We start from the raw sequence: 284,673 nt of genomic DNA on the forward strand, positions 1-284,673 counted from the left end.
GTTTTTAGAGCTCTGCATCTCCTGTCTTCTGTCCAGATGCCTGTCAAAGAGCCAGGCTTAGAAATAAACATCATCCTGTCTTAGAAATGTTGCTTCAAAGACCAAAAACTTCAGACTGAATATATAACACAGTGAGTGAATGTTTGCTATTTTGACAGGGACAATGGTGGGTTATTAGCTTACTGGAGTCCTACAGCAGGGCAGAGTCCCAAGGCCCAGAGCCTATCAGTCAAGATTCCTAAACTCTGAGACCCATGGACTCACAGCAACATAGAGTTGATTAGAGACCTGGCATGTCTTTTCCTACATATGTATCCTTTAGGGAGAGACCTGATCTGTGTGACTGCTGGCACTCTCTACCTCTTCTTGGTGACTCTCACAGTCTGTCCTCCTTAGCTTCTTTTCTTATGATGTGTAAATGACCATAGGATGGTTGTAGAGGGCCCTTTAAGGCAGCATCATAATTTTACTTAATTGTCAAAATCCAAAGCATTGTTTCACAACTCATTCCAAACTGTTTCTGCAATAGAGGACATGATTTTGTCCTGGAAGGCCAGGACAGCTATTTCAGTGAATGTAGTTAAGTAATTATTGTTCTTTTCAGTAAATCATTACCACTGAATTTAACCTCACTTGCAAACATACAAACACACATGTCCACTGCAGTAGTTCCTATGCCTCTACTTTTTAACCAGCTCTACCATAAAAGCCTCTGATCACTGTGACTGGATTGGGCTGGGCTGTGATTTTACCATGGCTCCTTCAGGCTGTCCATCCTCCCTTCCTCTGTGTGTGTGTCTGTTCCTGGCCTCTGGATTTGCCCAGGCAGGCAGGCTGCTGGTGGTGCCCATGGATGGGAGCCACTGGTTCACCAGGCAGATGACTGTGGAGAAACTCCTCCAGAGAGGGCATGAGGTAGGGGTAGTCATCCCAGAGGAGAGTTGGCAGCTGGGAAAATTGGTGAATTGTACAGTGAAGACATACTCAATTCCTTACACTGTGGAGGATATGGACCGTGAATTCAAGCATTTTTCGTACACTCAATGGAAAACTCCAGAACAAAGTATGTATTCTTTAATAACAGGCTCAGTCAAAGATTTCTTAGAAATAACATTTTCACACTGTAGGAGTTTGTTTAAGGACAAGAAGTTAGTGGAGTACTTGAAGCAGTCTTCTTTTGATGCTGTGTTTCTGGATCCTTTTCACGTGTGTGGCTTAACTGTTGCCAAATATTTGTCACTGCCATCAATAATTTTTGCCAAAGACATATTTTGCGACAATCTTAAAGAGGGTGCCCAGTGCCCAAGTCTTCCTTCTTATGTTCCTAGACTTTTCTCAAAATCCGCAGACACCATGAGTTTCAAGGAGCGATTGTGGAACCATCTTATCTACTTTGAAGAACGTGCATTTTGCTCCTATTATTTGAAAACTGCTATAGAAATTGCCTCTGAGGTTCTGCAGACCCCAGTGACTCTGACAGACCTCTACAGCCCAGTGTCCATTTGGTTGTTACGCACTGACTTTGTGTTCAACTTCCCCAGACCTGTGATGCCCAACATGGTCTTTGTTGGTGGCATCAACTGCTTCCAGAGGAAGCCACTTTCCAAGGTATGTCATTTATTCTTTAGCACATGAATAAAGCCGAGCTATGGACAATATAAAAAGATATTCTTTCCTGAGCTGAGATTTATGGTTTATATTATTTCATATGGAATGTCTTTTGGACTTGAGAATTGTTTCTTTTTTTCAATATACTAATTATGGCAAAAAATCTACATAGGTGATTTATTGATATAGATGTGTATTACTGTGGCATAATTGTATATTCCAAGGTACAGTCTAAATTTATACCTATACATATGCCATTATATTCGTGTGTGTGTGTGTGTGTGTGTGTGTGTGTGTGTGTTTATGACAGAGAAGGAGAGAGAGATTGTGTGTGTGTGTGTCTGTTTGTAGGTCCTAAAATTAGATAGGGACAAGGCAAAGAAAACTTTCATGAGCAGGAACAAAGACAGTAATGATAGCCAAGTTACATCAAAGCAGGAAGAGAACACATGGAGGTAAGGCTGGGCAGCAGGGGAGTGGAGTGAACCAGAGAAAAGCATTGCACATGTTATTATTTTTGTAAACATTGAAAAATACAACATACCATGGTGCAGCGCTCGTTATTGGTACATTGTTCTTGAAGGGAGTATGCATGCTGTTTGTCCAGAATTTAAAAGTTATTGACATGATACATAGGATGGAATGTATGTGATTTTCGTGTTTGTAAGGAAACACAATAAGATAAACAGAAACCATCATCTCAAAATTGGACAGGTCAACAGAGAAATAAAATGCCCCAAGAGAAGGCAAAGGAAGGGGCTGGGGATTTAGCTCAGTGGTAGAGCGCTTACCTAGGAAGCACAAGGCCCTGGGTTCGGTCCCCAGCTCCGAAAAAAAAAAAAAAAAAAAAAAAAAAACCAAAAAAAAAAAAAAAAAAAAAAAAGAAGGCAAAGGAATCATACTATAGTCAGACACAGGAATGTGGAAACACCTTGTCAACCCATTCAATAAAATGCTAAACTGAAACTATAGTTCATCTGCCAAGACCTGCTGCAAACTCTTTTGGCCCAGTGTTTACTGTCTGAATATTTGTCAGTTCATATGCGCTTTGCTGAGCTGTTTTAGAGGGCTTTGTTCTCCTGGTGCCCTCTGTCTCTTCCTTCTCCCCAGTTCTTTTTGCGTCCTCTTTGGAGTTCCCTGAGCTCTGAGGGAAGGGTTTTAATGGAGACATCTCCTTTTCAGCTGTGTATTCCAGTGTCTGGCTCTCTGAAGCGTCTTGCTGTGGGTCTCTGTGTTAGTTCCCATCTCCTGTAAGAGGAAGCAGCTATCATGATGGCTGAATAAGACACCGACTATGAGTACTGAAGGATTCCACTGGGAGTCATTTTATTGTTACCTCATTTTCTTTTTTTTTTTTTTCTTCTTTTTTTTCGGAGCTGGGGACCGAACCCAGGGCCTTGCGCTTGCTAGGCAAGTGCTCTACCGCTGAGCTAAATCCCCAACCCCTGTTACCTCATTTTCAAACAGTCCAGAAGTATTGGGTATTGTCTTATCCCTTTCAGCTATGTATACCTAAGCAGTGTCAGGTGTGCGCTCCATCTCAGGGAGCGGGCCTTAATTGAAATCAGATATTGGTTGGTTAATCTCACAAGGTTTATACTTCCATTGCTCTAATATATTTTATACTCAAGACAGATTGCAGGCAAAATATTTGGTGGTTGTTTTGATGTTTACTTTCCCTTTGGTTGCCTGCAGCATACCTTCCCTATCATAGACAATAGAGCATAAAGGGAAGGTTCTATGTAGGCACCAGCTGAACTTCTCCGTGTTCAGTGCTCTCTCTTTGTGTTGTCTTCAACACTGGGACCTTGCTGTCAGTGTGTGGATAGCATACTGTTGTCTTGGCCACAGCCTGGTTTGTTTGTGGATTTCCATGAGATCCTTTGGCTACAAACTGAAGTAGATGGAATCCAGTGCCATCATTGGAACCTTTGTCTAGTGTCAAGATATGGCCCTAGGCTTTTTACCTTCTTTAATATAGGCAAACTTCATTAGGATTGCCTTCCTGTAGAATAGGAAGTTTCAACTGCACTAGGTTTACACACTGCCACTCAATCGCTCTTCAATTCTAGCTGGCCCTTCCAACAATCTCTCTCTCAGACCCTTCTCCCTTCCCCCTTTCTACCTGGCTCTTCTGTTTTAGTCTCCTCTCTTCACTCCACTCCACTCATAAAATCTATTCTATGTTCCACTCCCCAGGAGATCCATGTGTCCCTCCTAGTCCCTTCCTGTACCCAGCCTCTCTGGCTCTAAGGATTGTAGCTTGGTTATCCCTTATTTAATGGCTAATATCCAAATATAAGTGAACACATAAAATATTAATTTTTCTGCGCCTGGCTTATCTTACCAAGGGTGATTGTTATATACATTTGCCTCCAAATTTCATGATGTCATTTTTGGGTTTTTTTGGGGGGGTGCAGGAAACTTTATTGATGGTATTCAAGAGAGAAGGGGGAGCTCCCTAGGCCCCTCCTGTTATTATGGGGTCTGGGATGGAATTGTGAGGGACATGCTCAGTGTTGGGGGCTGAGTTGGGATGGAGACTCCTCAGCAACTGAGGGTCTCTCTGTTGCTCTCAGATCCTTGCTGGGCTGGGGTGGGTGGTCCAGGGTTTTTCATTCTTTGGAGGTCATGTAGACCATGAGGTCCACCACCCTGTTGCTGTAGCCATATTCATTGTCATACCAGGAAATGAACTTAACAAATTTGTCATTGAGAGCACTGTCAGCCCCAGAATCAAAGGTGGAAGAGTGGGAGTTGCTGTTGAAGTTCCAGGAGACAACCTGGTCCTCAGTGTAGCCCAGGATGCACTTGAGTGGGCCCTCAGACTCCTGCTTCACCACCTTCTTGATGTCATAATATCAAGGTTTCTCCAGGCTGCATATCAGATCCACAACGGATACATTGGGGGTAGGAACGCAGAAGGCCATGCCAGTGAGCTTCCCATTCAGCTCCTGATTCCTGGGTGAAACAATAAGTCACTAGAGTCTCCATTAAAAACAGACTGTAACACTATCATTATGCCCTGACTCACTCTGCACCAGGACCAAGTCGAACAGTGTCTCCAGGAACTGTGTTAAGAGATGCAAGTCCTAGGCTCCAGAACTAAGTCCTAGACTCCAATTCCTAGAAAAGCAAACTTGTGGACATTGTGCCTGGGATAAATCAATGTGACCCTCATGGAGTCAACAAGTTTTGAGAGCTCCAGTGCCCTTTGTATCCTGTCTTCTGTCCAGGTGCCTGTCAAAGAGCCAGGCTAAGAAATAAACTTCATTCTTTCATAGAAATGTTGCATCAAAGAACAGAAACTTCTGAGTGAATATCTAACACAGTGAGTGAGTGTTTGCTATTTTGACAGGGACAATTGCTAGGTTATTAGCTTACTGGAGTCCTACAGAACAGAACACTCCCAAGGCCCAGAGCCTGTCAGTCAAGACTCCTAAACTCTGAGATGCATGAACTCACAGCAACATAGAGTTGATTTGAGACCTGGCATGTCCTTTCCTACATATGTGTCCTTCAGGAGAGACCTGCTTCTATGTGACTGCTGGCACTCTCTACCTCTTCTTGGTGACTCTCACAGTCTGTCCTCCTTAGCTTCTTTTCTTATGATGTGTAAATGACCATAGGATGGTTGTAGAGGGCCCTTTAAGGCAGCTTCTTAATTTTACTTAATTGTCAAAAAACAAAGCATCATTTCATAACTCATTCAAAACTGTTTCTGCCATAGAGGACATGATCTTTCCTAAGCACAGATCATCACCCATCTTTATCTGGAAGGCACAGGACACCTATCTCAGCAAAAGCAGTTAAGTAATTATGGCTCTTTTGCATAAATCATTAACACTGAATTTAACCTCACTTGCAAACATACAAACACCCATGTCCACTGCAGTAATTCTTGTGCCTCTACTTTTTAACCAGCTCTACCATAAAAGCCTATGATCGCTGTGCCTTGATTGCTCTGGGCTGTGATTTTACCATGGCTCCTTCAGGCTGTCCATCCTCCCTTCCTCTGTGTGTCTGGCCTCTGGCTTTGCCCAGGCAGGCATGACATGGAGGGCATGACCTCCCAAAGGCAAAGGTCACAAGCTCTTCTTTTCAGGAAAGCACAAACATATAGTCTGCCAAACTAGCTCATTAGTTATTCTGGATAAATCATTGGCAGTGGGTGTAACCTCTTCACTCTGAGGTAGTTTTGGTATGTCTATCATATTCTGCTAATGTTCGCAAGATGTAGACTCTGAAAACAATTGGAAAGCGGGGTGGTTTGATTAAGTTTGGCTCTCTTGGTCTATGTGTTTGCATGCTTTGCCCATCAGCAGTGGCAATATTAGGAGATGCAGTCTCTTTGGAGTAGGTGTGGCCTGTCTGAGGTAGTGTGTCATCCTGGAGGTGGGCTTTGAGTTGAGCACAATCTCTGCCCAGTGTGGAAAGAGAGCCTCCTCTTGGCTGCCTGTGGAATCCAGTCCCCTTCTGCTGTCTGTCTTTGTATCAAGATGTAGAACTCTTGAGTCTTCCCATACCGTGTCTGTCTTGAGACTGCCATGCCTCCCATTATGATGGCAGTGGACTGAATCTCTGAAAGTGTAAGCCAGCCCCAATTCAATGTTTTCTTTTGTAAGAGTTGCCTTGGTCACAGTGTCTCTTCACAGCAATGAAACCCTAACCGAGACAGTAAGATACCTGCAGGCAAGGTTTTCTGATGCATTCCTGGATACTTTTGATGTTAACACCGTGATTGCCAAATATGTTTCCCTTCTACCAGTGATGGTCAGCAGTGTACCATTTGCTGCAATGTGGAAGCTTCTCTTTCTCTCCTCCTCCCAGATACTATGGCTTTCTCTCTTCTAAGAGAGATTGTAGAATTATTTTTCCTTTTTGCTTGAACGGTTATTATCACAGAAATTATGTCTGACCTATTGCAAGTCCCTGAGAGAAGGATCTCTACAAATGGACATTTTGTTGTTTTGTATAGACTGTGCTTTTCAGTGTTGCAGGGTTCTGATGCTCAGCATGGTCTTCACGGTGGGATCAGCTGCTAGCAGAGAAAGTCACTGTATCAAGTGTGTTTCTGTCCCATAGACTAGTACAGGTGGCCTGCTTTTGAGCACTAGCAGGGAACATTTCCCATTAAACCATGGGTTGTCAAGTACGGTTGCCACATATACAGTTTGTGGCTCAATGAGTTATTTTTTGCCAAGTTTTGTAATTTAATTTACCAAATCTTATAAATTCGCCTTCCCTTATGTATGTGTATGTACAGCTGTATTCATTATTTCTAATTTTCATGTTGTTTAAAAATATACAGGTTTCAGTTGAATTGTATCCTAGGATTTCTTGGGAAGAGGCACCACGATTAAGGCACCTATTATAATTTTTCTCTCATTTGTAGTTTTGTATAATTTAACTGGGGCTGGCTTACAGTTTCAGAATTTCAGTCCAGTATCACCATGGCAAGAAAGATGGCAGCAGGTAAGAAGACATGGGGCCGAGAGACAGGAGCTGAGCGTTGTACATCTTGAATGAAAGAGAGACAGGAAACAGCTGTGTTTTCCTCATGCATCCATGAGGAGGGTGTCTTTCACACTGGGTGCAGTCCTGAGCATAGGGACCTCAATGCTTGCCTCTGACAGTGACTCACTTCCTTTAACAAGGGCACATGACTTAATAGTGCCACATCCCATGTACCAAGCATATCCAAGGCCCCACAGTTCTCTTCATATAACTCTTTTAACCCATCTCTCAGTTCCTCACTTACAAGAGTGGTTGAATGATAAGTGTGCTGCTTTAAAAATATCCTCTGTAATTGTTTTGCAATGTGTTCACATGGGATGCATCAGCTCATATTCATTTCATTAATAATGTATAGTAATTGGTGGGGAATATTGCTCCTTACTTTGTCCTTTTTTAGGTAACAGATCACTGATATCTTCACAGGCAGAGCCTACAGATTTGTCTTACAGATTTAAGTACCTTAAAATCTTCATGTTTATCATCAGTCAGTAGCAATAGACATTTAAACTTTTTTTTTTTTTTTGCTTTTTATTTAGGACAGAAATGTGCCAGGCATCCTGAAATCCTGTTTTCTGTTCACCTCTTTACCTTTTTTGTCCTAAGTTCAGCCTGGTGTCCTAGGTAAGAGTGGCCATGTCTAATTGTCAGCGTGTCATTGTATGTGTGATAATTGTCAGCGTGTCATTGTATGTGTGTCTTACAGCACTCCACCAGTTTGAGAGATAGATTGTAATCTACAAATAATGTGACAGTAAGGTCAATGCTGGATGATGGTAGTAACTTTCCCACTGCCTGCCTCCCTCCAGATGATGTCTAATTAATAAAATTGTACATTAATGTTTCTGAGCAATGATATTATATGCAGCAACATTTCCCCATTGATAGTACTGGAGATAGAACCCAGGTCCCTATACATGCTAGGCAAGGAAGCTAGCTACTACTGAGCTATATCCTTGGCCCTCCTTTTGTTTTTCCTTTGGAGACATGTCTCACTGAGTTGAAGAGATGATCTTTCAACCCATTCTATAGGCCACACAGCCTGTATTCAGTATCTAGTGAGTAAACCCAAGGCCATCACTAAAGATTACTTATCTTGGCTTTTTAATCAAAATCTCCAGACTTATATAAGCACATTCTATATTGCAATGAGTACCTTTCTTATATCCTTCTGTCTATCTCTTTAAAAGGAAACAGTGGTGGTAAGCGTAGTATCCATCAGGCCTCAAGAGTGGGACAAAGATGAGTAGTGACAAAGCTGGGACTCATTCCCATCCAGACATGACATCTGTTTCTAGGACACCATGACCCTAAGAGCTTCACACTGGTGTTCTTCAAGGGTCTTAGAGGAAGAAAAAAGAAAAGGAAACCTGCAGTTTATTATGTGTTCCTGATCGTATAGTGATAGTTGAGATCGTACACAATGGTAAAACCACAGCTCCCCAATGTAAGTCGTTGAAGATGGGCTTGGGTACCAGGAAACGTCTGGTGCACTGTGAGACTCTGCACAGGAGTTCTGAGTGTGTCTGTTCTGCTGTCTGCAGGATGGAAGGGAACACTGTACCTGCACTGTGTGTTGGGGACAGACCTGGGGCAGCACTGCTTTAGATCCAAATAAGGGCTTTATATGACTACTGCTTACATCGAAGTAAACCTGATTAGAGTCCTTGTGGAAGCAATGCGGACGTGATGGCATGTGCCCTGATTGGTTACTCCATATCACCTGTAAGACAGCATCTGTGCCCATGATTTCCCTGTTACCTGTGCTTTGGAACCTGGTGACATTTCTCTTCAGAAGTGTGGACAAGGTGTGCATTCTGATCCTTATGAACTCTTTTTTCTGTTTAACAGATCTTTTTTCTTCCTTTAATGTATTTATTTACTCATTTTACATCCCAATCCCAGGCCCCTAACCCCATTCTCCCCTCACTTAGCCCCACCCTCATTTCGTTTCCCCTGTATTTTGATGAGGAACTCCTATTACCAACCCATTCTGGTCCATCAAGTCACTGTAGGACTAGGCACACCCTCTCCCACTGGAGGTCAGAAAAGGCAGCCCAGTTAGGGGAACAGCATCTACAGGCAGGCAACAGAGTCAGGGACAGCCTCCACTCCAGTTGTTGGGGGACTTTTATGAAGACAAGCTGTACATCTGTTATATATGTTCAAGAGGCCTAGGTCCAGTGTGTGTGTGCTCTTTGGTTGGTACTTCAGTCTCTGGGAGCCCTCAAGTGTCCACGTTAGTTGACTCTGTTGGTCTTCTTTTTGAGTCCTTATCCCCATTTAGGTCGCTCAATCCTTCTTTCATTTCTTTGCCAAGACTCCCCCCTCTAGCTCCCTCTAATGTTTGCCTGTGGGTCTCTGCATCTCTTTCCATTGCCTGCTGGGTGGAGCCTCTCAGAGGACAGTTATGGTAGGCTCTTGTCTGCAAGCATCACAGAGTATCGTAACAGTGTCCGGGACTGATTCTTGCCCTTGGGATGGGTCTCACGTTTGGTCCGTCATTGGTTGGCCATTCCGTTAGTCTCTGCTGCATCTATGTCCTTGCACTTTTTGTAAGCAAAACAAATTTTTGGTCAAAGGTTTTATGGGTGGGTTGGTGTCCTTATCCCTCCACTGGGAGTCCTGCCTGGCTGTAGGAGGTGGCCACTTCAGTCTCCACATCACAGAATGCTAGAAGTCTCAGCTAGCCTTACCCTCCTAGATACTTGGGGCCTCTCCCATCCCACGTCTCTGTCCTGTTATAGAGATTCCCTCCCCCCACTTCCTGTCATTCTCCAGGCACTCTTTCCCCATCTCTGTTGAGAAGTCAGGTGTAATTCTGACAAGTCTACTCACATATGTAACTTGACCTTTTCCCTGGCAGCTTTTAATATTCTTTCTCTGGTCTATATATTTGGTGTTTTGATTATTATGTGGTTGAAAGATTTCCTTTTCTGGTCCAATCTATTTAGTGTTCTATAAGGCCATTTTCTCACTAAGGGGTTTATCAACTTGTTTTTTTCAAATTGTTATTTTCACATTGTAGGAGTTCGTTTAGTGACAAGAGGTTAGCGGAGTACCCTCAGCAGAGCTCTCTTGATGGATCCTTTCAAAGTGTGGTGCTTAATGGCTGCCAAACACGCCTTGCTCCCATCTGTGCTCTTCACCAGAGTAGGATTTTGCCACTCTCCTGGAGGAGGTTCTCAGGCCCTCAGTCCCCTTTCTTACATCCCCGGGCTTCTTTCTGGCTTCTCTGATATCATGACTTCCAACAAGTTTATTAACTTGGAGGAACATTGATTTTGCCCTATATTTTTAAAAAGCACCCATAGCATTTACCTCTGAAGTTCTCCAAACACCTACAACAGCTTATTATGTCTTCAGCCACACATCTATTCGATTGTTAAGCACAGAGTATGTTTTGAACTGTCCCAGACCTGTGATGCCCAGTATGGTCTTTGTTGGAGGAATCAGTTGCTACTGGGGAGGCCACCGGCTGAGGTGTATTCTTCCTTCTTCATAGAGTGAAGGAGAAGCTGGCCTTAAACTGTGAATGCGAGCTTTCCTTCCTGATCTGTGAGCTCTCGTGTTTGCTGTTTCTTCCTGCTCTTACACCATTCACTCGGTGGCACACCATGCTTTTTAGAAATCTGTGCTTGTTGATACGCGTTTGTGGATAGGTGATGCTCTAGCATACGATCACCATGGTGCATTTTAATATTGTTTTTGAAAAAATGGTGAAGAAAAGGAAGAAATGAAACCTTTGTTTTTGCTGTTTTCATGCCCTGTTCTGTTGACGAAACCTCTGGGAAGCTTCGCGTTTATCAGTTTGAGGGGGATTGCTATAAATAATACGTACAGTAATAGAAATCTGTGGATCATCGGCCTAGTCAGTCCACAAGGCAAAGGGAGCAGAGCCGTTGAACAGGTGAATAAACCACACAGGGGCCTGCAGTCAGGAGGCAGGGCAACTTTACTTAGGGTGCTTGAAGGCTTACAGAGTTTGGGGGGGCTGAGGGTAGGGACATCCGGGATGGGCAAAGGTCATTGGCTGGGGACTTGGGATGCCTGGAATGCCTCATTAGCCTGGGGAAGCATTTCAGGAATCTCAGGTGTTGGCTGAACAGGTTTTGTAAGGAGAAAGGAAATTGATCCTATAAACTAATTGAGCATATGTGACATTCCTCAGGTAGAGGCCAGTGTTGGGGCTTAGGTCAGAGAAGGAGAAAATTCTGCTAACCAAGGGCATCCTATATGACACGCCAAGCCCCAGAAGTCTATCTGGTCAACTGTAGACTGAACTAAATGAGCAGAGTTTTCCCACATAAATTCTTACAACAGTTTCATTAAAGTAAAAACTAACATTGGTTTGGACGTGAGCTACTTCATCTCATACTTTCCGTTAAATGATAGCTGGTTTTTTCTTTCTTTTTTTTTCTTTCTTTTTTTTTTTTTGTTTATTTGTTTTTTTGACCTTTCAGTAGTAATCTTATGTTCTCTTTTCAAATAGAACTTTGATTTTGTGTTTGATAATCTCATCCATGCATACAATTTATTTGGATAAAATCCACCCCTCCCCCACTTCATCCTCTCCAAATTTTCATACTCTAGCACTACCAATGTGTTATTTTAGGTGTGCCTTGTCTTTTGTACCAACCAATATTGAGATTTAATTTCAGACTAGAGTAACCATCCTTGCCCTTTAAACTTGAAAGCATTTCCTAATCCTGCCATGTTCTCAACAGCACAGAGCCTCAGGAGCAGAGTGGCTGGGGCTAGGTACACACACAGCACATTTTAGTGCTTTTGGCTAATTGCTTTCCAAACTTGGAATAACTCAGCATTTGGTCACTGTGTGAGAGTTTTCCATTTCCCCTGCTTCTCTGCATGTTGTCCAACTTAAATTGTTGTGAACTGTGTCGATGAAACATTCTGTGTCGATGCCTCCGTGTTCACTAGCAGTTTCGGTAGGTGGTTGGGGCACTTGTGTATTTCCTCCTTGATGAATTGCACATTGACATCCTTTTACCAACCTCTCCAGTTGCTGCCAGCCTCTAGAGCTCAGGAACATGAACAGTCAGTCCTCCAAATACGTGCTGCACCTTTTTCTCAGCTGCTTATCTTTCAATCTTTGTTCATGTTTATGAGTAAGGAGTTTTGCCTTCCTGTATGTAGACCACGTGCATGGAATACACACAGAAACCAGAAGAAGGCTTGGGATACCCTGGAACTGGAGTTGCAGATGGCTGTGAGCCTTGATGTGGGAGCTGTGGTTTGAACCTGGGTCCCATGGAAAGGAAGCCATATCACCTAACCCCTGGGCTACTACCCCTCTGGCTGCCTGACTGTTCATCTTCTAATTGAGATGGTTTTTATTATGGATCATCCAAATTGGTTAACTTTTCTCTTTGTTTTCAATGTTAACTTTATCTTTAAGAGCTTCTGGATTTCAGTAAATATTGCTATTTTCAAACCCAAAATATCAGAGCCTGTTTCCAAACCTAAAACACCAGCTCATTTGTGAGTGTCTCCAATTGCTCTATGGCTGACAACATGTTTCTGAGAACTTGACCCCAGGCAGTGTAGGTGTCTGAATTTCTCTGTGGCTGCCTGAGGACTGCAGGTCCCTACCATCACTTGAGGACCTCGCACTTCCTTGGTGGACTGGTAGAATGCCTCTTTGTCAGGCCTTAATTTTCAGGTTATGTCTGCTTCCAACCTCTCAGTTTGGCCATACTCACATGCAGCACCGTATTATAATGGATTGCTTCTCTGGTAGGTTTAGTATCTTTAGTAGTGTGAGTCCCATGACTACTGATTTCCAAATTGTGTTGGTGAGTCCCATGATACAGTCTCCCTTACAACTTAAAATGGTTTTGTCGAGCTGGGAGCAGTTGCTGCTTCTGCAGAGGACCAGGTTGGTTCCCAGCCCACATTCAGGCTCCTCACATCCAACCCTAACTTCAGCTCCAGGATTCCAGCACCCAATTCTGGTCACTGTGGGTACCTTCACACACCTGTGCACACACCCACAGAGACACACATATACTCATCATTAAAATAAACCCTTGGAAAGTGTGTTGCTGAGGTCCATAAATGAAAACAAACAGTAGGGCAGTGTGTATATTACATAAAATGCTTTCATTAACTGAAAAGCACTGGTTTGTGTTGGTGTTGTGTCCTTGTCAGGAATATGCATTCTACTTAACACATTGAGATTTCATTTCATGCCAGTCATAAAATTTTGTCCTTACAATTGTATGTTGTAGACAAGTTTTATCTTTATCATTAAAATGTATTTCTAGGCTTTTGGTATTTAAAGTTGTGGGTTACAGGTTAGTTTATTTTGTTTTTGAAGTGGTTATTGGTCGTTGAAATATACCTTTGTGTTTTTACATTCCATCTATACATGTAGTTAATTTCATTTATTAGTGTATAAGATTTATTGGGTACACATAAGATGCCAAAGGCCCTGCCATTATGATTCCAACTATTATGGACTATGTGCTCCTGTCCTGCTTGGTTGTATCATCCTGACTGACCCCTCAGTCTGAGAAAGGGAACACCACTGAGAAACTACGTCCCTAAGACTGGCAGGCAAGCCTGGGCCGCACATTCCTCATTAGTGCTCAGGCAGGGCCCAGGACACGGGACACAGGGCCAACCCTGCGCAGCTTGTTCTGGGTTGTATTAGGAAGCAGGCTGAGCAAGCCATGAGGATAAGGCCAGTTAACAGCATCCCCCTTGGCTTCTGCTTCAGTTCCTGCCTCCAGGTTTCTGCCTGGATGTCCTGCCCTGCTGTCCTTCACAGAGATAGGGTTCCCTGAGAGCTGTAAGCTGAAATAAACCCTTTCCTTCCCGAGATGCGTTTCCCATGGTCTTTATCACAGCAACAGAAACTCCGACTAAGACAGCCTTACTGACTTGGAATGAGCTGCTCCTTTAAGTTGTATAATTTAGGATTCAAGTGAGTTCAGGTCTGACCCCCTGTTACTCTCTCTGGAGAGGTTTTATAACAGCAGACCTGTGGGTTTCAATCCTTGTTCTGGCTTATTCTGCATTTTAAAATACTTCGATTATCTTTAAAACAATAACAGAATAGAATATAATGGAACAGAATAGAATATAAAGATGCATGCTTGGACTCATTTGTGTAAAATGCATAGCACTTTACCAAGTAAAATACATGCATTCATTAAAAACAGTTTTTAAAATTATCAGAATCAAAACTATGCTTTACATTAAAATGATTGGGATAACAACAAACTTTCCTTAACTTCATGATCATGAATAAGACCTGGGCTGGAGATACACTCAGTGGTTGACAATGTCACTTGCCTCTCAGAGGAACCCAGATTCAATTCCCAGCAACCACATCTCAGCTCATAAGGTAACTCTAAGCCCACAGACTTCTTCTGATCTCCATAGGCATTATATGCATGTAGTACACATACATGCATGGAGGCAAAGCACACATACACATAAATAATAAATAAAATGCACAAAATAATCTGTGATATATTCAACTTTAAAAAAATTTAATGGGGGTTGGGGATTTAGCTCAGTGGTAGAGCGGTTGCCTAGGAAGCCCAAGGCCCTGGGTTCGGTCTTCAGCTCTGAAAACAAATTTTTTAATGAGCTTTATTATTTAAAAAACCTTGTAAACATGCCAAAAACAGTGGTGCAATGCCTTTCATCGCAGCACTCCTGAGGATGAGGTTGGTGGATCTCTAAGTTCAACATTAGCCTGGTCCACAGAGGATCCAGGATAGACACGTCCACGCACAGAAACACTGTCCCAAACAAGCAATAAACAAACAAACATAGAAACAAACAAACCCTTTCATCTCCTCATCCCCAAAAAACAAAAACAAAAACATTGCAGATAAATCAAAACATCAGAGACCATAATTAACCAGAAGAAAGGCCACACAGCTCAAGAAACTTCTGCCTAGTTAGAGCAACTCTTTTGAACACATGCTGTGCTGAAAGTCAAAGGCTTTATTATATGTAGTTGGGTATTTTTTTTCACATTCTAGTATATTAGGGGAATGAGAGATTTTTCAACCAATTCGTGGGCAATGGGGACAGTGTTATTTCTGAAGATTAGAGACTGTAGTGTCAGGACTTTCAAATTCAAGTGTTGCTCTCTTGTCCTGGCAAGATCGGGCAGGATATGGGAGTGGTTACAAAAATGCAAGCAGAAACTACAAGATCTCCAAGATGCCATCCACAGCACCAGGAAGAGGATACTAAAAGGAAAAGTAAAAATACCTTCAGAGTGCATATGAAGACCAGACCATCATGCAGGCCTGGTGGGAAATTAAAATGATACAGCCCTGTGTAGAGCTGTCTGACGTCTTAGCAGTGAACACTAGAATTTCCTCATGAGCTAGCAGCCCTAGTTGCAGGACTTCAGATCACTTCCTAAGAAGAACCTGCATGTGGCAGTGATGACAGCACTATTCAAAGTAGCCACAAAGTGGAAGCAATCCTACGGATGCTGCAAAACCATGAGAGACAGAGCCATAGCTCTGTGAAGTTCCCTGGGTTGAAAGACCCCCAGACTTAGGAAGACTCTCGCTCCAGTCATGGGTTGAGGTACCCCCAGGAAACACGAGAAGCCGGTCTTGATGTAATCAACAAGAGGCAGTTTTATTTACGAGATCTCGGGCTGACACGTATCTCATACAGGAGATTGAGTCCAGCCCCGAGCCTCTCTAGGCAGGAGCTTATATAGGGAAAACCAGGGGTTTCGTGTGAATACACATAATTGGCTAATACAAAGGGTGCACAGTTACTTTTGGCATGGAGTTACATCAACAAAGCATACATGTAATCTAGCATCTCAGCAATGTGGGCAGGGCAACTCGTCTCACTGCAGCAGGGGGATGACCCATCCTCAGGGAGTGAAGGAAGGGGAGAGGGTGGCTCCAGATGGCCAGTGTCCTTGGGAGTTGATAGTCGGGCCAGTGAGCCCTATCTCAAATTCTCTCGGGCATGTCTGGACTTTGTTCATGACTAACTTTTAGAAATTTTAACCCTTCAGGGTCACTAAGGGGCATCACAACAGAGCTCTCTGCTTCTCCATAGAATATGTCTGCCTGTGACTTCGGGTGCATCAGAGGGGATGTTGTAAGGGGTAGATGGTCACCTTCCTTCAAGTCCCTGGAGTGGTTCATGGACGTGGTTGTCAGTCTCATGTCAGCAAGTCAGAAGATAGAGTGTCTGGAAATGGAACAAGAACTGCACTGCCCATGGTCAGAGACAGCAGGATGGCTCATCTGGCCGACATGAGTCTGTGTCTCAGGAGGAGGGGCAGGTTCAGGAAGTTCCCCTGAGCCTTGGAAGCAGAAGCAGCAAATCGCAGAGTCAATGTGGTCACCTTAAAAAAAAAGTCCAGATTTTGCTTTGAGACAAATTCTAGAAATGTAGCCTTCTTGAAACTTGCTTCCTTTGGTAAAAACATTTGGACTCCTTAGAGTCAAGTATATTTCCTCATAACTACTTCTAAGCTCACATTGTGTGATTCTGCCCAAGAAAAGACTCACAAGCTCTTCTGTCCAAGAAAACAAACAAGCATGTTTCTCAATAATGCTTGTTCAATTATTACTGTTCTCCCAGGTAAATCATTGCCTGGAACTGCTGTGCGAGTACACGTCCTCTTGAGGGGCAGAATTCTCTCTGGCTCTCACTTCTGCTGTGTTAGGAGAGCACAGTCTCAGCAGCTGTCTTGCCTTGGGCTGAACTTCTCCCATGGTGCCTGCAGATTTTCCAGCCTCTCTTCCTCTCTGTCTGTGCCTGCTGCTGGTCTCTGGCTTTGGGCGTGCAGGCAAGCTGCTGGTGGTGCCCATGGATGGCAGCCACTGGTTCACCATGCAGATGGTTGTGGAGAAACTCATTCACAGAGGACATGAGGTGGTTGTAGTCATCCCAGAGGTGAGTTGGCAGCTGGGATGATCCCTGAATTTTACAGTGAAGACATTCTCAATTTCTCACACTCTGGATGATCTGAACCATGAGTTCAAGATTTTTGCTCAGACTCAATGGAAAACTCCAGAACAAAGTATCCGTTCTTTAATGACAGGCTCAGCCAAAGGTTTCTTTGAACTAATATTTTCACACTGTCGGACTTTATTTAACGATAAGAAGTTAGTGGAGTACTTGAAGCAGACTTCATTTGATGCTGTGTTTCTGGATCCTTTTAACGTGTGTGGCTTAACTGTTGCCAAATATCTGTCGCTTCCATCAGTCATCTTAGCAAAAGGTATATTTTGCCACTATCTTGAAGAGGGTGCCCAGTGCCCGAGTCTTCCTTCTTATGTTCCTAGACTTTTCTCAAAATCCGCAGACACCATGACATTCAAAAAGAGAGTGTGGAACCATCTTATCTATTTTGAAGAACGTGCATTTTGCTCCTATTATTTCAAAACTGCTGTAGAAATTGCCTCTGAGGTTCTGCAGACCCCAGTGACTCTGACAGACCTCTACAGCCCAGTGTCCATTTGGTTGTTACGCACTGACTTTGTGTTAGAGTTCCCCAGACCTGTGATGCCCAACATGGTCTTTGTTGGTGGGATCAACTGCCTCCAGAGGAAGCCACTGTCCAAGGTATGTTATTTATTCTTTAGCACATGAATAGAGCTGGAGCTTTGGACAATATGAAAAGAAATTCTTCCCTGAGCTGTGATATTACTGCATATGGAATTTCTTTTGGGTCTGAGAATTGTTTTGTGCCAATTTACTAATTTGGACTAAAATCTATTTATGTGCCTTATTGATATGGATGTGTACACCTGTGGTATAATTTGTATATTAATTCCAAGATAAAATCTAATTTTAAGGGTATACATATACCTTGGTGTGTGTGTGTGTGTGTGTGTGTGTGTGTGTGTGTGTGTGTGTATGTTTGTAGGTTATGAAATTAGAAAGGGAGAGGACAAAGAAAACTTTAATGATAGCCATGTTACACCAAAGCAGAAGGAGGAATACCCAGGGGCAGAAAGAGAACACATGGAGTAAGGCTGGGCATCAGGGGAGTAGAGTGACCAGAGAAAAGCACTGCACATCTGAAAAGTGCTATAATGCCAGATAATTTGTATTCTATCCTAGAAAAGTAAATTAAAAAGACAAGAACAACAGCAATAACAACACCAAATCCCCTTCAGGGTGCATTATAATGTTTTGTAAACATTGAAAAACCGTGTCAAGCAAGCCGCGTGCAGCTCTCTCTCATTGCTTGTAGGTTGTTCTCTAAGGGAATGTGGGTGCCGTTTGCCCAGATTCTGAAAGTTGTTGATATGATACATAGACTGGAATGTATGCGTACTTGTATTTTTGAGGAAACACAATAAGATAAACAGAAACCATTATATCAAAGTTGGACAGGTCAACAGAGAAATAAAAGTGCCCCAAGACAAGGCACAAGACTCGTACTGTACTCATACACAAGAACATGGAGCAGCTTGTTGACACATTGAGGCGTTTTATAAAATGCTAAACTGAAACTATAGTTCATCTGCCAAGACCTGCTGCAAACCCTTTTGGCCCTGTGTTTACTGTCTGAATATTTGTCAGTTCATATGTGCTTTGCTGACCTGATTTAGAGGGCTTTGTTCTCCTGGTGCCCTCTGTCCCTTCCTTCTCCCCAGTTCTTTTTGTGTCCTCATTGGAGGTCCCTGAGCTCTGAGTGGAGGATATTAATGGAGACATCTCCTTTCCAGCAGTGTGTTCCAGGGTCTGGCTCTCTGAAGCGTCTTGCTGTGGGTCTCTGTGTTAGTTCCCATCTGCTGTAAGAGGAAGCAGCTATGATGATGGCTGAATAAGACACCGACTAAGAGTACCGCAGGATTCCATTGGGAGTCATTTCATTGGTACCTCCATTATAAACAGTCCAGAAGTATTTGTTTTTATCTTACCTCTTGAGGCTATCTAGACCCAAGCAGTGTCAGTTATGAGTTCCATCTCATGGAGTGGGCCTAAGTCGAATCAGACATTGGTTGGTTAATCTCACAAGGTTTGTACCTCCATTGTTCTAGCATATTTTACAGTCGAGACAGATATCAGGTCAATATTTTGTGGTTGGGTTGATGTTTACTTTCCTTTTGCTTGACTACAGCATTCCTTCCCTGTCATAGACCTAGATCAAAGGGTGAAGGTCTATGTAGGCAGCAGCTCAACCTCCCCGTGTTTCGTGAGTTGTGTGTGTTGTCTTCAACACTGGGACCTTGCTGTCAGTGTGTAGAGAGCAACCTATTGTCATGACAACAGCCTGCATTGTTTGGGGATTTCCATGAGATCCTTTTGGCTAACTACTGAGTTGGATGGAATCCAGTCTCAGCACTTACATGTTCGTTTGGTGATGAGATATGGCTGGCAGTGTTTTCATCTCCTTTAATATAGGGAAACTGCATTAGGATTATCTTCCTATAGAATAGGAAGTTTCCATTGCACTAGGGTATCTCGCTTCAGGTAGCTGGTGTAGTCAGTCCCTATGCTGCTCTTGTCCCTCCCTGAACCCCAACCTTGTGGCCACTTACTGCCTGTAGCCCAGACCTTGCACCTGGCCACAGCATGGAATAAATGAACGCCTGAAAGGGCAGCTCCATGCAGACAAGGTCAGTATTGGAAAGTGATTTTACCCTCATATGTGGACTACACTTCCTACGGTGCATTTTGCCATGCGGGGATTTCTGGGTAGTTATATTGCTGAAGATCTTGTGAGTCCTGCATAGAGTCTGCCCTTTTTCCAGTCAGCTATGCTAATTCTACACATCTATGAGCATGGGAGACTCTTCTATCTTCTGATAGCTTCTTCCATTTCTTTCTTCAAAGACTTGAAGTTTTCATCATACAAGGCTTTCACTTGCTTGATTAGTTAGGTCTGTTAGAGGTGCCCCTTTTAGAATTCCCTCTATTAGAGATAACAAGATATTTTATAGTGTTTGAGCCTATTGGGAAAGGTGGAATTTCCCTGATTATTTTTCTAGTCTATTTGGTATTTGTATATAGGAGTATATACTGATTTTCTGAGTTAATTCTCTATCCAGCTACTTTACTGAAAGTGTTCATCAGCTGTTGGAGTTCCCTCAGGACATTTTTAGGGACACATATATACACTATCATATTATCTGCAAATAAAGGTAATTTGACTTCTTCCTTTTCAATTTGTATCTCTCTGATCTCTGTCAGTTGCCTTATTGCTCTAGCTAAGACTTCAAGTACTGTATTGAGTGGGTGTTGAAAGAATGGATCACCTTAATGAAGTCATAAAGATAAATGATGTTCTTTTCAAAGGATTTTCCTTTCCAATACATTGGAGACACAAACCAAAATTTAACAGACTTGGCACCCTCCGTTAGTGACCACATTAAAATCTTTTCACTCAATGACCTTATTTTGTAAGTGATAATTTGTGGTATTTACTAGTTTTCTATCTTTTGATTTTGTGAAGAAGTCTGTGCTCACTGTTCATTCATATTTTCTTTACATTGACATGTTTCTCTATTATGTTCTGATGTTTCATGAGACACGCGGTAGGGCTGTTGGCTATTACATCTGGGTATGTGCCACACTCATGCACAGCCCACACACTTAGTTACACACATATACACAAACCACCACCATCACCATCACCCTCATGACCAGTATAACCCTTGATCTCACATGCTGTGCTCAGCCACACACAATCACATATCTGTGCATATGGGCATGTTCTTGATAATGAGCTTGTATCCAGTACAACCATAGATCTAAACAAACAAACAAAACCCCTGGGAACATGTATGTATCTATCCTATTATATCCATGTGGCAGCCATGTTTTATATATAGTATTTGTGCTGCTGGGGAGCAGAACTTATGGGTGGAGTTATATCTGTGTGTTGAGAAGGAAACTATGTAAATGTATGTTCCTAGGCATGTATTTGTATTCAATGTGCTACATCGTACTGAGGGGATTTGATGATTATCTTGTAACACAACACCCATGAATCTCTCTGAGGAGTTCTTTACAGAAGTGTAATCACACAGCAATGGTGACTCCAAGGAGTTGCCATACGCACAAGAGCATCAGAGTTGGTTTGACTCTGCACTAGCTCTTCCCTTCACAATGTGTCCTTTGGTGTGGCGCATGCTTTTCTGTAAACTTCTCTAGTATTCATTCCTCCTTTCTGATGACTAAATGTGAAGTCTCACCGTTTTCTATTCCTAGACCCTGTTGTGATGTTCAGCCAAGCAAGCAAATTATAAATGCAGAGACTCTTAGTGGAGTTCATAATTTTTTGACTTCTCAAAATCCACTTACATCATTTTGTAACTGTGTTTGAAAACTGGCCTTGCCATCGAGGGCATGATCTTCCAAAGCCAAAGGCCACAAGCTTTTCTTTTCTGGAGAATAGAGAAATATGAAGTCTGCAAAAACAGTTCATAAGTTATCCTTCTGGATAAATCATTACTCACTAGTGTAACCAGCTATGAAGATGTAAATGCATGTCTTCACTGAGGTAGGCTTGGTACCTGTATCTTCCTACTAGAGAAGTAAAATCTAACTGGCTAAATTTCTCTGAGGTTCCTGTAGTTTTTTTAGCATTGCTTCCTCTGTGTGTGTCTGCTGCTGATCTCTGGCTTTGCCCAGGAAGCCTGTTTTGTGGTGCCTGTGGATAGGAGCCACAAGTGTACCATGAAATCTCTTTTGGGTAAACTGGCCCACAGAGGCCATGAGTTAGTGGTGACAGTTCCAGAAGCGGGTTGGGAATAGGGAAGTCCACTGAATTCTTCGGGTAAGACTCTTTCTGATTCTCACATGCTGGTGGATTAGGGGTTTTGCTGAACCTCAATGGAAAAGTCAAGGGATAAGTATGCTTTTTTCTAACAGTGACCTCAGTTGAAGGCTCTAATAACATCATCTTTTGCTGTGTAGGGGTCTGTTTAGCAAAAAGCAATTAGTAATTTTCCTCAGTGGAGTTTTCTGATATATTCCTGGACCCTTTAGATTTGTGCAACTTGGTGATTGCCAAATATCTTTCCCATCTACCTGTTGAGGGGGCCTATTCTTTCCAGTTTGTCTTCACTCAGAAACTAGGCCATAAGCCTTTGCCACAGCAGCAGACCCCAAAGTTCAGGAACAAGACAATAAAACCCCCCACTGGAGGAACAACCTAAAGATAGCCACCCAAATAGGAGACATCTTATCTCAGGATAGGCCATCTGTGCTGGGCAGGCCATGCTGTGGTTAATCATTCAGGGTATAGGAATGCAGCCCATCCTGGGGCACCCACCAATGAGGATTTAGAGTACCTAACCCTAAGAATATAATAGTAAGTTGTTTACCTACCCTAAGTCTAAGTCACTTTGCTTCTGTAGCTGACCTGCTTGTCTGAATTGTTCTGAGGCTAGAAGCTGCAGTCTCTGGCATTTAACACCTCATATTAGAACAGCAGGAGACTAAGTAAGTAGCCTTTGTTCTATCTCTGCAGGAACTGCTGGGCTCTAGGTTGAATTCCTGGAAGAAAAAGGGGAGGGAAGCCTGTCTTTCTTCATTGTCCTCAGCACTTGTATGTCTTTCAGAGTGCATGATCACATGGTAAAAAGTTCATCACAAGTTGGCACATAAATTCAGGTCATAAATTAAATCAAAGGTTTATAACAGAGGGTATCTACATGAGTGTCCACTAACTAATTATCTGGGTAAACATTCATCATTTGTTACTAACTCTACAGGTTCATGGAGAGTTTAAGACCATAACAACATTGTCTTTGAAGTTTTGTAAAGATAAACCCAGTCCATATCTTATCATCTGTCTGTACACTATAGGGTTATTGGTCACATGTCTGCTCTGCCACAGGGTTTGGCCATTCGGGGAGGCTAGACTTGGGGAGACAGGATGCAGGTGTCCAAGGACACTGCTCCAGGGGTGGGGAAGCACAGTCTTAGGCGCGGGACATCCTGAACTGTCTCGGGGGTAGAGGCTGGGGCCATCTGGTTTGCAGGCTCACGGATACCCAGGCACAGCTGGATGATGTGGAAGAGCTGAGAATGGAGAGGGGGCTGGATTTAGCCTGGGGTGGAGGGGGAAAAGAGGGGAGCTCTTTCTGGTCTCAGGGGAAGAGTCCTTGACTTGATGATGGCAGGCTTGAATTTGGCTTTGTTGTGGCTTGGAGTGCAGAGAGACCTTCTATGGGAGACTAGAAGGTAGTTCTGTAGGCAGAGGCCTCCTCCATGGCTCCCCATGGTGGATTCCAATGAAAAGAGGCAGTCCATGGTTTTAAGACATTGTCATGGTGGAATGTGGATGTGTAGAACCATACCCCACTTCTCAGGATGGGCCTAATGTTAAATATCTTTGCAGAGAGGAGTGTCTAGGAAGGAAAGCTCATTGACTAAGCCTTCCGGCCCTCTAGGTACCTCATTAAAATGGAGATCTGTCTTGAGCCTATATGACCACAGGTCATGTCCTCTACATGTCAAGGGGCTTTGAGCATTGTTGTTACATGACTGAGGGCCACAAAACTATGGGGGGCTGTAGCTAGGGACAGGAGCCTGGTGCCCAGGAACAGGGAAAGCACCTATCATCTTTTCAGGGTGTCTGGGGTTTCAAGCCTTAGTTCAACTGGGTACCAGGCTGCCTTTCACAGTCCAACAGTGCACCTATAGTAAATTCTTAGCTGTTTTTTTTTTTTAATCCATTGATCAATGCTTTTACAATCTCTTGGAATGTGCTCTAGTTTTTAGGTGCCTGGTTGTTATCTTAATAGCAATTAACTCATGACACTTGAAAACTGGCAGGGTTTTCATCATAGTTTTGACATTGGAAAAAATTTAATACAGAGCCCTATTATAAATGATTCTCGAGTGTCTTTGCCTGGGTCACCATTTTGAAGCGGTGGTGACCCCTGCATGCTGGTTGTTTGTTCAGAATAAATGTTCTTTGTTCTTTCATACTATTTGAGTCTGGGGTCTTCCTTCAGTGGTTCTCTAACTGTAACACTGTAATGGTCATCAGAGTAATATTTGTTCTAATGTTGAAGGAAGCTTTTTCTGGTGCTGGATTTTTCAATCTTAATAAATCCATATAAAAGAGACAATTCAGATATATTAATTATCATGCATATATTGGGAAGATCTAGGGCTATGCTAACTTTGTTCTTAGCTATAAGGCCCTTTATTCCTTGCTGTTTCTCTTGGCCATGAGGTTCATAGCAGCTTCCTCCTCCTTTGCCTTTTTCTTCTCTCTCTCCACCCCTACCCAGAACTCCTTTTCAAGCCTCCAAACCCACCTGGAATGCCTCATTAGCATGGGGAAGCCTTCAGAATCTCAGGTGCTAACTGACCAAATTTTGTCAGGAGAAAGAGAATTGCTTCTATAATCTAATTGGAGCTGCATGACATTCCTCAGGTTGAGGTGAGGGTTGGGGCTTAGAATTCCCTGGACAAGGTCAGAGAATGAGAAATTCTGCTAATGAAGGGAGTTCTTTATTATACAATGAGCCCCAGAAGGCCATTCAGTCAGTTGTAGCCTTTGACCTTAATTGGCAGAATTTTCCCACATAAATTCTTACAACAGTTTCATTAAAGTAAAAACTAACGGGCATAGGGTTCTTCATCTGCATTATTTGTTCATTGCGTTTTCATAATTTAAGTCTATTCCCATGGACTCTGAGGGTCAGTTAGGAGGCCTGGGGTCCCCTCGGTGTGTAAGATGATTAAGTTAGGTTTGAAAGATTCAGTAGAGTGACTTGGGGGTATGTTTGAAGGTAATTAAATACACAGTTTTAGAACATGGCTTTTGGAACCATCCAGTACTGACTCCCCACATCACCTCTCTCTGAAACTTGCCCATCTGTAAGAAGCTTCCAGCACATACAGCTAATATCCAGATGAAATTCTATCACATGTAAAAACTGTCTGCCAGGAAGCAACGAATACCCAGTATCCCTGGTGGGGTGGACAGTGTGCATTGTCTGACACAGCTGCTCCGCACCTCCACAGTATTAACGGGAATAGCCACACCTCCAGGCCTCTTCAGAATGGCCTGAGCAGATGTCACATTTCTAGTGGTGGAAGCAACCCACCAACGATTGTCTTCAGATGGGTGAAGAACTGGCGAATTTCGTAGAACAACACAGAACATGCTCTCAATGTTGTCCTATGCACTTGCCTGTAGGACAGCAAAATCAGGATACCTATTTTACATATAATGAAATTGAATAAATTATCCACGATTACAGTTCATTGTTGTGTAGTTTGAAGTTGCTGCCTGAGGTTACATCTTTTTCTTGTTTGTGTTGCCCATGGTTACATTGGACCAATCGGCTATTTCATGGTTAAAAACAATCTATCTATCTATCTATCTATCTATCTATCTATCTATCTATCTGGATTATTGTTCTGTTTCTGTGAACAAAGCTATTGATACATTTATAGACAACACATTGAATCTGTAAATTAGTTGGGTATTGTTGACAGTACGACAACATCAATCCATTTAACCAGGAGCACAGGCTATCTCTTTTTGTTTCTGTTTTTATATCCTCTTCAAGGTATTTTTCCCCCTTCAGTGCTTTCAATGTGTAGAACTTCCTTCTCTTTGGGTGCATTTATTCCTAAGTATCTTGGGGGGGGGGTAATTACTCTAAATGGAATTTCTCTGAATTATTGGTTTGTGTAGTTTGTAGTTAGTGTGAAGGCCACTACACTGAAGGATATTTAGTGGACAGTGTCTTCATTTATTTTGATTCTACCATGTTTTCCCTTTTTTGGTAGAGTCTGTGGGGAGTTTTATATTATGAAATCAGCAAAGCACTGACAATTTCACTTCTGCTTCTGTGTGGATGCTGCATTTATTTCTCTTGCCTAATATATTTGGCAATAATTTCTAATATATTGGCCAGAAATGGGAGGAGTGAACATTCCTATGTTTTCAGATCTTAGGGAGGAAAATTCATGATTTGTGATATGGATACTATCTTGTTTAGGTTTCTAGTGCTGTGATAAAATACCATGACCAGAAGCAGCTTGAGGAGGAAAGAGTTTATTTCCACTTGCATCACCAAGGAAGTCAGGGCAGGAACTCAAGGCAGGAACCTGGAGGCAGGAACAGAGGCAGAGGCCACTGTGGGGGCTGCTTACAGGTTTTCACCTCATGGCTTGTTCAGCTGCTTTCTCATAGCACCCAGGGCCACCAGTTCAGGGGTGGCACTGCCCACCGTGGTCCCTAAGGTAATTCCAGGTAGGTACAGCATTAGTACCTGTCTATTACTTGTCTTCTAATTTTGGAGACAATACCTTCACTGTTCCTAAGGTCTCAGTGCCTCTGTTTTGCTCTGGCGGTTTTATGCAGAAGTGCATTGTGAAGTTTGCTTACATATGTTGCACATTTACAAGACCACGCCGAAGCCTCCATAGCCACTTACTTCTCTCGACATTCACTGGTTTTACCCACATCCCATCTTATGTTCTATATCTGAATTTGAGTCTTCTGTGATGTGTTTATTTTTCTGATTATTGTAGGTCCACTTTATTCACAGCTTCATAGTTTATCCTTGATAGAAGGAGTAAATCTACTTCACACTCGTCCTGACAGGTCTAGAGTGTTGTGACTGTAGACATTTTTGCTTTTACCATTCTGCTATGATGTAAGCAGCTGGCAGTGTTCTCAGGTTAAAGAACATTAGGGCCTGTCCATCCGGTCTAGTGGAGAACTCCCTAGGCAGTTGTTTATGTAAGCTTTATTCTTTATCACTAATTGTTTTTATTTTGTTTTGTTTTTCAAGCCAGATCCAGTTGTGTGTCCTAGGTTGGGCTCAAACTGCACTGCTGGAGTTTCAGACATGTGCTACCACACCTTGCCTCTCACTCATCTTCCTAAAGCTAATTTGCTAGGTAAAATATTGTTGGCAATACCCTACCCCCTTGCAACACCTTTAATATATCATTTTGTTTTCTTCAGAGCTGTGGGAAATGCCCTGAGAACTCTGATGACAGTGAGTAGTCTTCATACTCTTTTCTGTGTGATTTGTTTCCTACTGTCTTGTCACTGCTCTATTGCTGTGAAGAGACACCATGACCACCATAACTCTTCTGAAAGCAAGCATGAAACTGGGGCCTTGCTTACACTTTCAGGGGCTTAGACAGTTGTCATCATAGGGGAGCATGGCTACAGGCATGGCAGACATGTGCTGGAGAAGTGATTGAGAGCTACATCCTGATCCATAGATCCACAGAAGGGGAAGGGGGCAGAGGGAGGGGGGAGGGAGGGAGGGAGGGAGGGAGGGAGAGAGAGAAAGAGAGAGAGAGAGAGAGAGAGAGAGAGAGAGAGAGAGAGAGAGGTAGAGAGAGAGGGAGAAAGGGAGAGAGAGGAGGGCAGTCAAACCACTCTACTTCCTCTTTTGGATCTCAGAATTGTTCACTGTCCTTAGTTTTGGTAGCTCAGAGTATGTCTTGGTGCATGCAATCTTCATGTTCCATTTTCCCCCCACTTTCTTCAACTTCTGTCCTATGCCACTTTGGCCTCTTGGGCATGTCCTGCCATTCCTCTAGGGTGGCCTCATCCCTTTTGCTCTGTGTCTAGACAGCTTCAGCTGCTGTGACCCATTTGCTGCTCTGCCTGCAGGGTCAGATATGCAGCTGAAACTTTGTTTTTGTCAGTTTGTTTATTGTGTTCATCATCTGACTTTTCAACTTCTACTGTTATTAAATTTTACTTCCCATGTTCTGATAGTCTGTTGACCATTTTTATGACTCTTGTTCTGAATTCTGTCTTAGTCATTTATGGATTTCAATTTCTTCAGTGCCCTGTCTTAGTTTCTTCCATGTATGTCTTTATACTCGTTATACTATTAATATCTTTGTGTTGAAAAGTCAAACTTCTGCTTTGAATTCTTCTTGACCTGTTCCCCGTGGGTGGGACCCGTTGTCATTTATTCTAGCCTGTATCTCGGAGTAAGAGGGCTTCTTGTGAGCTTCCTAGTTGACTAAGATGCACGTTGCTTCTGTGCTTAGGCTGGGTAGGGCTGCTGGCAGGTTTTGCTGAAACATAATGGTGGCAGTCTCTCTGCCTGTGCAGGGCTAATTAGTAGGTCTTTTTGACCAAGGAGGGACACTGATCAGCTTCCCTGAACAAACACAGATATGCCCTTTGGGTCTCTGAGATCATAGGATTGGGCTGATTTCCTATCTGGGTAGGATCATTAACCAGGGAGTCTAGCTGAATGAAACGTCTGCCTTTTAATGCTTTTCAACTTTTTAGTAAAGGTTTTCTGTAGGAATAAAACTGAAGGAATGAATATATGTTAAATGGGGGGGGTAGTTACATTGGATTACACAGTCCAGTCCAGATAGTCGAATAACGGTTGTCTTTACACTAGAGAGCCTGAGAGCTGGGTTATTGCTCAATCCACGACACTCTATACCTAACAAGTCTTAAAGTCACATTGTAGCCCTAAACGTTCCCTGGAGACCCACTGGTCTTCAGTCAATATGGAAGCCCAGTGAAGTTGAGCTCCAATATCAGGAAAGGAATATAGAAGAAGTATCAGCAACAGGATAGATTAAACTGTCCAGTGGGGCTTGAAGGCAATGAGGTCAAAAGTACAATGTCCCCCTGGGAAGGTCTTTGACCTGGTCTGCCGCTAGAAGGCGCCATCACATTCAATGTGGCTCTTTCCTCCCATTCCAGATGTCCTGATGGAGAAAAGCCCTTACAGGTCTGGCCAGGAGCTTGGTTCTTAGGTGGTTGAAGATCTGATCAAGGTGACGACCAGGACGAGCCATCACAGCCAGTTCCCACATTCTTCCGAAGTGGGCAGGAATGCAGCTCTTTGTTCATCCAGGGAAGTCAGACTGTGCTCTGGGATGTGTTAGGAACACAGAAGTATAGAAAGCGATGCTGACTCGAATGTTTCCTATGCCTACGAAGGTTGACCTGGCTGGTTTTGTAGAGGGGCTAGGATTTAGTAGTTAGCTCTGGACAGGTGCCATAGCTGAGAAGTGACTAAGGTGCCATGGAAGTGTGACCCTGCTTCCTTTCTTTGACTCTATTTCACCCCATGTGGCATGACCTTCCTCCTAGTAACTCTTCAGCCACCAGAGATATCTCTGGGGCAGGTCTAGGAACTCTGGACACACTAAGGACTTTGTATTTTGATCAGTAGCTCACCTCCCTGCCAGCAGGTTGATGGTCGGGTAAATGATCTCCTTATCTGCATTACACTGATTTGGGAATAGGAGTTGGGTGGTATGATCTGAGTAAAACAATTGTTCTTTCTTTATTACTTTAATTTCATTAAGTTCTGTGAACCATTCACTCTTCCTGGGCTTGTTTCCAATAGTTGAGGTTTCAAAACGAGGTCTTGGGGTGTTTTTAGTTCATTTTTCTTTGGGAGGATCAGAGCCAAAGTCTTCCCATACCAGAAACCTATAGATGTCACCCTAGCCAATTTTCATTTGGTTCATTTTATTTTGAGACAGGGTCTATTATATAGCTAAAGCTGTTTTGGAACTTGCTATGATCTACCAGGCGAGCCTTGAACTCACAACATCTACCTGACTGTGCCTCCCTAGTACTGGAATTAAAGACATGGCATGCTAGCTGTTTTTAAGTCTTCAAAAATAATGGCCCCAGTGTTCTCCAGTCACCAAGGTAGATGAGCCATTGTGTATCTATTAATAGTGACATTTAAGGAAAAAAGGGACAATGTTTTGGCACTAACAAGGATCACACCCCTAGGATGGCTATAAAATTCCTTGCCAAATGTGCTTCATTACCTGACATATACCCCTAAGCTACTCATAAAACTACATAGAAAACTTGCATGATGCAGTTGAGTCTGGAGAAAACCCGTTTTGTTTTTGTCTAGTCAAGCCATAGCTGGGTACTGTGCAATAGGACAAATACACAAGGAAATCATATGTCCTGACTTCATGGAGTGCTCAAGGGAATGTGGAACAAAATTGTATAGATCCCTTGGGGAAACCCACAGTAACTGTACCAACCTCTGTTTAGAAGATGTGACTGTCCATTGCTTTGGACATTTGAGAAGTAAAAGAGATGGCAGTCACATGCCAGCAGGCCCTTGGAGTGGTCCATACTATAGTTGCCTATCTTATTTTAGCATCTCACAGCACTCCAGGAGCTTAGATGTGGAACAAGAATACTTCCGTGGTGCCAAGACCCACAGCATTGCTCATCTGGCATTGTGGTTTCACTGTCAAAAGGGCCATGCTAAGGACCGACCCCTTAGGCCTTAGAAAGAGAGGCAGTAAATCCCTTTAGGGCACAGTGTAGTGGCCTACATTTTACTTTGAGACTAATTCTAGAAATGTAAGTTTCTTTCACACTTCGTTCCTTCCTCTTGTGGAAATATTTGGACATAAAGTCAAGTATATTTCTTCATAACCATTTCTAAATTCGCGTTTCGTGATTCTGCCCAAGAAAAGGGTCACAGGCCCTTCTTATCTGAAAAACAAACATGTAGGCATCTCAATAATGGCTTGATTGTTATTGTTCTCAAAAGTCAGTCATTGTCAGGGAGTGTACTCTCTTAATGAATGTGAGTGCACGCCCTCCTCTGGGGGAGGCTTTCTAACTTCCACAAGCTTTCCCCTTCCCAAATTCAAGAGAACAGAGTTCCAGCCCCTGTACTCTCCTGGTCTGCACTTCTCCCATGGCTCCTTCAGGCTGTCCACCCTCCCTTCCTCTGTGTGTTTGTCTGTTCCTGGCCTCTGGCTTTGCCCAGGCAGGCAGGCTGCTGGTAGTGCCCATGGACGGGAGCCACTGGTTCACCATGCAGATGATTGTGGAGAAACTGAGTCACAGAGGGCATGAGGTGGTGGTAGTCATCCCAGAGGTGAGTTGGCACATGGGAAAGTCGCTGAATTTTACCGTGAAAACTTACTCAGTTTCTTACACTCTGGAAGATTTAAACTACCACTTCAAGTTTTTTGCTCACAACCAATGGAAAACTCAAGAAGTAGGGATGTTTTCTCTACTGAAGCATTCAGGCAAAGGTTTCTTCGAATTACTGTTTTCACACTGTAGGAGTTTGTTTAAGGACAAGAAGTTAGTGGAGTACTTGAAGCAGAGTTCGTTTGATGCTGTGTTTCTGGATCCTTTTGATGTGTGTGGCTTAATTCTTGCCAAGTACTTTTCTCTCCCGTCCGTGGTCTTCAGCGGGGGAATATTTTGCCACTACCTTGATGAGGGTGCCCAGTGCCCCAGTCCTCCTTCTTATGTTCCCAGAATTCTCTCAAAATTCACAGACACCATGACTTTCAAGGAGAGAGTGTGGAACCATCTCTCCTACATGAAGGAGCGTGCATTTTGCCCCTACTTTTTCAAAACTGCCGTAGAAATTGCCTCTGAAGTTCTCCAGACCCCGGTGACTATGAGAGACCTCTTCAGCCCAGTGTCCATTTGGATGTTTCGAACTGACTTTGTGCTGGAGTTCCCCAGACCTGTGATGCCCAACATGGTCTACATTGGTGGGATCAACTGCCACCAGGGGAAGCCACTTTCCAAGGTACATACATCCTCTTTCCCTAAGCAGGTGAAGAGGGTTGGCTTTGGATGACGAAGCTGTTCCTCACTGAACAGCGCTTTGTCATCTGTGTTTGTGCTTTTCTGGTTTTGTTGTGGTCGTTCCCACAGAAATGCAGTAGTGAGAATGTTGATATGTGTGTGTACCACTGCCGTCCTCCTGACCACCAGGCTGCTTTCATTATTGCCTTTTGAGAAACACAGTAAGACATGAAGCTTTGATGTGCTCCTTCCTGCTACCCCCTATTAAAGAGCACTTTAAGCTATGTGTTCATTGTAGGTATCCGACGTTTCATGTTCAGTTGTACATGGTAAACCAGTGAGAGTAACTCGATTGTAACAGCTTTAGAAACGTCAGTCTAAATGCAACAAACATTCGTTGTTCAACTATGCCATAAGTCACTTGAAAATTTCCATTTACTTTCAGTAGCGCACAGTCCCATCATTATGAGAGTTTCTTTTCATTTAGGCACTAGAGGATAATGGTTTAAAGATCCCTCAAAGGAAAAAAAAGACAAAAGATTGAATCCAGACTGTGTTCAGGAAAACAAAACTATGTTCTGGTAGTACCTCTCTTGCCATACTGTTTTCTTGTTTTGTTAACTCATCAACGTCCTAAGAGCAAAGGAAAGCAATACACCAAATGAAATTTGTTTTAAAAAAATGAAACAGTTCTTTGGAAGGTTGGTCTAGGTATCACCTTTGAGACAACTTTTATGTCACAGCAAAAATGTTGATGCTATAAATTCTTCTGACGATTTACTATATTGAGTCTGCTTTTGGTCCAAGGTATGCATGATACGTTAAGCAGTACTAAAATATATCTTTATAAGGTCTACTACTACTTCGTATAAATTGATTTGATTTGATGTCATTTTTTTTTTTACAATAAACTCAGCTTACTCAAATTAGAACTTACACAAGTACATATTCCACAGGGCCAGTTCAAAGTGTAAGTGTTGAAATACAAGCAATCATTGTGGGCTGAGGTCAGACTGTGTAAGTAATAACCAGTGGTGTCAATATGTCCTTCAATTATTATATAGGTACATTGAAATTATTTCATCTGGATATCGATAATTTAAGGGACTTCCTGTCACATTCAAACCATTTCTCCAAAATAACTTGGTATTTCAAAAATGTGACAATTGGGCTGAGTGGTAGTGGCCCATGCCTTTAATCCCAGCCCTTGGGAGTCAGAGACAGGTGGATCTCTGTGAGTTCGAGACCACCCTGGCAAGTTCTGGGAAAGGAAGGAAGGAAGTAAGGGGAAGGAGGAAGGGAGGGAGGGACAGAGAGAGAGGAGGGTTAGGGGGAGGGAGAGAGAGAGAACCCTCCGGAGTTTTGTGTGCTTCCCAGGTTCAGGAATGTAGTTCACAAATAGTCCGCAGTTGTTAACATCCAGAGCTGTGACCTTAAACAAGATGCAGTGTCAGCCTGGACAAAAAGTGTCTTCTCTGTCCCTTTTCAAGTTCCATCAATTGGTAGTAATCACAAAAGTAAATTTATCATGGTCTTTAAAAAGTAGTTTTTAATTTTTTTGTTTGAGAATCTTACGCATGTATAAAATGGATTTTGAGCAAATCTCAACCCACCCATCCTCTCCAACTCTTCCCATGCGCTCACTGGACAAGTGTGTTGTTTTAAATGTGCTTTTGTGTTTCTAACCCACACATGCTGATACATACTTAATATCCCAGATATTCATTCTCTCTCTCTCTCTCTCTCTCTCTCTCTCTCTCTCTCTCTCCTTCCTTCTTTCTGTGCATCTGTCTGTCTATGCATCTGTCTTTCTTCTTTTCTCTTCCACTTGGTTGTTTGTTTCTTGCTTGCCTGCTCTCTATACAGGGCTCTCTGTGTGCCACTGGCTGTCCTAGAATTCACTCTCTAGACCACCCTGATTTCAAGTTAGGAAATCTGCCTCTGCCTCCAGAGTGCTGGGACTAACATCATACACCACCATCTCCTAGGTCTTTATGCCTTTCTTAAACACACAGCATTTACTAATCCTGCCATGTTCTCAGGAGCACAGAGCCTCAGGAAGAGAGTGGCTGGGGCTAGGAACACACACAGCACGTATTAGTGCTTGTGGCTAATTGCTTTCCACACTCGGAGTAACTCAGCACTTGGTCACTGTGTGAGAGTTTTCCATGCCCCCTGCTTCTCTGCATGTTGTCCAACTTAAATTGTTGTGAACTGGGTCAATGAAACATTCTGTGTCGATGCCTCCGTGTTCACTAGCAGTTTCGGTAGGTGGTTGGGGCACTTGTGTATTTCCTCCTTGATGAATTGCATATTGACATCATTTTACCAACCTCTCCAGTTGCTGCCAGCCTCTAGAGCTCAGGATCATGAACACTCAGCCCTCAAATATGTGCTGCACCTTTTTCTCAGCTGCTTATCTTTCAATCTTTGTTCATGTTTATGTGTAAGGAGTTTTGCCTTCCTGTATGTAGACCACGTGCATGAAATACACACAGAAGCCAAAAGAAGGCATGGGATATCCTGGAAATGGAGTTGCAGATGGCTGTGAGCCCCCATGTGGGAGCTGTGGATTGAACCTGGGTGTTGTGGAGAGGAAGCCATATCACCTAACCCCTGGGCTACTACCCTTCTGGCTGCCTGGCTGTTAGTCTTCTAATTGAGATGGTTTTTACTATGGAGCATCCAAATTGGTTAACTTTTCCATTTGTTTTAAATGTTAAATTTATCTCTAATACCTTCTGAATTTAAGTAAATATTAATATTTCCAAACCCAAAATATCAGACGCTGTTTCCAAAAACTAACTCATTTCTGAATGTTTCCAATTGCTCTATGGCTGACAACATTTTTCTGAGAACTTGACCCCAGGAAGTATAGGTGTCTGAATTTCTCTGTGCCATTTAAGGAAAACAGGGTCAATGCTTTGCACTAACAAGGATCACACCCCTAGGAAACCTATAAAATTCCTTGTCAAATGTGCTTTATTACCTGACATATACCACTAAGCTACTAATAAAACTATGTAGAAAACTTGCACGATGTAGCTGAGTCTGGAAAAAACCCTTTTTGTCCTTCTCTGGTCAAGCCATAGCTGGGTACTGTGATATAGGACAAATAGACAAGGAAATCATATGCTCTGACTTCATGGAGTGCTCAAGGGAATGTGTGATGAAATTGCATAGATCCATTGAGGAAACCCACAGTAACGGTATCAACCTCTTTTTAGAAAATGTGGCTATCCATTGCTTTGGACATTTGAGAAGTAAAAGAGAACTACATGTTCTCACAAATTGGCATATTCTCATGTGAAAAAGAAACTTCTTAGAAAAAGTGAAATGATGTTCCTCCTACAAGGTAGAGGACTACAGATTTATGGGTGTCAAAGTGAGGAGTGGGGGCAGGTGGGAAGGCTCAGGGGTAAGTGCTGCTCTAGAGGATCTGGTGCAAGTCTCTGCGCCCACACAGCTGCTCGTCTTCTGCAGCCACAGTCCTAGAAGTTCTGATGCTCTTCTGGCCCCCAAGGGCATTGGGCACCCAGAGATTGCACAATCTAAGTAAATTGTAAACCATGAGATAAGTCTTTCCATTGTTGGGTAAGTCACACAAGGGTAAGTCATGAAAGGGTAAGTCACGCAAGGGAGCTGCAGGTGGCAGGACTTTGAGGAGCATGAGTCAGCTAGCTGAAAGATATTTTTCTCCCCTTTACTCCCCATTAATAAAGTGCCAAGCACTACCCAGCCCATGTGTGTGCCCTTGCCCTCTTTCCAGAGTGGAACCTATAACTCTCTGAACAATAGTGACATTAGAGTAGCTCATTGCACCCCTCCAATGTTTACAGATATTAAAGGCATATATGATTCTATATCTATATACCTATAAAATTTGAATACATTGAACCATGGTTTTACAGATAACGGTTGTATCTATATGTACATGTGCTTTTTTTTTCTTTCATCAGATCTCATTACTGATGGTTGTAAACCACCATGTGGTTGCTGGGATTTGAACTCAGGACCTTTGGAAGAGCAGCTGATGCTCTTAACCACTGAGCCATCTCTCCAGCCCTGTACATGTGCTTTTATGTATCTGCTAAAGGATGCATATGTGGGAAAGGCTTTGTATAAGTGGAACCTTAAGTATGAATAGATATAAAGCCAGACAATGTCAGAAAGCAATGTTCAGATCACACAGACAGTCCTTTGACTAGGATCATGCGCATAGTCCCTGTAGGAAGGTAAATTTTCATTGCATCACTTCTGAATGTATGTCTTCCTTCATCACTGTTCCAGGCGAGAAGTTATGGTTGTTGGAAAACTGCATGGGTTTTGTGTTGAGGGAGAGCAGGAGTAGTAGCCTGGAACTTATGTCTGATAAGAAACAAATATTTCCTGGGGAGAAAGTTTGTGTATAATTGTGTGTGTGTGTGTGTGTGTGTGTGTGTGTGTGTGTGCATGTGTGTGCGCATGTGTGTGTATGCTGGTATGTTTTCTGTCTCTGGCCCATTTTACAGATAATTTTGTTGAGTGCTACCTTTAACAAAATCTTCCTGAGTTTATGCAGACTAATTTTACCCAGACATGCTATTACATACTTTAGTAAGGATGGCAGGATATTATTAAAATCTTTTAAAATGGGGTGAGTGGGAAGGAACCTCTCCAGCCCTTTTCATTTTTACAGTGAGTTTTAGTAGAATTTAGTACTGAGTCCATCCACTGGTCATTCCTGTCATTGTGGGCAATTTGGGACTGTGGTGGCTCTGGAGTTGGGAGACCAGTGGCTATAGGCACAACAACAGAAGATCCGAACTTCCAGTCTTAATCTTGAAGCACACTTGTGTAAGCAGCAATCGGCTGGCTGCCTTCTGTATTGTCAGCACACCTGAGAAAAGTCTTGCCTCGGTCTTTTTTTGGAATGTTCCCCACAATGAAATTTTCTCAGCTTAGGAAAATGTTGACTTGGATCCTCTGAATGTGGTCCCTCAGCCTTTGTGAGCTGCACTGACACGACACGGGTTTGTTAAAGACTCAAGTCTTTCATTCAGCAGTCGTCTACTAAAAACTTCTGTGGGCCTGGCTCAGTGTTAGGGATGTGGCCATCGACAAATGGAGGTAGCTTTAGCCAGGCAGAAGTTTGCTGACTATTGAAGAAAGAGAAGAATGAGGCACAAAGAGAATCAATAACAAGGGACCCAGTAGGGAAGCCCTGAGATGATGGCAAGTGCATCCCTGCTCCCTATTCCTGTACCACAAGGGGCACAGGTTCTAGTTCTCTCTCCCCCCCTCTCTCTCCCTCTCTCTCTCACATCCACCATCGACCCATCCATCCATCCATCTGTGCCTGTGTGTCCACTTCTGTCTCTGTCACTGTCTCTCATATGTGTGTGCGTGCATGCGTGTGTCTGTGTGTGTGTGCAAAGCATGAAAGGCGGTGTCACGTGTCTTCCTCCACTGCACTCCCTCTTACTTTCTTCAACCACTGTCTCTCACTGCAGCCGTAGCTTACCGACTCATCTAGACTGACTAACCACCGAGCACCAGGACTCTTTCTTTGTCCCCTCCCCAGCACTGGGATTGCAGCTACAGGCTGTGGTGCCTGGATGCTGCTTCCTGAGCGGCTTGGGTACCAGAGGCCTGGCTAGGGCTGGCGGTGAGAGATTGAAGACAGGACAGACACACATACAACAACGCTGGCATTATGTGAAGTTCTCTGCTTCTTAGCTGGCCCATGTGGATAATGGCTTTGCCAATTCATCATGGGCCAGTTGTTCTCAGAATCCATGACAGGCCATGATCATGTCAAATACTCATTCACCAGGCACCACACTCACTCTGGGGGCCCACCTTCCCTATACATGAATTTTTCTTGCAGATGTTGGGGATCCAAACCCAGGTTCTGACTTTGCATGGATTGTTTATGTAAATTGATAGATTGAGTTGAGTAAATTGTTATATGGCTATAATCATACATATATGTATTAAAACATTGAAATGACTGATAGTTTCATCACCAACCTGGATAATCTACATTGGGTTGGCCTATGGCCCTGTCCTTAGCGGATTGTCTTGCTTGCTACAATCGATGTGGAGAAAACCCACCTGAGAGCAAGAAGCACTATTCCCTGCTTTGGGTCCCTGGACTACACAGAAGTAGAGAGAGCTAGCTAAGTACTAAGCTTTTGCACCGTTTTGCATCCATTTTTCTCTGTTCTTGCTTGAGGATCTTCTACCTGGCTGCCTCACGTTCCTGCCATCTTACCTTCTCGATGTACTAGAACCTGGACTTGAAAGTGAAAATAAGCCTGTGTCCCCTAAGCTCCTGGTTACTAGAGTATCTTACCACAGCAGCAGGAATAAAACCAGGGCAATTCATAGGTTTGACTTTGCCATTTTTGTGTTCTAGATTCAGATTTTTCAAGTCTCAAATTGTTATATAAGGTCCTCTGTTATCTTGTAGATCCTCTTATTCACGGGCTCATGTGTCAGAAAGATCTGGAAGGGTGAGTTCCTGAGAAGGGAAGTCCTGTACATGGCTGACCCTTCCAGATAGCTCCCAACTCATGGCATGAAGCTGTCCCCTGTAAACTTTCAATCCTCCTTCCTACTCCAAATGCCAGCCGTCCTTCATCCACTTGGGGGAGGGGGTATCTGCTCATTACCTACACAGGGTGGCTCCATCCCAGCATCTGTCCCTTCAGTCCACTGGAGTGTGCCCCAAGCCCAAGTTGTTCTTCAGAAATCCTTGGGTCAAAGATGACCTTTCCCTGTACAGGCAGGAGAAATGTGATCCAAGACCCCCTGTCTGTATCACCTCCCTGGGCAGGGCTGGGTCTCCTGAGCAGCAGTTCTTAGGGATCAAACTTAAGAGTGACAGACATGCTACGTTTCCTTTTCTGTTGCCCAGTACTGAAACACTTCTGAAACCTGCACACCCCTGTGTCTGTATTACATATGTACAGGCACATGTGCACACACACACACACACACACACACACACACACACACACACACACACACACACACACACTCACCAGTCTAAGAAACAGTAGAGTCGACTCTCAGGAGCAAAGCTTGCAAGGCACCCCTCTAGTGATGCTCTGACAGATCCTTGCCTTCCTCTCCTGCCCTCTTCCTGATTTCAACCTATGACCCTGTAGGCCTGCTCGAAGTAAGAACAAGCCTTACCCCTTCCAGGACCCAGAGGAGCCTGATGATTTTCCTAGCAAGACTGCTAGGAAGGGCCCGGCCATGGGGCCTCGGTAAGATGTGTGTAAAGAATCTGAGGCTACAGTTCCTCTTGCTTCCCCCTGTCTATGCCAGCTGTCTTGTTTCTTGCTTTCCTGCTCTCTATACAGGGCTCTCTGTGTGCCATTGGCTATCGGTCCTGGGATTTACTCGCTAGACCAACCTGACTTCAACTTAGGAAACCTGCCTGTCTCTGCCTCCAGAGTGCTGGGAGTAAAGGCATGTACCACCATCTCCTAGGTCCTTAGACCTTTCTTAAACACAGAGCATTTCCTAATCCTGCTGCAATGTTCTCAGCAGCACACAGCCTCAGGAGCAGAGTGGCTGGGGCTAGGAACACACACAGCACATTTTAGTGCTTTTGGCTAATTGCTTTCCAAACTTGGAATAACTCAGCATTTGGTCACTGTGTGAGAGTTTTCCATTTCCCCTGCTTCTCTGCATGTTGTCCAACTTAAAGTTTTGTGAACTGTGTCGATGAAACATTCTGTGTCGATGCCTCCGTGTTCACTAGCAGTTTCAGTAGGTGGTTGGGGCACTTGTGTATTTCCTCCTTGATGAATTGCATATTGACATCCTTTTACCAACCTCTCCAGTTGCTGCCAGCCTCTAGAGCTCAGGAACATGAACAGTCAGTCCTCCAAATACGTGCTGCACCTTTTTCTCAGCTGCTTTTCTTTCAATCTTTGTTCATGTTTATGAGTAAGGAGTTTTGCCTTCCTGTATGTAGACCACGTGCATGGAATACACACAGAAACCAGAAGAAGGCATGGGATATCCTGGAACTGGAGTTGCAGATGGCTGTGAGCCCCCATGTGGGAGCTGTGGATTGAACCTGGGTGCTGTGGAGAGGAAGCCATAACACCTAACCCCTGAGCCACTACCCTTCTGGGTCTCTGGCTGTTCATCTTTTAATTGAGATGGTTTTTACTGTGGGCATCCAAATTGGTTAACTTTTCCCTTTGTTTTAAATGTTATCTTTTTCTTTAAAACCTTCTGGATTTCAGTATGTACTGCTGTTTCCAAAACCAAAATATCAGAGCCTGTTTCCAATCCTAAAACACAAGCTCATATGTGAGTGTTTTCAGTTGCTCTAGGGCTGACAACATTTTTCTGAGAACTTGACCCCACGCTGTATAGGTGTCTGAATTTCTCTGTGGTTGCCTGAGGACTGCAGGTCACTACCATCACTTGAAGCCCTCGTGCTTCCTTGGTGGACTGGTAGAGTGCACCTTTGTCAGGCCTTAATTTTCAGGTTATGTCTGCTTCCAACCTCTCAGTTTGGCCATACTCACATGCAGCACCGTATTATAATGGATTGCTTCTCTGGTAGGTTTTAGTAACTTTAGTAGTGTGAGTCCCACGACTACTGATTTCCAAATTGTGTTGGTGCGTCCCATGATACAGTCTCCCTTAGAAGTTAAAATGGTTTTGTCGAGCTGGGTGCAGTTGCTGCTTCTGCAGAGGACCAGGTTGGTTCCCAGCCCACATTCAGGCTCCTCACATCCAACCCTAACTTCAGCTCCAGGATTCCAGCACCCAATTCTGGTCACTGTGGGTACCTTCACACACCTGTGCACACACCCACAGAGACACACATATACTCATCATTAAAATAAACCCTTGGAAAGTGTGTTGCTGCGGTCCATAAATGAAAACAAACAGTAGGGCAGTGTGCATATTACATAAAATGCTTTCATTAACTGAAAAGCACTGGTTTGTGTTGGTCTTGTGTCCTTGTCAGGAATATGCATTCTACTTAACACATTGAGATTTCATTTCATGCCAGTCATAAAATTTTGTCCTTACAATTGTATGTTGTAGACAAGTTTTATCTTTATCATTAAAATGTATTTCTAGGCTTTTGGTATTTAAAGTTGTGAGTTACAGGTTAGTTTATTTTGTTTTTGAAGTGGTTATTGGTCGTTGAAATATACCTTTGTGTTTTTACATTCCATCTAACCATGTAGTTAATTTCCTTTATTGGTGTATAAGATTTATTGGGTACACATAACATGCCAAAGACCCTGCCATTATGATTCCAACTATTATGGACTAGGTGCTTCTGTCCTGGTCGGTTGTATCACCTTGACTGACCCCTTGGTCTGATGTCCAAGATGTGTTTCCCGTGGTCTTTGTCACAGCAACAGAAACTCCGACTAAGACAGCCGTAGAGACTTGGAATGAGCTGCTCCTTTAAGTTGTTTAACTTAGGAGTCACGTGAGTTCAGGTCTGACGCCCTGTTGCTCTCTCTGGAGAGGTTTTGTAACAGCAGACCTGTCCATTTCGATTCTTGTTCTGCTTATCCAGCATTGTAAAAGATTTTGAGTATCTTTAAAACAATAACAGAATAGAATATAAAGATGCATGCTTGGACTCATTTGTGTAAAATGCATAGCTCTTTCCCAAGTAAAATGCACGCATTCATTAAAAACAGTTTTTAACATCATCAGAATTAAAAATATGCTTAATATTAAAATAATTGGTATCATAACAAACATTCCTTACCCTCATGGCCACTTAAAATAAGTCGTGGGGCTGGAGATAAGATCCAGTGGTTGAGAATATCACTCACTTCTCAGAAGAACCCAGATTTAATCCCCAGCAACCACATCACAGCCTCTAACTCGAAGCCCACAGACTTCTTCTGATCTCCATGGGCACTGCATGCATGTGGTACACATACATACATGGAGGTAAAACATACATACACTTAAATAATAAATAATAACTTTTTAAAAATACACGAAATAATTTTTAAAAATGAAATGAACTTTACTATTTAAAAATCCTTCTAAATATGCCCAGGATGGTGGTGCAATGCCTTTCATCGCAGCACTCATGAGGATGAGGCTGGCAGATCTGTGAGTTCAACATCAGCCTGGTCTGCAGAGTGAGGTCCAGGACAGACATGGCTCCACAGAGAAACCCTGTCCCAAACAAGCAAACAAAATGAAAGAAAAACAGATAAGAAACCCCAAATCCAAAATCAAAGGAAAAACAAAAACCTTGAAGATAAATCAAATCATCACATGTCAAAATTAACCAGAAGAAAGGCCACACAGAGCTCAAGAAACTTCTGTCTAGCTAGAGCAACTCTTCTGAACACATGTTGTGCTGGAAGTCAAAGGCTTTATTATTGGTCGGCATCTCTCTCACATTCTAGTGTATTTCGTGAAGGAGAGATTTTCAACCAATCGGTCGGAAAGGGGGACGGTGTTACCTCTGAAGATTAGAGACTGCAGTGTCCGGACTTTCAAATTCAAGTGTTGCTCTCTTGTCCTGGCAAGATCAGGCAGGATAGGGAAGTGGTTAAAAAAATGCAAGTAGAAACTGCAAGATCTACAAGATGCCATCCACAGCACCAGGAAGAGTATACTAAAAAAGAAAGTAAAAATAGCTTCAGAGTGGACGTGGAGACCAGACCATAATTCAGGCCTGGTGGGAAATTAAAATGATACAGCCCTGTGTAGAGCTGTCTGATGTCTTAGCAGTGAACACCAGAATTTCCTCATGAGCTAGCAGCCCTAGTTGCAGGACTTGAGATCACTTCCTGAGAAGAACCTGCATGTGGCACTAATGGCAGCTCTATTCAAAGTAGCCACAAGGTGAAAACAACCCTGCAGATGCTGCAAAACCATGGGAGACAGAGCCATAGCTCTGTGAAGTTCCCTGGGTCACTAAGGGGCATCACAGTAGAGCTCTCTGCTTCTCCATAGAATATGTCTGCCTATGACTTCGGGTGCATCAGAGGGGATGTTGTTAGGAGGTAGATGTTCACCTTCCTTCAAGTCCCTGGGGTGGTTGTCAGTCTCATGTGAGCAAGTCAGAAGACAGAGTGTCTGGAAATGGAACAAGAACTGCACTGCACATGCTCAGAGACAGCAGGATGGCTCATCTGGCCGACTTGGTTCTATGTGTGAGGAGGAGGGGCAGGTTCAGGAACTTCCCCTGAGCCTTGGAAGCAGAAGCAGCAAATCGCTTTGGAAGAGAGTCTGGTATCCTATAGAAAGTGTCCAGACTTTTGCTTTGAGTCTAATTCTAGAAATGTAGGCTTCTTTGAAACTTGCTTCCTTTTGTAAAATCATTTGGACTCCTTAGAGTCAAGTATATTTCCTTACAACTCCTTCTACGCTCACATTGTGTGATTCTGCCCAAGAAAAGGCTCACAAGCCCTTCTGTTCAGGACAACAAAAGAGCATGTTTTAATGATGATTACTCAATTATTACTGTTCTCCCAAGTAAATCATTGCCAGGAACTGCTATGTGAGGACACGCCCTCTTGAGGGGGCAGATTTCTCACTGTCTCACACTTCCTCTGCTGTGTTAGGAGAGCACAGTCTCAGCAGCTGTCTTGCCTTGGTCTGCACTTCTCCCATGGCTCCTGCAGACGTTCCAGCCTCTCTTCCTCTCGGTCTGTGCCTGCTGCTGGCCTCTGGCTTTGGGCATGCAGGCAAGCTGCTGGTGGTGCCCATGGATGGCAGCCACTGGTTCACCATGCAGATGGTTGTGGAGAAGCTCCTTCCCAAAGGCCATGAGGTGGTGGTGGTTGTTCCAGAGGTCAGTTGGCAGCTGGGAAAACCACTGAATTTTACGGTGAAAACGTATTCAGTTTCTCACACTCAGGAGGATTTAAATCGGGAGTTCAAGTTTTTTATTGACTCTCAGTGGAAAACTCAACAAGAGGGCGGAGTTCTTCCTCTACTGACTAGCCCTGCCCAGGGTTTCTTCGAATTACTGTTTTCACACTGTAGGAGTTTGTTTAAGGACAAGAAGTTAGTGGAGTACTTGAAGCAGAGTTCGTTTGATGCTGTGTTTCTGGATCCTTTTGATGTGTGTGGCTTAACTGTTGCCAAGTACTTTTCTCTCCCGTCAGTGGTCTTCAGCAGGGGGATATTTTGTCACTATCTTGAAGAAGGCTCCCAGTGCCCCAGTCCTCCTTCATATGTCCCCAGAGGTATCTTGAAACTCACAGATACCATGACTTTCAAGGAAAGAGTGTGGAACCTTCTTTCCTACATGGGGGAGCATGCATTCTGTCCCAGTTTTTTCAGAACTGCTACCGACATTGCCTCTGAAGTTCTCCAGACCCCGGTGACTATGACAGACCTCTTCAGCCCAGTGTCCGTTTGGTTGTTACGCACAGACTTCACGTTGGAATTACCCAGACCTGTGATGCCCAATGTGATCCACATTGGAGGGATCAACTGCCACCAAAGGAAGCCACTTTCCAAGGTACATTATCTTTCCTCGAACATGAAGGGAGGGGCAGCTCTGGGTGATGAATTTGTTCCTTACTGAACAGTGGTTGGTCATTTATATTTTTCTTTTTCAGTTCTTTTGATCTAATTCTTTTGACTGTTCACACTTAGTTGTTGATTCGTGATAATTTTTGCTGGTGGATATGCATGTTTACCACTGACACTCTCATCTATAATCACCAACCTGCATTGCTTTTGCCAAAAGAGTGAGAGATACAGCAAGAAATGAAGCTCCTCCTTGCTCAGTCCTGGATTCTACCTCTTTCTATGTATCTGCTTCAGTCTCTGACATCTGTTTCCTTAGCCTGTTGGAGCATTTGCATTTCCTCTGTAGGAAATCATACACACACACACACACACACACACACACACACACACACACACACACACACACCTTTAGCCAGGGTTAGCAATTTATCGTTTTTATTTAGGAATATTAACACTCAGATTTTCATGTGTGTGGTGCATGGCTTTTAGGGGTTTTTGTTTGTATGTTGTTGGTTCTTTCTTTGCTGGCTGTTTTTTTTTTTTAAATCTACATGGTTTTTATTTGTGGGAGTCCGAATTGGTTAACTTTCCCCTTTGCTCTGAATGACAACTTTTTCTTAAAATATTTTAGATTTCAACATGCTTAGTTTTGTCTGAATCTCAAACATCTGAATGTTTTCATTACTTGTGTCTTATGGGTATTTAAATTCCTGTAATGGTGATTATATATTTTGACCACCTTTTTTTTCTACATTTTAAAACAAAATAGAATTATATAATGACTCCCTTCCTATCCCCTCCTCCAACCCCACCCATATATCCCACTCTCAAATTGAGTGCCTCTTCTTCTTTGATAATTATTGTTATGTGTGTGTGTTTCAAAACAGTGCAGATATAGGCTGCTGAGTCTGTTTTTGTTATTTGTGTGTATGTGGTATCAGGGCTGACCATTTTGTATTGGACATCCAATAAAGGACTCATGCCTAGGAGAGGCTAACTCTCCCAGTAGCCTGTAGTTCTTTGTCTAGGGGTGGGACACTGTGGAATTTCCCCCTTCCACATTGGCATGCCCATTGATATGCCATTGTTCTGGTCTCATTTATGCAGAGACCATTTCACAGCAGACTTCCTGGTATTCTGACTCTTACAGTCTTTGTGGCCTCTTTTCACAATGCACAGGGGCTGTGATGCAGATGTACCCATCCCGGAAGAGATTTTTTACTGTCTGTGGCAAGCCTGTGTGTGGTGTCATGGAGGGGAATAAAAATCTGTGTTAAGTATCTCCCCTGTGCCCAATACCTTGGAAACAGAGGCAGCATTTCCTTTGTGAGCAAAGGGTCTGGTTGCCTGAAGAAATTTTTTCCCACTTTGCTTCGAGACCAGTTCTGAAAACGGAAGTTTCCTTTTTGAAGTGCACTTCCTGCTGCTTTCAGAATCCTTGGTGTCCCACACATTTCTTCACAGCTGTTTGTAAATTGCCCGGCGGCACACTGCACATCTCTCTGTCCAGTGCTGGACAGTTTAAGCTCTTCTTATCATGTGAACACACAAGTGGGCATCTCAATGAGGGCTGCTCCTTTCTTACTTCTCTGATTGGTACCCACCGTCTGCGAGAGGGCCTTGATGGCTTGTGAGTACAGGCTTTCCACAAGGCTGTGCTCCTCCACAGCTCCTGCAGGGTTTTCAGCCTCCCTTTTTCTGTGTGTGTGTGTGTGTGTGTCTGCTGCTGACCTCTGGCTTTGCTTAGCACCAGCACTGATTTACTCTGAGGAGAAACTCAACCACAGAAGATAGAAGATGGTGGTAGGAATGGACTGTGCTTTGCTGATTATGGTATTGGCGACTTACAAGGTCTAGGGGACCTTGTAACTGGGCTACATGTTCTCACAAATTGCCATATTCTCATGTGAAAAAAGAAACTTCTTCGACAAAGTGAAATGATGTTCCTCCTACGAGGTAGAGGACTACAGATTTATGGGTGTCAAAGTGAGGAGTGGGGGCAGGTGGGAAGGCTCAGGGGTAAGTGCCGCTCTAGAGGATCTGGTGTAAGTCTCTGCGCCCACACAGCTGCTCGTCTTCTGCAGCCACAGTCCTAGAGGTTGATGCTCTTCTGGTCCCTAAGGGCAACGGGCACCCAGAGATTGCACAATCTAAGTAAATTGTAAACCGTGAGAGGAGTCTTTCTGTTCTTGGGTTAGTCACACAAGGTTAAGTCACCCAAGGGAGCTACAGGTGGCAGGACGTTGAGGAGCATGAGTCAGCTAGCTGAAAGATATTTTTCTCCCCTTTCCTCCCCATCAATAAAGTGCCAAGCACTACCCAGCCCATGCATTCACACTTGCCCTCTTTCCCAGGGTGGCACCTGAAAGTCTCTGAACGTTCAAATAGTGATATTAGAGTAGCTCATTTCACCCCTCCAATGTTTACTGATATTAAAGCCATATCTGATTTTATAGCTGTATACCTATAAAATCTGAATACATTGAACCATGGTTTTACAGATAAGGGTTGTATCTATATGTACATATGGTTTCATGTATCTGCTAAAGGATTTATATGTGGGAAAGGTCTTTTATATGTGGAAGGCTATTTATGGATAAATATCGAGGCAAGTCAATGTCAGAAAGCAATATTCAGAACTCACAGACAGTCCTTTGACTAAGAGCGTGTGCGTAGTACCTGTAGTAAGGTAAATCTTCATCGAGCGAACTCTGGATGTATGTATTCCTTCATCCCTGATTCAGGTGAGAAGGTCATTGCTCTTGGAAAACCGCATGGGTTTTATGTTGCCAGAGAACAGGAGTGGTAGCCTGGATCTTATGTCTGTTAAGAAACAAATATTTCCTGGGGAGAAAGTTTGTGTGTAAGTGTGTGTGTGTGTGTGTGTGTGTGTGTGTGTGTGTGTGTGTGTATGCTGGTATGTTTTCTGTCTCTGGCCCTTTTTACAGATAATTTTCTTGAGTGCTACCTTTAACAAAATCTTCCTGAGTTTATGCAGACTAATTTTATCCAGAGATGCTATTACATACATTAGTAAGGATGGCAAGATATTATTAAAATATATTAGAATGGATTAAATAGGAAAGAGTCACTCCAGCCCTTTTCATTTTTACAGTGAGTTTTAGTAGAATTTAGTACTGAGTCCATCCACTGGTCATTCCTGTCATTGTGGGCAATTTGGGACTGTGGTGGCTCTGGAGTTGGGAGACCAGTGGCTATAGGCACAACAACAGAAGATCCGAACTTCCAGTCTTAATCTTGAAGCACACTTGTGTAAGCAGCAATCGGCTGGCTGCCTTCTGTATTGTCAGCACACTTGAGAAGCATCTTGCCTCGGTCTTTTTTTGGAATGTTCCCCACAATGAAATTTTCTCAGCTTAGGAAAATGTTGACTTGGATCCTCTGAATGTGGTCCCTCAGCCTTTGTGAGCTGCACTGACACAACACGGGTTTGTTAAAGACTCAAGTCTTTCATTCAGCAGTCGTCTACTAAAAACTTCTGTGGGCCTGGCTCAGTGTTAGGGATGTGGCCATCGACAAATGGAGGTAGCTTTAGCCAGGCAGAAGTTTGCTGACTATTGAAGAAAGAGAAGAATGAGGCACAAAGAGAATCAATAACAAGGGACCCAGTAGGGAAGCCCTGAGATGATGGCAAGTGCATCCCTGCTCCCTATTCCTGTACCACAAGGGGCACAGGTTCTAGTTCTCTCTCCCCCCCTCTCTCTCCCTCTCTCTCTCACATCCACCATCGACCCATCTATCCATCCATCTGTGCCTGTGTGTCCACTTCTGTCCCTGTCACTGTCTCTCATATGTGTGTGCGTGCATGCGTGTGTCTGTGTGTGTGTGCAAAGCATGAAAGGCAGTGTCACGTGTCTTCCTCCACTGCACTCCCTCTTACTTTCTTCAACCACTGTCTCTCACTGCAGCCGTAGCTTACCGACTCATCTAGACTGACTAACCACCGAGCACCAGGACTCTTTCTTTGTCCCCTCCCCAGCACTGGGATTGCAGCTACAGGCTGTGGTGCCTGGATGCTGCTTCCTGAGCGGCTTGGGTACCAGAGGCCTGGCTAGGGCTGGCGGTGAGAGATTGAAGACAGGACAGACACACATACAACAACGCTGGCGTTATGTGAAGTTCTCTGCTTCTTAGCTGGCCCATGTGGATAATGGCTTTGCCAATTCATCATGGGCCAGTTGTTCTCAGAATCCATGTCAGGCCATGATCATGTCAAATACTCATTCACCAGGCACCACACTCACTCTGGGGGCCCACCTTCCCTATACATGAATTTTTCTTGCAGATGTTGGGGATCCAAACCCAGGTTCTGACTTTGCATGGATTGTTTATGTAAATTGATAGATTGAGTTGAGTAAATTGTTATATGGCTATAATCATACATATATGTATTAAAACATTGAAATGACTGTTAGTTTCATCACCAACCTGGATAATCTACATTGGGTTGGCCTATGGCCCTGTCCTTAGTGGATTGTCTTGCTTGCTACAATCGATGTGGAGAAAACCCACCTGAGAGCAAGAAGCACTATTCCCTGCTTTGGGTCCCTGGACTACACAGAAGTAGAGAGAGCTAGCTAAGTACTAAGCTTTTGCACCGTTTTGCATCCATTTTTCTCTGTTCTTGCTTGAGGATCTTCTACCTGGCTGCCTCACGTTCCTGCCATCTTACCTTCTCGATGTACTAGAACCTGGACTTGAAAGTGAAAATAAGCCTGTGTCCCCTAAGCTCCTGGTTACTAGAGTATCTTACCACAGCAGCAGGAATAAAACCAGGGCAATTCATAGGTTTGACTTTGCCATTTTTGTGTTCTAGATTCAGATTTTTCAAGTCTCAAATTGTTATATAAGGTCCTCTGTTATCTTGTAGATCCTCTTATTCACGGGCCCATGTGTCAGAAAGATCTGGAAGGGAGAGTTCCTGAGAAGGGAAGTCCTGTACATGGCTGACCCTTCCAGATAGCTCCCAACTCATGGCATGAAAATGTCCCCTGTAAACTTTCAATCCTCCTTCCTACTCCAAATGCCAGCCGTCCTTCATCCACTTGGGGGAGGGGGGTATCTGCTCATTACCTACACAGGGTGGCTCCATCGCAGCATCTGTCCCTTCAGTCCACTGGAGTGTGCCCCAAGCCCAAGTTGTTCTTCAGAAATCCTTGGGTCAAAGATGACCTTTCCCTGTACAGGCAGGAGAAAAGTGATCCAAGACCCCCTGTCTGTATCACCTCCCTGGGCAGGGCTGGGTCTCCTGAGCAGCAGTTCTTAAGTATCAAACTTAGGAGTGACAGACGTGCTACGTTTCCTTTTCTGGTGCCCAGTACAGAAACACTTCTGAAACCTGCACACTCCTGTGTCTGTATTACATATGTACAGGCACACTCGTGCACGCGCGCACGCACACACACACACACACACACACACACACACACACACACACACACACACAGCAGTCTAAGAAACAGTAGAGTCAACTCTCAGGAGCAAAGCTTGCAAGGCACCCCTCTAGTGATGCTCTGACAGATCCTTGCCTTCCTCTCCTGCCCTCTTCCTGATTTCAACCTATGACCCTGTAGGCCTGCTGGAAGTTAAGAATAAGCCTTACCCCTTCCAGGACCCAGAGGAGCCTGATTATTTTCCTAGCAAGTCTGCTAGGTAGGGCTTAGGCCTCAGGCCTCAGTAAGAAGTGTGTCTCCCGGAAAGAATCCGAGGCTACAGTTCCTCTTGTGTTCCTCAGTCTAATGCCAGCTGGCTTCAAGACTTTCTCTAGAGAGCTTTTGTGGAAGGAACCTTGCTCAGGTGCTCGCATGGAAAGAAGTGCAGTGAGCTTCCTTTGTGAGCCTCATTGCTGTAAGCCGGGAAGGCAGCTCCCCCTCTTGTCTCTTCTTATTCTGAGTAATAAACAAACAAACAAACAAACAAACATAAAACAAACCCTATGATATCACAGAAGCCAGAGATCTCAAACCAGACCAATGCCTTATTGCAATGAACATTTGCGTTGAAGGTGAAGATGTTTTGGCAGAGAGACATACTGTAAGACACACAGTGACATACTGCGGCTTCCTTGACGAGATATTTCCTGTGCTTTCTGTTGTTTTTCTTGCTTGCTTGTGTGTTAAAGGCTAAGGACAGGTACGAGGGGATGGGAGTGGAACTGCGGAGCACAATATAAAACTCACAAAGAATCAAATAAAACATAAGGAAACACTCCTTACCCCCCCATGATGCCTCACCCCAGCTTGGGCTGAGTGGAGTCTTTGTCAGCCTTAAACAAAGAACTTTCATCTTGGCTGTGTTCCTGGGGCCAGGTTTGCCCTTGGGATGGCTCCTTCAATCCTGCTTTCCTGAGCCCCAGTCCACTAGGGTGCCAAGGTTAATGCAAGCGCTGGCATGCTGGTTCCAATGTGCGAATGTGGAATGTGAGAATGTGCGTGACAAGGTCTGGGTGAGCCAGTTCTTTGATGCAAAGAACACTCTCTCCCTCAGCTGCCTGATTTCCACATCCATCACTCCCCGGCCCGCCCTCAGCAGCTATTAACAAACAGAACAAATGTAACCCGCCCTCTTTGGTGGTGGTTAGGAAACCCGGAATTCAGATGGTGGCTGAGGGTGGCTGACTGAAAAACGGACTTCCAGATTTCTTACTCTTCCACAAGGGCCCTCATCACGTGCGCAGGTCTATAACCTTACTCTCTGAAAGGCAAGTAAAAAAAATTATGTGTTGTGAGAGAGCAATACAGAATTTGAAAGATAGGGATCTTTGTCTCCCCATCCAGAGCTTCACAAATGTCTGTTGGTTTTATGAGGGCCGGGAGGGAAAACCTGTACTGGTTCCTTATTTGCAATGGGTGCTTTTACTTTTTTTTTTTTTTAAGCTTATGCTCAAGGGGGTGACTTTTGGAAAGTTTATAAGGATGAGAGCTGGAGCCAGCGTGAAAGTGCAGAGGGATTGGGTTGGGGAGCTGCCAGGCTGCTGGAGGTGTGGAGGATAGGTTGCTCGAGAGCACAGAGCACATCCATGCCCCTCCACCAGGCCCTTTGCATGTCCCCACTGATGTCTTGTTGCACCGTGGGTGTTCCGTGCTCTGACTGAGCAATTTAGTTCTCAGAGTGGTTCTAGCAGAGCCGCTGGAAAAGCTAAGAAAAGGAGCCTCTGGTCTGTAGCCAACTCTGTCAAGTGGCTGACCTGACTCACACATTGCCTGGTAACACAAGGGCCACGTGCATGGGAGGATGCAGAAGGAAGAAGTTGGTTTTTCCCTTACACATACATGTCAAAGAGTCAGTGGCCAGTTCCTCAAAAGGGAGCTGGCTCTGTGCTTGTCCTTCCTGGAGTGACCTTTTACTATTTGATGGAAAATGAAGCACAGGGATGAAAAGAGAGGCAGCCCCAAAGCTAGTTCAGTCACGCACAAACTGGTACTGGGAGCCTCCTGTATGCGGGACACTGATCTGGATGCTGCAGCCACCATAGAGAGGAGCCCTGGATACCATAGGGGAGGGACAATAGAACACTGGTTGGCCCCACGCTGCGCATGCTACTGGTAGTCGGGAGAGACACAATACAGGCACAGAAGGTGAGATAAAGATGACAAGGAATGGAAGAGCCCCAGAGTGGCAGGCTGGGCTGCTGGACCACATGCTCACCAAGAAAGGTGTCACAGATGGGACACTAGCAGAATCTCAAAGGAAGGGGGCAATCAGAGCTGACATCTTGTTCCTTATGCACATCTTCTAGGGGTTTAAGGGGTTCTACTGCTGTGAAGAGATACCATGACCACAGCAACTCTTAGAAAGGAAAACATACATGTACTTGGGGCTGGCTTACATTTGAGAGCTGTAGTCCATTATGGTCATGGCAGGAAACGGGCAGACATGGTTGCTGGAGAATAAGCCAGGAGTTCCACATCTGGCTTGGCAGGCAGCGGGGACAAGGAGAGACACTAGGCCTTGTCTGAAGCACCTGAAACCTCAAAGCCCACCAGTGATACATCTACTCCAAGGCCATATCTAGTCCAAGGCCATGCCTCCTAACTTCGTAAATAGTTCTACTTCCTATGAGCCCACAGGGGCCCATTTTCATTTAAACCACCAAAGGGAGGACTAGAAAGCTGCAGCCCTCTGGTCACATCAGCCCTGAGCTCTGCTGCTCCTGGACCATGCTTCTCACATGTGCTCCACGTTGTTCCCTCCCCAGAGCTCTGTCATTTCAGAGAGATAATGGCATGGATCAATAACCAAGGCTTGGGCCACAGGTGGGAAGGTTTATTCTCCCCCAGTATCAAACCAGAGGTTTCAAAATACATTCTAGGAGCCCTGTGGCTTTTTTGAGCCCATCTTAGGAGTCGACTGCACTTTTCTCATAGCAGTACCAAAATGGTCGTTTGCTTTTCCCAAGCGCATCTTCTTCCAAGGGTGCTGTGGAATTTTCTGGTAGCTTCAGGGAATGTGGCTTTGCAACAGAACAAACAATAAAACAAATTAGGGATTTCCAGCTGTTGCCTAGGAGGCCAGACAGTTAATGGGCTTGAGAAAACACCAAACAAAGCAACTCTTAGACAGTTTTCTATCCTCCCGACCTGACAGATGTTAAAAAAAAAATGGGTTTGGGGCTGGGGATTTAGCTCAGTGGTAGAGCACTTACCTAGGAAGCGCAAGGCCCTGGGTTCGGTCCCCAGCTCCGAAAAAAAGAACCAAAAAAAAAAAAAAAATGGGTTTATTCTTCTTTGTGAAAGTTAAACAGGAAGTGTTTGCGTGTGTTTGGGTATGTCAACTTTGATTTTCAAAATAGCCCCTTGACTTCTGTAGTCCACAGGAACACTGTGAAGGTCTCTGAAGGCCTTCTGTGTCAGACCTAGGCTGTCTCCTAGTTAGCTCACTACACACTCACTCCACGTGAGGCGCTGCCAGATTCTAGAACTGCAAATAAAATCCACTTAAGTTATCTTTTAAGACTTTGTTTTGGGATTTGATTGATTTGAATCTTATGTGTGTGTGTATGGTTTAAATATGTGCATCCTGAACACGTCCACAGAGGTCAGAAGATGGCGGCAGAACCCCTGGAGCGTGGCTTACTGTTACTTGTTAGCTGCTGTGTGGGTGCTGGGAATTGAACTTTGGTCCTCTGGAGAAGTAGCCAGTGTTCTTAACTGCCAAGCCATACCTTCAGGCCCTCGTCTGGTTTTTTTTTTTTTTTTTTTTTTTTTTTTCTTTTTTTCGGAGCTGGGGACCAAACCCAGGGCCTTGTGCTTGCTAGGCAAGCGCTCTACCACTGAGCTAAATTCCCAACCCTTTCCTCGTCTGGTTTTGTTGAGGCAAACACTCATGTACTCAGTTTGAGACTGTCCTCAAATTCACTCTGTAGCTAGGATGACCTTCAGCTTCTGATAATTCTGGCTCTACATCCCGGAGTGCAAAGATTACTGACTAAGCAAGTGTTCTACCAGCCAAACTTCATCCCTGGCCCCCCATTAAGTTTTTAAAACTAAACTCGTCATCGTTTTTAACCATTTGATGACTGTGAAGAAATTCTAAGACCAAGAGTTTGTGAACAGTTAAGCAGAGGTAGCTAATATTAGTTTCTTCCAAAGCTACAAGGGTTACAACTAATGTCCTTTGCTTAGACAGTAACCTCAGTTTCTCGCACATAGATGGCTGGCCATAACTGTATTCTGAGACTTGTACCATGTGTGGATATGGGTGGGGTTTAAGGCCTAACTTGTGTGTCCTAAGAAAGTACACTGAAGTCAATGCCTCGCACCTTTGAAAGTGACCTCGATCACACAGTCATTGCAGATGGACCTAGAAGATAAGATCTTTAGGATGAGTCCCGCCCTATAAGATTGGTATCCTTTTAAAGACAGAGCCACATAGGCCCAAAGACACATAGCAGAAGGTGACTCTGAGGAGGAGACGGCTCTGTGTTGCTTTGAACATCAAATATGTCCTCTGTTAAATTAGTGCTTTCCCCCCTTGCAGTGAACAAAGTTGGCAGGAAAGTGTCAGAGCACTGACTGAGGGTCATTTCTCCACTAACCTCTCAAGGCCCAGATCTGCTGGGACCCCGGAGCTCCCTCCAGATTGCCCTTAAACAGTAGCAAAGACCCACTGGAGGAATTGGCCCATTAGTGGAGAAAAAGAACCTAGAGTCTCCAAGGAAGATTAATAGGCTGCATAAGGTCAGCTTCGTGCTTAATGTGGTTAAATATTAATTTAGCTTCCTTCATATTACAGGGCATGATTTAGAGTCAGGGAGAGAGAGCTGGGGAGCACTGAAGTCACTGGGTGTGTGAGAGGGAGTAGCTCAGAGCCCTGCAGCTTCAGGAGTGCTCACTGTTGCCTTCCCTCCCCACTAGGATGGCTTGCCTTCTTCCTGCTGCTCGACTTCCTGCAGGCTTTCTCTTCTTAGTGCTCTGGGGCTCAGTTCTAGGTGACAAGCTGCTGGTGGTCCCCCAGGATGGCAGCCACTGGCTTAGCATGAAGGAGATAGTGGAGCACCTCAGTGAACGCGGACACGACATTGTGGTGCTAGTGCCAGAAGTCAATTTGCTTTTGGGAGAATCCAAATACTACAGGAGGAAAAGCTTCCCGGTCCCCTACAACCTAGAAGAGTTGCGGACCCGCTATCGCTCCTTTGGGAACAACCACTTTGCTGCCAGTTCCCCCCTGATGGCTCCTCTAAGAGAGTACAGGAACAACATGATTGTCATTGACATGTGCTTTTTCAGCTGCCAGAGCCTCCTGAAGGACTCGGCCACCCTCAGCTTCCTCAGGGAGAACCAGTTTGATGCTCTGTTCACAGACCCGGCCATGCCCTGTGGTGTGATCCTGGCTGAGTATCTCAAGCTGCCTTCCGTCTACCTCTTCAGAGGTTTCCCATGCTCTCTGGAGCACATGCTTGGTCAAAGCCCAAGCCCCGTATCCTATGTTCCCAGATTCTACACCAAATTCTCAGACCACATGACATTTCCCCAACGGCTGGCCAACTTCATTGCTAACATCTTGGAGAACTACCTTTATCATTGTCTGTACTCAAAGTATGAGATCCTTGCCTCAGACCTCCTCAAGAGAGATGTGTCCCTACCTGCCTTACACCAGAACTCTCTGTGGCTGTTACGGTATGATTTTGTGTTCGAATACCCCCGGCCAGTCATGCCCAACATGATCTTCATTGGAGGGACCAACTGCAAGAAGAAGGGGAACCTGTCTCAGGTGGGTGACTCATGGCTTCTGGCTGCATTCTCTCTTCACTGGCAGCTGTGGTTCTTGTGGGCTGCACTCCGTCCTGTATTTGGCATCAGCCGCCTCTCATTGGGAAGATGGTCACATGACCTATCGGTAGGCAAGAGGATGCCAGGCTCAGAGTAAGGAGCTGTGTGTCCTTGAAGCTGGATAAATAGAGTTCTTTGCTTGGCATCAGGAGAAAGTATGATTGGTTCGGTGACCTGGTGATAGTTGCAGAATCTTTGAATGAACCTTAGAAATAATTTGGTCTACAGAGGTGAAGGCTTGACTCAGGGGACAGGTCCAGATCAAAACCTTCTCAACCAGTGCTGTGGCATGTGTATTCCTTGGGTGCTAAGCCAGAGGTCAGCCAACAAAGGTCAGAGGTTCTAGCTTCCAGGGTCTTGCGTTTACATGGTCCACAGCTAAAACAGTTTCAAAGGGATGCTGAGAGCAGCTGTGGAAGAATGAGTGGCGAGATGTACGTGGCTTCAAACTCTCATCACTTGCCCTCTGACCTTTACCAGAGAGAAAGAAACAAGCATCACTTCATGATTTAGGATGTATGACTTATGATTTGGAAAATACTAATGTGAGTTTTGAATTCAAGACTGCTGAAGGGCTTCAGGTCATACCTGTCTTTCATTTCATCTGAGAGAAAGCTTTAAGGAGTCCCCAAGAGCCTGTCTGATTTTTCACATCTGCTGTGACAGGAATGCTTGGAGCCAGGTGGACTCCTGGTTCAACAGGGCTGTGAATATTCTGAATGGCTGATCAGGTCTTGGGGTCTAGCTAAATGGAGGTGCACTTGTGTTTGCCTAGCACATGTGAGGCTATGAGTTCAATTCTCATCATGGTAGGAAAAAAGAAGAAAAGGGGAGAAAGATGTAGGGAGAGAGATGGGAAGAAAGAAAGGAAGGAAGGAAGGAAGGAAGGAAGGAAGGAAGGAAGATTGGTTCTGTGAATTTGTTTAAAAGAAGATATAGGTCTTGTAGGGAGCACAAACTTATTACCTGAGCACTCAGGACACTGTGGAAAGCTGAGGAGTGGATGACGAATTCAAGGCTAGCCCGGGAGGGAGAGAACAGGGAAATGAGGGATGGGGGAGAGGGTGAGCAAAGGAGAGAGAGGATATATCTTCGCAAATAAGTAAGGCCCAGATTTGTGTTTAAGCACTCTCCCTCCCTATCCCCTCCTCACAAATGCTGATTCATTCTTAGCGTGCACTTTTGAAAGCCTGCTCTTTAATCCAGGGCACACACTACCTAATGTGTGGCTTCCCTTAGAATTTGCCTCCTTTTCTTGGAGATTAGGAAACATTTTGGCTGACACTTTCTGTTAATCAGTTATAAAGGCTGGAGTGAGTCCAGGCTCCCACAAGGTATCCCAGCGTGTAAATAGCTGGAGATCTAGCTAACAATTTAGGTAATACCAGGTCAGATGAGTGACTTTAAATGTCTCACACTGTTTTTGCGAATCTTTTCTTAAGTCTTTCTCTTATAAGTGAGATTTAAAAAAGAAAACTTCAGATGTAGTTTGCTTATGATATACTTACTCGTTTAAGGATTACAGTTTAGTGAATTGTTTTTGTCATTTTTCTAGTTTCCTCTCTGTCACTGTCACAAACTGACCAAAAGCAGTTTAGGGAAGCGGTTTCTTGGGCTTCCACTTGCAGGTAACAGTCCAGCCTTGAAGGAAGTCAGGGCAAGAACTGAAGCAGGAGGAGGCAGGCAGGCAGGCAGGAACCCTCTGATGAAGCTGCTTGAGACCTCGCCCAGGCTCGGGGTGAGGTGATTTCTCCCACAGCTGAGGCCTGCCTGCCTGCCCAGGGAAGAGTTCTGTCCTCAGTGGGCTCGGCACGCCCACAGCACAGAAGGCTCAAGGAAATCTCCTGTCGACAAGCCCATAGACCGGTCTGACCTGGGCAATCCTCCCTCAGTGGAGACTCCCTTCTCAGGTGAATTCAGGTTGTGTCACATTAGTAGTTAAGGAAAGCCAGGACAGTTTATGTCTAACTTTTTATGTTCAGATTGGTCAACAATCACAATTATTCCCAGTCATTCCCAAAGACATCCCTTAACCCTAACCCTGGACAACCTTTACCCCATCATCTTTATGAGTTGCCTATCCTGGAAATTTGAATTAGAATTTGCGATCTGTTGTGCTAACTTTCTTAGAATGTTTTAAAAGTTTGTCCATGTTGTTGCATGTACTTCACTTTTGTGGCTGTACAATTTTATGGGTATGAATATCTCACATTTTATCAGTTTAATGGCATTTGAGTTTACATAATACGAATAGTTGCCATTATTAAGAAAAGTACTGGGCTGGAGAGATGGCTCAGCTGTTAAGAGCACTGACCGCTCTTCCAGAGGTCCTGAGTTCAAATCCCATCAACCACATGGTGGCTCCCAACCATCTGGAATGGGATCCGACGCCCTCTTCTGGTGTGTCTGAAGACAGCTACCGTGTACTCATATAAATAAAAATTAATAAAAAAAATAAAAAGTACTGTTATGAACACTTTGGTACAAGTCTTTGCACACAATTTTGGTTCTTTTGCATATATGTTCTGTTAGCTCTTGCCCCACAGTTACCTGGCAATGGCCAGGTGTGCCTGACACTATAAAAGGGGCTGCTTGCCCCCTCCTCACTTTCTTGCTCTTGCTCTCTTGCTCTTATCCTCTTCCCCCTTTGTCCCTTCTCTCCCCATTCCCCTACCCCCTTCTCTCCACATGCTCATGGTCAACCTCTACTCTACTCCTCTCCTTCTCTACTCTTCTCTACTCTCTCTCTCTCTCTCTCTCTCTCTCTCTCTCTCTCTCTGCTCTACTGCCCTCTTAACTCCCCTCCCCATGCCCTGAATAAACTCTATTCTATACTATACCATCGTGTGGCTGGTCCCTCGGGGGAAGGGATGTCTCAGCATGGGCCCACTGAGGCACCCCCTTCCCCGAGATCCCTGTAGAACACCCCCCCTCTCTTTCAACAGTGGCATTGCTGGGCCATATAACACCTGTATGTTTAAATCGAAGAGGACAGTTATGTCACTGTTTTATATTCCCACTAAACATCAATGTTTAATGAACAAAGGGTTCTACTTGCTCAACCTCTTTGTCAACACTTGTTATTTTCCACTTAAAAATTGAAGCCGTCCTAGTGGGCATGAATGTTATCTCGTACCTTCTTTTTTCATTTCCGTAATGGCTTGATAGTCACCATCTCTCCAACTGCCTATTGGCTATTTATTTGCATGTCATTTTGGGGAGGGGGAACACGAAGGGCATTGCATGTCTCTAAGTTGTCTCTGTAGTTGTGGTTGAGTTCTAATGCATTTAGAATGTATGCATTCTAAATATAAACCCCTTACCAGGATCATTTCCTTTGTAGTTTCTTTGTAGGTGTGTGCGCACATGTGTATCCGTGTACGTGAGTGAAGGGACAGTGGAGCTTATGTGGCGGTCAGGGGACAACCTCTCTTCTTTATTTGAATCAGGGTCTACTGTTGTTCACTGATGTGGAGTGAGGCTAGATGGCCCAATAGCTGTGTGGATTCTGCTCTCTCTGCCTCCCATCTCTCTATAGGTATGCAGGAATCGCAGATGCATGCATCCACATCACTTCTAGAGATCCGAACTCCAGTTGTCAGGCCTGTTCCTGTAAGTGCACTCCCCAGGGAGCCATTCCCCCTAGTTTTCTTGTGATTCTTCCCAACACAGCTCTGCTCTGTCAATGTGGGATTCCTTCTGAGGGTTCAGGTCCTCTTTAATATACTTAGTATATTTCACTCTTGGCACCCCTCCTTTAAGGCTTATGCTTTAAACCTACCACCATGATATTTCATGAGTGTTTGGGCATGTGCTGGTGTGGAGGTATGTGCATGCATGTGTGGGCACCAGCAGAGGCCAGAAGAAGGCGTAGACTCCCTGGAGCTGAGGTAACTGGTAATTTTGAGCTATCTGCCATAGTTGCTGGGTCCCAAACCCTGGTCATCTGGAAGAGTGCTCTAAAGTGTTGTGCTATCTCTCTAGTCTACACATTTTAGTTTTTGATGTAATTTTAAATGGGATTATTTCAGTATAAAATAAGTTTGAATTTTATATTACCAGAAATATAGTTCACTCTCCATATACATCATGTGCCCTTTAAACTTGCCGTATTTATCTACGGTTGAAGTTTGTAGTGAACTTCTTAGGATTTTTCTAAATGGAAGATCATGTCAGCTACAAGAAGAGAGCTATATTTCTTTGCAGCCTGGGAAGTCTGCCTATCTATCTATCTATTTATCTATCTATCTATCTATCTATCTATCTATCTATCTATCTATCTATCTATCTATCACTTATTCTTTCCTTCATTCCTTTCTTTTATTCTTTCATTCTTATTCTTGCTGCTTAATTGCCCGGCTTCAGTGCTGGAGAAAGGAAGATGGCCTTCTTTTGCTCCTAATCTCAGAGGGAAGGCATTTAGCATTTAGCATTTTACCATTGCGTGTTAATAACTAGAGACATCTGGTTATATTCTCAGATTAAAACATTGAGACAATTTCTAACTGTCACTAGTTTGCTTTGTATTCTTACTATACAAGGACTGCTAGATCTTGTGAAATGAATTTCTTGTGTCTGTTAAGATCAACACATGGCTTCTTCTTTATTTTATTCTATTCTTTATTCTATAACTAAGCCAACTTTGTCTTCTGGGGACAATCCCACTTATCCCAAAAGGGAGCACATACTATGAGTATGCCTATGGACATCAGGGAACAACTTGAAGGAATTAATTCTCTCTGTCACCATGTGTGTTCTGGGATTAAACTCCAGCAGTCTGGCTTGATGGCAGGCACTTTCAGACTGGGTTTCATCTCAGTAAAACAATCTGATCGTCACAAGATGTCAGGATATTGCTGTCCTTGTAGGCTGAGCTCCGATGCTTTTTCCTCTCTCACTGCTGTGAAGGATTGGAGTCGACTATGTCAATACGTAGGATTTATGATTCCTAAATAAAGCCACTTGACTTCCTTTATGGTAAACTAAAACATTACTAATTTGGCCTTTGTGGGTTTTTTCCTGATACCCAGAGTGAGCGTCATTCCGCGTGTTCGTGGTACCAAATGGTGGTGTTGTATTTGACTGTGGCATACACATGTCCCTTGAACTTTGCTCAGACTTACTGTCATCCCTCAGTGTCCTGTGTTGTGGCAGCCTCCCTTCCACTACTGGTCCCCTTCCCAAGCAAGTTGTGGTTGCTTTGTCTTAACACCTCTGTTTGGTTTGCCACAGACTATCCATTTCCTATCTTCCTGGGTAAATGCTTATAACTGGGATTGCTGAATCCCAAGTTTCCATAATAAATTATCAAAGCAGTTGGACTATTTTATACCTCACAGTAGTTTATCTGAGTTGTGGTTACTCCATTTTTGCTAACATGTGTTTTTAGCAGTCTTTTCTGTATTAGCCATTTGAATTTTTGTGTTAAAGCTCATCTCAGTTACTTTTTGCCCCTCTTTCATGACTGATGATGCTGTGTGCTTTACTGAGCACATCTTCTGATAGGATAGGTTCCTTATCAATTCTTTTGTTCGTGTTTATTGTTTAACATAATTTTTAAATTGTGACGTTTCTTGGTATATTCTAAATATTATCTTTTGTTAGACACATGTTGCCATATTCTTAGGTTTTTTTTTTACTTTTAGAAATAATATTTTCCAAGAGAAAATGTTTCAGAGAGAGAGAGAGAAAGAGAGAGAGAAAGAGAGAGAGACACACACAGAGACAGAGACAGACAGAGACAGAGAGACAGAGAGAGACAGAGAAAAGAGAGACATATAGACCGAGGTGCAGTGCCCGCAGAAGCCATAGACACACCTGATGAGGGTACTGAGAACACAACTCAGTTTCTCTGCGTGAACAGCAAATGCCGAACCATCTTTTTACTCCAACTTAGCTAATTTTAACTTTAAGAAAAAAAAAGTTTGTGTCTTAGGAATATTAAAAGGAGTAAAGATTTGTTCCCGTTTTCTTTTACCTGGTTAATACATAACTAAAGCACCACTGAGGTAATTTAGTGGGGAAGCCCATGTACTGGAAATGGAACCCTCTTTCTGGCCTGTTCCCACCTCTCTCCGAGTCCAGCGGGAAGGTATTTACTGGACATAGATCAGGGGCAGGATGCTCACCCACAACAGAGACGTCTTCTAGAGCGCCACCCTGTGTTCAAGGCTCCCCTGGCAGCCTCCTCCCACCGCAGTTCTGGATGATCCCGTAGACTTGCCTTCTCTCTGCTATTCTTGCGCGCCGCCTGGTGGATGCCTTCGTTTCCTGCGTTCACATGGCTCCATTCCTGAGGATCAGGCAGCTTTTAAATTCATTCTTCCCTCTGCATAACCATGGGTTTAGGCTGACCACTCCAGCTGCTCCTTCACTCCTTTTAAGAACACAGCATGGCTGTGCCACCTGCACCTTCTGAGGAATAAGCATCAGCAGGTGGCACCTCGGGGCGGCGGCGGGGGATGGGGAGGTGGTGGTGTCACAATCCTCTTGCAGACCTTAGGGACTCAAGTTGCAGTTCTTGGCCCTGGTCTGAAAATGCTTTCTGGAATATGAAAATGCAGCCAGCGCCCTCACGTTCTTTTCTTTGGCTCTTCACAGCCTTTTACTCTTCTCCAGTCTAGAGATGCCTCATTTTCCTGTCCTCAATAGTTACCACCCCCTGCCCCCGCCCCCTGTGCTTTTTTCTTTCCTTTTCTTTGGACGCTCCCAAACTCTGTAGCTTCTTCATTTTTAGCTGTCTACAGGCTTACATGGCCCTTCTGTAACCTGGCCTGCCAGTGGCGCTCAGCTATTGTTACCTCTGTCGCTTCTTCCGCTTCTTCCGTGTACTCAGCCAGCCCACATTCCTGAGAGTAGGCCAGAAAAGGCCACACAAAGAAAAGATGTTCCAAAAAAAAAAAAAAAAAAAAAGAAAGAAAATTAAAAAAAAAAAGCAAAAAAAAAAAAAGAAAAGATGTTCCCAGGAGGGCTTCCCTGGAACAGTTCCTGGAGTGACAACAGAGCAGCCCCTGGAGAGGTGTTTGAACCAATCCTAGCTTGCCCTGCCTCTTCAACTATTTGAACAGACCAATCCCAACCTTTCCTCCTTAGCACCAATCACAGCAGCTCCTCTGCCTGACCAAAGGAAGCGCTAGCTAGCCAGGTGGCTTGGGTTGAGCCATTGCTCAGTGATTTGGAGTTCACAAATGGTTCCAGAAGCAAATCCTCCAATCCAAACAACACTAAGTGGACCTGGTGGGCGTTTGTCCTAAGGATTCAAGACAATCAGCTACAGTCTTTGTATGTGGTTGACTCAAGCTAATCACGGAGTGTTGAGTCCGACTGGTGCTGGTTTAGGGGTAGCCTGTCAAGCCGTTTATACAACAGTCACTTTGCTTAAGGTAGGCAACTCAGCGTGGAGATTGCATCAGCTGCTACTGAGGGCATCAGTTCGCCCTATCCCCCAAGCACTTGCTTATTTTCGGGAAATTCTGTGTATCAGAGAGCGTTACCACATTAGTTTATTATTAAAAGCATAGTGATTTTTTTTAATGGTACCCCAGAGGTGTTTGCCCCTAATCTCTAAAACGAATAGCACAGTCTAAAGAGGCTCTTATTCTGTTACGCAGATATAGAATTCTGAAAATGTCCCTCAGTAGATTCATGTCAAGGGTTCTTGAGTTTGTGTTTTCTTCTAGCTAATCCCACCTGTAACAACAGCCAGCACCTGCCAATAGGGTTCCCAGTCAGTATGGGAAGAGAGACTGAAATCTTACTAAACAGGCATTTCAATGCTGTAACAAGTTTTTAAGAGAAATAGGCTAAAGCAGGAAAGGTTGGGGTTGACTCGTGGTTTCACAAGCACCACCAGCTCATTGTAGGCTGATTCCAAGTTCTCTAGACCTTTGGCGACGCAGAAACATCATGCAGACAGGCTCTCAGGGAGTGGGTATTCCTTAAAAGGCAGGCAAGTATAAATGTACCTGTGGAGTGTCCGCCCCTTCACCAGCCACTGACTCAAGAGTGCCACCAGGTGGAGCCAGAGCTTCCAGCAATGCGCCATTTCATGACACTTCAAAACTCCGGGATCACACCCAGCCACTGCCCGGGGGGAGCAAGGCATCGGACGCTGTTCAGAACTCAAGTGCAGCCTGCTAGATATGCAGGATCGGGGTGGAAGCCATGAAATGAAAGGAGTCCCAGTCTCGGGGATTGGAAGAGAAGATGAGAAGTGCGCCCTTAGTGGGAGCAGTGGATCATGGGAGTTGTTCTAGGAAGGAAGGGAGGGAGAAGGTAAGGGTCTTTGAAGATGAGGATGTAAAACAGGGCAGTGGTGAAAGACTGGGGTGGATTTGTTCTGTATCGATTAACTTCAGGACAATTACATGCTGTCCAGTGTCAATCCACTTTGTCAGGTGGCCTGGGTAAGGCGAGATGAAGAAAGTAATGTGTAGTGACAATTTTGGAATCTTGACCTCTTTAAAAACAGAAATATAAGAATATGTTTTTGTTTTAATCCCAGGTATAGAGAGATATGGAGCTGCTCCAGACTGTCCACCATAGCAAATGACTGATTTTCCTCATGCATGGTTTTGCCAGCTGCAGATAGTTTCCGTGATTGTGTGACATTTGGGGTTCTGGGAACTTCTCAGAGGATATATAAATAGTAGGATCCCAGTAGGTGGGGGTGTTGGTGGTTGGTGGTTGTTCAGAGGGGTTGGTTGTGGTTTGTTGGTAGGTGGTGCTCAAAGAAGAAACAAGAAGAAAGAAGTTAGATTCGAGGATTTGAGGATCTCTCTTTCTTTCTCTCCCATCTTGTGTCAGGGAGTGAAACTTAGGGGGATAACAGGTGAGAAAAAGAAGATCCCACAAAGTAGCAAGGGCCAGCCACTCTAATGTTGGAAGCACACAACCTGGTGAGGAAAGTTAACTGCTCAGGGCTTCCGGGAAGTTGGCCGCAGGATTCCTGGTCCACATGTGAGGGCGCACAAAATGTCTGTTCTTGCAGGATGCCCTGCCCTGGACTGATCTTCCGCATGGAAAGCAGCCACTGGCTGAACTTGGGGGGTGTGAGGGAGCCAGCCAGTCCTGGCTTCAGAGGTCAATTCACGTCCCAGAGGATTGGGGTTCTTTTCTTCCCTGAAAGCCTAGACCATTCCTTACACCAAGGTAGAATACAAGTAGAGTTGCTTGGTGGCTTTCAAAAATCCTTTTGCCTAAACACCTGAAGACACTTTTTAAAGAGTTATCTGCTTCCATGTGAGGTCTGCTGCACATACTTCTGATTGGACAGTGAGCCCTAGTGCTTTCTACGTGGCTTTAACAGGTCCTATTTATCCCTGTGACATGATGTGCATATCCCAGCAAGAAGTTACTATGTCAGATCTCTGTTGGTGTATTTATCCAGCTATGGTTCAGGCACTATTCATTGTTTAACAACTTTCTTTTCATTTCTTACTTATCTAAAATATCACCCTCTTTCTTCTAATAGTCCTTGGTATTGAGGTATAGCTGCATGCTTCAAGTTTGCAATGTTCACCAGGAACAGTCAGAGTGCAGGGGGAATACAGAAGCCTGCTAGCCCAGCATTCAGGAGAATAGAGATTTAGGCTGAGTCATATTCCAGGCCAGTCCAAGGCATGGAGCTTATGGGATGGAAGCCTACTTCACACCATTGCTTAGCCTGCTCTGGTCTGAGAGTGCTTTGGTAACTCTCATCCATGACTGTAACTCTTAGTAGACCTTGCTTTACAATCAAGTTGTCTCATTTTGAGTGTGAAATATCTCACTCTATTCCCACACTGAGCAACAACCAACAGCTTCCAAAACCGTTCCCTGATCATTACAGAGAAACCCAGGCAAATGAACCCCAGCAGAGCTGCCACAATTCCTCTTTGTCTGGGGCAAGCTGACCCAGCAATGTTTCCTATCTTATAGTATAGTGAGTGCCCCTTGCGGATAGGGAGGGAGACTTTAGAGAGTTTCCCAGTAGGGTTACAGTTAGAACCGTTACCTTGTAAATCCAAACACAAGGCAGTGCTCAGAGCTCAGTCCAGCCTGTTTGAATGTGGCCAGCAGAGAATGAGGTGACAGGATGAAATGGGTGTACACAGCCTTGTTTTTGAAGATGGAAGAAAACCAGATATGAACTATGATGTCTTCTAAAGAGAGAGTTCTGTTAGCCTATCAAACAAGATCAGCAATGTGTTGGCTAGAAGCAGGATTGAGCAGGCACCAAGCATAGATTTATCCTTTAATGATTAACGTCTGGGAGCCGGTGCCATCCAATGGCACGGCAAGGTTGGCAGGAGATAAGAGGAGGAAGAAACAAACGCAAGGGTCATAGCCTGGTGAGGAAACCTGTTCTCGTGGGTGTCCACTGAAGTGACTATGGGACTCCATGTGACCCTGCAAGGATTAGCTGGGCTGCTGCTGCTGCTGTATGCCCTGCCCTGGGCTGAAGGTGGAAAGGTGCTGGTGTTTCCCATGGAGGGCAGCCACTGGCTGAGCATGAGGGATGTCGTGAGGGAGCTCCACGCCCGAGGTCACCAGGCTGTGGTCCTGGCTCCAGAGGTGACTGTGCACATCAAAGAAGAGGACTTCTTCACCCTCCAAACCTACCCTGTTCCATACACAAGACAAGGATTTAGACAACAAATGATGCGAAACATTAAAGTGGTCTTTGAAACAGGCAACTATGTGAAGACATTCTTTGAAACATCCGAGATTTTGAAAAACATATCGACAGTTCTCTTAAGGTCTTGTATGAATCTATTGCACAATGGGTCCCTGCTCCAGCATCTGAATTCCAGCTCCTTTGACATGGTCTTAACAGATCCTGTGATTCCGTGTGGGGCAGTGCTGGCCAAGTACTTGGGTATCCCCACTGTGTTCTTTCTACGATACATTCCCTGTGGCATAGACTCTGAGGCCACACAATGTCCGAAACCTTCCTCTTATATTCCGAACCTACTCACAATGCTTTCTGACCACATGACTTTCCTGCAAAGGGTCAAGAACATGCTGTACCCTCTGGCCTTGAAGTACATTTGCCATTTCTCATTCACTCGCTATGAAAGCCTGGCCTCTGAGCTTTTGCAGAGAGAAGTGTCTTTAGTGGAGGTTCTCAGCCATGCATCTGTGTGGCTGTTCCGAGGGGACTTTGTGTTCGACTACCCGAGGCCTGTCATGCCTAACATGGTCTTCATTGGAGGCATAAACTGTGTCATCAAGAAGCCTCTTTCTCAGGTCTGTATTTTTAAGCTATCAGTATTCTATGCAGAATATATTTTCTAATGCTGACTTTCCTCCTGGTCTTTCAAAGGACTCTTCCCCTTTTATCATATCCTTTCATAACATAAACTACTAGATTTGGGTCCTTCTGTCTTTATTTTATCTGTAAGTCTTTTCGCCCACATGCGTACAGTGATGTAGAGGCCAGAAGAGAACACCAAATCCCCTAGAACTAGAATTACAGACGGTTGTGAGCCATCCTGGGGTTGCTGGAAATCGAACTCAGTTCCTCTGGAAGAGCAGCTGTCTCTCCAGCCTCAGACCCTTCCATTTTCAATTGGCTACTAGTAGGACTGGTGGCTGAGGTGAGGTGAAGGGTGGTGGTGGGGCCCTACTGAGACTATCCATGTGGCAATATATTGTTTTCCTGAGAGTAAGATTTCCAAACTGGGGCAAGAACAGAGACACCGAGCTGTTGACCTATTACGGAAGAGTTCAAGGTAAATATTTCTAGGTGAGGCCAAAGGAATTTCAAATTGCAGTTGTTGGTCCTCTGGGCTTTCCTATCACTCCCTAGCATCGCCTTCAATGTCTTTCTTCAGTGTTAGGAAAACAAAACAACCCCACTGTACAGTTCTTTTCCAGCCACGATGAGCTTTAATCTAAAGTATTTCTTTTTTGAGGCAATCGTTACTGGGGTTGCATTCTCGATCACTTTCACAATGTGTTGGTCATTGGTGATTAGGAAGACAACTGTTAATTTCATATTCTACCACTTCGAAGAAGGTGTTTCACACCTCGAAGATTTTTCAGGTGGAGCCTTTAAGGCCACTTCTTCGTGCAGCATTGTCATATGCAAATATGCAAATGAGGATACTTGGATGTCTTCTTTTTTCCTTTTTGTTTCCTGCTATTTCTCTCCCTTTGTTTTGTTCTAATAAGAATCCTGGTACTAGAGTGGATGAGTGGACAGGACAGACTCCTTGTTTAGTTACTGATTTTAGTGGAGGTGCTTTGAGTTTCTCCCCGTTTCCTAAATGTTGGCTACCGTTCTGAGGTACAGACTTTATTATGTTAAGATATGTCCTTTCAATTCGTTGCATCTGCAGGGCTTCTTGCATTAGTGGATCCTAGGTTTTTGCTGAAAGCCTTTTCTGTATCTATTGGTGTCATGATTTGTATATGCTCAGCCCAGGGTGTGGCACTATTAGAATGTGTGGCCCTGTTGGAGTAGTTGTGTCACTGTGCCTGCCTGGAAATCAGTATTCTACTAACAGCCATCCTGTAGATGTAGAACTCTCAGCTCCACCTGTGCCCTGCCTGCCTGGATGCTGCCATGTTCCTCCCTTGATGATAATGGACTGCACCCCTGAACCTGTAAGCCAGCCCCAATTAAATGTTGTCCTTATAAGACTTGCCTTGATCATGGTGTCTGTTCACAGAAGTAAAACCCTAAGACAGAAGTTGGTACAGGTATTACTGTGATAGGCCTGACTGTGCTTTTGTTTGGAAGAATATGGATTCTGGGACTTTGGATTTGGAAAGAGGTGGAATGCTTTAAATGGGGCTTAATGGGCCATCCTAGTAGGAATATGGAAGATTTTGTTACTGAGAATGATTTGAATTGTATGGACCTGACCCCAGAGGTTTCAATGGAGAATTTCAGTATGTGCCCTAGAGACTGTTTTGTGGTGTTTTGGTGAAGAATGTGGCTGCTTTTGCCCTTGTCTGAAGAGTCTACCTGAGGCTAAGGCAGAGACTCAGATTAATTGCATTGACATGGGAAGTCTCAGAAACGCCCATCATAGACTTTGTTCTCTAAGTCTCATAAAGATCATTTTGAACAAGCATAGCAAGCTGAGAAAGGGAAAATATAAGATATATGGTTTGAGTATTAAAGGAGCACCAGGAAATAAAATGGAGCCCAATCCTGTGTTCTAGAAGATAGCAGATTAAGGGAGTGGGACTTTGGGGCAAGTTTGTACCCTGCTAAATTTAGATGTAGGCATGATGGTACACACCTTTAGCCCCAGGAGATAAAGCCAAGCAGATCTCTGAGTTCAAGGCCAGCCTAGGACTGAACAAGTTCTAGGGGAAAAAAAATTTAAATCCAGGCATTTACACACCTTTAACCCCATGAGATAGGCATGCAGATCTCTGAGTTCAAAGTCAGTCTACAGCAAGTTCCAGGACAGCTAAGCTTAGGCGGTGAAGGAGTTGGAAAGCAGAAAGCCAGTGATAATGTAAGAGAACAAGCGGGCCAAGTTCCAGCCCCAGGAAGCAGCAGAACTCAGCAGCTTTGGCCATTTGGCTCTGGTTTTAGAGTCAAGAGGAGAAGGAGACTCCTGGGACAACTGATGATGGTCAGCTGCAGCTGAGAAATTAGTGGCGATTAAGAAGAGACCAGAATCATTGAGGTGAAATCTTCAGGAAAGTGTTTTCTGAGAGCACAAAGAAGCTGTGTTCCAGAGATAGCCAAGGCTGTACCTCATGCTGCAGCTGTACTTGATAATGTGTAAGAGTCACTCAGGTGGTACTGGTTTGGAAGGCATGAAGGGATCATGAAGAGCAGCTGAGGCTTGGCACTGGGAGAGGCCATGGGAGGCCATTGGTGAAGGTGCAGGCTTAGTTGCAGTTGACAGCCAAGGACTGAAGGGGTCATGCAAAGAATTTGAGGCTTGGCACCATGAAGAGAGCCCATGTGAAGCTATTGGTGAAGCCTGGTTGCAACAGAAGACCCCAGTTACTGAAGATGCCAGAACCATGGGATGGTCACCAAGTACAGCAGCAGCAGTGGAGTGGATCAACCTGAGTTTAGGGTGCAATATTAACAGCTTTAGTGTTTTTTCTTGTTCAGGTCATGGTTAGGAAGCTACATTGTTGAGGTATCATAAGTGAAGCTTTCCTGTCATTTCTAGGAGACACAATTTTTTTTTCTTTTTCTTTTTCTTTTTTTTGGAGCTGGGGACCGAACCCAGGGTCTTGCGCTTCCTAGGCAAGCGCTCTACCACTGAGCTAAATCCCCAACCCCATAGGAGACACAATTTTACAACAGATTTTTCTGTGGGGTCCTCTGGATCTTAAGTCTGTCTGTCTGTCTGTCTGTCTGTCTGTCTGTCTGTCTATCTATCTATCTATCTATCTATCTATCTATCTATCCATCCATCCATCCATCCATCCCTTCTGGTGTGTTCCCTGCGCCTTATGTGCAGTCATTGTACTGTAGATCTATGGATCCATGAAAGCTGTGCACTCCCTGATCAGTTGTTGTGATCTGCATTTTGACCCCTTGTGGCTCTCTATAATGGTCTCCATCTGTTGCAAAGAGAAGCTTCCTTCATGAGATTTAGGTGCTACACGTACCTGCTTGTCTTAGAATGTTAGAATTCAGTTAGGAAACATTCTAGTTTGGTGCTAGTTAGGTACTCCTCTAAGCTCTAAGACCTCACTAACCTCATGTTGTTGAATAGGTTTCTAGTACTGGGTATGATTTCCCTCCTGTCAAGTGCATCATTAATCCAATTAGAGAGCTGTTGTTGTCACCAGGTACAAGTACCACTATTGCACCTGTCGGGAAATCCTGTCATGTTGGTCACTGTGATTTGTAGGCTGCACAGCTGGATATGACTTTTGTTCCACAGCACCCCCACCCACCCCCACCCCTTGGCAGCTTGCTTAGCACCTTCCAGAACTATTAAAGTTAGTCCTTAGGGAGGATCTTTCCGTTTTGAGCCTCCAAGTCCTGTGTCCAAACAACATGCTATCTTCAGCAATAGGGACCAACTCCTAGGTCCCTAGTGAGGCAACTAATGGCTGTAGCAATGGCCCATGGTATTTGGGAGTCTATTCTGACCAATGACTCAAAAGGTAGGTGCTGGGTTTTCCTAAGACATAGTCTGTGGCTCTTGGAAGCATTTTTAGCCCATGACTGAACTTTAAACTATATGTGTATAGGTATAGACACTTACCTGTATTGCATGTAACTTTGGGTAAGTAAAGTTACTCTTACTGATTCCTTATCTTGGTGCTATCTTTCCCTCCTCCTCCCCTCTCCTGCATTAGCCTTCTTCATCCTCCCTAACTAAGGCCCCTCCAACATTCCCCAATTTTCTTTTCATATAACTTGTTCTCTGCTACTGTTCCCCACTCCCCGCCCACAGGAGGCCTTCCATTTTCCTGGCTTCAGTGGTTATTCCAAGTTATATACTCCTGACATCTGAAGATGTGGAGCTAGGAACTACATATGGGAGAGAACATGTGACTTTTGTCTTTGTACCCTGGGGTGCCTCAGTATATTTTCTAGTTCTATTCTTTTACCTGCAAATTCCATTTGTCTTTATGGCTTTTTGTAGTGTTCGTGTACCACACATTTCCATCGTACATTTGCCTGCTGTCTCCATTGATGGGCAAATGACTCTTCAATATTTATGTGCATTTGAAAATCATATTTTATTTCATTTAAGGCAGAGCTGGAACTCACTACGTACGTAGCCCAGAGTGGCAAAGATCAGCCTGCTTCTGCCTCCATAGTGCTAAAATTAAGGGCGTGCCCATTCATGCCCAGCTTTTTATTTAAACTCAAAACGTCAGTAATGTTCTTAACATTCTTCACTATGGAGTTGTAAAAAAATAAAACTGGTTCAGAGCAGCTAAATACCTTATGCAACATTTCCAGCAAAATGTAAAGTGGAAGATTGGCAGCTGTGTGACCAACACTTTTCCTCCTGTCAAGAACAAACGAGCAGGGGCTGGGGATTTAGCTCAGTGGTAGAGCGCTTACCTAGGAAGCGCAAGGCCCTGGGTTCGGTCCCCAGCTCCGAAAAAAAGAACCAAAAAAAAAAAAAAAAAAAAGAACAAACGAGCAACCACGATTTCTCAACATCTTTAAAGACATAAAATTAAGACAGCTATAATTAATATCTGTTGTGTGCCTCTTCACGATTCTGGTCTAGATTTATGTCTCTGACTCAGCTGAGCCACATTGCATGCACGGCCTAGTTTATAGTTAAAATATTTCTTCTCACGCGGCATTTGAATGGGCCTTGTGTGCTTTTGAGAGCAAACAAACACTTGAACTTCACGGTGAGGAGAAGTACCAACATTGTTCTAAAATGACCTCCCTCAGCTGTCTACTGTAGTCATAGATAGTCCAGCAGTGTACTTTGGACCTGGGCCTGACAGACTATCTTGTCAGACAGTCTGTGGAGAGTGTCTTTTCTATACTGACAGCAGCAGTGGCAAGAACAAACTTCAAGCTCCCCCTAATTCTCTTGGTTTTATAGCCTGGGGTGGCGGGAGGACACACTGGCGATTTCCCATAGAAAGCAGCCACTGGCTGAACATGGAGACCATTTAGAGGCAGTTCTGTGCCCTTAGGCCAGGAGACTGTGGTCCTGGCTCCAGAGGTTTAATCTGTACACTCCTCTATGCCTCCTGGTTACCCATTCCCAGGCTTTTGTGTTGTTGGCACAGACTGTTGGTCGGTTGTTTCTGTTGCTATGCAGAAACAAGCCTCCCACTTGTCAGTTCCTGGGATTATTGGAGGGAGCCTTGGAATGTAGTTCTGAAAACCATTGCCTAGACCCAATTTTAGGTCTTGAATGGTGGAGGTAGTTCAAGAGGATTCTGGGCTTGACCACAGGGGGTTAAGGAATTTATTTGAAGAGTTATCAGTATCATGTACAGTCAGACACAGGGACATCAGCATGTCAGGGCCTCTAAGGAGAGTTCAGGCCCCAGTACCAGTGACATGGGTACAGAGACCCATGGCAGGAACTCTGAAGAGAATCAGAGAGCACATGGCAAGGGTAAGGGTGAGGAGTATGGTTTTTATATACCTTTGTGAGGATGGAGAGGTTGGTCCTCTTTGTATAAACTAACTTCCCGGGCTAGCCACTGTGGGTCTAGTGAGTGTCTAGAGTCAGAGACAGAGTCCCAAGGAACACTGGTCAGTATCTGTGATAGGAGGCCTGACCAGAGAGTGAATTCTAATATTACGCTCTTAAACCTATATCTAAAGGGTAGGCCTACTACAAAAATACAGTAGCAACTGATCCAAAAGCAATCAATCCTTCAACTCCAATAACTGAAGTAACTGAACAGAAGTAATGGTACTCTATACCCTATGGCATTAGATACTTAATGTATAAATGGAAAATTTTAAAGTCCAACGAGGCTAGTGATTGGTATTGGGATGCTAGAGAAGAAACACGGAGGGAAAACAAGTAGAAGAGGTGAACAAAGGGGATGGATATGAGAGAGAGGCAGCTCCAGCTAAGTGTAGACTGAGGAGAGAGAGAGAGAAACACAACCCAACACCCTAACACGGTGCCAGCTCAGGAGAGACCGAAAACCAAGGCAGCCTTTGCTCTTTGGAGAACCTTTCAAAGGGGAACTTAAAAAGACTAGAACAGGAGAAAGGAGGAAATGAAAAACAAAGAAGACAAACAGAATTAGACAATAGGATGCTTAAGACACCATTGGGTACCAAGGAAGGGAGGAATGAATGTTCAGGGAAGGAGGGAGTGGGTATTGAGCCTGTATTTGGTCTCTCCCTTGGGTTCTGCTGAATCTGGTCCGCACTGGACATCCCTGTCTAAGCTCACAGACTGAGGTCACGCCCCAGGGCAGGCTTTCACAGGTCAAGGGCAGATGTAGTTGGTGTTCCCTAGGTGGTCTTTCACTGTGTCCATTTAAGGCTCTTGGTCGCACCTCTAGGCAGGTCGTTGTAAGGTTGGGTCACAGATGCTATCAGTGAGAGGTCACTCTCAAGTCTGATTGTCATTGCTAGTCATGCCCTGGATTTATTACCCAACATTCATTTATAATCTGTGTCCAAGGTCTACTGAAGATTTTGGCTCTGATCAGTTTTCAACCTTGCTGAAGACTGCATGGTACTGATTCAAAGTTTAGTTCCTGATATCTAGAGATATTCTGTGGGCTAAGTTTCAGTGTATAGTCCTGTGAGACTGTTGGTGAAAGAAACAGTTCTCAAATCCATGGAATAAAAGATGTGGCTTATTCTGGAGTCAAGTATGAGTGGTTACGGCTCGAGAATATAGATTGAAGTCTCCTCAAATACCATGTTTCAATGAGTTTCATGAAATTCTTTTTACAGAAACAAAACATAACAAAAAATCCACAAGTCAAGACACTTTTCAAACATATTGGTGGGCACACAATAGGTAGGCATGTTACAGCCAGATTGGGAGAACTCTGCTACAGGCCTTAGATGCTTTCAGACAACACTCTAAGTCTTTTGATTGATATGATACTAAGGTTTTATTAAAATATTACAAAAGATACTTTATCTTTTTGTTAGGATGTAAGGTCCAATAGGTTCTATGCTATGGTCTGACACAGAATAAGGCAGAGGATGACTATGTAATAGGATAAAGATGGCCAAGATAAGTCGTAAGTAGGCTTTGGGCCTGTAAAATTCTCCTTTCTCCATGTCATTCAAGTTCTAACCCCATCAATTAGCCTTTGCAGACACAGTTCCCACCCATCACCCCACACACCCAGGAGTTCTCATTCACAATGGTTTCTCTGGGTTTCCAGAGTGTGTGCTTCAGAGAGGGTTTATGGTGGACATGCTGCCCACTCAACCAGGGGTCCTCTCAAAAAAATCTTTACTCCAAACTTCTAATCTGTCTAGAGAGGATTCTCATAAGGTTCCCTTCTTTTTATATGTCTCCCTCCTCCCTCTTTTTTCTGCTTTTTCCATGTCTGACCCTGGAAGCACAATATAGACTTTCCGAGTCACTTTGCCTTGAGCCATAGCTCCCAGCATTTCACTCAGAGAGGAAGGAGCATTGCCAACTGCTTCTGATAGCTCTTTACCAACTCTTCTTGACTTATTCAGTTGCTTTTTTGGGGGGTCCCACTGGATGTGGAGTAGACAGTGATAGTGGCAGCTAGAGCAGAGACCAGAGGTTAACGCCAGATGTCCATCTGTCATCTCCAGATGTCCCTTGATTGTTGCAACATGTTGCATGGTGGTAGGAGAAGAAAAATGATAGGATTTGCTGTATGTTAAAGGCCAGAAACTGAGGATAGGGTAAAACTTACAGAGAAGTGATGAGGAATAGAGAAAGAGACAGGGAAAGAAAACCAGAGAAGTTGCTTTTTGGAAGAAAATGGAATTCTAGACTCTTGGCCTCCTGAAGGGGCACAAAGGATTGCTGCCCAGTGACACATGGGGTCCCCAGGAAGCATTTTGCAAACTCACACCTGCCCAGTAGTGGAATCTGCTATCATTAGAGTACTTCTCTAAGGCAGTGGCTTCTCTCCATCTGAAAGTTTCTCTCTGTACAACCCATGCCCAGTGGACAGTGGAACCTCAGAGCAGTAGGACCAAGACATGACAGCAACTGCTGAGCATGTAAGACAGCATATAAGGGATCAGAATCCTGATTATATATGATCAGCTGACGTGCCCAACTCAGTCTCAGAGTGTCTTTTCCATTTTAAAGTTAAAACACAGGCCCATGCTGTTCTCACAGACAATATCCATATGAGGATGGAGAGCTGCGAGTGTTCATAGAAAGGAGTCTCATCACAAACCTCAGGAGGAAGTGAAGGCCAAGATTAGGGTCCGCCCAGATCCCTAAATAGAGACCTGAAGGCCGTAGCACTTATCACAAAGGAAAACAACTTCAGCTGAGGTTAAGATCTCAGCCTAGACTTAGAATCCATCTGATGAGTGAGTAGATCAAGGGAACAGCTCACAGAGGGGAGCAGGAAGCTGTTTTAACACAGGCTGGTCTTGCTCCAGTGTGCTTCAGATAGCATTGACATCCATGGGGGTACAGCTTTCTACACAGCATGAAGTAGATTCAGATAATCAAACCATGAGTTCAAAATTCTAAAAGCATTTCAATATTTGGCACCTGCCAACCAGTTTAAACAATGTTGCTGATAACTATCATTACCATGCTATTAAATGAACCAACAAGAGAGTTAAAACGCTGTTTTTCCAAGCTTGTCAGTGGTCTGTGTTCTATGATGTCATGAATGCTACTTGAGAACGGAAAGAGGGATTTTAAGGGATTACTCGGTTGGACCTAGAGAAGAGAAGATGGCCGTGTTTGGAATCCAGCCATCGGCCACTGGTCAGAGCTCAAAGATGAACAGAGAAGGAAAGGAAATGAGCGTACACAACATTGCTTTGAAATTGAGGGAAGGGAAGAGGTGAACCCTGATGGTTCAAGAACAGCTATACATGACAGGAGTCATTCTGGAAAAGAGATAATGATCTGCTTTCTCTCTTTGTGGGTAGGTGGTTGGGACATTACTGAAGGCCAGGCATGGATTTATTATGCAATGATTAACAAGGCGGGGATTGTGCCCACCAATGGCATGTCATTGTGCAATATGGCTTCGTGGTGATACAGAAAAACTCATGTTTAGGGTACAGATAGGTTTATAAAAAAGGTTCACTTCTGGACATGGCCATGGGAATCCACAGGTTGCTGGGAGGACTCTCAGGGCTGCTTCTCCTGCTCTGTGCTCTGCCCTGGACTCAGGGTGGGAAGGTGCTGGTGTTTCCCATGGAGGGCAGCCACTGGCTGAACATGAGGGAGCTCCATACCCGAGGTCATGAAACTGTGGTCCTGGCTCCAGACGTGTCAGCGTACATCAAAGAAGAGGACTTCTTCGCTCTGAAAACCTATGCTGTTCCATACACCCAGGAAGAATATGAATATCACTTGCTGAGCTTCTTTCAAATGTTCTTTAAGAATGAATTTTCTGTGATGATGTTCTTAAGCAATATGGAACTTATGAAAAATGTATCAACATTCTACGTGAGCTGTTGCATGAGTCTCCTGCACAACAAGGGTTTAATCCACCATCTGAACTCCAGTTCCTTTGATGTGCTGTTAACAGACCCTGCGTATCCCTGTGGGGCACTGCTGGCCAAGTATTTGCAGGTTCCTGCTGTGTTTTTTTTTTTTTCTTTTTTTCAGAGCTGGGGACTGAACCCAGGGCCTTGCGCTCGATAGGCAAGCACTCTACCGCTGAGCTAAATCCCCAGCTCTCCTGCTGTGTTTTTTCTACGCTTCATTCCTTGTGACTGTGACTTTGAAGCCGCTCAGTGTCCGAGCCCTTTCTCATATGTGCCAAGGTTATTCACAAGGAATCTAGACCACATGAGCTTCCTGGAAAGAGTCAAGAACATTCTCTACCCCTGCCATTCAAGCTCATTTTCCACTTCGCTTTTATTCCCTATGAGCAACTGGCCTCTGAGCTCTTCCAGAGAGAGGTCTCCTTCCTGGAGATCGTTGGCCATGCATCCGTATGGCTCTTCAGGTTTGACTTCATGTTTGACTACCCCAGGCCCATCATGCCCAACATGTTCTTCGTGGGAGGAATTAACTGTGTCAGCAAGAAGCCGCTCTCTCAGGTCTGTATTGGGCCTTCATCCAAAGAGTAGTCCAGCAATATTAGTTTCCATGTCTGGTTATGAGTTACTCATTTACCGCGAATCTTTCCAGGAACTTTGATGAATCAAACCTTCAAGGCATCCACAGTTGGCATGTCAGGATCTTAGTGTCTAGCAAGAATCCCAGGAGGCAGAAATTAGGGCCTCTAACTGAACCAAGAGCAGCAGTGGAACTCCGTGGAGCGTGTCCACCAGACAGACAGTATCTCCTGAACCTGTTCAGGACCTGAGCAGAACCTGGGCAGGACCAGAGAAGCCAAGCTGGCCCTCAGATGTTCTGGAGCTCACTTGTTGGCTCCAGGGTGGGGGATTCCTTAGTCTCCAGCAGGCAGTGAGCCTGAAGTGAGCCTGGGCCTCAACCAAAGCTGGGAGGGTTCCAAACAGTTTGACCTGATGGTCCTTAAGTGCAGGGGTCCTCCCTGGCTTCCTTTTCTCCAGTCTCTATGGACAGCTCTTCCCCTCACTGTCTCCTCTGCTTTGCCTTGTACGAGGTAAATGCAGCAACACAAGGTGTGTTCTCTTCCCTCATTTATTCATCGTCATGCTCCTGCACTGTCGTGAGTGTGTTGCCCATAGATTCCTGCTCTCTTTTGCAGTTACTGTTACACCGTCACTCTTTACGACTGTTTTGATTTCCTAAACTCCCAAAGTATTGAAGTTCCCTAAATTCAAATATATATAAAACCAAAAGTCCAAACATTTTCCACGAAACAACCTTCCAACCTTCTGCAAACATTCTCTTTCCTAAGCAGAGGGCATAGGTTCCTGATGGCATCAACAACAATCTGGTCCATGGTCACACAAACTGGTGGAGACTGAGGACACCCTGAAAGGGCTTAAGGGAGACGGGAGAAGAGAAGATGGATGTACACTTATTGAGAAAGCATAGGGGGGAAGCAGGATTAGAAATTACTAGAAAAGTAAGCAGTTGGATGTATTTTTTTCTGTCGGCTCAGATGTGGAGGTAACTGCAAGTTTGAGGACAGAAGTGTGACAGGTCTTCCTGGGAATGAGAGCTCCTGCAGGATCAGACTTACTGAGTCGTGAGCTGACTGTTCACGCCAAGTATCTAGTCTCAGTTCTCAAGTGAAAAGAGATAGAAGGAGAGCCTTTCCATTCTCCAGACTGTCTCACATCACACCAGCTACATTTTGCTTGCCTTGTAGTCTTGTGGTCACTTCATGGTTCATGTTTGTTAATGTCCCATGGACACAACCATACAGTTCATTTTTTTTTATTTTTGTAAGTTAAAACCAGTTATAAATCTGCATAATTCTTAAGAAACTTTCTTTTTTATTTCTGTTTGTTTTTCTTGGAATTAACTTTTAGGTTAACACAGAAAGAAATTTGTTTCACTCTGTGTCTTAGCTACCTTTTTATTGGTGTGACAAAATACCATGACCAAGGAAACTAACAAAGAGAGAACATTTAATTGTGTGAGAGTCCAGAGGATTAGAGTTAGAATCGTAACAAAGGGGAGCGTGCCAGCAGTCAGGCAGGCATGGTACTGAAACAGTAGCTGAGAGCTTACATGGAGACAATAACTATAAGGAAAAATGACAGCCCCCCCTAGTGACACACCTACTCTAATAAGGCCACACCTCCTAATCCTTTCCAAAAAGTTCCACCAACTAGGGACCATCTATTCAAATATATGGGTCTATGGGATTATTCTCATCCAAACCATTACTTGCTGCCATCTTCCAGTATATTCATCGTTATGTTTTATTCTTTCTTGTTTTCCCTTCCCCCAAACCTCCCTACTAGCTGCTTTCCTGCTCCAACTGGTCTTCTTTCTTCCCCAAGTTAGTTCTCCACTTCTGCTGTTGTATTTCATACATGCAATGATCTACTCCATCTCCTACCTCCTTTAAGATCTTTCTCCTGTCTCATAATCCTCATTTTGGTTTTGTGTCTTACATACATACATACATACAAACATACATACATACATACATACATACACATATACACATACACATATATACACTGACTGTGTGGTTTGTATATGCTTGGCCCAGGGAGTGGCACTATTAGGAGGTATGGTCTTTTTGGAGTATGTCACTGTGGGCATGGACTTAAGACCCTCACTGTAGCTGCCTAGAAGTCAGTCTTCCACTACCTGCCCTCAGATAAAGATGTAGAACTCTCAACTCTGCCTGCACCATGCCTGCCTAGATGCTGCCATGATCCTACCTTGATGATAATGGTCTGAACCTGTGAACCTGTAAGCCAGCCCCAAATATATGTTGTCCTTTATAAGACTTGCCTTGATCATGGTGTCTGTTCACAACGGTAAAACCTAACAAGACACACACACACACACACACACACACACACACACACACACACGTGCATACATATATATACAAAAACACAACTGTGAGAGAAAGACAGGCAGAGAGAAAGAGAGAGAGAGAGAGAGAGAGAGAGAGAGAGAGAGAGAGAGAGAGAGAGAGTTCTAACTCTGGTTTTTACATATCAGAGAAAGAGAGATTTATGTTCTGAGTTTGGCTTATTTTCCTTAGCATAATGATTTATGATTTCATCAATTTCCTACAAATATCATGATTTACCTTTCTTTGTGTCTGAATAAAAGCTTTTTGTGCATATGTGCCACATTTTCTTTATCTGCTTAGCTCTTTACCTGCTGTAAGCATGTTGTCTGGTCTGATTCCTTTCTACAGTAGCTGCTACAGCAATAGGCAAGTACCCGCAAGCATCCCTGGGATAAGTTACCTCAGAGCACATGTTAATTCTATGTTAATTCTACTTCATGCCTTTGTTTTGTTTTTAGACAGCACTTCAATATGCAGACCCATTGGCTTTGAACTTACAGAGGAAGCCCTTGCCTTGGCACCCCGAATGCTGCTCCTTCAGGCATATACTTGGCCAATTTTTAGATTTTTGAGGAACCTCATGCTAATTTCTGTAAACATGGCCACACATGCTTACATCTCATCATCACTGAATAGACTTTCTCTGTCCCTGCATTGTCTTCAACATTTTTTTATTTTTTATTTTATTATTATTATTATTATTATTATTATTATTATTATTTGTCTTTTGATGTCTCGATGATGGCCATTCTGACTGAGATGCTGTAAGGAAGGTACACTTCATCAGCCCTTTGAGTCATTGGATGACTTAGACTTCTCTGGTGTTTATGTTGTATAATTCCTTCTGTTCCCTGGATATCATCTCCTGAGCAATGTGTTGTTGGTGAAGACTATTTTCCATTTTGTTGGCTGCCTCTTGCTCTGACAATTATTTCGGTTTCTCTTCAGAGCTTCAGTTTTGTAAGACCCCAGTTGTCAATTTTGGGGATTTTTTTTCTTGCAATGTGGGAGCCCTATAGTAATTCCAAATTTCCTGATGTAACAGTAAGATCTTTGATCCATTCAATTTATTTTTGTGCAGGGTGAGAGATATAGATCTAGCTTCATTTTTCTAGATGTCCAAGTCCAATTTTCCCAGACTTATTGGGTTTAAAAAAAGCCCCATTTTCTCCGACGTCCTTTGGAGACAACTCTGTTAAGCTGTAGGTAGCTGCAGACTTGTGTTTATTTCTGGGTCCTCTGATCCATTACATTACCTATGTATCTGACTGTGTGTTTGTGCCATGCTGTTTTGATTGCTATGATCCTTTAGTATAATTTAAAACTAGGTGTGATGATACCTCTAGCGTCCTTCCTTTTGCTCATGGCTCGGCTGTTCAGGATCTATAGAGGGACTTCCTCAGACCCACCAGCCACATAAATAATGACATAAAGTCTTTTAATATTTTAATGCTTAGGCCTTTTAGCTAGGACAGTCTTCCAGCCAGCTATCTAACCTTAAGGTGACTAACTAGCCAACGGTCCTTTTTGTGGCTAGCTCTGTACCTCTCTGCTCAGCTCAGTACATCTGCTCCTCTCCATGCCTGCTGGTGAATCCCCACTTCCCCGTTCTTCTCCCAGAGTCCCTGTCTCTTCCTGGAATTTCTGCCTTCCTCTTCCTGCTCACCTATACTCCATCATTTCTCAATTGCATCCAATAGGTGAGTCATGAAGGAGGAAAGTTTACAAAATAGAAGGCCAGTGATCAGCCATAGAAATAACAATAGCAAGATCTGGACAGTACTCAGCTCTCTCCTGGTAGAGCAATCAACAATTGAATAAACAGAGACAGCCTCCACACAATGTATGAAAGATTACCCCCAGCAAAGATCTTTGTGCTTCCACAGGAGTTTTGAGATTTTTTTTCTATTTCTGTAAAAGAAAAAGAAGGAGAAAAAGAAGAAATAGAAGAAGGAGGAGGAGGAGGAGGAGAAGAAGAAGAAGAAGGAGGAGGAGAGAAGGAGAAGGAGGAAAAAGGAGGATGATGAAGAAAAAGGAGGAGGAAGAGGAGGAAGAAGAGGAAGAGGGGAAGAGGAGGAAGAGGAGGGGGAGGAGGAAAAGGAGGAGGAGGAGGAAGAAGAAGAGGAGGAGGAGGAGGAGGAGGAAGGCAGCGATGACGACGATGACAATGACACAATAAATTGATGGGAGTTGCACTGAATATGGCTTTTGCTGAAAAGGCCAATTTAACAATATTAACTCCTTTAATTTATGAGCATGAGAGATCTTCCCATTTCCTAGTGTCTTCTTCAGTTTCCCCTGCCCCTGTACTTGAAGATGCTCCCCATAGGGGTCCTTCACCTGCATTAAGTTTACTGAGATACTTTGTGAGGTAATTGTTAATGAGATTGTTTCCTTGATTCCTTTCTTAGAATATTTGCTACTAATATATATGAAGGAAACCAATTTTGTATGTTAGTTTATATCCTACCGTTTTGATGAAAATGTTTATTATATTTAACAGTTTTCTGGAGGAGCCTTTGTCGTCTCTCATATACAGAACGATATCATCTGCAAATAACGATGCTTTGACTTCTTCCTCTCCTATGTCATCTACTCTATTTCCATCTCTTGTCTTGATGCTCTAGCCAGACTTCGAATACTATATTGAATAGGAATGGGAAAGGAAGGCACCTTTGTTCGCCGTGATACAAAACCTTTATTGTGTTGACATGAGTTCCTCCTGTTCCTAGTTTCTTTGGGGCCTTTGTTGGGAAAGGATGGTACAGTTCCCCCAAACCTTTCTGGTATCTGTTGAGGTGTTCATGTGATTTTTTTTTTTATCCTTGAGTCTACTTATGTGATATACTGTATTTATTTTATTGATTGCCCTAGGTCAATCCAAATTTGCACACTGGACTGAAGCTGGTGTGACGATGGTGGATGACCCTTTTGATGTATTCTTGACTAAACTTGCAAGTATTTTATAGATAACATTTATGTCTATGTTAATAGGCAAGCTTGGCCTTTAATTTCCTTTTTGTGGCTGTAGTCATGTCTTTATCTGGTTTTGTATCAGAGTAATACTGATTTTCTGAAAAGACTGATAGTGTCCCTTCCCTTTCTGATTTAGGGAATAGTTGGAGAAGTACAGTGTTTATTTTTCTTTGAAAGGCTGGTAGAATCCAGCTGGGTCCTGGTTTATTTTTTGTTGGGAGAGTTTTAATCCTACTTCAGTCTTGCTGCTAACTGCGGATCTGTTTAAGTTGTTTCTCTCGTTTTGGTTTACTCTTGATGGGTTGTCTCCCTCTAGAGGTTCTACTGCTTTTAGATTTCCTAACGTGGTACAGTATAGGCTTAGAAGTTAAACCCGATAATCACTCATGGCTTCCCTTTTCTCTCTAATTTCATTAATTAGGTCTTCCTTTTCTTTGGTTAGTTTGACTCAGGATTTGCTTATTGTATTTTTTTTCAAAGAACAAAGTTTTTGTTTCATTTATTGTAATTTTTAAAAATTATTTTTCATTTATTTCTGCTCTGAACTTAATTCTCTCTTACCATGTACTAATTTGTGTCTTGGTTTATTTCCATTTTCAAATACACTAAGTGTACCCATTGTGTAACTGGGAGCTCTTTAATTTTTTTTTTAGGGTAGCTATACACTTGTAGGTATAAACATCCCTTTTAGGGCTGCTTTCCTTGTGTCCCATTGGTTTTGGCAGTGTGTCTCCTTTTCCGTTACATTCTAGGAATTTTTAATTTTCCTTATTGGTTTTCCCAGTGACTTAGTAATCATTCAGTGCTGTGTTGTTCAGTCTCAATGATTCTGCATGTGTTCTCTTGTTTCTCTTGCTGTTGATTACTTGTTTTATCCATTGTGGTTGGGTAGGATACCAAAAATCACTTCAGTTTTCCTACAGAAATTAGGACTTGCTTGGTGTCCTATTACATGAAGGTTCCAGGGACTACTGAGAACATTGTGCCTTCTGTGTTTGGATGCAATGTTTTGCAAATGTCTATTTCATCCATTTGACCTCTGATGCCATCTAGGTGATATCTTTTTGTATTTATTTTTTCTGGGTATGCTGACCTGTATAATGGTGAGTGTGGGCTACTGAAGCCCCCCATTACTGTGCTGGGATTAATCTCTGTCTTACACTGTTTGCCTTATGAAATGAACTCTGACGGTCTCTAGGGGGCAGTAGCAAATCACAGGGGTTTGTTACTAAAGAGCTGATAAGAAAAGTTGTTCTTTGGTATCGAGGCAAAAAGTTAAGGCCAGGCCTGGCGTGGGTTTCTTTGGCAATGATTAACTTAAGGAGGGTACTGTGTCAGGTGTGGACTTGGGAATAAGAAGATAGGAAATAACTTAAATGACATAAACATGTAAGCACATTAGACTGCTGCGGACTTCTCCAGCATCAGCCATGGGAATCCAAGGGTTCCTGCAGAAACTCTCAGGACTGCTGCTCCTGCTGTGTGCCCCGCCCTGGGCTGAAGGTGGAAAGGTGCTGGTGTTTCCCATGGAGGGCAGCCACTGGCTGAGCATGAGGGATGTCGTGAGGGAGCTCCACGCCCGAGGTCACCAGGCTGTGGTCCTGGCTCCAGAGGTGACTGTGCACATCAAAGAAGAGGACTTCTTCACCCTCCAAACCTACCCTGTTCCATACACCAAGGAAGAGTACAGGCACCACTTGCTGGGCCACCTTCAAAATTTTTTCGAAACTGAATTTTCTCTGAAGTTAGTTCTACAGAGAATGGCAGCTGTAAATAACGTATCAACATTCTATGTGAGATCTTGCAGGGGTCTGCTGCATAACACAGCTCTGATCCAGAGCCTGAACTCCAGCTCCTTCGATGTGGTTTTAACAGATCCCTTTTTCCCCTGTGGGGCAGTGCTGGCCATGTACCTGCGTGTTCCTGCTGTGTTTTTTCTGCAATCCATGCTCTGTGAACTGGAATTTGAAGCAACAAACAGTCCAAACCCTTCTTCTTATATTCCCAGGTTACTAACATTGAATTCTGACCACATGAGCTTCCTAGACAGAGTGAAGAATATGCTTTATCCTGTGCCATGGATGTATTTATGCCATGTTAATTATGGCTCTCTGGCGAGACTTGCGTCAGACCTTTTGCAGAGGGAGGTGTCCGTGGTAGAGATCCTCAGACATGCCTCTGTATGGCTGTTGAGAAAGGACTTTGTGTTCCACTACCCCAGGCCCTTCATGCCCAACATGGTCTTCATTGGGGGCATAAACTGTGCCAACAGGAAGCCACTGTCTCAGGTCTGTATTTAGTCTTTGTTCAAATGAGTTTCCAGCAAGATTGTGTTAAAAACAAACGAAACAAAAAACAAACAAAACTAAAAGTACTCTGAATTGCTCAGTTACTCACTTTTTTGGGGGTTTCTTTCTTCCTTTCTTCCTTTCTTTGGTATTTGACTGTGGTGAGTTAAATTCTTATGGCGTTCAGAGTTGCTGCTTCGGGTTGTCAGTGGTCACTGAGGACTGGGAAGCAGTACTCAGGGCCTCTGCTGAGGAGAGGTGGATGCTGGCACTCTACTGAGTCTACCCACCAGCAGACGATGTCTTCCTGGAGATGAGATTTCCTGAATCGGGGGAGGACCAGAGAAGCCGAGCTGAAAGAGGACCCATCACAAGGAGTGTTTTTCTCAGACAGAGGACCTAGCAAGTGGCAGTTGTTGACTTGATAGTCTTCAGTGATGTCCTGTGGGAAGGGGCGGTGTGTGCTCACCAGAGACCTGGTCGCTCAGTCAAAGTGGAAGCAGTCTCATGGTTCTTTTCCTTTTATAGGCTGCCCGCCTTGGAACAAGCCACATTTCAAGTACCCCGTGGTCACGTGATTGTTCATGGTCACTGTTTGTGAATGCTCTGGGGCACACTCGAGTTTCACATTTTCCTGTTTTGTGTATCAAAACCTGTGTCTGAATCTGCCGAGACCCCAAGCGAATGTCTAGTGCTGGTACTTGCTTAAGTCCTATTTGCATTTTAATGGTTTCCCCTGTATGTGTATGTGGCACTTTCAGTGGTGAACTGAGGTTAGTAGTATTTTATCTATTACTTATAGATAAAACATATAGCTTTTATCTTATCACTAAACAACATGTATTCAGGTTAGTGAATTCCTCAATCTGGAAGTTCCTGTCTAGGGAATAAATGAAAGGCGCAGTCTCAAAGTTTTATTCTGACTTCCATGCACAGCAACCCTAACCCTCCCTGACTGGCCTCTGACTGAGGGATCTACAGATCCTGTGTGCTTCTTCAACACATCACTCAGTCCTTATTCTTTCTATCTATTACATGGTACTCATTGGTACACTTTGGCCTTAGGATCTGATATTTACGCCTTCTTAATGACAGTGGGGAGGTTCATGAGGTCTTATGTAAAAGCTTCTTCTCACTGCCAAAAATCCATCATAGATTTGGGACTCGGTTAGGGCCAAATACTAGCATAGTATGTCCCTGACCAACATGGAACCTTAAGGGGTTGGAGTAAAATTGTAGCCTTCAGCCTTCAGAGACACACATTTTGATCCTCCAAGACAATGAATTACTAAATATGAGTTTTTCAACTGCTTCATCCATGTCTTTAATTTTATGACCATTATATATAGGAGAGGAAGCCAGAACTTAGAGTTGTTCTGTGGGTTTCCATAGAAAAGATATACTAGATTTTCACTGCATATAGATGTCAGAGACTGAAGACCCATAACCATATAGAGAAGTGCTAGAGACACAAGGACAACCCAGAGAAAAAAACCAGAGCAATGGCTTGTGAAGAGAGAAGACTGGAATCTTTTTTCCCTGGAGCTTTCTTGATACTAAAGGGATATATAAGATCCTAAGCACTGGACATCGGTGGCACAGTGGAAGCACCATACACAGGCTCATATGCCTAGTGCTTGAGTTGCTTCTGAATGAAGATCTCTATCTAGGTCCTGTCTGAGTACACAGGACAGGAACATAAACATGCAGTAGATTAGAAAACTGTAAAAAAACAAAAACAAAAACTGCTTAGCACACCTGAGACAAATCTCCAGAGGCAAGAACAGGTTGCCTCTCCTATGCAAGGTTCCTGTACTGGCTGGTCTTGTGTGTCAGCTTGACACAAGCTACAGTCCTCAGAGAAAGGAAATGCCTCCATGAGATCCAGCTGTAAGGCATTTTCTTAATTAGTGATCAATGAGGAGGGCCCAGCCCACGGTGGGTGGGGATATTCCTGGGTTGGTAGCCTTAGATTGTATAACAAAGCAAGATAAGTAAGCCATAGAGGTAAACCAGTAAGCAGCACCCTCCATGGCCTCTGCGTCAGCTCCTGCCTCCAGGCTCCATCCTTGCTTGAGTTCCTGTCCTGACTTCCTCCAGTGATGGGCTGTGATCAGGAAGGGGACGCCAGAAAAATCCTTTCATCCCTAGTGTGCTTTCTGGTCACGGAGAGCAAGCAACCTCTTTGCTGGTCTAAGCTGCCTTATCAATGCTCTCTGTTTTATAACTCAGTGAGTGCTTCGAGAGAATGCTGAGAGAGCTACCAAGTATGTCGTGCTTAATGGAGAGGTTACAACGGGTGCCCAGTCATCAGGCACTGCTCAATGGCATCCTGCTGACATATGATAGACAGAAAAGGATTGCGCAGATGGTTATTGTGGAAATCGGAGGAGGAGAAGGGTAGTCTGTGAGGTTCATCAGAGAGCAACAGCAGATGACAGGAGTCTTTCTAGTGGACAAATGATGAGGTCTGTTTTCTCTGAATAGAGCCAGAAGGTTAGGACATTACTGAAGGCCAGACATGGATTAATTATGCAATGATTCAATTGAAGGTGAGCATTGCACCTACCAATGACATGCCATAGTACAAAGTCACTTGGTGGTGATATAAGATAGAGAAACTCCTTGGAGACAGAGACAGGCAAGGAAAATCCTCTGCTCTTGGCTCCTCTGGACATGGCCATGGGAATCCATGGGTTGCTGAGAGGGCTCTCAGGGCTGTGCTCTGTGTATTTTCCTGCTCTGTGCCCTGCCCTGGGCTCAGAGAGGGAAGTTTCTGGTGTTTTCCACGGAGGGCAGGCCACTGGCTGAGCATAAGGACCATTGTGAGGGAGCTCCACACTCGAGGTCACCAGACTGTGGTCCTGGCTCCAGATGTGTCTGTGTACATCAAAGGAGAGGACTTCTTCACTCTCTTTTCTTTCACTCCTCTGCTTTGCCTTGTACCTGGTAAGAGCAGCAACATAGGCGCATTCTCTTCCCTCACTTATTCATCATCATGCTCCAGGACTGTCTTGAGTTTGTTGCTCATAGATTCCTGCTCTCTCTCTCAGTACTCACTGTTATTCCCTCACTCTCCAAGGCTATTTTGGCCTCATAGAGTCTCCAAGTAGTGAACATATCTAAATTAAAAAACTTTTCACGTCAAACAATATCCCAGGCTTTGTGTAAATATTCTTTCTTTGTTCCTAAGTGGAGGAATACAGGCAAAGGCTAGCAGGGAAGGTCCTCTCCTCTGGGCTTCCCTGGACATGGCTTTGGGAATCAGGTTGCTGCTCCTGGTCTGTGCCCGATCCTGGGGAAGGTTCTCATAGTCCTCATAGAGGGCAGTCAGTGGCTGAGCAGGACCACCACTGTGAGGGAGCACCCTTCCAAGGCCACGAGAGACAGTGGTCCTTGCTTCTGACCTGACTCTACATCAGAGAAGACACGTCTCCTTGAAAACCCATGACATTCCGAGGAAGAGTAGATATCATTTTCTAGGTTAATTTGTATCTTTCTTTGGAATGCAGTATGGGTACCTTTAAAAATAACAAATATGAAACAATGTGTCAACATTCCCTAGGAGGACTTGTGTGTGTTGGCTGCACAATGAGACTGGCCTGACACCTTTGGTTTGGTGTAGACAGACCCTGTTTGTCTGTTTTTGTTTTTTTCCATTTGCAATGTTCCTGGGTGTACCTGCTGTGTTTTTTTACTCCATTTTCTGCATCCTGTGAAATGGACTTTGAAGCCACAGACTGTTTAATCCCCCTCCACCTCAGTATATTCTGAGGCTACAGGCAAGGCTTTCTGACGGCAGGAGCTTCCTGAAAAAGGTTAAGAACATGTTGTGCCGGGTTGGGGACTTAGCTCAGTGGTAGAGCGCTTGCCTAGGAAGCGCAAGGCCCTGGGTTCGGTCCCCAGCTCCGAAAAAAAAGAACCAAAAAAAAAAAAAAAAAAAAAAAAAAAAAAAAAAGAACATGTTGTGCCCTCTGACCTTGAAGCCCACGTCATGTATTTTCATTCCTTTTGAGAACCTCACCTCTGAGCTTTTCCAGAGAGATAAGTCCTCGGTGGAGGCTCTCACCCAAGCATTGGTATGGTATGGCTGTTCCTAGGGGACTTCCTGTTCAACCACCCCAGGCCTATCATGTGCAAGGTGGTCTTCATTGGGGGCATAAACTGTGCCAGCAGGAAGACACTCTCTCAGGTTTGTATTGGAACCATAATTTATCTACAGTATTCTGGGTAGGGCGAGTTTTCTAAATAATCTCCTTTGCATCTGTTCATTCTCTCCTGACTTCTCCAGGGACCTTTACATCTAATTCTTCAGGATATCTACAGTTGACATTTCAGGGTTGTAGTGGTCACTGAGGGAAATGCAAGGCACTACTGAGGATCTGGACTGGGCCTGAGGCCCAGCAGTGACTCCCCCAACACTGCTTCCTTGTCTGGGCACTGTCTTTGTAGAAGTGAGATTTTTCTGAAGCTGGGCAGATGCAGAGAGACTGAGCTGTGTCCTGCTCCCTCCAATCTTTTCCTTTTATGGGCATGGCTTGGACAGGAGTGGCTGCTGCCTGGCCTCAGGTAACTCAGCATAGATGGCCATAGAAGGGAAGAGGTGGAATTTGACATGAGGTGAAGCTTGCAGGGACGTGGCAGGTGTAGGAAGCAGATTCAGGAAAAGAAAGCAGGGAGCTAATTTGGGGCTGGGGCTGGGGAGAAATTGCATAGGATTAATCTGAACTCCTGCCGTGTATGAGAGGTGCAAAGGCTACAGTGTGGTAGCAGCACATCGGAGGCCAGTTACAGACTACTTGCTGCACAGAGACCTCTCAAGTTGAACAGCCACGGGCAGAGTGACCCATGTGCGGGGTGGTGAAATGTGGGGGAACTCAGGAGCTCACCAGGTAGAGAGTGGAGCCCCAGGGCATGTAGAGGCAGGAGGTGGCAGTGACTGCCTAGCACTTGGTGAGAGGAGCAATTCCCCAAGGCAGGGGCATGTACACAGTCCCCACAGCTGCAGTCCTGCCCCCAGCTGCATCTTAAGTTTGCTTTGCCAAATTGACAACCGAGCACAGCACCCCACAAAGATCATGGCCCATGATATTGTGGAGAATCCAGCCTTGTAAGAATTTTGAGCTATCAAAGCTGCCAAATGGAACCTGATCAGGATCCACAGGAGGCAGTGAAGACCCAGATTAGTGTACACCCAGGTCCTTTAAAGGAGTGCAGAAGCGTGCAGCCCTCAGCATCTAGAACAGAAATTTGACATCGGCCAGACATTTGCAATACTTTGTCCCTGGTCATTACAGTTATATCACAGTACAGGAAATGCACCCATCTGGAGATCCAGCAACCTCTTCATTTCTCAGAGATGACTTAGTAGTGCTCTGTGATGGACTGGAGCAACTTGCGATGAGAAGAGTCCTGGAAGTGTTTCTGAGTACATCACCTCTAGAGAGGGCGCAGAAGGCACCAACTGTTTTGGTTACTTTTCTATTGCTATGAAGAGATGTCATAACCAGGGCAACTTATTTTTTAAAATCACTTAATTTGGGGGGGGGTGGCGTTTAACAGTGTGAGCTCTGAACTCTGAGCTCATGGCAGCAGGCAGACAGGCAGGCTTGGCACTGGGGCAGTAGCTGGGAGTATATATCTTTTTCAAAGAGAGGAGGCAGAGAGAGGAGAGAAGAGGGGAAGAGAGAAGAGGGAGGGGAGGGAGGGAGAGAGAAAGAGAGAGAGAGAGAGAGAGAGAGAGAGAGAGAGTTTGGCATGGGCATTTGAAACCTCAAATCCCACTTTCAGTGACACATCCTCCAATAAGGTCATACCCCCGAATCCCTCCCAAAACAGTTCCACCACTAGGGAGCAAACACTCAAATATATGAGCCCTCAGGGGCCATTCTCGACTGTCAGGCTCCTCTCAGAGCTCAATGGCTGACGAAGAAGTGACAAACTCAAGTGCGTGTGCAGAACCTTGGTCTGGATATAGGAGAAGCAGGTGAACTCTGAGGTTCACTAGAGAACAGCCCCGGGTCACCCGAGTCTTACTAGCAGAGAGATGATTAGAGTAGAGGCAGAAGTGGGTAGGACGGTAATCACGGCTGAACATGGACGTACTCTGTAATGATTAACAGAAGGAGGGCACTGGGGCACACAGTGACAGGATGAATGTCAGGGAGCATGGAGATAAGATGATTAAAGTAGGGCAGGGTTCACAGCCTAGTAAGATGGCTCCATTACTATGGCCTCCTAGAAGGAAAGTTCCAGAACACAGGCTGCCCACGTAAAGCTTGTGTGACTGTTGGCTTTCATAGGTGTGACATAGCATACATATCTTCAAAACATTTTAAACCACGAGTGGAATCCCAGCTAGTGTCATATCTGGTGAGATGGCTCCGCAAGCAGAGGTGCTGTTTCAAAAGTTTTCAAGACGATCTCTCAAGTCCAATCTTTGCTGCATGCTTCGTCATGATTCTAGCTACTTTGTCTCTTTGTGAGCAGAGCTGATGGTACCCACTAGACCTAGTTTACATACATACCGTTTCTTAAGACTTGGTATCTGGCTCCCGCATGTTTTGGGGCTCCCAGCACAGAGCAGACACTCACAGTGGGGGTGAGGCATCAACATTACCCTGCTGTTGTCTTCCATAGCGTCCTCCAAATCATGTGTACGCAGGAGGTGAGTACTGAGCCTGGGCAGGAGTGGGGTCCCTCCTCCAGGAAGTGTCTTCCTCTTCCACTTGATGTGTTTTGGGGAATGTTCTTTCTAATGCTGAGAGCAATAGCTGAAACAGTAACCACAGATTTCAGGTTCTGACCTCTCAGTAGACCTGTTCCCTCTATCCTCTTCCTTTTATGGATATAGTATGGACAGGAGTGGCCAGTGCCGGGCCTCAGGTAACTCAGCAGAGATGGCCATAAAAGGGAAATGGTGGAATTTGACATGAGGTAAAACATGCAGAGACATGGCAGGTATAGGAAGTGCACACAGGAAATGAAAGCAGGGAGCTAATTTTAGAGGAGAAACTGCATAGGATTTATCTGGACCCTGCTTGAAAGGTGAAATGCAAAGACTGTGTGTGTGCGTGTGTGTGTTTGCATGTATATATGTGTGTGTGCATGTGTATGCATGTGTGTGTGCATGTGTGTGTATGTGTGCGCGCGCACGCGCGTGCACATGTTATTGCATTTATTTCAGACTTTAAGGGCACTGAACAGTATCCAAAGCCACTTTTATATCCCAGTTTGTGAACTCTCTATCAAGGTTTAAGAATTCCTTGTGCTTTGATCCCTCCCATCTGTTCTGCTTCTTTCTAATCTTACTCAGTCCGTACCAATAACCATGGAGCAGCAGTATTTTGTGCTGGACTTTCTCAAGGCCACCATGTCATAAAAGCTTCTATATCAGACACAAACTGTGCTCATATAATTGGCTTGTTCAGTTGTATAGCATTTCTAGCCCCAATATTCTTGTTTCCCATTTTATTTTAAACTGCTCAGTGTGAAAGCTGCCTTTTGTCAGGCTTTAATCAGTGGCCCCTTTGTGGAAACGGAGAGGTTTACATAGCCTTAGTGAAACAGTTCTTCCTATCAACAAGTCCTGCCGTAAATACAGAACCAAGTTGCAGCTAAGGTCATTCCTGACATCCCACCAACCAACCTCAAAATCTTAAGATATGCACTTAAATAGTTTGCCCTCGACCATCAGAGAAAGTGTGGTTCTGGTAACATAACCATGCCGAGATTAATGCGGACTTAAGCCATCTAGTAAGTTATGACTCGATACAAGTGCGATAAAAACTAAGAATTCTAATTTTGCCAGGTTTCACTACTTTTAAAAAGGCAAGGTTTAACTTCTAGCCAAGATTGGATGCATGGTCAACTATTCAGATATCGGCAGCATCTGTGTACAATTAAATTATTTCAAAGTTACTTAAGAATGGTATGAAAGGATTCATGTGTTTACCTGGACGTGCACACTTCCAGCCCAGAGCAAATTCAAGGATCACAGCGCCGCAGTAAACATCATTTCCTAGCTCCAGGAAGTAGTGGCTTGCCTAGGCATCGGTCATCGTAAATACCCAAAGCACTGTGCACATATGAACACTTAGAAGTAGAATGGAAAACAAGAACGTGAAGGGCAGTCTTTGCCATGTGCCTCTTCATGCTTCTCATTATGCTACATGCTACACTCGTGGCACATGGTCAGCAGAACTAGCAGCAGTCCTTTGACCTAGTTTATATGTAGAAACACTGCTCAGACTTGGTATCTGGCTCTTATATGCTTTAGGCCTGTGAGCCCACTTCCCGCCCTCACATCGAGGGAAACCACCAACGTTGCCTTAGTTCGATTTTCACCAGCACAGGTACACGGGAGCTGCACAGCGAGTCTGGGAAGCAACGCCTGCCTCTTCTACTAGAGGTAGTGCTGGGAGTGTCCGTCCGTATTCAGGCTGGCAGCAGCGCCTAAAGCAGCAAGCACAGGTTCAGATTGAGTTCTCAGCCACCTGCTCCCTCTGTCCTCTTCCTTTTATGGGCATGGCATGGACAGGAAAGGCTACAGCCTACACCTGGGTAATTCTGCATAGACAGGCACAGAAGGGAAATGACAGGGTTTGCCTTGAGATAAAACATGCAAGACGAGGTGGGTGAGGGACAAAGAGGCCTTTGGAAGAGAAAGTGCAGAACACTTTTCTAAGTGCCTACCCACCCTCCATGAAAGGGTGAAATGCAGAGGCAGATTGTACAGGGCAGCAGTGGCACACGGGAGGCATCTTGCATATCAATATCTGCTGGGGCTGTTCCCAGTCTGGATCTTCAGAGGGTAGCTTCTCTCCAGAGGAAAGCCTCAGCCTGGCCATCATGGCAGACTGACACCAATGTGGAGAGACAGAATGCTGGACAACCCAGGGGCTTGCCCAGTAGAGTGTGGAGCCCCAGAGCTTGTAAGGAAGGAGGTGGCAGCAATTGCTTATCACATGTGGGAGGAATTTTCTGAGGCAAGGCTAGATTCATGGTCTTGTACACAGTGCCTACCACCAGAGTCCTGCCTCCACCTGGGCCTCAATTTCACCTTTTCTTGAATTTCAGTCCAGTGTCCCCAGAAAATTGTAGCCCATGCTTTGTGGAGAATCCCATCCTTATCAGGATTCTGGTCTGGCATGGACTGTAGGAGAAGACCTGATCATAAACCTCAGAATGTAGTGAAGACTCAGATTAGTGTTCACCTAGGTCCCTTAACTGAGTGCAGGATCCTCGGCATTCAGAAGAACAGAACTTGAGACAGAGCCAAATGATTGAGCAACCTGTCCCCACCCCCACCCCCCACAAGGAGATCAGCTTATGAGAAGGAGGGATCCTTTCAGAATTCACTCTGTATCAGTGACTAGGCTGGTATTGTCCTAAAGTGTTTTACAAAGCTTCAACTTCATTCTGTGGAGTGGTGACAAGATTCTCAAGAGACCTTACAGCAGAAGCAGATCCTAGGATCTTGAGATCTTTGCCAGCACCTTCAAATCGTGTTCCCTGATCCCTCTGTTCCTGGCACCCTGAAGAGTATGAGTCATGGCAAAGGGATTTCCTCTTTGGTTTGGCCAAGCTTGGTTTGCATTGTTCTGTAGCTGTGATGCATTGATTGACACCCGTGAATCAGAGGACTTTAACTCGCTACCATAAAAGGACTTATCCAGCAGAGAGGTCATGTGGGAGACCAGGGTACAGGCTCTCTCAGAGCTCATTGGCAGTCTAGGTGGGAAAGAAATGGGTGTTCAGCGCCTTATTTGGGAATTGTAGGAAAACTAGAGGTGAACTAGTATGCCCGAGGAAAAGAGAAAACTGTCACAGGAGTTTTTATCAGACAAGAAAAGCACAGCTTACGTGTCTGTGGGTGGAGGCAGGCAAAATGGGAGAATATTATTAACTTAAGGGCACTATTAACCAATGGAATTCAGAGTGCGAAATGGCCCGGTGATAAGAAAATGAATAAACCTACATAGGCAGTGTGTGGAAAGGCCACTGCTGTGTGCCTCTGGGGAGATGGACACAGGATTGTGTGCACCCCTTCGAGGACTCTCAGGACTGCTGCTCCTGCTGTGTGCCCTGCCCTGGGCTGAAGGTGGAAAGGTGCTGGTGTTTCCCATGGAGGGCAGCCACTGGCTGAGCATGAGGGATGTCGTGAGGGAGCTCCACGCCCGAGGTCACCAGGCTGTGGTCCTGGCTCCAGAGGTGACTGTGCACATGAAAGGAGAGGACTTCTTCACCCTCCAAACCTATGCCTTTCCATATACCAAGGAAGAATATCAGCGGGAAATACTGGGCAACGCTAAGAAGGGCTTCGAACCACAACATTTTGTGAAGACTTTCTTTGAAACTATGGCATCTATAAAAAAGTTTTTCGATCTCTACGCAAATTCTTGTGCAGCTCTATTGCACAATAAGACCCTGATCCAGCAACTGAATTCCAGTTCCTTCGATGTGGTCTTAACAGACCCTGTTTTCCCCTGTGGAGCATTACTGGCCAAGTATCTACAGATTCCTGCTGTGTTTTTTCTGCGCTCTGTTCCCTGTGGCATAGATTATGAGGCTACACAATGTCCGAAACCTTCCTCTTATATTCCGAACCTACTCACAATGCTTTCTGACCACATGACCTTCCTGCAAAGGGTCAAGAACATGCTGTACCCTCTGACCTTGAAGTACATTTGCCATTTATCAATCACTCCCTATGAAAGCCTGGCCTCTGAGCTTTTGCAGAGAGAAATGTCTTTAGTGGAGGTTCTCAGTCATGCATCTGTGTGGCTGTTCCGAGGGGACTTTGTGTTTGACTACCCGAGGCCCATCATGCCTAATATGGTCTTCATTGGAGGCATAAACTGTGTCATCAAGAAGCCCCTCTCTCAGGTCTGTATTCTTTTATCTCAAGAATTTTCCAGGAAAAATATTTTTTACTTTCAAATTCTTATTTATCCAACTCATCTTTCCAATGGCATCTCTCCTTTCCTGAGAGGCTTTAGTTAAATTACCTATTAAGGTATTCACCCTGCCATACTTTGGGTTTTCAGTGGCCACTGTCAGGACTAAAAGGCTAAGGTGAGGGGGCTCAGACTGAGGCTCTGGAGTGGGGCTCAACTGGGACTGCCCATGTATCCAGACATGGTTTTTCTATTGGTAAATGTCCAGTTCTGCTCAGGAGCTGAGAAATTAACCCGTGGCCTGACCCACCAGAGAGGGTGTGGCGTCCAGATTTTTTTTCTGAAGGTTATAAAGGAATCAGCAAAATGCAGCTGATGTGGTGGTTTTTGCTTCTGTCCTCGGGGATGAAATGGGTGTGTGTCCACACCACACCCAAGCACTCAACAGATCTGGGAGCAAGCTAATCGGTGGTTTATAGGATCAATCGGGCCAGCCACACGTCAAAGGCTCAGTAGTCATGTGTGCCTGAGCAGCTACTGTGTGAGAGCTCTCTCATGACTTAACAGAGTTGTGTATTCCAAATTTTGTATGTAGAAAACTAAGAAAGCCTAGAGAAGTCCACCATAACAAAACGTTTTATCATAGGGTAGAGGTAGAAAGTAAGCTGTACATTTACTCCTGAGGCCACTGGCTACTTCCCAGTCTAGTAGATTGTCACTACTGAAACTATACTAAAACAGTTTAATGGAGACCTAAGGAAGTTAAATGAGTCTGTATTTAATGAGGAAACCTGTGAGCTGGGTTTAGGGACACACAGGTCAGTAATCCTAACACTTTCAAAGATGAGGCAGGATTGAGTCCAAGTCCATTGAGGCTACATGAGTGCTGGAGCTGGGCTAAGTAATGAGAACCTGAGAGGGGAAGAGGGAAGGAAGAGGAAGAGGGGTGGGGGAGAGAAGAGAGGGCAGGAGAAAGGAGATGAGGAAGATGAGGGTGAGTGGGAGAGAGAACTGATGCCAATGTGGAATTTGAAATTCTAGAAATGGAAGCGGATACAGATGAAATTACTCCTCAAATGGAGAAGGTGCATTCTTCCAGTTTGGAGGCTGTGACATAAAATCAAAGGCAAAGGGGTTACTTAAAAGCAGTAGTTTCGGGGCTGGGGATTTAGCTCAGTGGTAGAGCGCTTGCCTAGGAAGCGCAAGGCCCTGGGTTCGGTCCCCAGCTCCGAAAAAAAGAACACCTCCCCCCCCCAAAAAAAGCAGTAGTTTCTTCCAAAATGCTTTCAGCCATGTCGACTATGCTAAAACTGCATGAGAACCTCATGCCAGTGTTGCCTGGCTTTTCAAATTCCTGATTCTGTTTTAGGTGGAACAGGGCCTCCTAGACTTCTCGGTCTTACAGTATGTTGCTCTTCCTTGCCTGGTGCATTCTGGGAATGACACCATGAGGGAATCTCCAGCAGTGCATTTGAATGCCTTCTTCAAGTAGGTGATGTGTGCATGTGTGTATGACTGCAGGTGCATGTGTGCCAAGGTGCTTGTGGGACGTCAAGAACTTCTACTTCTGGCTGCTGGTGCTCCTTCCACCCTAGATTCCAGGGATCAGAGACAAATTGTCATGCTTGTGCTGAAATATGCTCTTACAGATCCACTGGTGGATTCAAGAGGCACAGGAAATGCCTTTTGACCACTGTGACCTACAAGCATGTCTTCACAAGTGTTTTGAGACAGAGCAATTTTTGAAGTTTCAAGCTTGACAATTCATTAAAACAATGCTTTGTAGAGTTGGGCCTGGTTGCACTTAGGAAGCAGAGTAGATTCCTGTGAGTTCCAGTCCAGGCAGGAACTTTACATCTATAGAAGCACTAATCCAAGACGGATGAATATTGATTCTTGTGTTTGCTCTCAACTGTTAAAACAATCCAAAGCTGAAGATCCATGGCCCACCCAGGGTGATGATTTCCACATTTAACCATTGCAGAAGTAACTGTATGTGTTCATTATCCCCGAATCCTTGATATCTTCTACCAGTTCAGATACAAAACCATAACAAACTACTCAGTAACTCTCCCATTATTATGTTTGTGATTATGTATCTGCATAGTGTGTGTGCATTCGAGTGTGTGTGTGCGTGTGTGTGTGTGTGTATGTGTGCGCCCGCGCTCATGCGTGTGTAAGGAGGAGATCCAAGGCTGATGTCAAGAACCATCTTCAATTACTCTTAAATCCAGGATCCCTCAAAAAAAAAAAAAATCCAGAGGCAATATGCTCTGAGGATCCTGTGTCTCTGCCTTCTGAGGATTATCTCACACACCAGTTTAATTTAGGTTTCTGGGGATGCTTGCCTAGTAAGCACTGAAACCCCTGGACCATCCATCCCCTCAGGGACTACCATTAGCTCCCTGGGCTGGAGAAAACATTGTTTCAAAGTCTGGTAGTTGGTCTAATTTAGGGACTTTCTAAACAAATTGCATAGAAAGCTACCCCAGTACGGCAGTGACTATTTGATTGACATGATTTCTAAAGACCCTTGTGTACCCTGGGGAAGGGTATTGAATCTTGTGCTTCTGCTGTGTGTTGTACATATGTCAACGTACAAGGCTACATTTTCAGGGTAGTAAGGGTATCCAACATATTTTTCACGTAGCCTAAGTCTGTGATAATGTGTTTAGGTCTCATGACCTCTTGGGAGAGAATTACAAAGTGTGGCATCTTGAACCTATTCAGATCCATTTTGCTTCCATGCCTTATGAAGTCTTTACAGATAACATTGAAACGAGGTACTTTCTAAAGGCAACCATCTTCTTGCAAGGTCTATGAGGCACCCAACTGTACTACAGAATGGACTCTATTGCTCACATATATTATATGGATATTACATACGGCAACCAAGGAGCTTGGACCTCCTTCACAAGGCACTTTTTACTTCCAGCTCCTTCCACTGCTGTAGAACAAACTCACCCACTAACCAGCCAAATGTTGAGACCTTGACTGGTAAACGTAACCCTAAACCTTCAGAGAGCACGATCCTAGCAACCCTCCTTTTTGCCTATTGAATTTTTCAGACTCCTACAAAACATGGGAAGAATAATCGTGATACACACTACCGAGTTCATGGTAAATTCGTTGCAGCCGCACCGAAAACCTACTTACGTCTGCTTTGTTCAGTCTAGGTGCTTTTAAATGTTTTAACCTCTCATTTAAACAGTGGTCAACTGTTCCTATATCGGCATGATTTTAGGTAAACTAAAAGCCATTCGTTTTAACTAATCTTAAACTAAAGACTCAAGATACACCCCGCCATTCACCACGGTGCACGTGTAGGAAGTGGAGCTAGAAGGTTCAAGGAAAGCTGTCTGGGCCGAATTTTCAACAGAATGGACATTGTGCGGTTTTGGGTGCTGTGGGCAGTGTTTGCTGGCACTAGAACATAACGGTGGTCTGCCTCAGGATTACGTTTAATAACTGCCAAAGGCATACAGATATTTACAACAGGCATAAAGACCAAGAGAGATCCTATCCCTGCGATCCCAACAATAACAAGAGGCACCGACATGAGCTGCATATAATGTCTTGAATACAGTTGTTCTGAAAGTAGAGCTCCCTTGAAAACGCGTTTAAACAAAAAAAGTCCTGATAGTCCTTACATCACACTTTACGTCTTTACTGGGTATCAATGCGAAGCAGCTGCTCCTTGCCATTAATTATCAGGGATTTTAACTCTCCATCTTCTTCCACTTCCACCCTTTCCTGGCCATTCTCAACGATTCTCTTGGTGGTGATTTTTTTGCCATTGATTATTTCGGTGGAAGTTGACACCGACTTGTAGTTGCCTGCCGCCCCACCGCCGCAGGACATGGAGAAAGAGGAAAGGCCTGAGTTTCCCGGAGAACCGAAGGATGTGAATCCAGTATCTAACGAAGCGAAGCCGCCCCCAAACCCTGGGAATTCGGTAAAGGAGGTAGAGAAGGGTACGGACCCTCGGCTTCTGCTTCCCCGGGTGCTCCTCCGATCGCCGAAAAAGTTCTCAAGCGGGTCTCCGAAGAAGTCGAAGGAAAAAGGGTCGTGCCCCCCGAAGAACTCCCTGAAGACCTCGGCGGGGTCTCGGAAGGAGAAGACATACTGGAAGGCATCGTGGAACGGGCTGCCCGCCGCGCCGCCTCCGCCCACCTCGCCCACCTCGCCGCAGCGGTCATACACCTCGCGCTTGCGGGCGTCCGATAAGACCTCGTAGGCCTGCGCCACCTGCTTGAACCGCCTCTCGGCCTCCTCCTTGTGCTCGGGGTTCTTGTCCGGGTGCCACTTGAGCGCAAGCTTGCGGTACGCCTTGCGGATGGCCTCAGCCGAGGCCTGCCGCGGCACGCCCAGCACCTCGTAGTAGTCCACCATGGCGGCTGGCCGGCCCGCGGCCTCGGCGCTGGAGCGCTGGTGGCAGCTGCTGAACGCCCGCTACCGGCCAGCGCCACACACACACCCTTGTGACGTGGACGTCTCTTATTGACGGAGGCGGGCGGCGCCTCAGCCTATCAGTAGGGAGAGTCCCAGGGGTTAGTTCTGCTCCTAGTGATGCTCAGTGATGCTCAGTGATGGTCAGGCTTAGAGATAGGACCGAGTCTAGCTAGCATCCTTGCCTTGGTGATTGGGGTTTGTCCTATGGTACGAAGAACAAAGGACGACTTAGGGGAGAGAGGCTTTGACTCTGGGCTGCCTTAGAAAATACTATTTCATCCTTTGTTCCTCTTTGCCCTCTCTCCTCCAGCTTCTCTCCTTTCTCACCTCTCTCTTCCTCTTCCTTTCTGTCCCCTCCTCCTCTTTCATTTCTCCTCTCTACCTCTTCTTTTCATCAAACACCCCTCCCCGCCAATCTCCTGATGCTGCTTGCCCTTCTTTCCTCATCTGTGTAGCTCAGGCTGGCCTTGAACTTGCAGTAATGCGCTGCTGCCTCGGCATCTTGCATTGTGGGTTTACAAGTGCGCCTCACAAAGCTGGCTTTTTAAGATGCATTTTCGTGCTCTGCCACAAGTCTTCTTTCCATCCGCAGGGCAAGAAGATAGGAAGGTTGAGAGGAGTGGGTGACCCTATTCTGAAGGACAGTGGTTTGTGAAGGACTGGGGTTCTTAAACATTTTGGCCTCGGGATCCTTTGTTTTCATTTATATGGCTATACGTTCCCTCCTTGTCACGCGAAAAAGTAAAGCAATGAAAAGCATGTCTATTAGCGGCACACTAGTATAAATCATGTTCTTATTAGAAAATAACTTCTTCAAAACAAAAACTCAGAAGGGCGATGTACGTTTATGTTCTTCAAATCACTCCAGCATCAAGCTCCACAGAGCTGGATTCTTCCGCTTCTGCATTCAATCTACTGTGATTTCATACGTGCTTATGAGGAAAATTAGATCTTTAAAAAGCCGGTATCTCTGTTGATGGAAAGGGTTTCAACTTTGTCAGATTCCTCTGAAAGGTCCTTGGGATCTTCGGGGTTCCCTAGTGAATACTTGGAGAGCCATTGTTGTTCTGAACAAAAAACGATTGCAACTTGTGGCTGTTTTCGAAGCAATGCAGGTGAAATGTTCTTGTCACCACCAATACTGTTGTAGTGTGACTCTGGCCTTCTTTCTACCTTTGCCTGACACTTGTTTTTATCTCCACTTCCTTGTAGTTTGATCAGCGGTGAGGCAACATAAAGGTTACCTAGTTCTAAAGGGAAATGGTTAACCAGTGAACTTGTAAAGATTTTATCATGAAGGGTACTGGGTCTAATCAGAAGCTCTAGTATTGCCAGAACAGTCATTTGAGTTTATGCCGCACCCAGTGACTGAACTTGAACCTTAGTCCTGGCACTTGGTAAACACGAAATAAACAGTAATGGAATCTTGATTAGGAGGAAAGGGCAGGTGGATTTGTCTAATCAGGAGAGCTAGGGAGGAGGAATAATCTTCCAAAAATGACCCAGGGTCTAAGGAGGAGCAAGGATAAAGGGTTTGAGTTTTCTTGTGGGCCCTAGGAAGCTGTTAACCAAAGTGCCAGAAGCAGTGGTGGTGTGGGATAATACAAGGCCAAAACCGATGGAGCGAGCTGGAGGGACAGCCTAGGGGCTAAAGCCCTGAAATAAGACCACGGCAGCTGGGTCTGAAAGAGCGAATACCTGGCTTAAGTATTGGGCCTATAGTAACAGTAGATGGAGTTTGTACAAAAACAGTTATTGAATGCACAGCCGTGGACTGCCCCAAGGTTGAAACCCTGCCTGTGAGGAATGTGTCCATTTATTCTTGACTTAACACATAGGCCGCTGTGGGAAGTTCCAGACGGTGAAAGGCAGGACAGAGGAAAATGCCGCAGAGATTTGACGAAAACTGCCTTTATTCCCTCTAAGGGTCCTCAGGTGAGCCTCAGGAGGACGGAGAGCTTACGTGCTTTCTTATCCCATCAAAGGAGCTCGGCGTCCCATAGATGGGAATATTAACTTCTGGTTCCATCTTAAAAAAGAAACCCCCCCATGGGACTTTTAAATAAGACACCACATCCCTCAAGGGCCCCCAAAGCAAGACCATATTGATGCTCTACTCTGTTTCCTCAGCCGCCAGAGGCACACCTTGTGCTTCCCTGTGATTGGTTTAAGTTCTCTGAACCCCAGATCCCCATGTCTGTTGGTTATTCGGGTTTTGGCTCTGGAACCTAGCACAGCACCCAGCATAGTAGAGTTCATGTGTTTCATACATGTTGGTGAATTCACATGTTCCATACATGTTGGTGAAGGGAGGGATTAGCTTTAAAGTTGAAGGGGTTGGGTCTGCTCATACTCCAGGGCAGACCTGTCATTGAATTGTTTCAAACTGGTTCTCCTTGTTGGTCACAAGAGATGTAGATTGCATTTTGACCAGTGAACAGTGTTCCCTGGCCAAAGATAGAGTTGGGCCCCACCATTCAAGTCCACAGTAGCTGCAAGAAGTCTGAGGTAACACACTGTCTGCTTTGATTGTGACCCTGCATTCCATCTCCAGCACCGTATGTGTAAAAGAGCTCAGGGTTTTGAGTGATGACAGGTACACAGAGTCATAAAGGCATTGTTGCGTTTGCAGGCTCTTTGCCCCCCCCCCCCGTAAGTTGCAGGTGAATTCTCACAAAATGGGGCTCACAAGGATTACTGATCCCTAAGTCCAACTTGGATTGTGAGCTTTGGGATCTCAGTTAAAGGCACAGCAGAAGCAAAGGCATTGCTACATCTTTGGCACTTACCAAGAATTAAGAGTGATGGGGGGGGGGGGGTGAGTGTGGGGAAGGACTTAAGAGTCAGAGTGCATGTGTGCATGGTGTGTGTGTGTGTGTGTGTGTGTGTGTGTTTGCAAAATGCACAAGCAAACTGGAATTCTGTTGAGGAAGGGTGAAGGCACAAGAAAAGAAGGATGAGAGTAAAGCTTTAAAGCTAAGCTGTTTCTCCTTGGTGTTCTCAGCACAGCCACACGTAGGCAGGACTAGCACTGTGGTCAATACTGGGATCAGGGATTTCCTCCTAAGGACTGTATAGAACATCAGTGGATCCCCAGAAGGAGTACAGTCTGGGCTTTGCTTTGATTGCTTACTTTGGGGGGCATTCCTGTTCAGCAGCTCTTCCCCTAGTCTCCCAAGGCCCCAGATAGTGCTATTTGAACACCTTCTTGGGCTCAAAGTCCTCTTCCCTTCTGCCTTTTCTTCACTCATTATGGTGGCATCATGACCTTAGGTTCCCAACTTCCCACTTAATTTCTAACTAGGTGGAATTTCCACTGGGGACTTGCTGCTGGAGGCTGGAAGTTTAAGAGTTCAGGCTTTGGGCACCAACATCCAGGGCCTATGTCTTAGCTCTGCCAAGGACTCTGGCAAATGTCTTGGCTTTTGTTGGCCTCAGTATGTTTATAAAACGAGGGACTTAACATCTGCCTTTACAGGACAGCGTGGTGGGATCAAATGTGTTGTAGAGCGTTCAGCTTGACAACGCTTAACACACAGCATGCACCTGACTTTGTCACTTTCAATTCAATCATCAGATTTCCTTCTCGGCCTCATGTAAATGCTGTGAGCACAAATGGACTAGCCAGTGCTTATCTAGTTTGATTTTCTGTTTAGAATACATTTTCTCACTGTCTCTCTGAGGGAGCTCTTGGAGAGGACTCGTGTCTACAGACCCATGTGACTCTGCCTTCTTGGTCATTTTCTACCCCAGCCCATTCATTTGCATCCTCAAAGGGCCTGATTTATCAGTTCCAGCTGAGAGCCAATCTGTCTTGACAGCTGAGTCCTGGAAAGGCAGGGCACTCCTCTGTGCTGGTCTCAGCTGCCATCTTGAAACCCTGCCCTGTACTAGATTCACTAAGGACCAAGTGAAAACAGTGGCAGAGGCTGAGGTACACATAAGCACCTGAGCTTAAGCTGCAGAAGCCACATGAACATTCTGGAAACAGTTGGGTATGCAGGGAATCCCAACCCTGGGGAGCTAGAGAAAAGATTTCTTAGCTCTGTAGCCTTCTGGTATATAGCTTAACTGGTAGGCACCACTCCAGTGAAAGAGCCCACCTCATACCACACACACACACACACACACACACACACACACACACACACACACATATACAGACACACACAGACACACATATACATATACACACAGACACACACATATACACACACAGACAGATACACACACACACACACAGACACACAGACACACACACACACACACACATATACAGACACACACAGACACACATATACATATACACACAGACACACACATATACACACACAGACAGATACACACACAGACACAGACACACAGACACAGACACACACACACACACACACACACACACACACACACCACTCTTAAATGATGGAAGCGATTTAGAGGAGGCCTGAGAAGATGGTGGAGGGCTTCCGTGGATAAAAGTAATGTTTCAACATTATACTCCTTTCTTTCCAAAATACCGAGTAACTATCAGTCTTATTCTTGGTAAAATCTTATGCCTTGGCACTTTACAGTCCCTTTTCCCTCTCTGCTAATCCTTTCTGACCTAAAAAAAACAATGCTAATTTCATGAGTCCAAAATGGCCAGAGAGGGTTGGGCTCACTATATTCACTCAAAAGTGTGATTTGAGGAAGGGATAGCAGTCAGCCCAGCTGCTATTATTAAGGAACTCAGTAAAGCTTCACCCACTTCGCCATGGAAAACAAATGTTCTATGGCCTTTGCCAATTCATTGACAACGTTAGTCATGGGGCACAATCAAACATTAACTGGTTGCTCAGGTTTATTCTCATGAGTCATAAGCAGGCCTGCGCAGAGCTCCGGCAGCAGCAGGAGAGCTACCATGTCCGTGGTGTGCCGGAGCTCATGTTCGCTTCTGCTTCTTCCGTGCCTTCTGCTGTGTGTGTTGGGTCCCTCTGCGTCCCATGCTGGGAAGCTGTTAGTGATCCCCATAGATGGCAGCCACTGGCTGAGTATGCTCGGAGTTATTCAGCAGCTCCAGCAAAAGGGGCACGAAGTGGTGGTCATAGCACCTGAAGCTTCGATACACATAAAAGAAGGATCATTTTACACTATGAGGAAGTACCCTGTGCCATTCCAAAATGAAAACGTGACAGCTGCTTTTGTGGAACTTGGGCGGAGTGTCTTTGATCAAGATCCTTTTCTGCTGCGTGTGGTTAAAACATACAACAAAGTCAAAAGGGACTCCAGTATGCTGCTGTCTGGCTGCTCCCACCTTCTGCACAATGCCGAGTTTATGGCCTCTCTGGAACAAAGCCACTTTGATGCTCTGCTGACAGACCCTTTCCTTCCGTGTGGCTCCATTGTGGCCCAGTACCTGTCTCTGCCTGCTGTGTACTTCTTGAATGCATTGCCATGCAGCCTGGATTTGGAAGCCACCCAATGCCCTGCTCCGTTGTCCTACGTGCCCAAGAGTTTGTCCTCGAACACAGATCGCATGAACTTCCTGCAGCGGGTGAAGAACATGATTATTGCTTTGACAGAGAACTTTCTATGCAGAGTGGTTTACTCCCCCTATGGGTCACTTGCCACTGAAATCTTACAGAAAGAGGTGACTGTCAAGGACCTTCTGAGTCCTGCATCTATCTGGCTGATGAGAAATGACTTTGTGAAAGATTACCCCAGGCCCATCATGCCCAACATGGTTTTTATTGGTGGGATAAACTGCCTTCAGAAAAAAGCCCTATCCCAGGTGTGTATTAAGTGGGGCCTTTCCATGCCTGTGTTCTCTGGGGAGAAGGTACTTTCCACAGGTATGTGCTGACCTCGGTGAGCTTGCTGGGATGGTTTCTAGTGCTCTCTTGTGTTAACTTCTATCCCCTAAGTCTTATAGTCATGAATTTGTCTGTCCTTGGCATAGTTTTTTTTACTTCTTTGTATATAATATTCTGGGAAAACATATCTTGGGCATTTTATCCTGGGGAATTCAATTTAATGCAACACAGAAGAACCACTGTGTTTGGGACACTTCTCAGAGAACAGAGCTGTGAATCATTCCTTTGCTGGGAACTCGTGTTCTCGATTCAGGCACTAAGTAGCTCAAGTCTGATGCAATTGTTCTTTAACCCTTATGGATCCTGGTGGGAGTCACTGCCTTTATGGTCCTTGTCGTCGCTAATGTCTAGATATTCTAACAGGAAGCTAGATCGGCGGTCTTCCTCTTCTTCCCATAGGGCAAGGCATCACCCCTCTGAGCGAGAGGCAATCTTGGCAAAAGAGAGCAATTCAGGGCCACAGTCATACCTGTTGAATCTGAAGTAAATGGCTAATAGGAGATCAGGGAAGCCCGAGATAGAAAGATACTGACAAAAGAGACCAATCAGGGAGGCAAGCAAGCTTGTGCTTGTCTCAAGAGAAAGGCGTCTGACAGGTAGTCTAAATGGATTCTGAGAAAGGAAAAGATGTTTTGGTCCGATCTCGGAACCAACTGTGTAGCTCTTAGTAGAATGTAAGGAATATTTAAAGGTCTTGTCAGCTGGAGGGAAGAAGGACTTTCTTTCTTTTGGAACATTTATTGTTTTGTAAGAAACAAGTCAGAGATCAAAGATTATTTGCAGTTAACATGTTGCCTCACTGTTTGGCTGTCCCAAGGACTGTGATGTTGTGGCCAAGTTTAGGGCATTTTGTGCCAAGTAGAGGGGACTCACCTTTGTTCAATCCACTGAACTTGATGCAGCGTCATTGTCCAACCTGCTCCTGGTGCTTACTCTGTTGGCCTCTGCACACAGACTTGCGTGCCAGTTAAGCCCCAGTTAAGTGACTGTGGGTGTTTATGACTCTGCAGATCTGATTTTGTGCCAGTCTCACACTAGTGGCTGCTGAGTAGCCGTGGGAAGCCGTGCAGGAAGGAAAGCTAGGCTGATCTCTTTTCAGATAGGATCACGTGTATCTTGAAGGAGCAAAGATTCTAGAATGTAGGTGAGCCGTGTGCTGTCTGGAGGCAGCAGCAAAGCAGAGGGCACTAGGATGGGATCTGCCTGCCACTGGGAAGGAAGTGCCTGGGATTTGATTCTAGAGAGGAAAGGCTTTAGAGCAACCAACTCCAGTGTGCTCTTAAACAGATCAAAATCCAGGACCATGGCAGAGAAACTGTCCTGCCCTCTCTGACTCTTCAGATGGCACAGTGGGTGAGACCAAGGTGCCACTGCTGTGATGATTTGGGGGGGGAGGTGCTCAGGTAGGTGGAAGAGGGGTGCTCCTCTGGGAAGGTTGCCCAGGGTATGGGATGCTAATGTGTTCAGGGTAGAGTTTGGTGGAAGTCTCTCTGTATCTTACATGTTGGGGGATCAAGGATGTGATTTGCCCAGGAAAATTTAGATTTTAGTAATAAAAGTACCAGGTTTCAGGCAGGTCCTCAGCTGTGGGCAGCCTGTCACATCACCCAGCATGCAAACACTCCCCACGTTCTTTGGAAACAGTTCTTTGGTTGGTTAGTTTATTAATAATGCGTGGCATGGGAGAGCTGCCATGCCGCTTAGAGTCTGCTTCCTGTATGGGGCCACAGGTGGGAGCATGCATCTGGACCCGTGTCACGTTCATGGATGCACATTCAGGTGTGTGCACACTCATGCACGTGCTTCTCTTGTGGGAGGTCAGCACATTACCTGCATTCTGCATCTCCAGGCAACCCCACAGATAACCCTGTAAGCAAGGAATCCTCCTGAGTTGACAGGGAACAAGGAGGCAGTTGCCATGACAATTTTTGTCTATTACCTACACCCCTTCACTGACTTCCATGAGAGGGAAGTGACTTGTAACCAAATGTGTTTAGTCCCCAAGGAATGTGAAGGACAAGAGACGAATCAGAAATGTCTTTCCTTGCTCTAGGAATTTGAAGCCTATGTCAACGCCTCCGGAGAACATGGCATCGTGGTTTTCTCTTTGGGATCCATGGTCTCAGAGATTCCAGAGAAGAAAGCGATGGAAATCGCTGAGGCTTTGGGCAGAATTCCTCAGACGGTGAGATGGTTCTGCATGACTCCTTTCTATCTGTTTTCACGAGAGCTCTAACTCCAGACTTAGGGGTCTAAAGGTAGAAATTTAGGGTCTCAAAATCCTATGATATTCTACAATGTTATTATCATTATTGTTATTATTATTAATAACATTAGCATTTTATTATTATTATATTTTGCAATTTCACTCAGGTACTCCTACAGTATTTTCTGCCTCACTCAGATTTCTCCTTTTCTCTAGGAAGCTCCAAAATATTAGGCAGAGACTGGTTAAAAATAAGAATGATATTTTTTTTTCATACCAAATGAGGAAGTTTCTCCAAAAAGATCTAGTTTTTGTTTGCTTTTGCTTGGTTAGCTCTGCATTCACTTACTTAGTTAAGCAAGTTTCCCTTTGCAGTGCAGAAAAGTGAAGAGTTCCCCCGTGCCTGGCTTGGTGGCTTCTCACACTCAAATCACCAGGCTTCCCCATCAAGATACAGTGTTGCCTGGGCTCCAGGGACTTCCTGTGCCCCAGACCTCGCACCATGCAGAGACCATATGTGTTCCTTCCATATGACTGGCCTTTCTAGCTAGTATAGCAGATTTAAAAAAAAAAAATCACACAGCGTTCTTTTATTAAACCTTGTGCTTTGTGTCCCTGCAAGGTCCTGTGGCGCTACACTGGAACTAGACCATCGAACCTTGCAAAGAACACTATTCTTGTCAAATGGCTACCCCAAAACGATCTGCTTGGTAGGTTTTGATATGTTGGGGGCATCTGACATGGAGGTCAAATCAGGGCTAAATTAAGAAAATGACAAGCATGAATGTTTTAAATGATTGCTTAGCTGGATTGTGGCCCATATACATAGCACCTAGCACATATCACTTATCTCTCCCCTCCCCCATCCCGAGTTCCTACAATGATCACAGGAAGATAACAGTCCCTGGGGGATTCTCAGAATCTAGACATTGTAAGTCTGGACAGCTCATCGACCCTCTCTGTTGTGCTTCTCAGGTCATCCAAAGGCTCGGGCGTTCATCACACACTCCGGTTCCCATGGTATTTATGAAGGAATATGCAATGGGGTTCCAATGGTGATGATGCCCTTGTTTGGTGATCAGATGGACAACGCCAAGCGCATGGAAACTCGAGGAGCTGGGGTGACCCTGAATGTCCTGGAAATGACTGCCGATGATTTGGAAAACGCCCTTAAAACTGTCATCAATAACAAGAGGTCAGTAATAGAAAAGAACAAACGAAACCAAAAAAATCCAAAAAAAAAAGAAAAAGAAAAAACTACTTGTATTCATACCTACAGCATTTATAACCAACACAACAAATATATAAAAATCTATATTTATCTAAGATAACATGGGAGATATCTACTGATAAAATGACTTTATATTTTATCATAGAATTTGTTTAAAAATTTTATTTTCCCTAGATTTAAAATCTTCAAATAAAAATATCACCACAGTAGGCATCTCATTTCTAAGATCCTGAGAAGAGAGAAATGTCCCACCAAAAGATGTATAGGGGTGTTGCTGGGGAGATGCTCACCCCAGCATCTTAGATGGGTAAGAGCTCTCATTATACAGGACTGAGGATGGAGTTCAACCTCCAGCATTTAGGTGGAATGCCAGGTCTCAGCACAGTGGAAGGTAGAGGCAGGAGAATTGCTGGGACTTGCTAGCCACCTGCCTACATCCAGATCCCATGAAAGACTGTCTCAAAAAAATAAAGTGAAGTGCCACAAGGAGACCATTGTCTTATAGCCTTTGAGTGAATGCACAGACACATGTAGAAACGGACACAGATGTGTGAACACGCATGCATGCACACACACACACACACACACACACACACACACACACACACACGCACGCACACCCCATGAGATCACTTTGTCCCTACTTGAAATTCAATATATTGCTGTCAAAGTTACTGGAACTTTTTTGTTGAAAAGCTATGGGAAGACCAGCCTGGTGACAGACACTTGTAACCTCAGCTCTTTGGTGACAGGAGGATTGCTACAAGTTCAAGAAGAGTTCCAGGCTAGATAGTCAAGGTTCTACTTTAAGACAAAATCAACCAACCACACACAAACAACAGCAAAACCCCAGACAACAATTTAAGAGGCAGGGAGGTAGACCTGAGGCTCGGCAGTTGGAGTGCTTGCTGCTCTTCTTTACAACCTTGCTTTGTTTCCCAGCTCTAGGGGAATCCTGTGTCCCCTTCTGGCCTCCATGGGCACTGAACTCATGTGTGTGCACACACATGGAGACACAAACACATTAACACAATAAAAATAAAATCCTAAGAGCAATACCACAACATTTTAGAAGAAATAGCGGCCAGTGGTAGATTTAACGCAGTATTGGTGTATGGCATATGCAGCATACTCATGACAACATGTATGTTAAAGAGCTTCAGGCATGTGCCTTAGCCTGTTTTCTGTTGCAATAACAGAATACCCAGAATGCCATGACTTATGTAGGGTTAATGTTTATCTGGCTCAGGGTTCTAGAAGTTGTTGGGAAATCTCCAGTGGGGAAGCTACATCTAAGGGTCTCACGCTGCTTCCCCACATGGTAGAAACCTGGAGGTTCAAAGGATGTGTGTGTGCAAGAAACAAAATGTAAATGACGTCCTTGCTTGATCACACCCTGCTCTCACAGTGACAGGTTCCAGGTGACAAAGGCCACCATCTCTCTCAATGGCTTCTCGCCTCCCAAAGGTTCCACCACCTCTCTGTACCTTCACATCGGGGACCAAAATGCTCACACATGAGCTCGTGGGCAGCACATGCCCACAAACTGCACTACTCTCTCATCTGTCCTTGATTCCTCTTCAACTTCATTTTACCATAAGGAAGGCATAATATAATTTCCTACAAAGAAATCACTAAAAAGCAAAAACAAAAAAGTATTAAGTGTATGGAAGAAGTCTTCATTAGAAACACGCTCCTCTTCTTAACTGGAGCCAGGACTAAGGAGATACTATCCGTTACACGAGTGTTCCAGACACTAACAGTTGCCTTGTGTTCAGTTACAAGGAGAACATCATGCGCCTCTCCAGCCTTCACAAGGACCGTCCTATCGAGCCTCTGGACCTGGCTGTGTTCTGGGTGGAGTACGTGATGAGGCACAAGGGGGCGCCACACCTGCGCCCCGCCGCCCACGACCTCACCTGGTACCAGTACCACTCCTTGGACGTGATTGGCTTTCTCCTGGCCATCGTGTTGACGGTGGTCTTCATTGTCTATAAAAGTTGTGCCTATGGCTGCCGGAAATGCTTTGGGGGAAAGGGTCGAGTGAAGAAATCACACAAATCCAAGACCCACTGAGAAGTGGCAGGAAGTGAAGGAGAAGTATTAGTCCCTTATCCAATCAGTTGAAACTTGGAAACAAGTGTTAAATCCATGTTGCTTTTATTAGGGAAATAATTCACCATACACTATACACCCAGAACATTTTTTTTTTCTTTTTCTTTTTTTCGGAGCTGGGGACCGAACCCAGAACATTTTTTTTTTAAATAAAAACAATCTAATTGCTGGCCACACCCATCAGGGAAGATACTGGAATATGTGATCTGTTTCTCCAGTATCTTCAGTCTGGACAATGACTGCCATCTGTTGGTAACTTACAGAAAGTTTAGTGTTCTGCCTTCAGTGACAGCACCACAGTTTCCCTTACTCCTGTCAGCTAATGGCTTCCTCCCCTGGATTCTCAGACCAGTGTGGCCTTCCCAGTGTTAGTCATTCCTCACTGTGCTCATGTTTTGTGGGTGGCACGGCCTTTGAGCTTTGGGAGAAAAGAAGATGAGGCTGTGACACTGGTGGCCCTGTGTTTGAGATAATAATTATTGCTTGTCTCTGAATTTGATGAAAACTGAAGTACATTCTAAAGAAAGTATGTCTTCTATTGTGTTCCCAAACCAAGAACTTGTCAATAAATTCATATAAATTGTATTATTACTTTTCTTTTCATGGTGTTATTTTTTTTTTTTTTTGGTTCTTTTTTTTCGGAGCTGGAGACCGAACCCAGGGCCTTGCGCTTCCTAGGCAAGCGCTCTACCACTGAGCTAAATCCCCAACCCATGGTGTTATTTTTATTTGTTGTCAAAGTATATCCTTGGATTGTAAAAGTACTACATGACAAGATACAGAACTTGAAAACTGTGTCAGATTCACGCATGCAGACATACACGCAGGAGAAAGGAATCAGCCGTAATTACAGTGCTCGTTAATAATCATGGTTGCTGACTAGTTTTGATTCTGAGTCCTTCAAAGGTGCGCTTGCTGACAGCTTGCAGGCTTGCTTGATGCTCAGCCTGTGGCACCACTGGGAAGTTGTGCAACCATTAAGAGGGGCTCTAGCGTGAGAAAGTTAGGTCTCTGGGGACGTTCCTTTGAAGGAGATGTGGGGATACAGGCACCTTCTCTCTCTCTTTGTTCCATTACTATCATGAAACAAGCTTCTGGGACAGTCTCTCTGAGTATTCTCCTATCTTGCGTGAGTCCCAAAGCAACATAGCCACATGACCAGGGATGGAAACTTCTATAGCTACCCCAAAATAAACCTTTGCTCCTGAGTTGCCACATCTCAGGTATTTGCTACAGTAACATAAGGTTTATTAATATACCTATTGTTTATGAGGTTCAGTTCTGTGAGGGTAGCAGACGGTGGCATGTCAAACAGGAGCATATACATGAACAAACCATGAATTATATCTTGAACCAGGAACAGGGAGCTGGAGTCTAGGCTATCACGATTTTCTCTGAGGAAAATCCCTAATGACCTAAGGGCATTCTGATAGGCCCTACCTGAAACAAAGGCTTCCCTGCTTCTCAGTAGTGCACTCTGGAGACCAAGCTTTTATCACATGGCTCTTTGTGATTTCAGATTCAAGCTATATAGCCTGACCAAAAGTCCCAAAGGTTCGTGTTCATTTCACAGTTAAAAAATGGATCGATGCCAGGCCTTAATCTAGAGAGGCAGAGGCAAGCAGATCTCTGAGTACATCGGCCAGCCTGGTCCACAAAGCAAGTTCCAAGACATTCAGGGCTATGCAGAGAAACCCGGTCTTGAAAAACAAAACTAACAAACAATAATGGATTAGTTCTGTCTAAAGCCAATCCCAAAATCTACTGTTCTAACGATGGAAGTCTAAGTCCAAGGTCTCCTCAAGACTGGGGACAGTTTCGAGCCTCTGTAAAAAGAAACAACTGGAAAAACAAATATTAGAACAAAACCAAAGACCCAATCTCATACAAAATCAGTGGAGGGCAGGCATCACGTAAACGTCCCCTACTCTCAAAGGGAGTCACGGAGAAATAAAGAGGTGTCATCCCTCCAAAGAAGAATAGGGGAAGCATCAAACATCAAAGATCTTTGTCTGGTACCAAGGACACACTTTGGAGGGATGCAGGTTCCCAAAGAGTATGACCATCCCCTCTTCTGTGACTTCAGAGGCTGCATCCTATGGGCCTGCCCTCTCAAACTGATTTTCACACTTCCTGGATCCTTCCTTCACAGATGTGGCAGGTTGATGGCATCTCTTCTGTCCTTGAGTCTTATAGCTTTGGCTTCTCTCTCTCTCAGCCTCACTACTTAACACAGCATTGGGTGTGCCAATCTAGCTAGACAGCTCTGCCTGGTTTCCCAGGCTTTGAGATCTGGTGGAAGCCTCCAGTGACCACAGAGCTTGGAATTTGCATATCTGTAAAACCAGCATCCGATGGATGATATTTGGGTCTTTTGCCACAAATAAGGAATGAAGGCTGGCTGGGTGCAGAGAAGTGAAGCCTGGGTAGCCATGGGAACATCAAGTACCCTCGATCTCCTGGAACCATTGGAAAGGCTTTGAAATAGATCTTATTTGTCTTGAACTTGCACCGGTCTTGTGATTGCTGTCTTAAGTGCTGTGAATTCATAAGTGAAACTGCCCTGATGTATCCAGGAAGCATTTTATCTTGTAGTCATCTATTGCCTCTCACTTGTACAATCTTTCTGTTCCCCTACTCCCACAAACCCTCTGAGTCTTGGAAGGAGGGTGTAGGAAGTAGACATCGTCTTCAAGGCTGAGCATTCTAAAGTCTTTTATTCTCTGCATCTTGATCAGTTGTGGGTCTTTATGTTAATCATCGTCTGCTACAAAAAAGTTTCTCCGATGAGGGTTGAGAGATCCACTAATCTACGGGTAGAGCAATGCTTCATTAGAAACAAGTTTAATGCAATGGCCATCTAGTAGAGCATCAACAGTAGGTTCTCTCTTGGAACTATGACCCGTCTACCCATGGGACCTTGGACCTGAAGTTAATGCCAAGTATAAATTTCATCTTATGGAGTGTGCCTTAATTTCATTCATAAAGTACTTGGTTACACCTATGACATTCATGCCACTACAGTACCAGTGAGCATGTCTTGCCCGGCCAGTCATTATTGTGGCTCACTGTGTTCATAGATGGGATAGGATTGGTGATTATTTCCTCTGGTAGTGTACATAGCACCTTCCATCACTATGAAAATTAGTCAGAAGGAGTAGAGATTCTGGAAAAGTACCATTTTGAGTCCTTTGTGTTCTGTGACTCAAGTATGTAGTGTTTTCAGCAATAGTGCCTTACCATCAAATTCTGGAAGGTAATTAAGAGGGTTGACCATAGCCTGTAATATTGGGGGAGTCCAGAAGAATCCCAGTGGCCAAGAACTCCAAATATACAAGTGAAAAACATACCAAGAAAGAAATCAGGAAAATAATTCCCTTCATAATAGTCTCAAAATTGTCTTGGAATATGTCTATCCAAGGAAGCCTAAGACTCATACAATGAACATTAAGAGAAACTGAAGAAGATAGCAGGAGGTGAAAAGACCTCTCATGTTCATAGGCAGGCATGATTAATATTGAGAAAATAGCCATTTCACCAAAAGCCACCTACAAGGTCGTTGTAATCCATCAATATTCTGATGTAATGCTTTATAGAAATTGGAAGACTCATCTTAAATTTTATATGGAAACCCAGGACCCATGACAGCTGAGACAATATTGAACAATTAAAAACACTGGGAAGTTTCTATCACCTTCTATGTTTCAAGTTAATAGTCCAGAGCTGTGGTAATAAGAAAAACATGGTCCTGAAACATTAAACCATGGAATGGAATTGAGGGATGCAGATATAAGTCCATACACCTATACATTTTTTGACACATAAGCCAACAACACATTGGAGTAAACATGGCGCCTTCTACGAATGATCCTGGTCAAACTGGATGCTTATGTGTAGAAGATGAAACTCGCTCCTATTTATTCCTCATGCCCAGCACAAAACTCCTCTCCAGATGGATCAGCATAAAACTTGATTAGCCCACTATCTCTAAGGTCAACATTACTCAAAGTCTCAGTGCACACACATAGTATAACCAAATCATCCCGATTCTTCCCCCAAAGAATGAGCATCATGGGCTCATCTTACAGCGTTGTAAACCTTCTCTTCCAAATGTTTCCATCAATCAATTCTAACAGTTCTTCCAACCTCTGGAGAGTAACAATTTCACTCTTGGTACCATTTTTCTCTCTATGTTGTCTTCATGTTACTTTAAGGAAACTCAAGAAGCAATTAACTGATAAATATGAGATTTATATAACCTATATACATTTAAGCTCATTTCTCACTTCCTAGTTAGTACCCGAAGAAGAAAAGCTGGATGCTTGGTGGAGTTGTAACACATAAGAATGGGTTGTATGTGAATCAAACATCATTGTCATAATCTAAAAACTAAAGCAAAAACAAAAACAACAACAAAAAAACTGAAAAATTTTTGCTTGGAAAACCAACATAACCCACTAATTCCTCACCAGACTCATGATCCTAGTGCCCTCTATAGACAATTGATTAAAGGACATTTTGCTTTTTAAAAGGGGTGTGTGTGTGTGTGTGTGTGTGTGTGTGTGTGTGTGTGTGTGTGTGTCTTAGTCAAGGGGTTTGTATTCCTGCCCAAAACTTTATGATCAAGATGCAAGTTGGGGAGGAAAGGGTTTAGGAAGTCAGGACAGGAACTCAAGCAGGGCAGGAACTTGGAGGCAGGAGCTGATGCAGAGACCATGGCGGGGGTGATGATTACTGACTTGCTTCCCCTGGCTTGCTCAGCCTGCTTTCTTATAGAACCCAGGACTACCAGCTCAGGGATGGCACCACTCACAAAGGGCCCTCCCCACTTGATCACTAATTAAGAAAATGCCTTACAGCTGGGTCTCTGTACCCCCCCCCCCATGGTCTCTGCAAACCAATTGCTGACATGTTTACATCTGGTTCTAATTCATACAATACTTGCGTATTGTCTCTGAAGACCCCAGAGGACAAAGACACGTTGTAGTCCTGTATCCAACATGCTTAGCTGAACTTGGTAGGCATGTAGTCAACATAGTTTTTGACCTAAAACAGGACTTGAGAGATCACTGAAGGTCCTGAGAAGGCCCAGTGGGGAGGTGGAGGAGGAAGTGAACAACTGTCTTTATGTTTTGTTTCATGTTGACTAATGTGTCTCCAGTGGCCAGAATGAGGAACAGTGCAGGAGTTTATTGGAAAGATGTGTTTGGTGTGGAGTATAGGGAAGTCATTTTAATCCTGAGAGAGAGGGAGAAGGAAAGGGAGAGGGAGAGGGAGAGGGAGAGAGAAAAAACATGCGTAAGCAAGTGTACGTGTGATTCCGTGTGTGTGTGTGCACGCGTGGGCTCGCACATGCGTGCCCACATGTATGAGAAGGCCAGAAAAATATGTTGGGTATCCTGCTCTATCACTTTCTACCGTATTTCCTTGAGGCAGAGTCTCTCCCTAAATCTGAAGCTTTCTGTTTCAGCTAGCTGGCCAGCCACCAAGCTCCCAAGGGTCATCCATCTCCACCCCCAAATCTGAAGTTACAAACACACAGAGTCATGACAGGCTTTTTATGTGGGTGCTAGGGATTCAAACTAGGGCACTTATTCTTATTACTGCTACTCTCTGAGCCATCTCTCCAGCCCAGAAACTCATTGTTTAACCCTTTAAATTCCACGGAGTAGAAATGGGATGGAACGAAGAGTTAGAGGTAATTTCCAGTTCCAGGTGATCCAATGCCATCCTCTGAGCTCTATGGGTACAAGTCTCATAGATTGTACAGATATAACCTGCAGGCAAAACACCCATACATGTAAATAAGATAATTTTTAAAGATTAAAAAGAAAGACAATGTCCCGCAGACTCACAATCTGATGAAGACATTTTCTCAGTTGAGGTTCCCAATTCCCAGATGACCTTCGCTTGTGTCAAATTGACAAATAAAAAACTAAACAAAATATATGTCCATCTAACCAGTATAAACTGCCACTTGGCAAGATGGGCAGACTTAAATGGAATTTTAATAAAGAAACCTTGGGTCAGTATGACTCTGAACCTTAGTCTGTTAACCTGAAATTCATGAAGGATGCCCCCAGACCAGTTGTACAAATCACTGATCTTGGCCAGCTCTCTCAGCAACAGGTGACCAGGAAGTCTTTTGAGAACCACTTTTGGTTTAAGGAAGAAACTGTATTCTTCTCTGTCTTTGAAGTTCCTTATCTTCCGAGACTCTCCCAGTGAGAACACACCTCCTCGCCTGGCTTCTGGTCCAGTTGTGAGGACACAAGTCCTCAAGTGGCTGTTGAGTAGTCCTAGTGACAAAGGAGTTCCCACAGCCATACCATCCTCTTACCTCCCTTCCCTCCCTTGATTCCATCTATATTGGGCTCCACCTCCATCCACCCTTTTGAATCTTTGCTATAACCCCCACTAACGATTTCCTTTTCCCAAACAGGCCACCATACATCAGCACACACCTCTGGGTATGGAAATATTTAATGGAAACTTGGTGTGAAGCTTTGACTTCGGCCCAATGTACCAGAAGCTCTGGTGGATAGTGCCTCAGGGAGGCAGTTGGCTCTCAAAGTTCCAAGGGTCCGGGATATAACGGTGATGGTTCTAATGAAACCTCCACCCCTGCCAGGAGTCCTGTTTCTCGTGAGCATTACCATGGAGGAGGCTGAATGTCTGTGGTGGAGATCGGATTCTGCCATTATTCATATTTTCTTTGGTGGATACTAGATAAAGAGCAGAGATCTTCTTCAGCCAACATTTTTTGTTCTACGCAGGTGAGGACTTCGAGACAAGGCTGGTGTTTAGGTCCTGGGAATCCTCTGAAGAGCTATCATGGGTTGAGGGTTGAGGAACTGGGCCTGGAGGAGGAAGGGTCTAGGGAACTTTGGTCCTTAAAGGGGGATATCTGCTCTGGCTTGTCATTCATTAAGAAACTTTGGGTGTTAAACAGTCAGCCCTTAAAGTTAGTGAGAGGACTGAATTCTGTAGTCCCAAATTTGTAATATCTAGAGAAGAGGGAGGAGACCGTCTTTACTAAGCATATGAGATCATCTATGGCTGTGTGGCAAAGTATAACTGCTTTAGCTGATTAAAAAAGTACCCGCTATCTCAGTCTCTACATAGGCAGGAGTCGGGTGTGGTTTGCCTGGGTCCACTGCTCATGGTCTTAGAGGTTGCAGCCAAGTTGTGGGTAATGCTACTTTCCTCTTTGGCGCTCAACAGCCTCTCCTCAGTGCATGGGATGGTTGGCACAATTCAGTTCCTGTAGTCACAGGACTGGGAACCCCAGTTTCAAACCCCATGGTCCCTCCATAGTCAGCATGCACCACAGCTCTTTCCTCTCGGCGATGGCAGTGTCTTTCTAGTCTGTGAAAAGCCCCACGTGAACAACATGAGAGTCAATTCCCATCGCCTTTGCCAACAACACAAGCAACTCAAGGGAGGGAATTCCTACAAGCATTGCATCTAATGGAACATCCCGTTCCTTTTGCCTTATTTACCGGTTCAAATGGAGACGCAGATTCTGCCCACCTGGGAGGTCTTCTTAGGGAGTGTGGCCAGGCAGAGTATTTATTAACCTCATCCATCTTGAAGGGAGCTTGAGGAGACATGGATGAAGCTGCTGAGTTGAATGAAGACGTATTGGAGGAAGCAGAGCATCTGGCACATTTAGAGCCAGAGGATGACGGTAAGGAGTCAACCACATCAACACATCACGGGTCCCTCTTGGCCGCTCAGCACCAATCTACACCATCTTTGTGCCAGGTACATTCTTTCAAGTCACCAACCTCCTGAACATCATGGACAGTGAATCAGCAAAGACAGACACCACAGGGCCATGCCCGGACATGCGGAAGACCTTGGCTTCAGTGATAATCACAGAGAAGGCTACCACTGACCCCTGTGTGGTGATGAACGCTCTCATCCGCTGCCTACAGGTGCCAGAGGTAGGGACACCCAAGTCACCACACCTCCTCTTTGACCAGACACATTCAGATGTCTGGGCGTCCACCCACCATTCAGCACACCTCTCCAGTCACCACAAACACAGTATTAAGGGCTGAGATGCTGAGATGGCTAACACCAGAGGCACCCATATTCCCCGGGGCTACTTGAGGTTAGAGCAACTTGTTTGGGAGGCATCTCTGTGTGTGGTGTGGCAGGACTGGGAGGCCCCTGGTTGGTGGGGACTGGTCTGTGGATTGACTGGGATTACAGTTTGTCATAATAGAGGACCATAAACTATGTGGCTAAAACTCCAGATACATATTTCTTCTCGGTTCTACATCCTAGAAGGCTTTAGTCAAGATGCCCAAAGATTGGGTTTCTGTTGAGGCTCCTCTTGGCTTACTGACAGCTGCCCTGACACCATCTTCATGGCTGTTCTTCTATGGCAGTGGTTCTCAACCTGTGGGTCATGACCCCTTTGGGGTCTTGCATATCAGATATTTAACTAACAGTAGCTACTGCCGGGAGGGGCAGGCCCTACAGCACTGCTCATCCACAGACCTCAAGGCATCAGAAAGTACAGAAAACATGATTATTTGCTGACTTTTGACTGTTCTTTATGTATAAAGTGCAGATTGCCCATTGTGTATATACATTAAACCTGGGTTACCCAAGGTTCGTGTGGCAAGGACACTTAGGAAAACATGGAAAAGGCCACTTCAGGGGCAGTGATGATAATAAAGGCTGAGAGCTTGGTCTAGAGCCACGAAGTACTTACTGACCTTATGATCTCACTGCTCCTCTGTGTTCAGAGTTCAAAGCCTAGACTCATGATGCTCCATGTAAAATTGCCCGTGATTGATTAGTTCAGTTAGCAACATGCTTGCCTTGTAAAACCAAGGACTCAAGTTTAATCCTTGGAACCCACATAAAAATGCTAAGCATGGCGGTGTGCAGTTGTAATCTCAGCAGTTAGGAAGCAGAAACAGGAGGATCTCTGGGTCCAGATGGAGGAGTCAGCCCAGCCTACCTGGCAAGCTCCAGGCCGGTGAGAGACACTGTCTGAAAAAAAAAAACCAAAACCAACCCAAGGTGAGCAGCAGCATTTAAATAACAGCACCTAAGGCTGTTCTCTGGCCGCCATTTGTATGCACACACACACACACACACACACACACACACACACACACGCACACACATGCACACACGCACACATGAACATAGTAAGAGTCATTCTCAAATGTAACAATCCAGATATGGCCTTGGGCACACAAGCCATCTGCCCAATCCATCCCAAACCAGGACACCTTATTTGGTACTCAGTGCTGTCCACACAGAAGCTGCAGGAGGGAAAGATGTGTTTCCTGCCTCGAGTCCTTGACCTGAGCAAAGGTCAGAGTGAACTTGCCTCTTGTCCTCTCAAGCCTGACACTATTTAGTGTGTGAATAACGTTGTGTGTTGACCATATGACACCTTTCCGGCTGACCATTGACTGAGCCAAGAGGAATGACTTGCAAATCCTAGCGACAGGGGGTGTTGGATGAGTGCACAGAATTGGGAAGGGCTGGAGATGGAGGAGATCTGAGGCAAGATGACCAGAGAGTGGCTGTTCCCTTTTGCAGGTGAAGAAGGGAGGTGAGGCAGGAACTGGAGGTGGTGGGTGGTGCTGGGGGAAAGCCCCCACCCCTTCTACCACCTGCCATGCTTGTTCCCAGATTTCTACCCAGCGCAAGATGAACATCTACAACATCATGCAGGAGATCATCCAGCAGGAAGGGGAGATGGAGGAGCGCTGTATACAAAGGCTGGTGGCCATTGCCTCCAAGCAGATGCGGGCTATCACAGAGGTAATGGGGCCTGGATTCCACCATGCCTTCCTTCTGCAGACCCAGGCGCTGGACTGCAGCTGAGCCTGACCCAGGCTCTCTCATGGAGCTAAGGCAGACTGAGCCTACTCAAACCAGGAGGGTGCTAGTGGTGCCTCTCTTGTCCCCCTGCAGACGGAGGGTTTCGAGACCGCCGAGGTGGCCAGTGAGACCCTGGTGGCTCTGTCCCGAAACCACTTCAGCTTGGTCATGTATGAACTACAGCATCATCTCAAGCCCCTCAACCTCACTGACGAGTTTGTCATCGTCACTCTGGCCAAGTTGGCCAATGGCAATGGTAGGGATCTGAGTTCCTACCCCAGTTCCTGACCAGACTGAGCTGACCTCTTACTCTCTGTCATACACTTTACCTCTGTTTCTGACCCCCACCCATTGTGTTTCTCTATCTCTGTGACATCCCCTCTATGCCTAGTTCTTTTTTTTTTTTTTTTTTTTGGTTCTTTTTTTTTTTGGAGCTGGGGACCGAACCCAGGGCCTTGTGCTTCCTAGGTAAGCGCTCTACCACTGAGCTAAATCCCCAGCCCCCTCTATGCCTAGTTCTTAACACTAAGATTCCTTTTTGGTGTTTCTGATTCAATTCCTCTTTGTCTGTCTGTCTGTCTGTCTGTCTGTCTGTCTGTCTCCTCTCTTCCCCTTTATCTCCCCACACACCCCTACTCTGTTTTGTACCCCTGTCCCCTGTTTCTCCTTCTTCTTTCCACTTGCAGAAACATACTGAGCTCTTGCCCCCATGAGCCTGTGGTGGGTGCTGGGTCCCAGTGGTGAGGAAAAGCCATATGGTTCCTGGCTTCTGAAGGGACCACACACAAGGACGCAGGAGAACAAATGCTTAAGAGATGACAGCTATGAAGATGGCTGTTTGAGAGCAGTGAAGGGGAGGGCTCTAGGTGAGACAGCTATATTCTAGCCGAGATTGAAGGATGGACGAGAGGTGTGTGTGTGTGTGTGTGTGTGTGCGTCAGTGGGAGAAAAAAAACCCACTTGTTGAGAACACTATGAGCAAAGGCTTTGGGGCAGGATTTTTCCGGGGCCTGATTTCACTGAAGACCCAAGAGATGCCTGTGGCTGGAGATGTAGAGTGAGGAGATGGGCATGAGGTGAGGGAGGCAGGCCGGGATCAGCAACCCTAGGCCCCTAGATTTATTTAAGGTGCAGGAAACTAGTAGAGATTACTAAGGGGCAGTTGTCTGGTGGAATTCCAGTTCCAGGGAGACAACTCGGGCCACTGTGTAGATGGAGAAGGGGTGGAAGGTACCCATTGGGAGAGGGCGGTGCTTGGGCTGGGACATGCTTAGTGGGTAGTGGACAGCCGTGAATGGCCCTGGTTGATGGGACTTGCTAGGGCTCTGAGTGGAGGAGTGAATGAGTCAGTCAGTAGGGTCTGAAGAACAGGGAGAGAGTTTGAGTGACCAAGGAAGGATCTAGCTTTGAGTGAGGTCAACAGAGAGGCCAGGCAGGGATGAAATTTCTGGTATGAAGAGATCAGAGGTCAGGCTGGCAGGTGGGTTTCAAAGCCATTGTCACTCAGGGAATAAGAGGGACCCAGCCTAGAGAAGCCCCAATGTAGTGGTGTCTCCAAAGGTTTGTCAAGAGCACCACAGGGCGGTATCACGGGACTGCGAGAAGGAGGGCACAGTTGCCCCTCAGTTTACGATAGGACTGCATTCTGACGGACTCACGGGAACATGAAAATATCCTTAGTTACGATGCACTGAGCCCGACTGATGCGACAACATCCTGGCTCAGCCATACTGTGGGCTGAGCTTAGTCTTCCTCTGTAGCAGCGGGCTGCTTAGCGCTGTGAAAGAGGAATGTCTGCGTCATGTCAATACTGGAAAAGACCTAACCACAAACGTGGGAACGGGGCCTTTACTGAGGGCAGATAGCACCACTGTGAAGTCAGAGCCACTCGTAGTCCAGACCACACGACCATTTCTGTAGAGGGGACAGTTAGAGCCGGAGGGGTGGGGGCGCTGCCTGGCATGCAGGGGATGGAGGCCTGGCTGGGAGTTGAGGAAAAAAGGAGGTAGCAACTGGATGGCCCACAGGCATGGGTGGGCCTGGGCTTACAGATACTAACCCCAAAGATCTGAAAGAAGGACCCTGCTGGGGAGGAGATTAGAGAATTAGTTCATTGTTAGAAAAACACTCTGAGTCTAGGAGTTCAGGAAATGTGGAGGGGTGCGCTCAGCTTGAGTGGAGGGGCCAGGTTTGAGCCTCCGGGGTCTCCTATGGGATGCTCTTATGTCTGTGAGTCCTGTCTGCTGTCTCATCTGTGGTACCATCCAAGAATAGAGAATACCAAGTCTTCAAGAGTCATACATATGCCCTTGAGACAGACATGCTCCCTGGCTAGGACCCTCCCTTTCTCTCTACATCAGCCTTCTCCCTGTCCTGTGGCTCTCTGCCCCCCACACCTCCTCTGTAGCTCCTCTATTCCCTGCTTCCCCCTCACATCTTTTCCCTTCTCTTCCTTTTGGTTCACCCTTTCAAAGCATGTTTCACCTCACCCTATCCCCCGCCATCTTACTGGTGGCAAAGGGTTTCCCGGTAGACTGCAGAGTCTTGAGGTAGTAGGTGGTAGAGTTACCCTCTCTGCCTTCTCCCTTCTCAACCCCTTCCCTGACTTCCTGTGGCCTCTTGCTATCCTACAGTGTTTGAGTTTATGCCGTACATGGGCATCACCCTGGCTACCATATTCACGATGTTGAGACTTGCCAACGAAGCCAAGATGCGCCAGGTGATCTGTAGCGGTGCGTGTCTCACCTGGGCCTGTGGGTCACCTGGGCCTGCGTCACCTGGGCCTGTGGGTCACCTGGGCCTGTGTCTCACCTGGGCCTGTGTCTCAGGCCTTAACCAGGGGGCGAAAGGGGATGGGGAGGGGGACAAGGGTTCGTTGGCTGAGAGGTTTGTTTGTCCCCACCTGGTGGTTGCTCAGTCTCTTATTTTGTTTGGTTCTCACTCTAGTTAGGTGCTTTGACAAACACCATGACCAAAAGCTACTTGGGGAAGAAAGGGTTTGTTTTAGCCAACAACTTGATGTCCAGCATAAAGGGATATGGAGGCAGAAACTAAGGCAGTAGGCATGGAAGGCTGCTTACTAGTTTGTTCCTCGTGAATTACTCAGCCTGCTTTCTTATACAACCCAGGGCCACCTGCCCAGAGGTGACACCTCCCACAGTGGGCTGGGTCCTCATCCATCAATGGTTAGTCAAGAAAACACCCCATACACTTGCCTACAGGCTGGTCTGATGGAGGTGTTTGATCAACTGAGGTCCCCTCTTCCCAGATGACTCTAGCTTATATTTAAAAAGCTAACCAGTGTAGCCAATGATCTGTCCCCTTGGGGGAATGTGGGTACATTTTAGAAGACCATGGTCATATCTGTGACTCTATGTAACTCGTTCTGTACTTAAGTATTTCAGAGAAAGATGAGAGACAGTTGCAGGAAGGAAAAGGCAGTTCACATGCCCTCGGTTGGGCTTGTCTCTGCGAAGTCCTTAGAGGCTATTTACATCTGGTCATCTGGCCCTGCGATTTGGTTATTTGACACTAGTTTGGGCCCCCAAACCCTGATGCCTAAGAAAAAGAGGTTGTGTTGTTGCTGCCCTTATTGGCATCTCCGGGTTGTGGTCCCACTTTGATCCTGCATCCCCCAAGGGGAGGGGCTTAGTCATAACTGTGTGCTCAGTGCTCACATGGACATACGGAATCAGGGGTCTGCAAACAGCCAACAGAGTAGAGAGAAGGGGACTCGGTAACACCAAGAGTACCAGGAAGGAGTGGTTCCAACCCTGGCCCCTCTGACCCCACCTGCCTGTCTTGCAGCCATGGAGACATTCTGTGAGACGGTGCAGTTTTATCTGAGGCACCTGGAGGATAGCCTGTACCCTGTGATGACTGAGGACCAGTTTGCTGTGAAGCTCTTCCCAATGTATCGATACTTCGTGACCGTGTGGCTGCGCCACCAGGACCTTGAGGTGAGACTTGGTGTGCTCAGAGGCCTCTGTATCCTCTGGGTTACACTTCCCAGAAGATGCTGTAGAACTTCTGGGTTCAGTTCCCAGAGCTCCAGAGACCCCAGGGCTCTGTGAATGATGGAGGGATGAGGGGTTAGAGCTTGGCAAAGGCCCACAGAGAGCTTTTGATGAAGTCTTGAGACTTGAAGGGATTTGCCCCATTCCAGGTAATTGCTGGATATCTTGACCATGAACAATGTGTTCATCCCAACTCTGTAAGGCAGGGCCACTTTAAGAACAAGGAAACTGAGGTTTGTTTGTTCTGCACTTGCCCAAGGTCGCTTTGTTTACAGGTAGGACTCATATCGGGTAGTCTGACCCCACTGCACTGACCATGGTGGGGGCTTTAGGAGAAGGCCTGGACCCTGTCTGTAATTCCCCATCTGTATGATGCTGGAGAGTGTTTTGAGTCGCTAAGATCCTGGTCCTGCTGGGGCTCTGGGAACCTCACTTCCTACACAGGTGAAACTGGGGGTCATCAAGTCTCTCAGGCCCATGCTGAGCCTTCTCCTGCCTAATGACGACTTGAGGGAACAGGTGTACGACTATATCCCCCTGCTGCTGGCTGAGTTCCAGGGTGGCCTGGAGGCCCTCTTCATCACACAGGTGAGAACCAGACTCAAGAAACTCTGGTCCTCAAGAGTCCACAGGTACCAGCAGGCCCAACATCTGTACCCTCTACGACCCATGGGAAACAAGCTGTCATTCCAGGTAGAAGGATCTCAAAGGGTCCAGGAGGCCACAGAGAATTTGCTTTAGATTTCTAGGGTTACTGTAGCTAAGAACCTTGGGGGGTGTTTGGACCCTTAAGCAGTTATACCCAAAGAGATTTTTATCTCTAACCAAAGGGACACAGTCCAGAGCTCTGGGTGGAATGGGTTTCGGAGCCTCCACACCCTCTAACATGGGAGGTGGAGATGTTGTAGGTTCTGAGTGCCGGCCTGGCTTGGGCTGGTGCACACAGAAATGGAGCAAATTTACAGGGCTTGGGGCCTTTATTGTAAAAACAAGGAGCAGAAATGAACAGGACAGGACTAGAGAGCTGCCTGCAGGCACAAGAGTCATCCAGAGATGGTGGAAAGGCAGGCTTGGCTGAAGTTCATCTTGTAGAAAACAGAGCCTCGACACCCAGTCAGCTGGTGTGGGGTTGGGGTGGGACCGGGGAACCTATACCATAAACGCAATGGCCCGCTGAGTAGCACGAAACTAGTGGAGCAGTCGCTTGCGGCCTTCTGACCATCCCCTCTGCAGGTCCTGAGGCAGATTCTAGAAGCGTCAGTTACCACCAACACCCCTATTCCCCCGATGCTGCTACACCCCATTTTCACAGAGCTGCACGTCCAGGTGAGGCCAGGGAGGGCGTCAGCAGGAAACTGCCTTGGAGCATGGTTTTCCCTCCCCCACTGCATCCCGCTGGCATGCAGGCCTATGGGGCTGGACCGCCCATGCGGCCTGTGGCCTCCTCACCCTCCCTGCACACTACTCCTTAGGTGTGCTCCAAGGCCCCAGCCCAGCAGCAGTTCAGCAGTCAGAACCTGATGGAGATCGTGCACTGCTTCATAGCCCTGGGTGAGGTCTGCAGGGACCTGGGGAGGCCCAGCCCCTTGCTGAGTGCAGGCATCCAGGCAGAGCCCGCCGGCCTTGACTGACACACATCCCCCTTCTGCCCTGCAGCCCGCTCCTACCCCAAGGAGCTGATGAAGTTCTTCTTCAGCCAGGTGGAGATGAGCAAAGAGGCTCTCCGTGTGGGGACGCTGGCCCTGATCAGGGCCGTAGTGAGCGCAGATGGTGAGCCAGCTGGAGGGGACAGGCACCATGGGGGGGGGGGGGAGAGACAGTGAAGTTCCTATCTGGCTCCAGCACTATTTGTAGTCACTGTTGGGTGACCAAGCCTCTTGATTGCTTTGTATCTCGAAGTCTTGACTCTAACCAGCACCATGGCCCCTCCGTACCTCTGCCCTCGGGGCTCGACTTTCAGTTAGCCTAAATCCTGCTGCAACCACTCATACACATAAAAATAAAAATAAATAAAGAAACAACCATCATTACACGAGTTGTTTGGGTCTAGCTGGATTCAGCCTCTGAGGTATTTCTTGCTGGTTTCTAGCCAGGGGTCACAGAAACCAGCTCCTTGAACGCCACTGATGGGTTCAAATGGCTGAACAATTCTGGGTGCTTAGTTGGATAAGAACCAAACCATGGGTTTAACAATCCTTTTTCAGTCCTCCAGGCAATAATTACCCAAAGTTAATCAGGCCAAGATATTCATTAAAGCACTGCGCTAACACAAAGCATTAGACTAGCTTACGTGGAGGCTGGGGAGGTGGCTCAGTGGGTAAAAGTGCTGGCTATCCAAGCATGACCACCTGTGTTCAGAACCCCAGCAGCCATGTAAAGAGCTGGGTGTGTCGCTGTATGTCTATAACCCACACTAGGGATGGGGGTCAGAGGGAAAAAAAAACAAATGTCCTGAGAGAAAAATGAGAAGAATGATAAAGGAGGATACAGGGTCCATGCCTTGGACCTTTGACCTCCACATGTGAGCGTGCGTGTGCATGTGTGTGTTCGTGTATGCGTGAATGTGGTTCTGCGAAGAGAGGGCCGTGCTCATGGGAAGCCTACCAGTGAGGGTCCTAAGCAAGTCAATCTGAGCCTGTGTTCTGTGAAGGAAATCGAATGCGATGTGTCAGGGACAAGCCACCCCCTCTCTTCTTGAGCCATAGTTCCTCAGGCTGGTCTGTCTCTTCCAGACCCCAAAATGAATATCAAGACCATCTACCTGGCCATCCGGGTCGTCAAGAACACCCTCTCTGACACTCGGTCCAAGGTAACAGGAAGGGGACCCTGCCAGGGTAGCTAAGGCTAAGGGGTGGAGGTTGGAATGGCTGTCTTCAGCTTAGCCCTGGATGCAGACAGGGCAAAGCGTAGCCAGTGAGAGCTGCAGTGCTGCCACAGAGACCAGGGGTTTCCAAAGCTGTACGCCCCGCTTCTACCTTACAGGGAAGAAAGGGTTTGTCCACACAGGGTTTGTCTAGCAATCTTACTGCTTGTGAGAAAAGTAACTGGGGAGGCACTCTCCTTGGCACACCCTCAGCTAGCTGAATACCACAGTCCTGGGCTGCAAGGCGGTCTCAGCTAGCTTGGAATGATGGGAAGGGATGGTCAGAGAAGCTCTGAGGAAGCGGGGGCAGGGCATGTGCACTAGGAGTAGAGATTTAGATAGAACTGTCTTCAAAGTCTGGAAGCCACAAAGACACAAGAAATATGACTAGTTTTGAGCCCCACCCCTACCGTAGTGCGTGTTTTACTATATACCCAAGGAAGACCAGAATGGAAAAAAATACATAGGTTTCCCCACCATGGCTGCTAAGACCAGGTAACCAATGTTAGAATGGGATGGAGACGTCTATGAAGAGCCCAACTGAGGCACTCATGTGAAGACACTGCAGAATGACATTCCACTGTGAGGAAAGCAGTGATGGGCAGAGTGGGGAGTAGCCAGGTATCCCCCGAAACCCCCTGAAACCAAGAGTTCCTACAGTTAGTCCCCAGCAGTCTCAAGTCACACGATTGTTAGATGCAAACATCCATGCTGAAGCCTGGCCCTCCCCCAGCTGTCCCTACCCTGTCCCCACAGGTACGGATGGCAATCCTACGAATCATTGGTCAGCTGGTTCTGTCAGGCTTCCAAGAAAAGATCAAAGGCTGGGGTCTGAAGTACGTGTCTGTCCAGCTCACCTTGTCTACCTATAAGCTGGTGAGTAGCCCCAGCACTAATCCTACAGTACAGCTCCTCTTTAGAAATAGATTACTAAGGGTTGAGCAAAGAACAACTCGCTGAGAACCTGTTTGGACCTGTATAGCTCATGGTTGCCTGCAGGTGTGGACTGGATTTGTGCAGTCTTGGAGGCATGAGGCCTAGCCCCAGCCCTTAGCATCCTAGGACCCAGTGTCTGGGCAGGGAGCCCCCTGGGAAGGAGAGAGACCACTCTTGAGACCTTGACAAGCCCCTGCCTGCCAGATTGCCCTGGTTCTGTCTTCTAGACAAATCGCCGGGAATGCTTCTATCAGAGGGATTTGGAAGAGAAGATGGTCCACAAAGTAACAATGGATACAGTGAAGATCATAACTTCTTCTATCAGTGGCATGACCAATGTGAGTCACTCCCCACCCAGCCAGCCATTGCCAGGATGATGGCTCCTGGCTGCATTCCAAAGGCTGGCAGAGGAACCTAGGGATATTCTCCACCTCTGAACCCCCAGTAGGTCTCAATATGTGGCAGTCACCTTAATGCCTGAAGCATGTGCATTATTTTAAAATTCCCCTTGGGGAGGGGATTCTACATTTCAGTAAGTTGAGCTAGGTGGGTTCTGTGTGACACCAGGCACCCCAGGTTATAGAAGAAATCAGCGTGCCTGACTTTAATTGGAATAGATGAGACACAGGAACGAGGCAGGGAAAAAAAACCAAACATCATGACATCATCAAGTGAGGAATGATTGGTTGTCCATGAAGCCACAGGCTGGAGACCTCCTATCTAGTGGGAACTGGAGATAATAAGGGTTAGGAGCTTCAGGCTGGAGGGTGTAGGCTGGAGACTGGAGGCTGGAGAACAAGCCTGAGTTGTAGGGCTGCAGTGATATATGTCATTTTGTGGCAAATTGTGTTCCTTGTACCTCTCGGCTCCCTGCACTCAAGGCAATCTCCTTTACGGATGGTGAACTTCTCATCATCTCTGTGTGACGTGTGCACAGTAACTCTGGACTAGCAATTGGGTTAATAAGAGGGCACACTTGCTCGGCCAAGTTGACAAATGCACCCAAGCATTGCGACTGTCGGGCACGCATGGATTATCAGACTGGTTTGTAACTCGGAGGCCTCTGGGACCCAGAGGAAGGCCCTGGTCAGAGGATGTACTGCACATAGAGTAGATATGAGGTCAGCCAGGCTGTGTGGATGCCATCTGGATGCCTCTGAAAAAAAATCCAGGGTGGGCAGGAAAGTCCGTTGAGTGTCTGGGATAGCTTTCAGGATGCCAGGTGGAGTTCACGCTGTGGGCGGAGCCTAACCAATACTGGATGGGGTGGAGCATAGGACACCTCTGACTGGTCCTGGGCCCTCTCTCCATTCCTGTGCCAGGAGTTCTGGGTGAGGCTCCTGTGCTACATCATGGAGACAGACTACACTGAAGCACTGACCCCCATCTGCATCAGCCTCACGAACCTGGCCGAGAACCAAATTCATGGCAAAGACACGGAGGCTGGGATAGCTGGAAAGAGCAAGCATGGTGGGTGGCATCCCTGGGTCAACCTGTGGGAACAGGCAGGTGGAATGGCTCCCGGTCACCCTGGTCACAGAGTCCTGATCAACCAAGTTTCCCCTTCTCCAGGATCCATCTAGAATCCTCCCTGCTATGTCTAGAGAGGGGTTAAAAGCCTACAGACTTCCTCCTGGTAATCCATTCATCATGTTCCCATCTCCCCAGCACTCATCTTGGGCAGGGCAGGAAGGGGGCTCCTTGCCCCACTCTAGCTGTGTCCTTTCTGAGTCTTTGCCCTGCCCAGCTTCTCTGAGCCATCCAGAGGAAGTTTTACATTCTTCTGTCAGTTCTTCTGTCAACTGACTCTACTGTGGTCCACTCAGGGCAGGCCCAGTCAACACAGGCTCTCAAGTGACCATGTCTATCTGCATCATGTCACCATTCTTCACCTACTACCTCTGGTCCCAAGGGGATGCTTTCATGGCCCCTGGGTTTCCCAGGGCCAGGCATTGACGGGGTAGGGTGGTTCAAGAGGGCTGTTCCTATCCAAGGATGACAAAGGGTAAGGCCTGCCATCTGAGTTCAAGCTAAGAAGCTTAAGTGACTCCACTACTCTGTGACCTCCCAACCCAGAATCCTCTCCTGGGTCTCCACACCTGCAGATTCCCAGCAACCCTGGCCCCTCCCTTGCCCATCCATCTGAGCGCCATTGCTTTGTGGGGCTTACCGGTTCCCAAAGCATATAGGGACTGGACAGGAGGGAGACAGGGTAGGGAATTAGATCACTCCTAGTTGAAGAGAGCCCAAGGTTTACAATAGGAGACAAGATATTGCCCTGGTAGGCCCATTCGAAAATAAACACCCACAATCTAAAACACATCTCAATCCGCCTGGCCCATGAGGAAAAGTCTCCTTTCTTTTTGGAAGAAGCCAATGATGTTCTTCATGAGAAACAAACTCCCTAGAGGTAGACTCCCTTAGGTATTACCCTTCTACCTAAGGGGTGAGGGTAATAGTGCTGATTCTGGAAAATGATCTTCAAAGTGTCTCTCGGGGGTTATAGGCTTCCTTATCTGGGGCTCCTTTTCCTTCCTCAGTGGACCTGCCTGCACCCCAGAAGCTGCTGGCCCGTCTCCTGGTGAGTGGCTGGCATGCTGTGTCCTGGCACACCTACTGACAGTGACACTTCTTCCCTAAACTCCTCATTCTCCGTGCTCCAGTGGGAGGAGGGATCTGGGATGCAGGGTGGAAGCTGGATATTCGGCAGAGTAGTATCTGTGTTGTCCTTCTTGGGAAGATGCATCGGGGACAGTGTGCTCAGATGTCTGGGGACCTGGCCAGGATCTGCTCCCAGATTCCTATGCCATAAACACCACCAGGACACCAGTCATGGCCCTGAGCAGGGCTCAGTCCCGTGGGTACTAGTCAATGTTCCGCTGAGACTCAGGGTCAGGAAGGAACCCAGGTCTGGCCTCTCATCCCCTTCCTGCCTGCAGTGTCCCCTACAGGGGCCTTCCTATGCTGGAAACCCTTGGACTTTGCTTGAAAATCATACATCCCACTCAATGTCCTCTTTATAACGAAGACAGTGAATTCCAAGATAGGGGGTAGATGCCTGGCCCCTGCTCCAGTGACTCTCTGGGGCCCTCCAGGTGCTGATGTCATCACCCTACAAAGGAGAAGGTCGTGGCATTGCCATGCTCAACCTCCTGAGGACCCTAAGCCAGAGCATTGCTCCCTCCATGGCTGACATGTGGGAGCAGGAGATCCCGATGCTGGTCCAGTACCTGGAAGGTGAGGTGCCTGCTCTGTGTGCAAGCTGGGGGACTCACTAGTCACGTGCCTCAGATCACAGGGACCTGGAGTCTGGGGGACCCGAACAGACCTCCTTTGGTCTTAAGAACTGGATGTGCATCGTGGAGGAGGTGGGAAGGGAAACACCGAATGCGATGAGCTTATTCTTGGCGGGACTCTGATGCTGGGACAAGGAGGTTTACTCGGGAGGGAGCAGAAGAAGAGGGCAGACCATGAGACCATGCCTATTCTCCTGCAGAGCACACTGAATTTACCTGGAACCAGAAGGCCTGGGAGGATATGCTGATTCAGGTAAAGGAGTGAACTGTCTCTGAGGCCAGACTAAGGGAGAAAAGAAGGGAGGACGTTTGATAGGGCTGACATGTGGACAAGATTAGCGTCATGTAAAGGACATGTTTCCCTCTGTCAGAGCAGATTTAACAAGGAGGGTGCCTATGTCTGTGCGTATCAGTAAGGGAGAAGTGAGAGAGCCAAAAGCAGCAGAGACAGCCTGTTTTTCCAGGATAGCCCTGACCTCCCAGCAGCCTCTTAAAGCCACAGCCATGCTCCAGACACACATAATGTTAGTGCTGGGTTGGCCGTCCACCAACTGAATGGAGATTTAGAGAAGGCAGCCCAAGAAGAACAAGCCCGGATTCAGGGTCACATAGTATTCCCTGAACCCAGCTAAGAGCAAGGTGAGGCTCGTGTGCCTCTGCCCACCACGGTCTTCCACTTCCCAGTTTCTGAGAAACTCCCTCAAGAAGACCCGTGGGACCAGCTGGAGCCTGCGCCTCAGCAAAGAGCTGAACAATCAGATTGAGACCTTCGACAGCCCCTCTTTGGAAAAGGTTTGTCCTCACAGGGACCTCGTAGTTCAGGCAGGGCGGGACCACCAGAGATGGGAGGGGCCTCCGGAGATGGGAGGGGCCTCCAGAGATGGGATGGGCTTCCGGCAATACGTATTTACATCAGATTAGGTAGCCCCAAGACTACTTAGTGCTCTAGAAAGACAGAAGTAATCTAATCCAATGATTTCAGGCACTTTAAAATGTCTTTTGTTTGTATTCCACATTCTGGTCCATGGTCACATGTTCTTTTTTTGTTTGTTTTTGGTAAAAATATTTTTTCTTGTTCTTTGTAAAATTATAAAAAATAATTGAAAGAAATCAGAGAGGATCTCGGCAATTGTAAAGCATCCCATGTTCATGGATAGAACAGGATGCCAGTGTCTCTCCAGACTCCGCATCACCTCCACCACAACCCTAAACCTCCATCCCATCTTACTACGCATCCAAACAAGGATATTCACCTCTTGCCAGTGTTATCCTATGTTAGGAAGTACCTGGGAAAATTGATGCGCCCAGGTTTGTAGATAGGAACATATCTGATGCAACTTATACAGGAAAGGATTTGACCTTCACTGTTAAAATGTATAATATGCTTGCCCTTATGCAGTCTGACGTCACAGAACAAACAACATTTATTTTACAGGATGTAGAAAATGCACATAAATGCCTGTAAAAAAAAAAAACACAAAAGACAGAACTGTGTATCAAGTGTTCCCCAATAGCATCACCCCGAGGTATGCGAGTGGAAATGCCTGAAGTCCTCCCTCCCTCCCATCCCTCCAGGGTTTTCTGTACAGGGCCCTGGGTTTCACCTTAGGCATGGGCCTGGAGGCCGACAGGGTGGAGGTGCTATTGCTGGAGCTACTGTACAAGACGGACTATAGCAACGACTTTGACCGGGAGGTGAGAGTACCCTTGAACCATCTTATTTACAATCTTCTGTGATCTAGGGGGCACTTGGGTTTATTTATGTTCTTGCCTGTGTGTACTTATTTATCTTTCTGTATCCCCTGCTTTCTCCTTGACTGGAATTCCCTAAAGGGCGTCATCCTGTGCTTTGGCCTGTGTGCCCGGGGCCAGGTAAAGACAGTGCTGAATGTGCTTCATGACTTTGAGGAGAGGATCCAGGAGTCGGAGCAGTCCTGGCAGATTGGTGCCTGGAGGGTAAGGCTCCTCACTGCTAGGCTTGGTGTCAGGCCTCAAAGGTGGTGCTCCAGGAAAACAAAGATCCTGCTGGGAACATCTGGACTAAGCTGCTTGCGTCCTTTGGGTCTGGGGCCACAACTGTGGGAGCTGAGACAACTAGGGTGATCCAGCAGCTTCCCAAAGGTGCCTGCAGAGCATCCACAGTGGTCAGTCCTGGTGTGAGGCCCAGCCTATTGCCTGACTGGCAATCTGCTTGCTCAAGGCTGCCAGAGAAACAAGGTCGTGTCCAACAGCTGCCAGCTAGGGAGTTAAATTGCCCACTCCCTGTCTGCCCTTCTTTATGAACATCAGGAGGCGGACTTACACATTATGAACATCAGGAGGCGCAGTTACACATTATGAGCATCGGGAGGCACACTTACACGTTACGAACATCGGGAGGCGCACTTACACATTACGAACACCGGGAGGCGCACTTACACATTATGAACATCAGGAGGCGCACTTACAGATTATGAACATCGGGAGGCGCATTTACAGATTATGAACATCGCGAGGCGCACTTACACATTACAAACATCAGGAGGCGCACTTACCACAAGAATCTAATGAACTCATCATTGACACCATGGTGATTTTAATAAACTACTCTCAGCCAGCCCCCCAAGGTGACGTGTACCTGCTCAGCTGCCTAAGTATGTCCTGTGGAGCTAGTCTCTGTTTAGGGATGTCTGCATGAGCTTCCTCTGCATGTATCACTGGACTCAAGCTTCCCAGGGTGGGTAGATCCTTTGTCTGGTTCATGTTCTCCTGCCCAGTATCTGGTGTGTAATTGACACCTGATAAAACTGCAAATGTATAAGTGCTCGAGGAAATGAACAGGTGCTTTAGCACCCAAAGAACAGTCCACTGAACCCCTGACTGACTTGACAGCTCCTTCCATCAGAGACTGTCCTGCCCACAGCCAGCCCAGCTCCTGCTCCCTCCCGGTGAACACTCCCTGCTCCCCCCTTTTTAATTTTCCTCCATTTTTCATATATGTGTATATATAAGGGTATGTATATATGCATGCTTGCACGTGTGTGGGCATGTGTGTGGGTGATGTATGCAGGTATGTGCACACATGTGGAGACCTTGGTTCCGTGTCAGGAACCATCCTCATTCACCCTTCTACTCATTCACTGAGACAGGCTCTCTCAGTCAGACTCAGCATTTGCTGATCTGGCCAGTTTGCTGCCTGGGGAATCCTCTGTCCGTGTCGCCCCAAACTCCCCCGACCCCTGCCTTCTGAGGCTAGAATACAATTGGGCTGTCACACTGAGCATCTAACCCCCTCCCCATTCTCACACTTGTGCAACAAGCATTTTTTTTTTATCCCGCAGAAGGACCACCCCTGGAGGCGAGAGACCGTGAAGAGCGCCCTGATGGTGATGTACAGCTGTGTGTCCTCTTACTGCCACCCCCAAATGCTCCTCACCCATGTGGACAGCCCCATCACCGCTAAGATCATCCACCATTACTCGAGCAGCTGCCAGGTAGCCCGCATACCGGGAGTCAGCCTGTGTTGTGCATGGGACGCTACACTGCTACACTCAGGAGACAGCTGGGGTCCTGCCCCGTCATCTCCTGGGAATCCATGCTCACACCTGAGCTTTGGGGTCATGCTTGGGTGGAGAGAGCACCCCCCCCCGAGTGCTGCAGGTGACCATGAATCCCCAGAACTACAAAGTGCGCCCCAGTTCTGCCCACTCTCTCACCCTCCCCTCCGGCCTACTCACTCTCATGAAGGAGAAGAGTGGGTGGTCTTCAAAAAGACACAGAGGTGTGGGATACTTTCTTGGAATGTCAAGGTAGATGAAAGTGGAAGAATTCATTTTTTAAACTTGTGGCATAAAATACATGCAGTGGGAGGCGGGGAGATGACTCTGTCACTGAAAGTGCTTGCTAAACACAAGCGTGAGTACCTAAGTTCAAATCCCCAGCCCCCCATGTATGTTAAAGCTAACAATGGCAGCAAACATCTGTAATCTTAGTGTTGAGGAGGTGGGTCATCCTATCATGAGGACAGGAGGATCCATCCAGTCTGACCGAATTGTAATCTCCAGGACTAAGCAGAGACCCTGTGTCAACGAATACAGTGACTGCCTTCCACATGCACAGATACACGCACATACACATGCATGTGAATCATGAAAAAAAATGCACAGAGCATAAAAATGACCACTGTGGCCATTTTCAATACCACAGTTTTCTGTGGTTGAAGAACAGACAGGTGAGGGCTGTCACTCGGAGCACCTCTGAGGTGGAGCCTTCTTCAGTGACAGGGAAGGATTCAGGGGTGAGGGGCATGGCTCGGGGCTCTCGTGAATCCTTTGCAAACAGGTTCTCCATCACATTCTTCCTCCGGGCATAGGACATCAGCCTCAAAATGGCCTTCATGAAGAGTGTTGTGCAGGTCACCAATGCCATCAAAAGCATCCAAGACCCAGAGGACTTCCAGTTTGCCCACAAGTCTGCTCTTACTGGCCTCATAGTTGTGAGTGGGACAGGGCTGCCCAGTCCTGGTTGGCCAGGGGGTCTAGCTCTCTGACTGTGCCCTGGCTGAAGTTCCTTATAGACAACTGTGAGCTATCTATGGGGGCTGCAAAACCTTCTGCCCCACTCTTGATTTGATCTGCTGAACGATAGGTTCCAAGGACAGCTTTGGTGTATCACGGAGGGTTTCATGTCCCCAAAGAGCATGAAAACTAGGGCAGGACCTCGTTTGACTTGTGCCCAATGGTGCCCAGAAGAGGCTGGCTCAGGGACCAACAGACAGAGGCTCACTGGTGATGGGTGGGGGTGAGCTGAAGAGAGACATAGCTCCAGGGCTTTCCCACAGGAAGAGACTTAGCAGACAGAGGTCGTTTAGAGGCAGGGCTAGAGAGCCATTTGTTCAGAACTTCAGTGAGGTTTAGAAAAAGTCAGCTGTCTGCAGACTGAAGGAACCTGTGCTTCAGTCAACCCTTGTCCCTCAAGTGTTGCCACTCTGTCATGACTGACAAAGGATGGGGTCCTGGAAGACCACCTGTACTGCAGCAGAAGCAGTCCCTGGGGGAAGTGAGATGTAGGAGGGGCAGGAAAATGAATGCTTATTGGCTCCTTTCCCAGTCACTCACTCACTGTACAAGAGCCTGGCACAAGCTGTTAGCTAAGCATCAAGCCTTGTATAGGACAGAGAAACTTGGGCTTGGGAACATGCATTGTGCAGCCAAGGACACACATCGAGTCACTGGAGGCCCTGGGAAAGAAGCCTAGGCCCATTGTGCATTTTCTTCCTTCTCCTTGCTCTGCTCTCAAATGAGCCTTAAAGAATGCGGGCATGTGAGCCCCAGACTCCGTACAAAGGCCCAGGCCCCCCTCACCCTGGCACCAGATCGTGTGACTACCCCCTCCCTGCCTTACCCCACTTCCGGGCGGACAACAGTTCACAACCCTTCTTGTGCTGGGACAGGCGATCATCAAAGCAGAAACACCTGACCACTTGGTTTCTCCCGTGAGGTCGATGGCAATGGATGCTCTCTCGCAACTGAGGTGAGCTGGGGCGGGGTCTGCCAGAGCTCCTACAGCCTCCAGATGGTGGGACAAAGTCTGTGACCATCTCTCAGGGCTCCCCTCAGAACTCCTTCAGACCTCATCATTCCACCTCAGTGGCAGTGATGTGGGGCAACAACTCCCCGAGGCAATGGTAGGTAGGGCCTGTCCCTCTCCAGACTCCTCTGTAAAGTTTTCCAAGTTGGTTGCCTCTCCTGGCACAAGGAGGTGACTGGCAAGTATGTGGGCTTAGCCGAGCTGCTGGGGGCAGATTTTTTGAATACATGCCACTCCCACTAGGGAAGCACAGATTGTTATATGCCAGGCAAGGCTTGAAGAAAAGACAAATGCATAGAGAGGATTATGGGTAAGAGGTGACAGAAGAATGTGCTTGTAGGTGACTGACCACCCTCTCTAATGCCAATAAATGAATGAATGAATGAATGAATAAATGAATAAATATAAAAATAAAAAATAAAAAGTCTGTCATGAAAAGGTAATTCAGCCTCTAGGGGCTGTCCAAAAGCTAGTTAGTGTAGGCTGACATTTGACTTTTGACCTGACGCAGAATGACTAGATTTCTTTGAGAGTTCAGGCCCCACAGAGTGAACAGAGAGAGGCAAACAGGCAGGCAGGACTTCTTAAGGCAGGATGCCTTGCTCAGCTCTGGGGCACAATAGATCCCCTCAGGGAGCTGTTAATAGAACTGACCTTGCCCCAGAGTATTGTAAAAGAATCCCTAGAGCCCGGGCATGGTCCCTGGGGGTGGGAGTCCTTAAAAAGATGTCCAGATGCTTTGCATCAGTACCACCACCACCACCACCACCACCACCACCACCACCACCACCACCAGCAGTAGCAGCAGCAGCAGCAGCAGCAGCCAGGGCTGTTCCTCCAGGCCTGACCTAGCAAATAATGGTTGGCTCAGAGTAGGCAACTGGAAGTGAAAGGCTGACTCTTGTACCCTCAAATCCTGCTTCCATCACAAACATAGTATTGAAGGCTAGTGGTCCAGTGGAACAAGGTTCCTAGTCAGCAATGCATGCCCGAGACCGCAGCCATGGTGCTGTGCCCTTCCCTCATTCTGTAAATGCCTCCCTTGTCCAGAGCAGGCAGTGCGCAGGATGAGCTTAGCTCCTAGTGACCACTCCTGCTGCTAACGTGTTTCCTCAGCATGCTGAAGCCTTTCTACTCTCCAGAGGAAAGCACAGAGTTGATGGATATCAGCATACACACTGTCATCTCTCTCCAGCCCCCAGGGGAAGACAATGAGTCCGTTAAGGTAGGATTCCCCCGGGGAAGCCTCCTTGTTCTCTGGGTCAGACCCTGGCATAGGCAGGCTCCACTTTGCCAAACCACCTCCAATGTAACAATTTGGAGCAGCTCTATTAGTAAACACGAGCTAATGCTAGCCGCTGTAACAGGCAAACCCAGAACCTCAGAGATTTCACTAGATTCAAGTTTATTTCTCATTTACAACGAGCCCAGTGGTCAGTTGGGTGTGTGTGCGTGAAGACGCATCCTGTAAGTGGTCAGGTACCCAGTCTGATAGAGGCCCCAGAATCTTCAGCAAATGATTTCAAAGGTCCCTGGGTCTGACGGCTAAGAGCATGTGTAGAAGATTCCATTTTGCCTTCCTTCTGTGAACAACAAAGCATTTCCATAGCCCACTTTGGTGCCTCTCATCTCCTGATCCAGGCACAGAGACACCTGCAGAATACTGTGTGCCTTTCCTGGCCATAGAACTATACAATGCTCTCTCTCTCTCTCTCTCTCTCTCTCTCTCTCTCTCTCTCTCTCTCTCTCTCCTCTCAGATCCTGTATGCAAATGCCATGAGTTCCCTAAAGCAGCTGATGGAGGGCCTCCTGCAGAGACAGCTGGACCCCAAGGGGCTGCAGGACACTGTGCATGTGAGTTACCTGCCAGAGAAGCCCAGAGCCAAAGGTGGCCTTCCTGGAGAGTGACCTGAGAGCTACCCTGTGAGGGATGGCTTACTGTGGTTTGTGCCTTCAGAGACGTTAGTCTATGGCTATCTTGTTTCATTGCTTTGGGCTTGTGGTAAGACAAGACGTCATGAGAGAAAGGGAAGGTAGAAGAAGACTGTTTACCTCATGGGAGTGACAGAAAGGGTGGAGGGGATCCCAGTATCCCCTGCAAGGGCTTCTCACAGTTGACTTCATTTCCCTTCACTGAGCTCACTGCCTAAAGATTCTATCACCTCTCAGCAGTACCACAGGGTGGCACTGCTTTAACATATAGTTGTGTGTGTGTGTGTGTGTGTGTGTGTGTGTGTGTGTGTGTGTGTGTGTGCGTGCGCGCATTCATACATAAGCCACAACAACACTGTTCATTGCACTAAAAGTACCTTTGCATTGTCAGCAACACCTGAGCTGAGGTTTGGGCTACAAGCACAACTTTCAAGTACTACTGTTCTTGTGAGGATACAGCAGACCTCCCAGCGACCCCAGCCTCAACTCCCTTCATGGCAGGGTTAGGGAAGAAGGTGTTTAGAGCCACACCAGGAGTATTGAGGGTCAAATTCTGAGTGGGAGGTACCACGAGGTGAAATCTGGCCGGGGTGGAGCTGGCTGTCCCCAGGACGCTAACCCTGCTTTTGTGTCCTGGGCTCCACACCCAGCTCCTGGAGAAGTGGATCCTGTCCGAGAAAGAATGGGAACGGGAGAAAGCCATGGCCCTCCATCTCCATCTCATGCAGATCTACGTTCAAAGCATTGGTGTCTGTGTGAGTCCGGGTACCCCCATCCCATGGCCTGTCACTCTATGAGGCATCCATAGAAAAATGATGCCTTCATCAGAGGAAGGAGCACCTTTCAGATCAAGCTCTGCCCCAGAAGTCCCTTGGGGAGAGGCAAACCTGGGCTTTGGGGTGGGTGAGGGAGCAGAGGATGGGATCCCAGCGTGGCATGGATCCAGGCTGCATGGTGCCTGAGGCTCATGCAGTAGTCATCCAATGCAGACTACCACACAGGAAAGATACCATTTACGAAGAACACTGAAATAAGTCACTACAGTCACAAAGCAAGCTTAACAAATATCCACCAGGGCTGGGAAGTTGAAAACAAAGTGGCATTTAATTGATCAATCAGCACCCATAGCATGAGGTCTCTCTTCCACCAGTGTTGGCTCTGTGCTCTGGCTGTCTTACTCTTAGAAATGGCTGAGGACAGGATAGTAGTTCGCCAGGGCTAGAGGGTAGGGCTGGCCTCGGGTCTTGGGGTGGTGTATGGTAAGCCACAGAAACACTTTAATGGAGGTGAGGAGGAAGGCAAGGCATAATGAAAGAGCCTAAAGGACATTCAGGGTCAGTGGTGCACACAATGTGTCACCTAGAGTCTACTATTCATGTCTGATAGCATTCTCTGAAAGAAGAGGGGGCACTAACCTCAACTGTACAGACAGTCCTGAGGGACTGCTGAAGCACCTGGCCAGGAGACTCACCAGCAGAGTAGTTTCATGTTAGAACCTGGAGTCCAGATGCAGGAATACGGCAAATGTCTGGAAGTCCAGAGTAGCGCAGAACAGAGCTTACTGGGGATGAATTCTGAGCTCTCTGATATTGGTTAACTGACCTGTAAGAACCCAGCTCTGCAGCTGAGGAGATGTGAGCATGAATGGACGGCACAGAGTGGCCAGGCCTTGCACACTGTAGTCGCCCTGCATGCTGTCCCTGGGCTGTGCACAGCTGGCTGTGCTTCTGAGTGCGGAGATCTGAGCCCTGATGTCTCTTGTCTCTCAGATCCCCCTGAAGCTGGGGCAGTTTGGAATACTGGTTGGACTCATCGCTCCGTGCACCTGTGACGTCCACAGAAGAACCCGCTTGACCTCGATTAATGTCCTGGCCAGCCTGCTAGATCTTCATGGTAGGGAGGAGACAGGACATGAGGGACGTGTTGGAGTGAGGGCTGGCTAAGGTATCAGTGCAGGCCCCATGTGCAGGCAGGCAAGAGTGTGCATAACTTATAACAGAGGGGAGAGCCCTCCCCAAGAGGGTCACAGAAGCTTCCAGGAAAGGGGGCTTATGGGATGGGGTTGACCCATTGAAGGCCCAACGTTGGACTTATCCAGCTTGCAGATAACAAGGGAGCAACAGAACTAGATAGAACCGAGCTGGAGGGACAGGGCAGTAGATACGTAAGCCATATGCGGAAGTGGTGTGTGCAAAGCTAGTCGTGTTGAAGGCTCAGTGAGTGGAGGCTAAAAGGGAAGGGGCATGCATATACCGGAGGGCAGCCCAGGCTGCTCACTCTCTCCTGCTGCTCGTATCTGATTATACTCCAAACAGTTAGCCAGACGTGCTCTTTATGGGGAGCTTCCAAGGAGCAGGAACTACAGAAATGTAAGGAGGACCTCCAGGACACAGACATGGACAAGATTTCCAGTGCTTCCTCCAGAATCGCCAAGGTGACACTGGGCCGTGCTGGGGGTGCCTCCGTCTCCTATGCTGTCTGTATAGCCAATCTTGTCACCCAGGCTATCATTTCTCAGTAGATGCATCTGTAGTGAAACGGCTTGTAGTGGCCGGGACATAAAGGATAGATGCCTGACATTCCCTGGCTGACTCCTCTAAGACCCTAGTGAGTGTGGAGAGGGCTGTGGGAAAGGGCCAATCAGACCCTGCACCCTGGCTGTCTTAGCTGCTGCTCTATTGCTGTGAAGAGACCATGACTAAGACAACTCTTACAAAGGAAAACATTTAGTTGGGAGCTTGCTTACAGTTTTAGAGGCTTAGTCCATTGTCCTCGTGGCAGGGAGCGTGGCAGCAGACAGGTGTGGTGCTAGAGAAGTAGCTTCGAGCTAAATCCCTGATGCTTGGCCAGAGAGAGAGACTGGACCTGGCTTGGGTTTTCGAAACTTTAAAGTCTACCCCCAATGACACACTTCCTCCACCAAGGCCACACCTCCTAAACCGACTAATCCTATTAAAGAGTTCTACTCCCTGGTGACTAAGAATTGGAATATAGGAGCCTATAGAGGCCATTCTTATTCAAACTACTACACTGGCACTAGTTCCTGAGCTGCTAGTGGCATACTGATGAATACGAGTACCCAGAACCATGACATGGGCCTTGACCTTCAAAGAAATGGAACTTAAAGTCATTTCTGCCTAGGGGGGCAGAGGTTGTCTTCCTGGTGCCCATGGGAGTTTGTTTAGCTGCAGGTTGAGGTCAGAGAGTGTCTGCGAGACAGTGCTGTGAAGAAGGGAATGTCCTGTATGAGATACAGAGTAAGAGGCAGTGATAAGGAGTGGGGAAGGTTTGGCACACTCTGAAAGCCTTGGGAAACTGGGATATTCTTCCATTCTTCAGGGCACAGCCTAGGGAATGCTGCCGCCCTTGGTGGGCTGAGTCTTCCCTTCCTCGATTAACAATTAAAACAATCCCCTGCAGACCTGCCCACAGGCCAACCTGACCTAGATAATTCCTTGTTAAGATTCTCTTCCTATCGCTTCTCGGCCTTTTGGCTAAGATCAAGTGAAGATTCTCTTCCCAGGCAAGGCCCTGTGCCTGTATCTCATGTAGGACACCCCTGCCCCTTGCGGAGCCACTGACCACATCCCAGGCTTACCACTTCATCAGGTTGAGCTTGAGTCTCTATGTTATACCCTAGTTGTCCCTTCTAGGACAACATCCAAAAAGCCCAGGGCATTCTCTCATGGCAGCCCTTCCCTGGGAGGAACAGAGGCACAGACAAAATAAAAAGGCATGGCTCCTCAGGCCTGTACTCCTGAGCCTCTGAGATACAATCAGCCTGTCTCTGTGCCCTTTAGAATATATCCCAAAGGGGCAAGTAACTTATCTAATATCTACATTCCCGAAGGACAGCAGTCCCCTCTCTCGCTTAATTTCTGTTGCTTATTTCTGTGTATGTGGGTACATAGGCCTTGTGTGCCATATGGATCAGGGGAGTGGAGGGAGCCTGGAATTCTGTCTTGCTCTGGTCCTAGGTGGTCTGCCCAGAGTTTAACTGCGATGAGGTTGTCTCTCTCATCCAGAAGCTCTGTGAGAACATTGGGGCCATGGACCTGCAGCACGACAGGGCTGCTGTCACCTGGATAGGCATCTTCCTCCAGATGCGGGTCAAGGAGCTGGAGGACAAGGTAGCCAAGCTGGCAGGGGATGCTTTGGATTGGTGCTAGAACTGACCGGTGTACACAAGTATAGGCTGTGTGGCACACATTGAGACTGATTGCTTTCACCCAAACCAGGGGTGCTAAAGAGGATAAAACAGAGCTCTAGAATGAGAAAACTGCTGAGATGTAACTGGCCAGTGAGTAGATGAGGGGCCATGGGTACCAGGCTCTTTTCAGTGGGGCACTTACCTGCCCTGTGAAGACACACTGAACATGTAGGAGGAAGAGACCCATAGGGCATCTTGAGAAGGCTTTAGGGGATTAACCCACCTACCATGCTCCTCAAATGAGAGGTGTCCTACAGGGGCCCTGAACTACCTTCATTTCAATTACTGTCGTAAAGCACACTGACCAAACACAATTTAGCAAGGACAATGATCAAACTGGTGTACAGTTCCAGGTTACATCTCGTCACTGAGGGACAGTCAAGCAGCCAGTGACATTATAGCCACAGTTAAGAGCAGAAAGCAGCACAGGCATCCTGCTTGCTTTCTGCTTCCTTCACTCTTCCATAGTTCAGGGCACAGAGCCTAGGAAATGCTGCTGCCCGTGGTGGACTGGGTCTTCTCTGCCTCAATCAACAATGAAAACGGCCCCTCACAGGCCTGTCCACATGCCAACCTGACCTAGACAGTTCCTTATTAAGATTCTCTTTCCAGTTGATTCTAAGTTGCGTTGACAATTTAAAATAATCAACACCAGTCCCAAATGCCCACCCACCCAAGAAGATGCCCACCCCCTCCTCAGGTGGCTGAGATACTGGGTGCCATCTTGGTCCACCTGCCAGTGGTAGACCACCAAGAGGTGAGGAGGCATCTCATCGAAGGCATCCTCCTGCTGGCACACTACCACCAGGAAACTGTCCTCACGTCACTCTTGAGGCAGCCGCTGCCCATGGAAAGGTGAGTGCCATGGGAGGTGGACAAGGCTAGGAAGAGCCTAAGCCTTGGGGCAGTGCCTTGCACCCGAGGTCAGGCAAGGCCCTGTGCCTGTATCTCATGTAGGACACCCATGCCCTTTGCCAAGCCACTGACCCACATCCCAGGCTTACCACTTCATTGGGTTGAGCTTGAGTCTGTATCTCATAACTTCATCCATACCCTAGTTGTCCCTTCTAGGACAACATCCAAAAGGCTCGGGGCATTCTTTCATGGTGGCCCTTCCCTGGGAGGAACAGAGGCACAGACAAAAATAAATCATGGCTCCTCAGGCCTGTACCCCTGAGCCTCTGAGATACATCAGCCTGTCCCTGTGCAAGCGATGTTTCCGAAGGACAGCAGTCCCCTCTCTCTCGCTTAATTTCTATTGCTTATTTCCATGTATATGGGTACATACGCCATGTGTATGCCTGTACTAGCAGAGGCCCAAAGAGAGTGTCAGACTCTCTGGAGCGGGCTGGGGGGGGGCGGGGTTCCAGGTGACTGTGAGCTTCCTGATGTTGGCACTGCCAACTGAACTCAGGCCCTCTGCAAGAGCAGCACACACTCACGAGCGCTGAGCTCTCCCTCCCTCTCCCTCTCCCTCTCCCTCTCCCTCTCCCTCTCCCTCTCCCTCTCCCTCTCCCTCTCCCTCTCCCCCACCCTCTCCCTCTCCCCCACCCTCTCCAGTGCCAACTCCCTTCTTACCAGGGCATAGACAGGGCCATGGTAAAAACAGTAAGTTTGGAAGATGCCAGAATTCACTTGGGCAAGGCCCAGCAAGAGGCCAGAGTGGTTCCCCAGAGGAGCTGAGCCTGTGTGGATCAGTGAGGTGAGGCCGACTTGAGTAGAGAAAGGAACATTTCCTAAGAGGTCTCAGATTCACAGCAAAAGGGGCTGACGTGTGAAGCCCAGGTGTGGTACCACTAAGGTGTGGCGTTTCCTAAGCGAGGTCTGCTGTGTGCATATTTGGTGACCTCCTGAAGGTGATGGTTGGAGAGCTGGGTGAGCAGGGTCACATACAATGCATAGTGATATCAGCAGATATGCGGGGCTCGATGGCTTTCAAGGTAGCAATGCCACAATCTAGCTGTTGCTTCCTCCCAGTCTTGGCTTTCTGTCGAAACACAGTGATGCAGAGACCTTTGAAGAATGCAGCACTTAGCACAGCCCCCATGGAGCAGAAGCCTGGAAGCTTCCCTTCCTTCAGGGTCATACCAGACTGCCACTGAGGTGACACCCAGCTGGGTTTCAGATCCCAAAGTCTTGCCAGGGGCACATAGCATTGGTAGAATTCAGGCTGGAGCTATAAACCTTTGTTTCAGACACATCCACAGGGCGTTAAGGAGCAGTGTGCACCTACCTCCCCATCGGCTTCCCGTCCATAGCATCTAGCTGTGTCTCTCCCCACACTGGCCTGGGCTCCTGCACTGGCTCTGTGGGTTCGAATACACACTTGAATTGTTTCCTTGTTCATTTATAGAATTGCTTGCTTTAGCTCCTTAGACTTTTCCAGATTTTAGACTTTTTCTCTGTACTATTTGTACCCGGCACAATAAGTCTCAGTCCACTGGCATTTTCCTTCCCAGCAGTGCCATGAGTTTCACTTTCTAGCCAAGGAGGCCATTTTCTTTCTAATTTCATGCTATTTTTGTTGGATTTTGTTGTTGTTGTTGTTGTTATTGTTGGTTTTGATTTGGACATGTAGCCCAGGCTAGCCTCAAACTCCTCGTGTAGCTGAAGCTGGCCTTGGACTCCTGATTCCCCACCTGCCTCGACCTCTCAAATGAGGGATTTCAGACTTGTACCATGATGCCTATCTCAAGAAGTCCATTTTCAAAGTTAGCTTGTCAGGCCCCTTGTCCTTTGGGACCTTAGTCACCTTTTTTTGTGAGATATGTGTATATATATATATATATATATATATATATATATATGTATATATGTATATATATGTATATATATATACACACACATATATATGTATTATATATATATGTGGGGAGAGAGAGAGAGAGAGAGAGAGAGAGAGAAACCTTCCTGGAATATCAGCTCTGAGCATTTAACTGGTACCCCCATGTGTGTATTTATTCCTCCAAACATTATACCTCTGTCTCCTGTGATTATTCTCCCCAAATTCCTGGAAGACATTTTGGGAGGAATGGCTGACCAAAAACAAAAACAAAAACAACCAACAGCAAAAAAACAAAACAAAACAAAAAAAAAAAAAAAACACTGCAAGATGCTCAATGCTTCTTTAGGCTCTAGGAGGCTTCGTTGGCTGTCCCTAGGAGGTCATCAAATGGGAGGCCTGGTGAGGTCAGGAGGCTGTGGCTTTCTTACTGGAACCCTAGAGAAACTGAGGGACCAGCCCTGATTGTATAACCAAAAGCGACTCTGGCGACCTCCTAGAATTCAACTCTTTGCTTAGGGGTCACACAGGGGTGTCATGAGGGGTGCTGTCCTGCCAGAGCAGGCTGCCAGAAAGCCCGCCCTCCTTGTCTTTCTTTGCCTAGCCACCTGACCGAGGTGTGGCTGGCTGTGGCTGAGAACGTGCCCTTTGCACGGACCATGCTGCATGGCTTGCTGGGCCGGCTGCAGTCAAGGTTCACTGCCAAGATAAATGCCACCTCCAAGGCTGACATCTGGCGCCTGGCAGCCGTGGACCCTCTGATGGTGAGCGGTGGAGGCAGGTGATTGGACCTCCTCACTCCCCCGCCAGGGACTCAGGGCAGGACCCACCAGCCCTTCTCCCTGCAGACTCTCTGTACCATCCAACTCCTCATGGAAAAGATGGACCAGGATGATAAGTTCCCAGACCTGTTTCCTGACCTGCTGTATACCTTCCTGCTGCAACTTGGTAGCAGCCACGGGCCAGAAGCTGCCTCCCCTGTCCTGAAAACCTGGAGGCTGGTCCACACAGGGCCGCTGCCCCAGGAGATGACCCTGCAGAGGTGCTCAAGGGCAAGTGGGCAGGAGGGAGGTACACGGTGCAAGGTAGCCAACTCGGGCTAAAGTTGACTGCTAGCTTTTCCTTAGAAGCCACTGGGTTCCACTGGTCCTCCCGGGAGTGGGTGGAAGTGATTTTACTCACACCCTTTCCCCATGTGCGTCCAGCGTGGTGTAGGTTCCAGAGATCGGAGACCTCCGTCTCCTGTGGCCCTTCCCCTCCAGTCTTCCTTGCTCGCCCCTCTCCAGGATCACCATCAAATCCATGCAGCTTTTGGTCAAGAGGATCAACAGAGAGCCCCTGGAGCAGGCCCTGGAGGAGCAGTCTGTGTGGTCTCTGCTAGAGAACGGAGGCACCTTCCTAGAGGGAGTGAGCCAGATGGCCAGGTGGGGCCAGGGCTCCCGGGACTTCAAGGGTCCTGCAGAGGATTATCCCTGGGCATGGCATAGCTAGATGTCACGTTTCTGGGGTCACTTCTACAGCGATGGATGTCCTGGACTCTGGAGTGGCAGTGAGGCCAGAGAATGAGAGGACAGAGAGAGAGAGGAGAGGCCTCCAAGGCCACAGTAGGTCCCTGGGCATTCTGGTCTCATCATCACAGCCCTGAGCATTTAACTGGCACCCCCACCCCTACCATCAACTACCCGGGGAACAGAGAAAGGTGCAGACACACTAGGAAGTCTGACTCAGTTCCCCCTTAAGCTTGGGCTCTAGAGTAGAGGACAAGAGCAGAGCCGAGATAGCCCTCCCTGTGCTACCCTTCTTTCCCCTCAGGTTGTGCATGCAGAACATGGAGAACTACATGCAGAGGCTGGCAGAGCTGGTGCTCACGGGCATGGGCTCTGAGGTCCTGAGCTGCTGCATCAGCAGCACGGCCATCTGTGTAGAAGTGAGACACCCAGCCCTGGGAGGGAGGGGTGCGGGTGGGCGGTGGGTAATTGTCTATGGGCTTTCTAGGGTGCCACATCTTCATGGCAGGCATCTGTCCTTTGAGGACCTGAGTTTAGGGGACAGACCTTGCTTTCTGTAGATATCCCCTCCTTTGCTACACTTGGACGTCCTGGGCAAGCAGAGGCTGAGACACAGCTTTTGAACCAATCAAAAGGAGCTTCTAGGCCTGAGCTAGGAAGTGCTCACCTTGCCTCATTGGAAACAGGGATCATCATTGGCTAGCAGGGACTCATCTCTCAGTTGTGTGGCTAGACCATTCGTGGAGTCTTGGAGGAGCTGGCCAGGAGACCTTTGGGAGAAATTTTATTGCATGTTGTCTAGTAGCTATAAGGACCAACAAGTGTCCCTGAGCAGTTGCCATCAACCTTTCACCGAGGAGCCTCATAGTTAAGAAGTATTCCTGACTTGGGGGTGATGGGGAGCCAGGCTATGTGGGTGGGGAGAGAGCCACAAAACCATGTATGGCTGGGTTCCAGTAAAACCTTCCCTATGGACACCGGCACTTAAGCTAAACACACTTTCTGTGTGTCATGATCCCTCAAGATATTTCCCATCACTTAGACACGTGACAATGACCCCTGGTATTGGACTACACCCCAGTCATCAAGCTTTCTCGGGCTCATAGAGTCCTCCCATGTCTGTGCCTCTGCAAACCATTAAAAAATCATTGATGGGGAGAGATTTACAGCTTCAAGTGGCTTGCAAGCCAAGCTAAGGGTCAGATGCAGGGACCAGACACAGTGGCTGAGCCACAGGACTTTGTCCTGTGGGGTTTGTAAAGTGAGGGTGTGGTCGCCACTCGCCACTCTGTTTGGCCCTTCCCGGGAGCTCCTCAGAAGGTTTAGAGAATCAAAAGATCTATGGCAGGTTGGGTGCAATAGGCATAAAAATGGCAGGTTGAGTGGTCTCAAGGCACCAGGCGTGACAATGATTACCAGGCTCAGCCCCAGAAGCCACCAATGTGATGTTTAATTCCCTCTAGGTATCTTTAAAATACGCTCATGAGGCTAGGGGATGTGTCTTAGCACATAAAGGCACATAAAGTATTTATTAGACAAGCATGAGGACCTGAGTTCAGATCCCCGGCACCCTCCGAAAAGCCGAGTGTGCAGCTCTGTCTGTAACCCAGAGCTGGTAGGGGAAAGGGTGAAGATCTGGGCCAGAGATCCAGCTCAGGGAGCGGCCCCGAGAGCCATGAGTTGTGGGACATGCCTTTAATCCCAGCATTCAGAAGTCAGAGGCAGGAGGATCTCTGTGTGTTTGAGGCTAACCTGGTCTGCATAATGAAACCCTGTCTCAAAAAAAAAAAAAAAAAGTAAGGCCTCTGTCCTCTGCATCCTAGTGTGTGAGCGCACACACTCACAATTTAAAAGCACTCAGGAGTTCTTGAGCATGCACACACACACGTGCATCTGCGGGTTTCCCACCGGCCTGAAGTCTTAACACTCTTGAGTACGAGCCCAGCAGGGATTCTGTCGACTGACCCGAATTATGCTTCCTGCACACTTGTGTGCAGACACTGGAAGGTGAGACTCTTATGCATGGCAGCTGCCCTGTCATCTTAACAGAGGAAATGAATTATAACACACACGTGTCTCCACAGCAGGCAGCACTTGCATTCCCTGCACATTTCTGTATTGAATCCTACGGCAAGCCCAAGACAGCTGTACCTTTTCTGGATGAGAAGATAGAAGCTCATGGTCATCCCCCCCCACCCCCACCTCCTCATAGAGTGGCCTCTCTGTGCATCCCTCTTTGTAATGACTTCTCTGCCTCAGTGCCCAGTTATGGTCCTCCACCTTGGGTAACTGCAGCTCTCCCTTTTCCAGTTCATGAGCGACCCAGTTTTGCACCAGGAGAAGCTGCTGAGGCCGGTGGTGCTGATGCTGGAGAAGGGCGCGGGGCAGGACAAAGATGAGACCCTGCAGGTGCTCTCTCTGCGCGCCTTGGGCAACATGGCTCTCGGTGCTCCCCGGAAGGTACCACACTGGCCTTGGTGTAAGGTCTCTGGACTGAGGGCTATGTGGGCACGCTCCTCCGAGAAGCTTGGGGCGCAACTGAGTGACCTGAATTCCTCTAGGTGAAGCAGTACCGAAAACTCCTGCTGGAGAAGTGCCTGGGCTCCCTGCAGGGACAGGTGAGCAGCAGTGCCACCGCTGAAGGCATGGAGGCCCTGACCAAGGTCCTGGCCGAGCTCCGAGAGGGGGATATAGGATCTTCGTTTGAAGCCATCTCTAAGCAGTGCAGGGCTTTCTTCGACAATGTGAGTCCAGATAAGAGTCCCCCACCCCACGCAATATCTGTGAGCCCCCCACCCCACGCAATATCTGTGTGCTCTGTTGCTTTAAGAAAATACCTGAGACTGCATGACTTACGAAGCATAGCAGTCTACGTAGCTTACGGTTCTGGGGTTTGGGCCTTCTGTTGCATTGTCTAAGCTAACTTGGATCCTTACTAGAAGGCCACAAAGGTCACCATGGGAATGCCACTCCCAGCATTACATCTAATGCGATGACTTCTAAAGGTGCCACCTCCAAAATGCCATTTATTTATGATTTGGGGAACTAAGTTTCCAACACATTAAATCTAGGTTGGGGCACATTCAAGTCATAGCATTCACTCCATTTGCTCAAAGCTGGAAGAAATGATGTGTCCCAGGGCGGAACAAGCTGGTCCTACAGGGAGTAGTAATGTTCTTTGGCTGACTTTGGGACCTTGCAACAACCTTGGCTTATGCTAAGAGCTGTAGAATCAGCACCTTACAATCTGAGTGCTCAAGAGAATTCCATACTGTGCTGGGGTGGGGGTGGGGTCCCAGAAGCTCCCCGGGGCTCGCTCACATTCTTTTGGCAGCACCTCTGGACACTGGTGCTGGGCAGGAAATGGAGTGCATTCAAATTCCATATAAACTCTTATGTATGCCTTTGGGATGACTGTCCCGCTCCCCCGCTTCCCCAAGCCAGAGTCATGCCCAGTCTCTCTAGTGCTACATGAGCCTCGAGGAAGGAGGGACTGTCCCGATGGAAGGATCCAGAAAGCTCTGTAGAGACCTAGGAGTTGGAATTGTCCATGGACAAGGGCTGGGGCTTTGCTGGACTTCCTGATGACAGCCTCTTTGTACCTCTCACTCTCAGGAGAGTGAGCTGTTGCGGTTGAAGGCCTTCGTCCTCTTTGGGAGGCTTGCAAAGGTGGTTGGAATTTCCAAGAAGCATTTCTTCAAAGGGGAGGTGAAGAGAGGCTGGGTCTCCCTCCTGCTGCACTGCCAGGACCCCTGCCCCAGCGTGGCCCAGGTAACACCCTCTCCCCCCAACCTGTGTCCTACAATCTGGGGCCACAGTGCCAAAAAGAGGAAGGGGCCCTTGCGCCTGCTGGCTCAGTAAGCTACCAGCTCTTCCACTCTTCATCTGCTACCCCATTCCTTCTGCAGGCTGGGGCAGGGACCACCCCAGGGGCCCCTAAAATGGGCTTCTCTGTGAGGACGCATGCTACGGCTCCTCTTTGCTCTAGTCGCCGTGGACAGCTGGTGTCTGCCTATCTACTTTTCCTTCTAGAATATTCAGTACCTCACAGGCCACATTGAGGTACCCAGGCTTGGACCCCTTTAAAACTGGCCTTAAACCTCTCCTCATGGCTCCCTTTGGCTAACTGCCAGGGCCGTTGAGAGGGGCTCAGCTTGGTCTGTCACGTCTCTCTAAGGCCCCAGATCCCGAGAGTTGGAGGAATAGGGTGAAAGAAGGTAGAGTAGGAAGCCTGTCCATCCCAACTGAGCGTCTGGCTTCATCTCCCTCACAGCTGCTTTAAAGGGAAAGGTGTTGGCTGAAGGGGCATGTGAGGGGTACCTAGCCCCCGGGGGCTTAGTACAGATGTATGGGTGCGCTTCTAGGAGCCCCCAGCCTGACTCTTGTTTGCTCTGGAGCCCTTTCTGGGGCTGCTCTCTCTCTCCTCAGGGGAGAGTCTACCCAGCGCCCTGCTTGTTGATGTCTTTCCCGCTGTCTTGTGCCCTGATCCCTTCAGGCATGTGTGGCCACCATGTTTCAGTGTGTGCATTTCTGGGGCTGGAAATCCCTGGACAGTTCCTTTGGTCACAGCAATGACAGCATCAATGACCAGATGACAGTTTTTCAGACAAACATGTGCTCCGTCCTGGTGAGAAGGCCAAGTGGGGGACATGGTTGGGCTTATGACCCTATTCTTATCTTTTGCCATGAAAACAGGACAATGCAAGGGGACCCATGTTGACTTTTCTAACTGCCACAGTCGGAGAGTAAAGAGACAAAATTTAATTTTGGCAATAGAATTTATTTAGCCCCAAGCAACCAGACTACAGCCATTTCAAGATGGGGTCAGGGGGAAGATTGTTTTGTGGTATTTTTGCATTGCTTGGTTACAGTCTTCAAAGTCCAGGAAGGTTCCTGACAGGAAGGAATGCTCTTTGGAGGCAGCCTGTCCCCAGCTTTTTTTCCACAGCCAGGTGACCCTCCACAGTCAGGTGGCCCTCCACAGCCAGGTGGCCCTCCACAGCCAGGTGACCCTCCACAGCCAGGTGACCCTCCACAGTCAGGTGGCCCTTCACAGCCAGGTGGCCCTCCACAGCCAGGTGGCCCTCCACAGCCAGGTGGCCCTCCACAGCCAGGTGACCCTTGTTTTTGCAGGCTCAGAAGAAGCCTGCTGTTCTCTGTAGCTTCCTGCTGGAAACAACAGTCTTCATGAAAAACAACTTGTCTAGGATCAGAACTGCTGCCTGCAGCTTGGCAGGTGGGACAGATGCGTCCAGATTCAGGGGCGGGATCTCGAAGCCACTTAGCGAACCCCAGGTTTGGACAGGGAGACAAGCGGTGATCTGGGAGGAGAGTGAGCTCTGGTCTCGCACGCTGGTCTGCCGGCCCAGTTTCGTGCTTGCCCGACCTTTTGCACACTGTTAACTTCGGACGAAGACACATGACTGGTGTCTTCGCAGGTCAATCTGTGTGTGCCTCCTGCTGGGAGGGAGGCAGCCCCATGGGCCTGCGGACCTCTCACTGGAGTTAAAGCGTTGCCTGTACACCTGTCATTTCAGGAATTATCATGAAGCAGCTGTCTGCCCATTATCTGAAGAAGATGGACCTCGTGGGACTTCGGAATTGTTAAGTAGCGCAGACTCAGCTGTAGAAACACATGGCTCACCAACACCTTTGAGACCATGCTGGGCGAGGGGCTGGTGACCTGGGGCTGGTGACCCGGGGCTGTGGGCCAACGGGGGAAGAGGGTGTAGCTGGACCTAGAGAGATGGCTGAATGTAGGGCTTTCCAGGATGAGCATTTGGTGGGTAGAGTCCGTGTGGACACCATTCTCAGATTTTTCTGCTGCCCCTTACCCAATTCCACAGCCAAGGCCTGAACCTGTTTGTGATGTCCTGACCGAAGGACCTGTCCCTTTTGTCCCTACTCAGCTCTCCAGGACCTGCAGCTGGACTCAGATGCCGGGGTCAGGAGGGCGGCCTTGGAGACCCTCAAAGTCCTGGACAGCTGCAATCAGCACTGGCTCTTGGCTTCACCCAGAGGACTGCCGTAAGTGGCTCCGATTTGACACTGCCTCATCGGTGTCACACCCGCCCATAGCATGGCAAATCATTTTTCATTTGTAGAAAAACTGCTGTAAAAGAATGAGTATCCATCCCTCCTCTCCCTCCGAAATATACCTCCATTGCTCTCCCCAGTGCAGGCTCCTGGCTATATGGACAGCACATCCCAAAGCCAACCATGGGGCAATGGGCAGCTTCAGCCCTGTAGGCCTCTTCATCCTCAGCTGAGCCCTTGTGGGTGTGGACAGGCACTGCTCTCCCACATGTCCCGATGTGTACCCACAGCCAGGCATGGTGCCAGGCAAGGGGGGGGGGTAAAACCACTGTCCAGCCTGTCCCCAGGGACCTTGTTTCTAAAGCAAAAGGCAGATGTATCTACAGCTGGCCACGACACCGTGAGAAGCTTCACTGGGAGGCAGTGCTCACACAAAGTCTACCCTCTCCTTTCCTGAATACTCGAGGCTATCGGTGTTGGGGCTGGGGGATCAGGAGTCCAGTGGGGCCCTGAACAGTTTGGCAAGGGAACCAAAAGGGTAACTGGTCCCATGTCTAGAAATCTGGAAGGAAAAGACAGCAAAGACAAGTTTCTCGTTCTTGGGTTGGCACTGAGACCAGGGCAGGCAAAAATACTCAAGGCAGCACCCAGGAGATGCTCGCCCAGTCTGAGGCAGTTCACTTGCTGAGGCTTCTCACCAAGGGCAAGTTTTGCAGCTCTTTGGCTCCGATAGAGTAAATAGTGAAGTGCTGGCATCAACTCTGGGTGTGCTTGTACACTAGCCCAGGATGTCACGCAACGTATCTGTGCCTGGGGCTCCCCTTCCACTCAGATAGAACAAAAGGTGACCAGCAGAACTGAGGGCCAGTCTCTGAGATGGACTTTCCTTTAAAAAGGAATAGAATTCAGAAAGAGTAAAGGGTTTAAGTCAACTACTGTAAAATGTAACTCTGCATAATACCAAAAACTAACAAATCAGAGGGGAGATTATTTTTGATTTGTATAACACTAGAAGGGGTGGTGGGGATCCAGAGTAAACCCAAATCTAACAGGTGACTACAACAGTGAGTGCCCCGAGAGCTCTGGTGAAATGAGGATACCCAGGGCAGCATGCCCAACCTCAAGTGAGAGCAGACTGGGGTGTGGGTCTGTGCCAGCGCTCATCAAGCATGAAGCTTGGGTTCCATCCTTAGTATCCCCCCCGCCCCCATCACAGGTTTGAACCGTGTTTGAACCGTGTTTGTTATACCACCACCAACAGAGAGCACCAGTGGGTGTGAAGCGTCTCTTATATTGCTTAACTGGGAGCCATTTGTAAAGGCTATTCAGCAAGTTGACAGCAGTCTGTATCCCTGCCTGTGGCTTCTAAGAGTGTGCCAGTGTTATGCACATACACATGTATATCCATAGCCCATATGGACCCCTCCAGACATCCAGGACAATGGAACAGGCTACTCTGGATGTGAGAGCAGTCTACACTAGTTTCCAAGCACTATCACAAAATACTTGAGGCTGGACACTCCTTCTTATATGAAGGTTTAGCTTAAGTTTTGGAAACCCAAGGCCATGCGGTAGTCAAGAGATCTGGTGTCAGATATGAGAATATGTGGGGGTGGAGCAGGCATCATTTGCACAACCACCCCCAGCAAAAAACCCCAACCGAACGGTAAGCTAGAAAATTGGGTGAAGTCAGGCCTGGGCTTTTGTAACCACTCTGGGAAAGCAACAAGGACAAAGTCCTTAATTCTTGCCAGGAGGCAAAGTCCCTAATCAGTCTGAGATACTTACCCCCACCCCTCTACCAGTGTTGCTACCTGGGGACACACTTCCAGTATAAGTCTTTGGGGGACACAAACCACAGCTCCTATTCGTGCAAGCTCCTGTCAGATGTGAAGCAAACCTGCAGAGTATACAATGTTATTTGGGTAAACACAAGAGAAGTTTCCAGTTAACTGCTCCCTTTCAGAGCTCATACACTTGACTTCCACCTTTGCCCACGCCTGCTTGCCTTCCTCCGCTAGGGGATACTGGACCCCTTAGTTCTCAGCAAGGATCAGGCCCAAAGAAGGGTCTAGATATGCAGAGACCATGCCTGCCCTGGAGGTGCTCAAGTCTGCATGCACTGCCAAAATGGGCATCCTGCAAGGTGCCAGGCTCTCAGATTTTATTGCTATACCAACTTGAGTTCTTCAAATCTAGGTGAAGCCCTGAGCTCAGTGCAATGCTGTCTGGGCTCAACACTATGTGTGTGTATGTTCAGACCAGAAAGGTTAGATGGAGTCCTCACAATAAAAACAGTACTTTTTTTTTTGAGACAGGCTCTTACTCTGTAGCACAGGCTAGCCCTTAATGTAGTGTGCTTGCTTTAGCTTCTCTAGTGCTAGAATTCTGAGTAAGCCAGTACATTCGGTTGGAGCTTTGTTCTCACAGGATCTCTTTACCTCAGGGAGCTGTCTATAGCCAGAAAGAAACCTCAGCAGAACTGGCCAAACCTACACCATCTCAGCCTTCAACCCTTAATCGATTTACTAGCAGTTTGACACCAGCGGCTTGGCTGGTGGCCATGGCCAATTGCTGACTTGCAGGTACTACAAATGTGGTCTTGGCTGGAAGTGTGAGAAAAAGGGAGACCGTAGGAACCATTCTAAGGGAAGGACAGGAGAAAAGTCCGCCCTTCAGCCTTACACTGAAAACCATCCCAAGAGGCAGTATACTAACAGTTGTCATTCTGTTACCACACACAGAATGATTGAAACTGCTCAGGAAGACTAGCTGCTGGCAACCAGACGACCTCTACAGTAGAAAGAGGCCTCATGGGTGCTACAGGGCTGCAAGAGTGTTTGGAAATAATTCAGAGTTGTTTCAGAGATTTCCTTTAAATCTTGGGATTCCTTCATGTGAGTGAATCTCAAGCAGTTTTAGCTGGCTGTCTCTTTAAAAAAGGGAACGGCCCTATTAACTTCAGGGATCACCGTGTCTGGGGCTCAACTGTAGGTTTCATACGCAAGTGATGTTTCAACAGAACGTGGCGCACAATTCTAGATGGCATGCCACAGCGAGAAAAGAACTTGAGGCAAACAGGTCCACAGGGTCGACTGACATTGAAAACGCTAACAATACAACTTTATTTGCAAAACCACACCAGGCCCTTTCCACAGTGCCAGCTGCCCTGGAGGGGCGTTAAGGGCAGACAGGTCAAGCAGGGCAGCACACAAGCGATGCAAAGGCGGTACAGACGGTTGTGGCACAGCATGTTTGAGGTGCGTCTGAGGCCAGCCTAGGTGACAGTGACAGAGACCCCATCTAAAACAGAACTAGAGGCAAGAGGGGCAGGGGGAGGCAAGATTTTTACTTTAAAAAATTTTCCTAACAAAAATCACCTTTCCATCCGGACCGATGAGAGATAATTTTAGTACAATTCCCGTAGTTCTTTAAGGCCTGCCACTATGCCTGACGTCTACTGCACTGCACTTGTGTTTATGCCCGCCGTGGGAACTCTCATTGTCACACTGCAGTGACAGCGATGACAAAGGTTGCTGCTGCTACCCCAGCTGTGTGCCCTGGGGTAAGTCAGCCCCATCTGAGTGAACTTAGGAGTGGGCAGACACAGACACACACTGTCCTCATAAGAGAAACAGAGACTGCTCACATCAGTGTCACTGAGGGGTCCTTAGGTGGATAGAGTAAGGTCTGTAAAAGGCTTACTGGTCCAGCACAGAAGGAACCAGCTTTAATATCCTTCATGTTGTCACTGAATGTGGAGATCTGTTATAGCTGAAGGAGAAGGAAACAGAAAATGAAGCTATTGAGTGTTCAGTGTGGCTGAAGATGGGACTAGAGAAGGCATCGGGTAAAGGCCCTAAGGATAGGCCATTGAATTCAGGGAAGTGGTGAGGACCAAGTACTGTGACTCCCACCAACCAGCAAACTGATTGACTTTACAGAGAGTAAAGTCAAGGTCTCCTCTAGCGGTCGGGCGAGAGAGGTCTCCAGGCTTTGGTAAAAATCAAGATTTTCTCTGAGTAGAGTACCAGGAAGGTGGGACTTCAAAGGTGGGGCATGTTGCACATGTCTTAGGAAGGCCGAGGCAGAGGGCTACAAGGTCAATCAGTTTGGGATACATAGCAAGACAGGGTTTAAAAACAAAGTAGCAGTATTTCATTGGCGCTAGAGCTGGAGGAAGGTCCAGACGGCGGGGCAAGGGACACAGCTGTATTCCTGGGACAGCGGGGGACATAAGCAAAAGGCTGAGGACACAGGCTGGGTGAGGAAAGCAGGTTCTGGACTAAGGCCTCCGGTGGCCTTCCTTCCCATTGGAATCTCAGGTTACCCTGAGGTGACCTGGACACGAGTACGCTCTCAGTCCCTTCCGCAGTGTCTGGAGCTGGCCACCGGGGCACCGTGGTGGGAGTTTGGTCTAGGAGGCTGAGACAGCTAGACAAGCAGCTCAGGCCAAGAGCGAAGGGAGCCTGCTGGCGGGCATACCCTGCCAGGGATACCTGCCACACCAGGTGACCAGAGACCCAGCTAGTATTGTTGAAGTCTGAGGTCTGGCCCTGCTCCTTGTATCGATGGCTCTACCCCAGGTGGGTCCCTTCCCTTCTTGGCAGTTCAATCAGCTCATAAAGTGTTTTACCCATGGAAATAAATCCGAAAACAAAGATTAGCCTCAGAATTTGGGAAACGGAGGCAGAGGCAGGAGGATCAGGAACTTGAAGTCACCTCAACCATCCAACGAGTTCAAGGTCAGACCAAGCTATGTAAGACTGCCTCAAAAACAAAACATCTCCCCCACCCCACCCCCAAACCAGAGCTCCTGAGACTAAGCCAACGGGTGGGAGCAGGGTCCGGGCTATTACCCAACCCATGGACTTACACCATGTCCTCCAGAAGGGCACTTACCTACACAAAAGCAGAAGAGAGGAAGGTGAAGATGGGTGTGGGGAGCGGGGAGCAAAGACAATGTAAGCAGTTAAAGTCAAAAGGAAAACTGCCATCGAGAATCCCCTGAATATGATTTAGAGACATATTCGAGGCTGGCTGGAGAAGCCCAAGGCAGAACAGAGGTGGCGCTGTGATATGGTGCGGGGGAGGTGGCTGGGCAGAGGCCAAGTGGCTACTGGGAGCTGCAGTGAAAGATTGTTCAGCACACTTGATGCTCTGGGCCCCACCTCCAAAGAGAAAAGCGTCTGCCAAGTCTTCTCCCTCAAAGCAGCTACTGACTACACATCATGTCCAACGGACAAACACCCAGCCAGCAGTCAGGACACTCAGAGCCGGCCTGCTGCTCCCGAGGAATCTGGAGACTTGGCCGGGTATGACAACTTGCGCCTCTTTGTTGACAACCAAGGGCCTCTCACAACAGCACTAGCAGTCTGTGCAGACCTGTGACCCTCAACTGCAGCTGAATCCTGTGGAATTCTTATGCGCCAGTCAGGAGATGGCGACCATTTCTGGGAACTCTGGAGTGGAGAGTCTGGATTTAATCGTTTCAAGTGCTCTGTTTGACCGGGAACAGCTGCAGCAGCTTTCACTGGAGATAGTCTGCCACACAAAGTCACCTTCGCATGCCGAGGTGACACCAGACAATACTTCTGATAAAGTCTGTTGAATTCTTTTTTAAGCTCGTCATAGTGACCTCCACAGTCTGGAAAGTCCGGTGCTGAAATGGCTGTACTGGGCCATGCTGCCTTTCTGATTGGTTCAGAATTATGTTCTTGAAGATGGCCAGACCTCTGTTGAGAATGACCTGGACTTTGTGACGGGCTGTCCTCTGGAGAAGGGCCCCTCCTTAGGAGACAGCTATTTGTCTTGACAGACCTTCCCCTCAGGTCTTCAAAAGCTTCACCTGGCCTCTCTGTCTTCTCTCTGCTCAAAGGTGAACTCAGCTTGTGGGTTTCTACACTCTGGCGGCTGCCTGGGCTTTTAGAGCCACCTCTGTACATGTCTGCAGCCCAAGACTGCGTAGGGCCAGTCAGGCGAAGCCGTTTCTCAGGAGATGGGCAACATTCCTGATGGAGTTTCTCAAATTTGATTTTAACCTCTCTATACCAGTTCTCTACCTGACCTGGAGGCACCCTCAGCCTGGGAGCCATTTTAATGGGTGAAATTAACCACTGTAATGCCTTCACCCTGTCTTCTCGCCCAAGGTGGTTTACTGTGCTTAAGCCCAAATACTTCTGAGGCAGCCCCTGGAGCTCCTTCCAAGCTGGACTCAATTTATGGACTTGGAGTTTGCTTCCTTCAAGAGGAACACTTTCCAGTTCTAAGCCTGTCTTGTCTGTCTTGTGGGGATCAACATGCGGCAAGTTCTTGGAGTCCCTTAATACTCTGGCCTCTTTCCTGGGCTCTGAGCAGTGCAGGGGCCCCTTCCTAGAGCTCCTCTGGAAGGGTTTGCTCCTGTGGCAGTATGTCGTGTTCTTGTGCACCCCATGCTTTCGTGAGAGCCTCCTCTTGAGCTTCCAGTTCCTGTTAATGGAGGTCTTGGTGGAGATGATGCACGACGGCTTTGAGCGCAGCAGCCTGCTCATGGAGTGCATCATGCCTTCATACAGATCGCTGATTGTCACATTGCTGATGTCATCAACCTCAGGGCACTGGTTGCTTACACTGTTGCTGCTGGCCCCTAGTAAGGAGAAGCTGTCATTTCTAGTCACAATGGTCATGTCAGCTGGGCAAGGGTATGAGGAAGCCTGGTCTCCGCAGGATGAAGCAGACCCTTCAGGACCACCAAAGCTCTTTGCAGGGATACCATCCTGGCATCCTAGGGGAGAAACAGACAAAGTCAAGGGAAACCGCCACTCGATCCACCCATCCTTACCCACCGAGCAGGGAGCTGGTGAGGGCATCGCAATCACGACAGTTTAAAACAGCACAAATAAAACCCCAGAAGGGTTAAGGAATAAACTCTTCTTGGAAGATTTCATTTCAGCAATCAAAATTGAACTCCTGTTTTTCACTCCAGGTTTGTTAAGGGAGTCTCCTCCTCACACTGTTTCGAGATGGCTGTCGGCTCAAAAGCCAATACAACACGCAGACACACACACACACACACACAGATGTAACCCTCAAAAAATTAATTAGAAAAATTCTACCGATGCAAACATTTTAATAAGAAAAGTCAACAAAAGGGACAGAAGAAAGAGGCGACTCAGTCTTAAGAGCACTGGCTGCTCTTCCAGAGCCTCAGCATTCGGTTCCCAGCACCCACGTGGGGCAAGACAATGCAACTCCAGCAGGGCCCTCTTCTGGCCTCTGTGGTCTGTGGCACCTGAACAGAAACACATGCATGCAAACACACATACACACGCACCACATATATACAGCAGAAAAAAGAAAAAAAAAAAAGAAAAAAGAAAAAAGAAAAAAAAAAAGAGAGAAAAAAAAAAAGAGAAAAAAAAAAAAAGAAAAAAGAAAAAAACCAAACAAAACCCCCAAAAAAACCAAAACCCCAAAAAAACTCCTGACCTCTAGAGGATGGCTGAGAAGGTAGGACCTATGTACGCATGGTGCAGCTATGACTTCTGCATTACATGAGTACTTCATAGATCTCAAAGAGTAAAATCCAACCCACAGAAACAGGAAAAGCCTCAAATGGAGCACTGGAGACAGGCTGACACGGTGATGGCCACTCAAGGAGCTGCTAAACTCAGTGGGTGCCACCCGAGTGGGCCTAATTCAAAAATGGCCACAAAGGACATCATGGGTCAGTTGGTAAACTCGTGTCATGCCAATGAGAAGTTTCTGGCACATTTTGAATCTTTTATAATCATGGAGAATCACCCAGTTCTTGGAAAGTACATGTGAAAGCGCATGTATAAATCTATACCGCCTGTGTACATACATGTGTTCTGGGGAGGGTCAGCGAAAGGGCGAGGATAAATGCTGCCCGTGACACACAAGGCAGATAGGCGGCTGCTGCTCACTCCTGTGGTGCAGATTTCAAATGTTCAAACTGATGAGGGCAAAGGTCTATACAGCAACTGGTATCATGACTTCAGAGGGATAGCCTGGGCTACAGTGAGACTATACCAGAGCAGTCTTTGTTCCCAGGACAGCACTTGTCAATGACAGTTCCTCACACTCATGTGGAACACCCACCACAGGTGATACCAAGTCTCCAGAGACGAAAGACACAGTTCACGTCAAACCACTCCCTCATACTCACCAGGGGCTGGTGTGACAGGTGACGTCCAGGAAGGAAAGCAAGTCGTGACCGTGTCTTTTCCATCTCCCTTCTGTGTGTTCTGAAATCAGAACCAGTGATCAGAAGGGTTTCGGATGTTCAGACCTTGTGTTTATGGATCTGGGCATTCTCTAAAAACACACTGTCCTTAGATAACATTAGTTATTCCCACTTCAAAACAAGTGCGCACCATAATGCTGACTAGTGTTCAAGCCCCAGGGGGAACTGGTGGCCCCAAAACATGTGACCTCTGCCTACAAGGGCACAGAGACCTTTGTGGCAGCTACTCCTGGCCCGGCTATCAGTGGCTCTTGTCTACCATTACACTTGGACTAGTCAGAATATCCAAAGGCCATGGAGATGGTGGGCAGAAGCCAGACAATTGGGCCTAATTCTGACTTTTTCCTTCGATCACAGAACAGCCAGAAGTATACCATCTATTGATCCAGGTGAAGGGGAATGTACCTCAGGGACAGTAGTCAAGGGATGTCCAAACACGGGCTTCAGCTGGTCACCAGCACAGAGAGAATGTTGACTTCATGGGGACCCACAGCCACCATGAGAGGGAAAGTGCTTGTTACCTGACACTACTCTTCAGACATATGGCATTAGGATGTTAGGGTGTCCTTTGTTTCATGAAAGATGCCAACAGAATTTGGGCATCTAGAGGTGACCAACTCCAGCTATTCTAGTTAGCATCAGCGGTCAACTTGACAGGGCCCACAGTCACCTGAAGAGAGTCTCAACTGAACAGCAGTCCTCATCAGGTGGTTGTCCGCATGTCCACGAGGTACTCGGCATGTCTGTGAGGGGCTGTATTGATTACTAACTGACCAAGGACGGCCCAGCCCACTGTGGGTGGCATCCCTTGGCAGGTGGCCCTGGGCTGTAGAAGGACCCAGCAGAGAGAAAGCGCTGTGGTGTAGCAGAACGAGCCTGTGCTGGGAGCGAGGCTATTCCTGCAGTCGTCTTCCTGCCTGCCTTTCACTCAGCTCACACCCAGAACAGCAGGCTTGGGATCAAAGAGGTTTCACCAGGGAAGGTGTGGGCTAATTCCTCAACTGCAAAGCTAAGATTTGTTGCTGCTCTAGGAGTCCACGGCCCCACTGGATCTGAGCTATCACAGGACAGTGGACAAGTCTCCCCCAGCATGAATCCCATTTCCCAGGTTTTCCTGATGCTATCAAGGCCCCTGGGGTGTTCACTGTAGAAGGGAAAGTCTGATAGCCTATGGAAAGCAAGGAAATAATCAATCAGACCCCTTCACAGGCTCTGAGAACAGTGCACTGGATCTTGACGACTGTGCCCCAATCTGTTGTTAATGTCTGGTCAAGTTACCAGCACACGCGCACATAGATTACCTTAAAATATTCTGCGTCCTGAAGCAGTATATCCACCTGGGTCAAGTACTTCCTTCTTAAATCAGTTTTCAAGGTGTTTCCGGGCACTGTCAGCTGATTAGAAGGAGAGGTCAGAATATTCAGTCAGAAAGCAGGTACCCCAGCCTTGTGAATGCTGGAGCAATCTGAAATCTCATAAATGTGTGAATACTTAGAGTCCCTTCTTCACATTTGCTGTGGTATGGCCTCTCTGAACTTCCACAGAACCAGCAACTGATGGCAGGGCATTTACCCAGGATTCAGAGAAGGTAAAATGACCGAGAGCACACAGCCCGGAGCTGTCTGTGACAGCTTTACTAGAAGGAAAGGAGGGAGGTTGGAGACTGTCTGAATACCTCAGCTGAGAAGACAGAAGAGATGCAGAGTTCCTGCTCAGGGGCTCTGAGACCCTGGCTCTCCCACTCTCTCCTGATATCGGGAAGGTTCCAACCTCCCTATCTGACAGCCAATGCCACAGGGCTGGGAACGTTACTCTAATGAGTAAGCTCTGTGAGGACTGTCACCTACACCAACCAGCCCAGGAGGCGAGAACCAAACAGTACAAGAAGGCTCCAGCCCTGGGGATACTCAGGGAAATGAGACAGGGGGGTACTCGGTATTCAGGTTAGTGACCTTTTGAGCACACCTGGAAACACTGCCTCATGTCACCGTCTGAGGGTAAGGCTGGCTGCTAACCCCAGCTGAAATATCTAGTGGCCGGTCGAGGATGGATAGAATACAGCCAATACCCTCTGTGCTCAGCCACCAGTGTGAGAGGAACACTGACCTCTGAGGAGGAGGAGGTGGGACGTTGGCATTTGGATGGGTGACAAGAGCTATGGCAGCGGAGCCCTGGGGGACATCTTGGAGGACATGCTCTCTGGCAGCTGCAGCTATACCTGATGCTTCCTAGTATCCCCAGAAGCTTCTCTCGTCAAGTTGCAAGACGGCCATTCTGCCTCCTCTAAGCTTGTATCTGCACCGCTGCTGTCGGAATCTGGAAGCAAAGAAAACCTCAATCTCACAGGTACTTTTGGGTCTCACTTGAGACATGTCTGCCTATGGTAAACATCCCTGTTGGTTCAAAAATGTTGCCCTGGAGCCGGGAAGTTGGTTTAAGGGTCAAGAGTGCTTACTGCCTGTGCTGGTTTGAGTATGCTTGGCCCAGCGAGTGGCACTATTAGAAGGTGTGGCCTTATTGGAAGAAGTGTGTCACTAGAGGGTGGGGGTGAGCTCTGAAGCCCCATCCGGTGCGTAAGAGACAGTCTCCTACTGGCTTCCTTTGGATAAAGATGTGGAACTCTCAGTTCCTCTAGTGTTATCCCTGTCTGCATATTGCCATGCTTCCTGCCATGACGATAGTGGACCAAACCTCTAAACTTGTAAGCTAACCTTTAATTAAATGTTGTCCTAAGAGTTGCCTTGGTTATGGTATCTCTTCATAGCAATGGAAACCTCTCTAAGACACTACCCTTCAAGAAGACCAGTATGAGCTCAGTTCACAGCACTCATGATGGGTGGCTCACGGCCACCTGTAACTCCAGTTCCAGGGAAGTCTGATACCTCATACACATAATTTAAATAAAAGAAATCTTAAGAAAAAGAATGTTCCCCTTGTGCCTATGAGTGCCAGGAGCCTAGAACCCTGGCAGTGAAATGTGGCTAGGCAGGCTGAGGGACTAGGCCTTTAACTCGACATTCACTGAAACACCCACAGGATACTCACGGCCCCAACATCCAAGGCAGCACTTAGGGAGCCATTTTGAGTAGCTTTAAGCAGTGGGAGGAGGCTTTGCATCTAAGTGTGTGTGGAGCTAGGATCTGGATTAACACTAGTGAACGAGGAAACCCTACAAGCAGCCATCACCGTCGTCTCTTTGCTTTCACTGGGGGGTGGGGTGGGTCCCCACCTCCCCTTTTGTGACACAGACTCACTCTGTATCTTTAGCTGGTTCAAAACTTACTATGTAGACTGAGCTGGCCTTGAACTTACAGAGCTCTATCTGCTTATCTGCCTTTGCCTCGAGAATGTGCTCCAGAGGGTAAACCATGTGAGGACTATCTGCGCAACGGCAAACTCAAGCGAGCAATGGGGAGCACCTTCCTGTAATTTGGCTGCGAAGGGACTGAATGGAAGGAGTGGGGAGACAGGAAGCACAGCCTGGGAGTCTTGTAGAAGAAGTGAAAACAAGACAGACATTGGCTACAAAGGTGTGTGTGTGTGCGTTGAGGGGTGGGGTAGGGTGTTCCTTTCTATAGGGGCTGGTGCTCACACCACCATCCTTAAGGGCAAAGTGAGTCCTAAAACTCACTAAATGTTGACATCAATGGGCAAGATATGGCTCCCCAGCAACAAGGACCTAGGAGGACACATCGGGGCACCTTATGATAACTTGTTGCTTAGCAACTAGATATAATGTAAACAGTATGGCACCCTTGTGTATAGCGCTGGGGTAGAGACAAGCCGGCCCCATGTCCACCCTCCCTTTCTAACAAGGCAACCCTCACTGGCTCCGGGAACTCGTGTGCAGGGACATAAACACTCACCACCTCCTGGAGCTTGCTCACTTAATCCACCAATCACCTCCACGGAAGGGTCCTTGGGATACACAAATCAAGAAATACAAGCTTGACTAAGTGACAGCACGTTTCTAGCCACTGTAATATCAAGACAGTCACAATCCTTGCCAGACGCACAGAGAATAGGCCATTTTTATCTTCCCGTACACGCTTAATAAAGGGCCTCAAGACTCCCGGAAGGCAGGGGAGAACTCCATTGGTCACGGAGAGAATACATCAGTACTCAGGGACTCACAGGGCTGACCTGGGATCTACATGTGTCGATGCACTGTGTGCTTATGGCCACTGTGGCTACTATAGCTCCTGCTGGGTAGAGCCAGCATGCGCTGTTCTCAGGGAGGTCATTCGAGCTTTCTAAAGCCTGTGCTCAACAGGGTCCATCAGGGCATCAACAGGTGCTTCTCAGTGACGCGCCGGCACTCAAGATAAAAAGCTGCCTACGATTTTAGAGGTCAGCACAGTGAGCAATGTCCTTTCAGATGCTAGCTCTAGAGTCCCAGGGACCTGAGGTGGCCCAGCAGCACCAAGCTGATCCTGCTTCCTAGACACCATACAAGCCAAGACCTCAAAGCCCCCAGCTTAAGTTTTGTGGTTTCCAGTGTGTGAAGGGCAGATCTTTTGACATTCACAGCAGCAGCTCGTCCTCAGAGGCCCCATACTGCTTGTCTGGTACCTACAAAGAGAGCCCACAACAAACATCACAGGGCAATGGAGAGTCCACCCTGACTGACTGCCCCCCACAAGCTTCAGAGTGGCAGTCTTGGGACCTGCATACGTATTTTGTCTTGGGGGGAAAATCACCAATAATAAACCCCAGTCATACTGTGGGGTCCTCAGCTGTAACTACAGGCTATGCACACCCACTTTCCCAGTCCTCAGAAAAGCTCTCGCATTTCTTCAGACTCTAGGCAGCTCTCCTACATTTTAAACAAAAACCTTAAATCAATATTCTTGCTACCAGGACTACTGTTCTAGCACTGGGCTGTCAAAGGGGCCGGATGTCTGTGTAATATAAAGACAGCATGTCCTGTGGCCCGGAAGGAGGATGTCACAAGGGATGGGACAGGCTGCTCCTCGAGGTCCGTGTGGAGGGTCTAATCCATCAATCCATGGACTATAGTCTATATCAAAGGTGTGTTCCTTTTCATGCCTCTGGTGGCTTCCCCCATGATGGAACTGGACAGCAATATAAACATATGACCCACATGTCCTCAAGTACTTAATCCTCATAAAACATGTCGGTCGACCCTGATTCATAACAGAGGAAGGTGCGAGGGCCAAATGCCTTGGAACTGATGAGCAGCTTTAAAGAAAAGGGGGGAGGGGAGACAACATAGAACATTCTAGCACTCCAGGAGGATGGAGCAAGACTGGTGAGAGTTTAAGCCAATTTGGGCTTCACTGAGTTCCAGGTTAGTCTGGGTGGCAGTGTGAGCTCCTGGCCCAAAAGAACAAAGGGCAACTACATTATATTATAGTCGATTACTGGCTGGTCTTGTGTGTCAACTTGACATAAACTGGAGTCATCACAGAGAAAGGAGCCTCTCTTGAGGAAATGCCTCCATGAGATCCAGCTGTAAGGCATTTTCTCAATTAGTGATCAAGGGGGGAGGACCCAGCCCACTGTGGGTGGTGCCATCCCTGGGCTGGTGGTCTTGGGTTCTGTAAGAAAGCAAGCTGAGCAAGCCAGGGGAAGCAAGTCAGTAAGTAACATCCCTCCATGGCCTCTGCATCAGCTCCTGCTTCCTGATCTGTGTGAGTTCCAGTCCTGACTTCCTTTGGTGATGAACAGCAATGTGGAAGTGTAAGCTGAATAAACCCTTTCCTTCCCAACTTGTTCCTTGGTCACGATGTTTTGTGTAGGAATGGAAACCCTGACTAAGACACCGATGAAGGCGAGAGCTCCCCGGAAAGGGGCATGAGGTGGATTTCCGGTTAGAAGCTGAGATGGTGCAAGCAACAACACTGCACAGCGGTCAGGCTAAGCGAAGTGTTCTGCTGTAATAATTAACCAAGGAAGCTTCGTTCTAGAACTGCTATTAATGCTGTGTGACTTAATCTTGAAGTTCCATTCTGGGTAACGGGCTTCCCCAGGAACCTGAGACTCCATTAGACCAGACAGCCTTTCACTAATCACCAGGCAAAAAAGGCCACACATAGTCTGACAGCAGGAAGGCAAATTGTGTTAATGCCACCCAGGGAAACAGTATAAGCTAAATTTACTAGCTGTAAAGCCCTGGCACCAGGAGACCCTCATTCTAGAGGCACAGAAAGGCAGGAGGCCATTCGATTCTGTGTTCTATCACCATCAACATCATTTCCTCCTCCTCTTCCTCCTCCTCCCTGGTTACAGAGGAAGAAAAGAGGCATTGTTTTTTTCTTCAAAGGAAATGAGATTTGGGCTTTTGGTAAGGACCCAACAAAAAGAGCTCCCAGCTGCCTCTAGGACACACCCTGCAAGCCCCGGAGCTGATCCAGCATCTGCACACAAGCTTGCTGTTAGGGTCCTGTGGACCATGATAGAGAAATAGCACACAGGAGCCAGGAGATGAAGAAACACCAGGAGGGGCAAAGGCAGAGGAGGAGATCGGTTGCCCTGAGGTGGCCTCCTCAGGGCTCACTTGTGTTGGGATTTAGTCACATCAACAACACACTATAGCAAAGCACCAAGGCAGCAAATGTGACCGTAAATACCTGAGTGTGTTCCTCGTCTTCTTCCTTTATCAGCTTTCCTCCCCAGACTCTCAATCCTTAAGAAACAAAGGTGACAAACTGAAGCAATCTGAAATGCTCGTGTTTCTGCTTAAAATGCTTTGACGGGAAACCCAACGGAACGACACAAAGCCTGCCTTAAAAGCGATCCAGGCGTTGACAGAGCCCTGTTCAGCTTGGTGAAGGAGAAAGTGTTTTAAAAAAACCAAGATCGGACAAACGTCATTAACGGCCATCTCTCCTACCCAGAAGGTGGCAGTTCACCCAATTCCAGTACGAACCCAAAGGGCTACGGACAGCTCATGTTCCAAATACATACCATTTTTAAGCTGTATGTTTGGGGTTGGGTGTGTGTGAGACAGTCTGTCTATGTTTAGTCCAGGGAGTGGCAGGAGTAGGAGGTGTGGCCCTGTTAAAGTAGGTGTGTCATTGTGGGCTTTACCAACTTCATCCTGGCTGCCTGGAAGTCAGTATGCTGCTAGCAGCCTTTAGTTGAAGATGTAGAACTCTCAGCTCCTCCTGCAGCATGCCTGCCTGGATGCTGCCATGTTCCTGCCTTGATGATAACGGGCTGAACCTCTGACCTGTAAGCCAGCCCCAATTAAATTTTTTTTTTATAAGTCTTGCCTTGGTCTTGGTGTCTGTTCACAGCAGTAAAACCCTAACTAAGATGGGGGACAGAGATGCGTATCATACATTTGACCTCATCCTGGGAGTCAGTGCTTTCTTGGGCAATCTAGAAGCACAGTACTGAGAAGCCCGTGTACAGAGAATTCTGGAGCTTGAGTGCACCAGCCCTGTCACTCCCCAGCTAGCAGAACCCATGCGATGTACTCAGCCCTAAATCTCCCAGGAAAACACATGCTACTTGGAAAAATGGTGGGTTTAGAGATTTGAGATGGTTGTATTATAAGAGAAGCAGGGGGAGAAAAATTACACAGCATCCTCTATGCTCCAGAATTTAGCAAGGACATACCATGTAGTAGTCAGAACCCGTTTGCATGTGACTCCTATACCCTCCTCAAAGCCCACAGGACAGAGACTTACCATGTTCACTGTACGGACAGAGATGCAAAGAGGAAAAGTTCAGAGGACTAGCCACAGGCTCTTCCTTCATGCAGTGTAACCAGCATGTGAATTCTGGGAGGTCTGACTGCACTGACCACTGTAGGTCACAGCCTTTCCAGAAGACAGTGATGCTTGACTCTATGGGCTCAGAGTCAAATCAAGACTTGGCTACTCTGTGGGAATCTATTTAATTGCATTTCCTTTTTTTTTTTTTAAGTGCTTATGTTGCATGTTTGAAACTGAACTCTACAAAAACTCCTAAGTGCAGACACAGGTGAACTGTCAATACACTCGAACAGATTCTTGTATTGTTCTCTGCAGTCAGCTCTCTGCTCCAGTCTCCGCCTTAAGTCGGGACTTCGTTCTATTGCCCATCTGTATGGTCTCAAACTCTTTTTTTTTTTTTTTTGGTTCTTTTTTTCGGAGCTGGGGACCGAACCCAGGGCCTTGCGCTTCCTAGGTAAGCGCTCTACCACTGAGCTAAATCCCCAGCCCCGGTCTCAAACTCTTTAGACACCTCACTCTTCTCATATAACTGACAGCAGTTATGTATCGCCGACAAAATATATCATTTTAAGATAGATGGGCTGTCCAAAATATTCCACCAACCACCCCCAACAGCCGCAAGAACACAGAAAAGCTGAGAGACAGAGAGCACACTGAAGGATTCCTACACTACTGTGTCCTGATCCCATCCAGAGAAAAGCAACCCATTGCAGTATTACTTCAGTTTCTGACTACGGAAAATGCTTACCCAATACGTCGTGCCTTGAACAGTCAAAAAGACAAAGGGCAGACTGCACTTGTCAAAGAGCTGGTCCTCTGGACCCTTGGCAGACTGTGATCCCAAATCAGATTTTATCAATAAATGAAGACAAACATCTGGGATGGGTCTTAGGGAAGGAAATAACGTCATCCAATACAAACATACCCCAGTTAGAGAACACATTAGGTTTAAGGCAGTTCACGACATTAAATAAAATGGCTTCAGAAGAGGAAGGTAATAGGACTATGGCATAGCCTATGAAAACGGAGCAGTCCTGGGTGCAGTTCCAAATGGCTTGACAGACACTCCAGTGAACACACCCATATGGAGTACCCATGGTTGCCAACATCCTTACTTTACAGAGACACTGTGCCGCTAATCAATTAGCTCGGACTTCCACGGCAGGCATTTTAAAAACCAGGCTGCACCTGTGTCTCCAGGCATTTCTTTCAGAGAAATGAACTGGACATCAGCAGTTCATGGATTCTAGGTCTGCATTGCAAATTCTAGACCCCACTGTTGTAGCACGCTGCCAAAAGAAAGAGAGGGTTCCGTACCCTGGGGCGTCTCGTAAGTCAGCGTGGCCATCTGCACCAACGGGTCATCCTCAAAGGGTTGGTTGTACTGCGGGGAAGGAGAGCTGGTCAGACGTGAGGGTGTTGGATTCCCGCCCGCCGCGCCCTTCCCGCCACGGTCGTCCCAGCCCACCTTCGCTATCAGCCGCTGCATGTACGTCTGGAAGCGTCTACTGCTTTCCTTGAGATGCTGATCCAGCGGGCGATCCCGCAGATTCATAGACTCCATGGCGTGCGTGGCTCAACCCCCGAGCACAACACCCGCCCAAGCCCGCTCACAGATCAAACATGGCGCCCCAAGCGCTGATAGGTCCTTTCGAAAGTATTTACGCAACCGATCCTGCTCGAGTTTCCGCCTCTCTCAGGGAGCGCTTCCGGCAGAAACGGGAAGGGGAGAGAAGAGAGGGCTAAGGGAGCCGGTGGAGCATGCGCATTACTTCATGCGGCACTTCTGCGCCCCCTAGAGGCGTCTGGGCGAGTTGCCCGTCAAGGCTCCCACACCCCGCCTGAATCTACCAATTTCCCAGCTCTTGGGAAGGTTTGGGAAAAGCCAGCTCCAAATAATGGTCCTGAAAGGAGTCGGGAAAGCCAGTATTCAAAGACAAGACACGTATAAATGTGCTGATCGATATTATAAGCGTGACAGAATCTGTGGTTTTTATCCTAGGGTTTTGATAAACTTTCTTTCCCGTTTCTGGTTATAGGCTGTTTCTTGATTGATATTTATCTTGTTCCTTGAGGGGGTAGGTGATTTCGTGTCCATTTTATGAGAATACTTACCTTGACACTTTAGAACATTTTCAGATTTTTTTGGGGGGGTTGTCTTCTTGCGGAGCTGGGGGATTGAACTTCAGACTAATTTGGTTTTACTCTGGCTTCATAACAGCTGCATCCGTGTGCTTGTGTTAGCGTGGTTATCACAATGCGGGCGAAAATGGAGTCATTACTGAGTATCAGGAAATCCCTTGAGTCGCCTCTCTATTTCTCAGCCTGCCCCATAACCTTTTCATGCTGTCCCACTGAAACCGGGGAAGGGAAGAAGAGCTTCCGGGTTCAGAGACTGTGGATGTCCAAGCAATGTATTTGCAACAGGCACAGAGATGAGCTATCAAGTCCCTTTCAAGATACTCAGCTTCCGGGAGGGCGTCAGTTGTCCAACTCTCTTGGGATTGAATGGAGGCTGTCTCATCCAATCTGTCCCTACCCCGACATGACCCTGCTCCATGTGAGGATGTGAAAATGTGTTGCTTCAGAGCAACGGTGGTGGTGTCAACCAGATATGCTATTCTGTCTCCTGTGTGCCTCTAGCTTTCCCCATCCTGATGTGCTGAACTTCTCTGGACTGCAAGCTTAAAGTCGAACTTTCTTTCCTTAACTTGCTTTTTGCTAGGTGTTTTCTCACAGTAATAACAAAATACCCAAGACGCTGTCAATTTACAGATAATCTTGACTCCGGATAGAACGTTCATGACCACTGTGTTAGAAAGAGGCATAAACAGTTCATCAGAGTGCGTTTAGCTACATAGGTGGAAATGGTTTCAGAATACTGATTGTCATTGAGAAAACTCAATCAAAGCATTTACATACATGAAACAGACCAGATAATTTGGCCCAAATATTATTATATTAATGAAGATATATACAGTTTTAGGACCTTGGTATATTTTATTAATTAACTTGTTTAAAAATATTTGATGCTCTGTCCAAACCATATATTGTTAATTATTGAAAGTTTTCAAATACAGTGATGTGGATTCCTGTCATGAAAGTTAAATATTAAGTATATACTTATTGTCTTGGTCACTGTTGTATTGATATGAAGAGACACCATGACCATGGCAACTCTTATAAAAGGAAACAGTGAATTGGGAGCTTGCTTACAGTTTCAGAGGTTTAGTCTATATCCATCATGGCACAGCACAGCATGCGGCAGACTGGAAAAGAAGCTGAGAGTTCTACATCCTGAGCCACAGGCAGCAGGCAGAGATGGGGAGCTACTGGGCCCTGTCTTGGGCTTTTAAAACCTCAAAGGCCACCCTCGGTGATACACTTCCTCCAACAAGGCCCCACCTACTCCAATCAGGCCACACCTCCTCATCCTTATAATCAGTTCAAACAGTTCTACCTTCTGGTGACTAAACATTCAAATATATAAATCTATAGGGGCCATTTTTATTCAAACCACCACACTTATATGCTATTAGAGGCTCCCACCCACCATTCAGCTTTCATGCAGTAGCCTGTGGGCCATCTTCTCGGAGGCCTCTTGGGCTCTCTAATAGTCTCTGCTTCTCATCACCTCTAAGAGGATACAGAGTGCCAAGCCTTTCTATTACTAAAGCCTCCGCACCTTGTTTGCACTGTATCCTTCTTACCCCTACTTCTAATTAACCCGGGGACATTCTTTGGCAAGATTGGAAAATAAGGACCAAGTATTCTACCTGGGAACCACCCCCGACTCCTCTTCCATTATGTTTTTGACCGTACACAAACGTAGGCACTTCTATGTCTGTACATATGGGTACTTGCTATTACACAATTAACTGCTTTTGGGCGAGCTCGTATATTTGTAATATAATGTAAATGGGGGTTCTAAACATATACATTATATACAGGTACTTTAAAAGTGTCTATATTGGGGCTGGAGATATGACTTAGCAGTTAAGACCTGCACAGCTCTTGCAGAGGACCCAAGTTTGGTTCCCAGCGGGTTCTTTGTCAGGCTGTTCACAAACACCATTTACTCTAAGAAGTAACTTTGTTTAGGTTTGGAAAGGGCGTTCTAGAAACTATGCTAAAGGCAGGGGCTATAAAGGAAAAATAAAAAGACAGAGACATGAAACTTAAAACAATGTGTGTGTGTGTGTGTGTGTGTGTGTGTGTGTGTGTGTGTGTGTAAATATGTGTGGTCCCAGAGACCAGGAGTTGCATAGGATCTCCTGGAGCTGGAGCAGCCTGGTTTGTAAGTAGGTGTTGGATCCAAATCCTGGTCCTCAGGATAGAACATGAAGTTAATCCCTTAACCATCCTAATCCCCGAGCCATCTCTTCAGCCCCTGAAATGAAACAATGCTTTATGACAACAATGCCTAACTTCAGACAGTTCTAGTTGTACGGAGGTGGGGGAAGAGGAAAGAAAATGGCCTAAATCTTACTAAGGGTTAATAATAATAGCATTTGGTAAGAGGTAGGAAGCCCTTGGGGGGTGGGGGTGGGAAGAGAAAGGTCAGAAATTGTCAACAGGAGATGAGATGCCATGGGCAGTGTTCTGCTTCAAAACTTAGGCAGGCTTTATGATGGCAGACACAGGAAGGTGCCACATTTAAACCTATCCCTTCGTATGCTAACTTGGGAAAGTTAAAAGGGACTGAATTAATAGTCATGTAAAGTCTAGGAGGTTAGCATAGTTAAACAACAGCGACGCCTATCAGAGTGAGAGTGAGGGAACGGTTTCTAACCCTTCAGGAGAGCAAATGTTCATGCAGGGCTTCCCGAGGTCACTGCCTCAGGGTGTAAAACGGGCTTTCAAAACCTTGGGCTTTCAAAACCTCTCGCTTTGATGCCTGGAGTCAACACTGAGAGCCAAGCAATGAAAGACTTTGGCAGGAATTTAGCCTGAGGATATTTACAAACCACTAACCTCAGTACTCAGTATTGTGTGTCCGTGTCCGTGTGTCCGTGTGTGTGTGTGTGTGTGTGTGTGTGTGTGTGTGTGTGTGTGTGTGTGTGTGTGTGTTGGGGGCGGGATGGTAACATGCCATCGAGGTTCAGTTAAGTTTTGAGGAACTGCATTTGTCGACATCTAAAATGATAGGACAGAGAGGCCTTCAATGGAGGTTGTAAGCACATGTTATATACCCAGTATTTTAAAAGTGTCTATGTTGGGGCTGGAGGTATGACTCAGCATGTAAGACCCGCACAGCTCTTACAGAGGCCCCAAGTTTGGTTCCCAGCACCTTTGGCAGACAGTTCACAAACACCTGTAGCTCTGGGGAATGCATTCTGACCCCAATCAGCACCCACACTCACATATATGCACCCCCTATACAAAATTAAATATAAGAAATCTTTGAAAATGTATCTTGTTAAAGGAATGTTAATGGTCAGATCTGAGTGCCAAAAATGTTCCTTGCAATCATCTGTAAACTAGGACAAAGGGTAAGGTCCTGGGAGAAGAGATAAGGTTTGTATAGACTGTTGGTCTTACTGCGAGTACCCGGAGGATAACAGGAGAGAGATAACATTTTAAATCCCTACTGATTTAATGGCCTGAACCTAGACCCTTGTCTCGGTTGATTTTAAACTTTATCGTGTGGCCTTGCTAACTGCATTCCAATTGGCTTTTGTAAACCGTTTGCTTGTTCTGTCTGCCCAGCAACAAAAACTATATAAAAGAGGAAAATGTGCTCTACCTGGTGTGCATCCTCTCCCGAGAAGAGTGTTGCCTGGCCATAATGAAGCTTTTGGACTCTCCACTACTGTGAGGTCAGTCTGTTTGAATTGCCAGCGATCTCATCTGCACGTAACATAAATGCTTTCTTATTTATGTTAAATAAGTGCGCGCTTATGAAAGCACTTCTGGGCTCTGTTCACACCAACGAAAGTGTGATGAGCACGGTTAGCATTAGTTTTCTTCTGCCGCATTTTCTAGAATGGCTGCCTGTCGTGCAAACATGAGCCCGAGTTTTTCACGGGATAAAGAACACAGACAGGCAATCACGCATTCTTCCCTTCATTATATAAATCAGAGTCCTTTTATCCCAGTGAGACATGGGGAGGCTCCAGACATTTTAAACCTGGCTCCACGAGGCTTGGTCACATTTTATCATCATGGCCCCTCACCTCCTGCCTCACCCAGAGGTGTGTTTTCCCACCCTGGGAAAATGTGGCTAAGGCTTTGGTGATGTTTCTGCCCCACCTTCATGTGGTAGAAAATTGCTTTTTCTCCTCTTCACCTTTTTTTTTTTTAAACACAAACACATTCTTAGGGTCACCATTAATGTGTTTTAATGGGCTACACATTTAAAAAAAATCAATGGTAGAATTTACATTAAAAATAGAACACAATTAGATTGATTTGGGTGACCTATTTTTAATCAACCCCATTATTTATGGGTCTGAGAACTCCCATGACATCTTTCTTTGGAGCAGGCAAAGGCCAGTCCTTTGGCATTGTATGTGAATGGTTTTAAAACAGGAGGCGTGAGGTGAATCGATAACTTCCTAAACACCCCCTTTCCTTCTTGTTATTTTCTAAGATCATGTTTCACTCTGTAGCTTGTACACATTTTAAAAAAAACTTACTTATTTTTATTTATATGAGAACATTGTCGCTGTCTTCAGACACACCAGAAGAGAGTATTGGATCCCATTACAGAGGCTTGTGAGCCGCCATGTAGTTGCTGGGAATTGAACTCAGGACCTCTGGAAGAGCAGTCAGTGCTCTTAACCTCTGAGCCAGATTTCTAAGTCCTTCCAAAAAACTATCTACTGCCATGATGTTCTTGGTTTGCCCTCGGGCCTCTTTTCTTGCTGTATCACCCCAGTGCAGCTCTTCCCCCACCCCCACATTTTACCGGGGTGTTCTAGTTTCACTCCTGTTGATATAATAAGGCATTCTGACCGAAAGCAACTCAGGAAGGAAAGGGTTCGTTTGAGCCTACAACTTCTGGTAGCTGTCTATCACTGAGGAAAGCCAGGACAGTAGCTCAAGGCAGATCCTGGAGCTAAAACCACGGGGAATGCTGTGTCCTGGCTCCCCCAACTCTGGCTTGTACATGGAGCTCAAAAGACAGTTGTCTTTCCCCCTGCCACCTGGGTCCTGAAGATTGGGCTCAGGACCTGACTTTGTGGCAAGCACTTGTACCTGCTGAGCTATCTTGCCGGGCCAGGGTTTATGGGCCCTGTATTAATTGCTTTTCTGTTTCCTTGATAAAATATCCTGGTAGAAGGAACTTAAAGAAGAGAGAGTTTATTGTGATTTATGGTTCCAGGGGAATAGAGTCTTTCAAGGCAGAGAAGTGTGGCAACAGTCAGGGGAAGCATGGTACCAGGAGCAGGAAACTGGAGGGTCCCATTTTTATCATATACAGGAAGGAGAGAGAGAGAGAGAGAGAGAGAGAGAGAGAGAGAGAGAGAGGGAAAGGGAGAGAGAAAGGGAGGGAGATGGGGGGAGTGAGAGGAAGAGAAGGAATGGGGGGAGAGAGGGAGGAAGAGAACAGGAGAGTAGGCTACTTAACTACAGTTATACCTTCCCATGAAAGTATTCCTAAGAAAACTTTAAGTGTTAAAAATAAGTTGGTAAAACTAGACCAGCCATGAGTTCCTATACAATGTGGCCCTGAGCTTTAGGTTAACTGCCTGCCTGGCCATTTAACCGTTATCTTGCTTGCTTTCTGTATATATCACAGTTATAGTTTGCTTGTTTGTTTGTTTTACCCTTAAAAATTGAAACCAACTGGAGACTGGGGTTGCTTCCCACTAATCTGCTTGGGACGGCCCCACCTGTAACTAAAGAAGACTCCATTTTATTTGTCCAGGCCTCTCAGGAGTCTGTCTCTTCAGGTACCCATATCAGGGCATACAGAGTTGTGTGGTTCGAATAGGAACGGCCTTCATAGACCTATGTGCTTGAATGCTTGGGCCATAGGGAGTGGCACTATTAGGAGCTGGCCTTATTGGAGTAGGTGTGGCTTTGTTGGAGAAAGTGTGTCACTAGGGGTGGACTTTGAGGTCTGCTAGGCTCAAGCCAGGCCCAGTGCAGCATTTTCTCTTCCTTCTGCTCTGCAGATCCAGATATAGAGCTCTCAGCTCCTTCTCCAGCACCGTGTCTGCTTGCACACTGCCATGCTTCCTCCCCTGACGATAATGAAGTAAACCTCTCAAACTGTAAGCCATCTTCAGTCGAGTGTTTTCCTTTATAAGAGTTGCTGTGGTCACGGTGTTGCTTCACAGCAGTGAAACCCTGAGACCGAAGTCTACCCCTAGTAATCAATTTCCTTCAGCAAGGTCCCATCTTCTAAAGGATCTATGATCTCCCCTAACAGCACCATCAGATAGGGACCAAGTATTCAAAACTATGAGCCTACGGGAGGCATATTTGTCATTCAAACATCCACAGACCACAACTTAACGTTAAAATCAGAATCTTGCTGTGAGTTAAAAAAAAATTGAGGGTCAGCCAGGAAGAGGCAGAGTGGGTGCTTATCTTAAGACATTTCAAATGTTGATTTTTGAGCATGAGGTTTGAGAGAGTGAGAGCAAGAACTTGAGAGAGAGAGAGAGAGAGAGAGAGAGAGAGAGAGAGAGAGAGAGAGATTGAGACCTGGAATTTAGAGCCTTTTAAAACCTCAAAACCCACCCCTATTGACACATCTCCTCCCACAAGGCCACACCTCCTAATCCTTCCCAAACAGGTTCATCACTTGGAGACCAAGTCTTCAAACATGAGTCTGTGGGGGCCATTCTCATTATTAAATGGAAAAAAAGTTGCTGAGGATTGATTTTCCTTGAAGCAATAAATGAGATTCTCTTTGTGGGGCTGTTCTGTAGTGTGTTGACTTGACCCTAAATGTCACAAACACCTATGATCAGTGAAGACAGTCAACTCTTTTCACTGTAGTTTCTTTCTGTCATTAGGTATTAGATGGCCTTGGGATGGCCTTTGGTTAGTCATAACCACTGTTTGAGTTCTAAGGAAAATGGGGCCAAGAGGAGATCTAGTCTGACCCACAGTGGGTGTATGACGTAGTATGTCACTTCCACGTGTGTTTACATTTTTGTTAGCGACCCTGCTGAAGGAAGGTCATCTAGGAATATCCCTATCACCCACTGCCCATGTTCACTCAAGGTAGTAAGGGAAGACAGATTGTGTTTGACCCAGCATCTGAGTATTTGGGGGAGGAGAGGCGGGGAACCCACCTTGAAATTGGACTGTCGAAAGCTCCTTCGATGATGAGAAATACAAAATGGAACACAGAGGATTTGGTTCTCATCTTTGCCCTTCTCAGAATGAAATCTTCTCTCCTGCTGGGAGTGTACCTTATAGTTATTAAAAAATAATGAGAATTATGCAAAGTGGATTTTTTCCCCCTTCTGACATAAGATGGTAGAAAAGGTGGCCTTAGTTGTTGGTCTTGACTGGTGCTGGTGTTTTTCTGCTCAGCTGCTGCTCTAGGAGGGTGGGAGACAGGAAGTTGGTGGGGGAAGTCTAGGGGGAGGAGGAGGATAGGGAAAGGTGGGTGGGGGAAGGCAGGAGGGGAAAAACTGGGTGAGGAGGGAGGTGGGAGGAGGTTGGGGGGAGGGAAGATGGGTGGTGGGAGATGGCAAGAGGCAGGCAACTTTCTACTTGTCAGAGTTGGAACTTCATGCTCCCTCCTTTTCATTTTCTAGGTTAGATCATCTAATACTTTCTACCTCCTGCACGCTTCTACAGCAACAGCTCCTGGATTTGTTTATAGGCTTGCAGAGTTATAGGGTTCCACTTTAGCATTTGGCATCGACTCTATTCCCACTTGCACTAGTGCTTCGTTGTTACCCGACTTAACACAGCTGCCTGTTTGGTTATTTATTTCCTTTGCGCTGAATTGTGATGAAAGTGTTTTAGACCAGGTTTGCCCTCCCAGCCTACAGCCTTGTGCAGCAAGTGTAAGCAGGGCTCTGGTCAGTATGCCTGGTGTCAAGGTCCCCAACCCCTTTCATATAGACTTTTGAAGAACGTTCCAGATACACACTATGGCCTCCATTCTGAGCAATCATCAGGGTATTAGCGAGTTTCGTGAAGCTCTTATTATGTGTTTTGTCTTGGATGATATGATGGGATTGTCTGATGGCTCCAATGGCAATTTACTTCCATTTAGCAATGACAGTAACATGCCCACTGAGCAGAATGTGCTAAACACTTGGATAGATTGATCTTTCCATTGTCCCAATAAAGGAGGGAGTGGCTTGTGTTGAGATCCCATTTCTGCAATCTGTAGCCAAGGCTACTTTGGGCAATGTGTCTGAGCCTCAGTGATGCTACTCATAAACTGGGAATACTATTGCCTTTGTAGAGAGAGGGAGATCGCACCATCGAGACAGTGCTTGGTACCAGCAAGCCGGTTCCCAAGGGAATGTTGGTTTTCTAACCCTGGAGGCATGGGGCTTGGGAACAGGCACCGGGAAGGGGCTGGTTCCAAGCCACACTTCAATGACTGGTGTGGGGTGGACAGACAAGTGCCAAGCCGGTATGCAGGGAGGAAGAGAGGTGGCTGCAGGTACCTTTAAAACTTTCCATCTGAAATAGGTTCTTTTCTGAGGTCCAGGAGTGCTGCTAACTTATTTCAGAGAATAACTCTCGAGTCTAGCTTTCTAGTTTCCAAAAAAGCAAATGGAAACTGAATGAGTGTTAATGCAAATCCGACCGAGGGCAGAGATTTTTAAATGCCTGTGGCACAGGGCCCCAGCTAAATTACTTCCCTGTTCTACCTTGTAGAGGACGGAACACTTACATTTCCAGCCCCTGCTTTCCGCGTCCTTTCTCGGCTATTACTGTACACCTACCGTGTTGCCCACACAGCCTAATGGACCACTTTGCCCCAGAGGGGTCTGACAACATCACACTTCTTTGCCACAACCTTGAAACGACCAGGACGGGGTATGATTCTTGAATGTTGCAGCTCTCCTTTTCGCCAGAGTGCGAGGCACTTACAAACCTTTCAGACAGCTTTGAGAGTCAGGGTGAGGACATTTCCACACCACTGCTCGGGTTGCGTCCCCACGAATGGCTCATCTGTGGAGAACAGAGCCGCAGTTCTGAGCTCCATTTATGCGTGTGTTGGGGGTGGGGTGGGGGTGTTATATATCTGTTATGATGATTTTCAGACTTTAATTGAATGCATATCATAGGGAGAGGAGGGTGTCTATTAAGGTCACGGAGAGGTCAGTTGTGAAATCGGCATCTGGATGGTTAGGGTCAGCTATCCCATTGCTGCAGAGAGCAGCTAGCAGGAGACATTGCTCTATCCTTCATGGAGGGAAATAGAGCTGACACAGGTTCAGAGGTGAGCCCGTGGCTTTGCCAGACCATATGAGACCTCAGCACTCCTCACCCCATGAGTCTTATCTACATTTCTACCATCCTGGAAATGAGAAGGGTGGGGTCCAGAATTGTCTTACTGCTACGGACACACACAGCCCTTGGAGCTTATGGCCATAGGACTTACGACTAAGTGGTCCTCCTTTCCCTCTTTGTTGAAGGGGACAGAGCAACGAACAGTGTTCACAGTTGAAAGGGCACTGTCAGGAACAGTGTCATGAGTGCCATTGTTAAATGAGTGCCTTTGTCATTGTTAAATCTTTCCATCTTTATTGTTAGAGAAGATCAGAGAAAACAACTCTAAAAAGTTGGCTTGACGGTCAGGAAGCAGACATTGCCATAGCCCCGCAGAAGACAAGGAAGTGGGTGTGGGCTGTACACCGGGCACTCTGCCTGCGCCTGCGCCTGCGCCTGCTTGGATAGCCCTTCTAGCTTTGGGATGAGACGACCCTCTCTCTTGGCTTTACATATAAACATGGAGGCCTACTGTATGCTGTGTGAGAATGTGCTGTCATCTTGGGATGATTTCCCTGGGAAGAGTGAGTGTCTGAGATAGAATTTAACAAAAGCTGTTTATTTGTTGGTTTGGGGTTGGGGGTGGGGAGGAATAAATAAAAATGGCGCTGAGCTACTGCTCACTCAGCTCCTGTCCAGTAGGGGGCTCTAGAGCTAGGCGAGCTGCTTCACGGTTGGCTTTAGACCAAGATGGCAGGTCTCTGGACCAGTCTTCTGGTTCCGACCATCTCGGGAGAGGTACTACCTTGGGCCAGGGAATCTCTGGTGGAAGCAAACCCCAATGGGGCTGCTTTCCACACGCCAGGGCTTTTCACTGGGCAGATACTTTAAAGGAGCACGAAAATGTTTTAACTTTCAAAACGTTTCTATTTCTAGTTCTAAGCATGTGACTATGTGTGTCTCCATGTGGGTATATGCGCCTGGCTGCCTGTGGAAGCCAGAGGCATGGGATCCCCTGGAACTGGAGTTACAAGTGGTTTTAATTGAGAGAGCCCAATGTGGGTGCTGGGGACAGAACTGGATCCTCTTCAAGAGCAGTGCCTCTTAACCACTGACCCATCTCTCTAGCCTCAATAACTTTTTAAAATTGAAATAAAAAATGGATTTGGTACAGCTATTTAGCATTTATACAGGTATAACACTATAATTTTTGTATCTATCCCTTTTAACGTAGGAGAGGGGAGTCCATGAAGGCAAAAATAATTATGTGAGTCAGAGTGTTGGTCTGGAGTCTCTAATCAAAGGATAGCACTCTTCAGAGTTGGTGCGTTACACAGTTGCTTCCAGCACACGGTTATTCAAGTCTATTAAAAAATTATGCTTTTCCCCCCTGTTTTTCTAGACCTTTGCCCTAGTCAGCCACCTGCCAGCCACTGCTGCATTTGTCAGTATGCTCGTCTGTGTGTTTGTCCTGTTTCACACCTTAGTGTGTCTAGTGTTAAGAATTAGCGTTTTTAGCTTTCCAGTGTTAACCAGTCCTGCAATAGCCCACTTTGCCCTTTTCTGCTATTGGGTTTTACTGTCATTAATCATCAAATGAAATACTGAAATGTACACAGTTGGTTTCGTGTGTGCTTCTGTGTGTCCCTGTAAACATAACTTCTGTTCTTGATATGTAAAGAAATTCTTGTGACTCAGCATTGACAGGTAAGCAGACAGACATGCACTTGAAAGACAAGAACGGGTAATTCACAAAAGAATCACGGAGCATGAAGGCATTCGGGTAGTAGTTATCAAATGATGTAGGTTAAAGTAGGGAGTTCCAACTGGGAATGTAGTTCAATCCACACACCACTGCATGAAGCCATGGATGGGACCCCAAGCACAAAACCATCCACCAGTGCTTGAGCACACACCTGTACTCCAGAGGCAGAAGCAGAAGGATCAGGAGTTCAGGGTCATCCTCTGTTACAAGTTCACAGACTAGCCTACAATACGTGAGGCTTCGACTTAGGAGACACAGGTGCAAAAGCTAGTTCCCTATTCAACTCCGAAATGTCACAAAGTGAATCCCATATTAGGAAGCACATGATGAGAGAGAAACATATTCTGCTCCTGGGAGTGTGGGAAGATACGTATAGCATCATGATGGACATGTGTCAAAGGTTCCCATGGCCAGCAGTTCCAGTGACTCCTTCCTTTCTGACTACGGGGTGTGCTGTTCTGAGCACCATGGGAGGAGAAAATGGAAGAAGATGAAGAGAGAGAGAGAGATGCAGGGTGGGAAATTTTCCTGAGTCCTAAAGCATAAAGCAGAGAGTCTTCTGAAGTGGGAAGGTTTCTCAAGTGAAAAGCGTACAGGAGCTAGAGAGAACCCAGTGCAAGTCATGGCGGAGCCTCTGCAGATGAGGAGAGGAGCGTGAACCAGAGAAGAAAGAAACGGTAGAAAACCCTGCTAGGGGTCTGGAGCCAGAGAGAATCATGGGAGCTGTGAACTCTAGTGCAGAATTCACATTTTCGATGCTTGGATAAACCCTGATGAGGATGACCTCTTCTCTGTCAAGGAAAACCATACCAAATGCTTGCTGGTTGTGGTGCCTTTCTGTGGGGACAGGCTGACATGGCCTTCCTACCCTCCCCACCAAGAGGATGAGGACCCAAAGGACAGCAGGATTAACCCTCCTGAATGTCAGTAAGCCCCTGCTGCCTCAGCCACAGGTTTCAAGGGAGGAGTGAAGGAATGTTGGTTGTGTCGATAGCATTTGAGGAGGTGCCCTTTGAGGAGTCAGAGTAGTTCCTGGGCCTGCAGCAGGGAGAGTGCTTTAAGCCATTCCTGGCTGTAGGGTTTGCACACTTATTCCAGAGAAGGAGAGAGGGCAGGGGTTTTTAGGACACCCACTCTGCTCTGCATGAGAAAGGCAAAGGCTCTTTAGGAGGTCAAGACTGCAGACCTTGGAGTGTGAGAGAGAGAGAGAGAGAAATACAGTTGATCTTCAGGGTGTCTGTATAACCCAAGTCTTCCCTCCCTCAGAGTCAATGCTGAGTTTTTACAGCATAGCATGAGTGAATTTTAGGGCTGTTATCGGTATTATCTGGGGGTGAGGATGATGAGGCTGGGCGGACGGAACATGGCTGGAGTGATTCAGTGAACATTTGGGACCTGATTGGAGAAATGATGAAACAGCTAGCTAACCATTTATTTGACTAGAATTTATTTGTCTAGAATATGTCACCTTTTTGAGAAATTTTATTGGCTGAGGTTAGAGAAATAGCTCAGTGTTTAAGAGTACTGGCTTCTCTTCCAGAGGGCCCAAGTCTGATTTCAGTCTCCATGTTGAATATTCACAACCCCTCTAGCTCCAGTTCTAGGAGATCTTGCGCCCTCTTGTGGCCTCCCTGGGCATTGCACTCAAGGGCACATACCCCGACAGAGACACCAATAATTAAAAATAAGATAAAACTATTTATTTGGCGTGGTAAGGACAGACTATAAGGACTGCTTCAAAGCTGAGAATGCCTGAAAAATTCAACAGGTTTTTCTCTACCTGAGCTCAGTTTGGCTCTCAAAAAGCAGGACTGATACCCCAGTGACCAATGCTGCCATGTTGAAGCTGAAGATTAACTAGCGGGAAGTTATTCTCTGGACAGTGCACATAGACAGACATGTACGTTAGAGGTGCTAATTTTCAAGTGGTCAAAAGGTCCTTTCTTTCAGTTATGGTGGTATAAGTATCAATTTACCCATTAGAGCCACTCACTGAAGGATTGTGGGAGACCCGGTTGGGGCAGAGCAGGCAGAAGACAAGGGCCTGTGCTCTTAGGCAGGAACTCCTATGGGCCTCTGCCTTTTGAACTTTGAACTCTGCAGCCTTAACAATGGAGTTTAGTCAATGACAACACAAGATTTATCAAGTCAGTTCAAGGGTTGGCTGACCCCAGGAACATTGTTCTTAAGACATTAACTCCCCTATTGGGGTAGTGGGTCCCTTTGCAAATAGAAAAACAGATTTTTCCATGTTAACTAGTGCCAGCAAGAAGTGTCTTGCCGTGGGTTCTGCCTTCACATTCTGATTTGAGCTCCTACCCTGACTTCTTTTTAGGATGGACCATGACCTGAAAGCTGAAACAAACCCTGTCCTCCTAGTGGTCATGGTGTTTGTCATAGCGAGAAACATCAAGCTACAACCACTTTCTTCATTGACTGTGCTATCCCTCAGCCTGCCATATATCCATCTGTTTGCTTATGGTCATCCCCAACCCCACCCATGCAAAGAGTGGCCAGGAAGCCCCTCCTCTTTCTGTGCCTTTCTGCATTGAATGGTGTCTGGTGCAGGGGCAGAAACAGTGACATTTCCTCAATGGACAAATGAAGGCAAAACAAATGTGTTCTCACCACCGTGTTATTTAGTATACAGAAAAAAACCCTCCTAGAAATAGCTTATTTGCTTAAAAAAAAGAGGGGGTACAATTAAATATGTTACGGGCTGTTTTAAAATAGGATTGCAAGTCTCGGAAAAATATCTGACACTGAGATGCTCACGAAACATTTAAGTAGGACAGAGAGGATGTAAAATATACAGCCCGAGTGGCTTGCTTTTAGAACATGTGCCCATGGCTCTTTCTTCTCCTGGGGCACACACTGTGGCTGTAACTTTCTTTCTTTTTTTTTTAAAGATTTATTTTATTTATTATATATAAGTACACTGTAGCTGTCTTCTGATACACCAGAGCTGTCTTCTGATACACCAGAGCTGTCTTCTGATACACCAGAAGAGGGCATTGGATCTCTTTACAGATGGTTGTGAGCCACCATGTGGTTGCTGGGAATTGAACTCATGACCTCTGGAAGAGCAGTCGGGTGCTCTTAACCACTGAGCCATCCCTCCAGCCCCTGTAACTTTCATAGTTGAAAATGTTATGGCAATATCACTGTGAGCTTCTATTTACTCCTTTCAAAATGTCGTGGACAGCAGACTCGTTTTTTTTTTCCCTGTACATCTTAGCAACAGCATCCATACAACTTCTTCTCATTAAGTCAAGAACTCTCCTCACCACCCCCCCACCCCCCCGTATGGCTTCTCTTTGGTGTGACTCAATCTTGTAGTAACCTGGGGCTGTGATTAAGTCAAAGGAGAGTAGATTGGATGCAAGCCTTCCAATATTGCTGAGACCACCAGGATGGATACCAAAGTGGTTAGCAGGAGGGTAGCGTATACAGTTTGGATACACTGGACAGAGAGATTTGTGTCCTTAGCAGGATGGACTCGGGTGGTATGGTTTCAACATGCTACTTTAGACCAGCATGTGATTTAAAGCATTCAAATGGTTTACTTTTTGGAATTTTCCATATGGTAGTTTCTTTCTCCATCATGGAGTTAAAGGTAGAAACTTAAATGTATTTCTGGGTCCCCCTGTTCACCCTCTTTCTTCCCTCTCTCCCTTCTATTTCGTTTTATGAGGAAAGACCTTGCTATGTAGTCAGACTGGGCCCGAACTCACAAACTCCCTATCTCAGCCTCTTCAGTCCTGGGTTCATAAGACTTCTTTCTTTTCTTTCCAAATTACTTGTGTATCTTTTAAAGGTACTGATAGAGGAAGGGTGTACAGAGATGGGAAAAAAAAGGCCATCCAGTGACCAGTCCAACTTGTGATCCATTCCATGGGCAGGCACCAAACCCTGATGCTGTGCTGTACTTGCACACGGGAGCCTGGCATGGCTGTCCTCTGAGAGGCTGTACCAGCAGCTGAGACAGATGCAGATACTTACAGCCAACCATTGGATGGAGGTGGGGAACTCCTATGGAAGAGTTGGAAGAATCGAAGGAACAGAAGGGGGATGGCAACGTGGTAGGAAGAACAACAGTGTCAACGAACCTGAACCCCTGGGAGCTCCTAGAGACTAACCAACCAAAGAGCATAAATACATGGGCTGGCTGTGACCCCAGCACATATGTAGCAGAGGATTGCCTTGTCTAACCTCGGTGGGAGAGGACATGCCTAATCCTATAGAGACTTGATGCCCCAGGGAAGGGGGATGTTGGGGGTGTGAGTTGTGTGTGTGTGTGTGTGTGTGTGTGTGTGTGTGTGTGTGTCCGTCTAAGAGGCAAAGGGGAGGGGGAATGGGGTAAGGAATTCTGGGAGGGGGTATGGGGAAGTGGGGCAACATTTAGGATGTAAATAAATACGATATAATAATAAAATAAGAACAAAAGGAGAATTGAAAAATAAAGAGAATTTTTGAAGTTTTTCAGCTTAAAAAAAAAAAAAAAAAGAAAGGGTGTTGAAGGGTAAATGACATCTTTAAGATTTTCCTAACAAAAGCTAACCCAGAAGGAGAACTAGTAGAGAGTGGACTCCATAGTAGTTCTGCAGCCTTATCCCAGGACAAAGCAAACAGATCAAGCAGATTTCCATTTGGCACATGCTGCACAAAGCAGGGGTCACCTAGAGTGAGGACTCGCTGGTGTGCAGCGGCTGCTGAGCTAGTGGGTCTCAGTGTCCGCTGTCTGCAGATTAGACTCACCTGGAAGACAGAAGGAGGCCTGAGAGGCTCAGCTACACTCACCCGTTCCACAGGGTGGTTATCAATCCGGGTTCTACGAGAAATGGAATCAACAGTCTATCTACCATCCATCATCTGTCTGTCTGTCTGTCTGTTTACCTACCTACCTATTGCTTATTCATCCGTCTGTCTGTCTATTTCCTGCCTATCTGTCTATTTGAGGAGAACTTAGAGTGATTATGATGTGTTCATATGGGTTATCTACAAGCTTTAGACCCTGGGTTCTCGGTCACAGTCTAGAAGTCCCAAAGCCAATAGTGGGACTCAGTTCAGATTAGAGGCTTACGGACCAGAGGGTTGGTTGGTAAAAGTCATGGATTCAAGTATAGAGAGCCTGAACTTCTGGTTCCAGAGCAGAAGACAAGGGTATTCCTGGACACACACACACACACACACACACACACACACACACACACAGAGAGAGAGAGAGAGAGAGAGAGAGAGAGAGAGAGAGAGAGCTCTCACGGATACAGAGCAAGGAGTAATGCTTGATTTGCTCTCTAGATCTTTTTTTTCTTCAAACGTGATTTATTTTTATGTATATAAGTATTTTGTCTGCACATGTCTGCAGCATGCAGTGCCTATAGACGCCAGGAGATGGCGTCAGTTACACATGGCTGTGAGCTACCATGTGTGTGCTGTGTCTCAAAGCCCAGGTCCTCTGGAAGAGCAACAAGTGCTCTTAACTACTGAGACATCTCTAGCTTGTCTAGTTCTCTTTTAAGTCAATCCATGTGGCCTGGGCTTTAAAAAATGATTTTAAAATTTTAATTATGTGTGTCCGCTCGAGGGATGTGTGCACATAAGTGCAGGTGTTCTCGGTAGCCACGCCTCTAATCCTAATTGGGATCACCTGAGTTACAGTTAGAGCCGGTTCTGAGCCTCCAGATGCAGATGCTGAGAACTGAACTCTGGTCTTCTGCAAGAACAGAGCAGCCTCTCTAGCCCCCTGACCTGTTTGTCTTCATCTTAAGCTCTTCAAGGCATGCAATGTATAGTTCAGTTTTGTATTTCACAATGCAGAAAGCATGCACCATCTTCAATGTACACCCACTGTGTGTGGGTACAGGGACTGGTGTTAAGCAACTTGCGCCAGGGTCAGTCACACAGATAGACGGTGATGAACCTTACTTAACAGAAGACAGGCAGTGGGGTTTCAAGGCTGATCCATCTGCTGCTACACTCTGCACACAATGCCAGATGCCTGGGCTTAAAGCAATTTATTGTACCATTTAACTGAAATATGAACCCATAGAAGAGTGTCAAATATTCAAAAGTACTTCATAGCAGACAAGGAACTATTTAAAGATGACAAATCTTATTTCTAGTTTTACTACACCCCATTTGCATCTATTCTACCGAAGGAAGAGATTTGAGACCTCATCAATTTTATATGTTTAAATCACTTTTAAAAAAGAATTGGGCCTTTGATTCTGCTCTCCTATCCCCCTCCCTCCTCCCCCTCTCCCCCTCCCCCTCCTCCTCATCGTTATTCATGTGGCACAGGCTAGCCTCAAACCTGCTACGTAGGCAAAGATGACCTTGAACTTTTGAGCTTCTCTTCTGAAGTCCTAGGATAATAGATGTGCACTACATTGCCTAATTTATATGGGGCTGGAGATCAAATTAAAGACCTCATGCCTGGGGGCTGGGGATTTAGCTCAGTGGTAGAGCGCTTACCTAGGAAGCGCAAGGCCCTGGGTTCGGTCCCCAGCTCCGAAAAAAAGAACCAAAAAAAAAAAAAAAAAAAAAAAAAAGACCTCATGCCTGCTAGACAAGCATGAATCCTATCTCTAGTAATGATTCTGTTGTTTTTCCAGATGTTTTATCATCATCAATACTAATTCTATTAATTTGAAATAAAGCTGCCTGTCAGAAAGTTAAGGGTAGGCCTTTGGATAAAAACAGTATCCTGTGATTTGAACCAGCGAAGCACGTCTAGCATCTAAGCTGTCATCAAGACGCAGTTTTTCTTTACTGCAACAGGGTTTCTTCGCTAGCTTGGGTAATATTTGTTAATTTTAACATATATGCTAAGCCTCCTCTCTGTGCCTGCCCTGGGAATGCCAGATTGTCCAAGACGTTCCAGGGCTTACTAGGTGTTACTTGTGGGGAGCCTGGTGTCTAATGCTGTAGTTATCTAGTGATTCATGACCCAGAGACAAAGAGGATGAGACGGGACAGGAACCATCTTAGAAGGGTCTTCAAACAGCAAGTGCTTGAGATGGGCCCTTTGATAACCTGATAAGGGCTAGCCAGGCCAAGAAAGTGGAAGAGAAAAATGCCAAGGGGAGAGGACAAGCCAGCAATTCACAAAACGAGAAGAAGAGAATGATGGGAGAGCAACCCACTATGAGGGATCAGATGGACAGACAACTGGTCAACCAGAGAGGATTCTGTAAGGTGACTTGGAATTGAGTTTGTTGACGCAGCCTGGCACAAAGGTTCCCCAGTCTTTGGTCCCACACAGTGAGCTCACCTGGACATTAAAACCACCATCCCTATTCATGCTACAGTCTCATTGAGACATCCTCCTCATCTTTGCGAGAATTTGTGTTCTGTATAGAAGCCACTTTTGTTATCATTAAACACTTAAAACCAGAAAACAGAGCAGAGGTGGAAAGAATAGAGCATGTGAGCTCAGTGCTGGATCTGAGTTTTGGATTTGCTCGGTGCCCAGGGGCTGAGCATTCTCCATTTGTTTTCTGTGGTCAGATGTGATGAAGGAGCCTGAACAGGGTCCAGTCTTATAGGGGTGGGCAGGCCACCCAGTGAGTCAGGACAATTCCTACTGTGCCCACCGCTTTGGGCCACCAGTGATTCTATTAGAGAGACCACCTTCCATGGGATTGGAAAGAAAAAGAGCAAAAAAAAAAGTTGCAAAAATCTCAGCTTAACTTTAGGTGGCAGAGAGGGAAATAGCTGCACATTAAGAATGGCACACGATGGGTTGGGGATTTAGTGGTAGAGCGCTTGCCTAGCAAGCGCAAGGCCCTGGGTTCGGTCTCCAGCTCCGAAAAAAGAAAAAAAACAAAAAACAAAAAGGATGGCACACGATGGGGCTGGCAGATAGTTCAATGGTCATGAGCACTTTCTGACCTTGTAAGAGGACTCAGTTCCCAGAACCCACATGGTAGCCCACAATTGCCTCTAACTCCATTTCTAGGGGATCCAATGCTTTCTTGGCCTCTTGGGGCATTGTATACATGCAGGTACTCATATATACATATAAAATGAAAACAAATGTTAGTTGTTTTTAAAATGACACTTGGGAAGTAAGAGAAAGAGAATCAAAAATCCAAAAGCCTGGGATTCATGAGACCCTATCCTTTTGTGGGGAGGGCTTTTTGAAACAGGGTTTCACAGTGTGGCCCAGACTGCCCTGGAACTCTCCTTGTAGACCAGGCTGGCCTCCAACTCACAGAGATGAACCTGCCTCTGCCTCCCAAGTGCTGGGATTAAAGGTGTGCTCCACTATTTCTGGTCATGAGACCCTACTTTACATTTTTTTTTAAATGGGCTTTCATTTCAACTGCTGTTTTGTGTCAGTCATAGGGAAAAAAAATAATCCAAACAGAAGCCATAGTCTGTCCTTTAAAGAGCGCATCTGGGCACCCAGTGCTAAGTGGTTCTTAGCATACAGCTTCACAGGACTCAATACATAATTGATATAAATTAATGGCCAATGAAAGAAGCATCCGTGCTAATCTATAATTACTGGAAGCAACCTCATATATTTTTCATGAAAGTGTCATTTCACTGCAATTTTTTTTCTCTAAAATTCAGGGTATTTAGAATTTAAATGGCTTTCAATAATTGCTTTCAACTGCTCTCAGCAGCGAGGCTTCCCTGTCAGCATGGGTGGCTGAGAAATGCAGGATTCAATTGTTGTTCCTTGCTTCTTCTGATTCTGCCTGACTTTCTGGCCGGTACGATGATATCAAAGATCGAGACAGTGAAGGCCAGGATGCCCCACAGTGACACTTCAGGGGCTGGTCACCGAGCAGGGTCCCACAGTTCCAATACCTCAGCAGTGTGTAAGAGCTGACAGTCACATCCCACACACAGGTTGGCCTAAGAGCAAGTACACAGCCCAGCAGAGAGGGATTCACCTGGGCCCAAGTCTACAGTGAAAGGAATGCTCTGGGCAAGGACAGAGATTTCTCATGCTCTGAGTTCACATCATTAACAGAGCAGTCAGGGGGTGGAGAGATGGCTCAGTGGTTAAGAGCACTGACTGCTCTTCCAGAGGCCCCGAGTTCAAATCCCAGCAACCACATGGTGGCTCACAAACATCTGTAATGGGATCCAATGCCCTCTTCTGGTGTGTCGGAAGACAGCGACAGTGTACTCATATACAGTAAATAAATAATTCTTTAAACAGAAATCAGAGCAGTCAGAGAAAGAGCAATGAAGGGCAAACAAGCAAGGACTACTGAAGGAGCAACTGAAGCCACCACAGGATTCTTTGTGCTCGGGAAACTGACTCACCACTACCAGTGAGGTTTTGGGGGGTATCAGGCAAACTGATCCTTTCTAGCAAGCTAGAACACAGAGAAGTCATTGCTAGCAAGCTGTATAGAGTTACCACTGTGTAGTTTTGACTTTGTATTCTCATCCATGACAGAAGGGTACCCACCTCTCACCATTGCAGAGAAGTCGTGCTGGGATTGGCACACATTTTGATGAAAAAAAAAGAGAGAGAGAAAATGAAAAGTGGGAAAGAATTGAGAGAGGGGGAAGGAGAAGGAGAAAGAGGAAGAGGAGAGGAAGGAGGAAAAGAGAAGGAAGCAGGGTGTGTGTGTGTGTGTGTGTGTGTGTGTGTGTGTGTGTGTGTGTGTGAAGAGAATCATTGAGAGACCTCCTGTGTGTCTGAATTTCCAGATTGGGTCTTGTTATGAGTCTACTTTTTTCATTTTATTATTTGATCCTAGAAATAAATTCATTTGCAGACAAGAGTCTCCTGATAAAGCTGGCTTTTAACCTTCAAATGGGGCAAGGAGCACCAGAACGTGAGCAGGGAGTTTGTTTGCTTAGTTTCCCATCCTGCTCTACAGAGTGGCCACAGAAGTAGCTCTGGTGGTAGGTATCTGAATAGCTCTATCAACTTACCCAAACGTCAGTGGTTACTAGGTACTGTCCCAGGAACTACGGCAGACGCAGGGTCATCGTGCTGGCCACAACCCATCTCTAAAAGCACTGGGTACCAGAGGGAAAGGTGTTTCACACTTGAGTTCTAGTCTTAGACAGGAACCAACTTCATATGGAAAAATTCACAGGAAAACACGGAACATACATGAGCCCAGATGATTTACTCCATCCCCGGGTTAGTGAAAGGGAGCATAAATAATTTTAGAATATATATGCATTCAGCTATAGGTCCCGTGACTCCACGTTGGTGGGTGTTCACGATGTCTTGGTGGTCCGCCATATTGGAATTTTGTTATGTAGAGTCTTAGCATTGACTCTTCTCTTTCATGCATCCTCTGGAGCATCCTGGGAAAGGCCCTTATGGAGTTTCAGCTGACGGAACGCTGTGAGCGAGGTGCTGTGCTGGGTGGGACTTCATAGGTGAGTTATTTTATAAATTAGGGGTGTAAATAAGACCCCAGGGATCAAAGGAGAGGGGTACGAACTGACCATCACATGACCTGATATTTTCAACTAACTGACTCTCTGCCCTCACTCCAGGCAGGAGGAGGTGTTGAGGCCTGATTTTTTGTGCTACAGTGAGAGCTCTGCTTCACAGACCCAGTCTACTCTGTGCTTGCCTTGCGGGCTGGTTTTTTTTTGTTTTGTTTTGTTTTGTTTTGTTTTTTGACAACATAGTATAAATAACCAGACATGGGGATGTCTGGATTCCCATCATATTTCTCAGTTATGGGTCAATTAAGCAGGGTCAATAAATTAACTTCACTGAGGTGAGGATGCTCTCAACTGGTGTCCTCTAGGTGGTGTCATCAGATGGCATAGTGTGTGCTGTACCTGCCTGTAACATACCACGCTTAGGCTGGTGTGAAGTCACCCTTGAGCAAGCATTTGCACTCCAGCCACTCAAAGGGCTAATAAAATGGAGAAAGGATATGCCCGTTTCCAGTGTCTCTTTCTGTCGCTTCTGCTTTCATAGAATATTCTGAGGCTGTGAACCAATTAAATCCTCCACAAGGAGTGGGAAACTGAAGAGGGAGTTAAATTTGCTGCTTATGGGAGACTGTACAGTGTCCAACTACTACACCGTGTGCACGTATGTGTGTGTGTGTGTGGGGGGGGGGGCTTGTGCTCGTACCACAGCACAAATGTGGCCAGAGGACAACTTTTGGGAGTTGATTTTTCTCCTTCCACCTTGCTGAGGTGGGGTCTCATTTCTGCTGTGCTGCAAACTGCAGGCAAGTTGGACCATGAGTTTCTAGGTGATTCCATGGTCTCTAGCTCCCAACTCGAGGTAGGAGCACCAGATGCTGCTTGCCAGTTGATATCAGTGCAGTGCCCTCCTCCACCCTGAGGTGTTGTTACTGAAGACCACTTCTAGGACTCCCAGAGCTGATAAATGCAACATGAACACTCCTCTTTTAGCCGGGATATAAAGGAGAAGAGACCAACAGGGCCCCGCTAGTGCCAAGAGGTCTTTTTTCCTCTTACTTTTGCCTTTTGTTCCCTCCCTCCCTCCCTCCCTCCCTCCCTCCCTCCCTCCCTCCCTCCCTTCCTTCCTTCTTTCCTCCCTTCCCTCCTTCCTCTTACCCTCCTCTTCTCTTCTTCCTTTATCTCTCAGATGCACATCAGAAGGCAACTGCACTTATCAGATGATGTTGTATATGTGGGAATTTCTAAAATACACGAAATGCCTCACTTTTTGAGAGGCAGTGTTAAATCACAGTAGACATAAGACAGGCAGACTGTTACGTATGCCAAAGAATAGGATGGCGTCCAGCTATAGTCACATCTATGGCGTTCTTTGTTTTTGTTTGGTTTCGTTGCTGCTGTTATTAATGTTTCTGTCACCAAAACCAAGCTCTCTGGGCTAGGGATTGGTCCCTTGTATTTCTCATTGTATTTTAAGTACCTAAAACAGAACCTGGACCAAATTTAGTGCTTAGGAAACAATAACTAAGTAACAAGAGAAGAGAGAATGGAGTTGAGAAATGAGACTCGGTGACGGTGGGGGAAGTGCCTGCTCCACAAGTTTATTCCTCGGAGTTCATGTGAAAGAGCAGGATTTGACAAGGGCATGCATCTGGTGCTCCTACCTCAAGACGGGAGCTAGAGACCAAGGAATCACCTGGAAGCTCACCATCCAACTTGCCCAGTTTGCAGTGTGGCAGAAACAAGAGCCCCTACTTCGTTCAGCCCCTGCTCTGGTCCACAATTTTTTGTTAATTTCATTATTCCTAAAATAATAAAAAAAAAGAGTCATGTGACCTGTCTTCAAGAGCTGGAAAAGCAGATGAGACAGGGCTGTGGTTTTTTTTTGTTTGTTTGTTTGTTTGTTTTTGTTTTTGGTTTTGTTTTTTTTATTCACTATAATTTGTAACTTTATTAAGAAGGAGCCAATGTCAGCACTGCTATGTAAACAATGACAAAGATCAAGGGAAACATCAGGGATCATGTAGACAGCAATATACATTGTCCTTTATATAATCAATGTATGATAGTTAAGGAAACTTTAATCCTTATTAAGCAAACGTTTTTGCACATACTTCCTTCTCTTTATCATTTGCTTGACTTGAAGCAATTCTGCTGGGATAGCTTTATCTCCTGGGCTCTCTCCTGCGCCTTCTTAAGATCAGCCAATGCTTGATGATAATCTTTCAATCCCTGCCATCCTTGTGCTTTTCCGTACAGTGCTTTAGTGTTTGAAGGGCCCAGTTCAAGAGCCTCCAAGCAACTGTCAAATTGCCCCCTGACAATTTGACATCTTCAATTGACAAGCACAAATATTCAGCACACAACTTAAGGCTATAGGCTGCAATCTGGATAGATCTGCTTTCTCAGTAACAGCCTTTGAACTATCCATGTACCTTAAAACCTTTGAGACTTGTAAAAACTATTTCTAATGTTTTTAAGTCTTCAGATATTAATAAAATTTTTTTCTTTTTTTTTCTTTTTTCTTTTTTTTCCGGAGCTGGGGACCGAACCCAGGGCCTTGTGCTTGCTAGGCAAGCGCTCTACCACTGAGCTAAATCCCCAACCCCAATAAAATTTTATCTACATCTTTTAAGTCTATATCTGCATCCTTGGGGAAATCTGGATGACAGTCACCAGAGCCGTCTTTGGGGAACATTCCTCAGCCATCTCCTTTCAATTCTCCACATTCTGTAATAACACAGAGTTTGACAGATTCACCATTCACTTCTACATTGTCAAGCATCCTTGCCACACCGTGTCCTTTCATTACTTGACCAAATACCACACGTTTCCCATCCACATGAGGAGTTGGAACTTTTGTGATAAAGAACTGAGAACCATTTGCATTGGGGCCTGCATTTGCCATACTCAGCCAACCCTCCCAGTCATGCTTATGATGAAAGTTCTCATCTGCAAATTTTTAACTGTAAATAGTTTCTCCACCTGTCCCATTCTGATTTGAGAAGTCTCCACCCTGAATCATAAATTTCTTAATAATTCAGCGGAAAGGGCATCCTTTAAAATGCAGAGGTTTCCCAGCTGTGGATCCGGTGCCCTTTTCTCCTGTACACAGTGCATGAAAATTTTCTGCAGTTTTAGGAACAATATCTGCAAACAATTCTGAAACAATTTGTCCAACTCTCTCCCCGCCGATGTCCGAGTCAAAGAAGACTTGCAGGTTCTTGGAATTGGAGGGCTTGGCTGCTGGGGATGAGTGGGACATCTTCACTGCAAGCACTGGAAAGTGGGACACGAGTGCCTTGTGTACAAAAGGGTGAGACAGGGCTGTTTTGAATGTGAACAGTGCTCCTGAAATGCCTGGATAAAAAGGCTTGCCCCCTGGGAGATGCTGTGGACTTTCAGAAGGTGTGACTTAAAGGAAAGTCCCTAGGCCATTGGGGACATGTCCTCAAATTGTTTCTTTCCCTCCTGTTTTATCGCTCCAGATGTGTCAACGTGCTTAGATATGTGCCCTTGCCATGGCTATGTATGGTCCTCACCAGACTCCAAAGTGATGGGGCCGGTTGATCTCACTCAGCCTTGGCCTCCCCATTTATGGGTTTATTTTGTTCTTCTTCAGAAGGAGACTGTAGCTTTCCCCCTCCTCCTCAAACCTTAACACAACTGACTCCATGATGGTAGTACTAATCAAGCCACAAAACTCAGTGCTTAGACAGCATCACCTGCCAAAACTAAAACAGACCTAATTTATCAATGCCATAGTTCTGGGGAAGTCTCTAGCTGTACTGACCTTACTTTTTGGCCTCTACAGTTGTGATTCTAGCTAGCTGCTCTTTTTAATTGAAGTAGGTCAACCCAGAATCTGGTTTTTGTGCATAAAGACTTTCAAGTGAGTGAAACTTACAGTGAGAAAGGTTTAGTGCTACCCCAGGATCCCAAACATCCAGTGTAGCTGCTGGCTGGGCTAATAAAAACATTCTCTTTCTTGGCTTAAACCCATGTCCTAGTCTTCTCTGGTGTACACCCCACAAGAGAGACTGCTTCAGGCCCTTTGCTGTAGCATTTAGAAACAGAATCCTGCAGGTAGCAAACACTTTGAAAATTATACCATAGCCCACAATTGTGAGATCCATTCAATAAAGACATCTTGTCTTATAAGTAAGTCTTTCAGAAGCAACGCCGGACTTGACTGTGGAGGTGATTAGATTTAGAATCAAGTAAGGAGCAGGCGTTTAGATGTCCTGTAACACCATTTCCAAGGAGGATTGATGGAGAAGGATGAGCCTCATCCGAAGCAGCAGTGCCTTCCAGCAGCAGCCCAGGTACCAAGAACTCCAAGTCCTGCTTTGCCTGCCTGACTTCATTTCTTGCTGATGAGTGCATCCACTCTGTCGCAGGTGAGTGCACATCGCATGAGAGTCTGTGTTGGAAAGCGTGTTAAAAATAGGAATTCATGGATGTGGGGAGATGGCTCAGTTGGTGAAGGGCTTGCTGAGCAAGCATGAAGACCGGAGTTCAGTCCCTAGCACTGTAGTGTCGGGGAAATGTTGGTGATCCCCCCAAAAAAACACAGACAGGAGCCGATCTGGTGCAACTCGCATCAGGGTCTTTATTCTATTCAAGCTAACTCAAGCTCCCCCAGTGCACCACCTTCACACAGGTGGTGGAGCCCAGAACGTCTATTGGGGCAAGGCTTTATTTATAGTAAGCAACAAGCAGGGAATACATAAAGTACTCTGGCCTTTAACAAAATTGGCTGGTACTGGGAGTCATACCATAAACTTAATTTCTCCTCCCCTCTGCATTGGTGGTCCTTAGGCAGGGGATGGGCTTGTAACCTGGGGGTGCAGGCTTGTTGTGGGAATAACCTGGAGATGCTGGACTTGTTGAGGGTGTAACCTGAAAATGCTGGTCTTGTTGGGGATTGGCCTAGAGACTGGAGCTAGGCTGGGCTTTTGTTGGGAGGCAACTTGGAAACCAAGTCTGTTAGTTTACCCGAGTTCAAACTTAGGTCAGGTTCTCTAAATGGAGTCTGAACTTAAATGATTTGGCGTCTCATCACCCATCTAAAAATCCAGAAGTGATGAACTCTGGAACTCACAATCCCAGAGCTGGAGAGGCAGAGACAGGGAGGGTCCTAGAACTCTTTCTCCAGCTTAGCCCAACCAGGGAGCTCCAGGTTCCAGAAAACAAGCAAGCAAACAAACAAACAACCCCCCAAAAACCCCAAAAACAACAACAACAAAAACCAAAACCCAAAAAACAGCAGTGTGGACAGCTGAACTCTGTCCTACACAAATGCTTACACACATGCAAGTGTACACACACATACACGCACACACACACACAAACACACATGAATTTCTTCCTGGGGTGTCACTGATGTAGTGTAACATATAGGTGATATACATTATGTATAATTTATACATACTTAACAAAATCTATCTGAATTTTCAGATGAGATGTCTCCCCCAAAGAGACCAGAATCTTAAAACTGCTAATATATCTTGATTTTGCTGGGCAGACTTCCTCATGGGGGAGCTGGCAGCCCCTAGCTCAGAACTTACAGCAGCTAGTGCCTGGGTAGGGGCAAGGCTACAGGGGCTAGCATACCATGAGGGCACCCTGACTCTTGTTGGAAAATGTCTTTCCCATCAGGTTACTTTTGGGGCAAATATTTAATTCCCATCTGCTATGGCCTGGCTATTTTCATCTCTGACATTCGAGCCCTTCTGCCCCCAGGCCCCTCTGTGGGATGGCAGTGCTACTAATGACCCTAATTATGCATGGCTACCCTACTCCCTCCATTACCCCCATCACCCCTGGCCACCATGCTTTTAAGGGAGGGTGCCTCATCCCTGGTCAGAAGCCCAGCAATGGCTCTGAGAAGCCACATGGGCCTGGAGTATGTTTTCTTTGCCGTGCTGTTACCACATGAGAGTGGTCAGGAATCACTCAGAGCTCTTTCTGTGATCTCAAAGTTTCAGTAATTTGGATAAAAGGGAAGAAATGGGTTCTTATTAGAGCCCTTTAGAGCCCAGAGCTCTAAAATGGGACAGGGCAAGGTCAGATAGGCCAAATGGAAGGCCATGTGAATTTTTAATAGCTTCTGTCTCACTCGGGCACTAAAGCACACACAGAAGAAAGAGAATGCATTCCTCAAAAGCCTACCCCTCACTTTTTCTCAGCCTTGCTGAAGGCAGGCTGTTTGAAGGCAGAAATTTAATAATACAGTTTAAATAAAGTCTTGGAGGTCTCTTGAAATGACTTACTTTAGGTCTCATGAACTCTTTTAAAAAAAATCCATCCATCCATCTGTCCATCCATCCATCTGTCCATCCACTCATCCATTCATCTTTTGAGACAGGATATCAACATGTAGCCCATGTTGGCCTTGAGCTGGAGATCCCAATTGCTGAGATTTTAGGGGTATCCTTCCATGCTCGTTCATTTTGTTGGTTGGTTGTTAGTTGGTTTTGAAGACCCAGACTGGCTTTGGACTTTACAGTCCTGGCTCAGCCACCCGAATGCTGGGGTTGTAGGTCTGGGCCGTCAAACTTGGCTCTGTAGCATCACAGACATGATTCATAAACTCTTCTGATGGGTAGGGGGTCTTCAGGTGCTGTTGCTGGAGTGGTCAGGCCTCAGGTGTTGTCTCTTCGTCTCTGGCATGCGGGGTAGACACTATGACTTCATAGCGTGTGTGACATCTGAGCCAGAGCTTTGCAGATGGTGTGCAGGGCGAGCTGAGCATGGTACTGCAGCCACAGCAGTGCGGTGGCAGAGGCAATAGGTTTGGCCAGGGCTAAGACAAAGCTGTGCTAGCCTTCCACATTATCCCCTACCTGAATGGGAAATGATCTCTGAGTGATGGGTCCACTCGACTGTACCTGATGCCTCTCTCCTTGTCAAAGACTCTGGGGGAAGACCTGGGTTTCTGGGAAGGGCAAGGCCTTGACCTATGTGGGCCTGAATCCTCACACAGGGTCAAAAGGGTGGGACAAGAGCATAGACCCTGTGAAGCCTCAACATGCAGTCATCAAAGGGCTCTTCTCTTTAAGCATCTTTCATGGAACAAACTCACCCAGAGAAGGCAGGACTTTGCTTGGTGACGCTCTGTTCCACCTCCATGGGGGAAGAGCTGGACTCAGTGCCTGAGAGAGTAGAGAGCCTCCTGCAGGTGTGGGAGTAATGAGGTTGGAGAAGGAGCAGTCTGGGAAGATGGAAAGGAGTCTTGCTGGTGTTCCAGCCTTTTTATGACGAGGGGGCACCTCACAGGGTTATAGACATCGGAGCAACTTGCCATGGGACTGCCTGCTCACTGGAGGCAAGCAGACCATCTGCTCCCCTTTAGAGGGATTGTTTGTGTGTACTGGAAGTCTCTCCTGGGGCTGGAGAGATGGCTCAGCGCTTAAGAGCACTGACTGCTCTTCCAGAGGTCCTGAGTTCAATTCCCAGCAACCACAGGGTGGCTCACAACCACCTGTATTGGTGATCCGATGCCCTCTTCTGGTGTGTCTGAAGACAGCAACAGTGTGCTCACATAAAAAGAAAAAAAAAAAAAAGGCCAGCTTGAAGTCTCTCCTGTGACTGTGGCTCCCATAGTCCAGCAACTCAAGCTCTGGTTGGAATTCCCTGTGCTCACTTTAACATCTCTCTCTCTCTCTCTCTCTCTCTCTCTCTCTCTCTCTCTCCCCCCCCCTCCTTCTCTCCTGCCTTGTCACATGAGATGGTGAATGTTGGGGTAGAGTCCGTCTTTGTGTCGTTACTCTGTTCCTGGCTGCCTTGCTCCATTCTTGAGGGTAGCATCCTGGTCCTGCCTGCTCTGTGCTGCCTCAGGGTGGTGGCATTTGCTTCTCTGGAGCTGCAGTGCTCAAGCCCTGCTGAACTTGAGAATCATCAAGTTCCTTGGGTCATGCCTTTCCAGGGATCCGGGTCAGCAAGTTCAGCATAGGATCCTGGGGATGCATTCTGTGTGCATCATCTACAGAGTAGGCATAGGACTGTAATATACAGTGGAGCTCAGTGTTGATGCAACATGTGAGCACGACACTGCTTCCTGTGGGGCTGGGCAGTGAGATAAAGTCCTCTTCTCCCTGTAGTCCTCCGCAAAGCCAACAGCATCACAGAGGACAAAAGGCATCAGAGGTAGGAAGGATCGCCTTTTTGTACAAATTTATTTTATTTTAAATGATGTCTATGTGTGTGGAGGGGTGAGCCCATGCAAGTGAGTACAGAGACCTGCAGAGGCTAGAGACTTGAGACTACTTCAAGCTGGGTTTGCAGGCTACTATGAACCACCCAGCGTGGATGCTGAGGACCAAACTTGGGCAAGAACAGTGAGCTAGCACCATCTTAACTGCTGAGTCATCTCTGCACCTCCAGATAGGGAGGATTCTAATTGGGTTGGTCTGTCACCCTAGCTGGCCCTTTGAGGACACACCCAAGGCAAGGTGACAGGATTCAATCTTTCTAAGCTTTGTTTACCATACTAGAGCGAGCAAAGCACCAGAGTCAAGCCAGAACCAGTCTCACTCAATATTTTTAAAATGGTTTTCACTGAAGTAAAACATATACCATGTGACAAGCCACTTTTCCATCACCTTGACAAAATGACTGACAGGAGCAACTTATAGGAGGGAGGGACTTGTTTTGGCTCACGGTTTCAAAGGGCTTGGTCCACCACAGTGGGAGAGGCATGGGGGCAGGGCTCAGTCTGGGGGTTGTGGGAGCATGTGGCAGTGACTGCTCACATTGGGTGGGCTAGGACAGAGTGCTGGAATTAGGGGCTGGGCTCTAGACCTCAGGCTAACCTCTAATAAGCTATGCCTTCCCACCTCTGGATAGCTCTATAGCCTTCAACCTTGCACCAATGGCTGGGGACAAGTGCTTGGAACAGGAGCCCATGCATGTGTGAGTGCATTTCAGATGCAATCCATTACACAGGGAGTTTGTCACCCAGAACGTTTTTCAGTGCATGGTGGTATCAAGTGCTTTGCAGCCATCACTGTGAGCTACTTCCGGTTCATCCGGTTCATCCGGTTCTGACAAGAGTTCTCACTCATGGGACAAACATCCAGAGAGCAGAGTGGGACAGCTGGTGTCTACGGATATTGCAGAGGGCACATGAGTGCCCATGCTTATCTTAGTAGTGACAAGGATCCATGGAGGAGCCACCAAGGCTCCTGTTTCTTACCTATGAAGCCTCCTTGGTGAATGGAGCTGGCTGGCTTTGCTTATGGCCGCCATCTCCTGGTATTGAGAGATAGTGCAACCACCTAGATGAATGGGGCATTTTGTCAAGTTGTGGGTAAAACCTTTAGGCTGCACACCCAAACTCAGACCACTCCGCCTGTATTTTTACTTTTATAGGCCTCGTCTTTCAAATTTTATTTTTCTTTTGTGTGAGTGCTTGCACATGTGCATGTGTTCATGTGTGTGTGTTGTATGTGTGTGTGCACGACCTTGTGCATTGAAGTGTGTGCAGGTACATGTGTGTCTGTGGTGTGCACGCACACAGAGACCAGGGGTCAACCTTAGGTCTTGTTCCAAAGAGCTGTTACCTTGCATTCTTTCTAAATTATGTCGGTTCTTCGGTGAGTTTTTACAGGTAGATAATGCATTCTGGTTACCTTCTTCCCAGCACTCTCTTATCTCCTCTCCCCTCCCTGCCCCCCCCAGCCCCCAGCCTTCACCTGTTCCCTTTTCAGATCCATGATTGCTGTTCTTGTTGTGACATCCACTGGTTTAATGGGAGCCATCTGTGGAATCTCTGGAGACGATCTACTGGAGCCTGGGTGGGGGGGTCACCAGCGTGAACATAAGTGAAGGTAACAATGCCCCCTTCCCTTGAATCTATTCATTTAATTCAGCAGCTCCGAGACCCTCTTCCACCTTTGTCTGGCTATTGATGGGCTCTTTCTTCTGCAGGCATCTGTGTTTGTTGAGAATCCATGATTGCGAGTGGTCTCGTGGTATCCAGAAGACAGCATTCTGTAGCCTGTTTCCTTTGCTCCTGCTCTTATGGTCTCTATGCCCTCTCATTTGCAGAGCTCCCTAAGCTTCATGAAGGATGACGTAAGTACCTTGTTTAGGGCTAAGCACTGAACCATCACTGATTCACAACATCTGGCACAGCTGTGAGACGTTGCTTTTGCCTCACTTCACTGTTGCCAGAGGCTATGGGGGCCCGGGTTCCAGGAACGAGTTTCTCAAGATTACGCACCACCATGTTTTTTGAGACAAGATCTCTCTGTTGCCTGAAGCTCACAGACTAGGGTAGGCTGGTTGGCCAGTGGGTCAACTTGTTTCCACCTGCCCAGCAGTGAGGTTATAAGTACATGCTACAGTGCCTGGCTTTTATGTGGGTCCTGGAGATCTATCAATTAGATCTTGAAAGCATATAGGCTGGCAGAGCCATCTCTTCAACTCTTTTGCGCACTTCTAGATGATTCTAGATGGCTTTCAGGACATACTAAAGATATTTAAATGGAACTTGGTTGGTTTGACTAGATGATGGTTTATCGGTTTTGATAACATAATGTTTGGATGGATAACGAAAACCTAAGAGTCAAAGTGAACAACATGACTTTAGTAAACAAACAAAATAATCAACAAGGGAGTCCCTCCTGGCTCCACTGTCATCATCTGGAGACTCAAATGGTTTCCTTGGCTCCTGATGCTTCTCTGTACTTTTGGATCAAGCTGCTCTGCTGGGGAGAAGTGAGGAGACAGTGGAGGCTCATGCCACAACATCCATGAGACTTCTCTGCTTTTCTTTGGCATCCGTGGTGGTAATAGTCATCTCTTTCCTCTTGGCATTGGAGACTGGTAACTTGAGGTCAAGATGGCTCCCTGGGATGTGTGGGTGGACATTGTTTCCATGGATCTTCTAATCTAATAGCTACATCTTGCCTTCATCGCCTCGTTGCCGCGTGCTGTTGTGATGCTGATGGTTGTGTGACACGTGCATGCATTCATATGACTAGGTGCATGTGGGCATGCACACGTGTGTCCATGCATATGAAGGTTAGAGTTGGGCATGCACAAGAAGGGTTAGAGTTTCCCCAGTCACGTGCCACTTTAGTTTTTGAGGCAGCCTCTCACTGAACAGGAGCTCATTGACTTACCAGGCCACTGAGCTCCAGAGAGCTGTCTGCCTCTGCCTTCCTGGCACAGAGATTACAGATGTACACCCCCTAATCCCAGCTTTTTAAGTGGCTGCTGGGAATCTCATCTCAGGTCCTCACACTTGCATGGCTAATACCTTACCAACTGTTCCTTAGCCCTTTAATCATCCCTTTGAAGACCATATGTTCAAGTAGGCTCTTACTTGGTGGGTGCAAAGAGTCAGCTCTTCAATGTAATATGCTAGAAGGACATGGTTCAGATCATAGTAGAAATGACACACCACATTTTGGAGGAGATAGCGAGGTTGAGCCATGCTTGCCGGAAGCCTAAAGCAGCTTGTAGGGCTAGAATGCAGGTATCTCTCCAGGGTCTGAGACCCTTCTAAGAAGGCCCAAGACTCTCTTATCCCTCAGGGCCATCTCTCATCCTATCCACCATACTCAGGATCACAGATATGTTGCCTTGCCTCTCTCCCTCTCAGTAAGGACCAACACATGGTCACTGTCACAGCACATTCAAGTCTCCTACCAGACGTTCAAAGTCTGGTCAGGCTCTGAGTCTTCAGAGCCATGATGCCATCCAGTTTCAGTTCAAGGTTCCCAGCATGGCCTCCAGGCAGCAGACTGTAGCAAGTCTTCTGCCCCTATGGGTTTTCTCTCTTGTTACACGTTGAGCCCATGATGAAATTTTATGACGGTGTTGTAACCTGTCCCGGTCATTTGACAACACACACTTTGATTCTACCCTTGGAAATTTGGCTTAAAGTCAAGACCTTCTAGGCTCCCCCATGGCATTTTGACAGACACAGGCATTCCTCACAAGGGAGCTGGAATGGGTACCCCAATGTCTCTCCTTTTCTTTGTTCTTTGTTCTTTGTTCTTAGTCCTTTTCAGTTTGCTTGATTTTTCTAATTAGGTTTGTGTTTGGATTCCTTGCTTCCTCTGAAGATTCTTGCTGCCTCCAGGGCCTGGGTTTACTGGTTTTCTAGAGGTTGAGGTGCAAGAGTGTGGGATAGGAAAGGAGACTATGTGGTGGGGGATGCTACAGTCCTTAAGGTTCATCTTGAGAGTTTTCCAATTCCCTGCCTGACTTTTTGGAAGGATCCCCTCTCACAGGCTTCCTCGCTTACAGGAAGAGGCCTTTGTTCCATTTTCCATGCACCCTCCTGTCCCCACTGCCTTGCACTAGGCCATTGTCACAACATTTGTTACCTGACTCGTGATTGGCATGTTCGCACTAGAGACCTCAGTCTGATTTCTTTTTTGCCTCTGTTTGCTTGAAAGGCTTTCTCTTTGCACTGAAAATACCATCTTGTGGGAATTGTCAGAAGAATCTGGCCCTGCTTCCAGGGCTTGCTCGGACATCTGTCTCTATAGAAGTATTTCTAGATATGCCTCTGCCTAATCTCAAATGCCTTTGTCTTTATACCTCTCAGGCCACTAGCTTTTTTTTTTTTTTTTTTTTTTTGGTTCTTTTTTTCAGAGCTGGGGACTGAACCCAGGGCCTTGCTCTTCCTAGGCAAGCACTCTACCACTGAGCTAAATCCCCAACCCCGGCCACTAGCTTTATGTGTGTTTAAGTATGCACATGGAGGCCAGAGGTTGACACTTCTCTATTTCTCTCTACCGTATTTTAGGATTATATATGATATGTTTGTCATGTCTATCTAGGTGCCTGACAAGGCCAGGGAAGGGGGTTAGAGTCCTCGGAGCTTGAGTTACAAGTGGTTGTACGGTGCTGGGAACTGAATTCTTGTCCTCTGGAAGAACAGCCAGAACTGTTAACCATTGAACCATCTGTCCAGCCCTACCCACTTTATTTTTTGAGATAGGGTCTCTTAATGAACCTGGACCTTTACTGAGTCAGTTTGACAGGATGGTCAATAAGGCCCAAGAATTTTCCCATTTCTACCTCCCTAATGTTGGGATTGCCAACCATGTCTCTCTCTCTCTCTCTCTCTCTCTCTCTCTCTCTCTCTCTCTCTCTCTCTCACATACACAGACACACACACAGACACACACACAAACACACACATGTATACACACATCCCACACACACATCCCACACACACACATCCCACAAACATACATCACACATATCACACACAAATCACACACACAAACACACACATGTATACACACATATCACACACACACACAAACACACACACATGTATACACACATATCACACACACACACACACACACACACACAGAGACACACACACCTGCACCCGGCTTTTATGTGGATGCCGGGGACCCAAGCCAAGCCCTTCTGCTTTCCAGGCAGTCAATGGATTGGCTGAGATATCTTTTCAGCCCATGTTATCAAATTTGAAACTACACTCCCCTCTTTCTACATGTTGATAGCTTACACCCCACACATAATCATAAACTGGAGACAATAGCCAATGCTAGAAGACCCCCAGTTAGAACAAAGGCATCATGTTGGCAATGTGACTTAAAGCTGAGACCCATCCACTGGCCATTCATGCATCTCTCTCCTTGCATCTTCTTTTCTGGTCTCGACACACAGACAGCAAAGGGGACTTAGGTGGGAGTATCCGTGAATTTGCAAAGCTGGTCCAGCTCAGCTTCAGTGACACTCTTAAGCCCTGCGTAGGCCGCTCAAGGCTGAATGAAAGATAGAGCTGGGAAAGCTACAAATCTGCAAAAGAGCAATGCTGGTTAAATCACTTCCATTTAAGAGTGTTTCTCTAATCTTAATTAAGGATTTTAATTTCCTAATTAACTTCATCATTTTTCATGATGAGTATTTCCCGTCTCATTTGTGGTTTTTTAAAATGTGCCACCAACTGTAGAAATTGGGTTTTAGTATGAATTAATTCTCTTGGCAAGCCAAGAGTGGAGATCAGGAGTGTTCACCTTACTGGGATTTAATAATTACCGCCTTAGCATTTCTGCATTCTTAGGCACTGCTTGTCTCTCTATCCAGTTGCTCAAACCGCTCTTCACAGTGTGCCTTTTTCTTTCCTTTTTTTTTTTTCCCTTTCTGTCTTCTTTTTCTTCAAAGAAGCTTAGTGCGGGAGGCGGGGCTGGGCTGGGGTGTGTGTGACTATAAAGTGCTCCCTCCTCCAGTGGGCTAAGAGGCAAGCAGGCTGTTTGAGGAGAGAGAAGCTCTTGGCTGTTTGAGCAGCTCCACGGTATGTTCTCCGCTTTTGCTTTCTCCCCTCTCTCCGTGCTGTGGCTTCTGCAGTTGGTGTGATGAATTTGGTACCTCTGGTCAGGGCATCATTTCCTGCCAAGATTTGAAACTCTTAGTTCCTTCAAGGGATAGGGGCGAGATGCTGTTTCACAGATTACCTCCTCTCCGTTTGAGTTTATTTATAAATGTAGGCATTTCTTCTAGAATGTCTGGGGCATGGTTTTAAAATACGATTGCACGATCCCTTTTCCTGATGAATGGATACAGAAATGCTCAAAATAACTTTCCTAACGACTCCCCTATCTACTGGGACTCTGAATCAAGTGAGTTTTCTTATATCAACACTCTGGTGAGACGGAATTAACTCAGGAAGGGATGAATTTAGAGAGCAAGTTTTCTTTGCTAGCAAAAGAAGGAAAGCAGGCTGGGCTTGTCTTGACTCTCTGTGGCTGTCTGGATCCCTCAGCTGATCGGAACGGACAGCTCTTGTATTATTCAGAAGTCAACCAGAAAGCAGAGGGGCTGGGTGAATGAGCGAAGATTTCACTTCTAGTTTACTTTAAGGCTCATGAGGACATTCTTGGTGTTGGGACTGCAGAGTGTCCGGGTGCCATACTAACACAAGTGTCCTCATCATGGCAGGAGTTCCACTTTCTCAGAATCCTGGGAGGGAAGGGAGGGCCGCTTCAAGACTGTGACTTCATAGTTAGCACTTTCTAAAGTTTGGAGTGAAGTTGTCCTCATCGAGGACTACGTTCTTTGTATATGAATTGGAGCTTCTTTTGACATCTATGAAAGCAGCTGTCCATCTGCTTCTAGAAGGCTTTTTGGTAAGTAGCACCTTTAAGCTCTGTCTTTGGCCTGTGTTTGCCCAGGTCTCACCACTGCTTCTTAGAGCAGGGTCCTGGGCGGCCGATATTATCATTATTGTTGTTGTTGTTTGTTTTGTTGACACTTGATGTGGCGCTTGATATGTAGAAAAAACTGACCTCAGACTTGCAAAGATCCTTCTGCTTCTGCCTCCCAAGGGCTGGGATCACAGGTATGGGCCCTATGCCCCATCTAGGCCCAATAATCTTAAATTTCCACAAAATTTGTCATTTTGCCAGTTATTAACCCATCTGTTCAAACTTCTATCCTGTTGCAATGAGAAAAACAGGAGAATGTCTTCAACCACCACCACGACAAAAGTTTTAGCTTTAGGGTCAAGATGATCCCCTATATATCTGTGCACCTCTGCACACATGTGCTATTGCCAGAACAAGGATTGTGGGATGGAGGTCTCTGGGTGGTGTCACATGTATCTGAAGTCTCTGAAGTGTCACTCTCCCCATTACAATGAATAATTGATGAAAGGAAGAGAGAAGCAGGAGCAGGAGTTGGTGCCAGCCCCTCTGGAGTGTTCCCAGAGCACAAACTAGCGTCTCCTCCTCCTTGGTGCTACACCAGGCAGCGTCTTTTTCATTTGTGTTTACCACAAAGGGACACGATTGTCCATCCTTCTTGAAAATGGCATCTTAGGACCAGTTTGGTCGCTGAGAAAGTCAAGTCAAGAGGTAATCGGAAAGACATGCCAAAACCAATATTGTACGAAGACAATAGCATCCCGGATTCCCACGTGTGTCTGCTCCAGAGAATGTGAGACCATTCCATTGCTAATGAGGACTTATAGATTACAAAAATTATTTATTAGCACTAGTAGTAAAAGACACAGGGGTGCTGGTGAGATGGTTCAGTGCGTGAGGGTGACTTCATCCAAGCCTGGGGATGTAAGATTAATCCCCAGAACCCACATATTGGAAGGGGAGAACCAACTCCTGTAAATTGTCCTCTGACTTCCATATGCAAGCTACCCCTCCTCCTTGCCCACACACACAACTTTAAAAAGCCACAGTGGCCAGTCTCTACAACTCTACAAACAAAACTAACTTTCTTTCTTTCTTTCTTTCTTTCTTTCTTTCTTTCTTTCTTTCTTTCTTTCTTTCTTTCTTTCTTCCTTCCTTCCTTCCTTCCTTCCTTCCTTCCTTCCTTCCTCCCTCCCTCTCTTTCTTTTTCTTTCTTTCTTTCTTTCTTTCTTTCTTTCTTTCTTTCTTTCCTTTTGTTCTTCCTTGCTTCCGTTCTTTTTTTATTCTTCTCTCATATATCACCTCTAACCACATTTTCTTCTCCCTCCACTCCTCCTAGTTCCTCTTCCCTTCCTCCCACTTCTTCCAAATCCACTCTCTGCTTCCCTTCAGGAAAGAGCTGGCTTCCCAGGGATATATACCAAACATTCCATAACACATTACAATAAGACTAGGCACACAGCCTCTGCTCCCACTGTTAGAAAGCCTACGTGAACAGCAGACTGTACAACCATAGTATATATGCATAGGACCTAGGTCAGATCCATACTGGCTCCCTCCCTCATTGTCATCAGCCTTTGTGAGTCCCTGTGAGCCCTGGTTAGTTGATTCTGTGGGCCATGGTCTTGTGGTGGCCTTAACCTCTCAGTCACAAAATAGCTTTCCAATGGTTTACAATTGGTAGTGCATTAACATGACGGTAAAGACAATCTCTATCTTCTTAAAGAGATAAGGAAGTGGTACAAAGCTACTTTCAGTTTCAAGGTTGGGATTTGGGATAGCATGGTTGGGTAGGAGCCTTTACGTTTTACTTATCAACTGAGGGACTCTGGACAAGTTGGCTTCTCTGTGTTTTGTCTTTCTCATCTTTCTCATCCATATTAGGGGTTCTCTTTGGAAGGTAGTCGAGAGCTCAGCACAGAACCTGGCACACAGTAGGCATGCGGCACATCTGTTCTTTATTTCTGGCATGTGGAAGTATTTCTGTGCTGGCGGAGTACATGTTTTATGCCCTAGAATGAGTAGATTGCACTGTTCGTGACTTCAAGTTGGCATTGGAGGAACACTCATCTAAAGCTTACACGAGACTGCCTCTTCATGTCTGTGTTTTTGAAAGACTTGATTATATGCTCTGTGAACATTTTAGTGCAGACTAAGAATGGATGTTCGCCGTCTAATCTGTAGCATTGCAGTGTGGACCAGAAGTTCTACCAGCGTGGCTCGTACCTGCAAAATTACTCAGAGCACAGGAGGGTGAGTCTAGAGCAGTTTCTCAACCAGTGGGTCATGTCCCCTTTGGGGTCACTTATCAGCTATCCTGCATATTAGATACTTACATTATAACTCATAACAGTAGATCCTTATGAAGTAGCAGTGAAATAATTTTATGGTTGGGGGTTGCCACAAAATGAGGAACTTATTAAATGGTCTCGGGCCCTGGTTGAGACCCACTGGTTTGGGGGGAGTAGTCTGTTCAGTAAGCCTGTTCAGTAAGCCTGTTCAGTAAGCCTGTTCAGTAAGCCTGTTCAGTAAGCCTGTGATGTAAGCATGTGATGTAAGCCTGTGATGTAAGCCTGTAATGTAAGCCTCTGATGCTGCCTGAGTGAAAAGTTGGAGGAACTGCTATCTTAGGCTCAGACTCACCCTATACACCCCCTTCCTGGGGAAGGGAGGGGACATCTTCATGACATATTGTAAAGTTGTGGAAAATGCAACTCTTAGATACGTTCTAAGCACCTACCTTGATTGTAAATTTTCACCGAGACCACCTCCTGGTGGGCACAAGGAGCCCACTAAATGCACTAGATCCCTTAGAAATCTCTGAAAGGACCGTAAACCAAAACAACTGAGATATGGAAGAAAATATAGAGCTAAAGGGTTCACTGTTAAATCAATCCTAGAACTGACTGAACTCTACACCCCCAACCTCATGGGTCTGACTTTAAGGTACACTCACTGAAACTTACTGTGGTGGTCAGATTTGGCTTCATTTAAGATGGTATAGGAGGCAGGCACGTTTCGTCTGGTACCCCGGGTGCTACCTGACTGGAGCTGCAGAAATTACATGGTAGGAGCTGTAGGTGGAACATGGTTGGTGCTAAAGGCTTCACATGATTGATGCTATAGGAATAATGTAGATGATACTGTAGGAATTACACACTTAGACCAAGGATTCTTCTGACCACGAGACTCAGGACGTTGAGACAATTTTCCTTTAGTTTACCATTGTGTTGGGAAATATATATATATATATATGTATATATATATATATTACACACACACACACACACACACACACACACACACACACACACACACACATATATAGTAGGGAAGTGGCGTGCATTTTCATCCACCTTCCTATCCTTTGCAACTGCAACATCACATATTAACTACTGGATTTTTACTAGACCCAAGCCAGGGAACTGAGATGGGAACTGGCCACAGATGTCACTCATGTTCCCCACATTTTCTCATGTACTCATTAGAGTGTGTAGTTTTATCACACGGCTATCAGGCTTTGGGATTGTCCCATCCTTAGGAAAGCCCTGGGACTGCTTGTAGTCACACTCACCATCCCCATCCACCTGTTGCAGCTGCAGCTCTTACACTGGTGTCTGCTCTCGGGGGTGGGGGGTGGGGGATGGGTGGGTGGGGGTTGGGAGGGTGTGTGTGAGCCTCATGCCTTTTCCCCAGCTCTGGTAGAGCTTGCAGTTGGCCACGTTCTTCCCTTTGCTTCAGCCATCAGTAAGCTCAGAGTACTGCTAAAATAGGCTTCCATATGTGGCTGGACAAAGCCACCATGACCTTCACAGCCCTTTCTCTTACTTTACCCCCATTCACTTCATGCTTTCTTCCTTTCTTTGCGTCACAGAATCTTTCCATAGGTCTTTTCAAATCTCTATTCATTGAGGTGAAATACAAAATGCTAAACCGAAAATATATCCCTGCCATGTTTTCTCCATTTACTCCTTAGTTTCATCAATCCTCCTGTCCCTCGACCCTCATTCCCCATCCAGAGCTGGGCTTCGTAGTTTAGGCTGGCATCCTTCTAGATGAGAGTTTTGGAGGTGAGAAGTTGGACACCAGCCTGATCTCCCTTCTTTGCATTGTTTCCCTGCTACACTGACTGGATGGTTTGATGCTTAGTCTTATCTTGAATGAACCTCTCGATACTACTGGACCTGTTTGTTTTGTTGCCTCAGAACCAGTGGGACTTTTGTTGTAAATGTTCTGATGTTTGCTTAGCTCGTTAGGGATTTATCCTGTTAACAACTCCCGCACATTTGACATCTGCTTCTGAAATGATGGTTCCTTACACAAATCTCTATGTTCCCCAATGCTTAGCCAGCGATTGTCACAGTTGGGCTGCCAAGAACATGGACCCAGGAGCTTTCATCCCTGTTGGGTGGTTTGGAATCTATAATCTCAAATCCTATGCGACCTGCGTTCTGCCTTCCTGATTCCCTTCTGGACTCAGTGTTTATTATTCAGGACCCTGTGGATCCCACCTGCTGACATCTCAAGGGCTTTCTCTGGTTTGACACTGACCCCTATGATGCTGCCAGTCTTTGGCATGTCTATGAGGGTATCAGCTTCATGTAGAAACAAGGACCAACAGCCGTTCTGAGAGCCACTCTACTCATAGGTCTTGAGTTTCACTTTGAGCCGTCACATGCCCTCTCTTTCCCTCACAGTTGCCTTTGTGACCTGTTACAGATCTGGAGAAACATAGTCTTGTGTGATGTCACCCATGCCCAGGGGAGGCTGTTGTCAGAAAACAACAATATGATTTCCAGGAATCAAAAACAAACTTGAGTCTGCACAGAGAAGGACTTATGATCAATATGAAAAATTTAGGCCCATTTATAGCCAGAATCAATAAAATATTAACCACGATGAATTAAAGACAAAAGCCTAATTGTGGCAGGGAGAACATCAGTGAGGCTGTCTACAGAGTTTACTTTACAGGGTTCAAAAAAATCAATGAAAACAGAATCAAGTTTGCAGCATTGGGGGTAATACCAGTCAAGTTGTCCATACGGGAACTCTCTACAAAGACCCTCAACGGATACCCATCTCCTAACATACACATTTTCCATTGTGCTCCATTGAAATCTTCTCCATGGTGTTTTTCTGATGCTGATGGATGAGTCCAGGTTACACATGTCAGGGAGGAAGGGCCAGGCCTGCCATAAAGCCAAGAGGGCCACCTATGAGAGTATAAGATGCAGAGATGGCCACTAAATAGGATGATATTATTTTTCCTCAAAGGTAAAAACCTGTAACAAAAAGAAGAACTTAATCAAAAGTTGGGCTGAAGGCAGATGAAGTTTGGCATTGTAGTATAAAGTAGGGTGACGAGTGTCATGGTAACTGGCAGACAGAAACACTAACCTTCTTTTTAGAAGCCAGTTAGTGGTACACGGTGAGAATGTAGGTTGCTTTCTGTTTCTGTTGGCAATAGTTAGCTCAGCCTAACATCTCTCAAGGAGCCAACTCCTGCCAACAGCCACTTTCTTCCTTGTCTAATGAGTGATGCCCCCATTCCCATCACCTCTTGCTCACAGAACCCTCCCCTATCTTACCAGCTCTTTTGCATGTACTCCCCTCTGCTTCTGGGCCTTTAGGATGCAAATCTAATTAGGTTTTCTCAACAACCAATGTAATGACAACCGTCCTAACACCTTACTTCCCCTCATATGTCACTTTCCCTGTTCTCACAAGGTCCCAACACTAGTTTAGCAGGAATGATAGAGCTCCGGCACTGTTGCCATTCAAACACCATACTAGTCTGATGCAAAGACATTGTCTTTTTTAGTTCTCTCAGTAAACCCATGGGCTGGGCACAGCCTCAGTGATGAAGAGACAGAGACGTGAGAGGGTGTGTTAGTTGCTGGTTATTAGGGAGTCCAGCCTCAGCCTTGTTTTTATTCAGTCCCACAAGCCCTTGCTTAGGGTACTTTCTGTATCATGGTAGCTCTTTCTCCCTCCATTGTTAAGCTTGATTAGCAGATGTTTCTTCAATGTGTTTATCTGATGCCCTCTCCACACATGGTTTTCATTGTTATGGGAAAGTATGTCTTCCATTTCTCTATGAACTTCTGAATCCTAGGAGTAGAGGACACCAGACTGTTCATGTTTCATTCCTATATTCATGACTTTTTTTTTAAAAAAGTTACTTTTATTTGTTTGTGTGTGTGTGTGTGTGTGTGTGTGTGTGTGTGTGTGTGTGTGTGTGTACACCTGAATGAATGTACTTGTGCATTGCTCTTGGAGGTTGGAAGAGGCCATCAGATTCTTCTGGAATTGGAGTTACAAATGGCTATGACCCTGGTCCTTAGGAAAAGACAGCAGGCACTTTGAGCCTGTGAGCCATCTCTCCTGCTCCTACCTCTATGATGTTTTAGAAGTAGAAAAGCATACAGAGCAGCCTTCATGAATTGCATGAAATTATCCTTATCAAAAATCACCACTCAGCCTTGCAGGACATAATTCCACGCCATTTGTCTAGTGGAGTCTTATTCATGGTGGTCATCTCGATGGGTTGGCCCACATCAGGCAGTGTCTGCCATTTTTTCTTGTCTTCATTGTCCTGCTGCTACCCAGAGTCTGATGATTTAGAGAGCCACACTCATGTGGAACGGTAGATTAATCAAGAAGCCCTGGACTTGAAACATATTTCAAGAAGACTACTGAATGGTAGAATGTCAGTACCCCTTATTGAAAGAAACGGCATCCAAAATAGCATTTCTGGTGATTCCTCAAAAAGCTTGCAAATCAGATAGCATGAGAATATCATGCCATGCTGTGTTGTACTGTATTAGAACCTGTGGTTATGGCACCTGTCTTTCAAGTTCTCTATGAAGGTTTAGTTCCAAGTTGTAGGGCAGGCTGGCATAAACAAATGCATCAGGTTTATATTTGGCAATAAACCATCTATAATCTATTTTTTCTTGAGTGAAACAACAGCTCCCTTTCTACTCCAAGAGACAAGACCACAGAGGTTCCTCTGGTCAGCTGTGCACTCCTATGATCAGAATGGGCAGAGAGGACCAAGGGCTCCATCTGCTTGCATCTGTATCCGATGTAAAGAAACTGACCCACAAATACAAAACCCAATTAAGGCTGCTCTGCTCCTGTTAATGTGGAGAGGGATCTCTGAGGGGACTCTCCAAGTCACATTTCTGGCTGCTAAGTGAGATTCTTGGACAGACTCACGGTTCTCCTTGATCATCTTGTCTCCAATTTCTCATTGCTCCCATCTACCCTTGAAGTGCCTTCTGGTCTCTCTGTTGTTATTGTTAATAGTATTATATTCTGATATTTACCCTGGACTTTGGTCTCCCACTATCTGTTAGTTGTCTTCCCCAAGATCCACACTTGATACCACCTCCTTAGGGCAAGCAGATCCATCATGGCCTTCTCTCCCCTGGCTCTGCCTTCCTCTCCCTTTGCTCTGGGGACAGGACCTTTGTGTGGCTGTTTTCACTCTGTCATCCCCTGTCTCCTAGGAGAGGAATACAGCTAATGTCAGAGGTCATCTTACCCAGAACCAAGATGACTTCCTTTCCATTAAAGACGTTCTCCAGTGACATACATGATGTGTATAATTTGGGAAAACATAAAAAGTTAAAGGCTAGAATTAAAGCCAAGCCTAGCCCCCCTCTGGTCACACAGCATGGCTAGCACCTGGTGGATCTGCATCCATGTGTTTTGGAATGTTACATGTGATACCTTTGATAGTGGCCTTGACAGCAAGCATGTTACCTCACTTCCCTGAAACAGGGAGCTGTGTCTGGGAGCTTTCCTTCGAGGTCACATGGGTAGGATTTAAGCACAAGCCCAAAATCCAAGTGATTTTTTTTGTTATTGTCATCTTGCTCTTTTCCTACTTTCAAGAAGCCCTAGCCATTGTCAAGACAACTCCTGTCATGCCCATCAGTTGCCTATTCTGGGAGAAACGGTTTCCTGGCGATGGAAAAGTACGTTGATCCCATTTCTCCCTGAGGCAAATAACTCAGTATTGGACATCTTCCAAGTGTATCTCTCTCTCTCTCTCTCTCTCTCTCTCTCTCTCTCTCTCTCTGTGTGTGTGTATGTGTGTGTGTGTGTGTGTGTGTGTGTGTGTGTACAAGTAGACTCACATACATGCGAGTGTACCTGTGCACACATGTGAATGTCAGAAAGCAATCTGTGCCAACCCTTAGCCACCTTTTACCTTCTGTTTGAGACAAGGTCTCCCTGTCCTGGAACTTGGCCAAAGATCTGCCTGTCTCTGCCACGGGTATCTTGCTCTTGGTGGGACTACTGATGCACACCACCACGGCCGGCTTTTTAATGTGGCTTCTCAGGACCTAACCTCAGGTCTTCACACTTGGGATGTGAGTACCTTACCGACAGTGCCCTCTCTTCAGCTCCTGGGATAACACCTTTTATTGTTTGAGATTTTCATGCATATAATATGTTTTCATTGAATCCACCTCACTCTGTCTTCTCCAAGTATTCCAACATCCTCCCCCGCCCCCATCTCTGCTCCCTCCTGACTTAATGTACTTTTAAAAACTCCCACTGTACAGCATTTGCCAATACGTTCATGGGTGTAGGGCCATCCACTGGAATGTACCCAAGCCACCAGGGAATGTGTTACTGAAGGAATCTGACCAGTCTAACTGTTAAATTTATTTCTAATTCTTTTATCTGGACTCCCTCAAGCCAACTGAGGTCATTTTCAAAGTTTGCTGTGCTGATTGTGAGATGTAAGCTTGCTATGTTTTCACCAATGACTTGGCAGGAACTGAACCGCATTGTTCACCCCCATTGTCTGAGGGTGTCTGCCCTCTTCTCTACACATAATACCGCCGTCCTCAAATCCAGGCCTGTTCCTTGTTGTTGATGAACTCTTCCTGTGTATTTACAGAAAGACTGAACAATATTTGTGTTAATTAGAGACTGTATTCCCTGTAATGGATTTAGATTTCAGTCCTTGACCCATTTTTCTAGCAGGCTCCGGATTATTGGGTGTGGTTGAGCATTTGGGTGTAGACACTTGACCAAACCAGCTCAGTCAGTCAACAGGTCCTCCAGGCCAGGAGTGAGGAATAAAAAGAAAAAAAGACAACACTGTAGCATGACCCCAGTCAGTTCTGAGGCTGAAGCGCGTTTATTATTTTCTGGTCTGCTTTTATACCACTTTAAGTACATGCAGACTAATAAGATCAGGTCTGGGTCATAAGCAAGGCAATAAAGAAAATCCCATAAACACCTTTCTAGAGGCTGGTCAGGATGATCGAGACAAAAGGAATGCCACACAGGCCTCCGGGCCTCCGCTGAGCCTGCTCTGAGCTTCTTATTAACTCAAACGTAAATGTTCTTAATTTGAAACTATTTCCTTTTTTTTGAAAGGTTTTAAATTTCATTACTGGACAAAACACCCTTATTTAGACACAAGCAAGTCTCCAGGTTAAATGTTGAAATCCATCTGGTAGGATTGATCAATGACCACAATTCAGTCTTGCCATTGTGTGAATCCTTACAGATCCAGCTTCGTTCTCCTCCAGTGTTTTCTCTTAGAGCTGTGCCTGATATTATTGCCAGTTTTCATCTAAATCCACCGAGGAATAGGATGGTTTTGCTCTTATTTCTTTGACAGGAATCGCTTGATTCTGAAAGTCTTGTGAGACGACACGGCGAGAAAGCATAGTGCTCAAGATGGCGGAGGGAAAGGAAAGGACTCAGAAGGACTCAGAAACTATGTCCTGAGCCCGAGGCCAAAGTCAGGTTCCCACATTGAGCTTACTCCTTTTGTCCTGGCCTGATGTCAAATTCTTGCCAAGTTTCCAAAAGTGGGCCCCCAAAAGCTCTCTGCAGACACTGATTGATTCTCTCTCCTTCCTGGCCTTTCTGGTTTTGGTTAGTCTCTCCAGGTCTCCCTCCTTTGGATGCATTTAATTTTCTTTCCCTTTCAGGGGCTTCCCCTCAGGCCTTCTCTTCTAAGCCCCTCTCCCTTTCCCTGGGAGCTCCCTTCCAGTCTTTTCTTTGGGGCCTTCTATCTCTCCTTCCAAACATTTATTTTATTTTTTTCACACCAGAAATATGTCTAGAGGATCATTAAACATGTGCACCTGCACCATGTGTTACACAAGACATCATAAAAAGTGCCTGGGTTCAAATGACCTGGACTGTCAGTTGACCTCAGATGAGGTTTAGAGACAAATGCCTGAAAAGAAAAATGAGGGAGGCCTGCCAAGCGCACGGCTTCCATGGCGTCCTGGGTTCTAGTTTGGTGGAGAGTGGAAAGCAATAGACACACTTTTTCATTTGCAGGGCAATAAAGTTTCTCGGTGCAGAGCAAATGAAATTGCTCCCTGACCATCTGTTTCCCGCTCAGAAGCAATTTTCTGTATGGGAGGCACCTCAAATACGTCACAGGATTGATTTGCGGTTTTGTAGTAATGTATGGGAAGTACCAATTAATACTCCGTGTGCTCTTTGAAATGCCTGGGGGGGAGAAGTAAAGGACGCACTTAGCGCTTTAACCAGTTTGGGCTGCATACTCTGCCTGGGTTCTAGGGGAGCTCCTAATATCTGTGGCTCAGGAGAGTTTGTGATGCGCCTGGAAACATTGATCTTGGGTGGAGACGTCAAGGGCCCAGAGCTGTGGGTCAACTCTGTGTGCTAGAAACAGCTCTACACCCAGAGGTTACAAGAGGTGACATGGAGGTTGTCCTGCAGGATTTGTGAGGGAGTCCTGATTCACTCAACTGACTCAGCTAATGAATGTGTATATGAGTATACTTCTGGCACATTGCCAGGTTTTAGATGTCTAGTAGGGAACAGAACAGGCATGGCTTTGACCTAAGTGAGCCAATAAGGGCCAGGAAGATCAATAAATTTATCTTGTGATGGCTTGGTTCAGGGTAGAAGGCACTCCAAGAACACATGAGCACATTACCCCAGCCTGGGCTTTATGGAACATAAGCCCCAAGGAAGGGCTTGTGAGCGGAGCCCTGGAAGGTGAGCAGGGATGACCAGATAGAGGGAATCTGGGGAAGAGGGTTCCAGACAGAGGGTAGGGATGCAAATGGGAAAGGAGGGGCCACGGGAGGAACAGGGTGCAGAGGGAAAGGAAGGCGAAGTCAGGATAGGGAGGCAGCAGGGCTCCTGGGTGGCTACTGTCGCAATTGCAGAAACTCAGGAGAAAGAGGGCAGTCTAGGATTCAGTGGTCCCAAGGAGAAAGCAATGAGGAATGAGGGTCTAGAAGAAGGATGGCGAGTTTGCTGTGGAAATGTCCAGTCGCTGCATTTATGGGTCACGTGGTATGGTTAGTGGGCCTTAGTCTGGAGCATAGATAGAATGCAGGTGAGACTTTAGGAGACATGAGGGAATGGACCTCTGTCAGCATAGATGAGTGTCCCCAGGTGAGAACAGCGAGGATGGTAAGACTCGCCTCAGGACAGTCAAGCTTCCTGATGCCCACACTGGTGAGAGGCACCCAGTGTCCCTGGGACTCACACATAGCTTCAGAGTCTCAGGGAGACCTGGGGCATGCCACCTTAAGGCCTTGCTTGACTGAATCAGAGCCAGGGTCCTTCCTCCACTTGGTGGCCATGATCTGGCTGACACCTGATGCCAGTCAGAGGCCAGCAAGCTGGCTCAGCAAACGAGAGTCCTTGCCATGCAAGCCTGAAGACCTAGGTTCAGTTCTTGGAATGTATTGTGGAAGGAAAGAACCTATACTCAGGAGCTGGCCTCTGACCTCCACATGTGCCACAGAATGTGCATGACATGTCTCAGAAGATGAGAGGTTATAGGTGCAGGGTACGGTGATACTGTTGAGTGAGGCACATGCCAAAGACAGGAGAGTGGCAGGAAGGGACTCCAGGGTGCATGCTTCCAGGGAAGCCCTTTTACTGCCTGTAACCTGCTTGTCCTCAAATCTCTGCAGGCAAGATGTCCTTCGAGGGAGCCAGGCTCAGCATGAGGAGCCGCAGAAATGGAACTCTGGGCAGCACCCGGACCCTGTACTCCAGCGTGTCTCGGAGCACAGACGTGTCCTACAGTGAAAGTGTAAGTCCACACTGAGGTCACCTTGTCACAGCTAGGGTTATTGGGTGACCAATCTGCCATCTTTAAAAAGATAATCTCTTGTGTCCTGGGTAGTATTTGTTTTACCAGCTCTTTCTGTAGAACATAGAAGCATGTTCACTGCTGTACTGTATTTCAAGCATTTCTCGTTAAAGATAACTATCATCTTAATATATCATTAGGGAAATTTAAACACTATGTTTCTTTAATCATTGTTTTTTTTTTCTGGTGAAATTTGAAGATTTCATGAGTATAGTATAGTTGTAGTAGAATCATCTCTCGTCCCTCTTCCCCATCTAACTCCTCCCATGTTTGGCCCTCCCAGAAACACCCTACTGAATTTATAACATCTTCTTCTATATTGGTGTGTGTGTGTGTGTGTGTGTGTGTGTGTGTGTGTGTGTGTGTCTGTGTGTCTGTGTGTCTGTGTGTGTGTGTGTATGTAGCTTATTGGATATAATTAGTACTACCCTTTTAAAAAAATCTTAATTTTATGAATGTGGGTACACATTATCACTGTCTTCACACACCAGAAGAGGGCATCAGATCCCAATACAGATGGTTGTGAGCCACCATGTGGTTACTAGGAATTGAACTCAGGACCTCTGGAAGAGCAGTCAGTGTTCTTAACCACTGAGCCATCTCTCCAGCCCTAGTATCACCCTCTCCTAGGAGCAGCTGACTACCTGTTGTTCTTCTGGATAGGGGTGGGCCTTTATGAGATTTTCCTCCATCCATGTTGACATGTCGATTAGTGTGGACTCTGCAGGTCCTGGGCAAGCAGCCATAGAGTTCAAGGGAAAACCATCTCTGTCCTCCTGTTCAGAAGACATCATGCAGCAGACATCTTGGACCTGGTTCCTACAATCTTCCCAGTCCCTTGGCTAGCTCCTCAAGCACTAGGTGTAGGGACATTGTAGATGCTCTATCTGGGGCCAGGCTGCCTAGAGTCATTGATTCTCTGCATTTTGGTCATGTTTTCAGTGTTGTTTTCACAACCATAGTTCCCACAACCTCCCGTCCCAGTTTGGGACTGAGCTGTGACTCCATGTTCTCATCTCAAGTTGTTCTCTTTGGCAGTGCTCTTGCCTTGGGTTGTTTTCTCTGGCCCATCTCTCCTCATTCTGAGTCAGCACTGGCACTGCTGTTAGGCCATGGCTTATATTGGAAACAGCTTGGTTGGATACCAGGGGGCTATCTCTGTTGAATTTTACCTGTGCCACATGCGTCCCTCTCCTAGCAGCTGTCTATCAAGCTTGACACGTGCTTTTATTTGTCAGAACACCATAATCTGACGTCTAACTTCTACTGACTACAGCATTTGATGGTGGAGTAGGAATTAGCTTTATAAAGAAGGAGAAGGAACCGGAGTGTGTGTCAGGAGGGTCAGGGTGGCCAGAGATGCCATGATTTTGATCAGACTGGTGGATTGTGTGGGTCTCTGAGCTGTCAGCAAACTCACAAAAGGGAACAGCAAAAGCCTGTGCCTTCCTCCAGCTGAGACCTACATCCCAAGGCTGGAGGAGAGGAGAGAAGCACGCAGGACTCAGCACGTAAAGAGGTGCCCATCCTCGAAAGCCCCCCTGGCCTTGTACAGCCCCAAGACTGAGAGTCACCGTAGAGAGACATTTTGGTGCTGTATGGTGACAGAGTGAGCAAAGGTAATGGGGGCCTCTCTGGAATTCTCAGGCTTTCCTCTCGTTCTCCTCCTCCTTATTCTCTTTTGACCCCAACCCTAGTACTGGAAGGCTCTCTCAAAGGACCACTGGCCTCTGGGACTGGGGTCCTTGGAAGTGGGATGAAGGCTGAGACTTCTAGGTTCCGGGGTTCTGGTTTGCTCCGTAAGCGCATAGATACCTCCCAGAGAGTGCATCTTCAGAGGGAGGTTTTTGGCAACAAATCATTAAAAAGAAACCATCAGCCTCCTTCCAGGATCATTCTGTGCTTCGCACAGCTATGGAGTTCTGTCCTTCAGATTAGGAGGACTCAACGTCATCTAAGTGGAAGACCTTTCTTATGGGGAAAGCTGGGCAGCACAGAGTTGCAAAAGCTTCTTATGCAGGGGTGCACAGGAACAGTGTTCACCCTAAGTTTTGTTGGGGAATAGACATAGGTGTGTAGCTTCCCAGCTTCCAGAAGCTATCACCACGACTACCTCAGAACCACCTCCAGCCTAGGAAGCAGAGAGCCTCTGTTTGAACAAGTGCAGCTGTGTCTACCAGCACTCTTTTGTGAGTTCTTTAGTTTTTGCTCCACACTACTATTTGGGGGACAGGTCCATGCCAATGCACTTGCACCTGTAAATTTATTTTTGTTCTGCTGTGTGAACTTTATTATGGGCTTATGCTTATCCAACCTCAAAGAAGCAGATTCTTGGGTTTCTGACTTTTGGTGTTGGGCGGAAGACTATTCAGTGTACTTGGATGTGTACACTGGATTTATCTGTAAAAAATGTGCTTTGAGTTGAGGACTGATAAAATTTATGGGGCCACTCATGGTCAAAGAGTAAGGAAGGAGGCAAGGATCCCCAGTGCCTGATAACCAAGGATGGGGTCACTCATGTTCAAAGAGTAAGGAAGGAAGTGAGGGTCCCCAGTGGACTTGTCAGTGTAGGAGTTGGGGATGCGTGGTGGACTCCATCCAGGAGAGGAACCCGCACCTTTTGGAGTGCATACCTAGTGCTGGCCATGCTGCAGGGGACAAGAACTTAGGGCTGGCTTCAGAGCCAGTCTATCTTGTAAGGCCACTTGTACTGGAAGGTGTCTGAGTTCTTCAGCTGCCAGCACCCATGACCCGCAATTGACAGGGGCCTTCAGGAAAGGGAAGCCCCTAGCAGCCCCACTTTATCAGGACTAGACATCCCGGAGGATGGATGAACTGAGTAGAGGTGTCTCGTGAGACACTGCTCTCCTCTTCATGGGTCCTCAGAGAAATGGCTTCCTGTGCAGTAGTCGTGAGTGGTGCCGGTTTACTCTCTCATCCATTGATGATGTGAGATGTGAAATCCTTCACCTTCCTCCTCATCTCCATGGCAGCCAACTGTCGGGCTAGGCTTTGTCTACCTGGTGCATGTAAAATGGCTTCTTCTTCTGGGTGAGCTTTCCATGCATCCATGGCTTTCCTGTGGGCCCCCTTTTTTTCTTATCTCCTCTGTCTCTTGATGTTTTCCTATTGGGCTATCTGCTTTGTTTTTACTGATTGACGGTCCTTTTGTATTCTGACCACAATACATATGGTACGTAGCTGCTGCAAATTCTCTCACTGTGAGGAATGTATTTTCAAAATACTGTTTTCAAATGTCTCTGCCAACGTGAGACAGGCTGCTGGCTTCTAAAGGTTTTGGCTAACTGTTGCAAGTAGTTTCCAGTTGTGCCTAACCACTTTGCCCACCATAGAATGAATTCAAATGGATGGCATTTGGGAAAAACCTTTTTAAAAAGCGAGTGGAAGAGGCACGGAAATGTGCAGAGATAGTTTTTCTAATCCCAAACTATCATCCAACACTTTTGTTTCCTGATAACTGTGAAGACTAAAAAACGTGTGTGTGTGTGTGTGTGTGTGTGTGTGTGTGTGTGTGTGTGTGTGTTTGTGTGTATGCCATTTATACATAAGACCATTCTATGCATCTTTTGGAAGCATTTTCATTTAGTGAATCAGTTTAAATGTATGTGTCATTAAAAGTAAACCCAGACTACAGTAAAAGAAACAAAGAGGTTGCCATGGCAATCTTTGAAGGAGGGCTAGAGCATAGCATCCGTTAATACCAGCAGGTCTGAGAACAAATGAGTAACAGATTACTCCGTGTTTTTCTCTTCACAGGATTTGGTGAATTTTATTCAGGCAAATTTTAAAAAACGAGAATGCGTCTTCTTTACCAGAGACTCCAAGGCCATGTAAGCCACAGCTTTTCTCCGCTTTTGCTTCTGTGATTCAGAGTAGAGCGCCACCAGCTGTTAGTACAGAGTTCTCTCTTAGATGGTGTGTGATTAGCTTGGATTTGACAAGACACGCCTGTAGTTGTTCCCTGGCCTTGTCCTTCCCTGTTGTCTTTTAGCGTTAGCACTATAGCAGTTGCCAAAGTCACTGAGAGTGAATGTCATTCCCTGTGGTACTGCCACAGCCTAGGAAGGCGTCCACTCTGTGGCACAACACTGTGCAAGCAAAGCCATACGCTCTCCACTGCTGAGGGTCACTCCTTCCCAGCTGAGGTCCTCGGAACTTCCCTTCTAATTGTGTGTTTCTCTGCTACCCCAAGTCTCCTGTGTTTGGGGGACCCCACGAACCTAACACACATTGGGGGGCTTTTATAATGTCAATGATCTGGTGAGAAAATGACAGATTTGATCCTGTGTGATATAAGACAAGGGTCTCAAATGAAGTGGCAAGAAATACTGATACCCTATTTCACCATTATTTGACAAACTAGATGACATAGGCCAAAGATCCCTGCTGAGACCCTGGGGTTGCTACACGTGGACTAAGCCCAGATGAACCCTTCACTCCCATCCCTAGTGCATGTCTGTTTCTTGAATGGTCCCTGGAGGAAGATGCTGGAACCTCTCCTCTGCTGGGCACCTTTGAGACACTGTGTAGCCTAGCAGCTACCTGCTCACACTCTCAAAGTGGGAATCCCATGGATCTGATCTACTTTCACTTCTTGGGTCCTAAGTAGAATCAGGAAGTCCAGTATCTGCAACTGCAGCTCTTTGCAATAAAACTCCCTGTTTCCTACGTGCTATGAGCATGGTAGTGGCATGTAACTACTGATCTTTTGAAATATGGCTTGTGTCACCAGTGAACTGAATTTCCGGCTATAATGATTCTTCATTAAACTGCAAATAGCCAAGCATGGTTCAGGACCACAATAGAGATGGATATAGAACTTTTGTTCTGAGGATATGAAGTAGGGTGACAGTGCCTCCCATCCTCCCCAGCTCCCCCACCCCCACACCCTACACTGCTATCTCTGCCCCTCCTCCACGTGTCTACCCACTGAGTCCTTTCCTGGTAAGCCTCTTCTCTAGTTTCTAAATGAGTCATGCATATTGGTCCTTGGAGGGCAATTAGCCCATAAAGGAGATAGACAACTTGCTTGGTCAAAAGGTCGTTTAAGACGTTACCCCTATCTTTAACAGGAACAAGGGCTCAAGAGCCTGTCAAGCCTTTCCTTGTAGCAAGGAAAAATGGGGTATCTGCCACCCTGCCATGAGCTTGGGTGGTTGCGGACATGGCCAAGGGAGAGTGGGATTGGCAGGCAGCAGTGGCAGGGGGAGCAGCCTTGTCTCAGGATGTACCCTGGGACTTGGTAAGAGAGAGGGTGTGCAGAAATGACTCCCTCCCAGCAGACGCTTCCTTCTTGCCTGAGTTGAGCGAAGCTCCCTGGGGGCTGTGCAATGGAAGGCAAGGATCCTGGTGGGGAGGGCACAGGATCTAGTCTGTAGCTTGAGTTTTTATAATTAGAAAAATGTTTCCACAGGTATTTTGAGTCATGGCAGTTTTCCCACTCTGCAGTAACTAGGGGGTTTCCATGATATAGAGTTCTATGAGTTGAATCGAAAAGAGGAGACTTGCTATGGGGAGACAGGAATGCCACCTAATGACAGGCAGTGGTTGGGTCTCTTGTATAGTTAGAAGCTCTGTGACTTGATTTGTGGGGACTCAGGAATTCCTCTCTACTCTCATTGCTGCTCCTCTCTGTACCAACTTCCTTCTTCCTTGGTACTGGCAGCACTTGGTTGTATGGTCTGAAGGGAGAGGAGAACAGATCCTCTGGCCCTAATTCTGACTTTGTTTCCAAATTTCTAAGAGAGGGACACCAATGTTGATACTGTCCCTGTTGACTGTGGGACAACAATGTGCATAGACAAGGTCACCTTCATGCAATGTTGGTGCTGGGGAGGAAGGACAGTCTTGTCGGGACCCAGGTCAAGTGTGTGCTCCCTAGTAGGGGGCTTTAAGAGGTTGCATTTCCTGAGAAATTTGAGAGCAACAGTTTCCTGGATGAGAGCAGCTGCTGCTGAAGACTCCTGAGGAGAGGTTTTTATTCCTCATGATAGTCTCTCCCTTGGGTGGCTTTGGTGGCTATCCTGACCTCTGTACCTCACATGGAGGGCTCTTAACAGAGAACCTCTGGGCCCCTGGAATGTAGCTGAGGCCACAGCTTCCTGGCAGTAGAAATAGGCAGGTTTGACTTGACCATACATTCTTTTCTTCTGGAGTGGTCATGACACTTGCCTACTGAGCTGTGAACTTCTTCTGGTTGAGCATTTAGAAGGATTCGCAGGAACACACTTCACCCTCACCACCTATAAATGAAAACATGACCTACTGCCAGACAGCAGTCTTAGGACTCGCCCTACATTTTGCAATATGCCAGACAAACTCGACAGTGAGGAAGACCTTGAAGCACAGAGCTTCCTCTGCTCCATGGCAGCTGTGTCTATGCATCCTTGTGTCTCAGAAGGAAAACTAAAATATCTACTTGACACAAATCGTTGCGGATGCTTGCAGATATAAATTATTTACCAGAAGACTGGTCAATGCCATCCCTGTGTGCTCCTCTACTCACACAGTGCTTGCTAGATGTCATTATATTTTTGAATAGAGAATATAAAGTAAAGAATCCAGCCAGAAACAACCTTAACAAGATTTTCTCAATTGATATATCTTTATGTGGCTCAGCCTGTTGTGGGAGTTTTTGCTACAGTATCATCTTGCATGGTTGACTGAGTGTGCAGGCCACAAAGATGCTAAAGTGAGTGAATCTTTTATACTGTTTCCATATCTTGGAGTAGGCCCACATCTTGGGTCATGGTCTTTATTGTGAGAATGGAGACATTAATCCTAGCCTGGGCAAAGGGCATACAATAGGACATTGAGCTTTTGGTCAGCCATTTGGTAGCATATGATATTGTCTAACTCCATTGTTCCCTTGTTCTGTCCTTCTGAATTGTTGTACTGGTCCAACATGGGCTGTGTTTGCAGAAACTTTACTTCTTTTTGGTTGTTAGTCCTTCAGTGTTCCTAAACTTGCATGCATGCACCACCTTGAGCTGAAGGTCTCCTTGGCAGAGCATGCACTGTGCACCAGACTCACTTGATGCCTTGTGTCATTTCCAGCCCTCACGGCAAGCCTGGCAGGGGAGGGACTTTGCCAGGAGCAAGGAACCATTTGCTTGGTCCTTTCATGTTCTTCGCCAGGTTTGTACTTAGCCACTCCCAGGAGATGCTGAGTAATGTGAGGGCGGGAAATTGCCTAGACTCAGCTTGGGATGGTGCAGATTTTATTTCATCATAAGCAGCGTCCTTAGACACGCGTTGAACAGTTGCAGAGTATTATGGAAGGAGGGGAGGAGAGGCTTGTCCACTTCATGTGTATCTCTTTATCCTCCTTCTACTTCCTGTTCTGCATATATGTCCATAAATGGACAGTTAACATGGATTTCTGCTGTACTTCCAATAGGGGGAGCTGATATCCACTATTGCAGTTTTCCTTGTCTGGTTCTCACAGTTATTGCCCCAAAGTCTCCGAACCAGTAAAGAAGGGTGGCTTCTAAGCTCTGGAGAACTTTGGGCCCTTCGAAGGGACAATGTCTCCCCCATTGAGGAAGAAGAGTTTATGTGCACCCAGAATAGCATCACTTGCTGGGCATCTGATGAGGCTGACTCTGAGGCACGATGCCTGCATGTTCCTGGGTTCCAATGAGATAGCGAGGACCCATGTGAGAAGCTGAGTCAATGGTTCCCACACCCCTGAGCTCCATTCCTTACCAGCTTCATGACTTCTAACACAGCCAATGGGCTCCATGAGGGCAGGGCTCTCTTCACCTCTCTCTGCTTCCAGCACAGGGTAAGCTTGTTGGCAAACATAATTAGCAGTGGGAACAAAACATCAAACTAGTTTCCAGACAACCAACCAAGGCGAGGGAACAGTCTGGGAAAACGAGGCCATGGTTGAGTTTTTGACCTGTGTTGACTGAAGTTAATAGTGCATTGTTTAATCCTAAGATGTGATAAGCCATCTAAATAGATGGAAATCTGTTGCTTCCCATGAACATGGTTTGCTCAGGGAGAGCATATGCAAGTGTGGTTATGCCCAGAGCCAGCATATCGAAGGCACCCAGATCAACCAAAATGAGAAGTGGAACTACAAAAAACACACCAAGGAGTTTCCAACAGACGCCTTTGGGGACATTCAGTTTGAGACTCTGGGGAAGAAAGGCAAGGTAAGCAACCGTGTTCTCCTTTCATATACGTGATAAGAGCTTGGGCTGCCTGAGTTACCTTGAGTTGTCCAGTAACGTGGCGGGAGAGAGATGGGTAATAACTATCAGCAATCATAGAAAGAAAAAACAAGTCGTGAAAGCCAAAAGACTATTTATGTTCGGTCAGAGAACTCAGCAATGAAGGGTGGGATCGTAAACATGCCATGGGTCCCTGTGACATCTGTTGAGCTTAACTTTCAGAGGATAGAAGAGCGTTTTTTTTGTGAGTGGTCTCTTTAGTTTGAGACAGCGATCCTGAGGATATACCGTAGCTCCAATCAGGGTGACATTTCTCCATATTCATGAGTTTTACAAGGGTCTTTCCATTAGAAACTGGTCTTCTCCAAGTGTTTCAGTGACAGTTCAATCCACAGGCTGGATGCCCAGACTTTGACCCCATACATCCCCAAGCCCTGACTTGGCAGTCCCTGAGCACGCCCAGCTCCATTTGCATGGATCAGTGAATCTCCCTATAGCCCTGTCCATCTCTTCCTTGGCTCATCCACGTGTGCCAGGATGGCTGTTTGAGGACCCTTTCACCATCTCTTGCCTACTCTGCTTCCAATAACTCAAAGGCCAGGTGGAATTGTAGGTTTGCTATCTGGTTTGTGGAATCTTCCAGGATCTCCCTTCCCTCACATCTTCCTTCCATTTTCCTGTGAGGCCCTGCCTAGAACACCCTATCCCGTGCCCTAGGAGCAGGCAGCCACCCAACATCTCAGGAGCAGAGTACACAAACCTGGTGCTTTTATCCTGTCCCCACAGTACTTACGCTTATCCTGTGACACGGACTCTGAAACCCTCTACGAACTGCTGACCCAGCACTGGCACCTCAAAACACCCAACCTGGTCATCTCAGTGACGGGTGGAGCCAAAAACTTTGCTTTGAAGCCACGCATGCGCAAAATCTTCAGTCGGCTGATCTACATCGCTCAGTCTAAAGGTACGCAGGAATTGAGCGCATACTCGAGGGTCATTCTGCACTGCATCTTGGGTGCTGGAGACAAAGTTTCCACATGCCATTTTACCACAGAATCCAGATGCTCCTAGAAGTATGTGTATATGTGCATATAATTAAATATAATTATATGTGGGTATGTGCACGTGACTACAGGTAACTTCAGAAGCTGGGAAAGGGCTTGGTTCCTCCTGGAGCTGGAGATACAGGAAGTTGTGAGCAGCCATTTGGGAATTGGGGTTGGGATCCAGGTCTTCTGCAAGAGCAATACACCCTCATAATGGCTGAGCTATCTCTCTAGCCCCGAAGAAATGTAGGTTTTTTATTATAAATATAATTCTCAGATGGATGTGAAAGACAAGATGCTTTGGCTGACAGATTCACAGAGTAGCTCTCACTCAGGTGTTGCCTTGATTTAAAAAATAAAAGCCTCCCAGTATTTTAATTTAATTATTTACACATATAAAATTTTACCCAGAAGATTCTATTAAATCAAAAAGGGTGTTTCAATGAGATGCATCTTTAATCTCAGAGATCATTGATGTACTTTTGGAAGCAGAGGGTACAGGATAGGCTATGAGCACTGTGTGGGTGCATGACCAGATAATGCTGGCTTTGACTTCATATACTTAACTTCGTGCCTTCTCTCTTTTTGCCTTTGAAACACTTTCGAGCCTTACAGAAATGTTTCGAGAGTAACACGATGAACATAAATGCTCACATCTAGACTGACTGATGGCCCGCACTTACCACATTTGTCCTCTCTTGTTTTGTGAATATTCGTAGACTAGGGCTTGGGGCAAGATGATTTGAGTGCAGGCTGCAGACATCATGGCTCTTAGCCAAGTTCACTGGCATGCATCTCCTAAGAGGGGGATGTACCTGCACGTCTATTTCAGTGCAATTTTCTGACTGAGGGCATTTTATACTGAGACTATAGTATAATAGTCTATTGTGCCCTTTAATAACGAGTTTTCTAAGTAAGAAACATATTTTCCATCTGGATTCCAAATTCCCCTAACTTTTCAGATCTTTCCAGTTTCCTTACATCAGCACTAGGTCTCAGCCTTTGTCTGGCTTCGCACTTCAACAACCACGCACACAGCAGTAGCTTTGTAGATCGCATCTCAACTTAGGTTTGATTGATGCCTTTCTCGTGAGCTGGCTTATCTGAACTCACTATTCTTGGAACTTCTTTTGCAGAGATTCATTGACTGACAGAGCTGAGGAAACACACTTTATCTTAGATATGAATGTTCCAGTGTACGCCCAGGGTTGTTGTAGACCCTGGGAATATGAGAGAAGAAAATACACAAAAGTCCCCGGCACTGGGGCCAGCAAGATGGCTCAGCACATAAAGGTGCTTGTTGTCAAGCCTAAGAATCAGGGTTTGATCCCTGGAACCCACATGATGGGAGGAGAGAACTGACTCTTTTTTTTTTTTTTTTTTTTTTTTGTTCTTTTTTTCGGAGCTGGGGACCGAACCCAGGGCCTTGCGCTTCCTAGGCAAGCGCTCTACCACTGAGCCAAATCCCCAGCCCCTAAGAACAAAGAACTTCTCCCCCCCCCCCCCCCCCCCCCGGAGCTGGGGACCGAACCCAGGGCCTTGCGCTTCCTAGGCAAGCGCTCTACCGCTGAGCTAAATCCCCAGCCCGAGAACTGACTCTTGAAAGTTATACTCTGACCTACACTTGTCCTGTAGCACCCCAGGGCTCATGGTAGGAAGGCTTTCACAGGAGTCTGCAAGCACAGGACAAAAACCTTACCCAGTATGAGCTGGAGTTCTGTTTCTCCTCTCTCCTCCACAGGGGCATGGATTCTTACCGGAGGCACTCATTACGGGCTGATGAAGTACATAGGTGAGGTGGTGAGAGATAACACCATCAGCAGGAACTCGGAAGAGAACATCGTGGCCATCGGCATAGCGGCCTGGGGCATGGTCTCCAACAGGGACACCCTCATCAGGAATTGTGATGATGAGGTACGGGTGAGCCAGGGAGCTCTGCATGGTCACGAGGGGCGGGGGGGAGACTAGGGCAGTAGCTGTGGCAGTGGTTCTCAACCTTCCCACCGCCGCGACCCTTTCATACCGTTCCTCATGTCATGGTCGTCCCCAATCATAAAAGGTTGTGGCTTCTTCATAACTGTGGTTTTGCTACTGTTAGGGATCGTAGTGTAGACATGTGATATGTAGGCTATCTGATAAGTGACTCCTGTGAAGGAATTGTTTGATCGCCCCACCCAAAGGGATTGTGAGCCTGGTCTTGAGAACCACTGGGCTTGGCCTGAGGGCTGGGGCTCTTTGATGGAGCCAGATCATGGAAAGCCTGCCTTATAAGAACAGCATTTTTACCTTGGCAATTAAAACATAAGGGTTGTCATGGGGATACTTGTTGTGGTAAAAAATAAAAAAGGGTGGAACGGTTCCCACATGTCCGCACTCTCACTAGTTCTGGCTCTATTGGGCCATTGGAACGAGTGCTAATTTATCTCAGCGACCCCATGCTGCCCCCAAGTACGCTCTGACCCAGGCAGCAATCTCTCTACCCATCTAGTTCCCACACCAGGAATACACATCCCAATTCCGTGGCAGGCCCAGTTGCCACATGAAAGAGCTCACCACACAATAACCTCGAATCCAATTGATAAGATATAATTTGCCCATCTAGACAACACAAAATTCTGTACACACCTATTCCTTAAAAATAGTTGTAACAACCTGTATCTATGTGCAGAGAAGAATCTTACCATCTGCCACCCAGCTCCTTCTCTCCTGCTTTTCCCTCCTTCTAAAACCTCTGTTCCTACCTCCCTTCCTTCTCGTCCAATGACAGGCCTTGTTTTTATCTTGGCTGCCTTCACTTGCATAATGACATCATCAACCTACAGATACTTAAGGGACTCCAAAGCTTGGGGTAACCATGAGGTATTTTGTTATTAAAATCTGTCCCCAGAAAACTCAGGTTAGATTTGGACCCATTGTTTTTATAACTAAGATCCAAAACCATCTCAAAAGAGTTCACCGGCAAGGGGCTGGGGATTTAGCTCAGTGGTAGAGCGCTTACCTAGGAAGCGCAAGGCCCTGGGTTCGGTCCCCAGCTCCGAAAAAAAGAACCAAAAAAAAAAAAAAAAAAGAAAAAAAAAAGAGTTCACTGGCAGGCATAATCTTACATTGTTGTGCCAGATTCTTGGGAATTCAAATCCACACCACCAAGTGTTTCTTAAGAACTGATTTAGAGAGTAGCAGGCCTCTCTCAAATCTTGTACAGAATGTACTGGAGACATATGATGTCTACTGTCCTATAAGTCAAGTGTGGTGTTTTAGAAACAGCGAGAAACTTCCCAGTTCAGAAGGTTCGGGCTGGATGTTCAGAAATCGAAATTTAATGTACATTTTCCTCTGTCTGTGGCTCAGTAGACATTTAGATGGTAAATGTTAAGAGAGCTGGTTTTAAAAATCATTTTTTTTGCCATTTTTAAGATTTAAAAGGGGCACAAGGAACCTAGGAGTCAACTTTGTGTTCTTCCCAGAAGACCATTTAGAAATGTGTCAGGAGGATAAAATTTATTTGTGGGGAAAGTCCCAACAATTACAGTCATAAAATTCATCCATAGAGAATTTAATATTGGGGCAATATATTCATTAAAATATTTCTGTAATAGCCAAGAATTGACATGAGTCTAAATATCCAGCAATACCTGAAACTAGGTATTTATTATTAGGTATCAGAATCTAGTAATATTGCTACAGAAGGAAGTCCAGACACATTCCCATACAAAAATAAGGGCTAACCATGGAGGTAGGAAAATACTACTTCTGAGATGTTTATGTACCATGGAAATGCTTGTAATTATAAATAAGGAATTACGAAACACAGACAAGCATGCATAGAAAAATAACTAAATGCACATTGAATCTCCATGACAACAAACCCCGACTCTTAGAATTAAGTATAATTTCCATTCTCCTCTTGCATTCTGCAGCCTTCATTTCTGTAGGAACCATAGTTTTCAGAGGCTTAAATTGTACTGTTAGTTTTTATTCCTTTCATGTCTCTGATGTCAATCTTTAGTGGATGATGTGTGTCTTAGTTAGGGTTTTATTGCTGTGAACAGACACCATGACCAACATAACTCTAATAAGGACAACATTTAATTGGGGCTGGCTTACAGGTTCAGAGGTTCAGTCCATTATCATCAAGGCAGAAGCATGGCAGCATCCAGACAGGCATGGTGCAGGAGGAGCTGAGTTCTACATTTTCACCCAAAGGAAGCCAGGAATAGACTAAGCATCCTCAGGCAGCTAGGGGGAGGGTCTCCAAGCCCACCCCGCAGTGATACACTTTCTCCAACAAGGCCACACCTTCTAATAGTGCCACTCCCTGGACCAAGCATATGCAAACCATCACAATATGGTTTTGCAGTAAACTCTTAGGTGTTGTGGTGGGCTTTCTGGTTTCTCTAGTATTCATTTCCATGGGTTATGGTGTTTAATCTCCTGTATGAAATTAACTGTTCATGATAATCTCGTTGGCCACATCTTCTGATATGCGCTCACTGGGCTCATGTAGCACTTGTGGGTAGAACAGAAACTCGGCTAAACTGAACCAAGACCACTGTCCAAAGCGCTATGTGCACTGTAGATTCATTTCTGAGTATTTTGTCTCCCGCCATCTGTTTCTTTTTTAATTCTTTAGTCATTATTATATTCTTGAGTCATGAGAGCATTATACACACATGAAGAAAAGAGAGCATTTTTTGCTGTCTGTCCTAGGCTGTCTGTTATCATACCTTTTCTGCCTGAACTTTGATGTTCTTTGTCAGGTTCAGTCACTAGGGGAAGCCTATAACAAACACGCGTTCTCTGACTTCAGTAGGGTCATAACACTGTCCGCCTGTATCTCAAAGACAAGTATCCCTGTGCCTCACAGGGACATTTTTCAGCTCAATATATCATGGATGACTTCATGAGAGATCCTCTCTACATCCTGGACAACAATCATACCCACCTGCTGCTTGTGGACAACGGTTGTCATGGACACCCCACAGTGGAAGCCAAACTTCGGAATCAGCTGGAGAAGTACATCTCTGAGCGCACCAGTCAAGGTCAGCATTTAGGGACCCAGAGGCCAGCCATGAGCTGTTGTGGCGACAGCTAGTGCTGCACTGCTAGCCCTCTTGATTGAATGTCTTCACTGTGAGAGAGAAATTAAGATTTCCCCTTTCTTCAGCATCCCCAGAGGGCTTCTGCTGCAAAGTCACTGACATACGTCCTTCAGCATGCTGAGGGCAGTGACAGATAACTTCTTGTACTTTCATACCAGTTTAGGAAGCCTGCTGGCTTTTCTTCTAGTAGCATTTAGAACAAGTGAAGCCCCTAAGGGAAAAATACGGATTTAAGAAGCAAAGCATTTAGGTAGGGTTAGGTAAGAAGCCATCTTACTAATGTCACAATTGAAAGGTTATTTAATGCTTTAGTTTCTATGGACTACCAGGAGAGATTTACCTAAAATGTTGGTTTTGCAGAAACTGAGTGCAAGATTTTGCCTGATAAACCACAGGTGTCTTCCCTTCCTGTGGACTGAAGGGTGCTAAAGGGTGTCTTGTTTTGGAGAGAAGTTGCCCTGTGACTGAGTGACAGAGTGACTCACAGGACATTCTCAATTGTTTTCCCTAAAGAAGTTATTTATAGATGCACTAAACTCCACTGAGAGAATGCCTCATTATGCAAATTTGTCATCCACTTAAGAAAGCACAGAATTACACAAATGAGGAAGAGAATATGAGAAAACTTCAACCCACTGTAATCAACTCCACAAATGTTTTTAAAGATTTATTTATTTATTTATTTTATGTATGACTACACTGTCGCTGTCTTCAGACACTCCAGAAAAGAGCATCAGATCCCATTACAGATGGTTGTGAGTCACCATGTGGTTGCTGGGATTTGAACTCCGGACCGCTGGAAGAGCAGTCAGTGCTATCAACTGCTAAGCCATCTCTCCCGCCCCACAAATGTTAATGAAGCACCAACTTCAGCATTTTCAAAAGCGGCAACAAATTGCAACATTGTACATCACACAGTTCTGGTGCACAGCAATTCATTCCTCAAGATCAAGGTCAAATTCAAGTAGCTATGACCCACGACTTGAGCTCTCAGAGCAGATGCTCCTCCCACCTCCTGCCACACCTTGTCCTTAAGATGGAGTCCAAACTCACTTTCTTCTTTGTTTTACAGATTCCAACTATGGTGGTAAGATCCCCATCGTGTGTTTTGCCCAGGGAGGTGGAAGAGAAACTTTGAAAGTGAGTTCTGGCTTGGTTTTCTGAAAGGCTGGTCTACAGATTACTCAATAGATGTACCCTCCCCCCAGTCTTTTGGCTTTATCTGATCTTTTAAAACTAAATTTACAGTTACTATATAAAATAAAACACACTGTGAGCTTTTCATACACGGACAGCCTGTACTTTTCTCATGCTCAGTCCACTACTCTCTCTCCCCATTTCTATAGTTTCTTTCCTTCTGCCACACAGTCTCTTCTCCCTTCATGGCGTGTGTGTGTGTGTGTGTGTGTGTGTGTGTGTGTGTGTGTGTGTGTACTCTAGATTCTCCATACAAGAGGAAGTATGATTGTCTTTTCTTATTTAACACTATTATCTACAGTGCCATCCATTTCCCTACAGATGACAAGGCTTCATTTATAGCTGACTAAAACTCCATTGTTATAGCCAGCACTTTATCCATCCACCTATCAGGCAGCTAGTCTGTCTGTGACTCTTAGCTATTGTGGACAGTTTCATAGTGAACATGGGAGAGCATGAGGGAGCTAGAATCTCTCGTGTCAGCTGACTTAGATTCCTTTCTGGTGTATACTCATGAGTGGTAGGCTGGGTCTTATGGTTTTTCTATTTCTATTTTGAGGCACCTCTATGCTTATTCCTATAACCACTGAGCTAATTTAAATTCCAATCAGAAGCACATCAGGGTCATTTTTCCTTGGCACCTCACCAGCATTTTCTTGCATTATTCCTTGATGTTAGTCAGTCTGATGGGGATGAGATAGCCAAGAATGTTAAACGTAATTTTATAATTCTTTGACCCTTGGCAGTTCTTGTTTTGAGGACCAATCTGTTGAATTTAGTTGCTCATTTGATGACTATATAATTTGGGGTTTTGGTACTTGATTTTTGGCGTCTATAGATTCTAGATATTAATACCCCATTAGCTGTAGGTAGGGCTGGCAAAGCTTGCTCTCCCGTTCTGGTAGCTGTGTCTTCCCTCTGCGGACTGTTTTCTTCGCTGTGGAGGAGTTTTCTTATTTCATGCAACTCCAGGCCTCAATCCCTGTTGCTGTTTTCTGACCCACTGGGATCCTTCCTGGAAGGTGCTTGCTTCTATATCTTGAAGTGTTCTTCCTAGGTTCTTCTGCCTTGGTTCAACGTTTCTGGTCATGTATTAAGGTCTCTGATCCATTTTTCTTTGATTTTGGTATAGGATGAGTGATAACCATCTATTCAGCTTAGTATGCTAATCTGTTTGGCAGTTTTTGTTTGTTTGTTTTAACTTTCAGGGCTTGACATATGTCATTCTATGCTTTTCTGACTTGGTGTTTCCCCTGAGTCCACTGATACCTCCAATGGGATTACTTTTGTGAATTGGCATCTTTTCCTGGAAACTTGAGATGGCGCTTTTTTGTGTTACCATTTTAACTATATTACATTGTGGAAAGATCCCCACCCCACCCCCGCCCCCTGCCATATGTATTTAAGTTCTAAAATACTTCTTGTGTTTGGATGGTCCTTCTATTCCCGACTGGACTTTTTGCTATAAATTCCACTGGATAGCTTTTCTGTGTTTTAAGCTTTAATTGCAGTTCCTTTTTCTCAGTGTTACAGATCTGGTCTCTTGATGATGTCCCGAATTCTTGAAAGCTATATTCATGACTTTCTTGACTTTGTCGCCTATACTATATGGAAGTATATATATATACTCACTCTTTATGGAAGTGAGTAGGAAATATTTTCCCACCATGCGCCATTCCTTTACTGGACACAGGTTGCTCCTCAGCTGCAGAGTTGGGAGATGCATCTAGAGTGGAATAAATAACTCCTGGGGATCCTGGACTCCATGTGCAGGAATCTCACTGCCAGGTGATGCTGCCAGCATGGAGTGCCTGAATGGTTCTGCACCGGTGACACTCAGGACCGTGCTTTTGATGTTACTGTTGCACCTGCTACTGTTGCACTAAATTCAGGCCTCTGGCTCCAAAGAGATGAGCATCAGCAAGACTGCATTGTAGTTAATGGACACGTGGATACATTGTAGTTAATGGATACAGAGTAGTTAATGGGCACATAGATACATTGTAGTTAATGCACAAATGGATACATTGTAGTTAATGGATACAGAGTAGTTAATGGATACATTGTAGTTAATGAATGCATGGATACATTGCCTTACAGAGGGGTTTTTCTTTTTTGCTATAGGAATAAGAACTTCTGTGAAAATAACAATCAACTCTTTTCTTAATTATTTCTATGCCCACCTCCCCCTTCCTGATTTTCGTTTAAAACTGGAGTTAGGATAAACAGACCTGCACACCGTCACCTTCTCTGCCCCAGGAACTCAAGTGCAGCAGCACAGTTTCCAGCCCTTGCTGGCAAAATGACCTGGAATCATAGATGAACACTCACTGTCTGTTCTTTTATGCATCAATGGCCTTTCATTTATTAATTCAACAGATACTTATGAGATACTATAAGAGCCGCTATTGGGACTGCTGGGTTTTTGCTTGTTTAGTTTAAAGCCATTCAGGAGCTTTTCAAAGAAAAATATTTTAAAAGAAATTTCAGGGAACAACTGAAATTGACCATTGTTTTATCAGTGTGAAATAGCCACCAGACAAATGCTGAAAAGGGAGCCATCTAAAGAGGAGGTGCAGAGGGGGCCTGGAATAGATGTCCCACTTAGGGCTGAGCATTCTGCAGTCTGTCACTCTCCACTTTGCACAGTTGTGTTTCTCTGTGTTGATCGTCATCTACTATAGAAAGAAGCTTCTCTGATACCGGTTGACCAGTGCACTAATCTATGGGCATGGTAATACGTCTCTGAATGTCAGTTCAGTTCTATGCCCACTTAGCAGAGTGACAGTTATAGGTTCTCCCGCACGGCCTGAGTGTCTTGACACAGGTTCCTGATCCTATCACCAGTTCTGGGCATAGGTTTTATCTTGCAGAGTGAGCCTTAAATCCAATCAGAAAGAGATTGGTTATTTCCATGACATTCATATCTCTATTGTACCAGTGGGCATGTCTTGCCTGGCCAGTGGCTGTTGTAACTCACAGGTTTCACAGCTGGGTAAGACTGAGGATTACTTTTCTACTCTGGAAGTGCATAGCACTTTCCTGCACTGTGAATGCTAGTCAGTTGAGACGAGGTTTCCAGGTCAGTATTAGCTTGATTTCTCCGTCTCATTACCATGTGACTCATGTGGATGAGCAACAGGCTCTTATTGTCAAGGATAATACTCTGTAGTGTTTGGGGAGTCTTTGGAACCTCACTGGCCAGCAACGCCCCAAAAGGTAACCCATTCCTGGCCCTGGGTGGTAGTGATGGTGGTGGTGGTGGTGGTGGTGGTGGTGGTGGTGGTGGTGGTGATGTTGATGATGATGTGATGTTTCCAAGAGCCTTTGCTGCCCACTTATTGGTCGGAATGATGTGGGAGGAGCTCATGGAAGGCGTGGCCAGAATCAAAATGCATTGTGTGATATTCCCAAAGAACTAAAATAAATAAGAAAGAATAGAGAGAGTGGTGTCAGATAGTAGAGCTGGAGAGAGATCAGAGAGAAGGAGAGAGGTGAACTTGGAGATGGCTGCACGTCTTCTCTTTCTCTGAAACTTAAGACTTAGCAAAAAAAGATTTCTTGTCCTAGGGAGGAGGGAAAGGTAAGAAATCTGATTGAAGTTGAGGGAGGAAGTCTCTGTAGCATCATCTACAAAGGTTTGTCCAGTTTGTATCCATCCCTCAGAAGCCAGAGCAGGAGAGCAGGCCGTGAACTAACACTGAACTAATGTTTCTTGGGCTCCTCGGTCCACCTCTTTTAGCTCCTACCCAACAATTCCCTTATGTTCATCTTAAGTGTGAACCGTGAGGCATGTGAACTCACTTCCAGCCTGTCCCCTCAAGCACCATAGCTCCACACTCTTGGCCTCACGGGCTGTGTTTTCTCTTTGGGAAGCATTCAGCCTGTAGAGAAAGGGACTTACAGGTTTTTCTGTGCCTGTCTGTACATTAATCCCTTGATCTTGAAGTTAGGTAATGAAAATTCTGAGTCTCCCCTTCCAACTTCTGAAGTTCTTGCAAAGAAAACATTTGTGTGAGAGGTGTTTATCCAGAAAGTAATATTTCAAGAAACTTCTTGCAGTAAGTGAAGAGGGGAAGGAAGGAGTCAATGCATAAAACACGTGGCTAATTGCTTTTAAAATATTTTCAGGGCATTGATTATTTCTTTTGCATAAGTTATCAATAATAAGGGTATTTTCACAGCACCTCCCTATGGAAGAAAAACTATTACATTTTTATGGAATTCATCATTTTCTCAGGTTGTCAAATGGTTGGCTTGCTTTTCTGATTCATAAAGTCACTGCAGTTGGTTTGATTTTAATTTGAAATCAAAACCGTGATGGGAAAGGCAGTAAGAGGCATCAAAGCATCTTGTTCACCCCCTTGATTGAGAACCTTGGGCCTGAGCTGGACGACATTGATCACCTCAGTCTCATCTCTCTGTCCAACTCCCTCTCCTAGGCCATCAACACCTCTGTCAAAAGTAAGATCCCCTGTGTGGTGGTGGAAGGCTCGGGGCAGATTGCCGATGTGATTGCCAGCCTGGTGGAGGTAGAGGATGTTTTAACCTCTTCCATGGTCAAAGAGAAGCTGGTACGGTTTTTACCCCGCACTGTGTCCCGGCTGCCTGAAGAGGAGATTGAGAGCTGGATCAAATGGGTGAGTTTGGGGGAAGTTTCTGGAGGCTGGGTATGAGTAAGACAGGGTTCCTGGGGTGGAACGATGTTTAATGAACTTGATCTCAGCAGTAATGGTGAGTGTTTGGGTTTTCTTCATGACTTTGAGGCTGTTCTCTGGTCTATTCTAGGTGTCTTCTCTGGAAATTAAAATTTGGATGAGTTGTGTACTCTCCAATTAACTGTTCTCAAGAGATAAACTCGAGCTCTTTGCACAGCTTGTCTTTCTTTTGTGCCACAACGCCAATGCATATGCCTCTGTGTTGGGTATATATTACAGATAGGGAGGAAAAGGGTCCCTAGAAATTCAGACTTTACCCAGAGTCGACATCTACTGAAGTCATCACTGGGGAAGAATTACGATCTAGACCCTACAGCCTTTGGTTGCTTTGGATAGCAGACTTGTGAGGAACATTGACACACAGGAACACTAAGGCTTCTGGTTGATAGCCTTAACAAAAACATTTGGATGTATTAATGTTGTACATTCTTACTGTTTGTTTCGTGACTGCTGTTCATGTGCAGCGACTGCCCGCTCAGCACATGAGAGAGCGTCCCTTAATGTTACCAGGTTCCCCCGTACCAGTTCAGACCACCAGAAATGGCTGTATGTGTTTGGATATCTTTTAGAAGCAAATGCTGCCACTTAAATTTTTTCCTGTGAGGAAATACCAGGCTTCCAGCCCAAGGGTTGTTTTCATCATAGAAGGTTGGGTTTAGTTACATGAAGGATAACAATAACAATACAAATTTTAAAACTGGATTGCAGTCCCAGCAATATTTAGTATTTGTATGGGCCCTCAAGACATTAAATGTGGCAAACTGAAGTCCTGAACCATAAAAGATTTTTTTCTTTGTGTTTTTTTTTCTTACAGTGTTACTTAATGTAAGCCTGGGCAGGCTGAATACTGACTGAAAGATGGCCCAAGTCAACCCAGCCTTCTGTGTTGTGAGGCTCTCTTTGCTAATTCCCACAGAGTGGGGTCCTAGTGAGCTCCTTTAATTTTATAGGAGAAGGTGGCTCACTCATGAGCTTGAGGGAATGGTGGGCTCTGAAGTGATCAGGGAATCCTTCCTAGTTAAGCCCATTGTCAAAAATTTAGAAATTTGGAGCCTGGAAATATGGCTGAATTTCATCCCCACAGCCAAGAGACAGCACCTGTGCTGGGCTGGGCTGGGCTGGGCCTTGCCTATTGATGGCTTGTGTGATCTCCCTACTTAGATATTGTGGGGTTTTTTGGTTTTGTTTGTTTGTTCCTCGTCGTCATCCTCGTTGTTGTTGTGGCTGTTGTTTTTTAGATTCTCACACCAAAAGGAAGCACTGGTGGTTTTGTATGTAAGAAAGTTCTTGCAGGGATTGTGTTTTGTTGTGTCCAAGTTTAGCACAAGAATCAGGCCAATGGAGATGAAGATTGAAATTTATGGAAGACTGAAGGCAAAATTGAACAAAGAGGCTGAGAGGCACCCGGCCAGAGGCATCCTTCCTTGTGCTGAGTCCTGAGTGCACTGTTGAGCCCACACACCCCAGTCAGTGTGTGACAAATGCTGGCCTCCTCAGATCACAGCATCACATTCGACAAGCAACAGATACCAGGGAAGATAACCATACTAGGGAAGGTCAAACTCACCGTCTACCCAGACATAATGAAGTGGCCAGGAATAATAATGGGCTGGCCAGGAAACTCATTCCTTGATATTATATCTACGCAGAAGTAGATAGATAAGGAAAGAGTGCTTGCTGTCTGAAATGCTTGTACATCTTTACCTATCGCACACCTGTATGGCTTTAGTTAACTCTAACAGGTAAACAGACAAACATTAACCACTGGTGTGCCATACTGGCCTCCCCTCTCCATTTCCTGAGATAGGTGAAAATAATTCTGTGGCCAGTACAAGAATACCCAGAGAGGAAGGAATAGAGAACTTCAGTTTGCCTCCTTAATGTGTGTCCATGCCAGTGGCGTTCCATTTTAAGTTGACACATGGAATCTGGTTCATGTCATATCGGAAGAATGAAAAAGTCCTACTGGTCCCTCCATTCTTTACGAGGGATTTTGAATTCTACTTCAAGAAAACTATTATAGCCAAATTCACCCTAAGCTAAATGTCAGGATAATTTTGCTGCCTTTGATTATATTATCATTCCTGTGATTCATATCTAATTTATATTCACATCTAATTAAATATATTTATTTCTAATCATGTCAACCAGAAGACATACATAAAAATGGAAATTACCCTGGCATTTTAACTGTGCATTCATATGGAGTTGTGCAATTGGAACAGATTTCCCAAAAGACCAACCTCAGAGTGGGATTATTAACTAGTAAATATGTAAATTAGTGAATATATATATATGCAGTCTTCCAGTGCAGTCTTGAGTGACCTTGCTGGTCTCATGGATGGCTGACTTCCAAAGCTGAACTCATGAACTCCATCTCTCCAAGAAATCCTTATACTTCTGTCCCTGGGAGCTCACCTTGTCCCCCAACAGCTCTCTCACAGCTCCATAAAACTTCTGTGAGCTCATCAAAATCTCAAGTTTCTATAGTATCTGAATATTAGCCACGCTAAATACCATTTATTCAAACATACTTAGAAGGTCCACGGAACCCTCTCTAGGGCTGTCATTGTGCTCTGTATCTGTGTTTGTTTTCTTTTCTCCCCCTTATTACAAAATCAAAGATGTCTTATCCCAGTGGAGCTGTTTTGTGACCCTTAACCCATGATGGCTTCTCTTTCCTCCTCTCCTGTACATTCTTTTTTCCTCCTCTCCCCAAGCCCACAAAACCTTAAATTCCACCTGTGTCTCTTCTGCCCAGATATTGACTGCCCGCATCTTTATTCACCAATCAGAAAAAACTTAGGTGCTTTTTCAAAGACCGTGTTTCAAAATTAAACACTACAGAAAAATCATGAAGGATAATATATTTGTCTCTCAAAAACAAGAACGTAAGTTATTGATCTCTCTAGCATCGAGTCCTCTTGTTTGCCTTTGAATTATCCCTTTCTCTTGTCTCAGACTTTGTGATCAACCTCACTTAGAAGGTTTCCACGGTCCGGCCCTCTATTGCCTGTTCTTCATTCTTTTACTTACCAGACAATTGGTATCTTTAGTGTGTCAGATTCTCTCTCTCTCTCTCTCTCTCTCTCTCTCTCTCTCTCTCTCTCTCTGTGTGTGTGTGTGTGTGTATGCGCGTGCGCGAGTGCGTGCACATGTGTGTATGCGTGTGCATTTGTCTGTCCATGAGTCCAGTCCCACCACATTTAGTTAGGGATGCCAGTATGAGCTTCACTGAAGGATTACTCACTTGAGCCCAGGCAACTTTATGTCGTGGAGGATATGACTCCTCCTATTTACTACCTATAGCTCCCCAGGGAGGAAGCCAGCTTTTATATGAGTGTCCTCACCTATGATTATTTCATCTTTGTTCTTAATGACCACATATTGAAGACAACAGAGCTTTCTCCTTATCTACATCAGCTGAACCCACAGCCTCTAACTTCTGAATTGTATGAATGACCCCCTGGCCACAGCTATTGTGGTCAGAGTGCTCGTTATACAGGGACACGCATATGCACACACACATGCACACACACAAACATACACATGTGCATATGTACACACACATGCACACATACATACACATGTGTACACATACACACACACACAGAGTAGGGAGAGATCACAGTAGCAGAAGGGAGATCTGTTAAGAAGAAAGACTTTAGAGGGAGCAGGAGGGAATATAAGAGGATAATAGGGGGTTAGAATGAAAGTATATTATATACTTTGTGTGTGTGTGTGTGTGTGTGTGTGTAAAAATGAGAAAGAATAGATTCATCAAGAAGAAGTTTACCTTCACCATGCCTCCGCTCAGTTGATTGACAACGTTCTTCACCGCGTATTGCCAGCTCAAAGAAATTCTTGAGAGCCCCCACCTCCTCACGGTCATCAAGATGGAGGAGGCTGGAGACGAGGTCGTGAGCAGCGCCATTTCCTACGCGCTGTACAAAGGTGAGTGCGGTCAGCTCCCTGAGAGTGCAGCTTTGGAAGAGGAAATAATTGCTCTATAAGGCGAACTTCCTCAGATGGATGTATTCTACAGAATAAGATGCTTTATGTCACCAAAAGGCTGATCGAGCGTAACCAGCATAACCCAGGTACTCCACAAGCAGCTGTTTTTAACTGTGGTATAAAGTACGTTTGGAGTCGCAGGCTCCTTTAAAAATGTTGTCATGACTTTGTACTTCCAGGAGAGGGTGTGCACACATGCCTCACATGCACACATATTTATGTGCTACACACACACACCACACACACACACACACACACACAAATAACTTCAGGGCTTCACACATCTCCTGAAGATTACGACTGACCTCTAGGAAGAACAAAGCTTAGCTGTCTTAGCACCTAGGAGACGAGGCGGGTAGATCTTCACGAGTTCAAGGCCAGCCTGACAGTGAGTTCCAGGAAAGCTAGAGGTGCACAATGAGGCCCCATTGCCAAAGGTATTCCGCCAAAATGGTATTGCCTGTAGCAAATAGAAACTAGTAAAACCTTGCCTTTTAGGTAGAAATACCTTACCAATAAATGTAAAGTTACAATGAAAATCTGGGACCTCATGGGTGTAATTTAACCATTAGGAATTTATAAGAATATTCTTGTGCTGGACAGAAGCTTATCAATATTGATATTTATTCCAACAGAATTAGGTCTATCTGGATACATCGATCTCAAAATTATCAACTCTGGAAATAGCCGTGTGTGCTGTATTAGCTACTTCTCTCATTTCTCTTGCCAAATATCTGACAAAAGTAACACAAGGGAGGAGGACTCATTTTTAATTATGGTTTCTAGGGATATAATCTATGATGGAGGTGACAGGCAGCTCTGTGGAGGTTGGAGCATATACCTAAGACTCCTCACCTCCTCATATCTGGATGGACTAGGAAGGAGATCTAGAGATAGTAGATGTAGAGATAGAGAGATAGAGAGATAGAGAGATAGAGATAGAGAGATAGATAGAGAGATAGAGATAGAGAGATAGAGATAGAGAGATAGAGAGATGAGAAGAAAGAGAGAGTGGGGAGAGAAGAGATTGGATTAGAAGTTTGGCCTCTAAGACCTACTTCCTGTGACCCACTTCCTCTAGTTAAGCCCTGTCCCCTAGACTTTCCACAGCCTCTCAGAACTGTTCCAGTAACTAGAGACCAAGGATTCGAGCACAGGAGCATGTGAGGAGCATTTCACACTCAAATTGTGACAAATACATTGTTGTGATACGGCTAACTATTTTGTAGATTTAGGTAGAGGATAAGTCAAATCTATCTTTTGGAATATAACACTTATGGAGCCTCAATCTATAGAGACATGCCAATATATCCTAGTTACTCTGTATTCATACGTAATGGAAAAGTATCATGATCTAAGTTGATCAGTATACACTCCAGGACATACACAATGCGAATTAGAATGGTGACAGCAGAGACATGACAGTTTTGTTTGATTCCAGAACTTTGACAAGTGGCTCTGACAGCTGGATATAATAGCCCGGCTTCCTTACATGTGGCCCATTGGTTGTCCCTTTTCTTCCTCCCCACTTTCAGCCTTCAGCACTAATGAACAAGACAAGGACAACTGGAACGGACAGCTGAAGCTTCTGCTGGAGTGGAACCAACTGGACCTTGCCAGTGATGAGATCTTCACCAATGACCGCCGCTGGGAGGTAGCAGAAGCCTTGGGGGTTATTCCTGGGTTGGATGGACAATGGTCTCAAGAGGACATGCTCTATGCCCAATGAGGTCATCAGTCTGGACTCTTGTTAGTGACTGCCCTGGTCTATCACTGTTGTCCAGCCTCGCTTGATTGTAGGATGGGATAACGATGCTGACTTAGGTTTCTTGCAAACAGATAAATAGCCAATAGCTCTAATGTAGGCTATTCTTAATGTATGGCCCTGTCTGATGTGGAGCTGTCTGCTCTCAGGAGGGGAGGTGTGAAGGGATGGGGACTCTTGTGGGATTATCAGTCTTGCTTTGACTAAAAAGATCAAGACATCCACATTCTTTTTCCACCTCCTCACCCAGCCAAATTCTGGTAATAGATGTGTCAGGGATGAGATAGATGAGGGGTGAGTGGAACAACTTTGCTGAAGACACTCACCAGTGTCTTAGAGTGAGGTTCTTGGGATTCCCAAGGGGTCAAATTCCCATTAGGGTCAAATGAGCACATCCAATATGGAAGTTGCTCTGTGTGTACTTAAAAACTGTAGGGGTTGGGGATTTAGCTCAGCGGTAGAGCACTTGCCTAGCAATCGCAAGGCCCTGGGTTCAGTCCCCAGCTCCGGGAAAAAAAAAAACCTGTAGATTTTCAGAAGACCACATTTCTATCTTTTTCCATTTGATAAACATTTTAGGAACCCATTTATGGGCTTACATGCTTCTAAAGTTCAATCAGCCTTGGAAGCTCTGTTCAGGAGGAACAATTGAGCCATCAAGCAGAGATTTACAAGGGTACATCTTTGTGTTTGGCTTGTCTGAATTGGTTGACGTTATTAAGGGCAGCGAGGATAGATTTGATTTTACACGTGTGTGTGTGTGTGTGTGTGTGAGTGTGTGTGTGTATAAGACTTATATAACTCAATTTTCATCTTCAGTGGCCAGGTTAAGAAAACACTTTCAGACACATCGCTGTATCATTAGGACTTGACTTACATTAACATATGATCAATTTTAATGACGGTAGTAGAAATAGTAATGGCTCATGAATTTTTGAGTTATTCATCCCTTCCGCAAACATTGTGTGGTGTTTGGTCTTTGCACTGTAATGAACCCTATTACACCTCACAAGGCTTTGGTTAATGGAGGGAAAGGAGAAGTATAACTGCATGAATTAATTGATTCACAAATGAATCCCTCTGTGAGGACTGTTGAAATAAGGTCGGGTGGTAAATAAACAAACAGATATTCGTGAACATTAAACATTTAATTTTATTAACTCAGATGAAGGTGGTTAGGGGAAAGACATGGAGGTTAAGCATTTGAGTGCTGGAGTAGCCATCTGTGTGTCCTTGGACAAGGTCCTCAACTATGCTTGGTCAGTTCTCCAGTACAGTACCATGCTGGAGCCAACTCTTAACTGGCATGCAAAAGCTAGCTGCTAAATTTTCAGAAACTTATGGGGTTGGTCATTGAATATAGTCATTTTTCAAGATTGAATCATACAACTTTATAATTTGAAGAAATCCTGTGAGAATCAAAAGTAAGGCATAATCAAGGCTACTAACTTCAAGGACGGTAGGATAGCTCATTGGGCTAGGACATTTATTCTGCAAGCATGAAGCCCTGAGTTTGAATCACTGGCAGTCACATAAAGATCTGCGAATGGGTTTGTGTGTGTGTGTGTGTGTGTGTAAAATGTCAGCATTGAGGGATGGAGATTGATGGCTCCTAAGAGCTCACTGGCTACAGAAACTAGTCTAAGAGGCCAACTTATGTTTAGTTAGAGGTCCAGCCTCTGGGCAATAAGGAGGCAAGTGAGAGAGGAAGAGATGTGATGTCTTGCTCTGGGCTTTTCATGAACACACTCAGGGGTACACATCTGCACACATACATACCTGTGCACACACACTTGCACACACACACACACACATACCTGAACACACATACCTGCACACATACCTGTACACATTCCCGCACACACACACCTGCATATACTTACATGCACACACATACATACGTATGTGCACATACATACCTGCACACACACCTGCATATATTTGTGCACACACACCTGCACACACACACACACACACACACACCTATACCACACACATACAATGCCTCCCTACCACTCATGACTTTCTACGTATTTTAGAAATTGTGTTGGGGGGGTTACTTCTGCTGCTACTGTCTACTGTTAGGACCCTCACTAATGTAGAACCCGCTGTCTAGTGTGGGCCCACCAGTGTAGGATCCTGTCTATAGTAGGACCTTCCAGATCTGTTTCTGGTTCTGCGTTCAGTAGCAGCTAAAACTCACCACGGCAGGAGTGTGTGCATCACAGGACTCAGCAGACACAGCATGAGGGTGTGTGTTTCTCTCAGAGCTATTGCTAAAGATTTGTCAGGCTTGCCTGAAAATGCAGACTAGCAGTAACACCTTTCACCTTGTAATATTATACTGATTAAATGAGAAGGTTCTAAAGGACTTAGAACACTGGCTTACTAAGATCTATACTGTTACCCTCTTAAAAGGAAATTTAAAAATGACATCATGCAGTGCTTTACAACACACGTAGCAGTTTCCAAGCCACTCACAGCAACCTACAGCAGAGATGATCTCGTTTTGTTGACAAGTGAGTCAGAGCACCATAGATGTTCCTGGATGGGGGCTCCTGGTGGTGTCTGGGGGTGCCGCTCTGAGCTTGAATCTCTGAAAGAGCATGACCTGGGTTATCTCACTTGTGTTTGCTGAGCAGAACAAAACAAACTGAGGCTCTGGGACAAAAATCTTGTGTGTGTGTGTGTGTGTGTGTGTGTGTGTGTGTACGTGTGCAAGGCCTTTCCTTTCCTGTACACAAGTGATTCTCGGGGTGGTCCCAGGACCAGTGACAGTATAACCCAGAAACTCGTTAGTGGTGCAAACCACTATGTTCCACCTCAAGCTTGCTGAGTTAGAAGCAAGGTTGATTGCCAGCAGTCTGCTGTAGCAAGTCCCCGTGTTTGAGAACCACTGTCCTGAACTGTCTAGTGTGGGGCCAATGGGAAGGCACACACACTAGAATCCAATGCAAGACAGTAGGTGTAATGGACGTGTGCTTTGAGGACAGTGGAGAAAATGTAGATACCACTCTCCCCAGATGAACCTCTTAGCCTGCTGATCCCAGAGAAATCTAAAGATGGGGATCCCAGAAGGGGACAGGAACTCCACAGAAATGCAACAGAGCCAGCTAACCTGAGCCCTTGGGGCTCTCAGAGTCTGAACCACCAACCAAAGAACACACACAGGCTGGACCTCAGCCTCCCTGCTCATAGGTAGAAGTGCAGCTCAACCTTCATGTGGACCCTGAGTAACTGGATTGGGGGCTATCCCCAAAGCTGTCGCCTGTACTTGGGATACGTTCTACTAGCTGGGCTGCCTTGTCTGGCCTCAGTGGGAGAGGAAGCACCCAGTCTCACAGGGACTTGAAAGTGCCGGGGGGAGGGGGCCTGGGGGAAGAGGAATACCCAGGGGGACTCCACCCACTCAAAGGAGAAGAGAAGGAGGATGGGGGAAGGATTGTGGGAGGGGATGACTGGGAAGGGGCCAGTGAGCAGGGTGCAAAATGAAGTAAAAAAATAATTGATGATGATGATGGTGGTGATGATGATGATGATGATGACGACGATGACGATGATGATGATGATGATGATGATGATGATGATGATGATGATGGTAAGGCTCTTAACAATTTCCCCTAGGCAATATGCGAATCTCAGTAAGCAGTATTAGGCAGATATGGAAGCACCAATGCTTCCTTTATGGTGGGGGTTCAGACGGGGACTGAGGGAGTGAAGGAGACTGCTGTTGGTAAGAACTCATGGATTCAATGGGTGCCAGAGGGCCTGGGTTCCTGGGAATAGATGCCCTGGGCTTCTTTCAGAGGTTTCCCTGTTGTCAGACCTCGTACCATCCACGTTTAATGCTTAAAATAAAATCTTGATGATCCTTTGGATCTGTGAGTGTTGGCAATGAAACCAACCTGTAATAAATATCCTGGCAGCCGTATAATACACCTAAGAGTTGACACAGAGCAAACCTACTGGGTTGAGGCTAAAAGAGAGCATTGCTCTTTCTTTAGACTCTTAAGGAAAACTAGACATCATGGCTTCTGCCTGTAACCTCAGCCTTCGGGAGGCTGATGCAGGAGCATTGCCGTGAGTCCAAAGCTAGCATGGATTATGTGGTGAGTTTCAGGCCAGACTAGGCTACCAAACTAAGACCCTGTCTAAAAAATAAATAAAAATAAAAAGTATTCTTGGGAAGCTCGGTGGGACCATTTTACCAGACACTCAGGACACATTGACACAGGTAGCCAACATCTACTGTCCCAGTGACTTGCTGCTGTGTCACCCCAGATCTCTGCTAGACAATATGCAGCTTGGGTTCCATTTTGGCCATTGTCTGAGAACTCTGTCACAACAGGGAAGGCTAGAGTTTACCTAGGAAGGGCGGCAGAGTCCACAGCACAGCCAGCCAGCAGTGACAGCTGGTTCACAGTGTGTAGACTTCCATTGGTGTCTTCTCCTCCCTGATGCTCTTTCTGCCAGAGTCGGTTCCTGCCCCATGTCATGCTTAAGTGGGCACGCTATCTCCACGCATGCACATTCACACTCAAAGTACATCCCCACATTCGAAGGCTCCACTCGGCTGCTTTCCCACCCGGAGGCTGAAAAGATGAGTTCTATTGTCAGAGCAGGGTGGAGAGAGACGCTGAAGATGCTAGGACTTTGTGGCTGGGATGCAGACACACTTTGTGTTTTCTTTATCGGCCTTGTGGTATGAGCTCTCTCCTGCTTTTTCTCTCTAGTCTGCCGACCTTCAGGAAGTCATGTTCACGGCCCTCATAAAGGACAGGCCCAAGTTTGTCCGCCTCTTCCTGGAGAATGGCCTCAACCTGCAGAAGTTCCTCACCAATGAAGTCCTCACGGAGCTCTTCTCCACCCACTTCAGCACCCTAGTGTACCGGAACCTGCAGATCGCCAAGAACTCCTACAACGATGCACTCCTTACCTTTGTCTGGAAGTTGGTGGCAAACTTCCGTAGAAGCTTCTGGAAAGAGGACAGAAGCAGCAGGGAGGACTTGGATGTGGAACTCCATGTGAGTAACAATGAGGTTACCTATTTGAATCCAGTTCTCTGCCTCCATCTTTCCAATTCCCAGAATTCAGTTCTCTGCTTCATATTTCCTATACCCAGAATTCAGTTCTCTGCCTCCATCTTTCCTATTCCCAGAATTCAGTTCTCTGCCTCCATCTTTCCTATTCCCAGAATTCAGTTCTCTGCCTCCATCTTTCCTATTCCCAGAATTCAGTTCTCTGCCTCCATCTTTCCTATTCCCAGAATTCAGTTCTCTGCCTCCATCTTTCCTATTCCCAGAATTCAGTTCTCTGCCTCCATCTTTCCTAGTCCCAGAATTCAGTTCTCTGCCTCCATCTTTCCTGTTCGCTTCCCCATAGCCATAAAGCAGCTATGTATTTTTCTCTACCGTCTTTCCTAAAAAAAATTAAAGGCACTAGGAAAGTTTCCTGATGTATTGCTCTAGTCCCTGACTGTGGTTTAGCTACATCATTTCCAGATCACAAGGCTTATGTGACACACTTTCTAAGGCTGTTTGATGGGGACAGGGACTAGCAGATGGCGTCCTGCTCATGTGTCAGCCTGTTTACAAAAATAGCTCCCTGATGTGCAGGTGAAAGAGAGAAGGACTGCCAGTAATTCTTCTGTGAAGAAATGGAGTAGTAGACATTTCCGTTAGAGATGTGAATCCCCTGAGATTCCTTTTTTTAGCCCAGGCGGGTCCGGTTCCACCAACAGCAATTATTATCAACATTTGCTCTGGTTGGAGTCCAGCGCTGTGTGAGTGCCCCAGTTTCTCTTCACTTAGAGGAGACGGCTCAGAGGCATAGTGAAGTGAGTCTCTGCTCATACACAATGGCCACCTGCTTGGTGCTGTGCCTCCTAGTGGCCTCTTTCTTTTTTGACTTCGTTTCATCACCCCCTTAAATAAGACACTTTCTCAAATTCTCATCTCAAGAGTTCTCCTGGGGGAACTCAAACTGATTGTTATGTGTAACTCTGAGATTTTTAAGTGTGTGTGTGTGTGTGTGTGTGTGTGTGTGTGTGTGTGTGTGTGTGCATTGTGCAAATGAAAAAAACCTCAGTGTGTGGCTGAATTGAAAGTGAGACTCTTCTATTTGCCGTTCATTTATGTTAAATGTTTGAAGCACAGCACACACCTGGGTCTCATATGTGCAGTTTTGAGTTTGGTGAAGTCAACATGGGAGCTGAAGGACACACCCAGCCACTTCCCGTCTGAAAATGTTCCTTGGGAGATAGGGAATCTTAAATATGAACTACAACTGCAGCCTTTGCATAGCAATCCTAAGAAGTCAGCACATTTTAACATGGTGACCATTGGACAGAAGCCACAGGAAGGCTAGATTTAATCCGAACGCTTTTTTCCCCTAGCTGAGAAACTGATCCACAAGATGGAGAGGAACGGCGTTCTCCATGGCGCAGCCAAAGTCATTCAGTCTTTAAAATGCTCACAGCAATCGCCCCCCTCATCGCTTCCTGCACAGTTGTACTTTGTCTTTTATGATAGATGAAAGATTTTCCATCAAATCACGCCACCTGCTGAGAGCTGCCCAGAGCCATGGGAATCAGACCGCAGAGCTGCTAAAACAGACTGAGCCCCGAGCCCCAGAGGTCTCCAAAGACTGTTTCTCAGGCTTCCTGACCACCCCATTTCACTGTTAGAATGATGTACCTAAACTAGGTTACATTTGCATGTGGTGACCCGATATTCTGACCCCTGGCAGGATGCATCTCTCACCACCCGGCACCCCCTGCAGGCTCTTTTCATCTGGGCCATTCTTCAGAACAAGAAGGAACTCTCCAAGGTCATCTGGGAGCAGGTAAACGTCCAGGTTCACACTGAATTGGGGCCAAATACATGCTATGTTATACGAGTCTGGTCTAACCTATACTCATATGCCTAAGTTAGAATTTGGGGCATCTGATGCCCAGGACCATGGCCGTGCCCCCGTTTGTATGTCCTTGGGGGTATCCCTAGGATGGGCGATCCCCAGAAAGGATTCATGTAAGGGTCCTCTAGCACACTCCTGCTCCCCAGGTGTCTGTGCACATTTTCCCCCCAAGTATAAGAAGTGTATTGAAGCTTTACTTAAGAAATTAGTTTCTAAGTCCTTACTTCACTTGCACAAGGCCTTAGGTTTGACCCTCAGCGCTGAATAATAAGAAGATCAAAATAAAAATAATAATTTCTAGCTTTATTCCGTTATGGATCAGGAGGTGGGGGGGACCTGTAAGAATTATGTTTTGAAATATTTATTGAGAATTTTCTTGACGGTTTGCTACACCACTGTTTCTTTAAATGAATCTGTGGGCACCTCTGCTTCTGTCTCCCCTTCTGCCCTTGGCTGCTGGACTCACACAGCCTTAGTTAGATGGTTCAGGGCTTCCGGTGTTCCTGTTCTCTTTCTCCCCGTATCCTGGCTGTTACAGGATGACACTATTAAGATAGTGGGTCAGCCAAGGCTTCCTTCTGTCAGAGGCTTAATACCTTGCGATATTTCTCCAGTATTTTCTTTTTATATGCTGACTCCACGTACGAGACCATGAAGAGTTAGCTTGTTGAGGTCCGAGTCTGCTCCCAGCTCATTACAGACTCAACTGTGAATAGTTAGACTTGGCCATTTTCTGCTTGTCTACACTTTTCAAAAGTTAACGTTGATGTTAGCACCTCAAGGGATTACGAATTAACCAACATCTTCCCGCCCTGCCCCCCAAAAGACCAAAGGCTGTACTCTGGCCGCCTTGGGGGCCAGCAAACTTCTGAAGACCCTGGCCAAAGTTAAGAATGATATCAACGCAGCTGGGGAATCTGAGGAACTGGCTAATGAGTATGAGACCCGAGCAGTGGGTGAGTGCGCTGCAGTGCATGCCAAGAAGACATGAGCCTAGAAGGCTTGGGGGTAGGGGGTGGGGAGTGGGAGGGGCTGTTTCAGGTAAGGAGAGGTAGAGGATCTGAGAGGGGAGGGGGCTTGCCAGGTGTTGAAGGCAGGTGGACTCCATAAGCATTTAACACCCTTTGCATTAACGGGCCCCACCGACTATGTGTGTCTAAAGAAAGAGCCATGTAGTAAGGCTCCCATTTGGACAGCTTTCTCCGTGCCTCTGTGTGCCTGAATCCTCATGCCCGATCTGATCAGGTTTGACTGGGGATAGGTAGGTCACATCTCTATCTGCCTGCTGAGCCCAGCTCTCTCCTCCCTGGTGACACAGAGTTGTTCACTGAGTGTTACAGCAGTGATGAGGACTTGGCAGAACAGCTACTGGTCTACTCTTGTGAAGCCTGGGGTGGGAGCAACTGTCTGGAGCTGGCGGTGGAGGCTACGGACCAGCATTTCATTGCTCAGCCTGGGGTCCAGGTAAGAAAAAGCCAGGCCCTGAAAAATGTACCCAGGAATGGGCTACCAGGAAATGGGCATTAAGAAAACGACATTAAAAGTTTATTTTGTTCATCCTGTATAAAAACACATTGAGGGAGTGCCTGGGTAACAATGTGAAAGATGGTGACACATTAGCTTCTGTGGAAATGCTTACCTCAAGAGATGGTACAGGAGTGCACCAGTCAACTTTCCATCACTGTGGTAAAATGCCTGAGGCGGTCAACATGTGAAGAGGGAAGGTTTATTTTAGCTCACAGTGTTTGGAGGTTTTAGTTTATGGTTGGTTGTGTCCATTGCTTCTGGGTTCATGACGAGGCAGGACATTGTGGCCAGCGCATGCGGTAGAGGTAGACACTTACCTCATGACAGCCAGGAAGCAAACGGTGAGAAAGAGGAGGAACCAAATTCTTCTCAACGGTGTAACCCGCGATGATCTAAAACCTTCCCCTAAGCTTCAACCTCTTAAAGACTGCAGTACCTTCCAAAGGGTCATACTGGAAACTATGTTTTTAGAGTATGGACCTTTGGAAAATGTTTAAGACCCAAACTACAGTGTGTTGCCCAGCTTTAAAGGTCAGCTTGATATACTGTAGGATACACGTAGGAAGAGACTCACAGAAGGATTGCCTAGATCACTTGTCTGGTTCAGTGTGTTTGTGGGTCGTTTGACTGTCTTGGTTGCCTTGGTTGGTGCAAGAAGACTCAGCCCACTATGGGTGGTGCTATTCCCTAGTTTTGGACCCTCTACTATATAATAGTAGAGAAAGGTAAGCTGAACACAAAGCATGAATTCCCTTCTCTGCTTTTGATTGAGGATGTGATATGACTTGTTGCCTCTAGTTCCTGCCTTGACTTTCCTGCTGCGATGGACCATAACATGGATATAATAAAATAAGCCCTATCTCCCCAAAGATGCTTTTGGTCAGGATATCTTATCACAGTGACAGAAATGAAATGAAGATACACAGCAAGGAAAGAACTGTTCGGGCTTCCACAAAGCAAATAGTACAACATTATAATGCTGTCTCTGCGTCCCCTGCCTGGGTCTTGAGCTACTGAAGTAGATGTGAAATGATAAGCCTCAGTTTCTCATCTGTGAAGTGGGTACAGTTGTCTATATTAGTTATCTTTCTGTTTATATTAATTATCTTAAGTTACCTGACAGAGGGAAGACAGATGTAGTTGGGCTCACAGTTTCAGCCCAACACATTAGAGTTCATGGTGGTTACAATTTCTTACTCTGGTGGATAAGAAAGCAGAAAATGGCACAAGAAACTGGGTTAGGCTATTATTCTAAGAGGCCTGTCCTCAGTGGGCCTATTTCCACAAGCCAGACTTGAGAATCTCCCCAAAAACAGCACCACTGGCTAGGGACGAGGAGTTCAAGTCCAGGAGCCTGTTCAAGCAGCAGTAAAGATGGTCGTCAGAGCGTTGCTATGGTGGTCGTCAGAGCGTTGCTATGGTGATGCCATGATATTCTATAAGAAAGGGAAGGTCAGCAGAGTCAGCTGCTTCCACCACAGTCATGAGCGATGGAGAAATCATGAGAGGGGGGAAGCTCACCCTGAGGCAAGTTTAGCAAGCAGCGGCTTATGTCTGCGTCCACAGCTGCACTGGAATGTTTAAGTGTAATCAGGTAGAGAGAGGCAGACGAGCCACGCCGTTCATGTGTTTTATCAGCACCGTGCATATGGAAGTGAGCATAATTCATGTTATTTTGAGGACTCAGTGTTCAGAGAGGTTCTGGAATATTTTTCGTGCTTACTTGCTAGGAAGTAGAGGCTCTGGGATTTAGGCCTCTGTGGATGCCTCCAAACTTCACACTTTGCCTTGTACCAGGTAGCCGGTAAACAGAATTCAGATGAGAAGGTGTTAATGTAAGCAGTTTGCTCTGGGGGTGAGCTGGAGGTGGTTGGCAGTGGGCAGTGAGCTGTGGAAGGAAGGAGAAGACATGTTGTGATAAGAGGGGTGGTATCCCTCGGAGTTCTTGGGAGCCTCTGGGTACCCTGTAGAGTGTGCTGCAAGTCCTGGGGCGTTTACAACTGCAACATGCTACTTGCTGGGTGCTCTTTCTGGGGTCCAGCTTGCTCCTCCTCGGCCAAGCACTCACTTGTGAAGCAGGGTGCACAGGGGAAGCACTTGGAGTTTATCATCCTTCTAATAGGAGAGGAGGTGCGGGACTGTGGGCATAGCACACCAGTCTCAGTCTCTTCGCGCACCTCAGCTTCCCCTTACTCTGCCCTCTTCATGCTGAATCAAATCACCTCTGGTTGGCTTCTCCCCTCCCCTTCCCCTGCTGTGAGTTTTGTTTGTTTGTTTTGGTGTAGTCAGGCCCTTGTCTATCTTTTGGTAACAACGAGATGTTTCCAGTCTCCACCACGGGGGAAGCCCTTTCTGGCCCATCTTTGGGGGCTGCACCTTTTGGGGGCTGGTGCCGAGAGTTGGGGGTTGTCTCTGTGCTTTCCGTCTTGCTTTTACTTCAGCCTTTCCTCTCCTGACTTCCTTTTAGCTTCCAAATAGAAACGCCCCACCTGCCTTCAGCCAGGAGCCCTGGGGACTTAGCAGACAGCGCTGGCCCTGCCTTTGAACTTAGCATCCCCGAAGAGGAGGGGGCTTGAAACATGCTCGTGTAAGCTGTAAGCTTACACAGAGAAAAACCATACTAGTTAAAAATTCATAGGCTTGGCGAATTTTCACTCGCATAACTAGCTAGCTCTTTTAAAGCTCATAGAACTGAACTTAGGGGAAAAAAAAAGACCTAAAAGTCAAACAGAATTTTAAGTTGTTTCTTCATGCCAGACAATATCCAGACAATATCTGAGAGATTAAAGACATGAACGTAGGAGTTAGATATTTTGGGAGTGTACAAGGCTGAGAAGAAACTTGTCATGTCCCCCATATACTTACGACCATAAAGACTTGTGCTCTCCGTCTCTGTTTCCTTCTAGAATTTCCTTTCTAAGCAATGGTATGGAGAGATTTCCCGAGACACGAAGAACTGGAAGATTATCCTGTGTCTGTTCATCATCCCCCTGGTGGGCTGTGGCCTCGTATCGTTTAGGTGTGGACTGGGGCATCTAATCTTGTGTGTGAGCATCTGTGTGCGTTTGAGCATTTGTGCACATGGAATGTTCACTGTGGCATCTGTGCGCTTAGTCCAGCATCTTCCCTGGCTTCTCCTGGGTTGGGTTTCAAGCAGGTGGTACTGGGCTTGTCTTCAGTATCTGAGGCTGAATTTAGATTCTCTGATCACAAAATGGGGAGGGTGCTGAGTTTTGGATGGGTCAGCCTTGGGATCCAGTTTTGTCCTGTCCCTTGCCTGTGGTAGGAGTCCGTGGTAGGAAGCAAGCCATGGTCCCCCCCATCCCCCTCTCTCTTTCTGTGTCTCTCCCTGTGTGCATGTGCAAGTGCATGTGTGAGCGTGAATATAAGTGTGAGTGACTGTGTGTGCGCACATGTATAATCTGTGTGCTTGTGAGTACATGTCTGTGCAAGCGTGCATATGCGTTGTTTGTGAGAGTATGCAAGTACGTGTGTTTGTGGTGTGTATTTGTGACTGTGTCAGTGCGTATGAATGTATCGGAGTGTGTGAGAGAGCATATGTGTGTGTTGGTGTGTACCAGTGCGTGCCAATGTACGTGACTGGGGGCACTCCCCTGCCTCTGACTCTGCCTAGGAAGAAGCCCATTGACAAGCACAAGAAGCTGCTCTGGTACTACGTGGCCTTCTTCACTTCGCCCTTCGTGGTCTTCTCCTGGAACGTGGTCTTCTACATCGCCTTCCTCCTGCTGTTTGCGTATGTGCTGCTCATGGACTTCCACTCGGTGCCACACACCCCAGAGCTGATCCTCTATGCCCTGGTCTTCGTCCTCTTCTGTGATGAAGTGAGGCAGGTAGGCAAGGGCGTCGTCGCTTTTTCCAGGGAGATGTGGATAAATGTCTGATTACCCCAGACGGGACACTGAGTCCACACAAGGCTGGTTTATGGAGCAGGTGAGCTTATTGGGGTAACTGACAAGAGAGTGGGTGACCCAAAGGCATCTACATCATCAGAAGCCTACCCAGAGGACTCATGGACGCTGCATCTCAGGAACTTAAAGCCCAATGTGTGAACAAATTTCTCCACCGAGAGAGTTTCCCGTCCCCAGCGATGGTTGATCAGGTAGTTTCCTGGGATCTCTGCTTCACCATTGAATCCAAAGTCTACTCCAGGTCCCACAGAGCAAGTGCTTACTGATGTAGCTGATGTCGAAGAAATTCCTGTTGTTGGCGTAGGAGGTGCTGCCCTGACCCATGGTGGAAAATGTCTCATCAAGTCCTTTCAGATTCATCTGTCACTCTCTTGTCTCTTCTGGACCTGAACCTTAAAATACACCCATTTCGCAAGTATTTGCTAGGTACACGCCCCGTGGGGTATTTACAGTTTACAAAGTACAAGGCCCAATGGTAGAATAGTTTTAGAGGGGAAACGTGCTGCCTTTGCCCCTGTAGGGCCTTGAATAGCCTAAGAACACTGAGTTGCCTTATGTTGTCATGCCAACTCTCTCAGAATGTCCTTTATGGGCAATCTCTGGGACTCCTGGGTTGCAAGGGATTCTGGGATCCTGTCTGTCTATTCTTAGCATGGGCATGTCTTAATCAATTAATGGTGTCTGCTGTGGATGTGAGGGCTGGGAGGGGTTTTAGTACCGGTGCCCTACATGCCTGTCTTCATGATGTAGAAGAGGGAGGAATGTCAGTGGAGGTGGAGGAAGAAAGCCCCGAAACACACAGGATGGCTCAAGTACCAGTGCACTGACTATAGTTCTGGAAGGCAGAAGTCCATCATGAAGGTGTGGGTTGGGTTGGTCCCATATAGTACAGTGAAGAAGACTGTTCTGCTGTGCTGTTCCCTGGCTTCCGAAAGTTCTCTGGCCATCTTTGTCACTCTGTGCCTGGCGGATGTGACACTCTGACCCTCGGCCTCATATCCATATGGTGCCCTCCCCATGTGCAGGTGTGTCCTAGTTTCTCTGTTTCCTGGGGACAACAGTCCTGTTGGATCAGGACTCCATGCAGTGACCTGATTTCTGAACAAGGTCACATTCCCAGGCAGAGGGTTGAGGATTTAAGTCTAGAGGTGCAGCTCAGCCCACAGCACTTCCATATGGCCTCTCTCCCTGTGGCCAGCCTTTACTTCCAAGTTTCCCTTCTGGCTTGTGATGTGTCCCTAGCAGAGTGGAGCTGAGGTATTCTGTGTGTGATAATCAGAACCAGGGAGGACTCAGCGTTCAGGGAAGAACTCTTGGACCAGAGGGTCAGTTGACTCACACCAATAGGGGATTAAGTCATGAAGATTGGATAGAGATGGGTGAAAAGGACAGAGAAGGAAAGAGGCAGTGGGGGGGGGGGGAGAAAACCCAGCAGGAGTTGCAAATGTAGTTTCATTGTGGTCTCCCTTTCTGGGTGCATTTTCTCCTGAAGAGACCCTTAAGAGAAGCAGAAACCTGGATCAGGTTGTCTCCTCTTGTACTGACCCCATCAGGGAGTCCCCTGAGCTCCCTAGGTCCTGACACGTATGCTGTGGTCCACAAAACAGCATCTAGCAGGGTGATCTGCCTTGGATGTTCATTTGCTGTGCATATCTGGGGCCAGAGCTGCTGTTGTCATGTTGTTGAGAATGTGTGTTCCTAACATAGGAAGGGACGAGGGGGGTGCTCATAAGTCACTCCAGAGGGACACCATGGTTATGGGACTACTGAGGCCAGAGATGAGGAGATATACAGAGGGATCCTGCCCTCGCTTTCTTCTGAGCAGAGAAACCCCAGGTGGCCTTTCTTGGATGGGCAGACCACAACTGTGAGTCTCTGTTCCCGAGGAATCTGTCACTAGAGGGCACTGTTTCCCTTTGTTTCTGCAGAATCAGTCTTTGGATTATTCCACTGGGCTGTCTCCATCAAGAAAGGGCTCTGTAGTCCTGTGCAGTCTTAATGGACTCATTCACGGTTGTTAGGGGAAACCCCTAAACAGGATATCGCCTGTCTTAGATTGTGCCTGGGACTCAGAAACCCATGCTCCCAGTGAGGAGTGACATCCCTTCCTTGCCCAGAGGGAGGATGCTCACCGCTAATTTGGGACTGCTGACCTCACCATTCCCCGTGCAGATGCAGTTGTTAAAGGCACTGTGGGTATTTGTTTATAATGTGGTAAGTTCCACCCTGCCTTCTCTGAAAGCTCCTTCATTCAGTTCGGAGGCCATTGTGGTGGGGAGGAGATGGTGAACACATCCTGGTATTCCATGAACACGGCTTAGCTTTGCACGTTCCCCCTTAGACAAGAGGTTTCTCTTTATTAAAAGTAAAACAAAACAAAACAAACAAAAAACCCAAAATCTTTTCGCCCCATAGTGGTGTTCTTGCAGCCCAGGGCTCATCTGTCTATTATTCCTGTAATGCGGTCAGTCTCCTGAAGTCACTCAGGCAAGGATGGGTACAAATCAGAATGTACCAGCCTCACAGCAGGAATGAAAAGAGAACAGGTGGGCAGGGCCTGTGCCAGCCACTCTCATCTTCTGAAGCATGGAGGAGCGAATGGGTTTTGCTGCCCTGGGGATCAGCACTGCCCAGATAAATGGATGCCCCTGTGTCCTCCCCAGGGTCCTAACCTTGAGCCTGTCTCCTCACAGTGGACATGGTCTGACCCAGGCTGCCCAGACCTGGGGGAACTGAGCTGTTCCATTGTGATCTGGCAACGTTCTCCTCCTTTGGCTACTCAAGCTGTGAGTCCTGCACCCCAGCTTGCAGGATTTCGGTGGATCTAAGAAACCCACTGCTCCCAGCATGGGCACCTAAGCCCATGTTTAAGCCTCGGGGTCAGAGACAAAGAAGGCCATAGGGTATATGAGTCTCGCATGGACTCAGTGGGTGAGTTCATGGGAAGACATGAATGGCGGTCTTTGGTGAGAATCAGTATCACACCTTGAGGAATCTACTGTCCCCTGTTTTGAGCTGCCCCTGGGGTCTGGCCCTCAGGCTCCTAGTAGCCAGATTCTGAGCAAGTAGGGGAGTGAAAAGGTTAGAATGGCTAGGTTGGCCTGTCTTAGGGTTTCATTGCAGTGACATGGTGGTCAGATATCACGACCAATGTAACTCTTACAAAGGACAACATTTAATTGGGGCTGGCTTATAGGCTCAGAAGTTCAGTCCATCATCATCAAGGTGGGAACATAGCAGCATCCAGGCAGGCACGGTGCAGGAGGAGCTGAGAGTTTTTTTTTTTTTTTGGTTCTTTTTTTCGGAGCTGGGGACCAAACCCAGGGCCTTGTGCTTCCTAGGTAAGCGCTCTACCACTGAGCTAAATCCCCAGCCCCGAGCTGAGAGTTCTATATCTTCCTCTGAAGGCTGATAGGAGAAGACTGGCTTTCATGTGGTCAGGAGTAGGGTCTCACTGTCCACCCCCACAGTGACACACTTCCTCCAACAAGGCCACGCCTCCTAATAGTGCCACTCCCCGGGCCAAGCGTCTTTAACCACCACAGAGCCAGATTAATAGTCTTTTTTTTCCCTGTATACATTTAAAAAAAGATTTCACTAATCAAGTTGTCCTGTTGTGAGTGCCATAAATAATATATTTACAGTAAATACAGAAGAATTCTGCAGTGATGACATCTGGGTGACACTTTATAACTGTGCAGGGCACAGTCCACACCGCTATCCACATTTACCTGGTTGTTCCATGCTTTCCCACACAGGTCGCAGTCATTCCCCGTGGCTTCATTTTTTAAAGGAGAACACTGCTTCTTTTCTTGGTTCTGATGGCTGCACATGTCTAAGAGAACAGCTATCTTTCTGGTCCCCTTGGATCAGTGGGGTTCTGGTAGGGCTCACTTGACACAAACAGTCTCAGAAGTGTCCTGGGAGAAACTGAGTGGACACTCACGAGTCTGGAAGACCTGGTGTCCACGATGCCCATTGCTCTGTCTGTCCTTTCTTGCCACAGTGGTACATGAACGGAGTGAATTATTTCACCGACCTATGGAACGTTATGGACACACTGGGACTTTTCTACTTCATAGCGGGTATTGTATTCCGGTAAGTGGCTCATGACACCTTCCCAACTTCAGGCACTTTGGCACAAAAGATGGAGAAAAAAATCTGGGACATCTTAAGTCCATGGCTAGGCCTGGCCCGTCACTTTCCTCCTCTCAGAGGTGATCATAAGACCCTGTTGCCTCTGCCCCGTGGAGACACAACTTGGCCACCGTAAGTTTCTCCTCATTCTGGGTTCTTTATGATTTCTCCTTTCACTTTTCAGACAGGTTTTGTGGGGGCATAATTGCAACCCAAGGTGAGGTCACTGGGGATGTTTAGTGTCTTCCAAATGTTAGTTTGTTTTGGCCCACTTACTTGAAGGTGCATGTGACGTTGGCCAGCATGCTGGTCCTGTAGTCACTCTTCTAGGTGCCAGTATATCTCTCCAACCTCAAAGCTAGAGCGTGTGAGAAGACAGCTAAGTCTAGAAAGATCATTAAAGGCCCAAAAGTGAGGTAGAGAGGTGGCTCCGGCAGCAAAGTGCCCATCGCCATGCTGGCATGAGGACTCCGTTCACAGTCACAGAACCCGGGTAAAAGCAGGGGATAGCAGCATCCACCATTTCCCAAACCCAGGGCTGGGGCAAGACAGGCAGGGAGCTCTGGGTCCAGTACGGGACCCTGACTCAACAGTGGCGACAGAAAGCAATGGAGTTAGACGCCTGATGTCTGCTCCCAGCCTCCACAGACACGCGTGCATGTGTACACAATAATGTACACACCCAGTCACACACATTAAGCTCGGAAATGCTGTGCTCTGTCCCACAAGCTTTCCTTCCCTCTCTCCCCACAGGCTTCACTCTTCAAATAAAAGCTCTTTGTACTCCGGGCGAGTCATTTTCTGTCTGGATTACATTATATTCACTCTAAGGCTCATCCACATTTTCACCGTGAGCAGGAACCTGGGACCCAAGATTATAATGCTGCAGCGGATGGTAAGAGCCCGCCACACAGGCCACTTCCGGGGCGGGGCTTAGGAAAGAGGGCTCTAAAGAACCAGCAGTGTCCACGCACCCTGCAAGTCGATGGGGCTTCCTGAGAGTTCCCACTTTTCAGCAAGCTTCGGTTTGAGTCTGAACAGTTTGCTCAGAATGTATGTAGGGAGGGGCGTTCTTGCCGTTTTTTAATGGATGGGGTAGTTCTAGTTCAAGGAGGAGAACATGCTTCTCTAGCAATAAATGGGGAGTCAGATGCGGAAAGATGACGGGATTCTGCATGCCACACCCTGTATGTGAGAGACCGCAGGCTTCTTTTACATACAGGACAGGAGGAAATCGCAGGCTGGGGATGTTGCTCCCCAGAGCTGGTTCTGTCTGGAAATCAGATGGGCCACTGGATGAGCTCATGTGGACACCGCTCTCCAACCCTGAGACTGAGTGTGTGGTTTTAATTCAAAGCATATCTGAGGCATCCAGTCACCGTGATGTCAAGCTGTGTGTGCAAAACACAGCAGGAAAAAAAAAAGGGCAGGGGAGTTGTTTGAGTCTTCCAAGGGGTGCTTTTGTTTCCCTAAGAAGTAATTTTGCAGAAATAATTTGAGGGTTGAAAGCTGGCAAGTATCACCAGGTGTGGCTGGAGAGAGTTCCTCCAAACAGAGGCCCTCTGTGTTTTGAGCTGGGCCCTCACTCACAAGCCTGCTGCTTGACGATCAGGAATTGGTTTTCATTATGGGGAATAGACATCTCCATACCTAAAGCTGACGGGAATCAATTTCTACATTAGTGGCTAGGACTGGGGGAGGTTGCTCAGTGGTAGTGGGCTTGCCTGATTCATGCAAGGCCCTGGCTTTAACCCCAGCAGTGCAATCTGTCAATCAATCAATGAAAGATCGATAAGTAAGTGGCCAGGCAACTTGATGGTTTAACTTTTCTGCCTCTGGAACCTTTCTCTGCCTGTCTCTGTGGCTGGTTGGGAAGGGTCAGTAGCCAGTCACTGTGGGTGTGGTTCTAATGGTTCTGCTTTCTCCTCCTGGCAGCTCATCGACGTTTTCTTCTTCTTGTTTCTCTTTGCTGTGTGGATGGTGGCCTTTGGCGTGGCCAGACAGGGGATCCTTAGGCAAAATGAACAGCGCTGGAGGTGGATCTTCCGCTCTGTCATCTATGAGCCCTACCTGGCCATGTTTGGCCAGGTGCCCAGTGATGTGGACAGTAAGCTGGGCTCTGCTTGGGTGGAGGTGGACCTGGCGGTGACATTCTGACCCCATCCCTGATCCTTTCCTCCCCCTCCTCCTCCTCCTCCTCCTCTTCTTCTTCCTCTCCCTCTTCTTCCTCTTCTTCCTCCTCCCCTCCTCCTCCTCCTCTTCCTCTTCCTCTCCCTCTTCTTCCTCTTCTTCCTCCTCCCCTCCTCCTCCTCCTCTTCTTCTTCCTCCTCCTCTTCTTCTTCCTCCTCCCCTCCTCCTCTTCTTCCTCCTCCTCTTCTTCTTCCTCCTCCCCCTCCTCCTCCTCTTCTTCTTCCTCCTCCCCCTCCTCCTCTTCTTCCTTTTCTCCTCCTCTTCCTCTCCTCCTCCTCTTCCCTTCTTCTTCCCCTCTCTCTCTCCCTCCCTCTCTCTCTCTCTCACACACACACACCCCACTTCTAAATAATATCTCATAATACTTTGTTCTCATTTTGATCTTTAAGTCTTTTGACTTTATTTATCAGTGTTTTTTTTGAGACAAGACCTCTAGCCCAGGCTGGCCTCAATTTCCCTGTGTAGTCAAGGATCACCCTCAATTCCTAATCCCCCTACCCCTACTGAGATTACAGGCATGTGCCACCACCATGCCTGGTTAATGTGCTGAGGTGTTGAACCCAGGGCTTCCTGAACATTAGGCAAGCAGTTTACCAATGGAGCCACATCCCAAGTTGTGTAACACGTGGCACATCTAAGCTATGCTACCAGGGTAGAACGGGGCAGTCCTTGCTGGTTCATACAGGAGTGTTGTGAGCTGTACTTCCCTATAGACCACAACATCCAGGCTCCTGTTTATTACTAAAGAGCATATGGGAGATTGACGTTAGAGCCCTTGGTGGAAGCTTCCGTCATTAGCCCATTGCCCAGCAGACTGTGAGACCAATGGTAGCGTGGTTGCTCTGTTGTTCCCATACCCAGGCTGTAAAGGTCAGGGATGGGGCATAAGAAAACTCGTGTTTTGGGTGGACTGCGAGGAGGGACTTGAGGATGCTGACAGTAGTCCTGACCTCTCCTCTCCCATCCTGCCAGCATAAACTATACTGACAGACAAGTTTCCTTGAGCCAAGGCTGGGGTTGGAAGGTGGCATTCAGTCCCTGTGGTTTTCCCACCATCGGTGTCTGCTCCTCAGGTGGAAGCTCTTTCAACTCTTATAAACAGGGTCTTTTCCATGCAGGGTGGAAAGGTCCTTGGGACCCTGGGGTTGGCATTGTGATGCAGTTTATTTGAGGATAGTTCTTTATGCTGGCGGCTTGAGTTCTATGAAGGAGCAGCACTCGGGGTGGTTGGGAGCAGGGGAGGGAGGGACTGGGGCAGGCAGGTGTGGTACACATCATCCACCACCCCACACAGCACATTCTACCTGTACAGTGTGTTCCTGATGTCGGCACTGAGAGTAGGGCCTCTCCTCAGAGTTGGAGACCCTGTCTGTGGCTTTCTCTGAACTCATAGAGATCCATATTGGTTAGTTAGAGTAACAGGTCCTCACTTCTCCAGCTGAGAAGGTTGGGTGCTTCTTGGAGCACAACACATCCCCACTCCCTGTTCTGCTTCCTGTTGCAGTGATAAGACACACCAACCAAAGGAAACATTTCTAGCTCATAATTCATCACTGAGAGATGTCAGGGCAGGAGCTTGAGGCAGGAACCTGGAGGCGGAGCTCACAGAATGCTGCTTGCCAGCTATCTTACTGGCTAGGTTTTACTCCTCCAACTGCCTAGGCATGGCACTTCCCGTGGTGGGCTCGGCCATCCCACCTCAACCAAGTCAATCTCTCCCAGACATGCCCATGCTATTCTTGGCAGCCCCTCCACTGAGACTCCCTCAGATTACTCTAGGCTTTATCAAGTTGAGAACGGAAGCTAACTAGACTACCCTCTTCCTTTGATCTTGATCTTAATGGAGATCCCTATTTCCCAGAGGAAATAAACTGCTCAGTAAACCGTCTGATGGGCAGAGGATTCTGAAGATTGTACCCAAGGCATCAGAAGACTCTGATCCCTCACCCTTTGGGTTGCCATGGTCCTTGCTTTTCCAAAATGGGCCTCACTGGCTTCTTGGTTCTGTGCCCACAGGTACCACATATGACTTCTCCCACTGCACCTTCTCGGGAAATGAGTCCAAGCCACTGTGCGTGGAGCTAGATGAATACAATCTGCCCCGCTTCCCTGAGTGGATCACCATCCCACTAGTGTGCATCTACATGCTCTCCACCAACATCCTTCTGGTCAATCTCCTGGTCGCCATGTTTGGGTATGTCTACATCACAAACTCACGGGCTTCCAGTCTGGGTTGTACCTATGCCAGACAAGCAGAAAGCATGTGGGCAGAGGTAATGTCTGCCTTGAGGAACCGAGAGAAGAGGCTATTGGGAGCCTGGTGGCTGCAGTGGTTGGGGGCCTTAAAGGGACCGTGCTAATAAAGAACAACAACAGGCTATCCAGACAAGCAGTGTGACCAGCTCCATTAAATCCATGTCCTAGTGCTCAGTACCATGTCATAGTTCTCCAGGAAGCAACCGAACTAATTGCTTTTCTTGTTGCTGTGGCAAAACACCTAACAAAAGCAATGAGAGGAAGGGTGGATTTATTTTGCTTGTAGCTTACGGGGCACAGTCTATTGAGCTGGGAAGTCATGGGGGTTGGGGTGGGTCACATTGTGTCTGCAGTCAGGGAGCAGAGTGTGTGAATGTTGCTGCTCATCCTATTTTCTCCTCTACCTTTTTTGTTCAATCAAGTACCCCAACCTGTGAATTAGACCTAATCATGTTCGGGGCTTCTCCCCTCCCTCCTGTTAAATCTCTCAGTAAGCACTGTCATAGACCCTCCTAGACCTGTGTCTCCCAGGTGATTCCCAAGTGGGTCAAGGTTGACTGTGTTAGACCAATGGCTGCAGAGCAAACCATTTCTGAGGTTCCTTGTTTTGTTTTTTAAGTAAGACAAACTTACGCAAAATCATACACAATAACCAATAACCAACTTCAGATATAGAATCCAAAAGTCAAAGGTCCCAGGAGCCATCCATCGTGAACTCAGAAGAAGTAGATTATCATAGGTTGCTTCTGGCATGATTTGGTCCCAGCCTCTACTGGGAGACCCTTGGCAAGCTGCTCAGGAAGCCTCCCACAGGCTTGCTTCCATGGTTTGCAGAGCATCATTTTGTCCAAGCTTCACGTTGCTCAGTTTCTCATCTCCACATAGTTTCTTGGAAGCATGAATGAGTGCTGAGGTGACCTAGGACAAACAGAATGGTCTCGGTGTGGGGACTTGCTGATGATCTCCTGTGTCACAATAATCTGACCCACAACTTACAGGTTCGGTCACAACCCATATAGCTGTTGTGATTTAAAGTTTGCCTTTGAATGGCAATGGATGACGGGACCGAACCACAATCCACAGACTGCTCATTGGTCCTGATGGCCAGGTGTGGTGCCATGTCTTTCTGACTTAGTTCTGAGGTTAGTCTGTGAAGGACGGCACGGGCTACTCTGCTTGCTGCAGCCCGAGTTGGTTCTCTGATGAAGAACAACATTACCTAAAGCTTATAAAGACACCACTGGTAGTTCAGTAGCTTCTAAAATCTTCTCCAGAAGATGTGTAGCTGTTTTTGGAGCATGTTTTGGAGCATTTCAGAGCAAGGTGGGGTGGGAACTAGCTGAGTAGCCAAATGCTAATGCTTCTAGATCCTTGTGATTTAGGAGACTGATAAATTAGGAAGACTTAGCCCCATGGCAGCTAACATAGTTGCAGAATTCTTGTGAAAAGGAAATAAGAGGCTGGAAGATGTCAGGGTAATGCTGTCTCAGCAACCACACGCTGATGACATCTGGAGCCCACAAAGAGCCAACGCTGAGTTAATGACACACGTGGTAACAGAGTCTCGGAAACTAACCGGTCACCAAACAGTGTTTCCAGGATTGCACACAGCCTGTCCACTGCTGTGGGCATGGCCAGACGCCAGCAGCACACCAGGAAGCTCAGGGGAAAACTGGAGCACCAAGTACATCTGCAGAAGTAGTTTGAATGTGAACTGTCCTCTAGAAGCTCGCGTGTCTGAACAGTCAGCCACCAGCTGGTGGCGCTGTTTTAGGAGGCTACGGAACATTTAGTAAGGAAGGGGCTGGCTGAAAGTGAGTTCCTCGGGTCTCAGGTCTGAGCTCCTCTTCTGGTTCCAGTCTCCCTCCCTCCTTTGTCCCCTCTTTCTTACGTCCTCTCTTTCTTGCTCTTCGGAGATGTGAGCAAGCCACCAATGCTTCAGCCATTCCAGCTGCTCACACCGCCTGCCATGCCTTTACTACCACAATAAGCTGGTCCGCGTTCCTTCAGACCGTGAGTCTGAGTGAATCTCCCCTCCCTGAACTTGCTTCTCCTCAGATCACAGGAATCAGAGCAAGGGCCAGCAGCAGCCTGTGCCGTAGCATTGAGTCGTGGTCGTAGGTCTCAGAATCTTCGTGCTCTCAGGGCAGCTGCCTGTCATTGAAGGACATTACCACCTGACATCTGTGCCATGATCAGGGAATGAGGGAATGCAAACTGTGCTCAAACTTTCCTGCTAAAGAGAAACAGGCAACAAAGACCTGGGTCTGTGTTCATGGCTGTGTGTGTGCGTGTGTGTGTGTGTGTGTGTGTGCGTGTGTGCGTGTGTGTGTGTGCGTGCGTGCGTGCGTGCGTGCGTGCGTGTGTGTGTGTGTGTGTGTTCAGGTTACGTCAATGTCTTCCTGGCAGACTCTTTGTACCCCATTAGTACTCTCCACTTAGGGATTCAGTGTGATTGTTCTTGTTGCCTTTCCCTGGGGCACCTCTTCCAGCATCCCTGGTTTACTCTCCTTTCAGTGATCCCTGACTGGGAGTTTGAGGGCAGCTGAGGCCCTGCTATGATTTGTGAGCCAATTCTTCACATGCCATTTCTGATGAGTGCTAAGCTCTACAGAGGCTGACGGCTCCCCCAGAAAATAGCCCCAGGATGTCACCCTGTCAGATGCCACACCACAATATTTAGTGCAAAGCTTATATACCCGTAGTGTCGACCGCATTAGTTGCATTGCAAATATGTTTGTGGGGATGGTCCTGGAGCACTGGGAGCTGACTAGATGGTGTTCCACAGAAAAGCACTCACAAATCCATGATCAGTTTGCACTGAAATCACCCACCCTAGCAGCAGGGAAGGAACCTGGATTCAGTAAGGGTCTCTGGTTCCCTTTGACCTGTACAGGTGTTGGTCCCCGAGGATGGCAGGCAGCTCTGAGTCCCTGACCATGCAAATTGTGTAGCTTCTAAGAGTCACCTTCTTGTATGCTAGAATAAAGCAGATTTCTTACCAATATGTAGAGAACACAGTATTCCCCAGCCTCAAACTAAAAGTTGGGTGTGATATCACTGGTCTGAGGCAAGCTATTGAAAAAGAGTTTAAATGTTAAAAAGACAACGGTTGAACTGTAAGGATGATAACAAGTATTTGTGGAGCTTCCCCACCCAAGTGCATTGCATGTGCCCTGTCACTTAATTACCATGTCGGGGCCCAGCCTCTTGCGACTTTATAGTGGAGAAACAGGGACAGGTCCATCTCCTCCTGTGAATGAAAGGAATGGCATCACAATATTTAATATAGTGCCACATATCACAATAAAATGAAAGTAGCCATCACATCAGGTCCGGTGGAACAGTCCTGTCAGCCCTTCTACTTGGAAGACTGAGGCAGGAGGACTTCAAGTTCAAGTCCTGTGTGTGGTTCAGTCTAGGCTGCATAACTCTACGAGAGCATCAAGGACTAAACTGAGTTGTTATCCAAAAGCAGGTGAATGAAATCACTGGTGTCTTTTCCATTGGTCGTTGTCAGTTCTGGGCTCGCTCCTCCCCGTATCTCCCACGTCGAGATCATTACAGTGATTTTCTTCTATGTCATCAGTGGAAGCCTTGCAGATCTTCTCTCCTTCACTCCTCCCTGCCCCTCATTTTGAAAACAATGCACATGGCTTTTGTTACTTTTTCTTCATCCTGACCTTCAGTCGCTTAGCGGGTGTTATTCTGGTCTGAACCAACATGTCACACTATGCCTGTTCATGTTTGAGGTGTAATGCTGAGCTGCACATATAAAATGTGTAACCATCAAACTGCAAATGGCATCTCCATCTCCTCAGACCACTGTCATCTCTGTGGGTTGGAAGCCTTAGGCTCCTCTAGTATTCTTACTATAAAGATTTATTTTGCTTTAAACAATCTGTATATGTATATATGTGGGGCGTGTGTGTGTGGGGTATATGCCCATGAGTGCAGGTTCCCACCAAGGTCAGAAGAAGGTATCTAGGTTTGATTCCTTTTTTTTTCCCAGAGCTGAGGACCGAACCCAGGGCCTTGCGCTTGCTAGGCAAGTGCTCTACCACTGAGCTAAATCCCCAAACCCCAGAAGAAGGTATCTAATTCCTTATAGCTGGAGATACAGGCAGTCGTGAGCTGCCCAAAGTGGATGATGGGGTATGTGTGATCTTGGGTCCTCTCAGAGAACAGTATATGCTTTTAAACACTGAGACATCTCTCCAAAAGGGGACTAGGAAACAGCAAACCTTTCAACATACATATTGGGAAACCCAGAGCTCATGTGCCAGGGCTACCACTAGGCACAGAAGCAGTTCTGAGTAGACATTCTACTGTGTGCCTGGGAATGAGGGGCCGCTGGTCCTCTAATACACACTGAAGGAGCTACTTGGGTAAAAGTCTAGCTGTTGGTTTGAGAGATGGCTCAGGGTCTGTAAGATGCTCTCACAGCAAACCAGGGTTCACTTCCCATCACTCATATGGTGGTTCCCACCTGTCTGTAGCTCCCATTCTGGGAAGTTCAACACCCTCTTCTGGCCACTGTGGGCTCCTGCACATAAACTTACGGTGCACATAAACTCCTATAGGCTCACATGCATACACACTTGAAATAAAAATAAGTAAATCTTTGAAAAGGGAACCTAGCTGAGAAGTCTATTTGGATTTTAATCTATTCTAAAACCTGCTGTTGTTTACTCATCTTTTTTTTATATAAAATTTTTTTCAGACTGTGTATTCTGATTTGATCACTCTTTCTATTTTTGGGTTTTACTACCAAATGGCTTTCATTACTGAAGGTTTTTTTCTTTTTAAGTCATTAAAGCATCTATTGTACAAGCCCCCCTGCACCCCCATTATTTTCACTCAAAACTTTCCTGGCATTTTGTGTATATTTGATTGTATAAAGGAGCCCAGGGCTCTTCTTGGGATTTTTTTTCTTCTTTTTTCTTTTGAAAAAAAAATATCATGTCTCTTTGTGGAATTATTTAAGAATAGCCAGATTCATAATCTCTAGAATGGTGGCTTATTTGCAGCACTCAGGTGTCTGAGTTACCAGGAGACTTCTCTGGTTCTTTCTGCGTGGGACTTGAAGGATTTTTATCATTTCCAGCCATTTAGGGCAGTGAGCATTTTTCCCCCATGTTTCTGTTTTTGTTGTTGTTGTTTGTTTGTTTAACAGTGACTACTTTTTGCTATGCAGGAAGGTTTTTAAAGATCCATTTATTTATTATGTAACAAGTCTCTATCATGAACGGTCTCCCTTCTCTTTATTACCCCAACGATGATTTCCCCCAACTCCTTACTTGTCACTTTCTTTTTCTCTGACTTGCTTTCTAACTAGAAAAAGGATGTTCAGTGCTCCAGAAGGCTCTCCTGTAGCTATTGAAATATCTTCCTTTTGATCTGGAGTTATGATGCATCACAGGAGCAATGGATTACAGCTGGGCTGTTAACATCCCACCACCCTGCTCCGTGGCCATGGCGTATCATCCCTTTAATACTTTAACTTCTGGGTCTCATCTGTGCCCAAGACTAGCTGAATTCCAAACATCTGTTGCAGGCTAGCAATATCCCTAGTCTCGGCAAGTTTCTTCCTCCAAGGGGCTTCTGCTTCCTCCCCTCTCCTCCTCAGCTCCACAGAGGGTACTCATTTGGTCCTGTAAGATGACCATCACTGCTGCTGCCCACTGAGATACAGGCAAGGACAACAACCTCCTAACAGGGTATTAGAGATGTGGCGTGAAGAGGCGGGCTTTATGGCCTCTTAGAGGAGATACAGATGGGAAGAGATCATCTGGGAGGCTTTGAACACTGTCTGAGTTGGTGCGGGTGAGGCTAATCCTGTGACTTGTCACTGTGCCTGTGTCACTGAGAGGCATTGTCACGAAACAGTCGTAGAGGTCCTTTCTCTGCAGAATCTAGTCTCCTCTCTACAGAAGTTAAGACTAACCTCTAAACACTATGAGACTTAGAGAGATAAGGAGGTAGCTCAGATGGTAAAGTGCTTGCTTCGTGAGTATGAAGACATACGTTCAAGACCCATAGCCCACATTAAAAAGCCAGGCATGACAGCACACTCGTTAATTCCAGTCTGGAGAGATAGAGACATGCAGATCCTCATACTCAGTTAACCTAATGAATTGCAGGTTGGACAAGAGAAAAAGGGGGACAGTGGACGTTACCCAAGGAACAACACCTGAACTTGACTTGTGTTTTGTACACACACACACACACACACACACACACACACACACGAGCATGCACATATATGAATACATGTAATTAATCTCAATACAGCAACTTGATGTTATCTTCAGTCATCAGCCTCCCATGGAGGACTCACGTATCTATTTGACTGAGTGTGGAGCTGATTTAAAAGAAAATGGACAATCCGGAAGCTGGGCCTCGGCGTTGGGTATTGGTGCACAGCATCACTAGCACCTTAAGCCTCGGGAGGCACATGCAGATTTTCACCAGTTATCAGGAGTGCTGCTCCCAGGGTTCATCTTGCCCATGAGGTGTAGAAGAAATATCTCTTCTGGCCGGAGGAGCCTTGAAATCCGGTTCCGCTGAGGAAGAAACAAAACTGTGATTGTTAGGCCCTAACTACGTACTTCCGAGGCAGGGATTGCAGGCCTCCCCCCAAGAAAGACCTTCAGTTAAATGGACTCAAAAAATGTGATGCTGCAGGGCCTTTTCCTGGTCGGGACTCCTCTGTTTGCCCTAATCATTCTCAGGGCTGTGCGGAAATAAATGAAGGACTGCAAATGGCTTAGGTCTGTCAGTTCCTGCAGTGTCTTTCATTGAGTCCAAATGGCCAGTTCAGGCAAGGCACCGATCTCATCCCCAGCAGGGCCATGCAGCAGAGTTTCTCTCTGAGCTCCCAGAGTGAGCTCCACGTGCTTCTGCACTTGCTGCAAGCATAGTGAATGTGTCTCCCTCCATCCGGACATAGCAACGTCTTTTGTATAAAACATCTGAAAATGGCATTTGATGTTTCAAAGAGGGCGCAGTGGCTTTCGTTTGGACTTTTGAGATTTAAGCCGCCAGTGTCCATTTTGGAATAGGTGCATGAAATTGTAAGATGTTCTTAGTGTTCGTGATTAGAATAAAAATGGCTGTTCTGACAGAAAATGGTGAGCTGTGACTTCTGGTAGGTTCTTAGCCTGGGTGTCACTAATTTCGGGTGCTTCTGTAGATCTGAGCCGCTGCTGTGGTAGATGAGGATGGAGTCCTTTGTAGACAGCAAAACCAGCTGAGGACCAGGGAAGGCAGTAAGGATGGCAGGCTGAGCCTTAGCCTCCCAGTAACCTGACCTACATTGAAGACAGATGCTCGACAGCCATTTCTAGATCGGCAGTGCTGTCTGCTTTGTACCTAAAAATTCTACTGAGAAAAGTAGATGAAAGAATCAGGCGGCCACTGGCCTGCCTCATAGGAGCTTATGCGTGAGGGCATTCATTAAGCATAGGCTTCTTACCTTTAGAGACCCCATTGTGTTCAAAATACACACTGTCCACGTTGTCAAATGCCTTGCGGTTATCCAAAATGTCAAGTCATGCTACGAAACCCCTTGGATACAGAGTAGAACTGTCACAACCCCACACACCACCTCTACTGATGTGGGACAGACTAGATTGCTAGACCAAATCCTGGCTTCAACACTTCAATTCCCCTGTCCTTTCTGTGCCTCAGTTTCCCAATCTGTTTATTGTAGATGATGACAGCCCTTACAGCGTTATTAGCATGTTAAATGGCTGCCTGGAATAGCACTTTGTAGGGAGCGGGGATGAAGCCCAGATAGTAGAACGCTTGCCCAGCATGTGTGAAGCCTTGTGTTGATCTGAAGCACCACATAAGCCGTGTTGCGTGGGTGGCTTGTGCCAGCAATCCAGCTCTGTGAGAGGGAGGCAGGGGAATGACTAGTTCAAGATCATCCACAGATGATCACAGTGAGCTGGAGGAGCTCAAACTATAGGAGCACCTAAATAAGTAAAGAAATCAGGTCCTGCTATATTGAAAGTGTTTTCTATCTTATGGCCTCGGTGATTTGGTAGCTCGTAAGTCATTGCTATGAAGAGTTGGGGGTAGGACATAACCTTGACATTTTAATAGTTATGTGCAGTTATCACACTTCTTGTATGATGTTTGGAAGGGGGAAGGGCAGGAGAACCCAGGGCACCCAGCTGTGACATTGGAGATGCCGCCTCCAGTGACAGATCCACCCCCCCCCCCCCCAGTCCTGATTTACTCGGTAAGACTGTGCTGAAAGTAGGGGTTCGAGCCTAGCTATTTCCACTTGACATATAAAATAATTATTTATAAACCCAGTTTCAGTGGCGGCATAATGAAATCACGCTCACCATCCATAACCAGGGAGGAGTGCTCTCAGTGTTGAAGGCTTGGATTACTCTCTTCTCCTAGGTAAAGGGCACTCATCTAAAGGTACTCTCGCCTGTAGCATGGCGAGCAGTCACATGTGTGCAACCGTTTTTGTATAGTTTTATCGGCTATCTCTGTATCCCTAGCTCGAACTCCCAGAAGTGAAGCCCCTGGGTCAAAACAATGAACCTTTCAAGGCTCCATAAAACACAACAAAACAAACAACATTTTGCTAAAAGTGTTTCAGGCTGCTAATCAGCTGCCATATACTCTGTCCATCGCTACTTCTGAATTTAATATGGGAAAAAGAAGCAGAGATCAATCTGAGTTTCTTGGTCCTCAGCAAAATTCAAAGAAATGGGAGGACCTACTTCTGGATAGAAAACTGAGAGTCTGTGTCTCCATTAAGAGGCAAATCTTTCTGTGGAGGTGTTTTCTTCTTCAGTTTAGAAACTGTGCCTTGCAGCTTCTTCTGAGCTGGGTGTTGTCTACTTCACGGGGCTCACAGTTCCCATAAACCTGTGTCTGGCAGGGACTTCCATTCAGCTTTCTGACGTCTCATCAGGAGCTGGAGGAGAGGTGCGAATTCTTGCTTGGTTAGTTCCCACAGTGCTGCTGTTCAGCACCATCTCTCCCCAAGTACTATGTGCTTTACCCGAATTAAACCTGGTCTCTAGCTCGCTTGCTCAGATGAGGCACCTGGATGAAACTGCTAAGCTGTGGACAGACTCATCAGCAGGCGTCTCGTCCTCAGCTCCATTAACTCCAAGCACAGCGGAGAGAGCTGAGCGCTGTGGAGTGGCTTGTAATTTTCTCAGTTGAAGAGAGCACTGAGTGGAGAGCTCTTTCTCACCTTGCTTCCCAGAAGCTGCGCAGCTGTCAATCTCCACATGTTTGCAGCTCACAGCAAAGTCAGATCTGCCCTTGCTGATATACCCTAGGACAATTCTCAACCTGTCTTTCTCCGCCCAAGGTCTTTCCAGATGTAGTCTGTACCTCTGGAATCTGGATAGCTCATGGGCAACAGCCCTTGATGACAACTCTTTCTAGAATCCCTCTTCCCTTCTCCTGCAGAAGTTTGTTCCCCAGCCTTCCCTAGCCACGGAGGGGAAGGCGTCCTCAGGGGAGCCATTTTGGCTTTTTGTCTGGGGCTCTTGAGAAATGCTAGCACAGTTTCTCCAGACTGTTCCAATTAGATGGAAGAAGGGATGAAATATTCTTGAGAGAGCAGACATCATGAGATTCCTTGTAACTAGCATATAGATGAGCCAGGGAACCACTGGAAGCTTTGGAAATCTACATCATTTTGAAGTTCACGGAACACTTTTACTGTGTGATCAGAAACAAACAAATAAACAAATAAACATCCAAAATGAACCAAAGCTAGATCCACATTGAAGCCAGCAGGCGGCCTGCACCTAGTCGTCCTGACTATGGTATCAACATGGCTTCCTCTGACCAGCCTGGCCTAGGCTACTACCACATAGACGGCTGCCCATCTGTGTCGCCACCGTAGGCAAAGGGGGGGGTGATGGATAGTGCACGTCTCTAAGCTGTGTCTTCTCTCTCCCCTGCCAGCTACACGGTGGGCATTGTGCAGGAGAACAACGATCAGGTCTGGAAGTTCCAGCGGTACTTCCTGGTGCAGGAGTACTGCAACCGCCTCAACATCCCCTTCCCCTTCGTCGTCTTCGCTTACTTCTACATGGTGGTCAAGAAGTGTTTCAAATGCTGCTGTAAAGAGAAGAACACGGAGTCTTCTGCCTGCTGTGAGTGGGTCACCTGCTGGGGCTCGGGTTCCAGAGCTGTCGGTCATTTCAAGGGATGTGTGGTCTCAGTCACTACAGTCTGGTCATTGTATGTCTCTAAAGAGCAGGTCTCAGGCCAGCCAGTGCACGCCTCAAGAGACAGGGTAGTTTGGGAAGCTCTGAAGGGGAGCCTCATTTAGGGAAATGACTTTGGGACAAACATAATAATAGCATAGATAAGTTAATCTTCCCAATAGGGTTCATGGATAGTGTGGAACCATGGGTTTAGTTTAGTTTAGTGTTTTTTTGTTTGTTTGTCTTTTGTTTTGGGAAGCAGGGTTAGTCTGCCAACCATAGGAGGATTGTTTTGGGTTGCTTTTATGTATCACTGTAATGAAACACCCCAGCTAATTAATTTATGAAGAGCAAAGGTTCACTTGACTAAGTGCTCAGGATTTCAGCTCATGACTGGGTGGCTCCATCGTTTTGGGCCTGAGAAAATCACGTAGATCACTAGCCAGGGAACAGGGGTGACTCAGAATGGTGACTCATGATCTCTTCTAAGAGCGTGCTGGGCTCCACCTCTTGAAGGGGCTACCACAGTGTCATCTTGGAAACAAACAGGTGGGGATTTGGGGGAAAAAATCATGTAACCAGTGTCATTCCACTTCTGGTTCCCAGATCTTCATGTCCATCTCATAATGCAAGGCACAGTTATTTCATTCTTAGAGTACCTGAAGTCTTAACTATTATTCTAGTATTGTTCAAACAGCTAAACTCAGTGGCTCATCTAAGACTCTACCCAAACTCAAATGTGAACCTTTGAAAGTATCAGTCATATACTTCCAAGGTCCAATGATGGGAACCTATCCACAAAGGAAGGAGACAGCATCTCAAGGCAGATGAAGACCCAGAAGGGCCAATTTCAAGTCCTCAAACCCCATACCTAGCATCTGGGGAACATGGAGGCAGAGAGTGACCTCCTTGAGTGCTATCATTTCACTGGCTGCAACCCACAATAGCAACCTCTCCAGAGAAGGTTTCGTTTGCTACCTGTTGTCTAGAGCATGCTCTTGGTACCCTGGACCCCTGTGTCTTCGTCACAGGACCTCTCTCCTGGCTCCACTCCATTCTGCGCTATCACAGGATCTTGTAAGGTGCCTCTCTCTCTCTCGACAGCAGTAAGCTGCGTGCAATGCTCTGGTTGTTTGCCTCATGATGTGTGATGAAATGCACATAAAGCAGATGTGCACATCACGTTAGGCTGACCACGCCTCTTTGAAGGAACTCCAAATATTATGCTTCAGAAAGTAAAAATATTATCTTCCTAGATACGATAATTGGTGGCGACTTTGACATATTTTTTGGTGAGGTTCTTTACATTAAACTTGAGGCCAGATGCTCCTGGCTGACCTTCAGTACGATTCCTGGAAACCTGACCTATATACTATTCTATTCCAGCTTTCAGAATATAAACACCCCCAGCTTTCAGTCGGCCTACGGCAGGAAGGACCGTCATGCCCAACTTTCACTGTGCCATTCCAAGACATTAAATGGCACTTTGGAGGTGTCACTAACCATTGCACACATACGATTGCCTTCCTTGATGAAAGTATTTTGACAGGTTGGATACGTGGCTGTGTTTCTTCCCATTATTTTGCTGAGGAAAACAAATTGAGCCATTACCAACTGAAAGAGCGGAAGTCTTTGTGTTCAGTACGGGAGCTGAATGTGGAGACCTAGAATCTGAAAGTGTGCAATACCCACATCCAGATATCAGAGGCTCACAGTGACATGCCCGCTTCTATATTTGTTTCCATCTTGAGATCGTGTTATAAACGAGGGTGTCTCCAGAATCTGGGAGAAGACTTAGGGGTGCAATCAATGCCACAGGAAGGCTTACACATTTCTAAACAATGAGTGCGAGTCATAGTGGGGAAAAGAAGCTGAGAAATGGCTCCATTGGCAAATGTCTTGCCCCATAAGCCTACGGACTTGAGTTCAGATCTCTGGCACACATGTAGAAGGCAGACATAGTGTACATGCCTGTAATCCCATTGCTGGGGAGGCAGATCCAGCAGGTTCCTTACAGCCTGCCCACCAGGTCCTCTAACCAATCAGTGGGCTCCAGGTTCACCAAGAATTATGGTCTCAAGAAAAAGGTGAACAGTGGTTAAGGAGACTACCTAATACTTACCCTCTGGTCTCTACACACATGTGTACACTTATGCATCCACATGAACACATGCACACACACACACACACACAAACACACACACGTGGAGGAAGGATTTGTTTCGGTATAAAGACAAAAGACAGGGTCTAAGTAACATTCAGTGTTGTCTGGAAAGGGAATGAACAGTCTAGAGAACTGCCTCACACTGACTCGAGTTGGGCATGGACTGATGGGACTCCATGTGGTAAAAGTCCATTCTCGGGATCTAATACATCTAACTTGGGATCAGCAGAACCTGGGAACTCAGTGTCAGGAAGGCAGATGAGCTTCTGGCTTCAGGCAAAATGCATCGCATCGAAGAAAGATAAGAACGTCCACTGGAAACACCCTCATCCCCCGTGTCTAGCCAGCCAACAGGAAGGAGTTTCAGCTTGAGAAAGCAAGCAGGTGTGTCAGAGACGCCTGTTATTTGTCCTTCTCCCCAGGGAGACTCTAGGAGAGAGATGCTCTGTGGACAATAGGAAGAAGCAATGCTATCTGCCCTCTTTCAACAGACCTCAGTCTCAGGAGGAGACAGAGAAACGGAAGGACAGGTCTCCTCTCCCCAGCAGAGCCAGAGCCCAGTTCCCTCACCAGAGTCTCTCCAGCCTGCTGAGTACTATGGGCCCTCTTGCTGCCTTTTGGAGAGGACTCATTCTGGAGCCCACAGCACTTGGCCTCTCCCAGGGGTTCCAGCTGGCAGGGGCGTTCTTAAGTGCACTTTGTGTTCGCCTCCAAACGACGGGGGAGGCCAGGGTTTAATTTTGAAATTGCCCTTCTTTGAAGGAAAACTACAAATAATGTTCAGAATGGCAGACTCCCAACCCCTTTTTTAAACTTGTTTAGCAATATCTTCAAGTCAGAAAAGTATGCCACTTGGTAATTGCATTAAAAAGTATATATATATATATATATATATATATATATATATATATATATGTATATATATATATGTGTGTGTGTGTGTGTGTGTGTGTGTGTGTGTGTGTGTATACACAAACATTCACAACCACCAAGCCATCTCTCCAGCCCCGGGTTTGATTCTTAGTAATATATGATGTCATGATAAAAAGTGATATATGTACGTTCTGCCACATTTTAATGTTTTCATGTTAATTCTAGAAGACAACTGTCCAGGGAAAGAGCAAGCATAGCACCAACGCTCTGTGTAATGTTTCTCACAACCGTCTCATCCTCTGTCACCATTAGGTTGTTACAATGAATGAGCTTTTCTCAGAATACATCTGCGTGCTTTCCATAGTTTTTGCTGGGACAAATATGCCCATTTCGTTAGAGCCTGCTAATTTTTTTTTCAGTATATTGGTAGAAATGCTAGGCCACCGTTTCAGCTAGCCTTTCCCTGATCGAAATGGAAGCTGACCATTTTTCTTGGCTGCCTGTCACTTTTGTTCTGGCTGCCTGTGTCCAGAAGTTTCGATCTTTTTTATGCTGAGTTCTAAGCACTTGGTTTGAAGGAAAGCCACTGGAAACTACTCAGAAATGCACTTAAAAGAGAATTGGTTAGGAACCGTCTCGAAGAATGATAACGGGCATTGAAGATAAAGTCATGTTTGCTGTGCACTCCGGTTAATTATTTCAATTAAGGAAGGTATTAGAGTGTCTAATGTGAGAATATATGCATTTAAATGGTAAGTTAAGGGTCAAAGCCACACACACCTATTCCAAGTGGCCATCTACACCAACATCTCTTTCCTGTCCCCATGAATTCTTGAGGTTTCATGTCCATTGCAAATGCTAGTGACCTTGATGATGTTTTCTTTGTGTGGTCTCCATCTGAAAGCCTCAGACACCATAAGAAAGTGAGCTAAAACCTCCCTGGAACATGTCCCAGGCCAGTTGTACAGTTTGCTCTGGTTTAGGGGAAAAGGGAAGGATGGAGGGTGGAGGTAAGGCTTTCTCTTCAAGACCCAGCCCACCTGTTTCAGAGTAGAATCAATGTCATCAGATTCCTCTCCTCTGACGATCTCCTGACTTTAGCCTGAGAGATGAAAACCTGTGGTCATTACCCAACTAGCTGGATTTGTGTTTCCATGTCATCAAAGCACAGGAGTCAGACACAGCAAATGTGGGCACCCGAATTATTAGTGGAATGTCCTGGCTAAGTCTCAAAGGACACAGACAAGGTTCAACTGGATCCTTAGAGTGAAGATTACATTCTTAGTTCACACAGGTGACCCCCACTCCTACTCTTACTAAGAAGTTCATTAATATTGCTCTGTTTCTGTCACCAGTAACGGTAGCCAGATCAGCTGGCGCAGACAAATCTAATTGTCCTAGTTTGAGAGTCTCTTGGAAACCTGGCGTGCATCGATTTGGGAAACGGGCAGACAGCAAACAAACCTGAATGTTTTTCCTCTTCTCGTTATTTCAGGTTTCAGAAATGAGGACAACGAGACTTTGGCGTGGGAGGGCGTCATGAAGGAGAATTACCTTGTCAAGATCAACACGAAGGCCAACGACAACGCAGAGGAGTATGTCAGTCACTCACTTCTGTGGCAAGGTGTCCTCTGTATCTGTAAGCTGGTGTCCTAGCTAGGGTTTACTGCTGTGAACAGACACCATGACCAAGGCAAGTCTTATAAAGGACAGCATTCAACTGGGGCTGGCTTACAGGTTCAGAGGTCCAGTCCATTTTCATCTAAGTGGGATCATGGCAGCATCCAGGCAGGCATGGTGCAGGTAGAGCTTAGAGTTCTACATCTTCATCTGAAGGAAGCCAGGAACCACTGGGCATCCTCAGGCAGCGAGGAGGAGGGTCTCCAAGCCCACCATCACAATGACACACTTCCTCCAATAAGGCCACACCTCCTAATAGTGCCACTCCCTAGGCCAAGCATGAGCAAACCATGGCAGCTGGTGTCTGTAAGAGGCAGTGTATCTGAGCATGCTCAGTAGGGCATGCTTTCGTCAGAGATTGACAGTAACTCAAAAACATTACCATGGCAATTGCAGATAACTACTGAGACCTATGTCAGTCTCTCAAAACAGGGAGAAACCAGACCTCAGCTAATATGCTTGTTCCCCTAAAATGCACAGAATAGAAAATGTCCTTAAAGACTACATCTTTTTCTTGGAATAGGGAAATACCCTGTGTTCTAGGCACTGAGATCTTGAGTGTAGAAGGGTACACATCAGCATCCACAGAGTCAAGAAACAAGAGCCACAACTACAGAAATAAGTTCCAGGAAGACTCAGGGGTCCTGGGCAATTGCCTTATCTTGCCGAGGCCACTGGCACACTTATTTTTGCAATGTTGAAATACAGAGATAGAAGGTGGCTTGTTACAGGCTATCTCTGGAAAATGATAGCTACCATACTTAAATTGTGCGGATTTTTAAAAATAAATTCCTATGTGACTCCCGGTCATTAAACTTCTTGAAGAAGTAGGGAAGTCAGTCAAATCTGCAGACTGTATATAAGTAGTGTACCAGAGTTTGTGAAAGCCTGCTCTTCCTAATGTATAGGCTGACCTTCCTCAGTGTCAGCTGTCACTTCTTCTAAGAGCTGGCACTTCAAAATATGCTCTAACCTGTATGAGTAAATGTGAGTATAAATGATCTCTTTGTTAGAATTAACACAGCTACTAAGGGGTATAGAATACGCTTTCTCCTGAGACAGCATGGATGCCCTGTGTTCTAGACTCCAAGGTCTTGGATATTTTCTGTCTTTGGGGGTGAGAACGGAATTCTGTTTTGTTTGGCATGAGGAGGAACATCAGAGAAACCAATGCAGTTGACCCTGACCTGAGCTGAAGATTACACACACACACACACACACACACACACACACGTCTTCTACCTTTTGAAAGACGAAAACACAGCCAAGGAACCTCCTCTTTCTCTTACTTTATTTTTTAATGTCCTTGCAGGATGAGGCATCGGTTCAGACAACTGGACACAAAGGTATGACTCAATGTTCTGGAATGATTTTTTTAATGTTTTTGAGGTTTTGGCTCTAGGCTTGTATATGGGGTCAGAAAACAAAAGAAGACATTCATTGTTTAAAAATTAGACGTGTTTCTTTTGGCTGTCTGCATGATTTACTTAGGAGCTGGAGCCTGAAGCAGAATTACTTCTTAAGCTACAAGCCCTTGTGTGGAATAGCCCAGAAGTGCCATTTCTACTAGATTCAACTGTCAGCTTGACACAATCTAAAGCCATTTGAAAAGAGTGTCTCAGTAAGC

General features: G+C 46.3%; 12 protein-coding genes, 5 long non-coding RNA genes and 5 pseudogenes across 32 annotated transcripts in view; 14 read left to right on the forward strand and 8 right to left on the reverse strand.

Moving 5' to 3' along the window:
* Positions 1–753: 753 nt before the first annotated feature.
* Ugt1a9 (UDP glucuronosyltransferase family 1 member A9) lies at positions 754–112,012 on the forward strand. Its single transcript, NM_201425.2, is given in 5 exon segments — positions 754–1,608; positions 107,918–108,049; positions 108,693–108,780; positions 109,046–109,265; positions 111,080–112,012. Coding segments are annotated over 5 exon segments (1,593 nt in total). The 3' UTR covers positions 111,378–112,012.
* Positions 8,584–10,627, forward strand: LOC148003832 (UDP-glucuronosyltransferase 1A8 pseudogene; annotated as a pseudogene).
* Positions 16,761–17,819, forward strand: Ugt1a-ps1 (UDP glycosyltransferase 1 family, pseudogene 1; annotated as a pseudogene). Its single transcript, NR_197796.1, has one exon. The product of NR_197796.1 is annotated as a UDP glycosyltransferase 1 family, pseudogene 1 (transcript).
* Ugt1a8 (UDP glucuronosyltransferase family 1 member A8) lies at positions 30,768–112,012 on the forward strand. Its single transcript, NM_175846.2, is given in 5 exon segments — positions 30,768–31,622; positions 107,918–108,049; positions 108,693–108,780; positions 109,046–109,265; positions 111,080–112,012. Coding segments are annotated over 5 exon segments (1,593 nt in total). The 3' UTR covers positions 111,378–112,012.
* Ugt1a7c (UDP glucuronosyltransferase 1 family, polypeptide A7C) lies at positions 43,209–112,012 on the forward strand. Its single transcript, NM_130407.2, is given in 5 exon segments — positions 43,209–44,099; positions 107,918–108,049; positions 108,693–108,780; positions 109,046–109,265; positions 111,080–112,012. Coding segments are annotated over 5 exon segments (1,596 nt in total). The 5' UTR covers positions 43,209–43,241; the 3' UTR covers positions 111,378–112,012.
* LOC148003833 (uncharacterized) lies at positions 47,214–50,635 on the reverse strand. Its single transcript, XR_015629732.1, has 4 exons — positions 50,350–50,635; positions 49,737–50,022; positions 49,208–49,312; positions 47,214–47,688 (listed from the first exon to the last, which is right to left on the reverse strand). It is a non-coding gene; the product is annotated as an uncharacterized LOC148003833 (long non-coding RNA).
* Ugt1a6a (UDP glucuronosyltransferase family 1 member A6a) lies at positions 50,697–112,012 on the forward strand. Of its 2 annotated transcripts, NM_001039691.3 has the most exon segments (6): positions 50,697–50,834; positions 54,490–55,345; positions 107,918–108,049; positions 108,693–108,780; positions 109,046–109,265; positions 111,080–112,012. In NM_001039691.3, coding segments are annotated over 5 exon segments (1,593 nt in total). In that variant the 5' UTR covers positions 50,697–50,834; position 54,490; the 3' UTR covers positions 111,378–112,012.
* Positions 52,386–62,480, reverse strand: LOC108351970 (uncharacterized). 3 transcript variants are annotated; one of them, XR_015629730.1, is made up of 4 exons: positions 62,205–62,457; positions 61,533–61,696; positions 53,393–55,875; positions 52,386–52,795 (listed from the first exon to the last, which is right to left on the reverse strand). It is a non-coding gene; the product is annotated as an uncharacterized LOC108351970 (long non-coding RNA). The 3 variants fall into 3 exon arrangements; XR_015629728.1 differs by having other exon boundaries at positions 61,533–62,208; XR_015629729.1 differs by lacking the exon at positions 52,386–52,795 and having other exon boundaries at positions 54,869–55,875; positions 62,205–62,480.
* Positions 65,741–112,012, forward strand: Ugt1a5 (UDP glucuronosyltransferase family 1 member A5). The gene is given in 5 exon segments (NM_001039549.1): positions 65,741–66,633; positions 107,918–108,049; positions 108,693–108,780; positions 109,046–109,265; positions 111,080–112,012. Coding segments are annotated over 5 exon segments (1,596 nt in total). The 5' UTR covers positions 65,741–65,775; the 3' UTR covers positions 111,378–112,012.
* Positions 76,074–77,023, forward strand: Ugt1a4-ps (UDP glycosyltransferase 1 family, polypeptide A4, pseudogene; annotated as a pseudogene).
* Ugt1a3 (UDP glycosyltransferase 1 family, polypeptide A3) lies at positions 83,808–112,012 on the forward strand. The gene is given in 5 exon segments (NM_201424.2): positions 83,808–84,665; positions 107,918–108,049; positions 108,693–108,780; positions 109,046–109,265; positions 111,080–112,012. Coding segments are annotated over 5 exon segments (1,596 nt in total). The 3' UTR covers positions 111,378–112,012.
* Ugt1a2 (UDP glucuronosyltransferase 1 family, polypeptide A2) lies at positions 94,689–112,012 on the forward strand. The gene is given in 5 exon segments (NM_201423.2): positions 94,689–95,552; positions 107,918–108,049; positions 108,693–108,780; positions 109,046–109,265; positions 111,080–112,012. Coding segments are annotated over 5 exon segments (1,602 nt in total). The 3' UTR covers positions 111,378–112,012.
* Positions 99,004–100,036, reverse strand: Dnajb3 (DnaJ heat shock protein family (Hsp40) member B3). The gene has a single exon (NM_001109396.2). It carries the CDS (start codon positions 99,953–99,955, stop codon positions 99,230–99,232), a length of 726 nt encoding a protein of 241 aa, NP_001102866.1. The 5' UTR covers positions 99,956–100,036; the 3' UTR covers positions 99,004–99,229.
* Positions 104,882–112,012, forward strand: Ugt1a1 (UDP glucuronosyltransferase family 1 member A1). The gene is given in 5 exon segments (NM_012683.3): positions 104,882–105,782; positions 107,918–108,049; positions 108,693–108,780; positions 109,046–109,265; positions 111,080–112,012. Coding segments are annotated over 5 exon segments (1,608 nt in total). The 5' UTR covers positions 104,882–104,912; the 3' UTR covers positions 111,378–112,012.
* A 5,463-nt stretch (positions 112,013–117,475) lies between these two features.
* On the forward strand, positions 117,476–154,560 carry Mroh2a (maestro heat-like repeat family member 2A). Of its 10 annotated transcripts, none has more exons than XM_087565595.1 (42): positions 117,476–118,192; positions 119,013–119,106; positions 119,184–119,365; positions 121,083–121,214; positions 121,368–121,530; positions 123,908–124,006; positions 125,082–125,233; positions 125,735–125,878; positions 126,524–126,616; positions 126,763–126,841; positions 126,947–127,060; positions 128,023–128,099; positions 128,910–129,029; positions 129,317–129,427; positions 130,412–130,559; positions 131,630–131,670; positions 132,185–132,326; positions 132,586–132,638; positions 133,070–133,177; positions 133,961–134,080; positions 134,219–134,341; positions 135,706–135,858; positions 136,737–136,859; positions 137,817–137,896; positions 139,070–139,178; positions 139,712–139,807; positions 140,536–140,640; positions 141,655–141,778; positions 142,201–142,319; positions 143,863–144,015; positions 144,796–144,950; positions 147,482–147,641; positions 147,726–147,919; positions 148,164–148,301; positions 148,690–148,804; positions 150,696–150,845; positions 150,947–151,129; positions 152,001–152,156; positions 152,881–153,012; positions 153,519–153,621; positions 153,923–153,993; positions 154,303–154,560. In XM_087565595.1, exons 2-41 carry the CDS (start codon positions 119,028–119,030, stop codon positions 153,991–153,993), a joined length of 4,899 nt encoding a protein of 1,632 aa, XP_087421721.1. In that variant the 5' UTR covers positions 117,476–118,192; positions 119,013–119,027; the 3' UTR covers positions 154,303–154,560.
* Positions 154,561–157,512: 2,952 nt separating this feature from the next.
* On the reverse strand, positions 157,513–172,010 carry Hjurp (Holliday junction recognition protein). Of its 2 annotated transcripts, none has more exon segments than NM_001191813.2 (8): positions 157,513–161,184; positions 162,589–162,667; positions 163,968–164,060; positions 164,885–164,982; positions 166,533–166,569; positions 169,260–169,315; positions 171,669–171,735; positions 171,820–172,010. In NM_001191813.2, coding segments are annotated over 8 exon segments (2,019 nt in total). In that variant the 5' UTR covers positions 171,916–172,010; the 3' UTR covers positions 157,513–159,691.
* LOC148003834 (uncharacterized) lies at positions 164,093–170,141 on the forward strand. Its single transcript, XR_015629731.1, has 3 exons — positions 164,093–165,012; positions 166,013–166,196; positions 169,293–170,141. It is a non-coding gene; the product is annotated as an uncharacterized LOC148003834 (long non-coding RNA).
* A 23,930-nt stretch (positions 172,011–195,940) lies between the features above and the next one.
* On the reverse strand, positions 195,941–197,125 carry Ppid-ps21 (peptidylprolyl isomerase D, pseudogene 21; annotated as a pseudogene).
* A 10,998-nt stretch (positions 197,126–208,123) lies between these two features.
* The window catches only part of Trpm8 (transient receptor potential cation channel, subfamily M, member 8), an 86,231-nt gene continuing 9,681 nt past the window's right edge, over positions 208,124–284,673 (forward strand). Inside the window, 24 exon segments of one of the 2 annotated variants that reach the window (NM_134371.3) lie at positions 208,124–208,156; positions 220,952–221,073; positions 224,911–224,984; positions 229,160–229,316; positions 230,121–230,298; positions 232,122–232,294; positions 235,245–235,419; positions 236,552–236,619; positions 241,119–241,316; positions 245,246–245,348; positions 246,944–247,062; positions 251,907–252,197; positions 253,921–254,016; positions 254,915–255,044; positions 255,407–255,552; positions 258,522–258,634; positions 259,250–259,466; positions 263,551–263,642; positions 264,435–264,576; positions 265,617–265,788; positions 267,888–268,065; positions 278,085–278,275; positions 282,862–282,961; positions 284,359–284,392. In NM_134371.3, the coding sequence (NP_599198.2) occupies positions 220,957–221,073; positions 224,911–224,984; positions 229,160–229,316; positions 230,121–230,298; positions 232,122–232,294; positions 235,245–235,419; positions 236,552–236,619; positions 241,119–241,316; positions 245,246–245,348; positions 246,944–247,062; positions 251,907–252,197; positions 253,921–254,016; positions 254,915–255,044; positions 255,407–255,552; positions 258,522–258,634; positions 259,250–259,466; positions 263,551–263,642; positions 264,435–264,576; positions 265,617–265,788; positions 267,888–268,065; positions 278,085–278,275; positions 282,862–282,961; positions 284,359–284,392 (3,264 nt within the window). In that variant the 5' untranslated portion in view covers positions 208,124–208,156; positions 220,952–220,956. 2 annotated transcript variants of the gene reach the window in all.
* Positions 210,939–213,656, reverse strand: LOC108351971 (uncharacterized). The gene is made up of 3 exons (XR_015629980.1): positions 213,555–213,656; positions 211,970–212,054; positions 210,939–211,229 (listed from the first exon to the last, which is right to left on the reverse strand). It is a non-coding gene; the product is annotated as an uncharacterized LOC108351971 (long non-coding RNA).
* LOC148003835 (large ribosomal subunit protein eL39-like) lies at positions 218,536–220,895 on the reverse strand (annotated as a pseudogene).
* Positions 248,303–252,344, reverse strand: LOC148003836 (uncharacterized). Its single transcript, XR_015629208.1, has 2 exons — positions 251,539–252,344; positions 248,303–249,769 (listed from the first exon to the last, which is right to left on the reverse strand). It is a non-coding gene; the product is annotated as an uncharacterized LOC148003836 (long non-coding RNA).

This window comes from Rattus norvegicus, chromosome 9 (genome assembly GCF_021556685.1).
Source record: "Rattus norvegicus strain SHRSP/BbbUtx chromosome 9, alternate assembly SHRSP_T2T, whole genome shotgun sequence".
Classification (NCBI taxonomy): Eukaryota; Metazoa; Chordata; class Mammalia; order Rodentia; family Muridae; genus Rattus; species Rattus norvegicus.

Coding starts and splice junctions, on each gene's coding strand:
- Dnajb3 (NM_001109396.2), bottom strand. CDS start 99,955: ATGGTGGACTACTACGAGGTGCTGGGCGTGCCGCGGCAGGCCTCGGCT.
- Mroh2a (XM_087565594.1), top strand. CDS start 119,028: ATGGATGAAGCTGCTGAGTTGAATGAAGACGTATTGGAGGAAGCAGAG. Junction 119,107..119,183: donor TTTAGAGCCAGAGGATGACG/GTAAGGAGTCAA, acceptor TCTTTGTGCCAG/GTACATTCTTTCAAGTCACC. Junction 125,879..126,523: donor AGGCCCTCTTCATCACACAG/GTGAGAACCAGA, acceptor TCCCCTCTGCAG/GTCCTGAGGCAGATTCTAGA.
- Hjurp (XM_087566463.1), bottom strand. CDS start 171,915: ATGGAGTCTATGAATCTGCGGGATCGCCCGCTGGATCAGCATCTCAAG. Junction 171,736..171,819: donor TGCAGCGGCTGATAGCGAAG/GTGGGCTGGGAC, acceptor CCTTCCCCGCAG/TACAACCAACCCTTTGAGGA. Junction 164,061..164,884: donor GGGATACTAGGAAGCATCAG/GTATAGCTGCAG, acceptor CCTTCTAATCAG/CTGACAGTGCCCGGAAACAC.